General features: G+C 43.1%; 1 protein-coding gene across 2 annotated transcripts; it reads left to right on the top strand.

Annotated features, from left to right (window-relative positions):
• The first annotated feature begins 53,588 nt into the window (after nt 1-53,588).
• On the top strand, nt 53,589-205,263 carry LOC132830060 (interleukin-6 receptor subunit beta-like). 2 transcript variants are annotated; one of them, XM_060847525.1, is made up of 16 exons: nt 53,589-53,746; nt 68,816-68,902; nt 77,211-77,522; nt 99,637-99,763; nt 105,561-105,751; nt 108,192-108,337; nt 108,478-108,634; nt 116,050-116,132; nt 121,084-121,306; nt 139,059-139,247; nt 145,480-145,581; nt 150,505-150,651; nt 156,856-156,996; nt 172,063-172,159; nt 188,290-188,371; nt 201,185-205,263. In XM_060847525.1, the coding sequence occupies exons 2-16, from the start codon at nt 68,836-68,838 to the stop codon at nt 201,683-201,685; spliced, it is 2,565 nt and encodes an 854-aa protein (XP_060703508.1). In that variant the 5' UTR covers nt 53,589-53,746; nt 68,816-68,835; the 3' UTR covers nt 201,686-205,263. The 2 variants fall into 2 exon arrangements, with proteins under 2 accessions (XP_060703508.1, XP_060703509.1); XM_060847526.1 differs by lacking the exons at nt 156,856-156,996; nt 172,063-172,159; nt 188,290-188,371; nt 201,185-205,263 and adding an exon at nt 152,167-152,874.
• The last annotated feature ends 46,517 nt before the right edge of the window (nt 205,264-251,780 follow it).

Genomic DNA, 251,780 nt, shown 5'->3' with positions numbered 1-251,780 from the left:
CTCTGTAAACTAGGAAATACTTAGGACTTATAAGAAAAGTCAGGAGTAACTTAAGAAAAAAAAAATGGTGATTTTAGTATGAACATAGAGTGGATTAATCAAATTGGCAAGGATAGCCACGAGGGAGAATTCATTAAATAGATTAGATTGTTTCTTGAAGCAATATGTTGGGAAACCAACCCGGAACCAGACTATTCTGGATTTGGTATTGTGCAATGAAGTGGGATTAATTAATAATGTCATTAAATTATCTTCTATTGAAGAGTGATAGCATATTCTAATTTCAAATTCAGTTGGAGGGCAAAAAGACTGGAGTCCCACACTAGTTTTGGTGTTAAATAAAGATAATTATATCGATATGAGGACAGATTTGGCTCTTGTCACTGGGTTGGAAGGCTAAAATGTAGAACAGCTGATGAACAGTGGCAAACTTTTAAGGAGATATTCAATTCCTTCTAATTAATATATATTGTAGCGGGGAAGAAAGATTTGAAGAGGAGGAGAAAGCACCCATGGCTAAGCAAGGTAACATGAGGGTAAAACCTAAGGCACATCAGACTAGGAAACTTAAAGACCATTAAAGGATTACTGAAAAAAAAAGAAAATTTGAAAAAAAGTGCAAAAAGTAAAATGGATAGTAAAAGCTCCTGTCAGTGTATAAAATGTAAGAGAACAGCTGAAGCAAATGTTGATCCCTTGGAGGACAAGTCTGTGGAGTTAAAAGGAAGAAACACAGAAATGGTAGTCACTAAATCAGTATTTTGCCTCATGTTTCATAATGAAGGACACAAACTCTCCCAATCGTCATAGGTGATGCAGAAATTATAGAAAGGGAGGAACTTAAAACACTGGAGAAAAATTACTGGGCAAACTATTGAGAATTCCCTAGCGACTCATAATCTACATCCTATGCTCTTAATGGAAGTGACAGCAGCAATAATGGCAATAATATTCCAAACTTCCATGAATTCTGTGAAGGTTCTAGTGGAATATAAAAATGCTAATGTAACACTTCTGATTTAAAAACAATAGGACACTATAGACCAGTTATTTTAATGTCTGCCATTGGGAAAGTTTTGGAATTCAATATTAAGGATGTAACAACAGCACATTTGGAAAATCAAAATACAGTCCATTAAAGTCAGCATGGTTTTATGAAGGATAAATTGGTTTGACCAATTTTCTAGAGTTATTTGAAGATGTAGCAAGCAATTTCGATAATGGTATAGATGTGGTATATCTGGACTTCCAGAAAGCAGTTGACAAGGTTCTGCACATAAGATAAGGTCACATGGTGTTTGGGGTAATTTATTAGCAGAGTTGGGATAAATAGGTATTTTTCTAGTTGGCAAGATACAGTTACCAACAGGTTCAGTATTCACATTCCCAACTATTTACAACCCGTATTAATGACCTCCTGGTATGGAATGAACGATAGTCAAATTTGCAGGTGACACTAAAATAGATGGGAAAGTAAGTTTTGTGTATAGTTTTAGATTCTTTACTTGGAGGATGTAGTTGCATTGGAGGCAGTTCAGGGGAGGCTCACCAGATTGGAATCAAGAGATATGGGGCTTATCTTACAAAAAGAGTTTGAGCAGTTTAGGTTTGTACTTGCTACTGTTTTGGGAGAATGAGAGGAGATCTAATTGAGAAATACAAAATAATAGAGGGTATTGACAAAGTAGACAGAGAAAGGATGTTGCCCCTTGTGGGTTAATCGAAGATGACAGAAATCATAGATGTATGTTAAGGAGTGCCAGTCTTAAAAACAGAGATGAGGAGAAATTACTTCTCTCAAAGTGTTGTGAATAAATGGAATTTACTACCCCAGAGTGTGGTGGATGCTGGGACATTGAGTAAATTTAAGAAGGAGATAGACATTTTTAAGTAGTGATGGGCTGAAGGGTTATGGAGAGTGGACATGAAAGTGGAGTTGATACTGAGGTGAGATCAGCCATGATCATATTAAATGCCAGACCAGGTTTGAGGGGCTGAATTGCCTACTCCTGCTCTTAGTTCATATCCTATCTTGAATCAAACAAATAAGAGAATTAAACATTTGAAAAGAGGTGCATTTGAAGAATCGGTCCGAACTGATGAGAATCTGATATTTAGTGTTTGTATTCTATTAAAATCCCTGTGGAGGAATTATAAATCAAAATCACTAAATTTACTAAATGAACAACATCATTAACAAGACTTCACCTTTTAAGACTTTTTCATTTTCACATAATTCAGAGCCAGAATAAATTAAACACTGGTCACAATTTCCTTACCCTGCCACTGCCTCCACCCCAATCTCCAAGGCAGTGCACCACATCTAGCCTCACAATTCTCTGACAATTCATCTCCCCCAGCAAAGTCCCTGTCTAACTGTCAGTGAAACTGGATTTGTCATGCAGCAGCTGCTGGCTCTAGGTCAGTGTACTGTCAGCTCTAGCAAGCTGAGGAAGCTTGCAACATATTGGAATTGAGAAAACAATCTTACTTCCCCTTTCCGAACAATTCAAGGAAGCTGTTTGTCATCACTTAATCACTCCTCCATTATTTTGCAAATGAGTAGAGAGAACCAGAAGGGCACCAATATCCTGGGGGGTAGGTTTGCTAGCACTCTTCAGGGGGGTTTAAACTAATTTGGCAGGGGGATGGGATCCGGACTTGTAGTCCAGCAAGTAAGCTAGCTGTTTGTCAGGATGTCCAAGAATGTAGTGAGGCTATGGAGAAGGTAGCACTGACAGGGAATACTTGTGGACACAGAGATGGGCTCAAGTGCGTATACTTCAACGCAAGGAGTATCAGAAATAAGGTGGGTGAACTTAAGGCGTGGATCAGTACCTGGGACTACGATGTTGTGGCCATCACGGAAACATGGATAGATGAGGGACAGGAATGGTTGTTGGAGGTTCCTGGTTACAGATGTTTCTGTAAGATTAGGGAGGGTGGTAAAAAAGGAGGGGGGGTGGCATTGCTAATTAGAAATGGTATAACGGCTGCAGAAAGGAAGTTTGAGGGGGATCTGCCTTTGGAGGTAGTATGGGCTGAAGTCAGAAATAGGAAAGGTGCAGTCATGTTGTTGGGTGTTTACTATAGGCCCCCCAATAGCAGCAGAGATGTGGAGAAACAGATTGGGAAACAGATTTTGGAAAGGTGCAGAAGCCACAGGGTCGTAGTCATGGGCGACTTTAACTTCCCAAATATTGATTGGAAGCTCTTTAGATCAAGTAGATTGGATGGGGAGGTGTTTGTGCAGTGTGTCCAGGAAGCTTTTCTAACTCAGCATGTAGATTGTCCAACCAGAGGGGAGGCCATATTGGATTTGGTACTGGGTAATGAACCGGGACAAGTGATGGGCTTGTTAGTGGGTGAACATTTTGGTGATGGTGACCACAATTCTGTGACTTTCACCTTGGTTATGGAGAGAGATAGGTGCGCACAACAGGGTAGATTTTACAATCGGGGGAAGGGAAATTACGATGCTGTAAGACAGGATTTGAGGAGCATAAGTTGGGAGCATAGGCTGTCAGGGAAGGATGTGGAGGAAATGTGGAACTTTTTCAAGGAACAGATACAACGTGTCCTTGATATGTATGTACCTATCAGGCAGGAAAGAAAAGGTCGTGTGAGGGAGCTTTGGTTGACGAGGGAGGTTGAATGTCTAGTAAAGAGGAAGAAGGAGGCTTACATAAGGTTGAGGAAACAGGGTTCAGACAGAGCAGTGGAGGGATACAGGATAGCCAGAAGGGACCTGAAGAAAGGGATTAGGAGAGCTAAGAGAGGGGATGAAAAATCCTTGGCGGATAGGATCAAGGATAACCCCAAGGCATTTTATGCGTATGTGAGAAACATGAGAATGACGAGAACGAGGATAGGTCTGATCAAGGACAGTAGTGGGAGATTGTGTATTGAGTCGGAAGAGATAGGAGAGGTCTTGAATGAGTACTTTTCTTCAGTATTTACGAACGAGAGGGACCGTATTGAAGAGGAGAGTGTGAAACGGACTGGTAAGCTAGAAGAGATACTTGTTAGGAAGGAAGATGTGTTGGACATTTTGAACAACTTGAGGATAGACAAGCCCCCGGGCCTGACGGGATATATCCTAGGATTATGTGGGAAGCAAGAGAGGAAATTGCAGTACTGATCTTTTCGTCTTCACTGTCAACGGGGGTGGTACCAGGGGACTGGAGAGTAGCGAATGTTGTGCCCCTGTTCAAAAAAGGGAATAGGGATAACCCTGGGAATTACAGGCCAGTTAGTCTTACTTCTGTGGTAGGCAAAGTAATAGAAAGGGTACTGAGGGATAGGATTTATGGGTATCTGGAAAGACACTGCTTGATTAGGGACAGCCAGCACGGATTTGTGAAGGGTAGGTCTTGCCTTACAAGTCTTATTGAATTCTTTGAGGAGGTGACCAAGCATGTGGATGAGGGTAGAGCAGTGGATGTAGTGTACATGGATTTTAGTAAGGCATTTGATAAGGTTCCCCATGGTAGGCTTATGCGGAAAGTCAGGAGGCATGGGATAGAGGGAAATATGGCCAATTGGATAGAAAACTGGCTAACCGGTCGAAGTCAGAGAGTGGTGGTAGATGGTAAATATTCAGCCTGGAGCCCAGTTACAAGTGGAGTTCCGCAGGGATCAGTTCTGGGTCCTCTGCTGTTTGTAATTTTTATTAATGACTTGGATGAGGGAGTCGAAGGGTGGGTCAGTAAATTTGCAGATGATACGAAGATTGTTGGAGTTGTGGACAGTGAGGAGGGCTGTTGTTGGCTGCAAAGGGACTTAGATATGATGCAGAGCTGGGCTGAGGAGTGGCAAATGGAGTTCAACCCTGCCAAGTGTGAGGTTGTCCATTTTGGAAGAACAAATAAGAATGCGGAATACAGGGTTAACGGTAGGGTTCTTAGTCAGGTGGAGGAACAGAGGGATCTTGGGGTCTATGTACATAGATCTTTGAAAGTTGCCAGTCAGGTGGATAGAGCTTGTAAGAAGGCCTATGGTGTATTAGCGTTCATTAGCAGAGGGATTGAATTCAAGAGTCGTGAAGTGATGTTGCAGCTGTACAGGACTTTGGTTAGGCCACATTTGGAGTACTGTGGGCAGTTCTGGTCGCCTCACTTTAGGAAAGATGTGGAAGCTTTGGAGAGGGTGCAGAGAAGATTTACCAGGATGTTGCCTGGAATGGAGAATAGGTCGTACGAGGATAGGTTGAGAGTTCTCGGCCTTTTCTTGTTGGAACGGCAAAGGATGAGGGGTGACTTGATAGAGGTTTATAAGATGATCAGAGGAATAGATAGAGTAGACAGTCAGAAACTTTTTCCCCGGGTACAACAGTGTGTTACAAGGGGACATAAATTTAAGGTGAAGGGTGGAAGGTATAGGGGAGATGTCAGGGGTGGGTTCTTTACCCAGAGAGTGGTGGGGGCATGGAATGCGCTGCCCGTGGGAGTGGTAGAGTCAGAATCATTGGCGACCTTTAAGCGGCAATTGGATAGGTACATGGATGGGTGCTTAATCTAGGATAGATGTTCGGCACAACATCGTGGGCCGAAGGGCCTGTTCTGTGCTGTATTGTTCTATGTTCTAATTGTGAGAATGACTGATTGATTGTGGCATGACCAGCTGCTTCCCCATGCCATTCCAATAGTCTGGGGCTTTTCAATCCCTGAAGTGTCGGATGCTGAGGAGTAACCTTATTGAGGTTTATAAAGTCATGAGGACATGGATAGCCAAGATCTTTTTCCCCAGGGTAGGGAAGTCCATAACTAGAGGGCATAGTTTTAAGGTGAGAGGGGAAAGATTTAAAAGGGACCTAAGATACATCTTTTTCATGCAGAGGATGGTGCTTGTATGGAATGAGCTGCTAGAGGAAGTGGTGAAAGCTGGTAGAATTACAGCATTTAAAACACATTTGGATGGGTATATGAAGGGTTTGAAGGGAAATGGGCCAAGTGCTGGCAAAATGTAGTGATTAATTTAGGATATCTGGTCAGCATGAACAAATTGGACCAAATGATCTGTTTCTGTGTTGTACAACTCGGACTCTGACTCTATCTGAGACTGATAATGTTGACCTTTGACCTCAACTTCTTCTTCATCAAATCCCTAACTCTTTTCAGACCTCAACATCCAGCAAATACCTTTGAAATTCAAAATATTTCTCTTCATTTAGCTCCATTGGGCCAATCTCTTGTTCGGAGACTGCAACCCCGTTTTTGAGATTGTCCAGCTAAGGGCAGCATCTTCCTAGCTTTCTGCAATTCAATGAGATTGTTTCTCATTCTTCTGGGGAATATAGGTCTAGACTCTAATCTCTCTAGTTGCTCATCAGAAATCTCTTCAGTGAATCTTTGTTTCATGTCCCCCAGGACATGTTTGTATCTTTTTAAGCAAAGAGAATAAACTAATTGTTATGACATGGTGGTGAACCCTTCAGTTAATTAAACCAAACACCCAGAAAAGATCACCTTGCCTCGTAATCTGTTAAAGTATGAGTGACAGAGAACTCCCAAATTTTGCATTTTAAAGAAAATAATTTATTTTTTAAACTTTAAAAGTGAGCATTACACAAAAACTATTCACAACCCTAAGCCTCCCCCTTTCTCTCTACTGCATATTATCTGTTTCCAATTTTATAATATGCTGTTCCAAGAAGACACTTATTAAAATTACATCAACTTAATTTGAAAACCATACAATGGTTGTTATCTTTGGTGTGTGTGTGCGTCTGTCTTCTGACTGAAGATCTCCCTGGGTTGTCTTTTTTTTACTGCAAATGTGTTTCATATGAAAAGGTACCTTTTTGATAGAGTGTGTTTCCTAATTTCTTGGATCTGTGTTGATGGCTTGCATTTTTATATCCCCAACATTGGATCGTTTCATTGATTTGATGTTGGCAAAATAATAAATTCAGACGTGATTGGGTTCCAGTTTCCTGGGGCATAATTTAAACTGCTCAATTAAATTCAAATTGTTGTCAAAACAGCAACTTACTCAAGTATCTATTTCACAGCCAAATGTTACACATTTTGAATTTTCAGTACACTCCGAGACTGCTGTCTAGTCATATTACACAGGTGCTTGTAAGCTCTCAGTTCAGAACAGCATTCGCTCTCTCTTAAAGGTATAGTACACACCTTCTGCTTCATAACACAATGTAATCCAGAGATGACATTACCAATGCAATATAGAATTGTTTTAACATTAAAATCATTTACATTTAAAAAAAGGGCTACCTTAAACTCAACTGATCAAAGATCCTGTCAGTAACTTTTAATGTCTTACTAACTGTTTGCACTTACTTGCTCACTCATTCGCTCACTGACTGCTCTTTTCCTCCCTTCCACTCTACTTTTCATTTGCTGCATCTTTCATTCCTCCATACCCTCTCACTCACTCACTCCTGCTTTTCTGCTCTTTCACTCACAACAAGGGCATGGAAGAAAGATGGTGAGTGAGGTGAAATGGAATCGGTGAGGTTTCTCAAAAGGGAAAGGATAAACTGTACGGTCTGAGTCAGGTACTGGGTAAGGGGGTAGGGGGCTTGTTTTTAGGAAAGCCAAACAATGGATGGATCAAGAAAGAGAGGTTTTGAGTGGGAGAGTCGGAGAGGTCCACAAGAGGAGGAACATGGGAGTGAGGCAGGGCATGTGTGTTCACAATATAGAGCAAGTGTGTACTTTGGTGTACCTCCCTTCCATGGAGTTAGTAGGAAACACAAAATAGTTGGGAGAGTCATTCACAGAGATACAATTAACCCTTTTCATCACCTCAGGGATGAGGTTCTGGAGGAGAAGGTCCCTTGGTGGGCGGGGGGGGGGGGGGGGGTGGGTTCTGGATGGGAAGGTTCCCTCAGGGATGAGGTTCTGGATGAGAAATTCCCTCAGGGATAAGGTTCAGGGTGAGTAGGTCCCTCAGGGATGAGTGTCTGGGCAAGAAGCTCCCTCAGGGAGAGGGTTCTGGGTGAGGAGGTCCCTCAAGGATGTAGTTCTGGGTGAGACGCTTCCTCAGGGTGAGGAGGTCCCACAGGTGTGGGATTCTGGATGAGAAGCTCCCTCAAGGATGAGATTCTGGGTGAGGAGCGCTCTCGGAGTGAGGTTCTGGAGGAGAAAGTCCTTCAGGGATAAGGTTCTTGAGGAGAAGTTCTCTCAGCGATGAAGAGTCATCCAACAGCCCCTCAAAAACATGAAATTCATACCAATCTGATTTCCCAGCTTTCTACTAATTAGGAAAAGTGACTGCTTACCCAACAAGGAACACTGGACAACCTGCACCAGCTGGAGAAGGGTTGTTTTGGCTCCAATCTGGCTACAAGGATGTGAAGCCAGGTGGTGGAGACATGATTGCTGAAAGCCAACCCCTGCCTTTGCAACCATCCCCTCAACCACCTTGGATCCCTCCCTCCTTCCCCCTTACTGGTCTTCCCCCTCCACCCCACCCCCAATTTTTCCTCTCCATTACTCTTCTCAACTCCCATCATGTAAAGCTCTTTAAAATCTTTCTTACTGAAGGCTTCATCACCCAGGTCTCCAGCAATGCTCTTCAACTCATTGAAACTGCCTGCCTCTCATTGATGGAATACTTATTTCATTTGTTAGCCATAAATGGATTTGTTTTGTGTTTTTTTTGCCTAAAGTGAATGTGTACAGAGGAACCTTGATTATCCGAATAACAATTATCCGAAAATCGGATTATCTGAAGGAGATCTCGAGGTCCCAATAGAGAGACATTACATCAAAGACGTGTTTCCAACAGTGATCGCATCCTTTGTTTACAGTGATTAAACAGGCATCGTCTCCAAATGACTGACCTCCTGCCCTCTCTCTCCCCCTATACTTTCCCTAGAGTTCTACACAGGGGTGTACACAAAACCCCCCTTCCCCAGATAATCTCTCCAACATTGTCTTGTATAGGGCAAGTGTGGAAACTGTCAAAAAGTTGCAGTAAAAATATTGTGTGTGTGTGTGTACACACACACTATTTGGAGACTTACCCCACAAAGGCAGCAGCAGAAGTCTTGTTGTTGGTGTACAGTCCAGGGGTTGGGGGTTTTGGTGCGGTATTGGACAGGATTGGGGGCAGGGGGTGGGGTTGGATGGGGTTCTCAGGGATGGGGTCTCGTGCGCTGTGATGCTGCCTTACCTCCTGAATGGGGAGCAGACTTTAAAAACTCTGAGCCCCAGAAAAAAGACATTTAATCGATTAACCAAATAATTGATTATCCGAATGAAATAGTGCCCGCCCATCTCATCCGGATAATTGAGGTTCCCCTGTATTCGTTACAAAGTCTGAGTCACATTTTTAAATGCTTGCCCTTACTTCTCTCTCTCATCCTGTCTCCCTGAGCCAACTCACTCCTTTCACTTAGAGTTTGCCTTGCCTTGCTTAGATTTAAAGTCCTAATTTTGGACTTTGTTCTATCAGTTTTAAACTCACTAAAATATTTTGTCGTAGAATGGTTTACAGTATATTGATTTAACATAATTTCTGATCAGTGCTAACTCTTAGGGTATTAATAGGGGAGATTCAGCATGGATTAAAGGTCAAGAGGCAATAGTTAGAATGTTTCTTATTGAAAATAGTCGTTGCCTGGCATTTGTGGTCCGTCTGTATTATTTGCCACATGTCAGCCCAAGCCTGGATGTTATTCAAATCTTGTTGCATTTGAACATGGACTGCTTCAGTATCTGAGGAGTTGTGACTGCTACTGGACCTTATACAATCATCAGCACACATTCCCACTTCTGACCTTATCATGGAGGGAAAGTCATTGATGAAGCAGCTGAAGGTGACTAGGCAGGGCCTAGGACACTGCCCTGAGGGACTCCTGCAGAGATGTTCTGGAACTGACATAACTGGCCCTGCACAACCACAACCAACTTCCTATATTCCAGGTATGACTCTAACCAGAGGAGAGTTTGCCCCATAATTCCCATTGATTCCAGTTTTACAAGGGCCCCTTAATGTCACACTCAGTTGCATGCAGCTTTGATGTCAAGGGCTCTTACCTCACCTCTGGCATTCAACACTTTTGTCTGTGTTTGAACCATTGTTGTAATGAGATCAGTAGCTGAATGGCCTTGACAGAATCCAAACTGGGTGTCACTGAATAGGTTATTGCTGAGCTGGTGTTGCTTAATAGCACTGTTGATGACATCTTCTGTGGTTGAGAGTAGACGGATGAGATGGTAATTGGCTGGATTGCATTTGTCCGCCTTTCATTTACAGGACACAGCTGAGTAGTTTTCCACATTGTTGGGTAGATGCCAGTGCTGTAACTACTTGAACAGCTTGGCTAGGGGAGCACTGGAGCACAAGTCTTCAGTATTGTTGCCAGAATGTTGTCAGGGCCCACAGCCTATCCAGTATCCAGTGCCTTCAACCGTTTCTTGATGTAATATGGAGTGAATTGAATTGGCTGAAGATTGGTATCTGTAATACTGGAAATCATTGGAGGAGGTTGAGGTGGATCCTCCAATCAGCATTTCTAGCTGGAGATTGCTGTGAATGCTTAAGCCTTATCATGGAAGTATCATAGACTCCTTATAGTATAGAGGCAGGCCCTTTCGCCAGTGGTGTCCACACCAATCCTCCGGAGAGCATCCCTCTCAGACCCACCTCCCCTCATTCTATCATCCTGCATTGACCATGGCTAATCCACCTAATCTATACATCCCTGGACACACTGGACAATGTAGTATGGCCAATCCACCTAATCTATACATCTTTGGATTGTGGAGGAAACCAGAGCATCCGGAGAAAATCTGCACAGACACGGGGAGAATGTGCAAGCACCACATAGATGGTCGCCTAAAAGTAGAATTGAAGCTGGCTTGCTAGTGCAGCAGTGCTAACCACAGAGACAGCCTGCTGCCGAACTGATATTAAGGACAACCTCGATTATCTGAACGACACAGGCAGGAAGTACTTTGTTCGGATAATCTAATGTTTGGATAACTGATCACACTTAATTCCCTCCCCCCCATACCCCCCCGCTACAAGGTACCTACTCCCTTCAGCAAGCCACTCTCACCCATTCGCCAGGGCCTCTGTGTGTTTGCGGACTGTCCGCGGCAGTTTAAAGATCAGGCTCCAGGTTGGGGCGCCCAGTGTTGAACAGTGGTCAGTGGTTTGCGGGCAAGCTACGATGTAAGGAAGGGCAGGAGGGATGAACTGTTCCTGAGGTCCCCAACCCCATTACAGCCGCAGTGGGCCGGGCGCTGGTCTGTTAGGCCAGTGTGGTCCTTGTCACTCCGACTCCTCATAGACATCCTCTCGTGATTGTTGTGGCTGGGTTTGAGAAATTTCCCAAGGGAACGACTCGGGTGATCTCCAGGCCGGATAGCGGTGCTGGATTCGGTCTGGTCTGTGAGCACTGTGCCTGAGTGGGACCTTGAGATCTTGTACAGATAATCCAAAATTTGGATAATTGATGTTCAGATAACTGAGGTTTTTCTGTGTTGTACTGATGTATTGGTCTCTTTTATAATTGAGGATGAGGATACTTGTGATGTTCTCTCCTCCAGCAAGTTGTTTAATTTTCCACCACCATTCGTGACTGGAGTGACTGTATTGTGTTGTAACTTCACCAGGTTGACAACTCATTTTTAGGTATGCTGAGTGCCTTTCCTGGCATGCTTTTCTGCACTCTTCATTGAACAAAGGTTGATTCTCAGGCTTGGTGGTAATGGTAAAGTGGAGGATATAGAATCACAGAATGAAACAGTTCACAAGAGGACCTTTAGCCCATCTCAAGCCTGTACTGACAAAAAGCTAGTCTAAATCTATACTATTCAAAGGGAGTGGTGCAGGAAAAGCACAGCTGATAGGCAGCACCCAAGGAGCAGGAGAATCGATGTTCTGGGCATAAGCCCTTCATCAGGAATGAGGCTGATGAGCCAAGGGGGCTGAGAGATAAATGGGAGGGGGTGGGCCTGGGGGAAGGTAGCTGGGAATGCGATAGGCAGATGGAGGTGGGGGTGAAAGTGATAGATTGGAGAGGTGGATGGAGCAGATAGGTGCAAAGGACAGGTAGAACCGTTCAAGCAGGCGGTGCCAAGTTGGAAGGTTGGATCTGGGATAATGTGGGGGTGGGGGGGGGGGGGGGGGGGAAATGAGGAAACTGGTGAAATCCACATTGATCCCGTGTGGTTGGAGGGTCCCAAGGTGGAAGAGGAGGCGTTTTTCCTCCAGGTGACATGTGGTTACTGTTTGACGATGGAGGAGGCCCAGGACCTGCATGTCTTTGGCTGAGTGGGAGGAGGAAGTTAGAATGTTCAGCCACAGTGTGGTAGGGTTGGTTAGTGTGGGTGTCCTTGAGATGTTCTCTGAAACAATCCATAAGTTGGCATTCTGTCTCCCAATGTAGAGGAGACAGCTGCGGGTGCAACAGATACAGCAGTTGAATGTGGAAGTACAAGTAAATTTCTGTCAGATATGGAAGGATACTTTGGGGTCTTGGGCGAAGGTGAGGGGGGAGTTGAGCTCAAGTTTTGCACTTCTTGCAGTGGAAGGGGAAGGTGTCAGGAGTATAGGATTGGTTGGTGGGTGGTGTGGATCTGATAAGGGAGTTGCGGATGGAATGGTCTCTCTGAAACGCAGGTGGAGAGGGAAATATATCTCTGGTGGTGGGATCTGTTTGTAGGTGGTGAAAATGGCAGAGGATGATGCAATGAATCCAGAGGTTGGTGGGTGGAAGGGGTTCTGTCCTTGTGATTAGGGGGGTGAAGTTCAAGGCTGGAAGTGTGGGAAGTGGAGGATATGCGCTGGAGGACGTTGTCGACCATATGGGAGGGAAAATGTGGTTTTTTGAAGGAGGAGGATATTTGGGATGTTCTGTGGTGGAATTGATCCTCCTCGGTGCAGATGTGGTAGAAGCAGAAGAATTGGGAATGAGGGATAACATTTTTACAGGAGGCAGGGTGGGAGGAGGTATAGTCCAGGTAGTTGTGGGAGTCAGTGGGTTTGTAGTAGATGTCCATGTTGAGTTGGTCGCTGAAAATGGAGATGGAGAGGTACAGGATAGGGAGGGAGGTATCGGAGATGGTCCAGATGAACTTGAGGTCAGAGTGGAAGATGTTTGTGAAGCTGGTAAACTGTTCAACCTCCATGTGGGAGCATGAGGTAACACCAATACAGTCATCGATTTAGCAGAGGAAAAGCTGGGGAATGATGCCATTGTAGCTGTGGAAGATGGACAGTTCCACGTGCCTGATGAAGATGAAGGCCTATGCGGGTACCCATGGCTACCCTTTGGGCTGAAAGAAAGGGGAGGATTGGAAGGAGAAATTTTTGAGTGAAGACCAGTTCAGCCAGTCGAGTGAGCGCATCAGTGAGGTATTGGTTGGGTCGGCATGAGAGGAAGAAATGGAGGATTTGGAGGTCTTCGTCATGCCAGATAGATGTGTACATAGACTGGATGCCCATGGTGAAAATAAGGCATTGGGGGCCAGGGAACAAAAGTTATGGAGGAGGTGCAGAGCATGGATGGTGTCTTGGCGAGTTCCTGGACTAAGGGGGAACAGGACGGTGTCAAGGTACATAGAGGTGATTTTGGTGGAGCAGGAACAGGCTGAGACAATGGATTGATCGGTGTAGTCAAGTTTGTGAATTTTGGGTAGGCGGTAGAATTGGGCAGTGCGGGGTTCCCGGACTTTGATTTGGAGGCTGTGGATGGGAAATTCCCCCACCTCATCACTCTTACCAATACTGTCATGGGCAGATGCATTTATGGTCGACAGATCAGTGAGGATAAGGTCAAGTCTGTTTTTGCTTCTTGATGGTTCAGTTACCATCAGTCGCTGACCCCATTTAGCAGTGATGTCCTTTCCAGCCTGGCCAGCTTGATCTGTAGTGATGTTGCCAAGCCACTCTTGGACATAAACAATGTAGTTTCTGACTCAAAGTACTTCCTGCACCCTTGCTATTCTCAGTGATTCTTTCACATGGTGTAAACACAAAGGAATACAGAGTCATCAGTGGGGACGGAGGAGTGTGGTGCATGGTTTTCAGCAGGAGATTTCCTTGCCCATGTTTGATCTGTTACAGTGAGACTTCATGGGGACAATGTTGATGACCCCTTCCACTAGGTTACATGGCATACTGATCTAGAAAATGCCATTGTGTGAATTTTAAAAGACTGTCCTCTGTGTTATTACTGTACAAGTGCTTTGCCTAGCCTATACAAAGATTAATGTTCCCCATGATGACTCTATTACACTTATTGGCTGAATTTCTTGAATGACACTTAGTTTATGGAGAGGTGAGAGTGACCACCCTTGACATCAAGGCCACATTTGATTCAGTCTGGCACCAAGAAACCATAGGAAAACTAGAATCAATGTATTTGGGGGCAAATGCTTTGCTGGGTGGAGTCATACCTAGTTCATAAGATGTTGTGCTTGGCTGAGATCAGTAATCTCAGATGCAGGACATCTCTGCAGGAGTTCCCAGGGTAGTGCGTGTCTGAGGTCCAACCATTTTCAGGGTGGTTTATCAATGACATTGCCTCTACCATAAAGTCAAAAATGGGAAAGTTTTCTGACGATTTCATGATGTTTAGCACCATTTTTGACTCCTCACATTCTGAAGTAGTCAATGTTCAAATGCAACAAGATCTTGATAATATCCAAGCTTGGGCTGACAAGTGACAAGTAACATTTACGCCACACAAATTCCAGTCAATGACCATCTCAAATAAGCGACAATCCAATCACAACACCTTGACGTCACTGAATTCCTCACTGTCAACATCCTTGGGGTTACCATTGCCCAAGAAACTCAGCATGACTTGCCACATAAATGCAATGGCTACAAGAGCAGGTCAGAGGCTAGAAATCCTACACCTTGACTCCCCAAAGCTTGTCCACCATCTACAGGGCATATGTAGAGTGGCAGAGTGATTCGGTGGTTAGCACTGCTGTCTCTCAATGCCAAGACCCGGATTAGATTCCAGCCTTGGGTGATTGACTGTGTGGAGTTTGCACATTCTCCCCATGTCTGCGAGAGTTTCCTCCAGGTGCTCCAGTTTCCTCCTACAGTCAAAAGATTAGGTGAATTATGGGCCATATTAAATTGCCCAGAGTGTTCAGGGATGTGTTGGTTAGGTGCATTAAGTCAGGGATAAATGTAGAATATAGGTCGGGGAGCAGGTGGGATATTCTTCGGAGGGTCAATGTAGACTTGTTGGGCTGAAGGGCCTGTTCCCACACTGTAGGGATTCTACTCTATTGTAGTCTTAAAAAAAAACTCCACTTGCTTGGTGGGTGTAGCTCCAATAGCACTCAAGAAGCTTAAAACCATCCAGGACAAAACAGCTGCTAGATTGGCACCAAGACAACAAGCATCCATTCCTTCCACCACCAATGCTAAGTAGCAGAACTGTGTATTATCTACAAGATGCACTGCAGAAATTCACTAAAGATCTTTAGACAGCACCTTCTAAACTCCTGACCATTTCCGTCTAGAAGGATGATAAACAATTCAGCAGATATGTGGGAGTGCCACCATCTACAAGATCCTCCCCAACCTACTCATCACACTGACTTGGAAATATATCACCATACCTTCATTGTTGCTGGGCCAAAAGCCTGGATTTCCCCCCTAAGGGCAGCACATGGACTGAAGGAGTTCAGGAAGGCAGAGGGGAATTGCTGAGAAGGATTCTGGGAGGAGTCAGCTCAGTCACCAGCAAATGTCCAGGAGCAAATAAAAGGGAAGCAAGATTTAGTGGATTCACCATTTCTGGAGCATCCATTTTGAGAAGAGTTTCTTCCCAGTGGACGTGCTGCTGGAGATTTAAGTGTAGGCTTAAGTGAATACTGGGCTTTGGTGAGGAGGGCTACATCAGTGAGGTAAGGCAGTTGAGGGAGGAGTGAACTACTGCAGCTGATGAAGACACAAGGACTAAGGAGAAGTACAGGGAAGTTTAACCATGATGTCTCAGGCAGCAGGTAAGTAAGTGGCTGCTGGCTGGTGGGGAGCTTTTCTTTTCTCTTGGCTTTGCTGTTAACTTAGTTCAGTCATGGCAGCGATCCCATACCCATGTCATGCTCCTCCAGTCCAATGTGGGAATTCAGGGACCTTGCCAATGTCCCTGAGTCCTTCAATTGCAGGAACTGTGTCCAGCTGCAGCTCCTGTCTAACTGCTTGGCAGTTTTGGAGCTGAGGCTGGATTTACTTTGGAGCATCCACAAGGCTGAGGGAATCAGGTTTGGAACATTCAGTAAGTTGGTCACGCCGCAGATAAAGATTACTGAGGAAGAGTGGGAATGGGTGACCAACAGACAGACGAAGAATAGGAAGGCCACAGGAGTCCCCTATAGTCATTTCCCTGTCAAACAGACAGACTGTTTTGGATACTGTTGAAGGATATAGCTCCCCAGAGGAAGGCAGAAGCAGCTTTGATCATGGGATCGTGGCTGGCTATGTTGGTAGGGGATTCGATTGTAAGGAGAATAGATCAGCGTTTCTGCGACTGCAAATGAGAGCCTAGGATGGTATGTTGCCTCCCTGGTGCAAGGATCAGGGATGTCTCAGAGTGGCTGCAGAACATTCTGGAACGGGGAAAGTGAACAGCCAGCTGTCATGGTGCATATAGGTGAAAATGATATAGGTAAAAAAACATGGATGAGGTCCTACAAGGTGAATTTAGGGAATTAGGAGTTGACATAAAAAGTAGGATCTCAAAAGCAGTAATTTTGGGATTGCTACCAGTGCCGTGAGCTAGTCAAAGTAGGAATGGCATGATAGCGAAGATGAATACATGGCTTGAAGAATAGTACAAGAGGGAGGGATTCAAATTCCTGGGATATTGGAACCGGTTCTGGAAGGGGCGGTGGGACGAGTACAAATCAGATGGTATGTACCTGGGCAGGGCTGGAACCAATGTCCTGGGAGGAGTATTTGCTCATACTGTTGGGGAGTGTTTAACCTAAAATGGGAGGAGGCTGGGAACCAGTGCAGGAAGTCGGAGGAAAGTAAAGTGGGGACAGAAACAAAAGGCAGTAAGGGGAAAAGTGAAAATGGAAGGCAGAGAAACCAAAGACAAATTAAAAAAGGACCATGTTACATCATAATTCTAAAAGGCGAAATGTGTTAAAAAAAAATGAGCCTGGAGGCTTTGTATCTGAATGCAAGGAGTATTTTTAATAAGGTGGATGAATTAACTGCATACACAGTTTTAAATGAATATGATGTAATTAGGATCACAAAAACCTGACTCCAGAGTGACCAAGCTTAAGAACTGAACATCTAAGTGTATTTAATTTTTAGGAAAGATAGACAGGAAGGAAAGGGAGGTAGGGTAGCATTGCTGGTAAAGAAGGGGATTAACACAATAGTCAGGAGGGTCATTAGCCTGGATGATGTGGAGGTGTGAAACATCAAAGGAATAAAACAGACTACCAAACAGTAGTTGTGAGGTTGGGGATGGCATCAAATAGGAAATTTGAGATGCATGCAGTAAGGGTACCTCAGTAATTATGGGTGATTTCAGTCTACATATTGATTGGACTAACCAAAATTGTAGCAACCCGATGGAGGAGGATTTATTAGAATGTATGAGAGATGGTTTCCTTGACCAATATGTTCAGGAACCAACTAGAGAGCAGGCCATCCTAGACTGGGTATCGTATAATGAGAGAGAATGAATTAGCAACCTTGTGGTGTGAGATCCTTTGGGAAAGAGTGACCACAATATGGTAGGATTTTTCATTAAGATGGAGAGTGACACAGTTAAATTGAGACTAGAATCCTGAACTTAAAGAAAGCAAACTTTGATGGGATAAGACATGCATTGGCTAGGAAAAGCTGGACAAGGATACTTAACAGACTGGCGGTGGATAGGCAATGGCGGACATTTAAGGAACACATGGACAAACTTCAATAGTTGTGCATCCTTGTCTAGTGTTAGAGAGTAAAACAGGGAAAGTGCTTAACCATGGCAAACAAGGGAAATCCGGGATAGTGTTAAAGCCGAAGAGGTGGCATGTAAATTGGCCAGAAAAAGCAGCAAACCTAAGGACTGGGAGAAATGCAAAATTCAGCAAAGGGCTTAATTTGGAAGGGGAAAATAGAGTACGAAATAAGCTCATGGAAAGCAAAAAAGCTGACTACAAAACCTTCTATAGATATGGGAAGAGAAAACGACTGGTGAACACAAATGTAGGTCCCTGACAGTTAGAGTCAGGTGAATTCATAATGGACAATAAAGATATGGCAGACAAGTTGAACAAATATTTTGGATCTGTGTTCCTTAAGGACCTAATTGAATTCTTTGAAGCGGTGACAAGGTTTATTGATAGGGAAGGGATGTAGATGTCATATACATGGACTTTAGAAAGAAGTTTGATAAGGTTCCCCATGGTAGACTGATGAAGAAAGTGAAGTTGCATGGGGTCCAACGTTTTCTAGCTAGATGAATAGAGAACTGGTTGGGCAATAAGAAATAAAGTAGTAGTGGAAAGGGGCTTCTCAAAATGGAGGCCTGTGACCAGTGGTGTCCCACAGGGATCCGTGCTAGACCCACTCTTGTTTGTGATATACATAACTGATTTGGAGGAAGGTCTAGGTTGCCTAATTATCAAGTTTGCAGATGATGCTAAGATTGGTGGAGTAGCAGATAGTGAAGGGGACTGTTGGAGAATACAGCAGAATGCAGATAGATTAGAGAGCTGGGCAGATAAATGACAGATGGAGTTCAATCCAGACAAATGTGAGGGGATGCATTTTGGAAGATGAAATTCTAGAGCAAATTACACACTAAATAGAAAAACACTGGGGAAAATTCATGTACAGAAAGATCTGGGTGTTCAGGTCCATTGTTCCCTGAAGGTGGCAATGTAGGTCAGTAGAGTGGTCAAGAAGGCATACGGCATGCTTTGCTTCATTGGGCGGGGTATTGAGTTCAAGAATGGGCAGGTCATGTTTGGTTCAGCCACATTTGGAATACTGCATACAGTTCTGGTCGCCACATTACCAAAAGGATGTGGATGATTTGGAGACGGTGCAGAGGAGGTTAACCAGGATGTTGCCTATATTGGAGGGTGTTAGCTATGAGGAGGAGTTGAGTAGATTAAGATTATTTTCATTAGAAAGGAGGTGGTTGACGGGGGACCTGATTGAGGCTGACAAAATCATGAGAGGTGTAGACAGGGTGATTAGCAAGAAACTTTTTCCCCAGAGTGAAGGACTCAGTTACTATGGGTCACAAGTTCAAGGTGCGAGGGGAAATGTTTAGGGGAGATATGTGTGAACGTTCTTCACGAAGAGGGTGGTGGATACCTGGAACGTGTTGCCAGCGTTGATGGTGGAGGCAGGCACGATAGTGTCATTGAAGATGTATCTAGACAGATAAATGAATGGGCATGGAGCAAAGGGATACAGATCCTTAGAAAATAGGCGACAGGTTTAGATAGAGAACCTGGATCAGCACAGGCTTGGAGGGCTGAAGGGCCTGTTCCTGTGCTGTAAGGTTCTTTGTTCTTGACACAAATAAATTTCTGAAATACTAGGGGACAGAGGTTCAAGCTTGAAGGAGGAATGAAAGGAAATCCTTATTAGTCAGGAATGGTGTTGTGGAAATGAATGGGATTAAAACCTGATAAGTTCCCTGCATTCCAGAATACATAATAAAGTGGTGAAAATGTGTTGCTGGTTAAAGCACAGCAGGTTAGGCAGCATCCAAGGAACAGGAAATTCGACGTTTCGGGCCAGAGCCCTTCACCAGGAAGCCCTTCCTGGTGAAGGGCTCTGGCCCGAAACGTCGAACTTCCTGTTCCTTGGATGCTGCCTAACCTGCTGTGCTTTAACCAGCAACACATTTTCAGCTCTGATCTCCAACATCTGCAGACCTCACTTTTTACTCGAAGATTTTAAACTACTACATAATAAAGTGGCCCTAGATACATTGAACGCATTGGTGATCATTTTCCAACATTCTCTCAATTTTGAAAGTGTTCCAGTGGAATGGAGGTAGATAATGCAATCCTACTTTTTTTTTATATAAAGGAGGGACAGGGACAACAGAATTATGGGCTGGTTAGCCTGACATCAGTGGTAGGGAACATGCTGGAGTCAATTATTGAAAATGTAATTACTGAGCATTTGGAAAATGGTGATAGAATCAGACCAAGTCAGGATGGATTCACTGAAGGGAGATCGCACTTGACAATTCTTCTGGATTTTTTTTTGAGGATGTGACCAGAAGAGTGTACAAGGGTGATTCAGTGGATGTTGTGCATCATTCCACACAAGAGATTCATAACCAAGATTAAAGCTCATGTTATCAGAAATAATGCATTGACATGAATAGAGAATTGGTTGGCAGACAGGAAGCAGATTTGGAATAAATTTTCAGAGTGGGAAATTGCAGTGCTAGAGCCACTGTTGTTCACAATAAAAAAAAAATGACTTGGATGGAAGAATTGAATGCAATTTCTCCAAATTTGCAGATGACACTAAGCTGGGTGACAGTGTGTGCTTTGAGGAAGATGCTAAGAGGCTGCAGGGTGACCTAGGCAGGCTGGCTGAGTAGGCAAATACTTGGCAAATGCAACATAATGTGAGATTATCCACTTTGGTGGCAAAAATAGGAAGGCAGATTAATATCTGAACAGTGGTAGTTAAGGAAAAGGTGAGACTTTGATGGCATGGTGGAACAGTCACTGAAGGTTGGCATATAGGCAGTGAGGAAAGCTAATGGCATGCTGGCCTTCATAGTGAGAGGATTTGAGTATAGGAATAGGGTGCTTTGCTGCACTTATGCAGGGCCTTGGTGAGGCCACATCTTGCATATTGAGTGCAGTTTTGGTCTCCTGGAAGAAGAACGTTCTTGCTATTGAAGGTGTTCAGCCAAGAGTCACCAGGCTGATTCCTTAGATGGCAGGACTGATATGAAGAAAGACTGGATTGACTGAGCTTGAACTCTCTGGAATGTGGAAGAATAAGGGGGGGGGGGGGGGGATCTCTTAGAAACATAAAATCCTGATAGGACTAGACAGACTAGATGTGAAACAATGTTTCTGATGTTTAGGATTATAGTCTACAAATAAGGGCTCATTCAAGACTGAGATAGGGACAAATTTCTTCACTCAGTTGTGAACCTGTTGAATTCACAGAAAACCGTTAAATATTCAGAAGGGGGCTGGATTTAGCCCTTGCTGCTAAAAGGATGAAGGGGTATGGAGAGAAAGTAGGTGTGCAATACTGAAATGGCATGTTCAGCGATGATCTTATTGAATGGTGGTGCAGGCTCGAAGGACTGAATGGCCTACTCTTGCTGCTATTTTCTATGTTTCTAAGGCAGGTCATCACCACCTTCTCAAGGGAAATTAGAGACGTAATAAAAATGCTGGCTAGCCAGCAACATCCATGTCTCAAGTAAATTTTAAAAATGGGAGAATCACTGACAATGGAATTATTGACTATTAGTTGTATCCCTGTTGGTGTTTCATAGCATTCAGCTGTGTGCATAGCTTTCAGCTGAGCACATATTTGGCAATGTGTAACGCTGGAATATAATGTGGTAGGAAGGTATTGTTGTTTAAAGATGAACCTTAGAAACTAACAAAGCTTTCGATGCAGAAAAGTAAAATCCAAGTTGTCCAAGTGAATAGTGACAGAAGTAAGGTGTAAATTGTTTGGGTAAGCTTACCTTCCAGTGTTCCTGGAATTGAACAACAAGAATTATACCTTATTCAATATAGATAAGTCCCCAGGGCTGAACCAGATATCTCCAATGTTACTACGGGAAGCGAGGAATGAGATTGCTGCGTCTCTGATGATGATGTTTGCATCCTCACTCTCCACGGGAGTAGTTCTGGATGATTGGAGGGAGGCAAGTGTTGTTCCTCTGTTCAAGAAAAGGAATAGGGAAATCTCTGGTAATTACAGACCAGTCATCAGACCACATCTGTGGTAAGCAAGGTACTGGAAAGGATTTTGAGTGATAGGATTTATAACTATTTGGAAAAACATAGTTTGATTGAAGATAGTCAGTATGGTTTTGTAAAGGGCAGGTCTTGCTTAACAAGCCTTATTGAGTTCTTTGAGGATGTGATGAGATAAGTTGAAGAAGGTCGAGCGATGGATGTGGTGTATATGGATTTCAGTAAGGCATTTAATAAGGTTCCCCAAGGTAGGCTCATTCAGAAAGTTAGGAGGTATGGGATACAGGGACATTTGGCTGCCTGAAAGACGACAGGGAGTGGTAGTGGATGGAAAGTATTCCCGCCTGGAGGTCGGTGACCAGTGGTGTCCCGTAGGGAACTGATCTTGGGTTTCTGCTCTTTGTGATTTTTATAAATGACTTGGATGAAGAAGTGGAAGGGTGTGTTAGTAAGTTTCCCAATGACACAAAGGTCGGTGGTGTTGCAGATCGTGTCAAGGGCTGTTGCAAGCTACAAGACATTGACAGGATGCAGAGTTGGACTGAGAAATGGCAGATGGGGTTCAACCTGGATAAATGTGAAGTGATTCATTTTGGAAGGTCGAATTTGAATGCTAAATACAGGGTTAAAAACAGGATTCTTAACAGTATGGAGGAACAGAGGGATCTTGGGGTCCACATACAGAGATCCTTCAAAGTTGTCACACAAGGTGGTAGAGTTGTTAAGAAGATGTATGATGTTTTGGCTTTCAATAACAGGGGAATTGAGTTTCAGAGCTGCAAGGTTTTGCTGCAGCTGTATAAAACCCTGGTTAGACCATACTTGGAATATTGTATCCAGTTCTGGTTGCATCATTTTAAGGAGGATGTAGATGCTTTATAGAGTGGCAATGGAGATTTACCAGGATGCTGCCTGGATTGGAGGGCTTGTCTTATGAAGAGAGGTTGAGTGAGCACAGGCTTTTCACACAAGAGAAAAGAAGGAAGAGAAAAGACTTGTAGAGGTGTACAAGGTAATGAGAGGTATGGATAGAGCAGATAGCCAGAGATTTTGCCCCAAGGCAGAAATGGCTGTCACGAGTGGGTGATAATTTTTAAGGTGATTGGAGGAAGGAGATGTCAGAGGTTGGTCCTTTATGCAGAGAGTGGTGGATGTGTGGAATGATCTGCCAGCAGTGGTAGTAGAAGGAGTGACAGTAGGGACATTTAAGTGACTGCTGGACAAGCACATGGACGGCAGTAAATTGAAGGGTGTTTAGGTTAGATTGATCTTTGATTAAGATAAATGCTTGGCACAACATTGTGGGCCGAAGGGCTTGTACCATGCTATACTGTTGTATGTTCTACGTTCTATACCAAACAAAACATAATAAATCGCATGAAGATTGAAAGATTCCCAGTCCATGGGTCATCATATCCACCTTTACTGAAAAAGAACCTGGAATCCCATTGCCCAGCTCTTAATCCAGACATTCAGTGGTGACAGCATCTGAACTGCATATCCAAATGCCTGATTTAATGTGATGAAGTATTCTGTCTCTCCCACCCTTTCAGACATGGATTTTCAGACTCCACCATGTTCTGGGTGAGGAACACTGTCTTCCAATTACTTTTAATACTTGCCTCCAGGTTATTGATGTTTCTACTAATAGAGGCAAGTCATTTCTATGCACTCTGGGCTCTTCTTTGTTTCACTTTAATTAAAGTTCCTCTCAGCCTCCTCCATTCCAAGAAAATATGAATAATCTTTGGTCATATTTAAAATAGTTCATTTCTGGCAACATCGCTGCTGTAGCCTCAAGTTTGCAATCACATCCTTCCTGTAATGTGGTGAGCAAACTGTACACATTGTTGTAACTGCGGTCTAACTGGCATTTCACATCATTTTAATGTAATTTCCCTGGTCTTACACTCGAGGCCTCAGTCAGAAAAGGAAATTATATTCTGTGAATTTTAGATTGGCTTTTGTGCTATTGTCAAGATTCCTTTGACATGACCGAGTCTCCCTTTTCCTCTGTCTCTTTTTCATTATAGATGGCCAATCCTCCTTTACCTTCAACCCTCCATGTGACCACCTCTGTGTTCTCGGTTTCTTCCTTGACGTGACCCAAACAGTCCCCATCTGACACCAGCTTCCTCAGCCTGTCCTCACCTTGAACAACGTCTTCAGCTCCACCTTTTTCCTCCAAATAAAAAAGGTGTTGGCATGGTAACCCATTGCTTTCGGCTTTGCCAGTATTTTTGCAAAACAAATGGAACATGCCTTATTTCAGACCTACTCAGGGCCCCTCCCTCATCTATTCTTCTGGTAGATATATGACTGTGTTAGTTTCCCTTCCTGCTCTCACCATGAACTAAAACGTTTAATTATCTCTTTTTGCAACTTCCCCCTTCTCTCAAATTTACCATCTCCAACACTTTGCTTGACTTCTTTGACTTTGCTGTCACCATTTCTGGGCTTTCAACTAATATCCACCAAAATACCTGGGAAACCCAAAGCTCGCATGACCATACATCCTCTCAGAGTCTAGATTAGAGTGGTGCTAGAAAAGCTCAGCAGGTCAGGCAGCATCGGAGGAGCAGGGAAAAAAAAAAAATCGACATTTCGGGCAAAAGCCCTTCATCAGAAATAGAGACAGGGTGCCTGCAGAGTGGAGACATAAATGAGAGGGGGTGAGGGTGGGGAGAAAGTAGCATAGAGTACGGAGGTAGGCACTGATAAAGCAAACGTGGCTGTGGTAGAGAGTCTGTTTCAGGATATGGTTGAAGAGCTTCAGGGCAGGAGGGGTGACCCCAGGGTTGCAGTGAGAGAGAGACTCACTGAGATGCATATAGAGAGAGGAGGAAAACTTCTTCAAGGCAGGCATCCTTGCAAGAGGATTCGCAGTAGGGTTAAAATCAACGATTAAAGCAGATGCTGGAAACCAGAGTTTAGATCAGAGTGGTGCTGGAAAAGCACAGCAGGTCAGGAAGCATCCGAGGAGCAGGAAAATCGATGTTTCAGGCAAAAGCTCTTCATCAGGAATAGAGGCAGGGTGCACCCTCCCATCCTGCTTCCTGTAAGATTCCATGCTATTCTCCCAGTTTTCCTGTCAGTGTGTAAGACCATGGGAGCAGAAATAAGCCATTCAGCTCATCAAATCTGCTCTGCCATTTAATGAGACTATGGCTGACTTGTCCCTAAAACCTCAGAATCACTATTGATTAAATACCTGTCTATCTCAGCCTTGAATATAGTTAGTGACTCAACCTTGCTAGTCCTCTAAGGAAAATAATTCCGCACATTTACTCCCCTCAGAGAAGAAATTCTTCATCTCTGTTTAACTGGGCAACTCTGAAAAGCTTGTCCATCATCGACAAAGCACAAGTCTGGAGTGTGATGGAATACTCCTCACTTACTCAGATTGACGAATTTCCAACAATACTCAAAACACTAACACCATCCAAGACAAATCAGCCCACATTATTGACACTGCATCCACAAGCATCCAATCCTACCACCACCAATTGTCAGGAACAGCAGTGTGTACAATCTACAAAGTTTCACTGCGGATATTCATCAAGGATTCTTAGACAGCACCTTCCAAGCCCACAATCACTTCCATCTAGAAGGAAAAGGGTGATAGATATATGGGAACACCACTATCTTCATCAAGTTCCCCTTCAAATCACTCACCATCTCGACTTGACAACATATTTTTCATTCAATGTCGCTGGGTCAAGATCCAGGAATTCCCTCCTGTATTGGTTGTAATGAGGTCAGCCAGGTGGACCTCATATTCTATGAGCTCCCTGACTGAACCAGATTAACAGCCCAATCAGGGAGCCCTGGCTGACAGATAAGAACAGGAGTGACCCCCCTCTTCCGCGGTTACGTTAGCACCCGGGTGTCCTTGGAGAAGGAGCATGCGGTGTCCACCAACACTGAGTTGTTCAGGGAAAGGTGGGCGCCGCAGGGAGTGGAGTGCATCATTTCCCCCTCCAACTCTATTTTGATTTAGTCCCTGCCCTCCCCTTCACTGTTTGTTCACACAGCATTGCCCTTTGACGTGAAGGGCACTGCTCGTCACAGGCCACTCGGGTGTTTTCCTACTTTTCCTGGTGGTGGAAATTAAATAAAGATTTGTGCACTTTATGTCTCTCACTGTGTCTCACAGCTGCACACACACACCATGGGTGCTGGGGTTAAAAATAATAAGCACTACCGCAGTTAGGCGGTAGTGTGGGGGTTAAAAAAAAGAGGAAAAAAAAAATTAAACAGGAGTGTCGCAGCAAAAAAAAATATAACCAGGGGATCACAGCATTGCCCTTTCATGTGGGGGTTAATAAAAAAAAAGAAAAAAAAGGCCTTTAAAAAAAAAATTAACAGGAGATTCAAAATAAATAATCAAGAGATTAGATGCTGTTCTGTTGAGGGGACTGACTTTGAGCTGGTTGGCCATGGCTAGCGAAAAACAAAATTAATGGCAGATTCAGTTATGTCAGAGCTTGGGTGTCTCTGGTGAAGGAGCGTGTGTTGTCCACTGAAACCCTTGAGCTATTCAGGGAGAGGTGGGTGCTGCAGGGAGTGGAGTGCATTATTTCCCCCTCCAATTCTACTTTGATTTAGTCCCTGCCCTCCCCTTCACTGTTTGATCACACAGCATTGCCCTTTGATGTGAAGGGCACTGCTTGTCACAGGCCACTCGGGTGTTTTCCTACTTTTCCTGGTGGTGGAAATTGAATAAAGATTTGTACACCTTGTCTCTCACTGTGTCTCACACCTGCGCACACACAAAAAAAAATAAACAGAAAAGAAAAAAAAATATAAACAGGAGTCTATCAGCATTGCCCTCTGATGTGAAGGGCACTGCTTGTCACTGGACCGCTCAGGTGTTTTCCCTTGACTTGAGTGCTGGATCAGTGAAAGGGTGTGTACCTGTGCAAGGACTCTCCTGTTCAAAGGTGTCAGAGGGGAAGGGGACTATCCCTGGACTAGCTGCCCAAAAAAATAAAAAAGAACAGGAGTGACCCCCCTCTTCCGCGGTTACGTTAGCACCCGGGTGTCCTTGGAGAAGGAGCATGCGGTGTCCACCAACACTGAGTTGTTCAGGGAAAGGTGGGCGCCGCAGGGAGTGGAGTGCATCATTTCCCCCTCCAACTCTATTTTGATTTAGTCCCTGCCCTCCCCTTCACTGTTTGTTCACACAGCATTGCCCTTTGACGTGAAGGGCACTGCTTGTCACAGGCCACTCGGGTGTTTTCCTACTTTTCCTGGTGGTGGAAATTAAATAAAGATTTGTGCACTTTATGTCTCTCACTGTGTCTCACAGCTGCACACACACACCATGGGTGCTGGGGTTAAAAATAATAAGCATTACCGCAGTTAGGCGGTAGTGTGGGGGTTAATAAAAAAGAAAATAAAAAAAAGAAAGAAAAAGAAAAGAAAAAAAAGAACAGGAGTGACCCCCCCTCTTCCGCGGTTACGTTAGCACCCGGGTGTCCTTGGAGAAGGAGCATGCGGTGTCCACCAACACTGAGTTGTTCAGGGAAAGGTGGGCGCCGCAGGGAGTGGAGTGCATCATTTCCCCCTCCAACTCTATTTTGATTTAGTCCCTGCCCTCCCCTTCACTGTTTGTTCACACAGCATTGCCCTTTGACGTGAAGGGCACTGCTTGTCACAGGCCACTCGGGTGTTTTCCTACTTTTCCTGGTGGTGGATATTGAATAAAGATTTGTGCACTTTGCGTCCCTCACTGTGTCTCACAGCTGCACACACACACCAAGAAAAAAAAGAAAGAACAGAAAAAAAAAAGAACAGGAGTGACGCCCCTCTTCCGCGGTTACGTTAGCACCCGGGTGACCTTGGAGAAGGAGCATGCGGTGTCCACCAACACCGAGTTGTTCAGGGAAAGGTGGGCGCTGCAGGGAGTGGAGTGCATTATTTCCCCCTCCAACTCTATTTTGATTTAGTCCCTGCCCCCCCTTCACTGTTTGATCACACAGCATTGCCCTTTGACATGCAGGGCACTGCTTGTCACTGGACCACTCGGGTGTTTCCCTATCTTGAGCGCTGGATCAGTGTGAGTGTGCGCACATGTGCAAGGTGTCAGAGGAGAAGGGGACTATCCCTGAACCAGCTGCCCCACATCGAGAGAGCTGAAGGAAGAAAGAAGACAGAAGAAGAAGGAGGTGGTGGAAGGAGGTGAGAGCTTTAAGTCTTGGGCCTACTTTTGGAGCTGCAGCCTGGGCCTCGCCCAGGTCAAGGGAGTGTTGCTGCTGACCTGGGGCCCACTCCCACTGCTGGTCTCTGGGACCCCATCTGGACCTGCCTCACTGCTGCTGCCTGGGACTCGCCTTGGGGCCCCTCCCAGCACCTCCATCACTGCCACTGCTGCTAGAGGCCCACCTTCACTGCTGCTGCCTGGAACTAAATTTTGGGGCTGCCAGGGACTTGCTTTGGGGACCCTACCCAACAGGTCTGCCCCCACCGCTGTGAACAAGGGCCTGCCTAGGACTTGCCTGAGGCCTGCCTCCAACTGCTGCTGTTGCCTGAGGCCTGCCTCCACCATCACTGCTACTGGTGGAGGCCCACCTCCACTGCTGCTGCCTGGGACTAAATTTTGGGGCTGCCTGGGACTTGTCTTGGAGACCCTCCCCAACAGGTCTGCCCCCACCGCTGCAACCAAGGGCCTACTTGGGACTCGCCCGAGACCTGCCTCACCCCTGCCGTTGCCTGAGGCCGGTCTCCACCATTGCTGCCTGGGACTCACCTTGGGCACCTCCCCAGGATCTCCACCGCTGCTGCCAGAGGTCCACCTCCACGCTGCCGCCTGGGGCCAACCAACAGCCAGCAGAGTATGGCAAGCCCGAAGGTCGCAGAGCCCAGCCACACCTACGCTGGGGTAGCCACCGCCTTAGGCTCGGCTGTCCCAACCCTGGCCACAACCTCAACCCCCTTCAAGCACCTAACGAAACGCCTGGGGGTCAAGCCTATCCCCACCCCCATACGACCATCGAGGCCTGCAGCAAGGCCATGGCTAGTGTGGTCGGCCCACACTGGCCCTCGTCACTGCGGCCCGGATGTATGGGAAGGCCATCTTCTTCCTCAAGACCGAGGAGGCGGTCCACCCGGCCATGGAGAGGGGGCTCACTGTGAGCGGGATACATCTGCCCGTCGACCCTTTGGAGGTTAGGGCCCAGAGGGTCGTGGTCTCCAACATCCCGCCCTTCATTGCTAGTGAGCTCCTTCTCCCCACCTCACCACCTCTGGGGAGATCCGGTCAGGTATCCATCCACTCTTGCTCAGTCTTAAGGACACTGCCCTCCGGCACATATACTCCTTCCAACGCCAGATGTTCATTTGCCTGGCCCGGGAGGAGGTCACGGAGGGCTCTTTCACCCTCCTCCACAAGGGCACGTCCTACTGCGTCTTCTGGACGACGTGTGGTGCCACCTGTGTCATGAGGTGGGCCACATTAGCAAAAACTGCCCCACCCAGAAGGCTGCCCAGACCACACCAACAGCTGAGGGTGGCACCTTGGCACCCACTCCCCCTCCCCCGAAGTTAACACAAGCCCCAGCACCGGGGGCTAAGCCAGGGGTTCCCAATGCCTCAGCCTCTGGCAGAAAGGGGGGGGGTGAGCATCCCAGGAAGACGCAACGCGTCAGGCCCGCCCATGGGGAGACTACCCTATCCCCATCCCCTTCCCCTACACCTAGCCCACAACCTGCCCCAGCACGATAATACTCCTGTGGCTGTGCCAGCATTGCCCTGGCACAGATACCCTGACCACCCCCCCAAACCCGTACTTGATCCTGGCCCCACAGACCCCACACCTAACCCCCGCGCCGTTACAGAAACCCCTGGGGCTTCAACGTCTGCCCCTGGTGCTGCAACACCTGGCCCGGGGGCCCCTGAGCTCGTGCCTGGCACTAACCTTGGGGGGGGGGGAGGAGAGGAGCCACCGCTGCCTCACCTCCTGCAGCAACCATGTGTCTGGGCCCCGGAGAGGGAATTGGGCCCTTGCCCTGCCCACCATCACCTGATAAACCAGGGATGGGGCAGGATGTGACACAGCTGATCCTCCCCACCCTGGCCACACCCCCTGTCTTCCCCCAGCCAATCGTATTCTGGGAAAGGCTGGGGGAAGGACCGAGAGTGACCTCCCGGAGGAGGGTTCGGGATCGGGCCGGATACTGAGGACCACGCAGAGTCTGTCTCTAGTGATATTTTTGAGGCCCAGGTGCCCTTCACCAATCTCCCCCTCGTGGAACTCCGGGAATTTGTCGAGGAAACTCGTCGTCGGGATAGAGCCCAACTGGCGCTGGAGCTCCTTCGAGAGAATTTACTGGTCGGCCCATGCTGCGCGCCAGGTGCCTGGGTTCGACATCTGTCCCTCATCCTCCCAGTAAATATATATAGTCTTCTATAGTGATTTAGTCCCTGCCCTCCCTTTCACTGTTTGATCACAGCATTGCCCTTTGATGTGAAGGGCACTGCTTGTCACTGGCCACTCAGGTGTTTCCTTTCTTCCTGGTGTTGGAAATTGAATAAAGATTTGTGCACCTTGTGTCTCTCACCTGCACTCACACAACATGGGCACTGGGGAAAAAATAAGCACTACCGCAGTTAGGCAGTAGTGTGTGGGGTTTTTGAAAAAAAACAAGAGTGTCAGACATCCTGTTCACTCTGAGACCTGGTGTTGAGGGACCTGCATTAGAGTCAAGGGCATTTGTAAATAAAGGGTGACTTGGTGATGGGTTACTGGCCTCTGTCGAGTTACTTCAGCAGTGACAAGAGTAAAGCATGCTCCTGAAGCAGTTCACGTGCAACAGTTGTCTTTGAGTTGGGGCAAGCATTTCTGACATTATGTCACTATTTCAGAAGCTTGATTCATTTGATCCTGCTGTCCAAGACAGGGCCCAGTATGTGGACAGAATGCATTTTTTTTTCCCCAGGTAAATTACATTTGTGCAGATGAAAAGCATTGAGTATTTCTACTGACAGCTTGTGGGCCCATAGCTTTCTTGTTTAATTAGAGCCTAACTTTCCCTGAGGCACCACATGCTACTTACAATAGTTGACAGATTTAGTGAAGGAATATTGCAACCCCAAACCTCCTCTAATTCGGAGGCATCATTGATTTGACTCAGTAATTCAAGAACAGGAAAATCTGAATCGGGACTTTTGACTAGGTTAAGACAACTGGCAGAGGCATGCAACTTTGGTTTAATCCTTAATGGGATGCTGAGAGACCACTTGGTATTAATGATGTAACCATGCAAAAGCACCTACAAGCTGAAACCCAAGTGTACTTTAAATAGACAATACAGCATTTTCATTGGAAAAGGAGACAAGTGGAGCATATGAGTTACAGAGTATTCCAATGGAAGTGGACACCCTCGCCTGTCCGACTGAATCTGAGGACCACTTGAGTGAAGATAATTGCATAGCCTCACTCAGGACATATCCTGAACAGAGAGACTCTGGGTCAGCCCACAGCAAAACACCAAAATAAAACTAAACCTTGACCAAATGGTTAACATTTTCTTTGGTATCTATGCTGCCAGAATGTGGACTTAAATTGAGTTAAGGAACTCATAGGCCAGTATGCAGGAGAATGCACACCCTGGAAAGTTCACCTATCTGTAGTTGGATGAGTTAAATTGATTAACAACATCCAAATCAGATCCAATCATCAAACATTTCTGGGTAAATGATCACCTGGTTCTAATGGAGGTTGATACAGGTGTGGCTGTATCTATGATTGCAGAACCAGTCTTGAATAGAATTCACTCTGGACTCCAACCTTTAAGTTTGTGCACGACTTCAGTTAAACTGAAAACCTACACGAGGGATCCTTTACAGATTAAGGGGATAACTTCAGTTCCTGTCTCTTATGAGAAGGAGCTGGTTCAATTACCATTGATTGTGGTAACAGGCTTGGGCCCATGCTTGATGGGGTGAAATTGTTTGGGAAAGGTTCATCTAGAATGGTTCAACATTTCCTGATGAAAATAATTAAATTAATTAAACACCCAAAAGCTAATTAAAGTTTTCAGGAAAGTCTAGGGACTGTCAAAGGGACCAAGGCCACCTTATGTTGATCTGAAAGCAATTCCACTTTCTGCAAGGCTTACCCTATGCAACTTGCCTCATGGGTAAAAATAGAGGCAGAAACTAGGAGGCTGGACAGCAAAGGAATCATCAAGCCAGTACTGTTTATGGAATGGGCACCACTAGTCATCCAGATTGTGAAGCCAGATGGGTCAGTTCACTTTTTAAGGATGTTAATCAACTTCTGACAGCTGAATAAGTCCCTCACACAGAGGATTGATGTACAAAGCTGGATGTCAGCCATTTGTCTTGCAATTGCAGTTGGATGAAAATTCACAGAAGTGTGGTTCAATTAATATCCATTTGGCTTTGTACCGGTATACAAGACCGCCATGTGGGGTATTGTTAGCCTGTGCAATTTTTCAGCAGATGATAGAGAATTTTGTACAAGGCTAACCTAGCTCGCCATTTATCTCTGATGTGCTCAGAGACAGGAACACGAATAAAAAGCACTTAGAGAACTTAGGCATAGCTCTCAAATATTTCATCCAGATGAGTGTGCATTAGAAGGGAAAAATGTGTGTTCCAAGTGACTTACTTGGGCTACAGAATAGACAAAACTGGATTGCACTCATTGGAAAATGGAACGAGGGTGATCAAAGCGCCCTGGCTCCCATGTCAGTATTGGAGCTTAGGTCTTTCCTTGGGCTGGTGAATCATTATGGAAAGTTCATACATAACCTGGCATCCATCCTGACAGTTTTGAATCAACTTATTGGGAAAAAGGTCAGCCTTGGAAATGATCACATAGCCAAGTCTTAGTTTTCAGAGGAATGAAGGAACAGCTATCATCCTCTAAGGTGTTAGCAGAATATGATGCCAAGTGAGATCTGGCATTGCCATGCAATTCCTCCTCATATAGCATCTTGGCAGTATTAGCCCGTAAGTGGCCCAATGGAGAGGAACACCCAACAGTGTATGCATGCAAGAGTTAAGCCAAGTCAGAGCAGGTAGAGAAGGAAAGTTTTCCAGTCATATTTGGAGTCAGGAGATTATACTAATAACTTTATGGACATTAATTTGTAATAAAAATGGACTACTTAAAGAAGAAAAAGCTGTGCTTCCTATAATTTCAGGCCAAATTCATCAGTGGGTTCTAATACTAAATGCAAATAACTGCAAGTTGGAACACTGTCTGAGAGGCCAAGTAGCAAATCCAGATGCATTGAGCTGCTTCCTGTCGACAGACACGCTCTGATGACACTGCCACTGAAAGAGCTTGTAATTATTTTAAATTTCCTGGTCATAACCTTCCACCTGACTAATCTTTGGGTACAGCGCATTATCCTCCGCCATTTCCAGCACCTACAATCAGACCCCGTCACCAAAGATATATTTCCCTCCCTGTCTCTTCCTGTGTTCTGCAGAGACCATTCCCTCTGTCACTCCCTTGAGGGTCCATGACCCCACACTAACTTACCCTCCACACCCAGCACCTTCCCTTGCTGCCACACGAGATGTAAATCCTGTGCCCACACCTCCATCCAAGACCCCAAAGGATCCTTTCACATTTGGCAGAAATTTACTTACACACCCACCACCTCATCGACTGTGTTTGTTGCTCTACGTTGGGGAGACAGGACACCAACTAGTGAAGCATTTCAGCGAGCATCTCTGGGACACATGCACCAAACAACCCCACCACCCTGTGGCTAGCACTTCAACTCCCCCTCCTACTCCCACAAGGAAACCCCTTGGCCTCCTCCAGTGGCGAACCAAAGCCACCTGGCAACTGGAGGAAGAAAGCGTCAACTTTCGCCTTGGGACCTTTCAACCACATGGGATCAACATTGACTTCACTGACCTGCGTTGCTTTTCCAGCACCACACTTTTTGACTCTGACTCTTCAGCATCTGTAGTCCTCACTTTCTCCTTGTTTAAAGCTCTACTGATCAGAGTTCAGGACTTGCTTGTTCCAATAAAGAGGAAGGACGAAGATGGCAATGTTGCGGAACTTTGGATAATGAGGTAGGCTGTGAATTTGGTCAAAAGGAAAAAAAGATTTGTGTTAAATAGCAGCTAAATTTGGACAGGACCCATGGATAGTGAGATTAGTGTGGAGCATGCTAATTTGCTTGGGCATTTTGAGATCAAGAAACAAGTGATATTGGGTCTCTAGAAGAGCATGAAGGTGGATAACTCCCAACGGCCTGATGACATCTAGGCTTAAAAATGTATTGTTGGAAAAGCACAGCAGGTCAGGCAGCATCAAAGGAGCAGGAGAATCGACGTTTCGGGCATAAGCCCTTCTTCCTGAAACGTTGATTCTCCTGCTCCTTTGATGCTGCCAGACCTGCTGTGCTTTTCCAGCAACACATTTTTAAGCTCTGATCTCCAGCATCTGCAGTCCTCACTTTCTCCTGATGACATCTACCCCAAGTTATTGAGAAAGGTAAGTGAGGAGATTGCTACGACCTTGACTAGGATCTTTGTAGCCTTGCTAGTCACTGGAGATGTCATGGAGGACTGGCAAGTTGCTAATGCTGTTCCTATGTTCAAGAAAGGAAATAGGGATAATCCAGGAAACTATAGAATGCTGACGCTCATGTCGGTAGTTAGGGAGCCTTTGGAGAGATTTCTTAGGGATAGGATTTGTGTGCATTTGAAATGCATGGCTGTATTAAAGACAGTCAGCATGGCTTTGTGTGGGGCAGGTCATGTCTTATGAACTTGATTAGATTTTTTTGAGGAGGTGATGAAGGTTATCAATGAAGATAGAGCAGTGGATGTTTTCTACATGAATTTTAATAAGGCTTTCATTAAGGTCCTTCATGGTAGGCTCATCCTGATGATTTTTGATGCATGGATCCATGGTGACTTGGCTGTTTGGATTCAGAATTGGCCTGGCCACAGAGGGTAGATGGTAGTGTTTTTCTGGCTAGAAGTCCGTGACTAGTGTTGTTCCACAGGGATCTGTACTGGGACCTCTGCTGTTTGCGATATACACAAATGACTTGGATGAAAATAGTTAAAAATGACACAATATCAGGTTATAGTTCAACCGGTTTATTTGGAAGCACTAGCTTTCTGAGCGTTGCTCCTTCATCAGGTGGTTGTGAAGCAGGACCATAAGACACAGAATTTATAGCAAAAGATTACAGTGTCATGCAAGTAAAATAATATATTTAACAAACCTCAATTTCTGGTAAGTCTTTCATAGAATCCCTACAGTGTTTAAACAGGCCATTTGGCTCAATAAGTCCAAGCTGGCCAAAGAGCAACTGACCCAAATCCATTCTCCTACCTTATATTTACCCCTGACTAATCTATACATCCCTGAACACTGTAGGTAATTTAGCATGGCCAATTCACCTAACTTGCATTCTTTAGACAGTGGAAGGAAACCCACACAGGCACGTGGAGAATGTGTAAACTCTACACAGACAGTTGCCCAAGGCTGGAATCAAAAATGGGTCCCTGGCGCTGAGAGGCAGCAGTGCTAACCACTGAGCCACCTCTTTTAGAATGGATTACTGGTTTTGGTCATTAATATGTAAATCCCAGAACTTCTTCTAAGTCATATTCTCACGATAAGTTATGGTTGTATTTTTTTAAAAAAAGTGACATCTCAGCTCAGATAATGCATTAAATGTGTGAGGTTAGAGTAAATCTATGTCCCAGTCTTGATCAGACTGGTTCTATTTCCAAAGTGGAATTTACAGAATATTATATGGATTGACTGTCTGCATTAACTGTCTGCAGATTGTGTATTTTTTTGAGCAAAACAGAATATATCTATAATTCTGCAAATACAAATTCACCCCACAAACTTATACGTGTCTATATGCATGCAGGAGGGAGGGAGAGAAAGAGTGAATGCGTGCGTGTGAATGCATGTGAAAGATGGTGTGTTTGTGTGTGTGCAAGATTGGTAAAGTGAGTTTGTGCTTGTAATGGGGTATAAGCCTGTGAGAGGGTGCATGCACGGGGTGAATTAATATTTTATAGAGATATACAGCACACAAACAGACCCTTCGGTCCAATTCGTCCATGCTGACCAGATATCCAAAACTAATCTAGTCCTATTTGTCAGTACTTGGCCCATATCCCTCTAAACCCTTCCTATTCATATAACCATCCAATTGCCTTTTAAATGTTGTAATTGTACTAGTGTCCACCGCTTCCTCCAGCAGTTCATTTCATACACTGACCACTCCTTTCATGAAAAAGTTACCCCTTGGGTTCCTTCTAAATCTTTCTCCTTTCACCCTAAACCTATGCCCTCTAGTTTTGGGCTTTCCCATCCCAGGGAAAATACTTGTTTATTTATCCTATCCCTTCCCCTCATGATTTTATAAATCTCAATAGGTCATCCCTCAGCCTCCGACACTCCAAGGAAAACACCTCCAGCCTATTCAGCTTCTCTTTGTAGCTCAATCCCTCCAACCCTGGCAATATCCTTGCAAATCTTTTCTGAACCCTCTTAAGTTTCAAACATCCTTCTGACAGGAGGGAGACCAAACTTGCATGCAATAGTCCAAAAGTGGCCTAACCAATGCCCTGTACAGCCACAACATGACCTCCCAATGCCTATACTCAATACTCTAACCAATAAACGACAGCATACCAAATGCTTTCATTATCCTACCTACCTGCAACTCCACTTTCAACGAACCCGCATTCCAAGATATTTTTGTTCAGCAACACTGCCCAGGATCTTGCCATTAATTGTATAAGTCCTGCCCTGATTTGCCTTTTCAAAGTGCAGCACCTCACATTTATCTAAATTAAACTCCACCTGCCACTCCTTAGCCCATTGGCCCATCTGATCAAGATCCCATTTTACTCTGAGGTATTCTTCCATGCTGTCCACTACACCACCAATTTTGCAAACTTACTACCTATACCTCCAGTGTTCACATCCAAATCATTTATATAAATGATGAAAAACAGTGAACCTAGCACCAATCCTTGTGGCACTCCACTGGTCACAGGTCTCCAGTCTGAAAGGCAACCCTTCACCACCACCCTCTGTCTTCTGCATTCTAGTCAATTCTGTATCTAAATTGCTAGTTCTCCCTGTATTCCATGCGATCTAACATTGCTAACCAGTCTATCATGAGAAAACGTGTCAAACACCTGACTAAAGTCTATATGGATCTCGTCGACCGCTCTGTTCTCTTCAATCCTCTTCGTTGCTTCTTCAAAAAATTCAATCTAGTTCATGAGACATGATTTCCCACGCACAAAGCCATGCCTCCAACAACTTGCCCACCACTGATGTCAGGCTCACTGGTCTATAGTTCCCTGGCTTTTCCTTCCAACCTTTCTTAAATGGTGGCACCACACATTGACTTGTTGAAGATTCTAAGAACAGAATCCCAGATTGTAAGAATTAAAATAAAATCACCAGAAGCCTGAGAAAATCTGTTTGCATGACTGGTACCTTTGGAATTCAAGCCAGATATGCAGTTCTTCATGTATGTAATACAATCCATCATCTGAGGATTTCATGAAGAATATTCATCATTTGACCAAACTGTTTTATTTTCTTTTCTAATTCATCCTTTAACTGTATCTGTCTGTCTGATATTGTGAGAATGGGGTCTTATATTCAAAGAACATTGGGCTTTAGTCATTAATATTAATTAAATTGCCTTGTGTTCTACTAAAGTTATATTCTTAATGATAAACTATTAATTTTTGTTTAAGTTAGACTTGGTTACATATCATGTAATAGATATGTTATTTCTAAAGTCTTGTTAGGAACAAATTAACAGTTTTGAGTGTCATGGTTTAATTCCACTGTGTTCTGAATCCAGTGATAGCGAGACTGATTTAGTTTGACCTGTCTTCCCAGTATCATAACAGGACTCCCAGGGTAACTCTCTCCTGACTGGATACCACTGCGTCACCACCACTACTGTGGTGAAGTGGGACAGGACAGCCATGGATGGTGATGGTGTAATGTTTGGGAGATGATATGTGAGTATGTCTGACTGGTCTGTCTGACACCTCTCACAATTTAGACACAACCCACTTTGATAATTAGGATAGCCCGGGATGGGTGGCTTGCCATTACTGTTCTTGGTGCCCAAGCCAAGACTAAATGGCTTGTCCTGTTTTTTCTGTTCAATTTTTCTGTCGCCGTTTTAAATAACTGACTGGTTTGGAAAATTCAGAGGGCAGTTGAGGGCTAACCACAATGTATGAGTTAGACTCATGGAAGCTAGGCCAGGTAAAAGCAGCAGATTTCCTCTGCTGAAGGGTATTTGTGAAATAAAGGTATCTTATGACAGTTGTTAATGGTCACCATTATTGAACTTAGTTCTCAATTCCATGTATTGCTCATGAGTTGAATTCAAATGTCACCAGCTACCTTGTTGAAATTTGAACTTATGTCATCAGAGCATTAAGTTGTTGTGAAGGCAATGGCCTAAAGGTATTATCACTGGACTGCTAATCCAGACACTCCGGTAACGTTATGGGGGCCTAGGATCGAATCTCAATCCTGCAGATAGTGGAATTTAATTTCAACAAAAAAAAATCTGAAATTAGGAATACCCATTTGTGGGCGGCACGGTGGCACAGTGGTTAGCACTGCTGCCTCAGCGCCAGAGACCCGGGTTCAATTCCCGCCTCAGGCAATTGTATGGAGGTTGCACGTTCTCCCTGTGTCTGCATGGGTTTACTCCGGGTGCTCCGGTTTCCTCCCACAGTCCAAAGATGTGCGGGTCAGGTGAATTGACAATGCTAAATTGCCCATAGTGTTAGGTAATGGATAAATGTAGGGGTCTGGGTGGGCTGCGCTTCGGCGGGTCGGTGTGGACTTGTTGGGCCGACTAATCTTAACTGGGATCTCAAGTTGACTAGCCCAAAAACATCACCACTAGACAGATGCACCCAAGTATTGGTATCCTGATGGAAAACCTGTTTTGTTTTATTCATTCATGGCATGAGAGAGTCGCTGGCTAGGCAGCATTTATTATGCAGAGTGCAGTTAGGAGTCAACCACATTGCTGGAATCACATGTAGGCCAGACCAGGTAAATTTCCTTCGCTCAAGGACATTAGTGAACTAGATGAGTTTTTCTGACGATCGACAGTGGATTCATGGTCACCATTAAATTCTTAATTCCATATTTCTTTTCGTTGAATTCAAATTCCCCCATCTACCGTGGCAGGGTTCGAACCCGGGACCTCAGAACATTATCTGGGTCTTTGGATTAACGGTCTCGTGATAATACCATTAGGTCATTGCCTCCCCATATGAAGTTTGATGAAGTGATCCTGTGCAATGTGAGAAATCCTTTTGATAAAATTAGAGTAGAATTTGAAATTAAAGCTTGGTTTTGACAAATCTTGGAATGTATGGGAAAGGATGTCGAGGAATTAATGTCTGGAGTGCATTGAAAATGAAGTCCTACTTAAAGAACACCTCTGCCTTCCTGGTTGATTGCATGAGATCCTCATTCAAAGCAGATATTCTATCTATAGAAGCTTGTTTGTTTAGTCAACTGTGTACTGGACAGGCTAAGATGTTAGTTTTGATGTGTGAAATGAAGTACTGCAATGAGAAACCGTAAACAAGGTTTTCAGGACAAATGAAAGATAAAAAAAAAATTGCATTTGAAGAAATTGTACTTTCGGTTCCATCCTTCAGAGTTCTAAGGAGCACAAAGTTTTCTGTGATGCTAATTTTCATGGTGATTAGTCCAGTGTCACTAATTTCATTTTATTTTTGGTAGATTTCAATCAAAAAACATTGTCCATTGCAGTGAGCGGTTAGGAAAATAGAAAAATAGTTGCTAAATGTATTTTAGTTGTTAAATCAATACCCCTGATGACAGTGGATATGGAAATATATTTACATAGAACATAGAACATAGAAGGATACAGCGCAGTACAGGCCCTTCGGCCCTCGATGTTGCGCCGACCGAATCCTACCTAACCTATACTAGCCCAATAACTTCCAAATGCCTATCCAATGCCCGCTTAAATGACCATAAAGAAGGAGAGTTCACCACTGATACGGGCAGGGCATTCCATGAACTCACAACCCGCTGTGTGAAGAATCTACCCCTAACATCTGTCCTATACCTACCACCCCTTAATTTAAAGCTATGTCCCCTAGTAACACCTGACTCCATTAGCGGTAAAAGGTTCTTAGTATCTACCCTATCTAAACCCCTAATCATCTTATACACTTCTATCAGATCTCCCCTAAACCTTCTCTTCTCCAATGAGAACAGCCCCAAGTGCCTCAGCCTTTCCTCATAAGATTTTCCTACCATTCCAGGCAACATCCTGGTAAACCTCCTCTGCACTCGTTCTAAAGCTTCCACATCCTTCCTATAGTATGGCGACCAAAACTGCACACAATACTCCAGATGAGGCCTCACCAGAGTCTTATACAACTGCAACATGACCTCAGGACTCCGGAACTCAATTCCTCTGCCAATAAAGCCCAGTACACCATATGCCTTCCTCACAGCACTATTTACCTGGGTGGCAACTTTCAGAGATCTGTGTACATGGACACCAAGATCCCCCTGCTCATCCACACTACCAAGTAGCCTACCATTAGCCCAGTAATCCATCATCTTGTTATTCCTACCAAAGTGAACGACTTCGCACTTAGCTACATTGAATTCCATTTGCCACATTTCCGCCCAGCTCTGCAGCTTATCTATATCCCGCTGTAACCTACCACTTCCTTCCTCACTATCCACAACTCCACCGACTTTTGTGTCATCCGCAAACTTGCTTACCCAGCTTTCAAGTCCTTCCTCTAGATCATTTATAAAGATAACAAAAAGCAATGGTCCCAAAACAGATCCTTGTGGTACACCGCTAGTAACTGCGCTCCAAGATGAACATAATCCATCAACTACTACCCTCTGTCTCCTTCCAGCCAGCCAATTCCTAATCCAAACCTCTAATGTATCCTCAATGCCATACCGCCGAAGTTTTAGCATTAGCCTACCATGGGGAACCTTATCGAACGCCTTACTAAAATCCATATACACAACATCTACTGCTTTACCCTCGTCCACTTCCTTAGTCACCTTCTCAAAGAACTCAATAAGGTTTGTGAGGCAGGACCTGCCCTTCACAAAACCATGCTGGCTATCCCTGATCACGTTATTCCTACCCAGATGTTCATAAATCTTATCCCTTACCATTCTCTCTAAGACTTTGCCCACCACTGAAGTCAGACTCACTGGCCTATAGTTACTAGGGCTATCCCTACTCCCTTTCTTGAACAATGGGACCACATTCGCTATCCTCCAGTCCTCTGGTACTATTCCTGTTGACAATGATGACATAAAAATCCAGGCCAATGGCTCTGCTATCTCCTCCCTAGCTTCCCATAGGATCCTGGGGTAAATGCCATCAGGCCCAGGAGACTTATCTATATTCATCCTTTCCAATATTCCCAAAACCTCTTCTCTGCATATTTCCAGGGCATCCATTCTAATTATTTGTGATTCCATATTCACATCAGCAACAGTGTCCTGTTCCTGAGTGAATACTGATGAAAAGTACTGATTTAATGTCTCTCCAATCTCCTCCGCCTCCACACACAACTTCCCACTACTACCCTTGACTGGACCGATACCTACCCTAGTCATCCTTTTATTCTTGACATACCTATAGAAAGCCTTTGGGTTTTCCCTAATCCTACCAGCTAAAGACTTTTCATGTCCCCTTCTCGCTTCTCTTAGCTCCCTCTTTAGCTCCTTCCTGGCTACCTTATAACTCTCAATCACCCCTACTGAACCTTCACGCCTCATCTTTACATATGCCGCCTTCTTCCCTTTCACAAGGGACTCCAATTCCTTACTAAACCACGGCTGCCTCACAAGGCCCTTTACACCATGCCTGACTGGTACATACCTATCGAGGCCACGCAGTAGCTGCTCCTTGAACAATCCCCACATCTCATTAGTGTTCTTCTCTTGAAGCCTGTTTTTCCAATCCACACATCCTAAGTCATGCCTCACTGCATCATAATTTCCCTGCCCCCAGCTATAGCTCTTGCCCTGCGGCGCACGATTATCCCTCTCCATCACTAAAGTAAAAGTCACCGAGTTGTGGTCACTGTCCCCGAAGTGCTCACCTACCTCCAAGTCTAACACCTGGCCTGGTTCATTACCTAGAACCAAATCCAATATAGCCTCCCCTCTTGTTGGCCTGTCGACATATTGTGTCAGGAAACCCTCCTGCACACATTGTACAAACACCGACCCATCTAATGAACTCGAGCTATAGCTCTCCCAGTCAATATCTGGGAAGTTAAGGTCCCCCATAACAACCACCCTGCTACCTTCACTCTTTTCCTGAATCATCCTCGTAATATTATCCTCTACTTCTCTAGGACTATTAGGAGGCCTGTAGAAGACACCTAACAGGGTGACCTCACCTTTCCTATTTCTAACCTCAGCCCAAACTACCTCAGATGGCAAGTCCTCTTCCATCGTCCATTCCACTGCTGTGATACTATCTTTGACAAGTAATGCCACGCCTCCCCCTTTTTTACCCCCATGTCTGATCCTACTAAAACATTTGAACCCTGGAACGTGCAACAGCCATTCTTGTCCCTGTTCTACCCACGTCTCTGCAATGGCCACAACATCGAAGTCCCAGGTACCAACCCACGCTGCAAGTTCACCTACCTTATTCCTTATACTTCTGGCATTGAAGTATACACACTTCAATCCACCCTTCTGGTTACAGGCACCCTCCTTAGAGATCGCTGCATTATTCCTAACCTCCCTACACTCAAGGTCCTGTACCCTAAAGCTACAGTCCAGGTTCCCATGCCCCCGCGGAGTTAGTTTAAACCCTCCCAAAGAGCACTAGCAAACCTCCCCCCAAGGATACTGGTGCCCCTCAGGTTCAGGTGTAGCCCATCCTTTTTATAGAGGTCCCACCTTCCCCAGAAAGGACCCCAGTTGTCCAGAAACCGGAATCCCTCCCTCCTGCACCATCCCTGTAGCCACGCATTTAACTGCTCTCTCTCCCTATTCCTTGACTCTCTATCACCTGGCACGGGTAACAAACCAGAGACTACAACTCTGTTTGTTCTAACTCTGAGCTTCCAACACTTCCTGAAGTGTTTAAAGTGAGATTCCCGTCAATTTGTGTACGAAAGATGGGGCAGCCATTTTATACAGAAATCAGTCATTATGTGATGATGGTCAATGTATGATATGTGTGAGTGACACATCATTACAGATTGACCAGCAGGTTTGAGACACATTTTGGAGAAAGATTGAAATCTCTCAGATTATGAAAGTGGATCACAACATTAAGAGTAGAATAGCTTTTATTGTCAAATGCATTCAAATAAGTACAGTGAAAGTTTGTAATGTCACCTCTCAATGTCATCTTAGGTACTGGGTATCTAGGTACAGATATTTTATGTGTTGTTACAGAATTGAAATAGTAAAAAAAAGGTTAGCATGGGAATACCGAATTTAAAAATCTAGAATGATCTGGGGCTTTTTTCATGACTTGCTCTACTCCTGGCTCTGGGACTTGGCCTGCACTTGCTCTGCTCCTCTCTCTGGGACTTGACCTGCACGTGCTCTGCTCCCCTCGCTAGGACTCGGCCTGTGCTTGCTCTGCTCCCAGCTCTGGGACTTGGCCTGCTCTGCTCTGCTCCCCTCTCTGAGATTCGGTCTGCACTTGCTCTGCTCCCATCTCCAGGACCTGGTTCATGACTTGTTCTGAGGTTGCTCTGGGCTCTGCCCACAATTCCAGGACACTGCTTGCGCTCGCTCAGCTGCCGCTCTGGCCTCCAGCTGTGACTCGCTCAGCTCTCCCTCCATGCTCTGCTCCCAGCTGCAGGACCCGGCACGAGCTCATTCTGGTCTGGCTCCGGGCTCTGGCTGTGACTCTCTCTACTCCCACTCCAGGACTCTGCCCATGCTTGTTCTGCTGTGGGCTCTGGCTGCGATTCGCTCTGCTCCCAGCTGCAGGTCCTAGCCCACAGTCATTCTCCTACTGGTCCAGGCTCCCACTGCAACTTTCTCTGCTCCCCCTCTGGGCTCTGTCTGTGACTGATTCTGCCCACGCTTACCTCTGCTGCAGCTCTTAGCTCCGGCTGCAATTTGCTCTATTCTCTACTGCAGGCTCCAGCTGTGATGTGCTCTGCTCCTGCTCCAGGACTTGGTCCATGCGCCCTGTCTTGCCTGGTCTTTGGCCATAGAACATTTCAGCGCAGTACAGGCCCTTTGGCCCTTGATGTTGCGCTGACCTGTGGAACAAATCTGAAGCCCATCTAACCTACACTATCCCATTATCATCCATATGTTTATCCAATGACCATTTAAATGCCCTTAAAGTTGGTGAGTCTACTACTGCTGCATGCTGTGCGTTCCACACCCTTACTACATTCTGAGTAAAGAAACTATCTCTGATATCTGTCCTATATCTACCACCCCTCAATTTAAAGCTATGTCCCCTCGTGCTAGCCATCACCATCCGAGGAAAAAGGCTCTCGCTATCCACCCTATCTAACCCTCTGATCATCTTATATGTCTCAATTAAGTCATCTCTCAACCTTCTTTTCTCGAACAAATACAGCCTCAGGTCCCTCAACCTTCCCTCCATAGCAGGCGACATCCCTGTAAATCTCCTCTGAACCCTTTCCAAAGTTTCCACCTTCTTCCTATAAAGCGGTGGCCAGAACTGTATATAATACTGCAAATGCAGCCGCACAAGAGTTTTGTACAGCTGCAACATGACAGCGGAAACTCAACCCCTCTACCAATAAAAGCTAACACATTGTATACCTTCTTAATAACCCTATCAACCTGGGTGGCAATTTTCAGGAATCTATGTACGTGGACACCGAGATTTCTCTGCTCATCTACCCTACCAAGAATCTTACCATTAGCCCAGTACTCTTTACTCTTTATTCCTGTTATTCCTTCCAAAGTGAATCACCTCATACTTTTCTGCATTCAACTCCATTTGGCACCTCTCAGCCCAACTCTGTAGCTTATCTATGTCCCTCTGTAACCTGCAACATCCATCAGCACTATCCACAATTCCAATGATTTAGTGTCATCAGCAAATTTACTAACCCATCGTTCTATGCCCTCATCTAGGTCATTTATAAAAATGACAAACAATAGTGGACCCAAAACAGATCCTTGTGGTACCCCACTAGTAACTGAAGTCCAGGATGAACATTTCCCATCAACCTTTGCCTTCTTTCAGCTTGCAAATGTTTGATCCAATCCACTAAATCATCCTCAATCTCATGCCTCCATGTTTTATGCAATAGCTTACCTTGGGGAACCTTATCAAATGCCTTACTAAAATCCATATACACCACATCATCAACTGCTTTACCCTCATGCACTTGTTTTGTCATCATCTCAAAGAACTCAATAAGATTTGTGAAGCATGACCTACCCTTCACAAAACCATGTTGACTATCTCTAATCAACTAATTCCTCTCTAGTTGATTATACATCCTATATCTTATAACCTTTTCCAACATTTTACACAGAACCAACATGAGGCTCATGGTTTATACATTCCAGGGTTGTCTCTACTCCTCTTCTTGAACAAGGGAACAACATTTGTTAACCTCCAATCTTCTGGCACTATTCCTGTAGACAATGACGACATAAAGATCAAAGCCAAAGGATCTGCCATCTCCTTGCTGGCTTTTTAGGGAATTCTAGGATAAATCCCATCCAGCCCAGGGGTCTTAACTATTTTCACACTTTCCAGAATTGCTAACACCTCCTCCCTGCGAATGTCAATCCCGTCTAGTCTTGTAGCCTGTTTCTCAGTATCCCCCTCAACAACATTGTCTTTTTCAAGTGTGATTACTGAAGAAAAACATTCATTTAGTGCTTCCCCTAGCTCCTTGGACTCCACACACACCTTCCACTACTATCCTTGATTGGCCTGAATCTTCTCTCGTCATCCTTTTATTCCTGATGTACCTATAGAAAGCTTTGGGTTTTTTGTTGATCCTATCTGCTAATGACTTCTCATATTCCCTCCCGGCTCTTCTTAGCTATCTCTTTAGGTCTTTCCTGGTTAACCTGTAACACTCAAGTGCCCAAACTGAGCCTTCATGTCTCATCCTCACCTTCGCCGCCTTCTTCCTCTTGACAAGAGATTCAACTTCTTGAGTAAACCATGGCTGCCTTGCTCAACAATTTCCTCCCTGCCCGACAAGTACATACCTATCAACAACAGTAGCTGTTCCTTGAGTAAGATCCACATTTCAATTGTGCCCACCCCCTGCAGTTTCCTTCCCATCCTATGCATCCTAAATCTTGTCTAATTGCATCATAATTGCCTTTCCCCTAGCTGTAGCTCTTGCCCTCTGGTGTATACCTGTCCCTTTCCATCACTAAAGTATATAGAACTGAATTGTAGTCACTATCACCAAAGTGCTCACTTCCTCCAAATCTAACACCTGGCCGGATTCATTCAATACCAAATCCAATGTGGCCTTGCCTCTTATTGGCCTACCTATATTGTGTGTTAGGAAACCATCCTGCACAAATTGGACAAAAACTGACCCATCTAAAGTATTCGAATTACAGACGAACCTTGATTATCCAAATATCATTTATCTGAATATCGGATTATCCGATGGGGATCTCAAGGTCCTGATAGAAACAATACGTCAAAGAGCAGTTTCAACCTTGATAATTTCTTTCATTTACAGGTCCCGTAATTAAAAATGAACTCGGCTCACTGAAATGCTGCCGAGAACAGTCCTGAACAGTCCAGGCACTGTCTCTAAATGACTGACTCCTGCCCTCTCCCTCTTCCCCTACACTTGCCCTGGGGTTCTAACAGGGGTGAACCCTAAAACCTCCTTCCCCTGTACAGGGCAGAGACGGACCCTGTCAAAAGGTTGTGTGTGTGCGTGTGTGCGCGCGCGCTATTGGAGACTTACCCCACTCAGGCAGCAGCAGTCTAGCAGTTGGGGTACAGTCTGGCTGCCCTGGAGCAGGGCGTGGACAGGGTTCGGATGGTGGATGGGGGTGGACTGGAGTGCGGGATTAGGGGATGGACAGGGGGTGGGCGGACGGGTTTGGGGGCGGGCAGATGGAGGGAGTGCGGGGTCTCATGTGCAGTGTGCTTTTGCCAAGTCTCCAGAATGGGGAGCAGACATCACATAAATATCCAAGTCCCAGAAGAAATCAATTATCTGAACGAAATAGTGCCCACCAATCTCGTTTGGATAATCGGGGTTCCTCTGTAAAGTATTTCCAGTCAATATTTGGAATGTTAAAGACCCTATAACAACTACCCTGTTACTCTTGTTCTATCCAGAATTATTTTTGCTATCCTTTCCGTTACATTTCTGGAACGATTTGGAAGCCTATAGAAAACTCCAAATAGGGTGATTTCTCCTTTCCTGTTTCTAACCTCAGCCCATATTACCTCAGTAGATGAATCCTCAAATGTCCTTTCTGCCACTGTAATACTGTCCTGACTAACAATGCCACACCTCCCCCTCTTTTATTATCTTCTCTGTTCTTACTCAAGCATTTAAATCCCGAACCTGCAACAACCATTCCTGTCCCTTCTCTACCCATGTCTCCGAAATGGCCACAACATCGAAATCCCAGGTATCCGCCCATGCTGCAAATTCACCCACCTTATTTCGGATGCTCCTGACATTGGAGTAGACACACTTCAAATCACCTTCCTGCTTGCCGGTGAAACCTTGCGACCTTGAAACTTCATTACTCTCAACCTCCTGGACACTGGAACTACAATTTAGGTTCCCATCCCCCTGCTGAATTAGTTTAAACACTCCCGAAGTGCATTTTCAAATTTCGCCCCCAGAATATTTGTACCTCTCTGATTGAGGCGTAGACCATCCTGTTTCTAGAGGTCCCACTAGCTCCATGATTTATCTCCCTTCATCTCGCCTCCATTCTACAGGTATTTTAAGAAGTTAAATGTTGGGAGGATTAACAAATGTTGAGTTAACTGTGTAATAATTGCATTTGGTTTATTCATTCACAGAATGTGGGCATCACTGACTCAGCCAACATTTATTCCCCAAACCCAGTTGCTCAGAGGATAGTTAAGAGCCCGAAACGTCGATTGTCCTGCTCCTCGGATGCTGCCTGGCCTGCTGTGTTTTTCCAGCACCACATTTTTCAACTCTGGTCTCCAGCATCTGCAGTCCTCACTTTCTCCTAGGGGGTTTTTCCAAAAGTCAGCAAAGGGTATTCCTAATTTCAGATTTTTTTTTGTTGAAATTAAATTCCACTATCTGCAGGAGTGAGATTCGATCCTAGGTCCCCATAACGTTACCGGAGTGTCTGGATTAGCAGTCCAGTGATAAAACCTTTAGGCCATTGCCTTCACCTATTGAATTGTGTGTAGGTCTTGTGTTGAACAGAATGTGCATGACCACATTATGTTACATTCAATGGGTATCACTGATTCCTGTTCCACCCACTAGTCTCCACAGTCACCATTTCTGCCATCTCCAGTAAGAGGCCACCACCAAACACAGCTCTCATCCACCATCTCCACTGTGAGCATTCTGCAGTGACCATTTCCCTTGAAGCACTCTGGTGCACTCCTGACATCTCCACATATTCCCGTGATACCTTCCCAATGCAATCACAGAAGCTGCAATATTTGACCATTTGCCTCCTCCCTCCCTACTGTCCAGGCCCCAAACACACCTTCCAGGTAAACCAATGTTTCGCTGCTCACAATGCAGTGTTCTTTGATGATATTCCTGAAAATTGCCACCCAGGTGGATAGTGCTGTTAAGAAGGCATGCTGCAACTATACAAACGCTGGTGCAGCCTCACTTGGAATATTTGCGTACAGATCTGGTCCCCACATTTCGGGAAGGATGTGGAAGCATTGGAAAAGGTGCAGAGGAGATTTATCAGAATGTTGCCTGGTCTGGAGGGAAGGTCTTATGAGGAAAGGCTGAGAAACTTGGGTCTGTACTCATTGGAAAGAAGAAGGCTAAGAGGGGATTTGATAGAGACATACAAGATGATCAGAGGATTAGATAGGGTAGACAGAGAAAGATGTTTTTCTAGGATAATGACGTCAGCTTGTACCAGGGGCATAACTATAAATTGAGGGGTGTATTTAAGACAGATGTCAGAGGCAGGTTCTTTACACAGAGTGGTAAGGGCATTGAAGGCCCTATCTGCTAATGTAGGTAACTCAGCCACATTAGGAGATTTTAAACAATCCTTAGATAAGCATATGGGTGATTTTGGGATAGTGTAGAGGGACGAGCTGAGAATAGTTCACAGGTTGGCACAACATTGAGGGCCAAAGGGCCTGTTCTGCGCTGTATTGTTCTATGTTCTATGTCCTGTGTTATATGTTCTACAGTTTTGTTCAACAACTCTACTCTGGCTATAGGAATGACCCTGACCTCAGTTTCTTGCTATTTCAGTAAAGCACTGTGCTCTCATGCTAACATTTCTGACCTGTGCTTGCTGCAATGTTTCAACAAAGAACAACACAAGCTTGAGGAACAACACCTCACTCTTCAGCACATTACAGTTTCTTTCAATCAATATTGGGTTATACAAGTTCAGAATATGACCTCTGAATTTTATTTCTCTTACATGCCCCACACTCCTCAACTGTATCTTGTTTCTGTCTTTTGGCTTCACTCAGTATGGAAAGGACCATTTTAATCTTTCTAAATCTTAATTTTAATCTTTTCACACTTAACTTAAATACCAGTTATACATACCAATCTCTTGCTTTCCACCATTCTCACTACCTTGGTCTTGGTTCAGGGCACCTTCAGAATCAGTTCCACTTGCTTCTCCTCCCCTTCGTCCACAGCATCAAAAGACAATATTACGTTCCAGTTTCAGAGTCATCAAATGCTCAACATTAACTCTTTCTCTTTAAAAAGAGGCTTACAGGCCTACAGTTTGGTTTAGATTTCTATCATTTGCAGTATCTTGCTTTTGTTTGAGTATCACTAACGTTGCATGGAACACTATCACTGACAGAGAATTGAACATAGTGAGTATCACTGGCAGTGGAAAAGAAATCAAAATAAAAACTGTTAGGTGCTAGAAATCTGAAACAAAAACAGAAATTGCTGGAAATTCACAGCAGGTCTGGATAGAAATTAGTCTTTGAATCTGACTTTATAATTCAGCCTACTGACATGGGTGGTGCTATTGTCTGGCATACTGACCTTGACATTACTGAGGTATCTCGGATACCTCCTATTTCCCCCTAGACCATGACCATAGCAGGGAACATTAGGCCATTGTGCCCACAATGGTCACTCTCTTAATTTCAACTGGAGATCTCCCTGTCACTGCCTCCAAGCTCATAATCTCCCAACCCTGCACAGCCTGCTTCTACCTCCTTCCCAAAACACTCAAACAGGACAGTGCGAGCAGACCCATTGTCTCCACCTGCTCCTACCCCATAGTACTCATCTCTTCCTAACTTCACTTAATTTTTATCTCTGCTTATCCCTTATTCCCTTCCCACTCACATCCATGATTCTCCTGATGCTTTACATCAGTTTCAGAATTTCCAGTTTGTGGTCTCCACTGCTTTCTCTTCGCCATGGTCCCTTTCCATCAAGATGGTCTCACGGCTCTCCACTTCTTCCTGGAAAGAAGACCATCCACCACCATCTGGGCTGAGCTCATCCTCACTCTGAACTACTTCCTTTTTAATTACTCTCACTTACTTTAGGTTAAAGGTGTGCTTATGGGTATCTGCATGGGCCCCAGTTATGCCAAACATTTTGTAGGGTATGTGGAACGTTCCATGTTCCCATCCTATTCAGCTCCCAGTCACAGCTATTTCTCTAAGTACATCAACGACATCATCAATGCTGCTTAAATGTCTTGTCTGAAATTGGAAAAGTTTAACTATTTCACTTCCAATTTCCATCCTGCTCCCTCTTACCCCTGGTCCAACTCTGACTGCTCCCTTTCATTCATTGACATCTTTGTAACCGTTTCTGGGGATAGGCTGGTCACTATAAGCCCACTGACACCCACAATTATCTGGACTATACATCTTCATAACCTACTTCCTGTAAAGACCCCTTTCCATTCTCCCAGTTCCCCATCTCCATCTCATCTATTCTGATGATGCCAACTTCAACAAGAAGGCCTCTGAAATATCCACTTTCTTTCTCAACCGAGGGTTTCCCAGCACCATAGTTTACAGGGCCCTTAGCTGGATCTGATCCATCTCCTGCACTTCAGTTCTCACCCCCTCTCCTCCCTCTCACAACAGCAATAGGGTCCATCTTGTCTTCTCCTACCATCCCATCAGCATCTATATCCAGAGGATCATTAGCTTCCATTTCCATCACCTCCAGTAGGATGCCACCACCAGACACCTATTCCCCTTCTTTTCTTTGTCAGTCTTCCACATGGAATGTTCCCTCCATGGACCACTACTCCTTCACTCACAACATCTCCCCCACACTCCCCATTCTCCACACCCAACAGCCCCATTGCACCTTCCCCTGCAGAAGGTGTAACACCTGTCCATTTAGTTCCCTCTCCTCAGTATCCATGGGCACAAACATACCTTCTAGGTAAGGCATACTTTACCTGCACTTCACTCAATCTCGTGCACTGTATTTGTTGTTCTCTACAAGGTAGTCTCTACATTGGGGAAACAAAGCACACTCTGGGTGACCACTTTGCAGAAGACCTACATCCTGTCTGCAATTAAGACCCTGAACATTCAATAGTCTGTCACTTCAACACACCACCCTGTTCCCTGGCTAAGATCTTTGTCTCAGACTTGCTGCAGAACTCTAACAAAGCTCAGCGCAAGCCAGGAGAACAGCACCTCATCTTCTGCTTGGGACTTCTGGATTTAATATCAAGCCAATCGATTTTAAGGCTTGAGCATCCTTATCCATGCTTTTCCTCACCCCACACACCAGGTCTTGACATCGCGTGCTGCATCCCATCATCAGCCGCGCATAGACCTCCATTAGCAGCTATTCATTCTCACAGGCTGGTCTTGATTTCCTCATTTGTCTGTCCAACTATTTTTCTCTCTCTTTAGGCTCGATCTCTACCTATTGTTTGCTCCTCGCCCCTACCCATCCCATCATCTGTATAAAAACCATCACTTCCTACCTACTATCAGTTCTGAAAAAGAGTCACTACACGTAAAAACTGTAACTCTGATCTTCCTCCACAAATGCTGCTAGAATTACTGAAATTTTCCAACAATTTCTAATTTTGTTTCACTGACCACAAGTTGAACACAGTGAGTGTCACTGATGGGGGATTAACCACAGTGAGTGTCACTGACAGGGGATTGAACACAGTGAGTGTCACTGACAGGGGATTGAACACAGTAAATACCATCAGTAATGCACAGTGAGTGTCACTGACAGGGGATTGAACACAGTGAGTGTCACTGATAGGGGATTGAACACAGTAAATACCATCAGTAATGCACAGTGAGTGTCACTGACGGGGGATTGAACACAGTGAGTGTCACTGACAGGGGATTGAACACAGTAAATACCATCAGTAATGCACAGTGAGTGTCACCGACGGGGGAGTGAGCACAGTGAGTGTCACTGATAGGGGATTGAACACAGTAAATACCATCAGTAATGCACAGTGAGTGTCACTGACGGGGGATTGAACACAGTGAGTGTCACTGACAGGGGATTGAACACAGTAAATACCATCAGTAATGCACAGTGAGTGTCACTGACGGGGGATTGAACACAGTGAGTGTCACTGACAGGGGATTGAACACAGTGAGTGTCACTGACAGGGGATTGAACACAGTAAATACCATCAGTAATGCACAGTGAGTGTCACTGACGGGGGATTGAACACAGTGAGTGTCACTGACAGGGGATTGAACACAGTAAATACCATCAGTAATGCACAGTGAGTGTCACTGACGGGGGAGTGAGCACAGTGAGTGTCACTGACAGGGGATTGAACACAGTGAGTGTCACTGACAGGGGATTGAACATAGTAAATACCATCAGCAATGCACAGTGAGTGTCACTGACAGGGGATTGAACACAGTGAGTGTTACTGACGGGGGATTGAATACAGTAAATACCATCAGTAATGCACAGTGAGTGTCACTGACGGGGGATTGAACACAGTGAATGTCACTGTCAGGGGATTGAACACAGTGAGTGTCACTGACGGGGGATTGAACACAGTGAGTGTCACTGACGGGGGAGTGAACATAGTGAGTGTCACTGACGGGGGATTGAACACAGTGAGTGTCACTGTCAGGGGATTGAACACAGTGAGTGTCACTGACGGGGGATTGAACACAGTAAATACCATCAGCAATGCACAGTGAGTGTCACTGACAGGGGATTGAACACAGTGAGTGTCACTGACGGGGGAGTGAACATAGTGAGTGTCACTGTCAGGGGATTGAACACAGTGAATACCATCAGCAATACACAGTGAGTGAGTGAGAGATTTTATTCGTCAGCACATTATCTGATCACATTATTCTCTGTCTTCATTTCCCAATTACAGTTTCTTCCTTTTTTCAATTTCAGTTTTTGTAACATGTTTGTGTCTTTTTTAGCTCTAAAACTGGGAAGCAATCATTTCAGTGCTGTTTTAGGTTTATTTCATTTCATGGCTGACTGTTCAGAGGCTCACACCAGCAGAAGATTTTGTCGTTATCCAATCTTTGGCTGTAAGTGGTGGCTGTGAATATGGTGGAAATGTTCTCTCCACTGAATGATAAAAGGAGCCCAGCAGCACACACTTGATTTGTCTCCAGACTGAAGACGGAGCTATGGGATAAACAGTCTTAATAAACCTGGTAAGTATCAGTTGTGAGTTGCTCAGGTAGTCATAGATTGGCTGTGTTTCTGATTAACGGGAATTGGGTGTTTTGTTCTGAGTTAGCACTTCAGTTTGGGTATGTGTTTCCAGTGAAAATGGGAAAAATATAGACATTAGATTAGACTTACAGTGTGGAAACAGGCCCTTCGGCCCAACAAGTCCACACCGACCCGCCGAAGCGAAACCCACCCATACCCCTACATTACCCCTTACCTAACACTACGGGCAATTTAGCATGGCCAATTCACCGGACCCGCACATCTTTGGACTGTGGGAGGAAACCGGAGCACCCGGAGGAAACCCACGCAGACACGGGGAGAATGTGCAAACTCCACACAGTCAGTCGCCTGAGTCGGGAATTGAACCCGGGTCTTCAGGCGCTGTGAGGCAGCAGTGCTAACCACTGTGCCACCGTGCCGCCCACATCTTGGGAGACTGTTCCCAAATGCCTCACTAACTTCTGGATTGAAGCAGATAAATGATGATTTGTGTACTCAACTCATTGGCGAGTGTTGAGTTGTCTATATTTACATATATTATCTTTCAATCTCTCAATTAAAGCAATATCTCAAATGGTTTTTCCATTTAACTGTAACCACAGATATTACTTGGTTCATAAATCTAAAGAAAGGAAAATAGCAAAACTAGTGAATTAAACTGATGGAAATTTCTTTAGTGAGTAGTCAGTGTTTCCCTCTGCAGTCTTATCTCCTGTGGGAAAAGTCTGGTCAAGGAGATTTCTGTTGCTGGGACCATGTAGCTTTCCCTTTGGTCAGTTTCTAATCAAAGTAGGATGTTTCGCATCAGCCTACTCTGAATTAGAGCCACACGCAGCAACAGGAGCAGTCATAACTCCTATGGAACAACATGTAGCTGAACCAGCAGAGAGACAGAGGAGAGACACCACAGCAGAGAGATGGAGATAGAATACAGTAGAGTGAGTGAGGGCGGCACAGGTGGGGGTGGAGAGATAGAGGGGAAGGGAGAGAGAGAGAGTGTGAGGACAGTGGCCAACAGAGAGAGAGAGAGAGAGAGAGGACACCGTAGAGAAAGAGAGAGGACATAGCAGAGAGCAATGTGAGTAGAGAGAGGGGGGCAGCAGAGAGTCAGAGTTTATGGTTAACAGAGAAAGAGAGGGTAAACAGAGAGAGAGAGAGTGGGCAACAGAGAGAGAGATAAAACTGGAGAGAGGGAAAGATAGAAAATATTGATCAGAGTGGTGCTGAAAAAGCACAGCAGCTCAGGCAGTATCCAAGGAGCAGGAAAATCAACATTTTGGGCAAAAGCCCTTCATCAGGAAAATATAGAGAGTAAACAACAGAGGGGAAGGAGAGAGAGAGAGGGGACAGCAGAGGAAGAAAGATTGGGCAGCAGAGGGAAAGAGTGAGCGAGAGGACAAGAGAGAGAGGGGCAGAGAGAGAGAGAGAGAGAGAGAGGGAGAGAGAGAGAGAGCAACTGAGAGAAAGTGTGTGTGGATAACAGATAGAGTGAGAGCAGCAGAGAGATGGTCAGCCATGAGAGAGAGAGAGAGATGAGAGGAAGCAGTAAAAAAAAGAGAGGAATGGGGGAAATAGCCACCAGAGAGAGAGGTGTGGCGTGGTGGGTGGCTTACTATCTGTGACACAGGGTGAGATGGAGTTTATGGACATGTCTGAACAGCTAGGCACAGATGTCTGAGGATGTCACATCAGCTGGTGAGGGACCTCTACAGATTTTACTGGACTGCCTTCCCAATATGTTTGTTAGCATGTCCATCTCTATCCCTCAATCTCCTTTATTTCAAGATGCACAATCCAAGCTGCTCCAATCTAACCTCATAGCAAGAGTATTCATGACAGAGACATGGAAAACTCTCCACTCAGAGGGGTGAAATACTTGTGAATTCTACAACTCAGAAGGTGTGGAGGCTACATGTTTTAAAATATTTAAAATATTTAAAGTAGATGGACCACTGCTGACTCTGGTGTGGAAATGGAGATGTAGCAGAGGATCAGCTTTGCTAATACTCAATTGGAAAAATGGGTGGGAAGTCAATGGTAGCTTTGGCAGATGGAATATAAATTAGAAAACATGAGTTTATGTACTTTGGCAGGAAAAATAGAGAAGCTGAAAATTATTTAAATGGGGAAAGACTGCAGAAAGCTATTTGATTTGATTTGATCTTATTATTGTCACATGTACTGAGATACAGTGAAACATATTGTTTTGTGTGCAAATCATACCTTAAATTGGGGAACAGAATGCAGAATACAGTGTTACAGCTACAGAGAAGGTACAGAGAGATATCAACTCTATCGTATGAGAGGTCCAATCAAAACTCTGATAACAGCAGGGAAGAAACTGTTCTTGAATCTGTTGGTAAATGCTTTCAAATCTTTGTATCTTCTGCCTGATGGAAGAGGGTGGAAGTGAATATAACTGGGGTGGGAGGGGCTTTTGATTCTGTGGGCTGTTTTCCCAGGGCAGCAGTAAGTATAGACAGAGTCAATGGACATAAGACTAGCTTGTATGATGGACTGGGCTGTGTTCATGACTCTCTGTAATTTCTTATGATCTTGGAAACAGCAGTTGCCATACCAAGCTGTAATGCATCCAGAGTCATTATGGACAAGTTTCCTTTGCCTTCTGAGGACATAGAGGAATTGGTCTGCTTTCTTAACCATAGCGTCGATGTGGATGGATCAGGATAGATTGTTGATGATATTTACTTTGAGGAACTTGAAGCTCTTGACCATCTCCACCTCAGCACCATTGATACAGAGAAGGATGTGTCCTCCATTCCAATTCATGAAGTCAATGACCATGTGCTTCATTTTGCAGGAGAGATTGTGGTTCTTGCACCATGCCACTAAGCTTCCTATCTCTTTTCAGTATTCTGTTTCATAATTGTTTAAGATCTGACCCATTACATTGATGTCATCAGCAAACTTGTAAACTTGAGTTGGAGCAGAATTTGGCCATACAGTTGGGGCACCTGTACTGAGGATTATCATGGAGGAGGTGTTGCCATCCATCCTTACTGATTCCAGTCTGCGGGTCAGGAAGTCAAGGATCCAGTTGGAAAAAGTGGAGCTGAGACCTAGGTCTTGGAGTTTGGAGATGAATTTGGTTGGAGTTACGGTGTTGAAGGCGGAGCTACATTCAGTAAGTAGGAGTCTGATTAGGTGTCCTTGTTATCCAAACGTATCAGGGATGTACATCACGCCAGGAAGATGACATCTGCTGTGGACCTATTATAAAGGCAATCTGGGAAACTGGAGGTGATGTAACCCATGACTAACCTTTTGAAGCACTTTGCAATGATGGATGTCATTAAGGCGTGCTGCCTTATTGTTCTTTGGCATTGAGATGATAGTAGTCTTCTTGAAGCAGGTGAGTAAGGAGAGGTTAAAGTTGTCTGTGAATATCCCATCTGCTGGTCTATGCAGGCCAGTCACTTTCTGTGGGTTCATTCTCAAGAAGGCCAATCTGACATCTGTGGTGGTGACTGTGGATGTAGTGCATCTGAGGCTGTTGGAGACAAGAAACCTGCTTTGATGGTTTAGGACAGAGGGATTTAGAAATCCTCCATGAATCATAAAAACTAGCATCCAATGTCAGTAGGTAATAGGAAAGGCAAATGGAATGTAGGTCTTAATTTCAAAGTGAATGGAGTACAAAAGTAAGGAGAATTTGCCAATACAAGAACAGTTTTGGGCCTCTATCTAATGAAAGACATACTTATTACATAGCCCCATGTCTGTTAGCTTCTCAAACATCATCTAAAAATCCAAATATATTGAATCAGCTGATCCTCCTGTTTGTTACCTTCTCAAAGAATCCTAGTGGATTTGTCAATCATGATTTCTTCTCCTGAAGCAACATTGCCTCTACTTGGTCATGTGATACATTTCTAAACGCTCTTCAATAGTAAACATCAGTCTTGTGTTTTTTGTTTGGAACTAACTGCTGTTTAAAGTAAAAATGTCAACTTCAAGTCTCAGTTTCAAACCAAAACTGAAAAAAGAAAGAAAAATAGTGATGGTCTCAACACATCTTTTATAGTAAACTCTGAAATTTTCCCAGTAATGGACGTTAAGTTAATTGACCAATAATTGACTGTTTATTTTTGTTTATTTCACTTTGTAAATAAAGGTGGTACTTTGGCAGTTTTCCAATCCTCTGAGACCTTTCAAGAATCTCTGTATTACAGGAAGATTACTACCAGTCCATTCACTATCTAGGATGCATCCCATCTGGCCCAGGGGACTTAGTGATCTTTAGCCCCCCCCCCCATTAGTTTCCCTAGCTCTTTTCCTTTAGTGGTAGTTTTGCTTTTTATTTCCTCCCCTTCTTTTGTCCCTTGATTATTTATTAATTTTAAAATGCTATTAATGTCTTCTCCTATGAAGATTCAATTTCTCTGTTATTTTCCCGTTCCTTATTATTTCCTCAGCCACTTTCCGTGGTTTCTCTCTTCCTTTTTATATATTTAAAGAATATCCATCTTGCTATTATTTGCAAGTTTATCATTAAAATTTATTTTCTCCCTCTTTATTATATTTTTGATTATCTTTCAATAATTCTTTAAAAATTTTCACAATCCTCTAATTTTCCACTAATCTTTGCTAGATTAGGTTAGGGATAGAAGTTTGATTACTTTAGGTCAAATCAACATAAGGAGGGAGGAAGTTTTGGGTATTCTAAAAGGCATTAAAGTGGACAAGTCCCCAGGTCACAGATAGACCAGACCAAGTAAGATCAATGGATTTCCTTCCTGGGAGACAGTAATGAACCGAATGCATTTTATAACAATTGATAATTGTTTCATAATTACCATTACAGAGATTAATTTTCAGATTTTTAATAGTAGGAATCTAAATTCCACCCATTACCTTTATAAGATATAAATCCATGGGCTTCCAGTCCAGTGACATTACACACTAAGGCACTGTCTTTTACTTAATTCATATTCTGTGTTTTCAGGGCAAACCAGAACATTTAAGAATTGTTTTTACCTTCTTCTGAAAGTAGATAAAATGAAAATTATTAACCAGAGAAAATGTAATTACAAAATACTTGAAATAGTAAGAGATGCAGGGGTAAAAAAATGAGGTCTGCAGATGCTGGAGATCACAGTTGAAAATGTGTTGCTGGTTAAAGCACAGCAGGTCATGCAGCATCCAAGGAATAGGAAATTCGAGGTTTCGGGCATAAGCCCTTCATCCTCATTCCTGATGAAGGGCTTATGCCCGAAACGTCGAATTTCCTATTCCTTGGATGCTGCCTGACCTGCTGTGCTTTAACCAGCAACACATTTTCAATAGTAAGAGATGCATCTGATTATAAAGAGCAAGCTGGTATAATTTGGCTGCTTGCTCTTCACAGAATTTGTTTTTGATGTTTTGATGCATTAAGTCCAGATACAAGTTTGGAAAAAAATCCAGTTCTTTTATCTGTTAGGTGAGGCAATAAGTTAGGACATTTGGATTAAGGGAAAAACCTCAATTGAGTTTGAATTTCTGATTGCTATCCATTGTGTATAGTTCTGGTCACCACACCATCAGAAGGGTGTGGATGCTTTGGAGAGGGTACAGAAAAGGTTTACCAGGATGTTGCCTGGTATGGGGGATTTTAGCTACGAAGAAAGGTTGAATAGATTAGGTTTATTTTCACTGGAACGCAGGAGGTTGACAAGCAACCTGATAGAAGTTTATAACATTGTGAATGGCATGGATAGAGTGGAGAGGTGAATTATAAGTGGACATAGCTTCAAGGTGCAAGGGAGAGGGTGTGGTGATGTTCAAAAGGGATGTGCAAGGCAAGTTTTTCACACAAAGGTTGATGAGTGCCTGGAATGTGCTGCCAGAGGAGATGGTGGAAGCAGACACAATAGTAGCATTCAAGAAGCACCTGGACAAATACATGAAAAGGAAGGGGATAAAGGGATACGGATCCTGTGTGTGTAGACCATTTTAGTATGGAAGGGCAAAACATGTCAGTACACGCTTGGAGGGCTAAATGGCCTGTTCCTGTGTTGTATTGTTCTTTTTCTTTCTTTGTTCTTTGTCAGAAGTTACAACATGATGTTGATCAGTTGGAGGCATGGGGTAGAAAAATGGCTGATGGAGTTTCATCTGGTCAAATGTGAGGTTGTTGCATTGCCATAGTCTTACCAGACCATAACGGCTTCTCTTTCATTAGAGAGAAGCGACTGGTGATGCTTTAACCTGAGGGCCACAGACCTCAGGCAAGGGAAGAGATTGAGAAGATAAGTCCTTTGTGGTAACCTCAAACCGATGATGGGAATTGAACCCACGCTGTTGGCATCACAGCGAGGTGATGCATTTTGGAAGGCCAAGTACAGATGGAAATTATACAGTGAATAGCAGAATCCTTAGGAGGGATCTAGGTCCACAGATCACTGAAGGTGGCAGTGCAGGTAGAAAAGGTAATCAAAATGGTCTACTTCATGCTTGCCTTCATTGGAAAGGCATTGAATGTAAGGATAGGCAAGTAATGCCAGGTCTAGGGGATTTTAGTTATGAAGAAAGATTGGATAGACTGGGCTTATTTTCTCTGGAATGCAGGAGGTTGAGGAGTGACCTGTCAGACATTTATAAGATTGGGAGTGGCATGGATAGAGTGAAAAGTATGAGACTTTTTCCCAGGGTGGAGGGGTCAATTACGAGGGGACACAGTTCAAGGTATGAGGATGGAAGAGACGATGAGGTGGCAAGTTTAAAGGAGATTTGCGAGGCAAAGTTTTCACACAGAGGGTGGAGACTACCTAGAATGCACTGCCAAAGGAGATGGTAGAAGCAGACACAATAGAGGCATTTAAGGAGCACTTGGACAAATACATGAATAGGAAGGGAGTAGAAACATATGGATCCTGTTAATGTAGACAATTTTAGTGTGGAAGGACAAAATGTGTTGGTACAGACCTGGAGGGCTGAAGGGCCTGTTCCAGTGCTGTATTGTTCTTCGTTCTTTTTGTTTTGTTCTCTGAACTGAGCAGTTTCAGTGGGTTGAATGACTTTCATCAGTCAGGGATCTCATATTTTATGAGAACCACTTGGCTGACTTTGTTCCAAACATTACATCCTTCCCCCTCTAAGTCTGAGGGTATAGGCCATTCTTTTTCCTGTTGCTTCTCTTGGAGCATTTTGTACCAGGTCTGGTAGTGATGGTGTCGAGACTGCAACTTGTACCTTGTCCATTTTGTCCTTAGAAGTTTCTTTGATGTTAAGTGGAGGTGGAGAACCCACGAGTTCTGACAGCCTTGCCGGATGGTCTGAGGGGCCGGGTATGTTTTGCTACTGTCCCATATCGAGGTTGCAGCTTTCATGTAGTTCACCTGCTTGTTTATGTCCGGCTGCCCTCTCTGAACATTGTACGTCACAGGAACTGACCTTGTGTTGACCATGGCTGTTACCCATGCAGGACTATTCCTGTGGTTTTAACATCAAACCTTTCCCCTGAAGTAAACTGTCTCTTCCTTAAAGGAGTCCTGTGTTTGTCTTCAGAGTTCCTGATGTTGTTTCACTCTTTCCCCCCAGTTTAATTTGGTGCGGAGCCTTCTCCCAATTAGCTACTCTCCTGGAGCTGTGCCGTAGTTGCATGAGGGTTGGTTCTATAATCAAACAGGATCTAGGACAGTTTGGTATTGAGTGAAGCTTTAGCGTGTTTCTTTAAGCCTGTCTTTAAAGTTTGGACTACACTTTCCACCAGACCATTGGACGATGGATAGTCAGGAGCTATCCAACTATGCTGAATGCCATTCGACTTTAGGAAATTTCCTTATTGGTAAATGATGGCGTATTGCCTGACCAACACATCTGGAAGTCCATGTATTGCAAAAGATACTCACAACTTTCCATTCGTTGCCCCAGTGTTTGATGAATGAACTGTGTACTTTATAGACAGTAGACAATAGGTGCAGGAGTAGGCCATTCAGCCCTTCGAGCCTGCACCGCCATTCAATATGATCATGGCTGATCATTCCTAATTAGTATCCTCTTCCTGCCTATCTCCATAACCCTTGATTCCACTATCTTTGAGAGTTCTATCCAACTCTTTCTTAAATGAATTCAGAGACTGGGCCTCCACTGCCCTCTGGGGCAGAACATTCCACACAGCCACCACTCTCTGGGTGAAGAAGTTTCTCCTCATCTCTGTCCTAAATGGTCTACCCCGTATTTTTAAGCTGTGTCCTCTGGTTTGGCACTCACCCATCAGCGGAAACATGTTTCCTGCTGCCAGAGTGTCCAATCTTATATGTCTCAATCAGATCCCCTCTCAGTCTTCTAAACTCAAGGGTATACAAGCCCAGTCGCTTCAGTCTTTCAGTGTAAGGTAATCCCGCCATTCTAGGAATTGACCTCGTGAACCTATGCTGCACTCCCTCAATAGCCAGAATGTCTTTCCTCAAATTTGGAGACCAGAACTGCACACAGTACTCCAGGTGTGGTCTCACCAGGGCCCTGTACAGCTGCAGAAGTACTTCTTTGCTTCTACATTCAATTCCTCTTGTTATGAAGGCCAGCATGCTATTAGCCTTCTTCACTACCTGCTGTACCTGCATGCTTACCCTCATTGACTGGTGTACAAGAACACCCAGATTTCTCTGTACTGCCCCTTTACCTAAATTGATTCCATTGAGGTAGTAATCTGCCTTCCTGTTCTTGCCACCAAAGTGGATAACCATACATTTATCCACATTAAACTGCATCTGCCATTCATCTGCCCACTCACCTAACTTGTCCAGGTCACCCTGTAATCTCCTAACATCCTCATCACATTTCACCCTGCTACCCAGCTTTGTATCATCAGCAAATTTGCTAATGTTATTGCTGATACCATCTTCTATATCATTAACATATGTTGTAAAAAGCTGTGGGCCCAGCACGAGTCCCTGCGGTACCCCACTGGTCACTGCCTGCCATTCCGAAATGGAGCCGTTTATCACTACCCTTTGTTTCCTATCAGCCAACCAATTTTCAATCCAATCTAGTACTTTGTCCCCAATACCATGCACCGTAATTTTACTCACTAACCTCCTGTGTGGGACTTTATCAAAAACTTTCTGAAAGTCGAGGTACACTACATCTACTTGATCTCCCTCATCCATCTTCAGAGTTACATCCTCAAAAAATTCCAGAAGATTAGTCAAACATGATTTCCCCTTCATAAATCCATGCAGACTCTGTCCTATACTGTTACTACTATCCAGATGTGCAGTAATTTCATCCTTTATAATAGACTCCAGCATCTTTCCCACCACTGAGGTCAGACTAACTGGTCTATAATTTCCTGCTTTCTCTCTCCCACCTTTTCTTAAAAAGTGGTATAACATTAGCCACCCTCCAATCCTCAGGAACCGACCCCGAATCTATCAAACTCTGGAAAATAATCACCAACGCATCCACGATTTCCCGAGCCACCAATTCAGTACCCTGCGATGTAGACCATCAGACCCCGGGGACTTATCAACCTTCAGACCTAACAGTCTCTCCAACATCAAATCCTGGCAAATATAGATTCCCTTAAGTTCAGGTCCTTTAGCCACTGTTACCTCAAGGAGATTGCTTGTGTCTTCCCCCAGTGAACACAGATCTGAAGTACCCATTTAATTCTTCTGCCATTTCTTTGTTCCCCGTAATATATTCCCCTGTTTCTGTCTTCAAGGGCTCAATTTTAGTCCTAACCATTTTTTTGCCTTGCACATACTTAAAAAAGCTTTTACTATCCTCCTTTATATTATTGGCCAGTTTACCTTCGTACCTCATTTTTCCTCTGCGCATTTCCTTCTTAGTAATCCTCTGTTGCTCTTGAAAAGCTTCCCAGTCCTCAGTTTTCCCGCTTATCTTTGCTATGTTATACTTTTTCTCTTTTAACTTTATATGTTTCTTAACTTCCCTCGTCAGCCACGGCCACCCATGCCTCCTCCTAGGATCTTTTTTCCTTTTTGGAATGAACTGATCCTGCATCTTCTGCATTATACACAGAAATATCTGCCATTGTTCCTCCACAGTCATCCCTGCTAAGGTATTGCACCATTGAACTTTGGCCAGCTCCTCCCTCATAGCTCCATAGTTCCCTTTATTCAACAGAAGTACTGTCACTTCCGACTGTACCCTCTCCCTCTCAAATTGCAGATTGAAGCTTATTGTATTATGGTCACTACTTCCCAATGGCTCCTTCACTTCGAGGTCTCTGACCAATTCTGGTTCGTTACACAATACCAGATCCAGAATTGCCTTCTCCCTGGTAGGCTCCAGCACCAGCTGCTCTAAGAATCCATCTCTGAGGCATTCCACAAAGTCTCTTTCTTGAGGTCCAGTCTACCTGCATGTTAAAATCCCCCATAACAACTGTAGTAACATCTCTGCGACAGGCCATTTTCAGCTCCTGATTCATCTTACATCCGACATCCAGACTCCTGTTTGGGGGCCTGTAGATGACTCCCAAGAGGGTCTTTTTACCCTTAGTATTTCGCAGCTCTATCCACACTGACTCTACATCCCCTGACTCTAGGTCCCCCTGTGCAAGGGACTGAATATCCTCCCTTTGAATTGGTATCCACAATTACTAAAAACTGGAGCCTGTGAAAGGACTGGCACAGACAACGTGTAACCGAGTCCAGAGTTTACCCTGCCATCCCCACGAATGTGGGGGAGCTGTTGGCAGTAATTTTTGTCCTTGTTGGCACTCTGGGCACTGCCCCACCGATGTGACTATGTCGGTGTCCAATCCTGGCCAGAGGCATAACTTCGTGCCAACATTTTCTATTTGGAATTTCCTGGATGACCCTGGTGGCATTTAGCCAGTATCTTGCAGCGACTTTTGCTCCAGATAATCAGCCTTGTTCCCTGTAAATAATATCCTATCTTCTACGGTGATTTGGTCTCACCAGATCCAGAAAGGTTTCAATTCTGGTTGTGATGGCCCTTTTGCTTACCCCATCACCATGAGCTTTTTCAGTTTTGCCAGGACAGGAGATCATTTTGTGTCCACAGTCTGATACTGTCAACAGTGTCCAGAAAGGTAGCCAGAAATAGCTTAAAACCAGAACGGACTCTTCCAGTGGCAGCAACACCAGTGGTGGATCTGCCCATGGTAGGTGGCTTAAGGTATCTGCACTTGCCACTTGGCCTCCTGGATGGTATTCCAACATGTAATTGTGTGCACTCAGAATAAGAGTCAACTGCTGAATTTGACCTGAAGCTGATGGTGGCATGGCCCTAGCTCGAAGAGGGGTTTGTAGTCCATTACTATTACAAATTTATGTCCTTAAAGGTATTGTTGGAACTTTCATAGATCAAAGGTAAGCCCCAAACCTTCCTTCTCTGCCTGGTTGTACCATTGTTTAGCATCAAACTATGGGAAGCATATGCTATGCAGCTTTCCTCTCTGCGAGGTTACTGGGGGGCCCAATACCACCTTGATACCATACGGGGAGGAATCACATGTCAGCACCACATCTTGCTTAGGATCATAGTGTGCCAGCACCTTAGACGGTGATAATTGCTTCTTCACTTCCTAAAGGCTACTTCTAGGCTATGAGACCATTTCCAAGGCTGACCCTTTTTCAGTAGCAAATGAAAGGGTACCAGGATGGAGGCCAGATTACACTTGAATTTTTCATAATAATTCACCAACCCAAGGAAAGATCTGAGCTCTGGTACATATGTGAGAGCTGGGGCACATTTGATTGCCATCGTTTTATCTTCCAACAGGTATAATGTGGTCTTGTCAACTCTGTAGTCTAGATAGGTCACCTCGGGTGCTTGGAACACACCTTTCTCCCTCCTAAAGTATCTCCTCACCTTGGGGTTTAAGCATTATGTTGACATTCTCAATGCTGTTTATGGGGTGGGGCAGGGAGGTTCCTCTGGTTATTAACACACCATCCAGACAAATGGTCATTCTGCGATAGAACTAATAAAATGTTGTCTGATGACACAGCTAATGATACCCCAAAAGTTTATCTCATGTATTGGTACAAACCTTTGTAGATATTAATTGTAGCACTCTTCTAGAAATCCTTATCCAATTATAATTGCAAGTACACATGGCTCATGTCCAGCTTTCTGAAGGACAGTCCCCACCCCAACAGTTTTGCATATAACCTCTCGGTGCACAGGATTAGGGGTTTAGACAGCTGCAAAAGGCCGTTCTTTGTTTGAAATCCCCATAAAGGTGAATCAATCTGTTAAGCATAATCAGCATAACTGGTGCTGCCCATTCCGCAAACTGGACTGGTTTAATGATTCCTTCACTTTCCAGCCTCCTGATATCTGCCTCTATTTTTACATGTAAGACAAAAAGCCACTGGATGGTCCATGAAAACTTGTGGAATTGCTTCTTGGTCAACTTATAATGTGGCCTTACCTTTTTTTTTAATAGTTTAGACCTCCCTGAAAAACTTCCAGAAGTTTAATTAGGACTTCACTCAGGCAGCCATTTTCTAGTCGAAAGATGTTAAGCCAGTTAAGTTGAACCTTTCTCAATCAATTTCACCTCATCAGGCCTGGGTCTGAGCCTTTTACTATAATTAGTGGTAACTGAACTATTTCTTGTAAGAGACCAGATTATGAAGTTGCATCCTAAATCTGTAGAGGTTCCTGGTGTAGGTTCTCAGCTTGGTTGAGGTTTTATATAAATTTAAGGGTTGAATCCTGAGTGAATTTTGGTAAAAACGGGTTCTGCATTCACAGCTGATATCGACCTCCATTAGAATTGGGTGACCATTTAACCAAATGTTTATTTTGATTGGTTCTAACTTGGACATTGCTAAGCAATTTAACTGTTTCAAATCAGTTATAGGTGGACTTTCCAAGATGTGCACTCTCCTGGAATCCAACCTATGAGTTCTCTTACTCATTTCAGGCATTTACAGACTGGCAGCAACTGCAATGGCCTGTTCACCCAGATCCTCATGGAATTCTTAACTGTTTGGCTAATACTTGCCCTGAATGGGATATGCAATTGCCTTCACTCAAGTGGTATTCCCCAAACTCTGTCGATTTCCATCGGCATATCCTCTAACTGCAAAGCCAACCATAGTGTCTGAACTCCAATTGGGCTTCAGCTTGTAGGTACTATTGCATGGTCACATCATTAATCCCATATACCAAATGGTCTGTCAGCGTCTCATTCGGAGTAAAACTAAAATCATGTGCCTCTGCCAGTTGTCTTAACTTTGTCAAAAATTCCAATATGGATTCCTCTGGTTCTCAAACTGTCAGGTAAAACTGAAAGCATCCCAGAATTAGAGGAGGTTTGGGATTATAATATGTCTTAGCTAAATCCATCAGCTCTTGAAAAGCATTAGTATCTCTGACTCCAGGATAGATATGCTCTGAGAAAGCTGCAGGTCCACAACCTGTCAGGAGAATTACTTATTGCTTTTCGTCTACCCCAATGTCATTTGTCCGGTAAGAACAATACATTATTTCTTCATATTGGTCCAGTCTTTAACTGCAGAATCAAATGGGTCAAGCTTCCTAATAGTGACATGATGCCAGAAATGGTTACCCCAACTCAAAAACAGATGTTGTGAACAAATCTCTTCAGAGATGTACTTTTCACTCTTTGCCACTGAAATAACTCCATGAAGGCCTATATCCCCTTACCAACTCACCCTTTATTTGCATGTCAATAGTACATTACACTGACCCAGCCAGCATAGAGCAGCTCCTAGACTAAACAGAATCCTTGACAGGCAAAAGTGGGGACTGCAGATGCTGGAGATTAGAGTCAAGATTAGAGTGGTGCTGGGAAAGCACAGCAGGTCAGACAGCATCTGAGGAGCAGGAGAATCGATATTTTGGGCAAAAGCAATTCATCAGGAATGGGGTACCCCGACAGCCAGGACTGCCTGATTGGACCAGGTTAACAGCCTGGTCCAATCAGGGGACTCATATTCTATGAGATCATCCTGGCTGACCTTGTTCCAATCTTAGGAGTGGTGAAATTATACGCAGGGTCAGGACAGAAAGTACAACACAAGCCGCTGTCAACAGCTGGAAGGTGGCTCTGAGTTAAGAAGTCACAAACTGATTGGAAATTGATTTGCTTGTGTTACTTGTGAAGTGGTTACAATCAAAGGATGCTGCAATAAACTACAAGCAACCTTCAGTGAGAACAGAGACTTTGCAAACTGACGGAGTTCTGTCCTCCTACTGTCTACCTTGTACTGCACAACGTACCTTTATCTTATTATCTACTCTATATTGCGCAATATACTATTCTACTGTCTGCTATATACTCTCAATGTACTGTGCTCTTACCGTCTACAATACAATGGTCAATGTACCATCCTCCTATTACTGCTCAATTTACTGTTCTCTTAGTGTCCACTCTGTACTGCTTACTTCAGTCCCCTCTTACTGTTCATTCCATATTGCTCATACTAATGTTTACCTCTTATGTATTGTGCCTTGTCCTTTCGCTATTGTCTCTGGCCCTGTTCTTTATATTGTCCATTATTATCTCTTGATATCATAGTGGTTAGTATCCCTGTCTGTGACATGGGAGACCAGGGTTTAATTCCTTGCCAAGGAGGACTCAAGCATTTTATTTGGATGGCGTGGTGGCCCAGTGGTTAGCACTGCAGCCTCACAGTGCCAGGGACCCCGGTTCAATTCCAGCCTCGGTCACCTGTCTGTGTGGAGTTTGCACATTCTCCTCATATCTGCATGGATTTCCTCCCACAATCCAAAGATTTGCAGGTGATGTGAATTGGCCATGTTAAATTTCCCATCATGTTCAGGGATGTGTAGATTAGGTGCATTAGCCAGGGGTAGATGTAGAGTAACAGGGCAATGGAATGGGTCTGGGTGCAGTACTCTTTGGAAGATCGGTGTAGACTTGTTGGGCTAAATGGCCTGTTTCTACACTGTAGGGATTCTATAATTATAGTGTCTGTCCTTTTTCACAGTTGTTCTTTTGTATGCATACCCTGTGTGTCCTATCATTTGTTGTCCACTGTGTGGCTAAATCTGTGTTTAGTGATATAACTTTGTTTCACTGATTGTTAATGATCTCGTGTAATTTGCAGGTGGTGAATCACTCAACACCATGCGGAAATCTGTGAATTTAATCTCTCTGCTCTGCTGCCTTGTTTATCTGCTTGGACCTCATATAGGTATGGAGAAGGATTTTTTCACACTTTTTGCGGTTATATTGTAAGTAATGTTATTGTGCAAAAGTTATGTGAATAAACATTGTGTGTGTAGTTGACAGAGTGAGCTATGGTCTCCTGCAGGGACAACGATGCATTTGAGCACTGTCTGCTTATTGATCCTCCCTCACCCCACCCCCCCCCATCACTGGTTTTGTCACAGCTCCATCATGAGTAACTTGAACCCTCAGAAAAATACACATAGGCCAACACTAATGGGTTAGCACTGGTATACTTGCATGGTGCAAACACTACTTTGATATAAATTAAGATAAATATTGACTTTAATTCTAATTATCATTAACTGGCTTTCTAGATTTTAACATGGTAGTAGTGGATGGTTGCTCAAAGGCTGTAAATTAAGGGAAGAAAATTTTGAATAAAAGAAATCTAATTGCCTATTAGTCATTGTGAAAAATGGCAAAAATTGCAAATTTTTTGGGGTGTGGTTCCCTGTAATACTCTGAATCACAGGATAAAGGAGGAATAATGTGGACATGGGACACATTCTATGAATAAGGTGTTGACTTGATATTGTCACTTCCTAATAGAAGCTTGTCAGTTGGATGCTGATGATGTGTTGGACTTGGAAGAGATTTACAAGAAAGATATACCAAATGCCTTTGAGGCATAGTCAGACTTTGATATACAGGTATTTTGGAAAACACGTGATTCCATGGAACAAAACATCATGCATTAACCAAATTGTATAAATGGTTTAGTCTGAAGATCACTAGATGAGGGTAAGTATTTAAATTGTGGGATACTTTGCTGTGGTGTTTCATATGACTAGTAATAAAACAGGGAATCATGGAAAAACTCAATGGGCCATGTCGCATCCGTGAAGTTAAACTGTTCTGAAGAATAGTTGGACTAGGCTCAAATAGTTAACTCTGTTTCTGGCTCCATAGATGATGCAAGAGCTTCTCGGTTTCTCCACCATTTTCAGTTTTCATTTCAGATTTGCAAAATTTGCATTATTTTTCTTCCGTATGAGCAAGCTCCCGGTTTTGTAGTGTTCTGAAATTGGAGAGGGACACCTCTTTAGAATTGGATTTCTGTTCCCCTGGATAACAGCTTTCATGAAACAAGTTAGAGAATCAAAATTGACATAAAGAATAGACGTTCTGGAAGGTTTGTTTTCAGACATTTTGTCACAATACTAGGTAACATCATCAGTGAACCTCTGGTAAAGCAGTAATGTTATGACTGGCTTTCTATTTATGTGTGTAGGTTTCCTTGGGTTGGTGATGTCATTTCCTGTTCTTTTTCTCAGAGGGTAATAAATGGGGTCCGAGTTGATGTGTTTGTTAGTAGAGTTCCAGTTGGAAAGCCACGCTTCTAGGGATTATTGTGCATGTCCCTGCTTGGCTTGTCCGAGGATAGATGCGTTGTCCCAGTCAAAATGGTGTCCTTCCTTATCTGTAGGTAAGGATGCTACTGATAATGGGTCATATCTTTTTGTGGCTGGTTGATGTTCATGTATCCTGATGGCTAGTTTTCTGCCTGTTTGTCCAATGTAGTGCTTATTACAGTTCTTGCAAGGTATTTTGTAAACTACAGTTGTTTTGCTAGAGTCTGTATAGGGTCATTTAAGTTCATTAGCTGCTGTTTTAGTGTGTTTGTGGGTTTGTGGGCTACCATTATGTCAAGAGGTCTAAGTAGTCTGGAAGTCATTTCAGAGATGTCTTTGATGTAGTGGAGAGGGGCTAAGGGTTTTGGAAATGTTTTGTCTGTTTGTTTGAGTTTGTTGCTGAGAAATTGGTGGACTGTGTTCACTGGGTACCTGTTCTTTTTGAATACGTTGTTCTTCATCGTTCCTCTGTGTTGCAGTGTATGGTCGCTCATTGGGATAATGTTCTAATGCAGCTTTGTTTGTGGGTGTTGGGATGGTTGCTTCTTCAGTTCAGTATTTGGTCTGTGTGTTGTTTTCCTGTAGACACTGGTTTGAAGTTCCTCGTTGGCTGTTCGTTCTACTGTGACATCTAGGAATGACAGTTTGTTGCTATTTTCCTCCTCTTTAGTGAATTTTATGCCTGTAAGGATATTATTGATGGTCTTGAAGGTTTCTTCTAATTTGTTTTGTTTAGTGATGACAAAGACATCATCCACGTAGTGGACCCAAAATTTGGGTTGGATGATTGGCAGAGCTGTTTGTTTGAATCTCCGTATTACTGTCTCTGTTAAGAACCCTGATATTGGAGATCCCATGGGTGTTCCATTTGGTTGTACATTTTGTTACTGAAAGTGAAGTGGGTGGGAAGGCATAGGTGCACTCGATTTGGTGATGTTGTCCTTGTTAATGAAGTTGGTGGTGTTTGGCAAATATGTCTTTGGTTCTTCTAATACTTGGATCTATTAGCCAAGCCATGGAGTTCTGGCATGGAGATTGTGCTGAAACATTATAAAACCTTAGTTAGACCACAGCCTGTGGTGAAATACCAGAATCTAAATAATTGGGGAAACATGACAGCACTGGAGAGGGTGTGGAAGGGATTTATGGCAATTGTTGCCTGGGCTGGAGAGTTTCAGTTGTGAAGAGAGTTTGGAAAGACTGGGGTTGTTTTCCTTAGAGCAGAGGAGACTGAGAGAGGAATTGATTGAGATGTAGGAATATAGAAAACATAGAACAGTATAACACAGGATCAGGCCCTTTGACACACCTTGCCTGTGCTAACATTGATGCTTTCCCCTTGACGAAAGGATTGATGACTGGGGGCCACAGATTAAAATTGAGAGGCAGGAGGTTTGGAAGGGATGTGAGAAAATTTTTTTTCATCTAATGGTGGAGAATCTAGAACTTACTGCTGGTAAGGTAGAAGCAGAAAATCTTATAAAATTTAAACATTTCAACATGCTCTTGTAATACCAAGGCATACAAAGCTATGGGTGAAGAGATAGAAAATGTTATTAGAATATTTAGGTGGCTGCTTTTGACATGCGCCGATGCAATAGTCCAAAGGGCCTTTCTAAGTGCTGTAGATCATTATGACTCAGTGACTCTAAATGTCTGCATCTTCCCTAATCATGAACTTGACAGAGAAAGAGGGGCAAGCTATCAGTATGGCCTTCCCCCTCAATCTATACTGCCTCAACCTGTTGATGGTCACTGTAATCACACCAGGCGCAGGATTCCCTTAAGATCCTCTCAACTGCCCACTTCTCTATCTGCCACATAGATAAAGGATGTAGGTTTGCTCACTGAACTAGAAAGTCAGTGTTTAGATGTTTTGTCACCACACTAGGTAACATCATCAGTGAGCATCCGGATGAAGCACTGGTAGTATGGCCCACTTTTATGTATGTGTTTAGGTTTCCTTACAGTGGTGATGATAATTCCTGTTGTGATATCATTTCCTGTTCTTCTTCTCAGGTGGTGGTAAATGGGATCCAAGTCAATGTGTTTATTGATAGAGTTCTAGAGGATGGCATTCCAACTAGGAATTCTTACGCGTCTCTGTTTGGCTTGTCCTAGGATGGATGGTTGTCCCAGTCAAAGTGGTGTCCTTCCTCATCTGAATGTAAAGATACTAGTGAGATTGGGTCATGTCTTTTTGTGGCTGGTGGATGTTCATGTATCCTGATGGCTAGTTTTGTGCCTGTTTGCCCAATGTAGTATTTGTTACAGTTCTTGTAAGGTATTTTTGTGAATAAAATAAATAATATATAAATAAAAAGCAGGCCATGCTACCAGTGCTTCATCTGGAAGCTCACTGAAGACGTTAGATAGTACGATGATGAAACGTCTAAAAATGAACCTTCCAGCTCAGCGAGCAACCCTACATCCAGAAACTCAACCTGAGCAACAAGTCTTCTCAAAGCTCACTAATGTAGATAAACATCAAGAATGTGGGATTGAAGTGCAGCCTAAAAGTTGAGGAGAAGCAGCCCCATGCAGTATATTTACGTGTGGAACACAGATCCTTAAGGCTGTGGAAGCTGGAACTCTGTGAACCACTGTGAACCATGGGACTACTACATGCAACACTTTCCAGGCCCAATGATTGCTAGAAAAGGTCAGCAGTCCCAAATCAGGATTGGCTACAAATTATTTATTAATCAACACATGATCCACAAGTTCAATTGATGACATCTAACTCCGTAATGACAACCGGTATACCTGATAGGAGAGAGCTCCAGTAGGAGGTCACCATGTCCCATACTTTGAGCAGTTCCTGGTAAAAGACAGAAAATGAGTTGCCTCTTATAGCATTTCTAAAACAAAATAAACTATCTATAAATTAGGAAGACTCAGCATGATGTTGAAAGAGGAAATCATGGTTAACAAACTTGTTAGAGATTTTTGAAAAGGTAATGGCAAGGGTTAATGAGGGTAATGCTTCTGATGTTGTTCATTTCCCAAAGGTCTCTGATGCAGTAACTCATAACAGACTTGTGAGGAAATTTATAGGCCATATATAAAAAGGTTAGTAGCAACGTAGATACAAGATTGACTGATTGATCAGAAAATTGTCAATAGACATTTTTCGGGCTGGAGCAACATTTGGAGTGGATTTCCCCAGGGGTCAGTGTTGGAACCCTTCCTTTTCCTGATATGTATCGATGACCTAGATTTACCATGAAGGAGACAATTTCAAATTTAGTAGATGACACAAGGCTTGAAAAAATTGTAAACCGTGAGAAGGATACATCCCAAAAACACATTGACAAGTTGGTGCAGTGGGTCGATAGGTGGCAGGTGAGGTTCAGTGTGGAGAAATGTGAGGTGATGCACTTTGGCTGGAAGAACATTGAAAGACAATATAAAATAGGGTATACAATTCTAAACAGCAATGCAGGAGCAGATGGTGCATATATGCCCAGGTTACTCAAGTTGGGTGCTAGTTGCTCAGTACAATTTTAAAAGTTTTTTTTCAGCTTTATTAATAGAGGCATGGTGTATAAGAATAAGGAAGTGATGTTGAACTTGTAAAACACAGAACAATACAGCACAGGAATGGCCCATCATCCTACACCGAACATGATGCCAAATAAAACTTCTGTCTGTCCTTGGTACATATCCCTCCATTCCTTGCATACTCAAGTGTTTATCTAAAAGCCCCTATTATATTTACATCCACCACCAATACCCCTGACAACATAGTCCAGACTCCACCACTCTGTAACAAATGTGCCTCTCACATTTCCTTTGAACTTTCCCCCTCTCACCTTAAGTGCATGCTCCCTAGGATTAGACACTTCAACTCCAAGGAAAAGATTCTGACTATCAACCCAATTTTTACATCTCATAATTTTAAAGATGTCTATCAGGTCTCCCCTCAGCCTAAGCTGTTCCAGAGAAAGCAACCCAAGGTTTTCCAGCCTCTCCATATACCTCATATCCTCTAACCCAGGCAGCATCCTGATAAACCTCTTCTGCACCCTATCCAAAGTCTTGACATCTTTCCTGTAATGTGGCGACCAGAATTGAATGGAATTGTGGCCTAATGAAAGTCTGATAAAGCTGCAACATGCTATCCTGACTCTTGTACTCAATTCCCCAACCAATAAAGGCAGGCATCTTCCTTACCATCCTATCCAGTTGCGTGGCCACTAATGAGGGCTATGGGCTTGAACCCCAAGTTCTCTCTGTGCATCAATGTTGTCAGGGTCCTACCATCAACTATATACTTTTCCTTAACATTTGATCTCCCAAAGTGCAGCACCTCACACTGGTTAAACTCTATCTACCAAATCTCTGCCCATATCTGAAACTGATCTATATCCATCTGTATCCTTTGATAACACTTTATTCTATCCACAACTCCACCTATCTTTGCATCATCTACATTTTCATCCTAGTCATTTATATATATACATATACCACAAAGAGCAGAGATCCCAGTATGGATCCATGCGGAAAACCACTAGTCATGGAACTCTAACGTGAAAAAAACACCCTTCCACCACTACCCTCTGTTTTTAAGTCAATACTGAATCCAGCAGTCAAGTGGATCCTATGCATCTTAATCTTCTGGATGAGCCTACATCATGATCTTGTCAGAAGCCTTATTAAAATCCACTTCTCATCAATCATCTTCATCACCCACTCAAAAAATTCAATCAAGTTAGTAAGACATTCCTTGCCCTGCACTAAGCCATGCTGACTATCCCTAATTTTGCCATGTTTTTTGAAGTGCGCATACATCCTATCCCTAAGAAATCTCTTCATTAGTTTCCCAACCACCAATGTGAGAATCACTGGCTTATAGTTTCGTGGATTATCCCTACTTCCCCTCTTGCACAGAGGAACAACATTAGCTACTTGCCAGTCCTCCAGGACCTCTACAGTGGCTAGTGAGGATACAAAGATCTTGGTCAAAGGCACTTGTCAGATTTCAGCTGGTGTATTATTTACAGTTGTAAACACCACATTATAGGAAGGTTGTGAATGCATAAAAAAAATGAAAAACTTCAGCTATGAGGATTGGTCTTCCCGGAGAGATGAAGGCTGAAAGGAGATCTGATTGAAGTTCTTAAAATCATAAGTGGACTGGACAGAGTAGATTGGATGAAGCTGTTTACACTTGTAAAAGTAACAAGACTGAAGGAAAACCCCAGGAACCAATTCCAGGACAAACATATAAATAGAAAGCAGGAGACAACAGCTTCGCTTCACTTGGAGGTTCCCACTGATGATGTTACCTAGCCAGGTAATGAAACGTCTGGATATCAAACCTACAACTCAGTGAGCAAACCTACACCCTACAAGACTGAAGTGTTAAAGAAATTTAAAGTGATATATAAACAAAGCAAGAGAGGATATGAGAAAAAATTGTTTTTCACATAATGATTTGTTAGGATGTTGGTTAGCTCATTTGGCTGGATTGCTGGTTTGTGATGCAGAATGATGTGGATTCAATTCCCACACCATTTCCATGAAAGATTCTCCTTCTCAGCCTCTTGCCCTCACCTAAGGCATGGTGACTGTTAGGTTATAACCACCATCAATTGCCTCTTTCTGATGAGAGAGCAGCCCTAAGGTCTGGTCAGATGATGGTATTTTTCCTTTTGCTAGGGAATGGAATGCACTGTCTGGAAATGTGGAGGCAGGTTCAATTGAGGCTTTGAATAGTGATTGGATCGTGAGTAAGAATGTGGGGTAAAGGCACTAGGGAATAGAACTAGTCTGAGGATGATGGACTGAATGGCTTCCTATTGTGCCGTATTGATTTTGTGATCTAAATTAATGATCAATCTCTTGAAGGTGTATGAAACTATAACTGCAACTGAAACAAACCTTTAATACATTTCTAATAAATTAAATAACATTACTAGGGTGTGGACATACTCCAGCCAGTGCTTTATGTTATGATCCCCTTCAGGTCAGGACTTTCTGGCTTACAGGTAGAAGCTTTACCCATAATGCTATATAAGCCTTTTTATACCCAGTCTCTTATTATATTTTTTCAAGAAGTGAGAAACAAAGTATCAAATTTGACGCCCCAGTTAGAAGATGATAGTTTTGACACTGTAGACAATTTTCAGTTTCAGGTTTTTAATAATTGAAATTAAATTGCAGATGTGCCACAGTGGGAATTGAATCCCCATCTAGCCTGGGCCTCTGAGCAAAGTCTCTCCTTTCTTTGTTTGGGATGATTAATGAATTTACGAGTTTCTCAGTGAGTGAAGGGGTGAGTGGGGTGACAACATTCACCCACCAGTCCCATACGATTTGCCAGTTAACCTGCTCTTCAACTCATTTGCATATTAAATTTGCTGAAAACAGTTGATAGTGTGAGAATGCTCAGAATAGCCCTGGCAGAGGGTACATCAGTTCCATACTTGAACTCCAAAATTACCAAATCATAGGCGCTGAATATTCTTGTCCTCATGGATCTCATCACTGTCTCTGTCAAAGTCCCATCATGTTCTTAATTGGGACGTTTTGTGAATGGGATAATTGGTCGATTGCATTTCTTTAATATCATGGAAATACTATTTTCATCACTTTAATGTGACTGGGAGTTATCTAATAGGATAACTGTGTTAGATTCAGCCTTTTGTAAGCTATTTAGATCAGGAAAAATGACATTTTGGGCATAAGCCCTTCATCAGGAATCCTGATGAAGGGATTATACCTGAAATGTTGATTCTCCTGCTCCTCAGATGCTGCCTGACTTGCTGAGCTTTTCCAGCACCACACTCTCGACTCTGATCTCCAGCATCTGCAGTCCTCACTTTCTCCTAAGTTATTTAGATGTCAGTTACAAATCTGTAGTTTTAAAATAAAGAATTGATGTAATGACTGTTTGCTCCTATTTCTTTACAGGAGTTCTTTCGGATGCACATGAATGTCTCAGGATCTCAGTCAGTGCAAACCCTGTGCACTGGGGATCATCACTGGTTGCTACCTGCAAAATAATAAACACCTCCTGTATTATGGGCTCTATCACTCATGCCTCTCAGATAATGTGGCAACTGGATAATATGTACATTGCGAAGACACAATACACAGTTGTGGACAGGACCATGTCCCAGGTCAACATTTCTGCTTTCAAACAAACAGTTGGAAATCTCAGCTGTGAGATTCTGCCAAGAGCAGGAGGGATTCTGCAAAATGGAGTGCAAATCCAAGCTGGCTGTAAGTATCAGTGGTCAGAAACACAATATTCCAGATACTTTGTCAAACTGCAGCTATACCAGCTTCCTAGACTGTCTCCAGGTTGCTCCTTTGTAATTTTCATTGTTTCCAGTAATGATTATTTTGTAAACACTAAAGCTGATGGGTAACGTTTGATAAACTGAGGTACATCTCACTGTGGGCAAATAGTCATACACATCCATTACTGCTGCCATTTTCCTGCTGTCTTAATCCATGACATATCTGAGGTTTTATTTGAATCATCTAAGAATTATAGTGAGTTCCAAACTGAGACTCTTAAATCAAATGGAAAACAAGGCAGGAGCTTATTATAGGAAGAGCAGAAGTGAACAGAATGGGCCTGATGTTGCTGTTTTAACAGAAAAAAGAGAGACCTGGTCTCATGAGTACCAATAGCACATAGACTGAGACTGAAATTACAATAGTCCTCAAAAGAAGGAAATAGAGCTCGATTCCTGCTCAGTCATTCTCCTTGTCATCTTAAACCAGAAACTATCCAGCCTTGAACCAATGTAATGATTTAACTTAATCGACAAACAGCTACTTATGTTCATCAAACTATTCTTCTGACTCAAATTGCATGTCAGTTTTTAATTGGGTGTGGATAACCTGGACTAAGAATATTCAATCTCGATTAAATATTCTTCCTTGATATTTTGAGACTCTCTGGACATTATCTACAATGTCACACAACCAGTCCTCTACCACGCAGAGATTGCTCTGCTTTCTCTGCTCTATATTGCTGTCATTCTGTAGCCAAAGTCCAGTGACTGATCAGTAGCTGCTTAATTCAGAGGCCTTTCAAAAGCACATCACCCCTTCCACTGGTCCAACATGACCCAAGCAATTCCAGTCAATTCAACTGAAAACATCATGCTCCCAATAACTCTCCTGCAGCATATAGGAAATCACAGATGTTATAAATGGTAATGGTTATTAGTCCTGGATATTCTGTTCCTACCCCTGGTTAAGGAGTCATCTACTACAATAAGGAAAGATGATCTCTTAGAAGGATCCTCAAAGAAGGCTTTGTGGGTAAAACTTAGAAATGTTAAGATGGCAGCTATTTCACTGGAAGTGTATTATAGGCCATCAAAGAATTAGCAGGAAATAGAGTAAATATGTACACAGTTCATAGAGGTTTGTAAGGGGAACAATTGGTAATTATACGAGGGGATTTCAAATTTCACAACGTAAATTGGGATAGTCATGGTGCTAAGGGTTGAGAGGGTGCTGACATCTTGAAATATATCGGGAGAGGGTTTTGTATCAGTACACAGAGGGCCAACAAGGGTTGGCTGGATCTTACTCTGGGGAAAGAAGTGGCAGTGGGGGAACATTTTAGCGTTAGACTACAACCTGGTTTGGTTTAAATTTGGTCTGGACAAATTAAAATATGGCCTGCAAAAGACGGCTTTGGAGTGGAGAAGGGCAGATTTTATTAAAATAAAACAGGATCAGGCCACAGGAGACTGGGAACAGCTCATTGTCGGTAAGTCTACAGAGCAATGCAGGGTGGGATGGGGTGCATTCAGGAAGGAGCTGAGGAGAATACAGGTCCAGCATGTGATAGCAAAGGTCCAGAGACAGTATATTCCTGTTATGGTGAAAAGAAAAGCCTGGTAGATGTAGGGAATGCTGGATGACTAGAGGAATTGAGGTTTTGGTTAAGAAAAAGAAGGAATCGCGGGTGAGGTATAGACAGGTCAGAGTGAGTGAATCCTTAGAGTATAAAGGCAGTAGGAATATACGTAAGAGGGAAATCAGGAGGGCAAAAAGGGGACATGAGATAGCTTTGGCAAATCGGGTTAAAGAGAATCCAAAGGATTCTTATACATACATTAAGAATACGGCCCCTCAGAGATGAGCAAGGCAGCTTTTGTGTGGAACCACAGGAAATGGGGGAGATACTAAACAAGTATTTTGCATCAGTTTTTACTGTGGAGAAGGACATGGAAGATCTAGAATGTGGGATGATGGATGGTGATATTTTGAAAAATGTCCATATTACAGAGGAGGAGATGCTGGATGTCTTGAAATGCATAAAAGTGGATAAATCCCCTGCATCAGGTCAGGTGTATCCTAGAACTCTGTGAGAAACTAGGGAAGTGATTGCTGGCCCCTTACTTAGATATTTGTATCATCAATAATCACAGGTGAGGTGTTGGAAGACTGGAGCCTTTCTAATGTGGTGTCACTACATAAGAAAGGTGGTAGAAATAGCCAGAGAACTATAGACCAGTGAGCCTGACATTGATGGTGGGCAAGTTGTTGGGGCGAATCCTGAGGGACAGGATTTGCATGTATTTCGCAAGACAAGGACTACTTAGGGATAGTTAACATGGCTTTGTCATGTCTCACAAACTTTTTTGAGTTTTGTGAAGAAATAACAAGAGGATTGATGAGGGCAGAGTGGTGGACGTGATCTATATGGACTTCAGTAAGGCCTTTGGCAAGGCTCCCCATGGGAGAATTGTTAGTAAGGTTAGAGCTCATGGAATACAGAGAGAAACTAGCCATTTGGCTTCAACTGGCTTGAAGGTAGAAGTAAGAACTTGGTTGTGGAGCATTGCTTTTCAAACTAGAGGCTTGTGACCAGTAATGTGCTGCAAGGATCGTTTCTGGGTCCATTACTTTTTGTACTTTATATAAATGATTTGGATGTGAACATAGGAAGTATAGTTAGTACGTTTGCAGATGATACCAAAGTTGAAGGTGTAGTGAACAGCGAAGAAGGTTACCTCAGATTACAGTTGGATCTTGATCAGATGGGCCAGTGGACTGAGGACTGACAGATGGAGTTTAATTTGGATAAATGTGAGGTGCTTCAGTTTGGAAAAGCAAACCGGAGCAGGACTTATACACTTAATGATGAGGTCCTAGGGAGTGTTGCTGAACAAAGAGACCTTGGAGTGCAGGTTCAGAGCTCCTTGAAAGTGGAGTCGCAGGTAGATAGGATAGTGAAGAAGGTGTTTGGTATGCTTTCCTTTGAGTATAGGAGTTGGGAGGTCATGTTGCATCTGTATAGGACATTGGTTAGGCCACATTTGGAATATTGCGTGCAATTCTGGTCTCCTTCCTATTGGAAGGATATTTTGAAACTTGAAAGGGTACAGAAAAGATTTACAAGGATGTTGCCAAGGTTGGAGGATTTGAACTATAGGGACAGGCTGTACAGGTTGGGGCTGTTTTTCCCGGAATGACCTGATAGAGACTTATAAAATTATGAGAGGCATGGATAGGATAAACAGACAAAGTCTTTTCCCTGAGGTGGGGGAGTCCAGAACTAAAGGTCATAGGTTTAGGGTGAGAGGGGAAAGATATAAAAGGAGCAATCTTTTCATGCAGAGGGTGGTGCATGTATGGGAGCTGCCAGAGGAAGTGGTGGAAGCTAGTACAATTGCAACATTTAAAAAGCATCTGGATGGATATATGAATAGGAAGAGTTTAGAGGGATATGGGCCAAGCATTGGCAAATGGGATTAGATTAGTTTAGGATGTCTGGTCGACATGGACGAGTTGGACTGAAGGTACTGTTTCCGTGCTGTACTTCTTTATGACTCTATGTACCATTTAGAAGGAAATCAAGGAGCAATAGGTTTAGAGAACCCTGGATGTTTAGGCCAGTTCAGGACTGGATAAGGAAGAGGAGTAGGGTTTTTCCCAACTCCAAAGGGAGCAATTCAGCTGTGACCCTAGAGGAATACAAGAAGTGCAGGGCGGAACTTAAGAAAGCAATTAGAGAAGGGCATGAGAAAGGATTTGTGAACTGGATTAGGGAGAATCATAGAGATCTACAGCATGAAAACAGACCCTTTGATCCAACTCTTCATGCCGACCATGTATCCTAATTATATCGAGTCTATTTGCCAGTATTTGGCCCATATTCTTCTAAATGCTTCTGACTCATATACCCATCCAGATGTCTTTTAAATGCTGTAATTGTACCAGCCTCCACCACTTTCTGTGGCAGCTTGTTCCATACACACACCACCCTCTGCATGAAAAGGTTGCCCCTTCTCTTTGGTCTTCACTCTGGAAAAGGAGAATGTCAGCACAGAATTCAGGAAATGGTATTGTGAGGAACCTGCACAGTATGACATAGGAACGGGGAGGTATTAGAGTCTTTGACTGGTTTAAAACAGATCAATTTCCTGGCCAGATGAATTTCATCCCAGCCTGCTGTGGGAGATGAGGCAGGGAATTGCAGGGTCTCTGACACAAGTTTTTAATTCCTCTCTGGCCACAGGGAAAGTGTCAGAAGACTGGAAAATGGCTAATATGGTTTCACTTCTTAAACCAGTGAGTCTCATGTCAGTGGTAAGGACACTATTGGGCAGGACATTCTGAACCAGCAAATTAATACCCAGTTGGAAAGGCATGGATTAATTAGGGATAGTCAGCATGACTTTGTCAGAGGGTGATCATGAAATTTGTTAGGACTTTTTGTAAATATGATCAAATGTGTGATAAGGGAAGTTCAGTTGATGTAGTTTATATAGATTTTAGCAAAGTGAGGCTTTGTGAGTGGAGCTAAGAAATAAAAGGGAATGGTGTCGTTATTGGGGCGTTACTATAGGCCCGCAAATAGTCAATGGGAATTTGAATAACAAATATGCAGAGAGTCTGGGGAGACTTGCGGGAGCAATGGTTGTCATAGGGGATTTTAATTTTCCTAACATAGACGCTAACTGCCTTAACATTAGGGGCTTAGATCTCAGCTGGGGTGGAATTTGTAAAGTGCGTTCAGGGAAGTTTCCTCAAGTAGTATCCAGAGGGACCTACTTGGGAAGGGGCAAAACTCCACTTACTTTCAGTAAATAGGACAGGACAGGTGACTGAGTTGGCAGTGAAAGAGCACTTTGGGACCAGTGACCATGAAGGGCAGCACAGTGGCTCATTGATTAGCACTGCTGCCTCACAGCGTCAGGGACCCCAGTTTGATTCCAGCCTCGGGTGACTGTCTGTGTGGTGTTTGCATGTTCTCCCTGTGTGGGTTTCCTTTGGGTGCTCTAGTGTCCTCTCACAGTCCAAAGATGTGTGGTTAGGTGAATTGGCCATGCGAAATTGCCCATAGTGTTCAGGGTTGTGTAGGTTAGGTGCATTAGTGTAGAGAGTGGGGGAATGGGTCTAGGTGGGATACTATTCGGAGGGTCAGTGTGGACTTGTTTAGCCAATTGAACTGTTTCCACACTACAGGGATTCTATGAATTAGTTTTAAAATACTTATGGAAAAAGACAAAACTGGTCCACAGGTTCAAGTTCGAAATTCAAGTTATAAAGATGAATATTGATGGAATTAAACAGGAACTTGCAGGGGTTAATTGGAGGAGTATGTTTGCAGGTAAAGAGACCTCTGGCAAGTGGGAGGCCTTTAAAAGTGAGATAGCGAGAGTTCAAGGTCCATATGGTCCTGTGAGGATGAAAGGCAAGGTTGACAGAAATAGCTAACTTTGGATGACAAGAAATATTAAGGCTTTGACCAGAAAAAAAAGGAGGTATGGTTCAGGTACAGGCAGCTGGGATCAAGGGAATCCCTGGAGGTCAGTGGAAGATACAGGGGTTTACTGAAGAATGAAATCAGGAGAGTGAAAAGGGAGCATGAGATGGCCTTGGCTGAGAAGATTAGGGTGAAGCCAAAGAGGTTCTTTAAGTATATTAAAAGAAAAAGAATAATTAGTGAGAGAATGGGACCAATCAAGGACCAAAGTATACATATATGTGTAGAATGGCAGGAGATGGGCGAGATCACCGTGGAGAAAAACGTGGAAACGTGGAAACTTGGGGACAGTCCATATCACAGTAGATGAGATGTTGGATGTATTAGAATGTATGAAGATGGATAAATCTCCTGGTCCTGACCAGATATATCTAAGAACATTGCAAGAGGCTAGAGAAGAAATTGTAGGGGCCCTGACTAGTGTTGTTTTATCATTGTTAGCCACCGGGGAGGTCCCGGAAAGCTGGAGGGTAGTGAATGTTGTGCCCTTAATCAAGAAAGACTACAAAGAAATTCCTGGGAACTATAGACCAGTAAGCTTAACACCTGTAGCAGGTAAGTGACTTGAGAAGATTCTAAGAGATAACATGTACATGTATTTGGAAAAATCTTCGAGTAAAAAATGAGGTCTGCAGATGCTGGAGATCACAGCTGCAAATGTGTTGCTGGTCAAAGCACAGCAGGTTAGGCAGCATGTCAGGAATAGAGAATTCGACGTTTCGAGCATAAGCCCTTCCTGATGAAGGGCTTATGCTCGAAACGTCGAATTCTCTATTCCTGAGATGCTGCCTAACCTGCTGTGCTTTGACCAGCAACACATTTGCAGCATGTATTTGGAAAGACAGAGTTTGATTAGGAATAGTCAGCATGAGTGGGAGATCATGCCTCACAAATTTGTTAGAGTTCTTTCAAGTGACCAGGTAGGTTTATGACGACAGGGTGGTAGATGTAGTCTATATGGATTTCAATATGCCTTTGATAAGGTTCCACATGGTAGGTTGCTCTGGAAGGTCGGATTGCATGGGATCCAGGTATATCTGGCAAATTGGATACACAGTTGGTTTGATGGTAGGAAACAGAGGGTAGTATTGGAAGGACGCTTGTCAGACTGGAGGCCTGTGGCTTGTGGAGTGCCTCAGGAGTTGGTGCTGAGCCCATGCTGTTTGTTATCTATATCCATGATTTTGATGAGAATGTACAAGGCATGATTAAGAAGTTTGCAGGTGACACTAAAATAGACAGTGTCATGGACAGTGAAATAGCAACAGAACCTTCTTCAGCTGGGGAAGTGTATCGAGAAATGGCAAATGGATTTTAATATAGATAAGTGTAAGGTCTTGCATTTTGGAAAGTCAAATCAAGGTCAGAGTTTCATGGTGAGTGGTAGGGCCTTCAGAAGTGTAGTGGAACAGAGAGACCTTGGAGTTCAGGTCCACGGTTCTCTGAAGGTGGAGTCATAGGTAGACAGGGCAGTGAAGAAGGCTTTTGGCACACTGGCTTTTATCAGGCAGTGCTTTGAGTATCAAAGCTGGGAAGTTATATTGCAATTATATAGGACATTAATGAGGCCACACTTGGAGTACTGTACTCAGTTTCAGCTACCTTACAATAGGAATAATGTTACTAAACTGGAAAGAGTGCAGGAGAAATGCATCAGGATGTGCCATAAACCAATGGTCTGAGTTATGGGGAGAAGTTGGACAGGCAAGGACTTTTATCTTTAGAGTGTAGGAGTCCAAGTGGGGATCTTACAAAAGTGTATAAAATCATGAGAAGCATGGATAGGGTGAATGCACTCAGTCTTTTTCCCAGGTTTGGTGAATCGAGGACTAGAGGGCACCAGTTTAAGGTTAGACAGGAAAGAATAAAAGGGAACCTGAGGGGTAACCTTTTTACACAGAGGGTGGTATGTATATGTTATGAGCTGACAGCAGAAGTGGTTGAGGTGGATATATTAACAACATTTAAAAGGCATTTGGACAGATATATGGATAGGAAAGTTTAGAAGGATTTGGGCCAAGTACAGAGAAATGTGGTTAGCATTGTTGTGGGGAAAGGCACCAGTCTCTGAGTCAGAGTCGGAGTTCAATGACAAAGTTTATTGTACAAGGAAATACCGGAACTCTGGGGAGAGTGTTCAGCTGTGAGCCTTCTCTCGACCCGGAACACATGTCAAGATATTTTTGTACATCGTGTGATACAATAGGTCAGTGATGAGATTATTGTCTTTGTAACATGGTTTGTTTATGGCAATCATTGCAGAATCATTTCGATACAGTCATTATCAGTTCCACCGCAGCCTTTGTTAATTTCCATGTGGTTATTGTTAGTTTCAGTGCAGACATTGTCAGTTTCAATGTCTGCACGGAAGTCCATTGCTGTAGTAATGGGCGCTAATCGCTGTTCCTAAAAAGGATAATTACTGCAGCCCTGGCTATTAGCATTTTGTATTGAGTCTGTATCAAGCTGTTAGCACTTCTATAAGAGGTGTTGGCTGGACCCAAACACTTCAGCGGTAGTGTTCGCTACTCATGTGTATTATCTCCTCCAACTTCCTTAAACTAACCAACTGGGTTGTGTGTGCATTGTGCTGCCATTCAGATGGCCCCAGGCAGTGTCTGTGCATGCTCTGCAGTTTCTCTCTATATTGTGATCTGGTGGCCACCTTGTGTGTCAAGTTGGCCAACTGATGGCTCAGTGACCATCTTGTGTGCCTAGTGTCAACCTATCCCATGCTATCTCCCTCTTCACTCCCCCTTTTGTGGTCAAGGAGGTGACTTCGAAGATCTTCCGCAGACCACCCAACTTAAATGTGGAGGGAAGTCATCTCTAGGAGCTCCCCCTCCCAAGGGGTACCATGGAGTGCCAGTTTCACTGGAGCCACTTCCGTGGTGACACGTGCTGCTAGTACAGTTCTCATCAGTAGCACCTTACAGCAGAGTTTTAAACCCCCGAGGCCCACACAGAATACCAGCATGAGTGCAATGAGGAAAACTATCGCGTGTGCCAAATGGGGTCCCCAAGATTTACCTGGCAACCAATTTAGCCAGCTGTCTGTAATTGTGGTTCCCTGTCAAAAACTGTCTAGCTGGTCTCATATTATTGATGGCTTCTGTAATATTATAAGAAGCATCAATAATATGGGTACCGACAATTATACAAACTCCCCCTTGCTGTGCTAATTGATAACCCACCGCATAACGTGTCTGCTGTGTGTAGAGTCTGAGTTTAGCCAGCTCTGCGTTAATTGCTTCCAGAGCTTTCGAGGTACTGTTGCCTAGGATAGTCAGGCCACATATAAGATAATTTTGGTTTTTAGCACTGACAACTCCTGCTGCGCCTCCCAAAGATAGAGATCCCAGGAATCCATATCCCAATGATGTGTTGAACGGGTATGTCCATGTGGCAGAGCTGACGTGGGTGCCATTGCACTGATCATATATGAATTGTCTGCCAGCTGTCACATTCAAGCATGCCTGTTTGCTGCAGGTGCAGATAAACTATCCTCTAGTGACCATACACTGCTGATAAGTGCACTGAGTCTGGACGTATGAGTCATTTTTGGGAACCAGGGCATAAATGCATCCCCATCCCTGTCCTGTGAAACAGAGTGGGTAATTACCGGGTTTTAAATGGGTCTTCCCTTCCCTAGGCTGGGGGGGGCCTGGCCCCATGGGCCGGTGGTCCTGTCCAGCTGCACACATTTACCCTGGAGTCCCCTATCTCAGACTTTACACGGCACTCCTGAGGTGTCTTCTGTGTACAGGTCGCAAGGGGACCACACTGGGGTAGCCACAAATCGAGATTCCACTGATTGTGCCAGTGGGTAGCAGACAGTTTTGTTCCCATGCAAGCTTAGATGGGTTTTATAGAAGAGGTTATCCTCAAAACCTGGCATGCTTCCAACAGTTGTGACACTTAAATACAATGAAACACAGGTATATACATGTTGCAGTTAAAATAGAGTTAACAGTTAAAGTCTTTGTCCCCGTTAGGAGGTGCAGTCGTGCCTTGTTCAGTGCTCTCCCCGGGATGACTGTCCACCTTTTCTGCTTGCACCTGGGGAATTGTAAATGACATTAGTTTGGTCATTGGAGTCATTAAATGGTTTTAGTTGGGTCTGATGCTTCCATGTGCCTTTTCCTTTAATATCTATGTAGGCACAGGTGTTCCCCCCTATTACCATGTCTTATGGCCCCATACATTGCTCCAGTTCCCTCAGAGCCAGCCCTCCAAGTGAACAGGATGTTTGACACTCCTGTTTTTGTCTGTCAGCTAAAGCCCCCAGATTAGATCAAGTCAACAGCCCCAATTCTGAATATTTCCTAAAGTTGAATTCCTATTGAAATCCTAAAGTTTAGGCCCAGTATAAATTCTATGAGGCCCACCTGCTGGATCTTGTTACAATCAAAACGTTCCTCCCTCTCAGCGTCTGAGGACATGTGCCGGATCCATTTTGTTTTATAGCTTGTGCAGAGGCATTTTCGCACCAAGTCAGGTTTCTCCAACTTTGCCTCTGATATGGGTGGTAGGCAGTGGACGGTGGGTGGTGCACAATAGCTTGCCTCATGCCTGGAGCTTCTTGGAAGAAATTCATTCTCTTCTTCTATTTTCAACACAAAAGTGTTGAGTTGCTGATACCTACCATATCTATCTCAAATTCCAAGGTATCTTCAATGCTTGCAGAGAGAGGCATGGTGGCTCAGTGGTTAGCAGGTCCCAGGTTCAATTCCAAGCCTCAGGCGACTGTCTGTGTGGAGTTTGCACATTCTCCCCGTGTCTGTGTGGGTTTCCTCTGGGAGCTCCAGTTTCCTCCCACAGTCACAAAGATGTGCAGGTCAGGTGAATTGGCCATGTTAAATTGCTCATACTGTTAGGTGCATTAGTCTGAGGGAAATGGGTCTGGGTGGGTTAATCTTCGGAGGATCAGCATGGACTGGTTGGGCCGAAGGGCCTGTTTCCACACTGTAGGAAATCTAATCTAATAAAAATGGAGAACCCATGAGTTCTGACACCATCGGAAAGATTCTTGAGGAACTGGGCCATGTTTTGCCCTCGCCCTGTTTGCGAGATTGCAGCTTTCATATGGTCCATATGCTTGTCACATCTACCTTAACTTTATATGTCACTGCACCTGACTTCACATTGACCATGCCTCTTAGCCATGCAAGGCCATTCCCATGGCTCCTGCACCAGACTTCATCCCCTGAAATAAGCTGTCTCTCTCACCTAGCAGAGTCTTATGTCCAGCGTTGGTGTTCCTGATGCCGTTCCACCCTCTTCCAACCAAGGACGGGAAGATTATACTTAACTTCCCCATTAGCAACTCTGCTGGAACTATCCAGTCATTTCATGAGTGGTAACCCTATAATCAAAGAGGAACAGGGACAGTTTAGGGTCTAGTGAAGCTGTAGGCTGTAGGCTGTAGGCTGGACTGCTTTTTCTGCCAGACCATTGGATAATTGATGGCATGGAGCTGTCCTTAGAAGTTGAATACAATTCAACTTTAGGAAATACTCAAATTGCCTGCTGCTAAATGATAGTCTGTTATCTGTGACCAACAATCCTGGGAATCTGTGTTGTGCAAAAGATGAGCATAGTTTTTCTATTATCTTCTATGTGTTTGACAAATTAACTCTGTGCACATCCAGCCACTTTGAGATGGTGTCCATAACAACTAAGAATCTTAAGCCCATGAAAGGACCCACATAACTGAAATGTAACCAAGTCCAGGGTGTAACCAGCTATTCCCATGAATGTGGGAATTGTGTGACCAAACTTTCCTTCTCTATCTCGTTGTCCTTGAGGCATATGCTATTCTACCTTCAACTCCACTGGTCCATCTTTGAGCTAATACTACCCCAATGCTGTTTGCAGAGGCATTGCATGTAATACCATATCTTGCTTGGCATCATAGCGCACCAACATCTTTGAGGATGATAGCTGTTTCTTCACTTCCCTGAAAGCTAGAGCTTGGATATGTGACCATTTCTGAGGGTGATCAGTTTTTAAGAGAATTTGTGAAGGTACCAGAATGAAAGGTCAGGTTATGTTTGAAATTTCCATGATAATTCACCTGCCTGAGGAAAGACCTAAGCTTCGCTACAGATGTGAGAGCTGCGGCACCCTTGGTTACCCTCACTTTATTTTTCAATGGTTGTAACCTGGTCTTTTTGATTCTGTAGACCAAGGGCGTCACTTGGCATGCATGAAACACACATATTTCCATTCTAATGTGGACACTGGCCTCAGTGAAATGCCGAAGGTCTATGTTCTAATTGGTCTTTCTTGTTATTGGCATGTCATCTGGATAAATGGTGACCTGGGGTAGACCTTTGTAAAATGTTCTCCATTGTCCACTGAAAGATTGCAAAGATTGACAATACCTCAAACTGTAGTCTCGTATATTGGTACAAAGCTTTATAGGTATTAATTGTAACATGCCTCTTGGAATGCTCATATAACCGCAATTGCAAGTACACATGGCTCATGTCCAGCTTCATGAAGATAGCGCCCCCCCCCCCCCGCCATCTTGGTGTAAGCATCCCTCAATGCAAGGGATTGGGTATTTATCCAGCAACAAAAATCATTTTACTCTTTGCTTAAAATCCTCACAAAGGTGAACTGAGCCTCCGGTTTCACAATCGGCATGACTGGTGCTGCCCATTTCGTAAACTTGACAGGTTTGATGATTCCTTCACTGTCCAGATTTCTGCCTCTACTTTTGTATTTAAGGCCGTGGGTGGGCCTTGCAGAATGGTGGAATTACTTCCTGGTCAACATGTAAGGTGGTCTTGAGTCCTTTGATCGTCCCTAGACCTTTCTGAAAAACCACCAGGTATTTAATTAGGACTTCACTCAGGTAGCCATTTTCTAATTGAAAAATATTGAGCCAAGCCAGGTGAAACTTTCTCTCCCAATTTCAACCCATCAAGTTTGGCCTTAACATTTCTTTACAATCAATAGCAACTGAACCAGCTCCTTCTCATAAGAGAGTGGAACTGAAGTTGTACCCCTAATCTGCCAAAGTCTTGTGCGAACTTAAGGGTTGGAGTCCAAAAGGAATTTTATTAAAGCCCGGTTCTGCGATCACTGAAACAGCTGCATCTGGATGACCTCCATTAGAACCAGGTGACCATTTAACTAGATGTTTATTTTGATTGGTTCTGATGTTGCTAAGCAATTTGACTGTTCCAAACCAGATGTAGGTACTTTTTCTAGGGTGTGCACTCTCCCGAATACTGTCTTGAGTCCACAAGCTGGCAGCAATTACAGTTGCTTGCTGGCCTGGAATCTGAAGAAAATCTTAAGTGTTTGGCCGATGCTTGCCTTTGTTTTGTGGCTTTGCTTGGGCTGATGTAGAGTCCCTTTGTTCAGGCCAAGTCCTGAGTGAGTCCATGTAATTGCCTTCACCCAAGTCATGTTTCCCAACCTTAATGAGACTGGTGAGCGTCCCCACTTTGATTGGAACACCATGCAACTCATGGGCTCCACTTGCCACATTTTTCAATGATAAAGCCAGTTGTCGTGCCTGTTTGAAATCCATCTGGGCTTCACCTAGTAAGCACTTTTGCCTGGTTACGTCATTAATCCCACATACCAAATGGCCTCTCAGAATCTCATGAAGGGTTAAACCAAATTTGCAGTCATCTTAACCCAATCAAAAATGCCGATATGGATTCCCTTGCTTCTTAAATTGCCCAGTAAAAGTGATAGCATCTCAGATTAGAGGAGGTTCGGTGTCACAATATTTCTTAACTAAATCTGTCAGCTCTTGAAAGGTTTTAATATCTGGTGCCTCAGGGAAATTGAGGCTCATAATAACTCAAAAGGCTCTGGGTCCTCAGGAGAATTTTTCATTGCTTTTCATCTGCCCCAATGCAATTTTCCCAGAAAAAAAATGCATTTTTTCCAGAGACTGAGTCCAGTCTTTGATGACTACATTAGCAGGTAGGGCATTTCATGCCCTTATCACTCCCTGAGTAAAGAACCTGCCTCTGACATCTGTCTTAAATGTACCACCCCTCAATTTGTAGTTATGCCCCCTCGCACAAGCTGACGTCATCATCCTAGGAAAAAGACTTTCACTGTCCACCCTCTCTAATCCTCTGATCATCTTGTATGTCTCTATCAAATCCCCTCTTAGCCTTCTTCTGTCCAATGAGAACAGACCCAAGTCTCTCAGCCTTTCCTCATAAGACCTTCCCTCCAGATCAGGCAGCATCCTGGTAAATATCCTCTGCACCTTTTCCAATGCTTCCACATCCTTCCTGAAATATGGGGACCAGAACTGTACACAATATTCCAAATGTGGCTGCACTAGCATTTTGTATAGTCGCAGCGTAATATTGTGGCTCCGGAACTCAATCCCTCTACCAATGAAATCTAACACATCATATGCCTTCTTAACAGCACTATCAATATGGGTGGCAACTTTCAGGGATCTATGTACATGATTAGATTAGCTTACTTATAGTGTGGAAACTGGCCCTTCGGTCGTACCGACCCGCCAAAGCGCAACCCATCCATACTCCTACATTTACCCCTTCACCTAACACTATGGGCAATTTAGCATGGCCAATTCGCCTGACCTGCACATCTTTGGATTGTGGGAGGAAACTGGAGCACCCGGAGGAAACCCACGCAGACACGGGTAGAATGTGAAAACTCTACACAGTCAGTCGCCTAAGGCGGGAATTGAACCTGGGTCTCTGGCGCTGTGAGACAGCAGTGCCTTCCACTGTGCCACCGTGCTGCCCACCCACTGTGCCACTGTGCTGCCCACTCATTGTGCCACCATGCTGCTCACATGGACTCCAAGTTTCCTCTGCACATCCACACTATCAAGAATCTTTCCATTGACCCAGTACTCTGTCTTCCTATTATTCTTCCCAAAGTGCATCACCTCACATTTAGCTGCACTGAACTCCATTTGCCACCTCTCAGCCCAATTCTGCAGTATGTCCAAGTCCCCCTGCAACCTGCAACATTCTTCCAAACTGTCCACTACTCCACCGACATTAGGATCATCTGAAAATTTAATAATCCATCCATCTATGCCTGCGTCTAAGTCATTTATAAAAATGACAAACAGCAGTAGTCCCAAAACAGACCCTTGTGGCATACCACTAGTAACCGGACTCCAGGCTGAATATTTTCCATCAACCACAACAGGCTTTCTTTCAGAAAGCCAGTTTCTAATCCAAACTGCTAAATCACCCTCAACTCCATGCCTCTGCATTTTCTCCAACAGCCTACCATGTGGAACCTTATCAAAGGCTTTACTGAAGTCCATGTATACCACGTCAACTGCCCTACCCTCATCTACATACTTGCTCACCTTCTCAAAAAACTCAATGAGGTTTGTGAGACACGACTTGCCCTTGACGAAACCATATTGACTATCTGATATCAAATTGTTGCTTGCTAGATGATTATAAATCTTATTTCTCATAATCCTTTCCGAAACCTTTCTGACAACAGAAGTAAGGCTCACTAGTCTGTAATTACCTGGGTCATCTCTCCTGCCCTTCTTAGACAAGGGCACAACATTCGCAATCCTCTAGTCCTCTGGTACTAAACCTTAGACAGATTACTCAAATATCAAAGCCAAAGGCTCTGCTATTTCATCCCTAGCTTCCCAGAGAATCCTCGGATAAATCCCATCCGGCCCAGGGGACTTGTCCACTTTCATTCCTTCTAGAATTGATAACACCTGTTCATAACTAACCTCGATCCTTTCTAGTCTAATATCTCGTACCTCATTCGTCTCCTCTACAATATTCTCCTTTTCCTGAGTGAAAACTGATGAGAAATGTTCATTTAGCACCTCTCCGATCTCCACAGGGTCCACACTCAACTTCCCACTTCTGGCCCTATTCCTACCCTAGCCATCCTTTTATTCCTCTCATACCAATAGAAAGCTTTAGGGTTCTCCTTTATTCTATTTGCTAAAGACTGCTTGTGTCCTCTCTTTGTTCTTCTTAACTCTCTCTTTAAATCCTTCCTGGCTGTTTTGTAACTCTCCATCAACTCACCTGAACCATCTTGCTTCATCAACACATAAGCCTCCTTTTTCTGCTTAACAAGAGATGCAATTTCTGTAGTAAACCATGGTTCCCTTACCTTATCACTTCCTCCCTGCCTGACAGGGACATACCTATCAATATCTGTTCTTGATGTCAGAAATGCTTACCCTAACTCAAAAATGACTAATTTAAGCACATTTCTGCACGAGTGTGTTTTTCTCTCATTGCCACTTTTGAAATAACTCTGGTATCCTATTACCAAGTCACCGTTTATTTACACATGGAGAATCCTTGACACTGGTTGAACTACTTTAGAACCAGCTTTCAGAATAAACATGATGTTGAGCACTCCTGTTTATATCTGTCAGCCAGGGCTCTCCAATTGGACCAGATTAGCAGCCATAATCGAGGAACTCATATTCCGAGGTACACCTGGCTGACCTTGTTCCAATCACAGGACTGGAAAAATTTCAGGCTGTAAGAGCTGCTCCTTTTTTTGAGGTATTTTAGGTGCTAGAGGTGATTTCTTCAAATTCCAGGAGCAGTAATTACTATTTTATATGCTGTTGCATTGTTTTTGAACTTTGGGGAAAAAAAGTCAAAACAACAGCAGTTTTGAAAGGGAGAAGTACAGACAAAGGGAGCACATGGTGAGAACAGTGCAGGAGAGAGAGAGAACTTGCACAGTTACTGCCTTTGCTGTTTTTGAATTCATGTGTCCCTGGACATCGGAGTCCATCTGGGAAAATTAACAAACAGTGAATTTCACAACTAATCTTGGAGGAACCGGTTTGGGTGAAATTCACAACACAGAATCAGATAAGCTAATTCTTGTTTTAAGTCTGTCCAAGAGAAAGGCTGTATTAGTGAATACAGTGGGTTCTTTCCTTGATTGTATGCTTTTGGAGGTAAGTCTCTTGACTAAACTTAAAATATAAGCCATAGCTATTAATTTAACGTGGTGCAGTGTTTTGTCGAGGAATAAGACGGTGTTATTTTTCTGTGTCTGTAAATTGTGAAGGAGCAAAAGTGACCTTTGCAGTGATATATATTTCTTGTCAGATGTGGAAGTTTAAAGAGAGTTTAAGGGTTATTGCGGATTATATCTCCCATAAATGCTGTTGGATGCGAATCTTATCGGATCGAATGGATCGGTTGGAGAGACAGATAGAAGCGATGAGGAATTTGCAACAGCAACAGTATGTGATGGATGGCAGTTATAGGGAGGGGGGGAAAGGTCTCAGATACAGTCACATTGATGGGTTAACTCCAGGAAGGGTAAGAGACGTCAGCACCTAGGACAGGTGTTTTTTGTGGATATACCCATTTCAAACAGAAATGCTGTTTTGGAAAATGTAGGGGGTGATGGATTCTCAGAAGAACGTAGCACAAACAGCCAATTTTCTGGTATTGAGACTGGCTCTAATGCAACGAGGGGTACATTGGCTTCCAAGAGATCAATTGTGTTAGGGGATTCTGTAGTCTGAGGTACAGACAGATGTTTCTGTGGCCAGCAGAGAAAAAGCAGCATGGTGTGTTGTTTCCCTGGTGCCAAGATCAAGGATGTCTCAGAGAGAGTGCAGAATGTTCTTACGGGGGAGAGGGGCCAGCAAAAGGTCATTGTCCACATTGGAACCAATGATATAGGAAGGGAAAAGGTTGAGATTCTGAAGGGAGATTACAGAGAGTTAGGCAGAAATTTAAAAAGGAGGTCCTCAAGGGTAGTAATATCTGGATTACTCCCAGTGCTACGAGCTAGTGAGGGCAGGAATAGGAGGATAGAGCAGATGGATGCATGGCTGAGGAGCTGGTGTATGGTAGAAGCATTCACATTTTTGGATCATTGGAAACTCTTTTAGGGTCAAAATGACCTGTACAAGAAGGACGGATTGCACCTAAATTGGAAGGGGCGGGGGGGGGAACCCAGGGAGATCGTGAGGAAAGAGATCAATCTGAGACGGGTACAGTTGAGAACAGAAGTGAATCAAACAGTCAGGGCAGGCAGGGACAGGGTAGGATTAATAAATTAAACTGCATTTATTTCAATGCAAGAGGCTTAACAGGGAAGGCAGATGAACTCATGGCATGGTTACGAACATGGGACTGGGATATCATAGCAATTACGGAAACATGGCTCAGGGATGGGCAGGACTGGCAGCTTAATGTTCCAGGATACAAGTGCTACAGGAAAGATAGAAATGGAGGCAAGAGAGGAGGGGGAGTGGCATTTTTGATAAGGGATAGCATTACAGCTGTGCTGAGGGAGGATATTCCCAGAAATACATCCAAGGAAGTTATTTGGGTGGAACTGAGAAATAAGAAAGGGATGATCACCTTATTGGAATTGTATTATGGACCCCCTAATAGTCAGAGGGAAATTGAGAAACAAATTTGTAAGGAGATCTCAGCTATCTGTAAGAATAATAGGGTATTAATGGTCGGGGATTTTAACTTTCCAAACATCGACTGGGACTGCCATAGTGTTAATGGTTTAGATGGAGAGGGATTTGTTAAGTGCGTACAAGACAATTTTCTGATTCAGTATGTGGATGTACCTACTAGAGAGGGTGCAAAACTTGACCTACTCTTGGTAAATTAGGAAGGGCAAGTGACTGAGGTGTCAGTGGGGGAGCACTTTGGGGCCAGTGACTGTAATTCTATTCATTTTAAAATCATGATGGATACCAGATCTAAAAGTTGAAGTTCTAAATTGGAGAAAGGCCAATTTTGATGGTATTAGGAAAGAACTTTTGAAAGCTGATTGGAGGCAGATAAAGGGACAGGTAAAGGGACGGTTAGAAAATGGGAAGCCTTCAGAAATGAGGTAACAAGAATTCAGAGAAAGTATATTCCTGTCAGGGTGAAAGGGAAGGCTGGTAGGTATAGGGAATGCTGGATGACTAAAGAAATTGAGGGGTTGGTTAAGATAAAGAAGGAAGCATATGTCAGGTATAGACAGGATAGATCGAGTAAATCCTTAGAAGAGTATAAAAGAGTATACTTAAGAGGGAAATCAGGAGGGCAAAAAGGGGACATGAGATAGCGTTGGCAAATAGAATTAAGGAGAAACCAAAGGGTTTTTATAAATATATTAAGGACAAAAGGATAACTAGGGAGAGAATAGGGTCCCTCAAAGATCAGCAAGGCGGCCTTTGTGTGGAGCCGCAGAAAATGGGGGAGATACTAAATGAATATTTTGCATCAGTATTTACTGTGGAAAACGATGTGGAAGATGTAGACTGTAGGGAAATAGATGGTGACATCTTGCAAAATATCCAGATTACAGAGGAGGAAGTGCTGGATGTCTTGAAATGATTAAAGATGGATAAATCCCCAGGACCTGATCAGGTGTACCTGAGAACTCTGTGGGAAGCTAGAAGTGATTGCTGGGCCTCTTACTGAGATATTTGTATCATCGATAGTCACAGGTGAGGTGCCAGAAGGCTGGAGGTTTGCAAATGTGGTGCCACTGTTTAAGAAGGGTGGTAAGGAAAAGCCAGGGTACTATAGACCGGTAAGCCTGACCTCAGTGGTGGGCAAGTTGTTGGAGGGAATTCTGAAGGACAGGATGTACATATATGTGGAAAGGCAAGGACTGATTCGGGATAGTCAACATCGCTTTGTGCATGGGAAGTCATGTCTCACAAACTTGATTGCATTTTTTGAAGAAGTAACAAAGAATTGATGAGGGCAGAGTAGTAGATGTGATCTATATAGACTTCAGTAAGGCGTTTGACAAGGTTCCCCATGGGAGACTGATTAGCAAGGTTAGATCTCATGGAATAAAGAGAGAACTAGCTATTTGGATACAGATTTGGCTCAAAGATAGAAGACAGAGGGTGGTGTGGGAGGGTTGTTTTTCAGACTGCAGGCTTGTGACTAGTGGAGTGCCACAAGAATCGGTGTTGGGTCCTCTACTTTTTGTCATTTCGTAAATTATTGTGATGCGAGCAGAAGAGGTACAGATAGTAAGTTTGCAGATGACACCAAAATTGGAGATGTAGTGGACAGTGAAGAGGGTTATCTCAGATTACAACAGGATCTTGGCCAGATGGGCCAATGGACTGAGAAGTTCCAGATGAAGTTTAATTCAGATAAATGCGAGGTGCTGCAGTTTGGGAAAGCAAATCTTAGCAGAACTTATACACTTAATGGTAAGGCCCGAGGGAGTGTTGCTTAACAAAGAGACCTTGGAGTGTAGGTTCATAGCTCCTTGAAAGTGGAGTTGCAGGTAGATAGGATAGTGAAGAAGGCATTTGGCTTTCCTTTATTGGTCAGAGTATTGAATACAGGAGTTGGGAGGTCATGTTGCGGCTGTACAGGACATTGGCCAGGCCACTGTTGGAATATTGTGTGCAATTCTGCTTTCCTTCCTATCAGAAAGATGTTGTGAAACTTGAAAGAGTTCAGAAAATATTTACATGGATGTTCCCAGGGTTGGGGGATTTGAGCTACAGGGAGAGGCTAAACAGGCCGGGGCTGTTTTCCCTGAAGCGTCGGAGGCTGAGGGATGACCTTACAGAAGTTTACAAAATCATGAGGGGCAAGGATAGGTTATATCGGCAAAGTCTTTTCCCTGGAGTGGGGGAGTCCAGAACTAGAGGGCATAGGTTTAGGGTGAGAGGGGAAAGATATAAAAGAGACCTAAGGGGCAACATTTTCATGCAGAGAGTGGTACGTGTATGGAATGAGCTGCCAGAGGCTGGTACAATTGCAACATTTAAGAGGCATTTGGATGGGTATATGAATAGGAACGATTTGGAGGGATATGGGCTGGGTACTCGCAGGTTGGACTAGATTGGGTTGGGATATCTGGTTAGCATGGACGGGTTGGACTGAAGGGTCTGTTTCCATGCTGTACACCACTATGACTCTGTGACTCTATAAACCAGATGAGGTTTTATTACAACTGGGTAAAAGTAAGGACTGCAGATGCTGGAAACCAGAGTCTAGATTAGAGTAGTGCTGGAAAAGCACAGCAGGTAAGGCAGCATCCGAGGAGCAGGAAAATCGACATTTCAGCCAAAAACCCTTAATCAGGAATGGAGGCAGGGAGCCTCCAGGGTGGAGAGATAAATGCAGAGGGGTGGGGGATGGGGGAGACGGTGGGGCTGGGGAAAAGGTAGCAAAGAGTACAATGGGTGGATGGGGGTGGGGATGGAGGTGATCGGTCAGAGGGGAGGGTGGAGCAGATAGATGGGAAGGGAGATTGGCAGGTAGGACAGGTCATGAGGTCGGTGCTGAGCTGGAGGTTAGGAACTGCGGTAAGGTGGAGGGGAGGGGAAATGAGGAAACTGGTGAAGTCTCCATTGATGCCCTTGGGTTGAATTGTTCCGAGACGGAAGGTGAAGCATGCTTCCTCCAGGCGCAGGGTGGTGAGGGAGCAGAGATGGAGAAGGCCCAGGACCTGCACGTCCTCGGCAGAGTGGAAGGGGAATTGAAATGTTGGGCCATGTGAAGGTGGGGTTGATTAGTGGGGGTGTCCTGGAGATGTTCTTTAAAGCGCTCTGCGAGAAGGCGTCCGGTCTCCCCAATGTAGAGGAGACTGCATCGGGAGCAACGGATACAATAAATGACATTGGTGGATGTGCTGAGGACATGCAGGTCCTGGGCCTCCTCTACCACCACTCCATCACCACCCGATGCCTGGAGGAAGAACGCCTCATCTTCTGCCTCGGAACACTTCAATCCCAGAGCATCAATGTGGACTTCACCAGTTTCCTAATTTCCTCTCCCCCCCTCTCCCACCTTGCCCCAGTTCCAATCTTCCAGCTCAGCATCGTCCCCATGACCTGTCCTGCCTGCCAACCTCCCTCTGACCTATCACCTTCATCCCCACCCCCATTCACCTATTGTACTCTTTGCTACCTTCTCCCCAGCTTCCCCCACTCCCCCATTTGTCTCTCCACCCTGGAGGCTCCTTGCCTCCATTCCTGATGTAGGGCTTTTGCCCAAAACGTCAATTTTCTTGCTTCTCGGTTGCTGCCTGACCTGCTGTGCTTTTCCAGCACCACTCTAATTTATGACAATTGGTTCACTTCTGGTGAGAGCAGAGAAAGGGTGGTATGGCAGACTCCTCAGAGCTGAATCTTCCCAGGCAGCAGGTTAGGATGGTATTGGATCATGCTGTGGTTCAGTGAGTTTTCTGAACGGATTTTCACTTTTGATCAACTTGCACAGAGCAACAGTTGAAGAGCCAACAACGACCATACTCACAGGTCAAAGTTCAGGAACCAATTTCATGATCTCTGACTGTCCCCTCTCAGAACTTCCTTCACTTCTCATTCTCTTTTGACCATCCTGAGATGGGTCACACTGGAGTCCATGTCACACCCTGCAATGTGCGTGGGCAGTGCCATACAGAAGATCAGTCAGCTGGTAACAAATGTGAAAATATCACCTTAAAAGGCAACATATTGCAGAAGGTTCCATCATGCAATTGATCTAGATAGAGGTGGCAACCCTTGATAGCAAGGTGACCGAATCATTCAGCCTACCTGTTCTGTTCAGGGCGTACTGTACCTTTGCAAGTGCTTCAATTTGCAACCCATGTTTCTGTTTCCAGTTCCTCCAATGAAGCCAACAAATTTAACCTGTGTAACAAGCTGGAAGGAAAAAATCAGCATGACATGCAGCTGGGATCCAGGCAGAGACCCTTACATCCGAACAATCTACACACTCCGCAGAATAAAGTGAGTTACTGGGACAATTACCACAAGCCCCCACCTATTGAAGTTAATTTGGTCACCTGGTAATAATGCCATCAACATTCTGTAAAATAACTTGACATCAATCATTTGGTGTAAATGTTGGGAATATTGTCCTGTTTGTGTTTTACTGTCTGTTGATGACTGTGTTTGCGCGCGCGTGTGTATGGTTGTTCTGTATCTGGTCAGAAATCACAACACACTAAGTTACAGTCCAACAGCTTTATTTTAAATGACAAGCTCTTTCATCCGATGAGTCCAATTAGACTACTGTACATTGCAGGATAAATTATTGCAAGAATTCTCTGACGGTAACTCATTACACGAGGTGAAGAGTAACTCTCCAGATCTTTCTGTGGGTTTAGGCGATCAAGAGGCGCAGCCTCAGATCTTCACAGCTTGCCAGCTACATGAAAGATGTTGTGAGCAACATCAATCTCTTCACATATCATTTTCAAACTTGACAAAATCATTTGACTATAAACTCCTGCAAAATTGTGAGACATTAGGAAGATCAGGAACATCTTGCAAAGTTCATTGTCATTCTTGCCTGTTTGATGGTGAACTATGAGCAGTTATCTTGACCAATGGATCCCCTAAAGAGCCTTTGAGGTTAAGACAGACGTCAAACATGGTGCATCTTCATTCCAGCTTATATCAAGCTTCCATCTTGATTTGAGTGGAGCCAAACTTCCTACTGGAGTGAAGCTTCTTGAACAAATGGACAGTGAATTATGACCAGAAAGCTCCAACATGTTGATGCTGGTACAGTAAGGGATATTAAAAGATGGAACTCGCACTCAACAATCATAAAACCAATGTCCTTCATCAGCAAACTCCTAACATATGTTCCCACACCATTGGTGATGATTTATGATGAGGGTCTGGATCAGGGAAGGATGATCTTCAGAGGGTCGGTGCAGACTCAATAGACTTGAACAGCCTCTTTCTGCACTTAGGGTTTCTCTGATTCTGATCAGTCACTTTGATGTTCATGGAAAATAATCATCTTCACCCACCAGAAAAGTCCAATGTTACCTGTCTGCTTTCGTGTATATTACTATCTCTTTAATTTGTTTACTGGTGTCTGTTACATTGTGTCTGCCTTACTGCTTGTTACTCTTTCTCTTTACTCTGCACTATTGTCTGCTACTCTGTGTATGTATTTCTATGTCTGGAATTCTTTTGGGCTGTCTGAAGTCTTGCCTACAGGTCTGAAAACCAGGGAAGAGCCACAGTGAGCCTAGTGTGGACAGACTGAAGAAATCACCAGAGGCAGGGAAGAAGCAAGAACAGTCAGCATGGTTTTGTTAAGGAGAAATCATGTTTGACCAACTCGACTGAATTTTTTTCAGAGGTGACCAGGTGTGTAGATAAGGGCAGTGCTTTTGATGTAGTCTTCCCAGACTTCAGAAGGCTTTTACTAAAATATCTCATGGGATGCTGATATCAAAGGTAAAAGCTCATGGGATTCAATGAAATTTGGCAAACTGGAGAGACAATTGGCTGAGTGGCAAGTAGCAGAGGGTGATGGTGGAGGGGTGTTTTGTGTCTGTGTTCAATGAGGTTCACTAGGAGTCAGCAATGGGCCCTTGCTATTTGTGGATTTGGACTAGAATGCAAGAGGATTGATCAATAATTTTGCAGATGATACAAAGATTGGTGGGGTGGAAAATTGTGAGGATGATAGCCGTGGACTACAAGATGATATAGATCAATGGCAAATGGAGTACAGTCTGGATAAATATGAGGTGATACACTCTGGCAGGACAAACAATGAACACATGATGAATGTAGAGGATATGTCCACTTGTCCCTTAATGTATCAGAGAAGGTGGATAAAGTAGTTAAGAAGATATATAGTGTGGTGTTTAAGTGCTGGGAGATTATGCTGGAACTGTATAAAATATTGGTTAGGCCTCAGCTAGAGTTTTGTGTGCTGTTCTAGAAGCCACAATACAAGAAGGATGTGATAATAATGGAGCAGGTGGAAAGGAGATTTACCAGGATATTGCCTGGGCTACTTATGAGGAGAGATTGGACTGGGGTTATTTTGCTTAGAGCATAGAAGATTGAGAGGGATATAATTGAGATGTATGAAATGATGAGGGTCATAGATAGGGTAGACAGAAAAGGCTTTTCCCCTTGATGGAGGGATTACTGCCAAAGGAGCATAGATTAAAGGTAAGGGACAGAAGGTTTAGAGGAGATGTGGGAAAGGGTTTTTCACCCAAAGTGTAGAGGGAATCTGGAACACATTGCTGGTAGGAGTTGTAGAGGCAGAAACTCTTGTAAAATTTCATAAGTATTTAGATGTATATTGTGATGCCATGGCTTACAAGACTATGGGCTAAGTGCTGGCAAATGTTAATGTTTTGATTGGCATGGATGGACTTAAGAGCCTTATCCTCTGCTGCAGGTCTCTATTACTGCAAGAGTCCCTCAGGCATCTAATTGGCCATCAGCAAACCTCTTGAATTGAAGTCCACAATGTGGAAGTTCCATTAACGGAGAGGTAAAACATTAAGAAGGAGAGGAAAATTACAGTATGAGAGAATGCTAGTGAGAAATATTAAAACAGATAGTGTTTGTGTAATTATTTAACAAGGAAAGGAGTTAACACAGTGAGTGTTGGATCTATAGAAAATCAGTCTAGAGTTTAAAAATAGGAAATACACCAATGACAGATTATTTAAAGTGGCAGTTTGCATCAGCCTTCATAACAGAGGATGAAAGTAATATTCTAGAAATGAAAGGGATGGAGAAACTCAAGAAAATTACAATCACAAAAGAATGGTACTGAACAAATTGTTGCACCTGTGGATGAGCAATTCCTTGGATCCTGATGGACTTCATCTTAAACTCTTAAAAATGTGGCTAGTGAGATAACCGTTGCATTGGGGTTTTAATTTTCCAAAATTCCCTAGATTCAGGGAAGGCTCCACTGGGTTGTAAAATAGTGAATGTAACTGCTTTATTCAAAAAAGGCTGGAAACAGCAGGAAATTATAAGTGCCTTGGCTTCACATCTGCTGGAAGGACAATGTTAGGGCTATTATTAGAAAGATTACAGCAAAGTATTTCAAAAAGCTCAAGCTAATCAAGTAGAGACTACATGTTTTGTGAAACTGAAATTATGTTTGAACTATTTATTGGAGTTTTTGAAGAGGTAACATGTGCTATTGGTAGAAGGAAACCAGTGGATGTAATGTACTTAGATCTTCAGAAGGCATTAGACAAGGTACCATGTCAAAGCTTGTTGCAGAAAATATAAGCTCATTGTGTAGAAGTTATGGATAGAAGCTTGGTTGGCTAACAGGAAACAAAGAGTAGGCACAAATGGGTCATCTTCTAGTTGGCAAGATGAAATGAATAGTGTGCCACAAGGGTCAGAGCTCAGGCCTCAACCTTCACAGTTTGTGTAAATCACTTAGATGAAGGGACTAATGGTATGGTTCCTAAATTTGCTGATGGCATAAAGAAATTTGGAAAATAAATTGTGAAGAAGGCATGAGGTTACTAAGGATAGAGAAACATTAAGTAAATGGGCAAAGATGTAGCAAATGGAATATAATGTGGAAAAATGTGAAATTGTCCATTTTGGCAGAAAGAATTAGAAAAAGGAGCAAATTATTGAAACTGAGATATTGCAGAGACATCAGAGTGTCCAAGTGCATGAATTATAAAAGGTTCGCATGCTGATACAATTTTCCTATAATTAGGAAAATTACTGGAATATTATTATTTATTGTGAAGGACATTGAATATAAAAGTAAGGAGGTTAAATTTCAATTATACAAGGCAACGATAAGACTACATTTGCATTACTGTGTACTGTATTGGTCACCTTAGTTAAGGAAGGATGCAAATGCATTGGAAGCAGTCAGAGAATGTGTAGCAGGCTAATCCCTGGAATAGACTACACACTCATAGCGTCATAGAGATGTACAGCACAAAAACAGACCGTTTGGTCCAACTTGTCCATGCTGATCGGATATTCTCACCTAATCTGGTCCCATTTGCCAGCACTTGACCCATATCTCTCTCAACCCTTCCTGTTCATATATCCATTCAGGTGCCTTTTAAATGCTGTAATTATACCAGCCTTCACCACTTCCTCTGGCAGCTCATTCCAAACAGACAACATCCTCTATGTGAAAAGGTTGCCCCTTAGGTTCTTTTATATATTTCCCCTCACCCTAAACCCTCTAGTTCTAGACTCCCCCATCCGAGGGAAAAGACCTTGTCTATTTATCCTATCCATGTCCCTCGTGATTTTATAAACCTCTATAAAGTCAACCCTCAGCCTCTGATGCTCCAGGAAAAACAGCCCCAGCCTATAAAGCCTCTCCCTGTAGCTCAGATCCTCGAATTCTGGCAACATCCTTGTAAATCTTTTCTAAATCCTTTCAAGTTTCACAACATCCATGTGACTGTTTCTTTGACCAGCAGCCTCAAAACTGACTGCTTGCTCTGAACAGCCAGGTCAAAACCAAAACAAACCAAACCACAGATAAGCTGAGCTGGGAGAACTGGCTACTGCCCTTTCATTCTGCAAGTGTGTTTTTTAAACACTTAACTGCCTTTTGCCTGAGACAGTATTTGTTAGCTATAATCAAATTGGCCCTAAAAACTACCCAAACGAGATACCCCAGAACCTGTGTCTTTATGACTGCTCTGAAAAACAATCAAGGACCACATAACCTTGTTAAAGGAGCAGCATCATCATGGTGGCCATAGAAACGCCTACCCGTGCCACTAATTAATGAGACTTCAGCACTATAGCTTGCTTGCATCTTGCCTGACCTTGCTCTCCGGCAGAGCCAGTCTGCTGCTGTTATAGTTGCTGAGAAACTACCTGCTCAACTGTATCCAAAACCATATACCTGTTAGAGAGGGAAATAGCTACAAGAGTCTCTGGCATCACCTGCCTGCCTCTCGTGTTAGTCACCCATCTACCTGACTGAGCCTGTGTTGCGACCACATCCCTATAACTAATGTTTATCACAGTCTATGTCCCTGAATGCTCTTCAGTGTGTTCCTATTGGCCCTACTGTTTCTTTGGTTAACCTCTTCCTTTTAATGTATTTATAAAATACCTTAGGATTCTCTGTATACCTGTTCACAAGTCCTTCTTCATGTCCCTTTTTGCTCTTCTAATTGCATTTTTAGGTTCCCTCCTGCATTTCCTATATTCCTTATGGGCCACAGATGATTTTCTGCCTTTTGATTTAGATTAGATTAGATTCCCTACCGTTTGGAAATAGGCCGTTCGGCCCAACAAGTCCACACCGACCCTCCAAAGAGTAACCCACCCAGTCCCATTTCCCTCCGACTGATGCACCTAACTCTATGGGCAATTTAGCATGGCCAATTCACCTAACCATCTTTGGACTTGTGGGAGGAAACCGGAGCACCCAGAGGAAACCCATGCAGACGAGGGGAGAATGTGCAAACACCGCACAGTTGCCCAAGGCTGGAATTGAACCTGGGACGCTGGTGCTGTGAGACAGCAGTGCTAGCCACTGTGCCGCCCCACTAAAAGTTATACACTGATATTAGTATAACTGAGATCCCAACACTGCAGCAACTGGGACCCTGATACTTTGCAATCAAGGGTTTTGATGCCACCATGACTGAGACTCTTTTTCCTTTTCCAGTCCTCAATTGTGTCTGACACCCAGGATTCTCTGAACTTATTGATCCTACATTTTCCTCTGAAGGAAATTGTCTGCCCATGCTGCCTGCTGATCTATGTCTATGTGTTTCCTCACAACCTTTAGGAATCTGGGTAAGTGTCATAATCATGGAATGGATGCAGAATGGAGTGACTGCTTTTCTCAAGATTCCCATTCCTGTACTGTGCCCCGTGACAAACTCCGTCTCTTCTCCACTGATGATATCTTTGTTCTTGCGGAGAATGAACTTGGATCCCAAGTATCTGAAGTCCTGTGCCTTGATGCAATGGATGTAGGTGAGTGAGTTTTGAAGATCTGTAAACATTGTTCTTTAATTCTCCCTCAACTGCTGATCTCTCATTTGTCATATGGTGACATTCCGTCTGTACCAATTACTCTTTCCAGCTTTCTCTGTCATTGAATATCCATTAGACAGCACAGAGCTACAGTAACTGGGATCTTGACATTACAGTGACCTGGATTTTGACACTGATACACTGACAGTAGTATAAATGAGATCCCAACACCATAGCAATTGGAACCCTGATACTTTGCAATCAAGGGCATTGACGCTACAGTGGCTGAGATCATGCATTTTGTAATTTAGACCCATCACACCAGCACCACAATACCTGGGACCCCAATAGCAAACTATCTGGTACTCCAACACTACAGTATCAGGCATTCTGATGCATTAACACAGACCCGGACACTGCATTAATACAGACCCCAACACTGCGTTTACACATATTGACACTAAAAAATCTGTTATCTGATTCTGTATCATCTGGGTTTATGACACTCCGCTCTCTGGGACCATGACACCACAGTAACTGATACCTGATGCGATAGCATTTGTGACAACCTGACAGCATCACATTTCGGTAACACCAGGTGAGTGCGGCAATTGGCACCCATCAGCCTGACACAACATTAACTGGGGGTTGATACTAAAGTATCAGGTAGTCTAACACTAAGGTTTCTGAGACTACAATAACATGGACTCTGCCACTATAGTAACACAGACCCTGGCACTGTATTAACACAGACTCTAACACGGCATTAACACAGACTCTAACATGGCATTAACACAGACCCTGACACTGCAATAACACACACCCTGACACTGCATTAATATAGACCCAGACACTGCATTATCACAGACTTTAACACTGTATTAACACAGACCCCGACACTGTATTAACACAGATCCTGACACTGCTTTAACATAGACCCCAACACTGCGTTAACACAGACCCGACACTGCATTAACACAGACCCCGAAGCTGCATCAACAGAGACCCCGACACTGCATCAACACAGACCTTGATGCTGCAGTAACTGGAACCCTGACAGTTCTAGAATCTTGATACGATAGGAACTGGGAACCTAACATAACTGGAATACTGACTGTACAGAATATGGGACTCCAACATTACAGTAACTGGGACCTAAAACTACAGTGACTGAGGCACTTTACTACAATAATAAGGATGCTAACACTATTATCACTGGGATTCTAATGCTCCAGTCATTGGGACACACGACACTAAGTAGCAGACACTATAGCAGCATAGTATCTGGGATGTCACTATTCTGTCTGTGCAACAATACAGACCCTGACACAACAGTAACTGTATTGTGTAGAGTCATAGAATCATAGAGATGTACAGCATGGAAACTGACCCTTCGATCCAACCCGTCCATGCCGACCAGTTATCCCAACCCAATCTAGTCCCACCTGCCAGCATCTGACCCATATCTCTCCAAACGCTTCCTATTCATATACCCATCCAAATGCCTTTTAAATGTTACAATTGTACCAGCCTCCACCACTTCCTCTGGCAGCTCATTCCATACACGTACCACCCTCTGTGAGAAAAAGTTGCCACTTAGGTCTCTTTTATATCTTTCCCTTCTTACCCTAAACCTATGCCCTCTAGTTCTGGACTCCCCCCACCCCAGGGAAAAGACTCTGTCTATTTATCTTATCAATGCCCCTCATAATTTTGTAAATCTCTATAAGGTCACATTATCTTTCTGATAGGAAGGAGAGCAGAATTGCACACAATATTCCAACAGTGGCCTGACCAATGTCCTGTACAGCCGCAACATGACCTCCCGACTCCTATATTCAATACTCTGACCAATAAAGGAAAGCATACCAAACACCTTCTTCACTATCCTATCTACCTGCGATTCCACTTTCAAGGAGCTATGAACCTACACTCCAAGGTCTCTTTGTTAAGCAACACTCCCTAGGACCTTACCATTAAGTGTATAAGTCCTGCTAAAATTTGCTTTCCCAAAATGCAGCACCTCGCATTTATCTGAATTAAACTCCATCTGCCACTTCTTAGCCCATTGGCCCATCTGATCAAGATCCTGTTGTAATCTGAGGTAACCTTCTTTGCTGTCCACTACGGCACATGCATCCCAACATTACAGTATGTGGGTCTCCCATTGTAGCTGGGTGCCTGACACTACAGTATCTGGAACCTCAATGCTACAGTATCGAGGTTTGGGTGATGAAACCCTGAGAATACAGTAATGGCAATCGGAAAATCACAGCATCTGGGTCATTGATGAATCTCTCAAGCTTGACTTTATCAGATCTTTTCTCTAAGTTTTTATGATACTGTAATTGAGAAATTTTGTACCTCAGCTGCCAATGCTAGTCTGTATTTCTCTGAAATTTTTATCCTGACTATTGCTTCCTCTTTGTTTTCACATTAGTGAAGCTAGAGCAGCCTGTCTATCCCATCATACAAGCAGATCAACAAAACAGCCACTGTCTGATTATAAGCTGGACAATGAATATTAAACGGCAAATTAAATGCCAGTTGCAGTACAGAGAACATGGAGAGTCTGCCTGGAGACAGGTTAGTGCTAACCATATTGGGTTTTGGCCTGGGAACATGTCAGGTGGAAGTCAGCTTCTGGCAATAATTAAGGGTGGCACTTCATTGAACTGTGGGGACTTTTGTACGGTGCTTTAAACTCCTCACTTTTATTTTCACAGATGGTGGCTGTCATCAACCAACTGCAGAAAGAGGCGCGCCTGTGCCAGTTGTCACCAGGCACTGAGTACCTAATCCGTCTACGCTGTATGTTACATGATACAACTCGATACTGGAGTGACTGGAGCGCAGAATACTCTGGACGCACTGCAGAAAGCCGTATGTGCCGCAACCATCGCAGATAAGGCTATTCCTTTAGTATAGGCAACATATGTTCACTGAAAAATCGTAGATGTACCTGGGACCTTTGAGTATGCTCACCAGAGTATCACACTGAAAATCAAGACCTGTGAGAGTCATTACAAAAGTTAAACAATTTTATAAAAGCACACAAGATTTCCCTATTTACTTTCAGGGCCAAATTGCCAGAAAGCATGGACCATGTCTTTGTACTCAACAAGACTTATTATTACAAATAAATAGATTCCAGCTATTAGATAAATAATGATGAATAATTGACATATCACTTAACTAATTAAAACTCTAAAACCCCTGTAAACTCCCTCTCTACACAAGTAAACATACAACAGACACACAAAACAAAGGGGTGGAAGCAAACAAATGGAGGGGAAGAATGGGAAGGAAGTTCAGGCTGCCAGTCTAGTGTCCATGTAGGCTCAGCCAGGTAAGGACAGCAGTTTCCTTCCAAGGACAAAGAATAAAGAAAATTTACAGCCCAGGTCCGTAAATGAACTATAATGAATCAAATGGGTTTATCTGACAATCAACAGTGGGTTAATGGTCATCGTTTGACTCTTAATTCAAGGTTTTTAACTGAATTCAAATTCAATGATAAGCTATCATTACCTGTGTCTCTGGTGCCAAATATGATTGTATCCCCATAACATTTCAGAATACCAATACATCATCTCCCACTTGAAATGTTCTATCTACTGAATGTTTGTCTGCCTATTTTTTTTTGTTTTCATGCATGAAACTTTTAAATGCTCTTGTACTTCCCAACTTGGTCCAGTCCAGTACAAGAATTTGTGTTGGGTTGCCAAGAAAAGAGGAACAAGTCCGCAATCTTGTGAAATATCTGGCCTTGTTTCTTCTTATATGGTGACTATACAGTTGCAAGTTGAGAACTCTGCAGCAACAGCTTTAATCCTTTTTTTTATATATTTTGACTTGATCCTCCCTGTGACATACTCCCAAGCTGCTCCCCATATCTGAACCGCAAGGTTTAAGCAACAGTCTGTTCACCACATAATCTAATTTCTGCTTTGGACTGACTTCCTTCATTTCAACTGCACCTGCAAATCAGCTTTTTGCAAATTTAATCCTTGTTACTGCTGTAGCTTAATCACACAATTTTCAATAAACTTCCCAAATCCCATCTTTTTGATTCTTCTCAAACAGAATCATACAAACAAATAATAATAATAATAATAATAATAATATGTAAGTGGCCTAGAGTGTTGAATAGAACATAGAACTTTACAGCACAGTACAGGCCCTTTGGCCCTTGATGTTGCACCACCCTGAGGAACCAATCTGAAGCCCATCTGACCTACCCTATTCTATTCTCATCCTTATGCCTATCCAATGACCATTTAAATGCCCTTAAATTTTGCGAGTGTACTACTGTTGCAGGCAGTGCATTCCACGCCCCTATTACTCTCTGAGTAAAGAAACTTCCTCTGACATCTGTCCGATATCTATCACCCCTCAATTTAAAGCTATGCCCCCTCATGCTAACCATCGCCACCTGAGAAAAAGGCTCTCACTGTCCAATCTGTCTAACCGTCTGATTATCTTACATGTCTCATTTAAGTCACCTCTCAACCTTTTTCTCTCCAACGAAAACAGCCTCAAGTTCCTCTGCCTTTCCTCATAAGACCTTCCCTCCACACCAGGCAACATCCTAGTAAATCACGTCCGAAACCTTTCCAAAGCTTCCACATTGTTCCTATAATGCAGTGACCAGTACTGTACGCAAAACTCAAAGTGTGGCCGCACCTGAGTTTTTTTTACAGGTACAGCATGACCTCATGGTTCTGAAACCCAATTCCTCTACTAATAAAAGCTAGCACACTGTACGCCTTCTGAACAACCCAATCAATCTGGGTGCAACTCTCAGGGATCTATGTAGCTGGACATCAAGATCTCTCTGCTCATTTACACTACTAAGAATCTTACCATTAGCCTAGTACTCTGCATTCCTGTTACTCCTTCCAAAGTGAATCGCCTCACACTTTTCTGCATTAAACCCCATTTGCCACATCTCAGCCCAGCTCTGCAGTTTATTTATGTCCCTCTGTAACCTACAACATCCTTCATCATTATCCACAACTTTATCGACCTTAGTGTTGTCTGCAAATTTACTAAGCCACCCTTCTCTGCCCTCATCCATTATAAAATGATCAACAACAGTCGACCCAAAACAGATCCTTGTCGTACACCACCAGGTGAATATTTCCCATCAACCATCAACCTCTGTCTTCTTTCAGCTAGCTAATTTCTGATCCAAACTGCTAAATCCCCCTCAATCTCATGCCTCCATACTTTGTGCAATAGCCTTGGGGAATCTTATCAAACGTCTTACTGAAATCTATGTATACCACATCAACCGCTTTACCCTCATCCACCTGTTTGGCCACCTTCTCAAAGAACTCAATAAGTTGACTATCCCTAGTTAAATTATTCCTTTCTAGATGATTATAAATCGTATCTCTTCTAACCCTTTCCAACACTTTACCCACAACCGAAGTAAGGCTCACTGGTCTATAATTTTCAGGGTTGTCCCAACTCCCCTTCTTGAAAAAGGGGACAAATTTGCTATTCCCCCAGTTTTCTTGTACTATTCCTGTAGAATAGCATGGGTACAGCTTGGAGTTAAATCCAGAATCAAACTCTATATACACTGTCCCCATGAAACACATCCTGGTCAGTACAGCACAGGTTACATACAGGATAAAGTTCTTGTTCCAGTATCTCCATCAAACACTCCAAGGACAGACACAACATGGGGTTAGTTGCAGGGTAAAGCTCAGTCTGCTCTTTTAAATTATGAGTAAAGGTCTCTCTGCACTGTCCTCATGAGACTGACCCCATGAGAAATCAGAGTTAATGTTTGAATTGCTCCCAGGAGAGGTACAGCACAAGGTTTATAATTAAGAAGTGTTCATAAAAAATAATTTTAGAAGAGATATTAGAGGAAGTGGGGGAACATTTTAGACACCTTGACTATAACCTTTGAGTTTCCTGGATATAAGAGCTGTCCTCTGGATTGGAAAATGTCATCTATCACTCCATTTTTGAAAAAGGGTGAAAGAGGAAAACTGGGCAATTACAAGCCAGTTAGGCTGACATCAATGCTGGGGAAGGTTCTGGAGTCTATAATGAAGGATATGGTAATTAAACACCTTTTAACTTTTCAGATAATCAGGGAGAGCCAGCCTGGAGGCATGAAAGATAGGTCATGCCTGACAAACGTCATTGAACATTTTGAAAAGGTGACTAAGGTGACTAACAGGGGAATGTCTATGGATGCTGTTTCCATGGAGTTCCAGAAGGTATTTGATAGTCCCATGTAAGTGACTATTTACTGAGGTAGATGCCCACAGAATTGTGGGCAAATTACTGACCTGTGGGTATTTGGTTGAGTGGTTGAGTGGCTGACAACAGAAAGTAGGGATAGTAGTTAAGTAGGAGAAAGTGAGGACTGCAGATGCTGGAGATCAGAGCTGAAAATGTATTGCTGGAAAAGCGCAGCAGGTCAGGCAGCATCCAAGGAGCAGGAGAATCGACATTTTGGGCATGAGCCCTTCTTCCTGAAAAAGGGCTCATGCCCGAAACATCGATAATAGTTAAGTACTCAAATTGGCAGGATGCAACCACTGGCGTCTTACAAGGATCAGCGTTAAGGCCTCATAATTCACATTATTTATTAACAACTTGAATAATAGCATAGAATATCATATATCCAAAATTACGATAGCACAAAATTACGAAGGGATATCAATTGACAAAGTGAATGGCAAATGGAGTTCTATTTAAGCAAGTGATCCATTTTAACTTGAAAAGGATTGATCAGTATACTTTCTGGATGGTAGGATGTTAAATACACGGAATGTCCATAGAGATTTAGAGGTTCAGGTCAATAGATCTTAAAATGTTACAAACAGGTAGAGAAAATAATCAAGAAAGCTAATGGAATGCTGGTCTTTATGTCTAGAGGAAAAGAGTACACAAGGATGCAGAAATTATGCAGCAGTTATACAAAACTCTGAGCACACCCTAGTTGGTGTATTGTGAGCAGATCTGGACACCTCACCTTAGGAAGGATATATTGGCCTTGGAGGGAGTACAGTGTACGTATATAAGAATGATAGGTCATGAGGACAGATTATACAATTAGGCCTATATTTTCTGGAATTTAGAAGGAAAGGGGTGATCTGATCGAAGTATTCAGGTCAATATAGGATGGATAAAGATAGCTGTTTCCACTGGTTGATGATTCTAGAATTATTTTCTAGACATAGTCTGAAACTTAAGGCCAGAACCTTCAGGAGCCATGTTAGGAAGCATAGAACATAGAAAAATACAGCGCAGTACAGGCCCTTCAGCCCTCAATGTTGCGCCGACCAAATCCTACCTAACCTACACTAGCCCAATAACTTCCAAATGCCTATCCAATGCCCGCTTAAATGACCATAAAGAGGGAGAGTTCACCACTGCTACTGGCAGGGCATTCCATGAACTCACAACCCGTTGTGTAAAGAATCTACCCTTAACATCTGTCCTATACCTTCCACCCCTTAATTTAAAGCTGTGTCCCCTTGTAACAGCTGACTCCATTAGCGGTAAAAGGTTCTCAGTGTCTACCCTATCTAAACCCCTAATCATCTTGTACACCTCTATCAAATCTCCCCTAAACCTTCTTTTCTCCAATGAGAACAGCCCCAAGTGCCTCAGTCTTTCCTCATACGATTTTCCTACCATACCAGGCAACATCCTGGTAAACCTCCTCTGCACTCGTTCCAATGCCTCCACATCCTTCCTATAGTATGGCGACCAAAACTGCACACAGTACTCCAGATGAGGCCGCACCAGAGTCTTATACAACTGCAACATGACCTCAGGACTCCGGAACTCAATTCCTCTGCCAATAAAGCCCAGTACACCATATGCCTTCCTCACAGCATTATTTACCTGGGTGGCAACTGTACATGGACACCAAGATCCCTCTGCTCATCCACACTACCAAGTAGCCTACCATTAGCCCAGTAATCCATCTTCTTGTTACTCCTACCAAAGTGAATGACTTCACACTTAGCTACATTGAATTCCATTTGCCACCTTTCTGCCCAGCTTTGCAACTTGTCTATATCCCACTGTAACCTGCCACATCCTTCCTCACTATCCACAACTCCACCGACTTTTGTGTCATCCACAAACTTACTCACCCAGCTTTCAAGCCCCTCCTCTAGATCATTTATAAAGATAACAAAAAGCAATGGTCCCAAAACAGATCCTTGAGGTACACCGCTAGTAACTGCACTCCAAGATGAACCTATACCATCAACTACTACCCTCTGTCTCCTTCCAGCCAGCCAATTTCTAATCCAAACCTCTAATGCACCCTCAATGCCATACCTCCGTAGTTTTTGCATTAGCCTACCATGGGGTACCTTATCGAACGCCTTGCTAAAATCCATATACACAACATCTACTGCTTTACCCTCGTCCACCTCCTTAGTCACCTGCTCAAAGAACTCAATAAGGTTTGTGCGGCACGACCTGCCCTTCACAAAACCATGCTGGCTATCCTTGATCACGTTATTCCTGTCCAGATGTTCATAAATCTTATCCCTTACAATTCTCTCTAAGACTTTGCCCACCACAGAAGTCAGACTCACTGGCCTATAGTTACTCGGGCTATCCCTACTCCCCTTCTTGAACAAGGGGACCACATTCGCCATCCTCCAGTCTTCTGGTACTATTCCCGTTGACAATGACAACATAAAAATCCAGGCCAATGGCTCTGCTATCTCCTCCCTAGCTTCCCAGAGGATCCTAGGATAAATGCCATCAGGCCCAGGAGACTTATCTATTTTCATCCTTTCCAGTATTCCCAAAACCTCTTCCCTACATACTTCAATGCCATCCATTCTAATCACTTGTGACTCAATATTCACACCAGCAACAGTGTCCTGTTCCTGAGTGAATACTGACGAAAAGTATTGATTTAGTGTCTCTCCAATCTCCTCCGCCTCCACGCACAACTTCCCACTACTATCCTTGACTGGACCGATACCTACCCTAGTCATCCTTTTATTCCTGACATACCTATAGAAAGCCTTTGGATTTTCCCTAATCCTACCAGCTAAGGACTTTTCATGTCCCCTTCTCGCTGCTCTTAGCTCTCTCTTTAGATCCTTCCTGGCTACCTTATAACTCTCAATCGCCCCAACTGAACCTTCACGCCTCATCTTTACATATGCCGCCTTCTTCCCTTTCACAAGGGATTCCAATTCCTTATTAAACCACGGCTCCCTCACAAGACCCTTTACTCCATGCCTGACTGGTACATACTTATCAAGGACACTCAGTAGCTGTTCCTTGAACAATCTCCACATATCATTAGTATTCTTCTCTTGAAGCCTGTTTTTCCAATCCACACATCCTAAGTCATGCCTCACCGCATCATAATTTCCCTGCCCCCAGCTATAACTCTTGCCCTGCAGTGCACACTTATCCCTCTCCATCACTAAAGTAAAAGTCACCGAGTTGTGGTCACTGTCCCCGAAGTGCTCACCTACGTCCAAGTCTAACACCTGGCCTGGTTCATTACCTAGAACCAAATCCAGTATAGCCTCACCTCTTGTTGGCCTGTCTACATATTGTGTCAGGAAACCCTCCTGCACACATTGGACAAACACCAACCCATCTAACGACCTCGAGCTATAGCTTTCCCAGTCAATATCTGGGAAGTTAAAGTCTCCCATAACAACCACCCTGCTACTTGCACTCTTCTCCTGAATCATCCTCGCAATACTATCCTCTACTTCTCTCGGACTATTAGGAGGCCTGTAGAAAACACCTAACAGGGTGACTTCTATACACAAAGGATGTGTAAAACTATCTTCAGTTGATGCGAGATCAGTTGTTAGTTTTAAATCTGAGGTAGATCAATTTTTGTTAAAGCAAAGATATTAAGGGATGTGGACAAAGGCAGGTAATTGGGGTTAGGCCACAGATCAGCCATGATCTCACTGAATAGAGGAACAGATCTTATGTGCTGTCTATTCCTCTTCCTATATTCCGAGACATTTCCCTTTCTACTGTCTTATCAAACACTTCCAGGTATAGCATGCAGTGAGATTCAGAGTAAAGCTCCCTCTACACCATCTGCATCAAACACTCCAGGTGATTAACAGAAAGGTTCACTTACGTTATAAATCTGTCTCTATATTGTCCATTACATGAATGCACAGGAAGCAACATGTTTTAGATAAGAGTATTGCTCCCATTACAGATTCACATCAACAATATCCAAAACGGGCACAGCACAGATCCATGACACAGGAAAATCTTCATTAAACCTTGCTTACAATTTTCTGTTGTAGCTCCTGTAGGGATACCTGAAGTCTGGTGGCATTTTGAAGGTCCTGTTCAAGATGAAAACATGTACCTTCGAATGTTTTGGAAAGTGAGTAACTTGGAGAGAGAATTTATTCATTTTATGCTGTTGTAGATGCCTATGTTGATTACAGGGACTGTGGAAAATCAGTCTTGAGATGTGACATGAGCTCAGTAAGGCTATGACTGATCTGGTTGGATCATCACATTACTGCGAAACTACCACATTACTGCCCCCACCCCAAAAAAATTGACCCTGCTCACTGTCAAAAAGCTAACCTGCTCAGCCTTTGAGAAACCTGCTTCCACCTCCATCTGTGTACCAAAAAATGTTCTGAGGAGCTTGAACATTGTTGGAGTTGCATCATTCATGCAAGTGAAGAGTATTCTATTACGCCCCTGAGTTGTGTTCTCAACCTTTTGAGAGTTAGGAAGTTAGCTACTCAACAAAAAATTCCTAGCTGCTGACTTGCTCTTGGTGTATTTATAAATATATTTATATTAAGTGAGGTTAAAATAAGTGGCTGCTGAGATATTGGCTACATTGGTTGCCACTTTGCAAAATTCCTTATTTTCTGGAAAGGTGCCATCAGATCGGGAAATAATGAATGTAAGTCTTGTATTCAAGAAAGAAGTAACACAGAAATCAGGAAGCTGCAGGTCAGTTAGCCTAGCATCTATCAAATGTAGGACTTCAAGAAGGCATTCAATAAGATGCCATACCAATGAGTATTGCATAATATAAGAGTTAATTTGCTGGGTCAACATATTAGCATGGGTAGATATTGGTTGGTGAATTGAAAATATAGGGATGAATCTTCCATTTTAAAACCTAAATCCATGCTGCAGTGAACCTTTTGGATGGATTTGTGCTCAAGTTCACCTCATTAATTGCCCACCACATCCCAAGGAGTTTGATTTCTACCCCATCTCACCAGGTTCTGTTTCCACAACAACCCAGCTCTCAGTAGATATCCCAGAATTTATTGGTGTCCTTTGCTTTTACACCATCTTTAAAAACCCGCTGTGCACTTGGAAAGGCACCCAACGTCTGTGAGAAGATTTGTAGCTCGGGTGCTCGTTGGAAAAGCACTATCAGTCCAGAGCTGTCCTACATGGTTTCTTACATTGGTTTCAGACAAGATGGACAGGGGAAATTGGTTCTCCACAATGTGGGCAGGGTCCTGCTGAATGGGAGCCATGACACCAGACTATCTCAGCCTGCTCTGAGGTATTCACCCAGATTAAAACAGTCTCAGCTGGCTGGAGGAACACTCAGTGCTATAGGAAGAAGGTTAATCATTCTCTCCGTTCTGCCTCCAGAAGGTTCATCTTCTCTCCTTTCATGTGAGACGTCACACTCACTTTGTGTCTGCTACTGAATCCATCTTCCAGCAAGGCCCATGTTCTACAACTCTCTCTATTGTCACAAACTACTTCCCAAATTAATCTCCCCCCTCCCAAACTCCAATACTACTAACTGTGCTGCCTGCTGCCTACCGCCTCACTCAGGATACCTTCCCAAACAGTAACAGCTGGGAGGGTAGTTGAGGCAGGAAACCTCACAACCTTTAAAAGGTAGTGGGACAAGGACTTGAAATGGCATAACATTCAAGGCTACGACCTAGAACTGGAAAGTGGGCAGATTTGTGTAGCTTTGGCAATATAGACTTGACCAGCCGAAGGGCCTCTCCTGTACTACATAATTCTATTTCAACTCCCACCATACCTGCCTCTGTTTCATTCCAGGAGAGGAAAATGTCCATTAAGGGGAAGAAAGAGTCAAGATGGGTGTGTGCTGCCTGAGATTTGACTCTTCATCCTTTATGAGGTTAGGATCTGACTACCTGAAGCAGGTTCTGAACAAATATTGAAGGCATATTGTGCAGGGATCTCCTGAGAAAACTCTATCTCCCTTGACTTGACTGAGGCTTGCTGATAACTATGAGGAGCTTTCAGCTTTTGTGTCTGCACTAAACAGCAAGGCAATATCATTAATCTGGTATTCCTGACTAAGGATGAAAAGTGCAAAAATGCAAGGCAGTAAATCAATGAACATCCAGGTAGGCCCAGAGTGATTGGGTGCTGTTTTGGTGAGTGAAGAGTCTGGAGATACAGCAAAGTCCAGTCAATGAACTGAGCAAATGTTTCTGAGCACACAGTATCCTTGCTGCAGCATTACAATGAGTGTTACTGGGACAGCCTGAAGTGCAGCATTGATTTAGATTACTTAGTGTGGAAACAGGCCCTTTGGTCCAACAAGTCCACACCAACCCTCCGAAGAGTATCCCATCCAAATCCTACATTTACCCTTTCACCTAACATTCCGGGCAATTTAGCATGGCCAATTAACCTAACCTAACCTGCACATCTTTGTGACTGTGGGAGGAAACTGGAGCACCCGGAGGAAACCCACGCAGACACGGGGAGAATGTGCAAACTCCACACAGAGGCATCAGTGCTAACCACCGTGCCACTTGTGATGTGCACAAGTATACAGTAAGTGGACTAGATGCGTCGTGAGGATTTTTAGAAGCTGGCACATGCCAGACTTCAATGTGGGGTGTGTGTGGTCAGTGGCTGTGGAATGTGCCAGAGATGTTGCAGCCCAGAATTCATTTGGAACGCATTGTGAGCTGACTCCACCAAATATTTACTCCTGTGTCCTGCCTTCCTGCTGTCTAGCTTGTTTGATGAGTTTGATAAAATTGAAGTGTGCCCATTAATGAGGTGACTTGTGGCATTAACAAGACATTTAACAATCAATAACAATGGTCAAATGGCAAATAACTGCTGCCAAAACAGAATCTTTCCCATTGGTTGTAAAAAGTATAAAAGATGGTGTGTATTGCTTCTGATATTAGGTTGGTTTTGCTGGACTTTCTGTTCAATTCTGCCAAGTATCCCACCACTGGCTACCCTGCTCAGGCCCTTAAGATTCCACCCAGCAAATGAATTAATGTGTCATTTTCAGTTTGTGAAACTTTAACTAGTCAGATACCACAACGGTCAGTGCTGGGACCTCAACTATTTGCAATCCATTTCAATGTCATAGAATCCCTCTGACTCATAATTATAATTCATGGAGTTGTAGAGCTGTACGTACAGAAACAGATCCTTCAGTCCAAGTTTGTCCATGCTGACCAGATACCAAAATTAATCTAGTCTCATTTGCCAGCATTTGGCCCATGACCCTCTAGTTCCACCACAGAATACACCAGATGGCCTCCTTTTTTAAAGACCGCAATTTCCCCATCCACATGGTTGATGATTCCCTCCAGCATATCTGATCCACGTCCCGCACCTCCACTCTCGAACCCTACCCCTCCAACCGCAACAAGGACTGAACTCCCCCGTCCTCACCTTCCATGCCACCAACCCCTATATACATCGCTCCATCCTCCGCCATTTCTGCCCCACCACTTATGCTTCCCTCCCCACCCCTATCCGCCTTTCGATAAGACTGTTCCTTCTGTGACTACCTGGTCAGGTCTATGCCCCCCAACAACCCTCTGTCCTCCTGGCACCTTCCCCTGCCACAGTAGGATTGCAAAACCTGCGCCCACAGCTCCCGCCTCACTTCCATCCATGGCCCAAAAGAGCCTTCCACATCCATCAAAGTTTCACCTGCACTTTCACACATGTCATTTACTGTGTCCGTTGCTCCCGATGTGGTCTCTTCTACATTGGGGAGACAGGACGCCTACTAGCAGCGCACTTCAGAGAACAACTTCGGGACACCTGCACCAATCACCCCCACGATCCCATGGCCGAACACTTCAACTCCCGCTCCCACTTTGCCAAGGACATGCAGGTCCTCAGCCTCCTCCACCGCCACTCCTTAACCACGTGATGCTGGAAGAAGAACACCTCATCTTCCGCCTTGGGACCGTCCAACCCCAGAGCATCAATGTGGACTTCACCAATTTCCTTATTTTCCCTCCCCCCACCTTACCCCAGTTCCAACCTTCCAGCTCAGCATCGTTCTCATGACCTGTTCCACCTGTCAATCCCACCTATCCACCCCGCCCTCCTCTCTAACCTATCACTTTCACCCCCACCTCCATCCACCTGTTGTACTCTCAACTGCCTTCCTCCAGCCTCACCCCCCCTTCCATTTATCTCTCCACCCTTGAGGCTCCCAACCTCATTCCTGATAAAGGGTCTTTGCCCAAAATGCCAATGTTCCTGCTCCTCAGATGCTGCCTGACATGCTGTCCTTTTCCAGCACCACACTTTTGACACTAATTGGGCCTGAGCCGGGGTGAGTAAATTAGAGCAGTATTAGGAGTGTGTTAATTGGGGTTGGGTTAGTGGTAGGTTCATTGGGGCAGAGTAAGGCATGGGTTCATCAGGGCAGAGTAAGGGATGGGTTAATTGGATCTGGGTTGGTGATAGGAGAAAGTGAGGACTGCAGATGCTGGAGACCAGAGTTGAAAAGTGTTGTGCTGGAAAAGCGCAGCAGGAGAATCGACGTTTCGGGCTTATGCCTGAAACACCGATTCTCCCACTCCTCGGATGCTGCCTGGCTTGCTGCGCTTTTCCAGCACCACACATTTCAAATCTGGGTTGGTGATAGGCTAATTGGGTCAGGGCAACAGATGGGTTAATTGGGGCTAGATTGGGGGTGGATTAGTTGGGTCAGAGCAAGAGGAGGGTTAATTGGGGCTGGGTTAAGGTGAGTTATTTGGGCCAGGGTAAGGGGGAGGCTAATTGCGGAAGGGATATAGTGAAGCCCTCCAGAAGAAGGGCTTATGTCCGAAACGTCATCCTCCTGTTCCTTGGATGCTGCCTGACCTGCTGTGCTTTTCCAGCAACACATTTTTCAGCTCTGATCTCCACCATCTGCAGTCCTCACTTTCTCCTTTTCCTGTGAATATGCTACCTGATTAAGGTGATCAGTGAAACCTGACACATTCGCAGAAGAAATTGTGGAAAGTTGGACAAATCAACTGATCCAGGCAGGTTTTGGCAAAGGTCACTTTGCTTTGGTTGTGAATTAATAGTCAATGTCTTGACAGGAACTGAAGGAGTCAGAAATGAATGGGAAGATCCGTGGCTACAGAGTGACATTTGGATGTGAACCTGACACCAATCATCCTGAGGTCACTTTGTGCAATACAACAAGTTTGAGCTGCAGAATCTCAACTCCGAAAGGAGATGGCAACATCTGTGTTCGTGCTTACAACGGTGCTGGGCACTCACCTGCTGCATTGCTGGCACTGCCGACTCTCCACCAGACAGGCAAGTTTCATACAGCACTCTATTGCCTCTTAATTCCAGGGTTGGGGGTGGGGGGTGGGGGTGGGTTGTAAATTGTAGTGTCTGCATTCTATTCCACTGGGAACTGACAAAAAGAAGTTAAGAGGAAGAAAGAGCAAGAGAATGAGAGAAATGAAGAAATGGAAAAGGTGGAGGAATAGACCAAAAACATGGTGTGGGTTGGAAGGGTTTAAGAGTGAGGGTAATGTGAGGTGGCAGGGATTGGGAGGAAAGTCAAGACGACTCCGGTGTGGAGTGGGGGAGGAGATGTGGGCTGGAGATTGAGATTGATAAAATGGAAAGTATTATATAGAGTCTATATAAATAGACAAACTCCTCCAATTCACCTATTTTAGACTCCAGTTGTCAGAAAGCATTGTTCAGATTTCTGTACCTCTCAAGGATTACTATTGCAAGTAAATAAACTCAAGCTACAGATAAACAATTATAAACTTGTGGAATATAACTGTGCTGGTTAAAATGCTAATAACACTTTATAAACTCACCCTGTGAACACATGAACACACCATCACTGATGCACATTACAATGACCGAGACATGAGTGTCATGAAGAAAGGAGAAAAAAATGAGAAAACAGTTCAATGGTCAGTGCTCACAGGGTGTGTTGGCATGGTTCTTGTGCTGTTCAGAATGCTGCTTCTCATCTTTCTCTGGATACTCTTATTAGATTTCGGGATGCACAGGATGACTAGTTCACAATCATTTTAGACAGTGTATTTAAAAAGGTGTTTACTGCTGAGAACAGAGAGCTCCTGAGCTGACAAAGGTCTGAAACCTTTTGACATTGTCTCCAGCCGAAAGCGGTTCAGCTCACTGGGATCCAATCACTTAGCTGTTGACAGACAGAAGACCTTTGTTATCATTATCTGGTCACTAGTCCACAAATCAATCAGCTACTCATTGCTTGCTGAATCTCCATTTGTACAGTCATTGTATCCAGTTCATCTGCAAACTAGATTCAGAGGATTACAACAATGCAACTTTGACCAGGCTCATCCATACCAACCAGGTTTCCTCAACTGAAATGGTTATTTGCTCGCATTTGGTCCACATCCCTGTGAATTTTTCCTCTCCCCGTTTCTGACCAGATGTCTTTTAAATGTTGTAATTTACCTCACCACTTCCTCTAGCAGCTCATTCCATATACACCACCATCCTCTGTGTATTAATAATTGCCCCTCAGGTCCCTTTTAAACCTTTCCCCTCTTACCTTAAACCTATGCCCTCTAGTTTTAGACTCCCCTACCCTGGGGAAAAACCTTTGACTAGTCACCTTATCAGCCACTTGGGACAGTCAGAGTCCGAATCCTCTCCTCATCAGATCAGAATCTGTCTAGGATCCTTCAGCTTACAGAACAGAAAAATGGTCCTTTGACACAGCTGTGCTGCTGAAAAAAAGCTACTTAAACTATTCTAATTCCATTTTCTAATACTTGGCCCATAGCTCTTGGCATCACAGGTACATCTAAAATGCTATCACCCTTCCAGGCAGTAGATTCCTACTTCCCTCTGGGGTGAAAACAGTTTTTCCTCACAATTCCTCTAACTGTCTGCCCCTTACCTTCAAATTATGTCCCTCTGGCCATTGATCTCTCCATTAAGAGGAAACATTTTTTCTGTTTACATCTCAGTCATATACACTCAATCCCCTCTGGTCTAAGGAAAATAACCCCAGTCTATCTAAATTCTATCTGTGTAAGTGAGACTCTCCAGCCCAGGAAACACCCTGGTAGATCTCAAATTCAGCCTCTCCAGTGCTCTGACATCTTTTCTTTGATGCTCGAGCTGCACACAATACTCCAGCTGTGGCTTATTGTGGGTTTCTTCCTGGAATGAGAGAGGTGCAGATATAAAGGAAGGGAACTTCTGCTTCAGGGCAGAGGATAGGGGTGAAATCCAAATGAGTACTTTGTGTCAATCTTCACCCAGGAGAAAGAAATGGAGGATAATGAGATTGATGTGGAGCATGCTAAAATGCTCGGGCATTTTGAGATCAAGAAAAAAATCTTTTGAAGAACGTTAAAGTGGATAAGTCCCCCACAGCCTGATGGTATGTACCCCAGGTCATTGAGAGATGCAAGTGAGGAGATTGCTGGGGCCTTAACCAAGGCCTTTGTATCATTGCTAGTCACTGGAGAGGCCCTGGAGGACTGACAAGTAGCTAATATTGTTCAAGGGAAATAGGCATAATCCAGGAATAAATAGTTGGTTGGAAAGCTTTTGGAAAGAATTCTTCAGGACAGGATTTCCACACATTTGGAAAAACATGGCTTAATTAGGGACAGAGCATGGTTTTGTGTGGGGCAGTCATGTCTTACTAAGTTGATGTGATTTTCTTTTGAGTTGATGAAGGTGATCAATGAGGAAACCACCACAGCGGCTTGCCTGCTGGATTCAGAATGGCTTGCCCACAGAAGACAGAGTGTAATGGTGGAAGGGTATTCTTCTGGCTCGAGTTCCATGGTGAACGGTGTTCTGCAGGGATCTGTGCTGGAACCCCTGCTGTTTGTGTGATATATAAATGACTTGAATGAAACTATAGGTGTATGGATTAGTAAGTTTGCATATGGAGTTATGGTTAGTGTAGAAGGTTGTCAAAGGATACAATGGGATGTGGATCAGTTGCAGATGTGGTGGAGAAATGGGAGATGGAGTTAGTAGGTCAGTGTGAGGTGCTGCACTTTGGGAGATCAAATATTAAGGAAAAGAATACAGTTAATGACTGGACCTTAAACATCATTGATGTAGAGAGGGATCATTGGGTTGAAGTCCAAAGCTTCCAGACAGTGGCCACACAGTAGATGAGTTGGTAAAGAAGGTGTTTGACATGCTTGTCTTTATTGGTCAGAGAATTGAATACGAGACTCCGGATGTTATATTGCAGCCTTTTAAGACTTTGGTTAGGGCACACTTAGAGTATTATATTCAATTCTGGTTGCCACAGAAAAAAATCAGCACTTTGGAGAGTGTGCGGAAAAGGTTTACCAGAATGCTGGCTAGATTAGAGAAAAAGTCAAGTTGTTTTCTCTGGTGTGATGGAGGCAGCGGGGAGACTTGATAGATATCTATAAAGTTATGAGATGCACAGATAAGATTGACAGTCAGAATGTTTTTGCCAGAGTTGAAATGTCTAATACTAGGGGGCATGCATTTAAGATGAGAGGGAGGAAAATGTTTTGAGAGTGGTAGGAGTCTGGAACATGCTGCCGGGGTAGTGGAGAAGGTAGATATGATAGGTGCATTTAAGGGATTTTTATATAAACACATGAATGTCAGGAATGGAGGGATATGGACCAAGGGCAGGCAGAAGGGATTTGTTTAATTTGGTGTCCTATTTGACACAACATCACGGGCCTGTTCCTGTGCAGAAAATGAATGGAATAGCTGTTATTTTTGGTGCAGGTGGGAAGTTCCCCCAAGCAACTGAGTCGGCAGAGGGCTTGCAGAATGTGTGGATAACAGCAGTGAGGCAGATATTGTGCATAATAATGAGGGTGGTAGAGCATGAACCTTTTGGGGAGGTTGATGCAGTAAACAGTCTGAGCTCCTAGAGGTATGGTGGAATTTAGCTGGCAATGGTCACTGACATTCTTCACCAGAGGGCTGTCAAAGCTGCATCGTTAATATTCAAGACTGAGACAGATTTGAAATGTATAAGGGAATCAAGAGTGATAGCAAAAATGTAGAATTGAGGTGTATCAGATCAGCCACGATCTCATTGAATTGCAGGGCAGACTCTATGGGCTGAATCGCTTAAATCTGCTTCTGTGTGTCATGGTCATTTTCTCCAGATGGATACCCTGGGTGATAACTCTGACATAGTCCTCTAACATAGACATAGACCTCTCTGCTGGCCCTGAGATAAGAGAATGTCCTGCTTTTTCATTGCTGTCCATCAGTTCCTCTAGGACCCTGTCCACAAAATGAGAAACCAATTTCTCCTTGTCTGCCATATCCAACTCTCTTCCCAGCCCCTCCCCCTCCTTCCCACTGTTCCCTGCCACCAACCTGGTTAATTCCTCTTATTGACCAACCAGGTCGTACCCCGTACCTGTCTTCACTTTTCCCCACTTCATCACCCTGTCCCTGCCTCCCCCTTTACCTTCAGCTCCCCCCACACCCACCCTCCATCCTGAAGAAGGGTTGCACCCGAAATGTTGACTTCTACACCTCCTCATGCTACCAGGCTCGCTGTGTTCTTCCAGTGTCCTGTCGGTCCACATTTCTGGGCCAAATGTCAGGGCAGTCCCAGACTGACGATGCTTATCTGGATGTATAGCAGCCTCTTAAAGATGACCTAGGGATGTTAGTTACTTCTGAGATATCCCAGCAGTAGTTAGTCATTCTGGTAATAGCAGGAGTTAGGATGAGGTGAGAGTCACATGAGAGGTGCCAAAGGGGCCGACTCAGAGTCCTTAGTCAATTTAGCAAATTTGGTGAGATGATGTGAGAAAGCACTCTGGGTCACATGGAGAGAAACGTTAAAATGCATAATGTAGATATATACGCATGAAGTAAAACAGTTTTGCAACAGAACACCCACAAAAAAAGGTATGCGTGTCAGGTGCACTCTTCAAGTGAGAACCAGGTCAAATACACCAGATTGTGGGGAAGGGGGGATGGTGAGGAGTAAAGACTGGTAAAAACAGGATTTAGAATAGGGAAAGCAAAAACCTTCTACTGGTATGTTAGTCGTAAGAAGTGAAGTGGATACTATTTGGGAGAAGGATGATAGACACTCTGATGTGCTACAAAAGGTTAGAATGTTTGTGTCAATGTTTACTAAGCAAGAGAGTTATGACAAAAAAAAAGTTAAAGATTGATTTGTAGAGATAATCAAAAGGGTGAAAATTGAGAGGGAGGAGATACTAGAAAAAATGGCTATCCTTCGAGAATAACTCACGTTATCTGGATAGTTTGCATTCTCTATTACTGAAGCAATGAATCCAATGGCAGTGGAAAAACTTGCCAGAATCTTCCTTGGTGCCTTTGATTTGGGGGCAGTGCAAAAGGATGACACAGTTCAAAGTTTGTGAGAAGGTTTGTAGCTTGGGTGCTCGTTGTTGTGGTTCTGTTCGCCAAGCTGGGAATTTGTGTTGCAGACGTTTTGTCCCCTGTCTAGCTCGGCGAACAGAACCACAATAACGGATTATACAGTATCAAATATAATACCCATATTCATGAAAACAGGGAAGGACAATCCGAACAATTACTGATCAGTCAGTTTAACATCACTAATATATTAGCGTTTAGCAATTCCATCTTTCAAATTGAGAATGACATCTGTCAAACCAGATCAATTTTCAGATCCCTAGGAATAATATTACAATGCCTGCTTTCACCTTCCAGTCAGTGGTGTCAAAACCTCTGTGCTTCAATATGCCTTTCATTGGGTTTGTCAAGGACAGCCAGCAAGGATTTATAAAATGCAGTTAATTAGAACAAAGGGCCAGAGTATGCAATTTGGCCTTTTCAGCCTGCTCCACCATTTAGAGTCATAGAGTCAGAGATGTACAGCATGAAAACAGACCATTCAGCCAACCAGATATCCAAAATTAATCTAGTCCCATTTGCTAGCACTTGGTCCATAAACCCTTCCTATTCATGTACCCATCCAGATGTCTTTTAAATGCTGTAATTGTACCAGCCTCCACCACTTCGTCCGGCTGCTCATTCCATACGCTCCCATTGCCTTCTGCATGAAAAAGTTGCCCTTTAGGTTCCTTCTAAATTTTTCCCCTCTATTTCTGGACTCCTCCACCCCAGGGAAATGACCTTGTCTATTTACGTTCTTCATGACTCTCATGACTTGATAAAGCTCCAATTTCCTTCTTAAATTTAAATTTACTCAATATCTCAAATGTACAGTAGGACAGTGAATTCCACAGATTCTTGACTCAGTGAGAGCAGTAATTTCTTCTCATCTCGGTTTTAAATCTGCTACTTCTTATTCTAAAACTGTGGTACCATTATTCAGGAAGAGAACAAGGAATAGTCCAGGAAATAACAGGCCAGTGATGGGGAAACTTTTAGATGCAATTCTGAAGGACAGAATTAATTTACTTTTAGGGAGGCATGGATTAATCAAGATAAGTCAGGATAGTTTTGTTAATGGGAGGTCATGTCTGACCAACTTGATTGAATTGTTTGAACAGTTGGCTTGGTGTGCAGATGGGGCAATGCTTTTGATGTAGTCTACTTCACTTGAGCAAGAGTTTGATAAGATCCTGGCTGGGATACTGTCAGCATAGGTAAAAGCTTAATGGGATCCAAGGAAATTTGGCAAACTGAATCCACAAATGGTTGAGTGACAGGGAGCAGATGATGATGGTTGACGGGTGTTTTTCTGACTGGATATCTGTGTCTATTGGAGTCCCACAGGGAACAGTGCTGTGGTCCTTGCTGTTTGTGGTTTAAAATCAATGATTTAGACTTGAATGCAGGAGATTCAATTAGCAAGTTCACAGATCATTAAATCGCAGTATCCTCACAGTGTGGAAACAGGCCATTTAAACCAACAAGTATATTTCAGTATTCACCAGAGAGAGGGGCCTTGTTGATAGTGAGTACACCATGCACCAGGTTAATAGGCTTGAACAGATTGATATTAAGAAAGTGGATGTGCTGGAAATTCTGGGAAGCATCAAGATAGGTAAGTCTGCAATGCCAAACCAGATCATAGAATCATAGAATAGAATCCCTACAATGAGTAAACAGGCCATTTTGGCCTAACAAGTCCACACTGACCCTCCGAAGAGTATTCCATCCAGACCCATTCACCTAATATTTTACATTTCCCCTGACTAATGCACCTAATGTACACATCCCTGAATGCTATGGGCAATTTAGCATGGCCAGTTCAGCTAACCTGCACACTTTCAGATTGTGGGAAGGAATCAGAGCACCCAGAGGAAACCCATGCAACACAGGGAGAATGTGCAAACTCCACATTGACAGGTGTCTGATATTGGAATCGAACCCGGGTCCCTGGTGCTGTGAGGCAGCAATGCTAACCACTGAGCCACTATGCTGCCCAAATATCCTTGGTTACTATGGGAAGTGAGGAAGGAGATTGCTGTGCCTCTGGCATCCTCGCTGTACATGGAGGCAGTACCAAATAATTGGAAGGAGGTGAATGTTGTTCCTTTGTTCAAGAAAGAGAATAGGGAAGTCTCTGGGAATTACAGACCAGTCAGTCTTATGTCTTTGGTAAGCGAGGATTCTAAGAGATAGGATTTATAGCTATTTGGAAAAACATAGTTTGATTCAAGATAGTCAACATGGCTTTGTGAGGGGCAGGTCATTGCCTCACAAGTCTTATTGAGTTCTTTGAAGATGTGACGAGACAAGTTGATGAAGGTCGAGCAGTGGATGTGGTGTGTATGGATTTCAATAAGACATTTGATCAGGTTCCCCATGGTAGGCTCATTCAGAGAGTTAGGAGGTATAGGATACAGGGACATTTGGGCTGTCTGGATACAGAATTGGCTGGCTGAAAGAAGACGGCAAGTGGTAGTGGATGGAAAGTATTGCACCTGGAGGTTGGTGACCAGTGATGTCTCATAGGGATCTGTTCTTGGGCCTCTGCTCTTTGTAGTTTTTATAAATGACTTGGATGAAGAAGTGGAAGGGTGGGTTTGGCGATGACACAAAGATGGTAGGTGTTGTAGATAGTGTCGAGGGCTGTTGCAGACTACAAGACATTGACAGGATGCAGAGCTGGACTGAGAAGTGGCAGATGGAGTTCAACCTAGATAAATGTGAAGTAATTCATTTTGAAGATTGAATTTGAATGTTGAATACAGGGTTAAAGGCAGGATACTTGGCAGTGTTGAGGAACAGAGGGATCTTGAGGTCCATGTGCACAGATCCCTCAAAGTTGCCACCCAAGTTGATAGGGTTGTTAAGAAGGGATATGGTATGTTGGCTTTCAGTAACAGGAGGATTAAGTTAAAGAGCCGTGAGGTTTTGCTGCAGCTCTGTAAAATGCTGGTTGGACCACACTTGGAATATTATGTCCAGTACTGGTCGTCTCATTATAGAAGGATGTAGATGCTTTACAGAGGATGAGATTTACCAGGATGTAGCCTGGATTGGAAGGTTTGTCTTATGAAGAGAGGTTGAATGAACTCTGGCTTTTCACACTGGAGAGAAGAAGAAAGAGAGGTGACTCTCTTGGTCCTCCAGTTCCGCCCTTTCCTCCCATTTGCAGAGTTGATTCAGGTGTGACTCAGCAGCTAAGCACCAGAAACATTAAGGGACAAGGGATGTTAGAGTTGATATCTTGTGATGCGGTGAAAATATCCCGAATCTTGGACCAGGAGGCTGGGTTCAATTCACAGCTTGTGCATCAGAGAGCGGCGGGAGCTGCGCGGAAGTGAAGTTGGAGCGCAAAGCCGGTCAGGAAGGTAAGTGATTGTTATTTGAGTGGATGTGTTCTAGACCCCAGGTCCTTCAAAATAGGGTCTCGCTCCCACCCTCCTCATCTAACCTAAATTAAAAGTCCACAGACTTGTCCCAAAAAGAGGGTCCAAGGAAGTTCCTGTGGATTGAAGAGTGAGGCTTTAGCTCAGGAGTCTTTGACAAAGAGGTTGAGTGAAGTGATTACGCCACAGTTGAAGAGGGTGAAGACATGACTGCCAAGCTGGTTCAGTGTATTAAGTGCTTGATGTGGGAGGTCAACAACTCTGGTGTGTCTGGCTCGTATAAATGTGGAAAGTGTGTGCACGTTCAACTACTGACAGAGCATATTGCAGCATTGATGAAAGAACTTGAGGACCTTAGGCTCATCCGAGACAACGAGACCTTTCTGGACAAGACCTTCAGCGAGGTTATTACACCGAAGAGAGCAGACGATGAGGAAGGCAGAGAGGAGGCAGGTGCAAGAGACCCCAGGGGAAGTACCTGTCAGGAACAAGTTGAATCTTTTGGAAATAGTAGAGACAAATGACACTGCCAGTCCGCGAGCCGGCCAGTCTGTCAATCAAAAGTTGGCGTGGAGGCAGAGCGAAAGAGTCGGACATTGCACAGAGCCGTGGTAATAGGGGACTCCATAGTGAGAGGAACTGACTGGGATTTTTGTGGCAGCAGGCGGGACTTAAGGATGGTGTGTTGCCTTCCTGGTGCCAGGGTTAAAGACATCACAGACGGAGTGCAGGAAATCCTCAAGGATGAAGGTGAAGAGCCAGAGGTGGTGGTAAATGTCGGCACAAATGATGTCTGGAAGAAGAGGAGGAACATACTACAGCGGGACTTTGGAGAACTAGGAAGAAGGCCGAAAAGCAGGACGTACAGGGTGGTTATCTCCGGTTTGCTGGTGAGGCCAGAAACAGGGATAATGGACTTGAACGTGTGGCTGGGGAACTGGTGCAGGAGGCAAGGATTTAAATGTTTTGTGGTAAGCATAAATTATACAAGAGAGACAGTTTGCATCTTAATAGGTTAGGGACCAGCATTCTGGCAGGCAGGTTTGCTACTGCAACACAACTACATTTAAACTAAGTAGTGGGGGGGAGGGGACAAACTGGATGTTTAAGAAGGAAATTGAAGGGAAAGTTAGAACAAGGGAAGTCAAGAAAGACAACTGTATCAATGAAGCAGAAAACTCAAAAAGGGATCATGCTGTAAGGTTGAGTGAAATAGGAGTTGATGGGAAGGGTGAGGGCAGTAACAAATTAAAAATACTACATATGAATGCATGAAGCATTAGAAATAAGATGGATGAGCTTGAGGCTCTTTTGGAAATTGGCAGATACGATATTGTGGAGTTAACTGAGACATGGCTTCAAGTGGACAGGGCCTGGGAAATGAATATTCAAGGCTACACGTGCTATTGTAAGGACAGACTGACGGGCAGAGGGGGTGGGGTGGCCATGTTGGTAAGGGATGATATTCAGTCCCTTGCATAGGGGGACCTAGAATCAGGGGATGTAGAGTCAGTATGGGTAGAGCTGAGAAATTCTAAGGGTAAAAAGACCCTCTTGGGAGTTATCTACAGGCCTCCAAATAGTAGTCTGGATGTTGGATGTAAGTTGAATCAGGAGCTGAAATTGGCCTGTCGCAAAGATGTTACTACAGTTGTTATGGGGGATTTTAACGTGCAGGTAGACTGGGAGAATCAGGATGGTATTGGACCTTAAGAAAGAGACTTTGTGGAGTGCCTCTGAGATGGATTCTTAGAATAGCTGGTGCTGGAGCCGACCAGGGAGAAGGCAATTCTGGATCTGGTATTGTGCAACAAACCAGAATTGATCAGGGACCTCGAAGTGAAGGAGCCATTGGGAAGTAGTGACCATAATACAATAAGCTTCAATCTGCAATTTGAGAGGGAGAGGGCACAATTGGAAGTGACAATATTTCTGTTGAATAAAGGGAACTATGGAGCTATGAGGGAGGAGCTGGCCAAAGTACAATGGTGCAATACCTTAGCAGGAATGACAGTGGAGGAACAATGGTGGATATTTCTGTGTATAATGCAGAAGATGCAGGATCAGTTCATTCCAAAAAGGAAGAAACCTCCTCCTAGGAGGAGGCATGGGTGGCCGTGGCTGACGAGGGAAGTTAAGAAACATATAAAGTTAAAAGAGAAAAAGTATAACATAGCAAAGATAAGTGGAAAACGGAGGATGGGAAGCTTTTAAAGAACAACAGAGGATTACTAAGAAGGAAATACGCAGAGAAAAAATGAGGTACGAAGGTAAACTGGTCAAAAATATAAAGGAGGATTGTAAAAACTTTTTTAGGTATGTGAAAAGCAAAAAAATGGTTCAGATTAAAATTGGGCCCTTGAAGACAGAAACAGGGGAATATATTACGGGGAACAAAGAAATGGCAAAAGAATTGAATTGGTACTTCAGATCTGTATTCACTGGGGAAGACACAAGCAATCTCCCCGAGGTAATAGTGGCTGAAGGACCTGAACTTAAGGGAATTTATATTTGCCAGGAACTGATGTTGGAGAGACTGTTAGGTCTGAAGGTCGATAAGTCTCCTTGGCCTGATGGTCTATATCCCAGGGTACTGAAGGAGGTGGCTCAAGAAATCATGGATGCGTTGGTGATTATTTTCCAGAGTTCGATAGATTCAGGGTCAGTTACTGCGGATTGGAGGGTGGCTAATGTTATACCACTTTTTAAGAAAGTTGGGAGAGAGACAGCAGGAAATTATAGACCAGTTAGTCTGACTTCAGTGGTGGGAAAGATGTTGGAGTCTATTATAAAGGATGAAATTATGACACATCTGGATAGTAGTAACAGGAATAGGTCAGAGTCAGCATGGATTTATGAAGGTGAAATCATGCTTGACTAATTTTCTGGAATTTTTTGAGGATGTAACTCTGAAGATGGATGAGGGAGATCCAGTAGATGTAGTGTACCTGGACTTTCAGAAAGCTTTTGATAAAGTCCCACATAGGAGGTTAGTGAACAAAATTAGGGCGCATGGTATTGGGGGCAAAGTACTAACTTGGATTGAAAGTTGGTTGGCTGACAGGAAACAAAGAATAGTGATAAACGGCTCCATTTCGGAATGGCAGGCAGTGACCAGTGAGATACCACCGGGATCAGCGCAGCTTTTTACAATATATATTAATGATATAGAAGATGGTATTAGTAATAACATGATGATACTTAGCTGAGTGGCAGGGTGAAATGTGAGGAGGATGTTAGGAGATTATAGGGTGACCTGGACAGGTTAGGTGAGTGGTCAGATGCATGGCAGATGCAGTTTAATGTGGATAAATGTATGGTTATCCACTTTGGTGGCAAGAACAGGAAGGCAGATTACTACTTAAATGGAATCAATTTAGGTAAAGGGGCAGTACAAAGAGATCTGGGTGTTCTTGTACACCAGTCAATGAAGGTAAGCATGCAGGTACAGCAGGTAATGAAGAAGGCTAATAGCATGCTGGCCTTCATAACAAGAGGGATTGAATATAGAAGCAAAGAGGTTCTTCTGCAGCTGTACAGGGCCCTGGTGAGACCACACCTGGAGCATTGTGTGCAGTTCTGGTCTCCAAATTTGAGGAAAGACATTCTGGCTATTGAGGGAGTGCAGCGTAGGTTCACGAGGTCAAGAAAGAGTTGGATAGAGCTCTCAAGGATAGCGGAATCAAGGGTTATGGAGATAAGGCAGGAACAGGATACTGATTAAGGATTATCAGCCATGATTATATTGAATGATGGTGCAGGCTCGAAGGGCAGAATGGCCTACTCCTGCACCTATTGTCTATTGTCTACTTGATAGAGGTGTACCAGGTAATGAGAGGCACAGATAAAGTAGGTAGCCAGAGACGTTTCCCCAGGCCAGGAATGGCCTACGAGGGGTCTTAATTTTAAGGTGATTGGAAGGGATAGAGGAGCTGTCAGAGGTTGGTTCTTTACGCAGAGAGTGGTGGGTGCATGGAATGCACTGCCAGCAGTAGTAGTAGAGATGTTAGGGTTATTTAAGTGACTGCTTTCCAAGCACATGGATGGGGTGGCATGGTGGCTCAGTGGTTAGCACTGCTGCCTTAAAAGTACCAGGGACCCGGGTTCGATTCCAGCCTCAGGCAACTATATGTGTGGGTTTCTTCTGTGTGGTCTGGTTTCCTCCCACAATCCAAAGATGTGCAGTTAGGTGAATTGGCTATGCTAAATTGCATAGCATTCCGGGATAAGTAGTTCATTAGTCAGGGGTAAATATAGGACAAGTGAACGGATCTGGGTAGATTACTCTTCGGAGGGTCGGTGTGGACTTGTTTGGACTGAAGGGCCTGTTTTCACATTATAGGGATTCTATGGACGACAGTGAATTGAGGGGTGTGTAGGTTAGATTGACCTTGGATTAAGATAAATGCTTGGAACAATATTGTGGGCTGAAGGCCTGTACTGATCTGTGTTTTAAGTCCACATCAACCCTCAGAGTAAATCACCCAGACCCATTCCTCTACCCTATTGCTCTACATTTACCCCTGACTAATGCACCTAACCTACACATCCCTCAATACTATGAGCAATTTAGCATGGCCAATTCACCTGACCTGCACATCTCTCGATCGTAGGAGGAAACTGGAGTGCCCAGAGGAAATCAATACAGGGACAGGGAGAATGTGCAAACTCCACACAGACAGTTGCCCAAGGCTGGAATCGAACCAGGATCCCTGGCACTGTGAGAGGCAGCAGTGCTAACCGCAGAGCTATCATGTTGCCCAAAATACAAAATTGACAGATTTGAAAATAGCGAGAGCAAAGTTCTTAGGTAATAAGGTATAGATGGTTTGGTCAGAAGGGCTGATTAGTGGCAGATCAAATTTAGAATCATAAAAGTTTACAGTACGGAAGGTGGCAATTTGACCCATTGTCTGTAGTAGCCCCCAAAAGTTCATAATCTTATAGTCAATTCTGTCACCTCTTAATCATCTCTGCTCCAAAGAGAATAAGCCCAATTTTCTAAACTTGTGTCTAAAATCCCTCATTCCTGATTCATTCTAACAAATCTCTGTTGCACTGACTCCAGAGCTTGAATGTCCTTCCTTAAACAAGGTGCCCAGGAATACCTCAAATGTGGTCTGACCAATAATTTGTAGAGTTATAGCTTCACTTCCTTGCTTTTATATTCTGCCTCTATTTATAAATCTAAGTATCCTGTAAGCCACCTTAACTGTTTCAACTCAGACATCTTCAGAGAATGATGCACTTGAACTACAAGACCCCACTGCTGCACTACTCCCTGTAAATTGTACTGTTGCGTCTGTGTTGTCTCAGTTTCTTCCACCAAAATGCATTACCCCATTTGGCAGATATCTGCCCAGTTGTCCTTCTGAAATCACTCAGCACCATCCTCACAATTCACTATTCTCCCTAGCCTGGCATAACCTGCACATTTAGAGATTTTTCTTTCAACACACATCTTAAAATTGTTGATATAAATCAAAAAAAGCAAAGGTCCTAACACCAATCCCTGGGGAACATCACTTTCAACTCACCTCGTCGAAGAAATGCCTATCAATATCTGCCAACTGTTTTAGCTAATTTATAATCTATGCTGCCAAGGACTCATCCATCCCAAATATTTCTAATAAGCCAACCAACCAACCTACCATGTGGCACCTTATCAAATGTTTTCTGAAATGCCTCATCCACTGCATGTGTCACAGCCTCAAACAAACTCTATTAAGTTTGTCAGACATGACCTTGACGAAGCCAAGGTCATGTCTGGAGATGCTGGAGATCAGAGTCGAGAGAGTGGTGCTGGAAAAGTACAGCAGGTCAGGCAGCATCTGAGAAGCAGGAGAATTGATGTTTCGAGCATAAGCTGTTCAACATGCTGAGGAAGAGTTATGCTTGAAATGTCGATTCTCCTGCTTCTCGAGTGCTGCCTGACCAGCTGTGCTTTTCCAACACCACACTCTTTGAAGCTATGTTGATTGTCCAGTATTAACTTATTTTTAATCTAATTGCATGTATACCTTATCCCAAATTATGGGCTTTATCAGTTTTCTGACTATTGATGTCAAGTTGAAAGGCCAGTAGTTTCCTGGGTTATCATTTAGCCCTTAAGCAATATGGACATGTTTGCAATCCTCCAGTCCCCAGGGACTAATTCTGTGTTCAGAGGCCTAGAAAATTTTGGTCAATGGCTCCACAATTTGCTCCCTTACCCCTCTCTCAGCAATCTAGGATGCCTTTTATCTTTATCTGGAGTGCTGCCAGCTTTTTGTGTTTAGCACCTATTCTTTATGAATCACTGTTCAATTTCTCAAAACCTACATTCTCAGCTAGGCCATTGTCACCGTTTTCTAATTTGGTAAAAATAGAAGCAAAGTATTTATTTAGCACCTCTGTCAGACCCTTTTGCTTCAGTGAGCAGGTTACCCTGCTTGTTGGTTATGGGCCTCATTCTATCCCTCACTAATCTTTTTACTATTAATTTAACTTAGAAAAATGTGAACTGATCCACTTTGGAGGAGATAATAAGGCAAGGGAGTACTTGATGAATGGCAGTACACTCGGAGGAATTGAAGTATCATGGAGCACTTGTCCCCAGATCCCTGAAGGTGGCAATACAGTTTAATAGATGGTTAATGCAGCTTACGGAACACGTGCATTTATCAGTTGTGGCATTGGTTTTGTGTGCAGTTCTGGTGACCAGACCATAGGAAGAATGTGATTACACAGGAGGTGGTTCAGAGGAAATTCACCAGGATATTGCCTGAGATGGAGCAACTTAGTGATTGAAGAAAAGCTGGAAAAGATCTGGTAGCTCTTTAGGGCAGTGAAAGTTGAGTTGGACCTGATTGAGGTGTATAAGATAGAGGAGTGTAGATAAGATAGGATAGAAAGCAGCTGTTCCCTTTATTTGAAGGGGCTATAATTGTGAAGTGAAGGCCAGGTGGTTTAGAAGAGATTTGCGGCAACTTTTCATCCAGAGTGGTGGGAATCTTGAAGGCACTTGCCTGGATGGTAGTAAAGGTGGAAAATTACACAATTTTTCACATAATTACTTAGATGAGTACTTGCAATGTCATAGCATTCAATGCTATGGCCAAGTGTTGGAAAGTGGGCCTAGCAGAAACAGGCTGGCACAGACTTGATGGACCTCATTCCATGGCTTTACAAGATAGATATTTTGTCATCGCTAAATGGGTGACTTTCTGCATTTGTTCAGCAAATAGTCAGTTCTTGTTTTTTCTGGCTTTCCTGAATCAATTTTGCTGCCTGAAATGTTAAATCCTGTTTCTCAGCAGCCCTTCCCAGATCATTCACTCTGTCCATGGTGCCTTGTCTGAAGTTTGTTACTGTACAAATTTAATTTTAAAAATTCCTTTGGAAGCTTCTTTGAATAATCCTGGTTTCCATAGTCTAAATAAATTCTTCCCACTTGAACTGTCATTTCATTTATGTATCTGGCTTGTTATTTTCACCCTTGATTGACTCTACTTTCCTCTTTGAGATTCTGTCTGCTTAGGCTTCTAAATTTACCCTTCATTGATTTAATTCTGGCTATGAGCTATGCTGGAGAAAGTGAGGACCGCAGATGCTGGAGATCAGAGCTGAAAATGTGTTGCTGGAAAAGCGCAGCAGGCCAGGCAGCATCCAAGGAGCAGGAGAATCGCCGTTTCGGGCATGAGCCATTCCTCCATTCCTGAAGAAGGGCTCATGTCCAAAACGTCAATTCTCCTGCTCCTTGGATGCTGCCTGGCCTGCTGCACTTTTCCAGCAACACATTTTCAGCTTTGAGCTTTGCTGGTTCTCTGAACTTGGCTTAATTAGTGTTATGGCTCTTGAGTTCCTTTCTAGTAGCTGTGTCTTGTGGTGTGCACCCCACTACAGCAGCTTTGTTTACTCTGAGCTGTAAGTGTTTCTTTAAATTTCAAACAACCTAGCAGTAGAGGGGCTTATCTTACACAGATGGAGTTTACTGCATGCTAACAATCGGGTGCAGCTTTCTTGAGTAAGATAGACATTGTAACTAAGATAATTGGGTGATTGTGGAAGATACTTCTGTCCACTTCACCTCAAAATCCTAAAACATTTTATCTTTCCTCACACAAGCCCTTTAAAATGCACTTTATGTGGAGCTTAATGCAGACTTCATACTTTCAAAACCATTTACAGACTGTTTCTTCTTTGGTATTTTTGATTGCGGCATGAAACAAGAGCTGTTGTAAAACTGAGGATTATTGAAGGATCACTGCAGTTTTGAAAGCAAGCTACTGGCTATTCATTGTAGGTGTTTTTCTCACAACTGCTGGTTCAAGTAGTAGATGTTTTGCAGAGGAGCTGGAACTAAGGGCTCTGCACAAATGGAGATGCAACAAGTTATTAATTGGTTTGCAAATTAGTGACCAGTTATTGACAAAGGCCTTCTGCCTGTCAACAATCATGCAATTAGTTCTCAGTTAACTGAACAGCTTGGGCTATGGATATGAAAGTGAGAAACCATCAGCTCTCTGCAAGCTCAGAAGCTCTCTTTGTTCTCCACAGTGGAAGCCACTTTAAATCTGAAGAAAACCATTTATTTTTCTTTCAGCAATTGCTGTACATTTTAGTACTGAGTCATAGACCTAAATGTTAACCGGTCACCCTGTGCCTCCTGCAAGTAAGTGAAAGCATCTGGAGAAAATGACAAAGAAGCAACATTCCGAGCAACATAAGATTCATTCCGACAAATGCTGCGAACAGAGGCCAATCTTTCTATCTGTCGATAACATCTCTGTTTTTTTCTTGTCTTTAACTCTGTATGTGGTTAAGGGAGAGTTCATAACAGGGTTTTGAATTTTAGTTTGTAATGTTATCAAACTAATTTATAATAAATAACAATTCTTGTTAAGTACAGAAACCAAACCTATACTTGCTGCCAACCTAGGTCTAATGGAAGGTATTTGGGGAATTCTGTGCACTTTTAAAAATCTTTAACTTTTGTGATGACTTCGGGAATAGCCGTGCATGATTGTCAGTGCTCTGCTCCAATGTGGTGTATCATCAATTGTATTGCTGTGGGTTTGGAGTTACAATCACATGTAGGCCTGTCTGGGTAAAGAGGACAGATTTACTTCCCTAAAATGGTATCAACGGTTCAGGTAAAAGTAAAAGTATTCACCTCATCCCAAATTCATTCAACAGGAATTAAAAATGAGGTTACACATTGATCTCAGACAGTTCATATTTTGAGTCGGTCTACTATCAGTTCAGCGTTCTGACTTATGGATTATTTGCTTATTCACCTTTCTCAGGTATTGCTGCTCTTCATCCATTCGTAAACATCATCCCGATTACAGAGCATAGTCTCCAAATTTATTGGACACATCCAAGCATCCCAGTTCTTGGTTATATAGTAGAATGGTGTAAAATGTCAGAAGAATATTCTTGTGAAATCAATTGGAAGAAAGTTTCAGCAGACAGCACTGGTTCCATTCTACAAGGTAAGGAGTCATTATCTGCCATCATAGACTGAATGTGTTATCACAGACGAGGAGGAATTGAATTACATTATTGCATTGCCCTCTATGGGCGGGTTCTTATTTCCTTTTCCATTTTACAGAAAAGGTAGGCGCAATACTCTGCTTCCCAAAGTTTGCGAAGTTCAAGTTTTGAAAAAAAATGAGCAAGGCAAATTCCTTAAGATGAAGGCTCTGTTGAGTTTATTAACAAATTATTTGTCTTTCTGTGCAGTTTGTCACTCTTTTCTGACCACTCACCAGACTCATTCAACCGCATCCTTATGCTGATGGATGCTTCTCTTACATCATCATCATCTTCAGCAAGAGCACTACACCAATTGGATGAAAACATGCCATTACAGATTCTTGCATATCTGTTCTTTCACCTCAATATCATGTCATAGAGACAGCAAACCCAACAAATCAACTTCAGTATCCTTGGATTTGCAGCTCTGTAAAATGAAACTTTCAATGACCCTCCATATTGCCCAGTTGTTACTAATCAGATTTTTAAAATAACATATCAGGCAACAAATTTAAACTTAAAAAAAACCTTAATTTTTTATTAATAATAACATTTTAGCAAAACATAGATAAACAGCAAGGCAATTTATGGCCATTAGCCCAATCCTCTTTATACACCATCCCTGGCACAAATGGACAAACAGATACAGTTAAGGGATATCATGTTGTGAGTATGTTTGCCAAGCTGGTAGATTGATTTGCAGATGCATTATACGTGCGGAGATATCAGCAAGTTCACATTGGTTACAAATATTGGATTTCATTGTTAATTGTATCCAGGACTGCACTGAATTAATCGCCTCACAACATTGCAGTTTCTGGACAATGATAATTATAATAAGTTTGAATTTCCTATTTAGTGTGAGGGAGAGAAGAATGGGTCTAGGACTCTTGTTTAAATCTAAATAAATGTCAGAACAAGGGTATGGAGACAGAGCTGGCTAAAATCAACTAGAAAATGAAGATGGTTTAGTAGATTCATTTGTTATTATTTAAGGTCGTGTTTAATATTTTCAGCAAAGTTATGAAACAGTTAGAATCAGAGATTCTCAGAGTGCATCTCTGTGGTTAACCAAGGAGTTTAATGATAATATCAAATTAAAATAAAAAAATGAACATCTCTAAAGATTGGTGATAGATTAAAAAAAAGGGGTAAAAATTTAAAGAGAAAGAAAGCCAGAGAAATAAAAGCAGTAAGAATGTTTGTAAGGATTGTCAAAGGAAAACAGCAAGTAAAATGAAAGCTAGTCCTCCCAAGAAAGTCTTCAAAATCAACCATAGTCAGAGATATACAGCACAACAAAGAACCCTTCATCCCATCAAGTCTTCACCAGTCAAAAATCATCATGTAACTTGTTAATCCCATTTTCCAGCACTTGGTGCATAATGGATAATGAAAAAAAATGAAATTTTTAACAAATATTTTTGGAGATTCTGCATTGTGTTCAACTTGAGTAACATCCCAGAACCATGCCAGGAATTCCTGGGATAAACGTTGGGGGGTGGGTTGAAGGAACAAAGTTAAAACAATTAGAATCTCTCATGAGAGGACACAGGAAATGTCATACCACAGTCTGACCAGTCCTAGATTTGATGGACTGCATTCTAGGGTCTTAAAATACAGTTGCTACAGGGATAATAGATGAATTGTTTTTATTTTTCTAAAATTCCATAGATTCTGGAAAGTTCCATCAGATTGAAAAGTCATGAACATAACTCTTCTGTTCAAGAAAGAGATGAAATGGGAAATAGGAAACTACAAGCAAATTAACATCTTTCATAGGGAAAATGCTGGAATCAGCTCTTAAGGGAAGTTATAGGAGGACAGTTAGAAGTTCTTAACACAATCAGGCAATGCCAACATGCTTTCGTGAAAGGCAAATGTATTTGACTAACTTACTGTAATTACTTCAGGAAGTAACAAACTGTGGACCAAAGGTATATGCAGATTTTTAAAAGGCATTTTACAAGGTTTTAAAGGTATCAAGAGTTACTACACAAAATAACCTCTTGTGTTTAGGGATTAGCATCCCCACTTTTCCAGTACTGTTTCTAAGAGAGAGAAATCTACCCTTGAATTCTTACAACCACGAGGTCTTCTTTCGAACTCATCTCACACAATAGCTCTATTCCAGTCATGGCTGCTATCTTCTTATTGGTTTAAAGAATGATACAGTTAGCAAATCCAAAGCTGGCTCTTTTTTTTATTTTGAAGGTGACTGGCAAGGTCCAGTCTTTATTTCCTATCTCCAAATGCCCAGAAAGCAGTTAAGAATCAATCATATTGTTATGGGCCTGAGTCATGAAATGCAAACTGAACAACAGGCAAGTTGTTGGATGGAATCCTGAGGGACAGGATGTACATGTATTTGGAAAGGCAAGGACTGATTAGGGATTGTCAGCATGGCTTTGTGCATGGGAAATCACATCTCTCAAACTTGATTGAATTTTTTGAAGAAGTAACAAAGAGGATTGATGAGGGCAGAACGATGGATGTCATCTATACGGACTTCAGTAAGGTATTCAACAAGGTTCCCCATGGGAGACTGGTGAGCAAGGTTGGATCACATGGATTACAGGGAGAACTAACCATTTGGATACGGAACTGGCTCAAAGGTAGAAGACAGAGGGTGATGATGGAGGGTTGTTTTTCAGACTGGAGGCTTGTGACCAGTGGAGTGCCACAAGGATTGGTGCTGGGTCCACTACTTTTTGCAATTTGTACAGATGATTTGGATGTGAGCATTAGAGGTATAGTTCGTAAGTTTGCAGATGACACCAAAATTGGAGGAATAGTGGACAGCGAAGAAGGTTATCTCAGATTACAATGGGATCTTGATCAGATGGGCCAATGGGCTGAGGAGTGGCAGATAGAGTTTAATTTAAATAAATATGATGGGAAATCAAATCTGAGCAGGACTTATACACTTAATGGTAAGGTCCTGGTGAGTGTTGCTGAACAAAGAGACCTTGGAGTGTAGGTTCGTAGCTCCTTGAAAGTGGAGTCACAGGTAGATAGGAAACTGAAGAAGGTTTTTGGTATGCTTTCCTTTATTGAATACAGGAGTTGGGAGGTCATGTTGCGGCTGTACAGGACATTGGTTAGGCCACTTCTGGAATATTGCGTACAATTCTGGTCTCCTTCCTGTTGGTATGATATTGTGAAACTTGAAAGGGTTCAGAAAAGATTTACAAGGATGTTGCCAAGGCTGGAGGATTTGAGCTATAGGGAGAGCTTTAATAGGCTAGGGCTGTTTGCCCTGGAGCACAGAGGCTGAGGGGTGACCATACAGACGTTTATAAAATCATGAGGGGCATGGATAGGATAAATAGACATAGTTTCTTCCCTGGGGTGTGGGAGTCTAGAACTAGAGAGCATAGGTTTAGGGTGAGAGAAGCAAGATATAAAAGAGACCTAAGAGGCAACTTTTTCATGCAGAGGGTGATGCGTATATGGAATGAGCTGCCAGAGGAAGTGGTGGAGGCTGGCATGATTGCAACATTTATAAGGCATCTGGATGGGTATATGAATAGGAAGGGTTTGGAGGGATATGGGTCAGGTGCTGGCAGCTGGGAGTAGGTTGGGATATCTGGTTGGCATGGACGAGTTGGATCGAAGGGTCTGTTTCCATGCTGTACATCTCTATGATTCTATAACGGAGCAGACCCTTAGAAGTCTAAATTCAACATGTGTGGTTTATTCATGTGCATGTGGTGAGCAGCTCAAAGGCTCTCCACTGATTTACAAATAGCCTTGGCTTTGATGTATAAAATAGCTATACACTCAATTCCTACTTGACACTAGTCTTGGTGTATGTCACGTGTTATGACTGTTAATGCTTAAACCTGGCTGTTCATATTCCACACAGTCTTAAACAAAATACTGTTTTATTACATTTAAGCAAGATACATGCTCCCTGAAAACCATGTTATCCAAGTAGTAGAGGTAAAGTCACAATGATCTAAGAGACCATTGGGCTGCTCTCTTGTGAGAGTGAGACAACTGTTGGTGAGTGTAATCTGAGGGTCACAGTCGAGAAATATGTTAACCTCAGCTGGTATATGGGAATTGAACCTGTGCACATCGAATCCTTGCAGCTAGGAAACAGGCCCTGTGGCCCAACAAGTCCACACTGGCCTTCTGAAGAGTAACCCCTCCACACCACCACTCCCCCGCCCCCCCCACCCCTCACCCACCCCCCCCGCCCCCCCAGACCCATTCCCCTCCTCTATTACTCTACATTTACCCATGATTAATGCACCTAACTTACACATGGCTGAACGATATAGGCAATTTAGCATGGCCAATTCAGTTAAGCTATACTTCTTAGGATTGTAGGAGGAAGCCCATGCAGACACGGGTAGAATGTGCAAACTCCACACAGTCACCCGAGGCTGGAATCGAACCTAGTGCTATGAGGCAGCAGTGCTAACCACTCTATGCTATTGGCATTTTTATATTACAAACTAGCCATCCGGCCAACTGAGCTCACATTCCTTTCATCATAAAGGTTAAAGCAGCCCACATCCACGAATATCCACTCCCTTCACAACTGACAGTGTGTTCTATGTATGAGATGCATTGCAGAAGTTCACCAAGATAGCATCACTTAAATCCACAATGACTCCATCTCAAAAGCTAAAGACAGAATGAACATGGAATACCACCACCTGCAAGCCCCTTTCAAGCCACTCATCTTCCTCAGTTGAAAATATTTGCTAATATGTTAGATTAGATTAGATTCCGTACAGTGTGGAAACAGGCCCTTTGGCCCAACCAGTCCACAAAGATCCTCTGAAGAGTAACCCACCCAGACGCATTTCCCCTTTGACTAATGCACCTAACACTATGGGCAATTTACCATGGCCAATTCACCTGGCTTGCACATCTTTGGACTGTGGGAGGAAACCGGAGCACCCAGAGGAAACCCCACGCAGACAAGGGGCGAATGTGCAAATTCCACACAGACAGTTGCCCAAGGCAGGAATCGAACCTGGGATCCTGATGCTGTGAGGCAGCAGTGCTAACCACTGAGCCACTGTACCACCCCTTTCTCGGTCAAAATTCTGGAATTCCCTGCTTAAAGGCATTGTGGGTCTATGGACAACACTTGGACTGCAGCAGGTCAAAAAGACACCTTCACTTTCTCAAGGAGAAACTAGGAATTGGCAATCAATCCTTTCTCAGCCAGTGACACCCACATCCCATGAATGATTTTTAAATAGTAAGAATTATACCTGTATGTAATGATATGAACCGATGTTCCCAGACTATTAGCCTCAGGTACTCGATTACTTGGCCACTCATGTTAGCACTATGCAGTGGAACGCACTCCCCATCCGCCTCAAATACTGTCCCCCCTCATCCATGGCCCTCTCTCAGGCAAAATAAATTAAGAGTAGAACAAAGGTCTCCAGGAGTGAAATTCGGCACAAAAGGATGATGTAAATCTGAAATTCTACTTTGAAACATGCAAACTGAAACACTCCAGTCTAAGATTTATACATATCTAAGAGAAACATATCAAAGACAGGAAATTGCAGGTGAGGTGCTGAACATCCCTGTCTAATTGATGGCCCAGGGGATTGAGTGAATAGTGTCCTGTTTCGATGTTTTTATTTTATAAATAAATTATTTCTGTGTATTTGTGTGAGTATGTTTGACTTGCTTTTAAGAGTCTGATCATATGTCATTATGATGTCACCAGCCATTTGGAGGAAAATCAGTTTAGCTTATTGCTTTGGAGAGTGAATGTCTCCTTTTTACAGTATTTGTTTGTACAGTACCTCTTTGGTTTTCTATACTTCTTAAAACGTAACAATTTTTAAAAATGCAGACCAACAGGAACTGAAAAAGTGCGTTGATCTGGTGCTTTAGCTAGTTTAGAGGGGATGAACCAATTCAGATGACAGCAAGTTATTGGTTTCTGCATACTGTCCCAATCTATGTACGCAAATCTAAACACACTGAATTTGACGAGGGAGCAATATTCATAAGTCTGATGCCGGATATCTGTTCAGTTGATTGCTGCCGTAGTCTGTGGGTGAATCTTAACGTTTTTGCCATCATTATTGCAAGTCCTGAATGTGTATTGCAGTGTCTGTTGCCATCAATTGGTTAATCTTATTACGCACTCCAAACGTTTCCTTGTACGTCAGTAAAATCTTGCATCTGTGTTCATCCCTGCAGAGAATATTGAACCCATGAAACGTTATGCCATCTCCATCTACCCTCTCCTTTTAAAAGGACTTGCACTTCCATATTCTACTGAAGCCTATTCCAAGCAAGGTGGTAAGTGACTCTCAATTTCCCTCTCGTGCTCTTTGATTAGTGTTTCACAATAACACTTCCTGTGCCATCTCTCACTGTTGATTGGCTTCATAGTGTGAACAGGATAATTCTGGACCAAATCGGAATCAGGTAGATTTGGGTCAATCTCACCTAACAACAGTTCTCAGTCTTTCCTCCAAAGTTTCCAATAGTTGCAAAAAAATCATCATAAACCAGTGCTGGATTTTTTAAGGCCTTTACAATCTTCCAGAGGTATAGTTTCCAGAATTATCCACAATAAGAAAGTGAGAGCTTAAAACATTCCTGCCTTTTAAAGTCTCACATTTGTTAGACCTCTCTCTATAACAATAAAATATTGATTGTAACGTTTCTTTAAAATATCAAAATACAATACTGTAAACATTCTAACAGTGAACTTGTTAATTAGAACTAATATTAGGACTGTATTTACTAATACAGTAAAATTAGGATGCATAGAATGGGGTAGCAAAATGCAGGGGATACAGACAATCGAAATGTGGAGCTGGTTTAAGGAACAGATATTGCGTGTCCTTGATAGGTATGTCCCTGTCAGGCAGGGAGGAAGTGATAAGGGAAGGGAACCGTGGTTTACAACAGAAATTGCATCTCTTGTTATGAAGAAGAAAGAGGCTTATGTGTTGATGAGGCAAGATGGTACAGATGAGGTGATGGAGAGTTGCAGATCAGCTGGAAGGATTTAAAGAGAGAGTTAAGAAGAGCAAAGAGAGGACACGAGCAGTCTTTAGTAAATAGAATCAAGGAGAACCCTATAGAAAGCTTTTTAGAAGTATATGAGGAATAAAAGGATGATTAGGGTAGGAATAGGGCCAGTCAAAGATAGAAGTGAGAAGTTGAGTGTAGACCCTGTAGAGATTGGAAAGATGCTAAGTAAATATTTCTCATCGGTGTTCAGTCAGGAAAAGGAGGGTATTGTAGAGGAGAAGAATGAGGTACGAGATATTAGACTAGAAAGGATTGAGGTTAGTTACGCACAGCTGTTCTCAATTCTAGAAGTAGTGAAAGTAGACAAGTCCCCTGGGCCACATGGGATTTATCTGAGGATTCTCTGGGAAGCTCGGCAGGAGATAGCAGAGCCTTTGGCTTCGATATTTGAGTCGTCATTGTCTACAGGTTTAGTACCAGGGGACTAGAGGATTGCAAATGTTGTGCCCTTGTTCAAGAAGGGCAGTAGAGGTGACCCAGGTAATTATAGACCAGTGAGCCTTACTTCTGTTGTAGGAAAGGTTTTGGAAAGAATTATGAGAGATGAGATTTATAATCAACTAGCAAGCAACAATTTGATTTCAGATAGTCAACGTGGTTTTGTCAAGGTTCTGGATTAGTGGTGCTGGAAGAGCACAGCAGTTCAGGCAGCATCCGAGGAGCAGTAAAATCGACGTTTTGGGCAAAAGCCCTTAATCAGGAAATGTCGATTTTACTGCTCCTCGGATGCTGCCTGAACTGCTGTGCTCTTCCAGCACCACTAATCCACAATCTGGTTTCCAGCATCTGCAGTCATTGTTTTTACCTCGATGGCTTTGTCAAGGGTAGGTCATGTCTCACAAACCTCACTGAATTTTTTGAGAAGGTGAGCAAGCATGTAGATGAGAGTAGGGCAGTTGATGTGGTGTACTTGGACTTCAGTAAAGCCTTTGATAAGGTTCCACATGGTAGGCTGTTGGAGAAAATGCAGAGGCATGGAATTGAGGGTGATTTAGCAGTTTAGATTAGAAACTGGCTTTCTGGAAGAAAGTGGTTGATGAAAAATATTACTTACTAGTGGTGTGCCACAAGGGTCTGTTTTAGGACCACTGCTGTTTGTCATTTTTATAAATGACTTAGACACAAGCATAGGTGGATGGATTAGTAAATTTGCAGGCGACACTAAAGTCGGTGGAGTAGTAGACAGTTTGGAAGAATGTTATAGGTTGCAGGGGGACTTGGATAAACTGCAGAATTGGGCTGAGAGATGGCAAATGGAGTTCAGTGCAGCTAAATGTGAGGTGATGCACTTTGGGAAGAATACCAGGATGGCAGAGTACTGGGTCAATGGAAAGATTCTTGGTAGTGTGGATGTGCAGAGGGATCTTGGAGTCCATGTGCATAGAGCCCTGAAAGTTGCCACCCAGGTAGATAGTGCTGTTAAGAAGGCATATGGTGTGTTAGGTTTCATTAGTAGAGGGATTGAGTTCCGGAACTGCAATACCATGCTGCAACTATACAAAATGCTGGTGCGGCCACACTTGGAATATTGTGTACAGTTCTGCTCTCCCCATTACACAGAGGATGTGGAAGCATTGGAAAAGGTGCAGAGGTGATTTACCAGGATGTTTCCTGGTCTGAAGGGAAGATCTTATGAGGAAAGGCTGAGAGACTAGGGTCTGTTCTCATTGGACAGAAGAAGGCTAAGGGGGGATTTGATAGAGAAATACAAGATGATCAGAGGATTTGATAGAGTAGACAGTGAAAGACATTTTCCTAGGATGATGACGTCAGCTTGTACGAGAGGCGGCAACTACAAATTGAGCGGTGATTGATTTAAGACAGATATCAGAGGCAGGTTCTTTACTTAGAGACTGGTAAGGGCGTGGAATGCCCTACCTGCTAATGTAGTCAACTCAGCCACATTAGGGACATTTAAACAATCCTTGGATAAGCAGATGGATGATTTTGGGATAGTGTAGGGGGATGAGCTGAGAATTGTTCACAGTTCGGCGCAACATCGAGGGCCGAAGGGCCTATTCTGCGCTGTATTGTTCTATGTTCTATGTTTTAGTAGAAGTAATGTACTCTTTGGAGTATAATTACATAGAGGCAATGGCGATTGCAGCCATTGGCTGTACAAATGGTGAGACACCCAGATCGCCATCTTTTGGGAAGGCCCACCACATTTTGTGCCACATGGGGAATTGACAGTGGCTGAAGATTTTCAACAGGATGAGGAGCTCTTAGGAAGTGGGTGTTGATGAGGGGGTTCCTCAATCAATTCTGAGTACTTTGGAACATGCCACTCTCTCCATCATAGACTTAATTTGGGGCAGGAGCCAGGATGAGGGCCCAGGTTTCATGCTTTGTTTTGCCAACATGATTAGGTAAAATGTGCATGCAGCAACCACTGAATGGGGAATTTACTGTCTGGCTTGCATGAATTCTTTGCATTCCAAATGTCTCTCAAATGATTTTCTATGGCATCAGATAAAAGATTGTTTGCTCGGTTCACAGCCTTCCATCTGTTGTTGAAAAAATTGTATTGGATTATGCACCATCTGCTTCCAGAGATAGTATGTGTATTTAGATTACTTTAGATTAGATTTAGATTACTTACAGTGTGGAAACAGGCCCTTCGGCCCAACAAGTCCACACCGACCCGCCGAAGCACAACCCACCCATACCCTACATATACCCCTTACCTAACACTACGGGCAATTTAGCATGGCCAATTCACCTAATCCGCACATCTTTGGACTGTGGGAGGAAACCGGAGCACCCGGAGGAAACCCACGCAGACACAGGGAGAACGTGCAAACACAAATGTGTTCGGCTGAATGCTTTCACCACTTGCATGGTCTGGTTAACTTCGTTAAAATCAATATTGTTGATTTGTGGAAAACCCATCCAGCTCTTGCATATTGATATGAATTGGAGATGTGAATTGTAATCATGTCACTTCCTACCCTCTGCAATCAGCCATTAGCTTTGTTTTTAAAGACAGATACTACACTGTCAGATTTTTCACCCTGTAAAATAAACAGTATCTTCCCCCTTTTTTGGCTAAATTTAAGTGTCAAAGTGCATAAATAACCTCTCCAGTAGCCACATATCGAAATTGTTATGCAGGACAATGAGAACATAGAAATGGGTGCAGGCCATTCAACCTATTGAGCCTGTTCTCCCATTCAACTAGATTATCGAAACTAGGAGCAAGAGTAGCTATTCAGTTCTTCAAGCCTTCTCCACCTCCAGAGGATCAGCCATGATCAGTTTATTTCAACACCATATTCACACTTTATTTCTGTTCCCCTTGATGTCTCTTCATAGAATCACAGAATCCCTACAGGCAGAAATAGGCCCTTCGGCCCAATAAGTCCACACCAATCCTCTGAAGAGTAAAGCACCCAAACTCCTTGCCCTATTACTCTACATTTCCCCTGATTAATGCACCTAACCTACATATCCCTGAACGCTATAGGCCAATTCACATGGCCTGCACATCTTTGGATTGTGGGAGGAAACATACAGACACTAGGAGAAAATCAGATGATCTTGTCACGTGACTGCTTGCTGGGAGTAATTTGGCTTGCCTGACTCCGACATTATAACAGTAGTTACACTTGAAAAGTGCTCCCTTGGTTGTAGTGCAGATGGCTGAAGGTTGTAAAATAAAGGCAAGTCTATCTTTCTTATCATCTTCATTTCACTCTCTCTCCTCCTTCCCTCGCCCATTCACCCCCACTCTTCAATATTTTGGCTTGCTTGCCTCTCATCTTCAGTTTCATGGCCCTAGTCCCTCCTTATTGCTGTGCCTTTGCCCTCCTTACCTCCATCTTCCTGATCATAAAACTCCTGCTGATTTCTCTTTTAGATTCTCTTCTTTGTCGTCTTCTTCCTCCTCCGCCCCCCCCCCCCCCCCCAACCTCAATCCCTAACCCATCTTCACATTGGCCCTCTCCCATTCCTTCCTTAATTCGGGATATCCCTTTCCTTCTGCTGTCTTCCTCCCTGTCATTTTCATGTATAGAGTGTTCTTGATTAGCTGTAACTTTTACAATGGAATGCTAATAGATAGCTTCATTTATTTTGAATTGGCCCCAAGAATAGAAATGAAATATTGTGCTGTTTCCTGCTTATCCAGGGTCATTTTAATCAGCATTCCCTGTCTCATTCTGATTCCTTTTGTCTCAGCTCCACTGACTGGCCCGAAAGTAAGTGCAAACCGTATTTGGAAATCTAAGGCTGAGGTCATCTGGGAGGAGATTCCGACCAGCAAGCGCCAAGGTTTCATTCGGAATTACACAATATTCTACAGTGATAAGACAGGGCCTGTTCAATGTGAGTATTGGAATCAGCAACGCAGAACAATAAAATGTGTTTTCTACCTATCATTACTAATCACTGGGTTACAACTGTTTAATTGTTGGATACATTTTTTTTTCCTTGGTGCAGATGTTCAATTTCCAGAAGAGTAGAGAATCCGTAACTGGAGAGCAGTTAGCTCTTCAGTCATTTAGTGATATCATGGCTGACCTATTACTATTCTATATTCAAAACTGATGTAGCATCAACTGCTCTTTGCAAAAGTGAGTTCCAGCTGTGTATCACCCTGTTACAGAAGTATTCCTTAACCTCAAACCTGAAAGGTCGCTCCGAATTTTTCAATATTGCTTCCACATCATCACTGAATGCTGGAGACCCCAACCAGCAGAAATAATTTCTCTTTATCTTGCTAATAACTTTCCTTAATGTCATAAACTTCCACCAAACCTTCCACCAAGCTAACTTTTTAAATTCAAAGGAATGCAAAAAGAGTTTGAGTAACCTTCTCTCATAATATAAGCTTTGTTATATAATTTAATCTTATTGAAACATACAAAATCAGGCAATGACCATCTCCTGCTTGTAGGTTTGCTTGCTGAGCTGCAAGGTTCATTTTCAGACATTCCATCACCATAATAGATAGCATCTTCAGTGAATCTCCGGACGAAGCACTGCCAATGATTTCTGCTTTCTATTTATATGTTTGTGTTTTTTTTTGGGGTGGTGATGTCATTTCCTGTGGTGATGTAATTTCCTGTTCTTTTTCTCAGGGGATGGTAAATGGGGTTCAAGTCAATGTGTTTGTTGATAGAGTTCCGGTTGGAATGTCGTGCTTCTAGGAATTCTCGTGCATGCCTCTGTTTGGCTTGTCCTAGGATGGAGGTGTTGTCCCAGTTATAGTGGTGTCCTTCCTTATCTGTATGTAAGGATACTAGTGAGAGAGGGTCATGTTGTTTTGTTGCTCGTTGAAATTCATGAATCCTGGCGGCTAGTTTTATGCCTGTTTCTCCAACGTAGTGTTTATTGCAGTAATTGCATGGTATTTTGTAAATGACATTAGTTTTGCTTGTTGTCTGTATAGGGTCTTTCAAGTTCATTAGCTGCTGGTTTAGTGTTGGTGGGTTTGTGGGCAACATGATGCCAATGGGTCTGAGTAGTCTGGCAGTCATTTCTGAGACATCTTTGATGTAGGGGAGATTGGCTAGAGTTTCTGGATGTAATTTGTCTGCTTGTTTGGGTTTGTTGCTGAGAAATTGGCAGACTGTGTTCATTGGGTACTATTCTTTTTGAATACACTGTATAGGTGATTTTCATCTGCTCTGCATTGTTCCCCTGTGCTGCAATTGTGTTGTTAAAATAATGTTCTGATGCAGCTTCATTTGTGGATGTTGGGGTGATTGCTTCTGTAGTCCAATATTTGGTCTGTATGTGTTGTTTTCCTGTCAGTGCTGGTTTGAAGTTCCCCATTGGCTGTTGGCTCTACTGTGACATCTACGAATGACAGTTTGTTGTTGTTTTCCTCCTCTTTAGTGAATTTTATGCCAGTGGATGACGAAATGTCTGAAAATGAACCTTCCAGCTCAGCGAGTAAACCTACATCCAGAACCTCAACCTGAGCTTCAGATCTTCTCAAAACTCAACGACCATCTCCAATAACAGACAATCTAATCACCATCCCCTAACATTCAGTGGTATTACTATCACTGAATCCCCTACAAACAACATCCTTGAAGTTACCATTGATCAGAAACTCAACTGGACTCAACATAAATGCAGAGGCGACAAGAGAGAGTCAAAGGCTAGGAACTCACCACTTGACTCCAGAAAAATACTCACCATTCTCCTGGGTGGGTGCAGCTTCAACAGCACAAGAATCTGGACACCATCCAGGAAAAAGCAGGCTTGATTAGCACCTCATCCACAAATATCTTCTCCTTCCACCACACATGCTCAGTAACAGCAGTGGGTATGATCTGTAAGATGCACTGCAAATATTCTCCTTTGAATAGTTGGTGCAGACTAATTAGGCTGAATGCCCTCTTCCACACTGCAGGGATCCTATGATTTTGTTTTAGGAATTAGTGATGGGCAATAAATGCTGGCCCAGCCAGCCATGCCCCCATATCATGAATGAGCAAAACACCTGCAGACACTAGCCAAAATAGCTTGGTTGGAAGAGTGTTAGACCAAAGTTCTAAAGTCTTGGGTTTATTAAACAATGGCTTCAATCTGATTGTATTATGTCTCCACAGACATCTTATTTCAATGTGTAAACATAATGTATGTAAATGGATCTTTAAATGTATTTTTGATTTGCAAATCCTCAATTTTTTTCTCATCGGAGGAAGGAAGGGAGGTGGAGGAATGTTGTGATATTGCATGCATCTGTGGTTTTTCAGAGGAGTTGTGATAAACATTATATCATGCCTTGCAATATTATTGTATAATTGTTTTCATCTTGAATAGCTATTGCTTCACATTGTAATTCAGCAGGAGAAGAAAATGGGGGAGATACTAAATGAATATTTTGTATCAGTATTTACTGTGGAAAATGATATGGAAGATATAGACAGCAGGGAAATAGATGGTGACATCTTGTAAAATGTCCAGATTACAGAGGAGGAAGTGCTGGATGTCTTGAAATGGTTAGAAGTGGATAAATCCCCAAGACCTGATCAGGTGTACCTGAGAACTCTGTGGGAAGCTAGAGAAGTGATTGCTGGGCCTCTTGCTGAGATATTTGTATCATCGATAGTGGCAGGTGAAGTTGGCAAAAGGACGGTTTAAGAAGTGCCACTGTTTAAGAAGTGCGGTAAAGACAAGCCAGGGAACTATAGACCGGTGAGCCTGACCTCAATGGTGGGCAAGTTGTTGGAGGGAATCCTGAGGGACAGGATGTACATCTATCTGGAAAGGCAAGAACTGATTCAGGATAGTCAACATGGCCTTGTGCGTGGGAAATCATGTCTCACAAACTTGATTGAGTTTTTTGAAGAAGTAACAAAGAAGATTGATGAGGGCAGAGCAGTAGATGTGATCTATATAGACTTCAGTAAGACGTTCTACAAGGTTCCCCGTAGGAGACTGACTAGCAAGGTTAGATCTCATGGAATAAAGGGAGAACTAGCCATTTGGATACAGAACTGGGTCAAAGGTAGAAGACAAAGGGTGGTGGTGGAGGGTTGTTTTTCAGACTGGAGGCCTGTGACCAGTGGAGTGCCACAAGGATCGGTGCTGGGCCCTCTACTTTTTGTCATTTACATAAATGATTTGGATGCGAGCATAAGAGGTATAATTAGTAAGTTTGCAGATGACACCAAAATTGGGGGTGTAGTGGACAGCGAAGAGAGTTACCTCAGATTACAACGGGATCTGGACCAGATGGGCCAATGGGCTGAGAAGTGGCAGATGGAGTTTAATTCAGATAAATGTGAGGTGCTGCACTTTGGGAAAGCAAATTTTAGCAGGACTTATACACTTAATGGTAAGGTCCTAAGGAGTGTTGCTGAACAAAGAGACTTTGGAGTGCAGGTTCATAGAGTTCCTTGAAAGTGGAGTTGCAGGTAGATAGGATAGTGAAAAAGGCATTTGGTATACTTTCCTTTATTGGTCAGAGTATTGAGTATAGGAGTTAGGGAGGTCATGTTGCGACTATACAGGACATTGGTTAGGCCACTGTTGGAATATTGCATGCAATTCCGGTCTCCTTCCTATCGGAAAGATGTTGTGAAACTTGAAATTATTCAGAAAAGATTGACAAAGATGTTGCCAGGGTTGGAGGATCTGAGCTACAGGGGGAGGCTGAACAGGCCTGGGCTGTTTTCTCTAAAGCGTCGGAGACTGAGGGGTTACCTTATAGAGGTTTACAAAATTATGAGGGTCATGAATAGGATAAATAGACAAAGTCTTTTCTCTGGGATCGAGGTGTCCAGAACTAGAGGGCATAGTTTAGGGTGAGAGGGGAAAGATATAAAAGAGACCTAAGGGGCAACTTTTTCATGCAGAGAGTGGTACGTGTATGGAATGAGCTGCCAGAGGATGTGGTGGAGGCTGGTACAATTGCATTGTTTAAGAGGCATTTGGATGGGTATATGAATAGGAAGGGTTTGGAGGGATATGGGCCAGGTGCTGGCAGGTGGGACTAGATTGGGTTGGGATATCTGGTCGGCATGGATGGGTTGGACCGAAAGGTCTGTTTCTATGCTGTACATCTCTATGACTCTAAGACTCTAACTAGATATCCCAACCCAATCTAGTCCCACATACCAGCACCCGGCCCTTTTCCCTCCAAACCCTTCCTATTCATATACCCATCCAAATGCCTCTGAAATGTTGCAATTGTACCAGCCTCCACCATTTCCTCTGGCAGCTCATTCCATACACGTACCACACTCTGCATGAAAAAGTTGCCCCTCAGGTCTCTTTCATGTCTTTCTCCTCTCACCCTAAACTATGCCCTCTAGTTCTAGACTCCTCGCCCCAGGGAAAAGACTTTGTCTATTTATCCTATCCATGCCCCGCATAATTTTGTAAACCTCTATCAGTTCACCCCTCAGCCTCTGTGATAGACTACACAAATGTCTGTGATAAAGTGTAATGTAATTTGATTTTGTAGGAATAAATCATCAGGTGCTTATTCTCTTTAAGAACCCAATCTCTGGTTATTTTACAAGAGTTAAAATATTTTAATGCCCAAAAAGCCCATCACAAATTACATTGTTCTACAAAGCAGTTGTCTTCCGTGATGGACATGACTTTTAAAAAAAAGTCCCCAAATGATATGGGTCAACTATCTGTTGTTTGTTGCTAACCACCTGATGAAGGAGTGGCGCTCTGAAAGCTAGTGCTTCCAAATAAACCTATTGCACTATAACCTAGTGTTGTATGATTTTTAACTTTGTACACCCCAGTCCAATACTGGCTCCTCCAAATCATCTCTAAAAGGTGTAGTACGTGCCATCAACTTCATAACTATTCTATGAATGAATTCTAAAACCTGCAGTTAGCTTGGATGCGAAGTGAAATGCTTGAGGGGTGATGGGTTTGTGGTAAATTATTGTTTAAATATTAGTGTGGATTAAAGCTTGAGCTGAGGAGAGGAGATGATGGGAAGATGTTGTATAGGGTCCTGAAAGGATTAAAGTTGTAGTAGACTGCATTTTGCTCCAACAATCTGGTGATGTCACCTGTCTTGTGTGGCGAATTGATAAAGTTAGCTTTAGATCCCAATGGAGTCAGATGTGTCAGGCTCCTGTTAACCTTAGCCATAATTAATATCTACCTAATATAAGTTGTTCCTATTGCTGTCATGTGATAAACTTATCTTGCATCTTAAGACATAAGGTAGAGGAACAGAATTAGGCCATTTGGCCCATTGGGTATGCTCTGCCACTCAATCATGGCTGATATGTTTCTCAACTCCATAACCCTTGATCCCATTACTAATCGACAACTATCTATCCCTGCCTTAAAAGCACTCAATAACTTGGCTTGCACAACCTTTTGAACAATCAGTTTCACAGATTCACCATCCTCTGGCTGAAGAAATTCCTCATCTCATTCTAGTAAACCCTACACTCTGCAGCTCCACTCTCAGATCTTAGTCTCTCCTAGTAATGGAATCATCTTCTCTATGTCCATTCTATCTAGTCGTCTCAGTACAGACAAAGAACAGTACTGCACAGAAGCAGGACATCTGGCCCACCAAGCCTGCAGTGACACATGAATCTTTCTAAACTAAAAACCTTTTATCTCAACGTGATCCATATCCCTCTATTCCCTGCCTGTTCATGTATCTGTCAAGATGCCCCTTAAACATTGCTATTGCATCTGCTTTTTAAGCCCTCTCTAGCATCACATTCCACACTTACTACCCTAGAATCATTAGAATTATAGAATCTCTACAGTATGGAAAGAATGCTGTCAGGTCTGTGATGGCCCTCATTATTCCACCCAGATCCAGACCCTCACCCTATCCCCTCAGCCCTATACTTATTATGGCTAATCTGTCTAGTCTGTAGATCTCTGTACACTTGATGGGCCAGATGACCTCTTTCCCCACTGGGGATTCTATAATCACTTTGTAGTGCTTGTTCTCCAAAAGTATCAATTTCTTTCAGAAAATCACAAAGTATTCTTCAATTCTTTCAGTTTTTGTTTCAGGTGTTCGTAATTTTCAAAATGTGATTTTCATATATTTTGCTCATTTGATTTATTTAGATATTGTGAGAAGTGGTCTGGAAAGGAGATACACGTTGACTGGGCTTCTGGCTGCTACTAATTATGAGGTGAAAGTCATGGCAACAACTGATGCAGGTGGAACAAATGGTTCAGTCTTGAATCTTACCACAAAGAAATCTGGTAAATACCAAGTTGTTCATGTGAAAAATGTAGTTTATTTTCAAAATTATAAAGGTAACGGAAAAGTGACTGGTTTAGCAAGATTGTAGGACTGCTGTCTCATTAGTGAGGTGGTTTAACCAGAAGGCAACCTTTCCTTAGGGAAGGAGGGAGGTTGAGAAGGACTGTCCTTTATGGTAACCTCAGTCAGTATGGGAATTGAAGCCACGCTGTTGGCATTACTCTATGACAAACCAATTGTCCAGCCAACTGATTGAAGTAAAATTACTTGTGCACAGTTGATATTTCAGCAATTACATAGTAGTTTTGCTTTTGTTCATTTTTTTCATCTATACCTGTATCATGTAGTTTTCTTACATTGTGCACCCTACTACAACATTCCTTTATGCAAGCATTATATTTCACCCAAACTGCTGTTATTATATTTGATTCTATTAAAACACAAGCTAAGACCAGAGTTTAAATTTCTTTGTGTAAAGAAACTTCCAGAATGGAATATGCTTGTCTATTTTAAGGAGTATACCACAGATCAAAATTGTCTTGCCACTGTATCAGGGATGCTAAATCATGTATAAATTTGGGTAGAATTGCATGTTAGTTAATATATTACCTTATACAGAGAGCGGTGCTATATAAAGCAGGCAAATAGACAGATATGGAAAGATAGACAAAAAGACTGATAGAAATAGACATTGCGTATTAATCCCTTAGTAGTTCCAATCTCCCCAGAGAGCCTTAACTTAGAACATCAAAAGTAATTCAAACTTCTAGTTAATTACAGAAAGAATTTTTTTAAAAAATCATTTGATAGAATGTGGATGTCACTGACAAGCCAACACTTATTGCCCATCCCTCTAAGGCATTGAACTGAACAGCTTGCTAAGAGTCAACCACACTGGTGTGAGTCTGCAGTCTCACAGGCCAGAGCAGGCAAGATAGCAAATTTCCCTCATTAAAGGGAATGAGTGAACCACATGAGATTTTACAATTTGACAGTTTCATGGCCACTATTGCTGAGGCTAGCTTTGAATTTAATATTTTATTAATTGAACTAAAATAAATTTGAACACACATCCCCAGAGTATCAGTTTGGGCCTTTGGGTATTTGGGTAGTAATATTACCACCACATCACCATCGATGCAACAAGATTTCATCATGTAAAACTTGTGCTAAATCACAGACTACAGGCCTAATTGACAAAATACTACTTTCATAGATAATGCTATGGTATAAACTATAAAACAGATTTAATCATCCTTCAAGCAGTCTTTCAATTTTCCCAAACCAAAATGGACTTAGAAGGATATACTTCGATTTCTTTCATGGCCTGGTAATCTTTAACACCAAGTCTGTCTTTCATCATGAGGTTTTCATGGTAATTCTCCTTGTTGCAGTCATTGGAGTCTTCCAGACTCATTTCAAATTCTCATGAATTTGGTCTTTACAAATCTATGCATGAGTTCCTGCTCATTTCCACACCGTAGAAACCATAGAAATTCTGAGCCTCCTCAATGATCTCCCTGTCAGAACCTGTGAATCTGCTGGTGTCTGAGGCTTTCAGGGATGTCTTAGAACTCTTTGCCTCTCAAAATCCAACTCCATGCCAATATAAATCACAGACTTTGTAGCCAGTTATCCTTGAGCCACCTTTTTTATTGCCCATCCCTAGTTGCCCTTGATGGTGCTGTGTTGACTTCTCAAACCATTTCAGCCCAGAGGGAAGGAATTCCAGGATTTTGACCCAGTGACCCTGAAGGAATAGCAATATGCATCGTAATGGTGAGTGGCTTAGATGAAGCTTGCATGTGGTAGCATTCCCATGTATCCACTGCCCTTGTCTTTATAGATGGAAGTAGTCAGAGGATCGGAAGGTGCTGCCTAATGATCTTTGGTGAATTTCTGTAGTACATCATATAATTAGGAGCAGCAACGTGAATTGAGCATTGGTGGTGGAAGGAGTGGATGCTTGTGGATGTGATACGTATCAAGTGGGTTGTTTTGTCCTGGATGGTGTCAAACTTCTAATGTGATTGGAGGTGCAATCATCCAAGCAAGTGGGAATTACTCCACCACATTCCTCACTTGTGCTTTGTAGCTTTGGATAACGAGGAGGTGAATTACTCATTGCAGTATTCCGAGCCTCTGATGTGCTCTTCTAGATGATATGTTTATATGGTGAAGCCAGTTCAGTTTTGGTCAATGGTAATCCCAAGGATGTTAGCAATGGGAGATTAAGTGATGGTAATTTCCCTGAATATCATTGGGCAATGATGGAATCATAGAACTGCTGCAGTATGAAAAGTAGCCATTCAGCCTGTTGAGTCTGAAACACCCTCTAGAGGTCTCCCTTTTTCTTTCCTCTGACGTCTTAAACACATAGATTCTGAAATGCCTGGAGTTGATCTACTTGAAGTTTTAAAGTTTTTAAACAAGCACTTGTACAATGAAAGGGGAATGGCCAGTTCTCCCAGCTCAGCCCTTCTTTGGTTTGGTTTGGTTTTAGCAAGCAGTCAGTTTTTTTTTCAGCTACTGGTCAAACAAACAGCTCCATGGAAGAAGGTGTTCCATGTTGGATCTCTCTGCCATCTCTCCCTCCTGTAAGACACTGTGTTTGATTTTACTTTTTGCCAAGGGATGTTTATGGGGATTGGTGCAGGAATTTGGAACAACATCATTAAGTTGGGTTAAGTCTGTTTAGCTTTTCAGATAGTTAAGGCATTCTGTTCTCTTTCTTTACTTGTGTTTCATTTGGTACTCTGTAAATAAATTCTGTTTCGTTTAAAACCAAAGAGTTTTGATGAGCTGCATCACTCCTGGAATATCCACTATACGCCTGCTCAAAACAAGTAAAGAAATTTAGGGTCTGGGTGACCTTTTTGAAATGTTTTGAGGGGGTCTAGCCTGGTCTATAACAGACTGGGGGCTCTTTATGGGATTTGTTCTGTAGTTCCAAATTGGGATTAGGGTTGTTGGACTGTAAGCCAGTGTGTGATCTGTGTTAGTATCTTTTATTCTGGGTGTTAATTTCCGTTGGCTTAAACAGTGTTTGGGACAGTAATGGCTCTTTCAGTCACTAAGAGTTTTCTGGGGGTCGGAAAAGTGAGTTTGGGAATTTAAAAAAGGTGAACATAGAGTTCAAGAGATGTACAGCACAGAAACAGACCCTTCAGTCCAACTCGTCCATGCCGACCAGTTATCCTCACCTAATCTAATCCCATTTGCCAGCACTTGGCCCATATTCAGATTAAATTAGACTTACAGTGTGGAAACAGGCCCTTCGGCCCAACAAGTCCACACCGACCCGCCGAAGCGCAACCCACCCATACCCCTACATTTACCCCTTACCTAACACTACGGGCAATTTAACATGGCCAATTCACCTGACCCGCACATCTTTGTGACTGTGGGAGGAAACCGGAGCACCCGGAGGAAACCCACGCAGACACGGGGAGAACATGCAAACTCCACACAGTCAGTCGCCTGAGTCGGGAATTGAACCCAGGTCTACAGGCACTGTGAGGCAGCAGTGCTAACCACTGTGCCACCGTGCCGCCCTTCCAACCCTTCCTCCAACCCTTCCTATTCATATACCCATCCAGCTGCCTTTTAAATTTTCTAATTGTACCAGCCTCCACCACTTTCTCTGGCAGTTCATTCCATACATGCACCACCCTCTGTGTGAAAAAGGTGCCCCTTAGGTCCCTCATATCTTTCCACTCTCACCCTAAAACTATGCCCTCTAGTTCTGAACTCCCCTACCCCAGGGAAAAGACCCTTCTATTTACCCTATCCTCACCTCTCATGATTTTATAAACCTCTATAAGGTCACCCCTCAGCCTCCAATGCTCCAGGGAAAACAGCCCCAGCCTATTCATCCTCTTCCTATAGCTCAAGTCTTCCAAGCCTGGCAACATCCTTTTAAATCTTTTCTGAACTCTTTCAAATTTCACAACATCCTTCCAATATGAAAGAGACCAGGATTGCACATAATATTCCAAAAGTGGCTGAACAACATCATATAAAGTGGCAACATGACCTCTCAACTCCTATACTCAATACTCTGACGAATAAAGGAAAGCATACCAAACGTCGTCTTCACTATCAGACCTACCTGCTACTCTACTTTCAAGGAGCTATAAACCTGCATTCCAAGGTCTCTTTGTTCAGCAACACTTCCCAAAACCTTCCCATTAAGTGTATAAGTCCTGCTCTGATTTGCTTTTCCAAAATGCATTACCTCATATTTATCTAAATTAAACTCCATCTGCCACTCCTCAGCCCAATGGGCCATCTGATCAAGATCCTGTTGTAATCTGAGGTAACCTTCTTCGCTGTTCACTACCCATCCAATTTTGGTGTCATCCACAAACCTACTAACTATACCTCCTATGTTTATGTCCAACTCATTCACATAACTGACAAAATTTAATGGGCCCAGAACCAAGCCTGTGAACTCCATTGGGCACAGGCCTCCAGTCTGAGAAGCAACCCTCCACCATTACCCTATATTGTCTACCTTTGAGCCAGTTCTGTATCCAAATGGCTCGTTCTCCTTGGATTCCATGAGATTTAACCTTGCTGACCAGTCTCCCATGGGGAACCTTATCGAACGCCTTACTATATGAATTTCAGTCTGTATAGATCACGTCCACCACTCTGCTGTCATCAATCATTTTTGTAACTACTTCAAAAAACTCAGTCAATTTTGTGAGACATGATTTTCCAAGCACAAAGCCATGTTGACTATCCATAATCAGTCTATGCCTTTCCAAATACATGTAAATCCTATCCCTCAGGATTCACTCCAACAACTTGCCCACCGCCATCAGGCTCACTGGTCTATAGTTCCCTGGCTTGTCCTTTCCACCTTTCTTAAACAGTGGCACCACGTTAGCCAACCTCTAGTCTTCTGGCACCCCACCTGTGACTATCGATGTCACAAATATCTCAGCAAGCGGCCCAGCAATTACATCCCTGGCTTCCCACAGAGCTCTAGGATACACCAATCAGGTCCTTGGGATTTATCCACTTTTATGCAGTTCAAGACATCCAGCACCACATCCTCTGTAATATGGATATTATTCAAGATGTCACCATTTATTTCCCTACATTCTGTATCTTCCATGGCCTTCTCCACAGTAAACACTGATACAAAATACTTGTTTAGTATGTACCCCATCTCCTGCAGCTACACACAAAGGCTGCTTTGCTGAATTTTGAGGGGCACTGTTCTCTCCCTAGTTATCCTTTTGTCCTTAATGTATTTGTCAAAACCTTTTGGATTCTCTTTAATCCTATTTGCCAAAGCTATCTCATGTCCCCTTTTAGCCCTCCTTATTTCCCTCTTAAGTATACTCCTGCTGCATTTATACTCTTCTAAAGATTACTCAATCTATGTTGTCTACACCTGACATATGCTTCCTTCTTTTTGTTAACTAAGCCCTCAATTTCTCTAGTCATTCAGTATTCCCTACTCCTACCAGCCTTTTCCTTTCACCCTAATAGGAATGTACTGTCTCTGGACTCTCGTTATCTGATTTCTGAAGACTTCCCATTTTCCAGCCATCCCTTTACCTATGAACATCTGGCTAGGTAAAAATATGACTGCAGATGCTGGAAACCAGATTCTGGATTAGTGGTGCTGGAAAAGCACAGCAGTTCAGGCAGCATCCGAGGGACAGTAAAATCGACGTTTCGGGCAAAAGCCCTTCATCAGGAAGACAGGCAGAGTGCCTGAAGGGTAGAGAGATAAATGAGAGGAGGGTGGGAGAGGAGGGTGGGAGTGGAGAAAGTAGCATAGAGTGCAATAGGTGAGTGGGGGTGGGGATGAAGGTGATAGGACGGGGAGGAGGATGGGGGAAGGTAGCAAAGAGTACAATGGGTGAATGGGGGTAGGATGAAAGTGATACGTCAGAGAGGAGGGTGGAGTGGATAGGTGGAAAAGAAGATAGGCCGGTAGGACAGGCCATGGGGACGGTGCTGAGCTGGAATGTTGGAACTGGGATGAGGTGGGGGAAGGGGAAATGAGGAAACTGTTCAAGTCCACATTGATGCCCTGGGGTTGACGTGTCCCGAGGCGGAAGATGAGGCATTCTTCCTCCAGGCGTCAGGTGGTGAGGGAGCCGTGGTGAAGGAGGCCCAGGACCTTCATGTCCTTGGCAGAGTGGGAGGTGGAGTTGAAATGTTGGGCCACAGGGTGGTGTGGTTGATTGGTGTAGGTGTCCCAGAGATGTTCCCTAAAGCGCTCTGCTAGGAGGCGTCTAGTCTCCCCAATGTAGAGGAGACTGCGTTGGGAGCAATGGATACAATAAATTATATTGGTGAATGTGCAGGTAAAACTTTGATGGATATGGACATCTGGCCCCAATCAGCTTTTGAAATTTTTTGTCTAATACCATCAAAATTAGTCTTCCTCCAATTTAGAACTTCAACTTTTAGATCTGGTCTATCCTTTTCAATCACTATTTTAAAACTTACTGAATTATCGTTGCTGGCCCCAAAGTGTTCCCCCACTGACACCTCAGTTACCTGTCCTGCCTATTTCCAAAAGTTGGTCAAGTTCTGCACCTTTTCTAATAGGTAATCCATATCCTGAATCAGAAACTTTTCTTGGACATACTTAACAAATTTGTCTCCATCTAAACCCTTAGACTGGGACTGCCATAGTTTTATGCTTGGCAAATTAAAATCCCCTACCATAACCACCGCACTAGCAGAGTATGTGTCTGGGGCATAGGAGGAGGCGAAGAAAGCGTTCTTAAGTGCATTTGAGCTTGTGCCAGAAGCTGACAGACAGTATATCAGGAATCTAACAAGGGGCCCTACATGGAGTTTGAAAGGATGAAAGTAATTTGGATAGGTGGATAAGAACTTTAAAAATAAAGCAAACCTGTGATGCTAAGATTATTATTTTGGATGAGCTCAAAAATTCACTTTCTGAGGTAGAGAGAATTCCAAATGGAAGAGCAGAGAGTTAAAACAGTAAGATTAGTCACTCAAATGGTTGAGTTGGTCCATAAATCAACGTTTGGCTTTGCAAATCAATTTCAATCATGAGGAATAAAATTGGGGAAAGTAGAAATCCTGATGTGGTTAAGGAAAGGTAGACCTCTGTGAAGATCATAAGGATAACTTACCACAGGGTAAAAAGGAAACCCTTGAAAGGGAAAGAATTTTAAAAAGACCCAGTCTTTTCATTGCTCCACAAAATCACAGTTTGATGGGTTAGAAAAAACACTGGGAAACGAGATGTAGGAAAACAGGATGAGCCAGTGAATTCTGTTGGAGTGGTAACAGAAAGCACATTGAATGCTGAAATACTGCACCAGAATGTACAACTTGGTCGGAGATTGGTTAATGAGGAAGTGCCAGGTCTCCTTAAGCCATATACCTGTGATGGTAAAGTTTACGTATATTGGCCAGGAACAGTAGGTAAATAGATTACAATGTTAAGAGATACAGGATCCTCTCAATCTTTGATGTTGAAAGATTGAGATAGGTACCCCAGAAGGACTGTTGCCAGAAAAGGAGCTAGAAATAGGAATCCACAGTGAAACAAGAAGTGCTCAATTATGTAGTGAGGTGATGCATTTTGGAAGATCCAATTCTAGAGCGAACTATACGGTAAATGGAAAAATTGATGTACAGAGACATCTGAGTGTTCAGGTCCATTGTACCCTGAAAGTGGCAACATAGTGCGATAGAGTGGTCAAGAAGGCATATGGGATGCTTTCCTTGATCAGATGGGATATTGAGTACAAGTGTTGGCAGGTCATGTTACAGTTGTATAGGACTTCACTATACTGCGTACAGTTCTACTTGCCACATTACGAGAAGGATGTGGATGCTTTGGAGAGGATGCAAAGGAGGTTCACCAGAATGTCACCTGGTATGGAGTGCACTAGCTATGAAGAGGGGTTGAGTAGATTAGCATAATTTTCATTAAACAGACGTAAGTTGAGGGGGGGACCTGATTGGGATCTACAAAATCATGAGAGGTGTAGGAAGTTTGGATAGCAAGAAGCTGTTTCCTCAGAGTCGGGGACTCAATTACTAGGGGCCATGAGTTCAAGGTGAGAGGGGAAAAGTTAAGGGGAGATATGCGTGGAAAGTTCTTCATGCAGACGGTGGTGGGTGCCTGGAACACATTGCCAGCAGGTGTAGCAGCATCATTTAAGATGTGTCTGGATAGATACATGAATGGAGAGGGAACAGAGGGATACGGATCCTTGGAAAATAGACGACAGGTGTAGATAGAGGACCTGGATTGGCACAAGCTTGGAGGGTTGAAGGACTTGTTCCTGTGCTGTAATTTACTTTGTTAGAGTGGAGAAGTTGTGGTAGGATTTCTGGACAAACTCTCAGCTCCAGAAATACAATTTGTCCTTACTAATGATATAGCTGGTTCACAGGTAGGAATGCTGCCTACTGTGGTTGAAAAATCAGTGGAAACTCAAGGAACTGAATTATTGCAGGATGCATATCATGGGAATTTTCCTGATTGTATAGTAATGAGGCCACAAAATCACCAGTTGAAACAACAGAGATTAAAGAGAACAGATAAGAAAGTCAAAGTGGAATTAGCACACACCCCGTTTGATCAAATGGTTGGCACAATACAGGAGCAGATAGATGACCAAGCAGACATCTTTAGTTCAGAAACATTAACTGAATTACAGCAAAAAGAGGAGAAACTAAACAAATTGTATCAAAAATTATACTCAGGAGAAGAATCCAGATGTATCCCAGTGTGCTACTAAAAAATTATGTCTTAATATGGAAATAGAGACCATCACATATTCAGCCAGATGAGAAATGGGCAGAAGTCATAATGCCAGTGGGTCATAGAAAGGAGATGTTATGGATAGCACATGAACTACCAGTGGGGATCATTTAGAGGTAAGAAAAACTTAAGCTAAAATACAAAAACATTTTTTCTGGCCTGGATTGTACAAGGACGTAGTTGAATTTTGCCAGACATGTCACATAATTGGAAAATCACAGGCAGTAATAAAATTCATTCCTTTTTAATACCTATTCCTGCATTTGAGGAACCTTTTACAAGAGTCTTAATTGATTGTGCACCCTCTAAAACAAAAAGTGGGAATCAATACTTGTTGACAATAATGGATGTGACAATAATAGATTTCCAGGGCCATTCCATTATGCAATATCACAGCTAAAACGATTGTAGAGGAGTTACTCAAATTTTTCACTAGATATGGACTACCCACAGAAATATGATCAGATCAAGGGTCAGACTTCACATCAAAATTATTCAAGGAAGTTATGGACAGTTTAGGAATAAAACAATTCAGATGAACTGCTACCATCCAGAGTTGCAGGGAGCACCAGAAAGATGATATGAGACATTAAAGACCACATTGAGGGCTTATAGTCAAGATTATCCTGATGATTGGGATAAGGGAATTCTATTTGTACATTGTGCAATCAGAGATGTACCAAATGAATGCATTAAATTCAATCCATTTGAATTAGTTTTTGGGCATGAAGTGAGAGGACCAATAAAATTGATCAAGAAGAAATTGGTAAATCATAATTTAGAGCCCATATTTTTATGGAATTATTTTAGAGAATAGATAGAGTGGGGGAATTAGCTAGACAGCATTTAATGGTATCCCAGCATACAATAAAACAGGAAGCAGACAAATCAAAAACTCACAATTTTGCTGTCGGGAATGAGGTGTTTGTCTTACTTCTTCTTTTAAAAGCAAGGTTTACTGGACCTTATCAAGGTGAAAGGGGTTTGAGTGAGGTGAACTATTTGTTAAGGACTTCAGACAGAGAAATCTCACAGGGTGTGTCAAGTGAACATGCTCAAAAGGGAAGGAAAGCCAAAGGACACTGTGTTATTGGCTAAAACACAGAATGAAGAACCAAATTCAGAGAATTCTGAGTTGGAGATTGTCCAATTTAATTTGAGGAATGAGGAAGTTGTCAAAAATTGGGATAAATTATTGAATTACCTTCCAGAGGAAAATTGAAATGAACTGAAAGAGTTATTACTATCAGGTGGAGAGATATGTGGAAATAAGGTGGGACGTACTAACCCAATTATGCATGATGTAGACATAGGAAGTGTTGTTCTGATTCAGCAACATCCTCATAGGCATAACTCTCTAAAATTGGCACAGTTTCAAAAGGAGATTGAATGCATGTTCCAAAGACGACATAATCGAAGTGAGGTACAGTGACTAGATCTGACCTATAGTAATGGTGCCCATCGCTTGTGGACTATCACAAAATCAATGCAGTTATAAAGACTCTTGCAGACTTGCTCAGTAGTTACTGGCAGGTACCTTTGTCTGAAAGAGCAAAGCCAATTTTGGCTTTCGTAACGCCGAATGGACTGTATCAGTTCACTGTTTGGTTTGAAAAATGCACTAGACATTTCAAAACTAATCAATAAGATCATTTCCGGATTACTCAATTGTGTTGTATATATCGATGACCTGCTGATTTTTAGTACCGCATGGAAGGAACATTTGCAGCATTTATCAGCCTTATTCAATTGACTTTGGGAGCCAGACTTGGTGATAAATTTGCCAAAACCCAAGTCACCTTCCTGGGCTATGTTACTGGACATGGACAAATGGACCCATGGAATACAACAACAAAGGTAACTGGTGAGTTTCCCATACCATCGACAAAAAGAGCAGTACTATGATTCTTGGAATTGAGTGGATTTTATCAAAAATTGTATCAAATTTTAGCAGTGTGGCTGCTCCACTTACTGAATTGCTAAAGAAAGGCAAGAACGGACTGTCAGAAGGTATTTGACAGCCTGAAAGCTGTCTTAACCAGTACCCCAGTAAAAGCCACTGGCCCAGTGTTAGCCACACCTAATTACACAAAGCCAATCAAGGTCTCTATTGATGTGAATCAGTGTCATTGCTGTGCTCGTACAGGAAGACGATGAGAAGATAGAAAGACCCATCAGTTATGTCTCCAGGAAATTGAACATTCATCATCAGAAATATTCCACAGTTAAGAAGGAGACTTTGAGTTTGGTGCTTCCGTTACAACATTTTAATGTTTATGTTACCAGTAATGCATCTGAGACAATATACACTGATCATAATCCCTTGAAGTTTGTGGAGAAATTTAAGGACAAAAATTCTGAATTGTTTGAATGGAACTTGTTGTTGCAGGCATACAATTTGAAAATTGTGCAGGTGACAGGACAAGAAAATGTGATTGCTGGCATATTGTCAAAACTTGGCTGAGAAACGGAGGTGTTTGGTGGCAGGAGTAATTGAAATTAAACAGAATGTAATAGTGCATGTTTGCAGTCAACGTCATGTATATGGGTGTTGTAGTGTACTAACATTAAAAGATTAAGGGGGTTTCAAAATGAAGCCATCTTTGAATATTTTCATTTTTAAAAGTGGGTTGAGTCAGGAGGAGGGGTGTGTGATGAAGCTGTTCCTTTAACAAGGTTAGGTTGCACTTAGGTTTGTTTATTCAGAGGTCAGAAATGCATATATTCTGCAATGTCTAGAGCTGATCTACTTGAAGCTTTAAAGTTTTTAAACAAACACTTGTATAATGAAAGGAGAATGGCCAGTTCTTCCAGCTCAACTTTTTTCTGTTTTTGTTTGATTTTATAAGCAGTCAGTTTTTTTGAGGCTACTGGTCAAAGAAACAGCTCCATGGAAGAAGGTGTTCCATGCTGGATCTCTCTGCCATCTCTCCCTCCTGTAAGATCCTGTGTTTGATTTTACTTTTTGCCAAGGGATGTTTATGGGGATTGTTGCAGGAGTTTGGAACAGCATCATTAAGTTGGGACAGTCTGTTGGGGTTTCCAGATAGGTTAAGTTATTCTATATTCTATTTTCTTGTGTTTGTGTTTCATTTGGTACTCTGTAAATCAGTTCGGTTTTGTTTAAAAGAGGCTTTTTGACCAGCTGCATCACTCCTGCAATATTCACTTATACTTGCTCTAAACAGCGAGAAAAGTTAGGGCCTGGGCTACCTTCTTAACATGTTTTGCTTGTTCCATAACAATAGTACAAATGTTACTTGCCACGTTTTAGCACAAAGCTGGATATTGTCCAGGATTTCATTGATGGCCTTCAGTGCCTGAAGAGTCATGAATGGTGCTGAGCACTGTGCAATCATCAGCAAGCATTCCCAGTTCAGACTTGATGGAGGAAAAAATCATTGAAATAGTTGAAAGTGGTTGAGCCTTGGACACTACCTGAAGAAGGGCTTATGCCCGAAACGTCGAATCTCCTGTTCCTTGGATGCTGCCTGACCTGCTGCGCTTTTCCAGCAACACATTTTCAGCCTTGGACACTACCCTAAGGATCACCTGCAGGGATTCGCTGAAGCTGAGGTCTCTGATCCACAATCATCTTTCTATTTGTCAGGTGCAACTCCAACCGGCGGAGAGTTTACCCCAAAACCAATTGATACCAGTTTTGCTAGGGCTCCATCATGCCATGCTCAGTTGAATGTGGCCTTGATGTCTAGGGCTGATTCTCACTTCACCTCTAGAATTCAGTGCTTTCAGAAATATTTGAACGAAGGCTATAACGAGGTCAGGAGCTGACTGGCTCTGGTGGTACCCAAACTGATTTTACTGAGGGATATGGATGAATGGCAGGCAGAAGGGATTAGTTTAATTTGGCACCATGTTCGGCACAGCATTGTGGGCCAAAGGATCTATTCCTGCGCTGTTCTATGATCTATTAGTCAGCCAGAAGATGCTGGCACATTATGTCCAAGACAGTGTACTATACAACTGCCGTGGATTGGCCACAGACTGTGTCTGTGTCTGGTCAGGATGTTCTCAGTCAGGGGTCAGTGTCTCTGCAGCCTGAGGAATGGGTCACAGTCAGTCCTGTGGCTCTATAGTAGGCACCAAAGGGGAGGAGGGCCAATACGGCCAATGAAATGTACATGCTTCTGTCAAGATTGCAGGTACTTCCTGTCCATGGTTGTCCAATAAGATTGCTTAAGGTGATAAACCACAGTCAGTTTGTTGGGTCTATCCACAGAAATTAAAGTGAAAGTGGGGGGCATAAAAGAGGCCCATGTGAGGGCTGGGGGAATGGTAATTGTGTTCTTGGTAACAGTATTTGCAACTCTAAAGGGAAAGGAGTTGTGTGGGAAAGGGGTTTGTCTATGATCAGGAGCATCCAGGCATCAAGTGGGGTGCTGTGTATGATCATACCTGGCATGGTCACCTGAAATGCTAGCAGCTGAAGGGGAGAAATGGGCAGATGCAAGTTCACAAATATAGGAAAGATGGGGACTTCAGGAGATGAAAAGCAGGTGGCAGTTAATGGGATGTATCTGCAAATGGGTCTGAATGTTTGGGGCTGAAAATGTGTTGCTGGTCAAAGCACAGCAGGCCAGGCAGCATCTCAGGAATAGAGAATTCGACGTTTCGAGCATAAGCCCTTCATCAGGAATGAGAGAGAGTAGCCAAGCAGGCTAAGATAAAAGTTAGGGAGGAGGGACTTGGGGGAGGGGCGATGGAGGTGGGATAGGTGGAAGGAGGTCAAGGTGAGGGTGATAGGCCGGAGTGGGGTGGGGGCGGATAGGTCAGGAAGAAGATTGCAGGTTAGGAGGGCGGTGCTGAGTTGAGGGAACCGACTGAGACAAGGTGGGGGGAGGGGAAATGAGGAAACTGGAGAAATCTGAATTCATACCTTGTGGTTGGAGGGTTCCCAGGCGGAAGATGAGGCGCTCCTCATCTTCTGCCTGGGAACCCTCCAACCACAAGGTATGAATTCAGATTTCTCCAGTTTCCTCATTTCCCCTCCCCCCACCTTGTCTCAGTCGGTTCCCTCAACTCAGCACCGCCCTCCTAAGCTGCAATCTTCTTCCTGACCTATCCGCCCCCATCCCACTCCGGCCTATCACCCTCACCTTGACCTCCTTCCACCTATCCCACCTCCATCGCCCCTCCCCCAAGTCCCTCCTCCCTACCTTTTATCTTAGCCTGCTTGGCTACTCTCTCTCATTCCTGATGAAGGGCTTATGCTCGAAACGTCGAATTCTCTATTCCTGAGATGCTGCCTGGCCTGCTGTGCTTTGACCAGCAACACATTTTCAGCTGTGATCTCCAGCATCTGCAGACCTCATTTTTTTACTGAATGTTTGGGGCCTTATCAACATGTAAAGTTGAAGGCTGTTAGCCACAGTCCATCAAGCACTCACTTTCACCTTCCACTGTGTTAGAAATCGCAAGTATGTAATGGGACAGGAGGGACTGGAAGACCCACCGATATGAGGCTGTAGAAAAAAGAAACATTACAAACTGACCCACAGACTGTACATGGCACAGATCTACAGGGCCCCTATACCCTGCCTAGCCAATTCATTTACTCTCCATGTTTACTGCACACCTTCCTGTCCCAGACATAAGTGACTAACTCATTCACACCAGCACTTTTGGACACAAAACCAGGGAAACAGTCATTGATTTTTTAAAACTGTTTTTAACTGAAAGGGCAAAGTTGGGAGAGTGATCTAAAGATTGAACCTGTCCCCCACTCCTGACTCCATTCATGTCCCCATATCGAGATTGGTGTGTTAGTGAAAACAGGCTGAGACCTGATTACATTATTGGTATGCAAAGATGAGCAAAGGCCACAATGGCCTCTGATGCCACATTGTACCCAGAATACCTGGCTCTTCCAGTCAGGAGAGATGGGATTTTCCCCTCACAAACACCACAAAGGGGCTTTGCCCACTCCTTTCCTGCTTCTGCTCAACATACTTGAGCCTAATTCAAGAAAATTGAGATCACTTTGGCTGCATGTGGGAAGGAACAAGAGCAGAGGTTTTGGTGATGGGGGTGTTGCTGGGTTGGTTTGGCTCAAAGCCAGAAAAAGTGTAAAAGAGAGATTTGGGTAGAGACAGGAAGACTAAGGAAAAGAGAAAGAAAGGTATGTTAGATGGGGATCAAATGAGACACCAGAGACAGAGTGCACAGTCACACAGACTTGAAGATACAGAGTTTTTCCTCAAAGAGGTATGTAGCAGATTTATATAACATTAGAATGTTAACCATGTAATTGTATTTCTTGCAGATGATGGGAACATCTTGATTATCATTGCATGGCTTTTCCCAATTCTCCTTCTCTTGATGTCCGTTCTGCTTTTGACGTACTTTCTTCTCAGAAAGATGTAAGCAATTGATATCCTTTAATAAATCATATTGTTCTATAGGGTGTATATAGTACAGTGAATGAGAGAAAAGTAAATCCAAACCATCTTGCAGTTACATGTGTCCTGCTATTTTAGTTTCTCACTGTATTACCACACTGGCCAATTGCACAAACCTTCTAAGGGTAAGGATGAAGAGTCAAAAGTTATACTCCATAGTGGCAGAAAATGTGGGAGGTGGCTGTGCAGGAAGAGGTTAGGAAGCTGGAAAAAATTCCTAATCTTACAAGGTGGTGAGTATAGAAATAGGTATATGCAGCAAACGGATTTGAGACTGGAGATGTTGGAGAGGGGAGGGCTTTAGATTCCTGGCACCTTGCAGCTGAACTGGACCAGGACCAATGCTGTGGTGGCTGGGTTTGCTTGTGTTGTAGAGGAAAATTTAAAAATAATTCGGAAATGACTGTATCACCTTCTTTATTTATAATCAGCTATTCAGCTGCCAAAATTGTTCAATGTGAAGTGCATCATGACTTTCTATGACATGTTTAGGTTCTGCAAGTGTGTAATTAGTGCCAATTAAACTCAAAGAATGCACCTTAATGGTTGCCATACTGTAAAGCTAGTGATTTTTATTTCAGAGCTACTTTGCCTGCTTGTGATTATGTCACTGAGCTGTATATCACTGACTATGAACATCACCCACAAAGGAATTTAAACACAATAAGAGGAACAGTCTACGACATACAAAATAGCAAGGCTAATGTTTGCTCTTAATTGAGAGCCTGCCTAGCTAAGATTACCATGTATAGTAATACTTAGTAATAATTATGTGTTCCTATGAAACCTAAGCTTGGAGACAATTCTTTACTTTCTCCTCCGTCTGTAGGGAACCCAAACTCTATGTGCATCAAACCACATGATAAAATATTCTTTTGTAATACACTGTGTCCACTGCATTAGAATTTATTTCGGATGGGCTTGTACAGTGCTGTAATGCACTGAAACATTCCCTGAAACTTAAAGGAATGTCATGTTCCCTGCACACAACATTCAAATGCTCAAAATGTAGAGTTAATTGCAGCCTCAAACCAAGCTGGGATGGGGGTGGGGGTGGGGGCACGGAATTGATCACTCAGTACAATAGGAGTTTTTAGATCCAAAAGCCAATTGATATGGACTTTCCCTAACAATAGGGTACTGCAACCATCAATACTTGGGCCACAGCTGTTTAATTTAGATCAACAATTGGGAGGTGGGGGCCAATTGTCATCTTCCAGGTTTGGAGCTGAATTGAAACTGGAGGGGAATGAGAGTTGTGAGGGCCATGCTCCACATGCCTTCATGATATTTAGATCAACTGAATGAGTGGGCAAGAACAAGACGGGTAAAAATTGTGTGGATAAGTTCCATATGATGCACTTTGACATGTGGAATAAAGGGTCAGTATTTCTTAAATGCTGAGAGATTAAAAAGTGTCTCTTTGATCTGTCAAAGGTGTTCTTGTCTGAATGCCACTGAAACCTAGAATGTGGGTGCAGCAACCAATTCAGAAGGCATAATGCCTTTAACTCGAGAGTTTTGTGCAAAGAAATCTTCCAATTGTATAGAACACTGGTGAGACCATACCATGTGTTGTATGCAGTTCTCAGCCCCTTGCAAAAGCAAGGATAGTTTTGTTACAGAGTAAGATTGTCCTATGAGGAGAAATTGAGCAGCTTGAGCCTGTAATTATATCTATACTATCCACTTTCATTTCAGTCCCTTTCAATCAGCCTATAACAGGGCAGAGTGAGCACATACAGTTGAAGAGATACTGGACATTAGGCTGCTCACCCCTATGAGGACAAGAGATAACCCTGACCCTCACAGGAGAAGTCTAGGACCACTCCTGCAGGGATGCAGAGACCCCCATGCCCTGCTTAAAGACTCAAAAGCATTGGCGAGGCTGCCTCTTGCAAGCCCTGATTATGGCATCTCAGTGGAAAAGTCAGGCTTAGAAAGTTTGGGAGCACAGGCTGGTGAGCATCTTACTGTGACAGTTTTACAACTGGCTGAAGAAGAAATGCCCCACGACACTGGCTCTCAGGACTGCCAGACACTAAGCACCTGCACACCCTAGCAGGATCAGACACTGTGTTATCCGCAATCAGGGACTTCTCACATATGCACATGGACAAACAAAACTGGTAGACAAGGTAGACAAACTGAGCTGCAGCAGTGCAGTTAGTCTTGCATCCTGATCCACTTTCCTGTAGCCCCTCTTATACACCCGATAAGCTTTGTATTTCCTCAGGTCTGACCAAATGCATCTCTATGAGCCTTCAGGTGCCCATCTCTCCACTCCAGCTCCTGGCAAATGAGGTGACCAAATAAGATGTGATCAAACACTTTGTCCCCGAATACCAGGGTGCATTTGACTGAATGAATAGCCACTCCCACATGATTCCCTTCACATCCATGCTTTACTGTATTATCCATCCCCACCCTCATGACAGATATTGTTGCCTGCCTTCACAGTTGTCATTCACCCTGCCACCCAGTCTGTCACACCCAATACCAACTTGCCAAGTTTCACTCTCAAGTGATGTCTATCCTTGCACCTACTCCCTAACCCTAATTCGCTTTCCCTCTGCAGCTGGGGCCCAGGGGCTGAACATGGACCACCTCCTTGTGCAATGCCTAATCTCTTGGACTGATCATTATAGGGCTTTCTCTGACTGACGGGGCCTCCATGAACACCAATGTGAACTACTCCCCTAAGACTTTAAGATGTGGCAGCTTCTTTGCTGCATCTTCAGTGTTTACTGCATTAGGATGAGACCGAGGATGAGATAGTCGATAAGATAGAAGCAAAATATTTATTCATTTCATTCTCCATTTCCTTATGTACTGTTAACTCCTCAGTCTTGTTCTCAGGAGGATCAATGGTCTTTATTTACTCTTTTCTTTTTAAATAGCTGTAGAAGCTCTTGCTATCTCTTTTTGCATTTGTAGCAACTTACTTTCATTTTCTAAATTATTAGACCTGATTAACCATTTAGTCATCCTCTGCTGTTCTTTTAATACTGACCAATCATCTGATCTGCCACCCATGTTTTGACAGTTATACACATTTTTTCCTTAAGTTTGATGCTCTCTTTAACTTATTGAGTTAACAACAGGTGACTGATCTTCCCATTGGATTTTCTCTTTATAATAGAGATATATTTAATCTGAGTATATTGAAATATCCCCTAAATATCTACAACTGAGTCTGTATTGATCAATCTCTTTGTCTGGTATTCCAGTTTACTTCACCTTTCATGCCTTCAGTTTTCCTCATGTAAGCTTAAGATATTAGTGTTAGAACATCCCCATTCTCCCTTTCAAATTACTGACTACAGGTATCCTTTCTCTGAGGTTATTAATTGTACAAAGGGCAACTACCAAATGTCGACACTAGACTTGCATATATGCCAGAAAGGGCTGGTGAATGGAGGGAGGGCAGGGAAAGCCTTTGGCAAACAAATATTGACTAAATTGTAAGATGAGGGACAGAAAGTAAGATCCATGGAGTGGTAAGACGTGGTAAAGATTTTGAATTAGAATCCCTATTGTGTGGGAACAGGTCATTTGGCCTAAAAGGTCCACACTAACCCACTGAACAGTAACCCATCCAGACCCATTCCCCTACACTATGGGTAATTTAACATTGCCAATTCACCTGACATGTACATCTTTGGATTGTGAGAGGAAACAGGAGAACCCAGAGGAAACCCACACAGAGACAGGGAGAACATGCAACCTCCACATAGACAGTCACACAGGGGTGGAATCAAACCCAGGTCCTTGACACTGTAAGGCAGCAGTGCTAACCACTGAGCCACTGTGCCACCCATTTGGGAGGCCAAACATAATTCAAGTTCTGATAGTGGTCATTGAAGTGATAATGACCCAAGTAAAAGATTGCAAATCTGTGAAAGGAATTCTGGTCAGATAATGGAGATTGTGTAATTATCCAGAATGCAATAAGAAAAAGAATAGAGATTGCAGTTTCACAAAAAAAAACAAGCTCTCTAGAAAAGATTGGCAATATTGAAAGAAATAAAAACCCAAATGATCAAGAAGTTCAAAAAAGTTAAATTGCGAGAAAGAATTTGGTACATATTAAGTTTAAGGTGTCAGATAGTGGAGAGTCAGCCTTATCCCATGGATAACAGTCACTAAGGATGTGCTCCCTGATGCAGCACAGAGATTAAAGCCAAATTCGAAGCATCAAATGCAAACTTAGTGATCAAAATCTAAGAGTCGATTCCCCAGGCTGCATTAGAAGTGATCTTTAAAGTTTTATTAGCTCTTTAGCAACTGAAGTTTTGAAATTTAGGCCAATTGATATAAATGAAAAGTTTCTATGAAAAACATTATTGAAATAAGCTGCAGAAGCAGATTGGATAGAAGGGAAATTATATGTGTTATATTAGATTACATTCCCTACAATGCAGAAACAGGCCCTTCGGCCCAACCAGTCCATACTAACCCTCTGAAAAGTAACCCACCCAAACCCATTTCCCTCTGACTAATGCACCTAGCACTATGGCCAATTCACCTAACTTGTACATCTTTAGACTGGGGGAGGAAACCCACGCAGACACAGAGAGAATGTGCAAACTCCACACAGAGAGTCGCCTAAGGCTGGAGTCGCCCGGCGCTATGAGGCAGCAGTGCTAACCACTGAGCTACCGTGCTGCCCTATGCAACATGAGTTTGGTATTTTTCAATAGGCCCATTTTGCTGAAAGTAGGTTGCTGACAATTCTCTCATGCTATCATGAAAAGTAACTCAGATATCTTTATGATACTCCTTGATAATTTTTGCGGGAGGTTCTCTGAATTCTGAGTGATCTGAGATATGTTTAAAAAAAAGGAATTTAAGTTTGGAATCCATACATCTGGTGCTTTATAATATCCAAATTCACCATTCCATTCACTTGGATTGAAGACCCTAAAGAAAGTTTAAACCTTGGGTAAAAACAGATTAATAGAATAGGTCATTCAAGCGGGCATTGGATAAGCATATGGAGGTTATTGGGCTAGTGTAGGTTAGGTAGGCTTCGGTCGGCGCAACATCGAGGGCTGAAGGGCCTGTACTGCGCTGTATTTTTCTATGTTCTATGTTCTATATGTTTGAGGAACAATGGCAGACATTCAATAAAATAGTTCATAACTCTCAGTAAAGTTGTATCAAAGTGAGTAAGGAGGAATCTAGGAAGTGAATAAAACACAAATGTAAAGGACTGTCAAATTGAAAAAATAATGCCAAGATTAGACAAAGAATTGGCGAAGTTTTAAAAACCAATAAACAATGATAAGAAAATAAAGAGGGAACTATAAATTGGGTAGCAATTGAACTGTATGGGCTTCTTTAAATATGCTATTGAAAGCAAGAGTGACAGGGTAGTTGTTATGGGGGCTTTAACTTTCCAAATATTGACTGGGAATGCTATAGTTTAAGTACTTTAAATGGGTCAGTTTTAGGAGGGTTTCATGACACAATAAGTAGACAGGCCAAGCGACACATTAGATTTGATACTGGGTAATGAACCTGGCTAGGTGTTAGATTTAGAAATAGATGAGCACTTTGTAGATAGTGATCACAATTCGATTATCTTTACTTTAGTGATGGAAAGGGATAGGTATATACCACAGGGCAGGACTTATAGCTGGGGGAAAGGTGATTACGATGTGCTGAGGCAAGATTTGGGATGCATAGGATGGGGAAGGAAACTGCAGGGAATGGGCACAGTTGAAATGTGGAGCTTATTCAAGGAACAACGACTGTGTGTCCTTGATAAGTATGTACTGGTCAGGTAGAGAGGAAGTTGTCGAGCGAGGAAGCCTTGGTTTACCAAGGAAGTTGAATTTCTTGTGAAGAGTAAGAAGAAGGCTTATGTTAGGATGAGACATGAGGCTCAGTTACAGCGATTGAGAGTTACAAGTTAGCCAGGAAAGACTGAAAGAGAGAGCTAAGAAGAGCCAGGAGGGGACATGAGAAGTCATTGGTGGATAGGATCAAAGAAAACCTTAAGGCTTTCCATAGCTATATCAGGAATAAAAGAATGGCTAGAGTAAGATTAGGACCAATCAAGGATAATAGTGGACGTTTCACATGGAGTCAGAGGAGATAAAAGAAGCACTAAATGAATAATTTTTGTCAGGATTCATACAAGTAAAAGACAATGAGGTCAAGGAGAATACTGAGATACTGGCTACTACACTAGATGTGATTGAGGTGCATAAGGAGGAGATGTTAGCAATTCTGGAAAGTGTAAAAATAGATGAGTCCCCTGGACTAGATGGAATTTATCCAGGAATTCTCTGGGAAGCCAGGGAAGAGATCGCCAAGCTTTTGGCTTTGATATTTATGCCAGCATTATCTACAGGAATAGTGCTAGAAGATTGGAGGATAACAAATGTTGTTCCCTTGTTCAAGAAGGGGAGTAGAGAAAACCCTGGAAATTATAGACCTGTGAGCCTTCCTTCAGTTGTGAGTAAAGTGTTGGAAAGGGTTATACCAGATACGGTTTATAATCATCCAGAGAGGCATAAGCTGATTAAGGACAGTCAACACAGTTTAGGGAAGGGTAGGTTGTGCCTCACAAATCTTATTGAATTCTTTGAGAAAGTGACCAAACAGGTAGATGAGGATAAAGTGGTTGATGTGGTGTATATGGATTTCGGTAAGGCGTTTGATAAGGTTATCCACAGGAGGCTATTGCATAAATTAGGGTGGCATGGGATGGAGGGTGTTTTAGCAGTTTGGATCAGAAATTGGCTAGCTGAAAGAAGACAGATAGTGGTGGTTGATGGGAAATATTCATCCTGGAGTTCACTTACTAGTGGTGTACCGCAAGGATCTGTTAGGTCCACTGTTGTTTGTCATTTATATAAATGATCTGGAAGAGGGAATAGAAGGATAGGTTAGTAAATTGGCAGTTGACATAAGGTCAGTGGAGTTGTGGGTAGTGACGAAGAATGTTGTAGTTTACAGAGAGACACAAACTGCAGAGCTGGGTTGAGAGATGGCAAATGGAGTTTAATGCGGAAAAAATGTGAGGTTATTCACTTTGGAAGGAGTAACAGAAATGCAAAGTACTGGGCTAATGATAAGATTCTTGGTAGTATAGATGAGCAGAAAGATCCTTGAAAGTTGCGAACGAGTTTGACTGGGTTGTTAAGAAGTCAAGATTGGAGTGGTGCTGGAAAAGCACAGCAGGTCAGGCTGCATCCGAGGAGCAGGAAAATTGATGTTTCGGGCAGGAGCCCTTCATCAGGATGCCCCAAACATCACTTTTCCTGCTCCTCGGATGCTGCCTGACCTGCTGTGCTTTTCCAGCACCACTCTAACCTTGACTCTAATCTCCAGCATCTGCAGTCCTCACTTTCACCTGGGTTGTTAAGAAGGCATATGGTGTCTTAGCTTTTATTGGTTAAGCAACTGAGTTTCAGAATCATCAGATCATGCTGCCGCTGTATAAAAGTCTGGTGCAGCCACGTTTGGAGTATTGTGTACTATTCTGGTCACTGCATTATAGGAAGGATATGGAAGCTTTGGAAAGAGTTCAGAGGAGATTTACTAGGATGTTGCCTGGTATGGAGGGAAGGTCTAATGAGGAAAGGCTAAGGCACTTGAGGCTGTTTTAGTTAGAGAGGAGAAGTTGAGAGGTGACCAGAGGGTTAGATAGGTTGGACAGTGAGAGCCTTTTTCCTCTGATGGCGATGGCTAGTACGAGGGAACATAACTTTAAATTGAGGGGTGAGAGATATAGGATAGCTGTCAGAGGTAGTTTCTTTACTCAGGCAGTAGTAGGGGTGTGGAACACTCTGCCTGCAACAATAGTAGGCTCGCCAACTTTAAGGACAGCTCAACATCGAGGACCGAAGGGTCTGTACTGCGCTGTAATGTTCTATGTTGAAAAGATAAGAGCAGACAATGGAAACACAGGCCCCTATAGAGAATGTGGCTGAGGAATTAATTAGGAACCAGTAAATGGCAGATGAATTGAATAAATACTTTCTATCCGTCTTCATAACAGAGACTAGTAGAATTCCTGAAATATTGTATTATCCAGGGGAAAAAAAGAAGGAAAGGAAACAAATGCTGTAACCATCACTAGAGAAAAGAATGTTCTCGGGGACTAATGGGGCTAAAGTTTGTTACGTTCCCTGGACTTGATGGGTTACTTTTTAGTACATCACAAAGATAATAGGTGCACTGGCAGTAATCTTCCAAATAGGTTAAATTCTGGAAAAGTCACAGCTGGTGTTGTCCAGTTTTGGTCATTTCGACCAAGTTTCTGCATAACCTCACCTTACCCGGGTTTTATACTTGAGATGAACAAAACAGTCAGAGTGAAATTGCAATTCAACACAATTTTATAGACAAATTACACTGAAGATATAAAAGGGGCTGTATGGCCAAATATTATCTAAAATCCTGCTCTGCGATAAAGATTCTTACATTAATGAGTCTACCAATCGCAGTGTAAAGTCTTTATCACAACCCATTTCTAAGCCTTACCAGCTATCAGACTAAAATCAGGTTCCACCCATGCAGTCGAACCTGGCCAGGCTGTGTAGTTGCCACTGATGCATTCAGCAAAGATTGATCTTGCACTTGCTTATCTCCCTCTCCAGGGAGTGGAATGACATTATAAGCCAGGTAGAGTCTTCACTGAGGGATTGGCCATTGGGTGACCCTTCTTTACCTCCCTGCCGCATCCTTCCAGAATCTTCTCTTGCCCTTAGCCAATTGATCTTCCAAGGTCACGGCATCCAATGGGATCCCCTTTGTCATGGGGAAAACACTGGGGATACTCTTACTGATGTGTCAAAGGCACACTCCCCTCTCTATACATGGTCATAAATGGGAGTCTGGGACATTAGTGAATCTCCTCACCATACATGAATACACAAACTGGCCTCACTTTCCACAACAATTCCGGGTTTGTCCTTGTTTTGAGTTCTGAAGAAGAGTCACTAGACTCAAAACATAAACTTTGATTTCTCTCCACAGTTGCTGCCAGACCTGCTGAGTTTTTACAACTGTTTTTGTTCTTATCTTTGTCTTGTGGGAGCTTTGTGTTTCACCTATCTTAAGTCCCATCAGGCCTGGCTGTACAAAGGTTGCCAATTCTAGTTTTGGGCCTAGCCATTCAGGCCCTAGGCTATTTGGCTACAATTGGAAAACTGCCAATTCAAAAAGAGAAGGCATAAAAAGGATGTAATAGAAGACCATTGAGAAACATAATATCATGAAGCAGAATCAGCATGAGTCCTCAAAAGGGGAAATCATGCTGAACAAATTTGAATTTTGTGGGAGTAACTGTCGTGATTGTAATGTAGTCAGCCAAGTGGATCTCAGAATAGGAGTTTGCTAATTATACCAGATTACCAGCCCCAATCAGGGAGCCCTGACTGATAGATAAGCAGAAGTGTCAGAGGGTTTGTTCACTCTGAGGAAATTGGATCAGTATCAAGGACTCTCTATACGTAAATTAAAGTTAACTTAGTGTTGGGAATGGAATTGTATTTTGTGCATGTTAATAAAAAAAAGTGGACAAACAAAGCAGCAGTTCACAAAAAAAACTTCGCTATATACAGGGGAAAGGGCAGCAAAGCCAAACTCCAAACCCCACCATTCAACCGGTTTTCAGGGAGATGAGGCACTTTCAGTCAAAGATAACAGTAACAAACAAAGACAAGACAGTGTAATCAAATTAGAAACTGTACATAGAACACTGACCCAATATAGCTTAAAAAAAACTGACACCAACCCGCACCACATGCTGTCTAACTGTCCTTGGCTAGCCTTCCTGCAGGACAGTCGTTGGCCTTCCAGAGTCTGGCCACTCTGCATACTGACTGACCCTCCCCAGGGCCACATTCCTCCAGGCTGGTCATCGACCAACCAGCTTCCAGTCTCTCCATGTACTGACCAGACTACTGTGGGTCACATTCCTATGAGCTGGCCTTCTGGTCTCTGGCCATCCTGCGTACTGACCGATCCTCCCTAGCCCGCCTTCCTCCGGCACGGTCAGCTACCAGCTCCCGGTCACCCCATTGACAGTCGGGCTGTCAGCGTTCCAGCTCCCAGCCGCCCGACGTACTGACTGACCCTTTCTTGTGGCCAGCAATCCAAGGACCGGCCATCAGCTGTCTGGCTCTCAGCCTCCCTGAGTACTGATTGGGGCTGCCCTACCCCCTCCGTACCTGGTGCCCAAAGATCAGGAGCATGGGACTGAAGTGCAACCAAAAACAGAGAAGAAGGTTTTTAAGTGTATTCAGTCGGAAGAGATAGGAGAGGTCTTGAATGAGTACTTTTCTTCAGTATTTACAAATGAGAGGGACGGTATTGTTGAAGAGGAGAGTATGAAATGGTCTGGTAAGCTAGAGGAGATAGTTGTTAGGAAGGAAGATGTGTTGGGCATTTTGAAAAACTTGAGGATAGACAAGTCCCCCGGGCCTGACAGGATATATCCTAGGATTATGTGGGAAGCAAGAGAGGAAATTGCAGAGCCGTTGGCAATGATCTTTTCATCTTCACTGTCAACGGGGCTGGTACCAGGGGACTGGAGAGTGGCGAATGTTGTGCCCCTGTTCAAAAAGGGAATAGGGATAACCCCGGGAATTATAGGCCAGTTAGTCTTACTTCGGTGGTAGGCAAAGTGATGGGAAAGGGTACTGACGGATAGGATTTATGAGTATCTGGAAAGACACTGCTTGATTAGGGACAGCCAGCACGGATTTGTAAGAGGTAGGTCTTGCCTTACAAGTCTTATTGAATTCTTTGAGGAGGTGACCAACATGTGGATGAGGGTAAAGAAGTGGATGTAGTGTACATGGATTTTAGTAAGGCATTTGATAAGGTTCCCCATGGTAGGCTTATGCAGAAAGTCAGGAGGCATGGGATAGTGGGAAATTTGGCTAGTTGGATAAAGAACTGGATAACTAGTCGAAGTCAGAGAGTGGTGGTAGATGGTAAATATTCAGCCTGGAGCCCAGTTACAAGTGGAGTTCCGCAGGGGTCAGTTCTGGGTCCTCTGCTGTTTGTAATTTTTATTAATGACTTGGAAGAGGGAGTCGAAGGGTGGGTCAGTAAATTTGCAGACGATACGAAGATTGATGGAGTTGTGGATAGTGAGGAGGGCTGTTGTCAGCTGCAAAGGGGCTTAGATATGATGCAGAGCTGGGCTGAGGAGTGGCAGATGGAATTCAACCCTGTCAAGTGTGAGGTTGTCCATTTTGGAAGGACAAATAAGAATGCGGAATGCAGGCTTCACGGTAGGGTTCTTAATAAGGTGGAGGAGCAGAGGGATCTTGGGTTCTATGTTCATAGCTCTTTGAAAGTTGCCACTCAGGTGGATAGAGCTTGTAAGAAGGCCTATGGTTTATTAGCGTTCATTAGCAGAGGGATTGAATTCAAGAGTCGTGAGGTTATGTTGCAGATGTACAGGACTTTGGTAAGGCCACATTTGGAGTACTGTGTGCAGTTCTGGCTACCTCACTTTGGGAAAGGTGTGGAAGCTTTGGAGAGGGTGCAGAGGAGATTTACCAGGATGTTGCCTGGATTGGAGAATAGGTCGTACGAGGGTAGGTTGAGAGTGCTAGGCCTTTTTTCATTGGAACGGCGAAGGATGAGGGTTGACTTGACAGAGGTTTATAAGATGACCAGGGGAATAGGTAGAGTAGACAGTCAGAGACTTTTTCCCCGGGTACAACAGAGTGTTACAAGGGGACATAAATTTAAGGTGAAGGGTGGAAGGTATAGAGGGGATGTCAGGTAGGTTCTTTACCCAGAGAATGGTGGGGGCATGGAATGCGCTGCCTGTGGGAGTGGCAGAGTCAGAATCATTGGTGACCTTTAAGCAGCAATTGGATAGGTACACGGATAGGTGCTTAAGCTAGGACAAATGTTTGGCACAACATCGTGGGCCAAAGGGCCTGTTCTATGTTCTTTGTTCTACGAAAATCAAAAAGGGAGTGCAAACACCCACACTCAATATTTACATAGTCCATGGACTCCACAGCACCATAGAACAAGCAGTTGGGATGGGAGTCCTTGAACCACCGCAATCTGCTATGTGCACCACCCTCCACACCAAATTCCTGAGAGAAAGGGAGAGGACTCCCACTTAGAGAGCCCTCCACTGGGGATCGCTCCCCTGTCTGGTGGTAAATGGGCACACCAAGGCATGTCCGGGCAGTGGATAAGGGAGAAGAGGCGGACGGTGTGCAGCAGCAATTGATGGGGGGTCCACTGTTTTACATCCCTGAAGGGGACAAAACTAAAGCTTCAGAGGCAGCTCTGGTTGTGGGGGATGCTCCTGTTTATTTTTTTTTCGAGGCAGCAGCAGCAGTGGTAGCAGGCCCCAGGCAGCAGCAGTGGAAACAGCCCCACGCTCCTGTTTTTTTTTACTTTTTTTTTAAGGAGGAGAGTCCTTGGACCCTGACCCTGACCCTGACCCTGACCCTGACCCTGACCCAACTCTCAATAGGGAAACACCCAAGTGGTCCAGTGACAAGCAGTGTCCTACATTCCTGTTTTTTTTTTCTTTTTTCTTTGACAAGCAGTGAATTTCCTGTTTATATATTTTTTTAAAACCCCCATACTACCACCTAACTGCGTTAGTGCTTATTTTTTCCCCAGCATCCATGGTGTGTGTGTGTGTGCAGGTGTGAGACACAAAGTGCACAAATCTTTATTCAATTTTCACCACCAGGAAGATAGGAAAACATGCGGGTGGCCAGTGACAAGTAGTGCTATTCACTTCAAAGGGCACACTCCTGTTTATATTTTTTTATCCTTTTTTTTCTTTTTTCTTTTTTTTCTTTTTTTTATTTTATTTTTTTTCACTCCTGTTTATATCTATCAGCCAGGGCTCCCTGATTGGACCAGATTAATAGCCCCAACCAGAGAACCCGTCCACATGGCTGACCTCATTTCAATCACTACGAGAGCAAGCAAGAAAGATAAAGGGGAGCCTTTAGAGAATCTGTAGTTAATCATTTGTCACAGGCTTCAGTGCTGGGGCCACAATTATTTATGGTAGATACTAATGACTTAAATCAGTGAATGTACTCTAGCTAAGTTTGTGAATGGCACAAGCATAGATTGGTCGGCAAGTGGTGAGTATGATTCTACAGAGGGTTGTAAGCAGATTAATTGAGAGGGAGAAAATCACACTTTGAATAAGAAGCAGAAAAGTGGAGTTGAAGATGGGAGATCAGATCTGCCATAACATCTGGATAGGAATAATGTGATCAAGGATAGTCAGCATGGTTTTGTGAAGGGCAGGTTGTGCCTCACAAACCTTATTGAGTTCTTTGAGAAGGTGACTAAGGAAGTGGACGAGGGTAAAGCAGTAGATGTGGTGTATATGGATTTTAGCAAGGCGTTCGATAATGCATGGTAGGCTAATGCAAAAACTACGGAGGTATGGCATTGAGGGTGCATGAGAGGTTTGGATTAGGAATTGGCTGGCTGGAAGGAGACAGAGGGTAGTAGTTGATGGTATAGGTTCATCTTGGAGTGCAGTTACTAGCGGTGTTCCACAAGGGTCTGTTTTGGGACCATTGCTGTTTGTCATCTTTATAAATGATCTAGAGGAGGGGCTTGAAAGCTGGGTGAGCAAGTTTGCGGATGACACGAAAGTCGGTGGAGTTGTGGACAGCGAAGAAGGATGTGGCAGGTTACAGCGGGATATAGATAAGTTGCAGAGCTGGGCAGAAAGGTGGCAAATGGAGTTCAATGTAGCCAAGTGTGAAGTCATTCACTTTGGTAGGAGTAACAAGAAGATGGATTACTGGGCTAATGATAGGCTACTTGGTAGTGTGGATGAGCAGAGGGATCTTGGTGTCCATGTACACAGATCTCTGAAAGTTGCCACCCAGGTAAATAGTGCTGTGAAGAAGGCATATGGTGTACTGGGCTTTATTGGTAGAGGAATTGAGTTCCAGAGTCCTGAGGTCATGTTGCAGTTGTATAAGACTCTGGTGCGGCCTCATCTGGAGTATTGTGTGCAGTTTTGGTCGCCATACTATAGGAAGGATGTGGAGGCATTGGAACAAGTGCAGAGGAGGTTTACCAGGATGTTGCCTGGCATGGTAGGAAGATCGTATGAGGAAAGGCTGAGGCACTTGGGGCTGTTCTCATTGGAGAAAAGAAGGTTTAGGGGAGATTTGATAGAGGTGTACAAGATGATTAGGGGTTTAGATAGGGTTGACAGTGAGAACCTTTTTCTGTTAATGGAGTCAGCTGTTACTAGGGGACACAGCTTTAAATTAAGGGGTGGTAGGTATAGGACAGATGTTAGGGGTAGATTCTTTACTCAGCGGGTTGTGAGTTCATGGAATGCCCTGCCAGTAGCAGTGGTGAACTCTCCCTCTTTATGGTCATTTAAGCGGGCATTGGATAAGCATACTGAGGTTATTGGGCTAGTGTAGGTTAGGTAGACTTTGGGCGGCGCAACATTGAGGGCTGAAGGGCCTGTACTGCGCTGTATTTTTCTATGTTCTATGTTCTATAATTTCATTGAATTGTGGAACAATTCAATGGACGGCACGGTGGCACAGTGGTTAGCACTGCTGCCTCACAGCGCCAGAGACCCGGGTTCAATTCCCGCCTCAGGCGACTGACTGTGTGGAGTTTGCACGTTCTCCCCGTGTCTGCGTGGGTTTCCTCTGGGTGCTCCGGTTTCCTCCCATAGTCCAAAGATGTGCATTCAGGTGAATTGGCCATGCTAAATTCCCCGTAGTGTTAGGTGAAGGGGTAAATGTACGGGTATGGGCGAGTTGCGCTTCGGCGGGTCGGTGTGGACTTGTTGGGCCGAAGGGCCTGTTTCCACACTGTAAGTAATCTAATCTAATCTAATTCATTGGGATAAATGACCTACTTCTGATTGTACATCTTATGGTCTTAGTAAGCAGAATAAATCAGAACTGACTTTGGATCAGGTTGGAAAAACAGTTGAGAAGTTTGATTGAACAGTTAAACCAAATTGTGCACTTAGACTATAAACGGTGCTAGTTATGATGCATTGGTTTGAGTATGATGATGAAACAGACCACTGCTGAGAAAATCTTGACACCAAATCCAACACTAAAGAAATTATGTTCAGAAAAACGTACACTCGTATTTATAGCCATGACCAACATTGAAGAGTGAAGCTAGACATTTTCAGTAATGCTTTGTTTTCCCGTCTCCAGTTGGATATTTGAGTAGTTAATGAACCTACAAACAAGGAACAAGAGTAGGCCACGTGACTCTTTGAGCCTGTTCCATTGTTCAATAAGATCACGGCTGGTCTGATTTTTAACCTCAACTCTATATACCCCCAAGAGTACATCAAGGCTGCACTGCCTGCAACAGCAGTAGACTCACCAACTGTAAGGGCATTTAAATGGTCATTGGATAGACATATGGATGAGAATGGAATAGTGTAGGTTAGATGGGCTTCAGATTGGTTCTACAGGTCAGCGCAACATCGAGGACCGAAGGATCTGTACTGCGCTGTAATGTTCTATGTTCTATAGTTTCCTTAGTGGGAGAGGATGATAAATGCTGTTCATTGGATTAGGAAGACTAAAAAATAACAGTTTAATATGCCTTTCTGTGCAAACATTGGTGCTATTGGAAACTATAGATACAGGGTGTTTGTATTTGGCAAGAAATTTAATCCAATGGCTGTGTAACAGATCTTATGTCACAGTGGAAGTATGGGCTGTGCTGGGTTCAAGTTCCACCTTCCCTGGAGGTATGTCGGAACGTCTCTAACCAAGTTGAATTTTTTTTTTGAAGGAGTGGTATCAAGGAGTGATATGAGCTATGTGGTAGTTTACTCAATAAACTCTATCACATTGAAAAGGAAGTCTAAGCCATCTCCAGACTCAGATCGAAGTTAACTTTTCCTGGTTCTTAATGCTGGAATCTTATGGCAACTTTTATTTCTGAAGGTGTCATCATGTGACCTACCATTTTGAATGACCACAACTTCAAAATCTATTTCAATCTATTCCACAGTGTTCAAACAGGAAATGTAATTTAATTTTATAACTGTGTAGTAGGTGCTGGGATTGAAAGATTTACATGAATGTATTTGATATTAATCATAGGTTAACTGGACAACTATGGCCCAAGATACCAAACCCTGCAAACAGCACCCTTGCAAGCTGGACCCCAGGGAGGAAAGCCCAGGTAAATGCATTCATGCCACAGTATCTAATATCATGGAGTGACTGAAATTCTGAAGATAATTGTCTAGCTTCCTCCTGATAACCCTATCCTTTCCATTACTCCTCGTTATCTCAATTACTCCCCACTACCTCCTCTCTTGGCAATTAAAAGATGGGAAAATTGGAAATGTTCATGAGGTAAGTACACTAGTATGTAAATTAATTTAAAAAGATTATTCTCATGGAACAGTTTCAGGTGAGTGCAAGTTTCAGCAAAGTACAAGGGAATTTCAGTGATTGTGGAAATTCAGTGAGGTCATTGTAAAAGAATTTGTTTGATATCTAACAAATACATTTAAATATTTAAATTGGAATTGTGGAGTAAGTTACATTAATGCAGTAAAACTTCAACATAACTGTAATAAATGAAAGATTATTACAGTACCTACATTGAAATGGTAAATAAAAACATTCTTCTAAACTCCAAAACTTAATTAGTAAAATAACATACAATGGAAATAACAGACCAGATGATTTGTTGCTGTTATATGATGGACACCCATGTTATTCATAATGACCACATTTTCAATAAATGTCTGTAGTTTGACAAGCTTCACCTCACTTCTAATGAGCTGTAGTCTGTGCTTTGGATGCTGCGGTGCACCAGAGAGGAGGAAAATTACCCAAGTATTTGATCCAAGAGGTATGAAGGGGGTCAGAAAATTAAACAAATTTGATAGCAGAGGTAAGCTGCAGTGACCAGGTCTCTGGCACGAGGTCCGGCTCTGAGGCTCAGAAGAGAAAGGGGGAGAGGAGGAGAGCGCTAGTTATAGGAGACGCTATAGTTAGAGGGACAGACAGGCGGGTTCTGTGGACATGGGCGAGACTCTCGGTTGGTTTGTTGCCTCCCGGGTGCCAGGGTCAGAGATGTCTCAGACCATGTCTTCAGAATCCTTAAGGGGGAGGGTGTACAGCCAGAAGTCGTGGTGCACATTGGCACCAATGACATAGGTAGGAAGAGGGGTGGGGAGGTCATTCAGGAGCTCAGGGAGTTAGGCTGGAAGCTAAAAGCTAGGACGGACAGAGTCGTCATCTCTGGGTTGTTGTCAGTGCCACGTGACAGTGAGGCAAGGAATAGGGAGAGAGTGCAGTTGAACATGTGGCTGCAAGGATGGTGTAGGAGGGAGGGCTTCAGGTATTTGGACAATTGGACTGCATTCTGGGGAAGGTGGGACATGTACAAGCAGGACGGGTTGCACCTGAACCAGAAGGGCACCAATATCCTGGGGGGTAGGTTTGCTAGCACTCTTCGGGGAGGGGGGGGGGGTTAAACTAATTTGGCAGGGGGATGGGATCTGGACTTGTAGTCCAGCAAATAGGTTAGCTGTTTTTAAGGATGTCCAAGAATGTAGGGAGGCTGTGGAGAAGGTAGCACTGACAGGGAATACTTGCGGACACAGAGATGGGTTCAAGTGTGTTTACTTCAACGCAAGGAGTATCAGAAATAAGGTGGGTGAACTTAAGGCGTGGATCGGTACTTGGGACTACGATGTTGTGGCCATCACGGAAACGTGGATAGATGAGGGACAGGAATGGTTGTTGGAGGTTCCTGGTTACAGATGTTCCAGTAAGATTAGGGAGGGTGGTAAAAAAAGGAGGGGGTGTGGCATTGTTAATTAGAAATGGTATAATAGCTGCAGAAAGGCAGTTCGAGGGGGATCTGCCTTTGGAGGTAGTATGGGCTGAAGTCAGAAATAGGAAAGAAACACATTGTTGGATGTTTACTATAGGCCCCCCAATAGCAGCAGAGATGTGGAGAAACAGATTGGGAAACAGATTTTGGAAAGGTGCAGAAGCCACAGGGTAGTAGTCATGGGCAATTTCAACTTCCCAAATATTGATTGGAAGCTCTTTAGATCAAGTAGATTGGACGGGACAGTGTTTGTGCAGTGTGTCCAGGAAGCTTTTCTAACTCAATATGGAGATTGTCCAACCAGAGGGGAGGCTATATTGGATTTGGTACTTGGTAATGAACCGGGACAAGTGATGGGCTTGTTAGTGGGTGAGCATTTTGGTGATGGTGACCACAATTCTGTGACTTTCACCTTGGTTATGGTGAGAGATACGTGCGTGCAGCAGGGTAGGTTTTACAATTGGGGGAAAGGTAAATACGATGCTGCAAGACAGGATCTGAGGAGCATAAGTTGGGAGCATAGGCTGTCAGAGAAGGATGTCATTGAAATGTGGAACTTTTTCAAGGAACAGATATGACGTGTCTTTGATATGTATGTACCTGTCAGGCAGGAAGGAGATGGTCGTGTGAGGGAACCTTGGTTGACGAGGGAGGTTGAATGTCTAGTAAAGAGGAAGAAAGAGGCTTATATAAGGTTGAGGAACAAGGTTCAGACAGAGCGTCAGAGGGATACAGGATAGCCAGGAGGGACCTGAAGAAAGGGATTAGGAGAGCTAAGAATGGGCATGAAAAATCTTTGGCTGGTAGGATCAAGGATAACCCCAAGGCCTTTTTTGCGTATGTGAGAAACATGAGAATGACGAGAACGAGGGTAGGTCCAATCAAGGACAGTAGTGGGAGAGTGCTAGGCCTTTTCTCATTGAAACAGCGAAGGATGAGGGATGAGGGGTGACTTGATAGAGGTTTATAAGATGATCAGGGGAATAGATAGAGTAGACAGTCAGAGACTTTTTCCCCAGGTACAACAGAGTGTTACAAGGGGACATAAATTTAAGGTGAAGAGTGGAAGGTATAGAGGGGATGTCAGGGGTAGGTTAATTACCCAGAGAATGGTGGGGGCATGGAATGCGCTGCCTGTGGGAGTGGCAGAGTCAGAATCATTGGTGACATTTAAGCGGCAATTGGATAGGTACACGGATAGATACTTAAGCTAGGACAAATGTTCACACAACATCGTAGGCCAAAGGGCCTGTTCTGTGCTGCATTGTTCTATGTTCTATGATACTTATTGGAACTTAGAAGAATAAGAGGTGATGTTATTGAACCATAAAAGATTCTGAGAGAATTTGACATGGTACATAGCCATTTAAAATTCAGATGGAGAGAAGGTTAAAGTTGCGGGTATGACTGGGGTGAATGACTTTGACGAGTAGGTAGAAACCCAACACTTGTCCCTTACTAGTTATCAAGTAAAACCTGCTAGACCACCAACTTAGCATGGACCACCCCCATAGAGGCAGAGTGGGATAATTTAATTGGAAGTTTATTGTCATGTGCATTCAATATAAAATACAGTGAAAAGGTTCGTACTGTTGCGATGAACTGGTGCCATAAGATACTTAAGTGGACATTCAACAGGCCTATAGGCTGGGATGGTGTCTCCACTGTCCCCTGCAAAATAGAAAATAGTCAGAGTGGGCAGTAAAGCACTCTGGTTTTTTTTAGATATTTTGAAAGGGTTAATACTGAGGAATGCCTTACACACCACTGACTATACTGATGTCATACAGACATAGTGAGAGGAAAGCTTAAGATCTCAAAGGAGTATGACCAACTATTAAGCTCCTCGCCGCACTCTGAGACAGCAAAATAGTAATCTTCAGTGTCTCATGCGAGTACAGAAAAAGCTGGATAAGATAGATGACTGCATGGCTGGAAAGATAGTGCATGAGGGAAGCCTTAGATTCCTGGGATGCAGAGGCTGATTCTGGGAAGAATGACATAGAACATAGAACATAGAACATAGAAGGATACAGCGCAGTACAGGCCCTTCGGCCCTCGATGTTGCGCCGACCGAATCCTACCTAACCTATACTAGCCCAATAACTTCCAAATGCCTATCCAATGCCCGCTTAAATGACCATAAAGAAGGAGAGTTCACCACTGATACGGGCAGGGCATTCCATGAACTCACAACCCGCTGTGTGAAGAATCTACCCCTAACATCTGTCCTATACCTACCACCCCTTAATTTAAAGCTATGTCCCCTAGTAACACCTGACTCCATTAGCGGTAAAAGGTTCTTAGTATCTACCCTATCTAAACCCCTAATCATCTTATACACTTCTATCAGATCTCCCCTAAACCTTCTCTTCTCCAATGAGAACAGCCCAAGTGCCTCAGCCTTTCCTCATAAGATTTTCCTACCATTCCAGGCAACATCCTGGTAAACCTCCTCTGCACTCGTTCTAAAGCTTCCACATCCTTCCTATAGTATGGCGACCAAAACTGCACACAATACTCCAGATGAGGCCGCACCAGAGTCTTATACAACTGCAACATGACCTCAGGACTCCGGAACTCAATTCCTCTGCCAATAAAGCCCAGTACACCATATGCCTTCCTCACAGCACTATTTACCTGGGTGGCAACTTTCAGAGATCTGTGTACATGGACACCAAGATCCCTGTGCTCATCTTTACAAGCTGATGGGTTGCACCTGAAGAAAGCTGAGCGCGAGGTCCTAATGAGATTTTTGCTATTGCCATGGCCATGGCTTTAAATGAAATTGTCAGAGCTTGGTAAGTTAACAAGTGATGTTGGACTAAAGGAGAAAGAAAGAAAGTCAAAAGCAGAGTTAATGTTCATATCTGTAAATGCATGAAATATAGTAACTACGTTTTGTGGGGAGGGGGACAATTACAGATGCAGATTGTAATGTGCAATTATGATGTTGTGGCACTGGTGGAGATCTGCTTCAAGGAAGGACAGGATTGCATGTAAATATTCCTGGGAATCAATTATTCAGTAAAGATAGAAAAGGAGATAAAGGAAAAGTAGCAGAATTGGTTAAGGAGATGTACAGTGCTGGAGAACAAGGACGTCTCAGAGGACAGTGTCAATTTGGGTAGAGTTACAGAATAGAAAGGGTGCAATTTGTATCTACCTTTAATAAATTGTTGTCACTTAAAAGTGACAAGGTAGCACGACTGGATAAGATGCATCAAAGGATTTTGAAGGAAATGAGGGTAGAAATTGCAGGGGTGCTGGCCACTATCTTTCAGTCCTTCCTGCATTGAGGGAGGTGCCGGACGACTGCATATTGCAAACTTTAGATCCCCTCTCATCTCATTGAAATTAGCCCTCTTCTAGTTTAGAAATTTTACTTCAAACAAAGAACATTTGTAGCCCAGGAACAGGCCCATCATTCCTCCAAGCCTGAGCCGATCCAAATGTACTGTTTAAACCCGTCGGTCAATTCCTAAGCATCTGTATCCCTCTACTCCCCACCTACTCATGCATTTATCCAGACACATCTTATTTTACCCTCTCTGCTGGCAACGCATTCCAAATGCCCACCACCCTCTGTGTGAAGCACTTGCTGTGTGTATCCCCCTTATATTTTCCACCTCTCACCTTGAAAGCATGACCTCTCGTTATTGAATCCTTCACCCTGGGAAAAAGCTTGTCTCTATCCATTCTGTCTATACCCTTCATGATTTTATAAGCCTCAATCAGGTTCCCCCTCGATCTCCTTTTTTCTAATGAAAATAAACCTAATCTACTCAACCTTTCTTCATAGCGAGCACCTTCCATACCAGACAACATCCTTGTAAACCTTCTCTGCACCCTCTCCAAAGATCCACATCCTTCTGGTAATGTGGCGACCAGAATTGTACACAGTGTTCTAAACACGGCCGAACCAATGTCTTGTACAATTTTAACATGACTTGCCAGCTCTTATACTCAATACCCCGTCCAATGAAGGCAAGCATACTATATGCCTTCTTGACCACTCTATCCACCTGTGCAGCAACCTTCAGGTACAATGGACCTGCACTCCCAGATCTCTCTGCCCATCTACTTTGCCCAAGGCTCTTCTATTCATTGTATAATTTGCTCTAGAATTAGACTTGCCTAAATGCATCACCTCACATTTGTCCGGATTGAAAACGATCTGCCACTTTTCCGCCCAACTGTCCAGTCTATCTATTTCCTCTTGTATTCTCTGACAGTCCCTTATGCTTTCCGCTACTCCACTAATCTTTATGTCGTCAGTACACTTGCTGATCATACCAACAGTGCCCTCTTCCAGATCATTTATGTATATCACAAACAACAGTGGCCCCAACACTGACCCCTATGGAACACCACTGGTCACCTTTCTCCATTTTGGGAAACTCCCTACAACTACTACTCTTTGTCTCCTGTTGCTCAACTAGTTCTTTATCCACTTAACTAGAACACCCTGCACACACAATGACTTCACTTTCTCCATGAGTCTACCATGGAGAACCTTATTAAACGTCTTACTAAACTCCATGTATATGACATCAACAGCCCTTCCTTCATCTACCAACTTGATCACTTCCTCGAAGAACTCTATTAAGTTGGTAAGGCACAATTTCCCCAACACAAAACCATGTTGCCCATCACTGATAAGTCCAATCTTTTCTAAATATAAATATATCCTATCCCTCAGTACCTTCTCCAGCAACTTTCTCACCACTGACGTCAGGCTCACTGGTCTGTAGTTACCCGGAATATCCCTACTACCCTTCTTGTACAGGGGGACAACATGAGCAACCCTCCAGTCCTCCGGCAACTTACCTGTGTTTAAGGATGCCACAAAGATATCTGTCAGGACCCCAGCTATTTCCTCTCTCACCTCCGTCAGCAACCTGGGATAGATCCCATCTGGTCCTAGGGAGTTGTCCACCTTAATAACCTCTAGCCTATCCAACACATCTTCCCTACTTACGTCAACGTGATCCAGACTAATCAACTTTCTATCTCTAATCTCAACATTCATCATGTTCCTCTCCTCAGTGAACACTGATCTCAACCAGGTTATTCATTACTCTTCTCCATTGCAAATATAATCATAATGGTAAGATGATTGCCATTACCCAAGTGATTTTGATAGGCCCCTTAGGTCCTATTGTCAGTTTTGACATGATTTTTGTCATGTTTGTTGACATGTGCATGGCATTAATAGCCGCATATACTGTTTGCATACATTTCTGTCTACTTTTAACAATTTCAACACCAATGTTTCCTCCCTCATACATATCCAAAGAACATTTTGCCACTCCAAAGAGACACCCCAGCTATAGAAATGAACCTACAATGATCAGGCATTGTTTTATCAGGCTAATCTGTACATTTCAGGTTTCACTCTATGGAAACCAAAGTTCCACGTCAGCGAAGCAAGCTGATGGTTTAAAAGGCTAGCTGTTTCCATAAAGTACACCCTGTGAAATTGGGAATTACTCTGTTGGGGCGGGATGATTTTGAAAGCTTCTGTACTTTTCACCAAGATAGAGAAAGTTAGAGCAAAAATCTAAGCCTTTGAGTTCAGTAAAAAGTGATTCAGGAGCAAGCTGACTTTAGAATCTGTTTTTGTCTTTTTTTTTCTTGCATTTCATTGCTAAGTTAAACTTAAATGTCATACTTAAATGATTATAGAAGTTGACAAGCAGAATATTAGAAAAACAAAATCAGTCCTGAGAAAAGTAAGGTAATGCATATGGAAAGAAGAAAGAACTCAAGGAAATGTGCAGTTACGGGATAGTTATTTTTATTTCACCATGACATAAAATGTAAGAGCAGAGTTGTTACACTACAACTGTACAAGTCTCTTGATTGGACAGAATTGCAGTACTGCATATACTTCTGGGGGCAAGAAGGCTGCTGCCCTCAGAATGTCCTTAATTGACATTAGAGCCACAAACTCTCGTCACATGTACATGTACACCAACAGGACAATTGACCACATGGAGAAAGTTGGATTAGACAGGTATGTTGTTTTTACACTGGACACATGGATCAAATGGCCTGCATGTTTTCTGTAAATCTTTGACGTTTTGAAACTTTTATGTATTTAATTGCCAGTTTGGATCTTCTTCAAATGAAAGATTCTATTATATGACCAAAAACAAAGCCCAGTTGCAGAGTTATATTAGATTCTGGATTTAGCTTAACATTTAGGCTTGAACTGAGGGCAGTTTTACTTGCTTGATGTTGTAAAGTCATGGAATCATTGAGGCATACAGCATGGAAACAGACCTTTCGGTCCAACCAGTCCATGCCGACCATAATCCCAAACTAAACTAGTTCCACTGCCTGTGTTTGGCCAATATCCCTCCAAACATTTCTTCTTCATGTATTTATCAAAATGTTGTTTAAACATTGTAATTGTACCTGCAATCACCACTTCCTCTGGAAGTTCATTCTACCTATGAACCATTCCGTGTAAACAAAATGCCTCTCGTAACTTTTTAAAATCTTTCTCTTCTCACCTTAAATATGCTTCCTAGTCTTGAAACCCCCAACCTAGGGAAAAGACACCATCTTATATATATCCCTCATGATTTTATAAACCCCTATAAGGTCACCACTCAACCTCCTATGCTCCAGTGAAAAAAGTCCCAGTTTATCCAGCCTCTCTTTATAACTCAACACCTCCATTCCTGGAAAATTTGTGATAAATCTCATCCGAACCCTCTCCAGCTTAATAATATCCTTTGTATAACAGGGTGATCAGAACTCGACACAGTACTCTAAAAGAGGCCTCACCAACATCCTGCACAACCTTAACATAATGTCCCAACTCCCATACTCAAAGGTCTCTATACATCTTTTCAATCAATTATGTACCGAACCCCTACTTCTTTTTGTTCTACAACACAGCTCAAGACTCAACTCCTATTGTTTGTTTTACCAAAATGCAATACATCGCATTTAGTCAAAGTAAACTCCATCTGTCACTCTTCAGCCCATTAACTGAATTGATCAAGGCCTTAGTGAGTTTTGAGAAGATTTGTAACTCAGGTTGAGGTTCTGGGTGTAAATTTGCTCACTGAACTGGAAGGTTCGTTTTCAGACGTTTCATCACAATACTAGGTAACATCATCAATAAGCCTCCGGTGAAGCACTGGTGTAATGGCCCACTTTCAATTTATGTGTTCAGGTTACCTTGGACTGGTGATGACATCACTGGCACAAATAAACCTAAACACGTAAATAGAACGTGGGTCACAATACAATGCTTCACCGGAGCCTCACTGATGATGTTACTTAGTATGGTGACGAAACATCTGAAACTGAACTTTCCAGCTCAGCGAGCAAACTTAAATCCTGATCAAGGCCTCTTTGCAATGTTGCCTAACCTTCTTCACTGTATCACCAATTTTGGTGTCAGCTGCAAACTAACTAATCACGTGGCACTGTGGTTAGCACTGCTGTGTTACAGTGCCAGGGAATTGGGTTTGATTCCACACTGTCTGTGTGGAGTTTGCACATGCTCTTGGTGTCTGTATACATTTCCCCTGGGTGCTCTGATTTTCTCCCACAGTCCAAAGATGTGTAGGTTTGGTGTATTGGCTTTGGTAAATTGCCCACAGTACCTGAGGTTGTGCAGCCTAGGTTGGTCAGCTGTGGGAATGACGGGGGTGGGGGGGGGAGGGTGAGGAGGAGGAGGTGGGGGAGTGGGAGAGTCTGGTTGGGATGCTCTTCAGAGGGTTGGTGTCAACTTGATGGGCTGAATGACCTGCTTCAACACCATAGGGATTCTATGATGCCTTCTATATTCTCAGTTCTGATCTATTGTTGAGAATTGTGCTGCTTTAGCACTGCTAGTTCCAGTTCTCCTTAATCTTGTCCTGATATTTTGTGAAGGCTGGTTACCTTTATGTAATAGAACACCAAGGAGGGCAGCTGGAGTTGTCGAATGGACCATTTCTTAAGGAAAGGGAAAGGAGTCTGCTCAGAAAGAGGACCGGACAAGTAAAACTTTCCTCAAGTAGATGTAATTTCATGTAAATATTGTGCCTTCCTTATTTAGACATAATTTTCTTAATAATTATGATGACCTGATACCAGTGAAATAGTGAATCCATTCTTTATGGCCTTTAGGCCACCTGTGTGTTCAAATCTCTTGTTACAGACATGACATTAGGTTGTTATTGTCAGCATAACTCACCACATTAAGTCTAGTTACATTTGGAACCGTATCTTAACAAGATAGACAGGGTAGATGCAGGTAGGATGTTTCCCCTGATTGAGGAGTCCAGAACTTAGGAATATAATTTAAAAATATAGGGGGAATTCGCTTAGGACTGTCATGTAGTGTTTAATTTTACTCAATGGCTTGTGAACCTTTGGAAATTTCTGAACTTCCACAGCCCTCAGTGAGAGATAGGACAGATTATGAGGGTGGTGCTGAGTTGGAAGTTTGGAACTGGGATAAGGTGGGGGTGAGGGGAAATGAGGAAACTAGTGATATCCATATTGATGCCATGGGGTTGGAGGGTCCCAAGGCAGAAGATAAGGCATCCGTTCTCCAGGTGTTGGGTGGTTAGGGAGTTGCAATGGCAGAGGCCCAGGACCTGCATGTCCTTTGGGAGTGGGAGGGGGAGTTGAAATGTTTGGCCATTGGGCAGTGTCATTGGTTGGTGCAGGTGACTCCGCAAGCCTCTGTGAGTGGGCATCCAGTCTCCCCAGTATGAGGAGACCGCATCAGGAGCAGCAGACACAGAAAACGACATGTGTGGAAGTGCAGATAAAACTCTGATGGATTGGAAGGCTCCTTTGGGGCCTTGGTTGGAGGTGAGTGGGGAGGTATGGATGCAGATTTTGCATTTCCTGCGTTGGCTGGGGAAGGTGCCGGGAGGGGAGGGTTGTTCGGTGGAGGGCGTGGGCCTGACAAGGGAATTGCGGAGGGAACGGTCTTTACAGAAAGTGGATGGGGTGGGGAGGGAAATATATATTTGGTGGTGGGGTTCATTTGTAGGTAGCGGAAATGGTGGAGGATGTATGCGGAGGTCGATGGGGTGGAAGCTGAGGACCCCACCACCAGATTCTGTCTGTCCTTGTTGCAGTTGGAGGGTCAGGTTCTAGAGCGGAGGTGTAGGGAGTGGATGAGATGTGCTGGAGGGCATCATCGACCACGTGGGAGAGGAAATTGCGGCATTTGAAGAAGGAGGCCATCTGGTGTGTTTTTTGGTGGAACTAGTCCTCCTGGGAGCAGATGCAGCGGAAGTGGAGGAATTGGGAATAAGGGATAGCATTTTTGCAGGAGGCAGGGTGGGAGGAGGTGTAATCCAGGTAGCTGTAGTCAGTAAGTTTTTAGAAGATGTCAGTGTTGAGTCGGTCACTGTTGATGGAGATGGAGGGGTCCAGGAATGGGAGGGAGGTGTCTGACATGGTCCAGGTGAATTTAAGGTCAGAGTGGAATGTGTTGGTGAAGTTGATGAACTGTTCAACCTTCTCGCGGGAGCACGAGGTGGCGCCGATTCAGTCATCAATGTAATGGAGGAAATGGTGGGAAATGGTGCCAGTGTAACTACGGAAGATGGACTGTTCCACATATCTGACAAAGACACAGGCATAGCTGGGGCCCATACAGGTGCCCATGGCTACCTCTTTAGTCTGGAGGAAGTGGGAGGATTCAAAGGAGAAATTATTGAGGGTATGGACCAGTTCAGCCAAATGAATGAGAGTGTCAGTAGAAGGGTACTGGTAGGGACATCGGGAGAGAAAGAAATGGAGTGCTTGGAGGCCCTGGTCATGGTGGGTGAAGTGTCTAGGGACTGGATGTTCATGGTGAAGGTGAGGCATTGGGAGCTGGGGAAACCAAAGTCTTGGAGGAGGTGGAGGGCATGAGTGGTGTCCCGAACATACGTGGAGAGTTCCTGGACTGGGGTGATATGACAGTGTCAAGATATGTGGAGCTGAATTTGGTAGGACAGGAGCAGACTGCGAAAATGGGTTGGATGGAGCAGTCAGATTTGTGAATCTTCAGTAGGAGGTAGAACCAAGTGGTGTGGGGTTCATGAACTGTGAAGTTGGAAGCTGTGTACAGGAGATCCCCTGGAGGTGATGAGGTTGTGTATGGTCTGGGAGATAATGATTTGGAGATGGGGTGAGGTCATGCTCGAGGGGGCAGTAGGAGAAGGTGTGTTTGAGTTGGTGTCTGGCTTCAATGGTGTAGAGGTCAGTGTGCTAAACTACCACTGCTCCTCCCGCCCCTTGAACACTGGTTTGATGGTGAGGTTGGGGTTGGAGCGGAAGGAGTGGAGGGCTGCATTCTGTGAGGGTGAGAGGTTGGAGTGGGAAAGGGGAAGAACAGGTTGAGGCAGTCAATGCCCCGGCAGCAGTTGGAAATAATGGGATCTAGGGCAGGCAACAGACCGGCACAGGGAGCCCAGTGAACAGGATATATTGGAGGCGGGTGAAGGAATCCTTGGAAGGTGGGCGGAAATCTTGGTGGAAAAATTAAGCTTGGAAGCAAAGGCAGCAATGGAATTGTTCAATGTCACAATGTGTGTTGAATTTGTTGATCCGTGAGCAGAGGGGGGATGAAGGTAAGGCCTTTGCTAAGGACTGATCGTTCATCCTCAGTGAGGGGGACGTCTGGGGGGATGGTGAAAACTCGGCAGGGCTGGGAGCTAGGACCTGGTATAGGATTTGAGCTTGGGGTGGGGTCAGAGGCTGCCACTGGAGTGGGCATGGTAGACAGATCGAGGGTGACATCATTTACGGAAGTGACGCTCACCCTGGGCACTGGGGAAGGGAGTGTAGCGGGTGGAAGTGGTGAATGTGGGATGTGCAGGGCAGAAGTGGTGTAATGTGTGTCAGAGATGATTGTGTTGGCGGTGTTCAGGTGAGTGGCGTCAGTGGGGTCGGAAGTGGTTGCGACAGGGGCAGAAGTGGTGTAACGTTTGTCATAGGTGATTCTGCCGGCGGTGTTCAGGTGAGTGGCATCACGGCTACTTGGGTAAGAACAAAATGCCAATACCGTATTTATTATTTGACTTTGTGTTTATGGTAGAATTAGTTATGGGATCATCAGAATTCTGTGTATGTTTCAATTCTATTTATTATTCTATTCCAATAATTTGAGATATTTGTTTTATTCAGGATTGGAATTGTTTGGAAGGAGTTCCTGACCATGTTGTTTCCTCTGTTACGTTACTTCAAAGAGATGCAAGACAAAACACTGCTTTTGGAGGAAAATCAAAACCCTTGCTTGATGATGAAAATGCTCAGAGCATTGATTTGAATATAAAGAGCACCAATGGTGTAGAGACCCCGCACTGTTGCTTAGAGGGGCATAATTATGTTGTTTACATGCCATACCACAATCTTTCTGAGGAGACTCAGTATGCAACTGTGATGCATTCAAAACACCAGATAGGTCCACCCACACTCTTCTTGAGGTCAAATTCCACTCAACCACTTCTGCATGACTTGACCTCAAGTCCCAAACCGTATGAGAATCCATGGTTTACAATGTCTGATACAAATCACAGTGAATTGTCCCAGGACTTTTCACTGTCAGATATTATGGTTGAAGAGGAGGAAATCTGGAAAACGTTCCCACTTTTGTGGGGTCTAGTGTCTGAGCACAAAGCTGATTAAGTGGTGACACGGTTGTGACCTGTTGGTGAATTACAGAAATGGTGATATATTGATGATGCATTGATGCTTCAAAAGGTGCCGCAATCATCAGTGCTGAATGGTGACAGCTCTGCTCAGTGTGTAGGTGCGAGCAACACCATTGGCCCAATTCCTCTACTATTTCTGCCCAAACCTGCAAATCTTTTCTTCCCTTCATGGAATTGTCTACATTCCTTTTGAAACCACTTGTGAATCTGCTTCTTCAACAATCTCAAAGTGTATTCTGGATCTCAACCATTGGCTCTGTAACAATGCTTTTCTCCTGTCACTTTTGGTACTTTTGCTGATCACCTTAAATCAATGTCCTCTGCTTTTTGACCATTCCACCCATGGGAAAAGTTTCTTCAAGCCATTCTAGAACATAGAACAGTACAGCACAGTATAGGCCCTTCGGCCCTTGATGTTGTGCTGGTTTTCTATCCTACTCTGAGATCAGACTAACCTACGTGCCTTTCATTGTACTAACTTCCATGTGTCTATCCAAGCATTGCTTTAAATGTCACTGATGTATCTGACTCTACCACCACTACCTGGCAGTGCATTCGACACACCCACCACTCTGTGTGTAAAGAACCTATCTCTGACATCTCACCTAAACATTTCTCCATTTACCCTAAAATAATGCCCTCTTATGAGACATTTCTGCCCGGAGAAATTGTCTCTGACTGTCCACTCTATCTCTGCCTCTCAACATCTTGTACACCTCTATTAAGTCACCTCTCACCTTTCTTCGCTCCAATGAGAAAAGACATGCCCTCCATTTCAGGCAGGAACTCTCTGATCATTTGAATATCTGTGTCAAATTTCTTTTCAACAACCAATTCCCAAAGGATAAAAATCTCAACTTTGTCAATTTACACATGTAACTGGAACCATTCTCAATTTTGTTTCGGCTCCCTTCTAAAGATTGTTACCTGTAGGTAGACACAAAACTTTAGTTAAAGCTGAGCTAGCATTCACTATAAACTCCTTACTTTTGTACTCTACACTTCTTTTCGCAAAGCCCAATTTCTCCTTTTCCCATCAACGATTTTCACAATGAATCCAACTAACATCAATAATTCATATAGATATACCTCCTGCCCCCTGCCCCTCTGCTCCTGCCCCCTCTGGAGAGAGAATTATATCCTTCATTTTTTCACCTTTTCTTATTAATCCAAATAAAACACATCATTTCTCTAAATTAAGCTTCATCAGTCCAGCCATTTATCAGCTTCCTTATGTCCTCTCACAATTCACAATGCTTCCAATTTTATGCCATAAGGAAATTTTGAAATTGTGGCCTACACACCCAAGTTTGGTCATTAGTATCGGTCAAGCGAAATTATAAATCAAGTTGATTAAGAGTAGCTATTCAGCCTATCAAGCCCATCCTGCAACTCTGTATGATCATGTTTGATCAACTACCCATTTTCTGTTTTCTATGACTCAAACAATTTGTATCCATGCCGTCTCAATTGCTTTTGTACCTTAGCAGCAGCTTAGTAGATAAAGCATTGTTAACGAAAAACTTTTGGAAGTCCAAGTATACAGCATCAACCACATTTACTGTAATCAATTTTGAAATGGAATCAAAAGTGCAATCAAGGTTAATCCAACTGTCTACAAACAAATCTGTGCTGCAATCTTGAAACTTGTCTTCCCTTGTCAAAGTGACTGTTAATTTTGTCCCAGAATATCATTTCTCGAGGTGCTAGTCAACTGACTTGGCTACCAATGCCACCAATGCTGCAGTTTCCATTCCTGTTGTAGCTGATGTGAAGTTGACACCTTCCTCACCTCATAGAGTCAGAGTCACAGAGATATACAGCATGGAAACAAACCCTTTGTTCCAACTAATCCATGCGGAGCAGATATCCTAAATTAATCTTGTCCCATTTGCCAGCAATTGGCCCATATCCCTCTAAACTCTTCCTATTCATATACCCATGCAAATACCTTTTAAATGCTGTAATTGTACCTGCCTCTGCCATTTCCTCTGGCATTTCATTCCATTCATACACCATCTTCTGCGCGTAAAAGTTGCCCCTTAGGTCCCTTTTCAATCTTTCCCTCTCACCTTAATCTTATCCCAACATATTCAGCCTCTCATACCATCCAACTCTGGCAACATCTTTGTAAATCTTTTCCGAACCCTTTCAACTTTAACAATATCCTTCCTATAGCAAGGAGACCAGAACTGAATGAAAATTCCAAAAGTGGTCTAACCAATGTCCTGTATAGCCTCAACATGACCTCCCAACTCCTATAGTCAATGCACTGACCAATAAAGGCAAGCGTATTAAAACACCCTGTCAACCTGTGACTCTACTTTCCAGGAACTATGAATCTGCACTCCAAGATCCCTTTCTTGGGCAACACTCCCCATTACCAGTTCTGAGGGTCACCCGACCAGAAACATTAACTCTGATTTCTCTTCACAGATACTGCTGGATTCGCAGAGCTTTTCCAGCAACTTCTGTTTTTGCTCCCCATTACCTTTCCATTGAATGTATAAGTCCTGCCTTGATTTGCCCTGCCAAGATGCAGCACCTCCATTTGCCATTCATCGGCCCATCTGATCAAGGTCCCATCATACTCTGAGGTAGCCTTCTTGGCTTTCCACTGCACCACCAATTTTGGTGTCACCTGAAAATTTACTAACCACGCACCCTATATTGACATCCAAATCATTTATATAGATGACAAAAACCAGTGGACCCAGCATCGATCTCTGTGGCACACTTAGTTCCAGGGCTCCAGTCCAAAAAGCATCCCTTCACCACCACTCTCTGTCTTCTACCTTCATGCCAATTTGGTATACATATGAATAGTTCTCCCTGGGTTCCATGTGATCTAACCTTGTTAACCAGTCAACTATGCAAAACTTTGTCGAACGCCGAACTCAATTTCACGTAGACAACATCCATCGCTCTGCCTTCATCAATCCTCTTTGTCACTTCTTCAAAACAGTCAAGGTAGTGAGTCACAATTTCCAATGCACAAAGCCATGCTGACTATTCCTACTCAGTCCTTGCCTTTCCAAATACATGTAAATCCATCCCTCAGAATCCCCTCCATTAACTTGCCCACCACTAATGTCAGGCTGACTGGTCTATAGTTTCCTGTTTTTTCCTTAACACATGTACAGAATGGGCTGAAGGGATAACTGTTAATGATGATATTTGACAGCTGCATGAGAGAATAGATTGTATTGGATGGGCTGAAATTGTTGATGATACTTGACAAGCTGACTTTAATTGAACATTCCTGTATATGCCACAGACAGCACAACCAAACTTGTTTTCAGTACTAGCAAGCAGTTTTGTCTTCTGTATCTGTTTCTCCTTTATGCTGGTTGTTTGTTACACTATATAAGAGAGCAAGAATTTTGTTCCAAATCATTAGACTTCACCTGGATCAGAATCATTTGAGGGGTCCCCGACATGCAGAAGGGTGTGAGGCTCATTGCTTTCTTTTCCATCTTTTGTTTATTACCAAATAGATGTCCATTGTTCAGCCTTTTATTATTACTCAATAAATGTTCATATTTAAGCAAATTGCTGTTGTCGAGCCTTCTCTTAATTACATTTAACCACATCTGTAAAGAACCATTTGGATACACCTAGTGATCCAAGACACCATCTTCCTTAAATAACAGCACAACGTTAGCCAACCTGCAGTCTTCTGGCACCTTGTCCATAGCTATTGATCATATAAATATCTCAGCAAGGAGCCCAGCAATCACTTCCCTAGCTTGCACAAAGTTGTCAGGTACATCTGATCCAGTCCAGGGGATTTATCCAGGTTAATTGTTTTAAGACATCCACCCATACACCTCTATAACATGGACACTTTTCAAGATGTCATTACTTATTTCCCCAAGCGGTCTACCTTCCATATGCTTTTCCACAGTAAACACCGATGCTAAATATTTGTATCTCCTGAAACTCCTGTGGTACCACACTTAGGCAGCTGTGCCGATCTTTAAGGGACCCTATTCCTTCCCTTACTCTTTTGTTCTTAATGTATTTGTAGAAACCCTTTGTATATTCCTTAACCCTATTTGCCAAAGCAATCTCATGTCGCCTTTTGCCCTCCTGACTTTCCTCTTAAGTATACTCCCGCTACCCTTATACACCTTTAAGGATTCACTCAATACCTGCTATCTATACCTAATATATGCTTCCTTTCTTTCCTTGACCAGAACCTCAATTTCTCTAGTCGTCCAAAATTTGCTACCTCTACCCACCTTGCCTTTCACCTAACAAGGATTTACTGTCCCTGGACTCCTGTTATCTCATTTTTGAAGGGTTCCCACTTTACCACTTAGTCTACCTCCAATTTATGAACTCTGACTTTTAGATCAGGTCTATCCTTTTCCGTGACTATTTTAAAACTAATAGAAATATGAATCACTTATCCAAAGGTGCTCCCCCACTAACACCTCAGTCACTTGCCCTGCCTTACTTCCTAAGAGTAGGTCACATTTTGTTCCTTGTCTAGAAGGTACATCTACATATGAATAAGAAAACATAACAAATTCCTCTCTATCTGATCCCTTAACATTGTGGCAATCCCAGTCTATATTTGGAAAGTTAAAACCTCCTATAATTACCACCCAAATATTCTTAGAGATAACTGTTCATCAATTTCTCGCTGATGATGGAGGGGTCTATAGCACAATCCCAATAAGTTGATCATCACTTTCTTATTTGATAGTTCCATCCAAATAACTTCACTGGACATACTCCCTGGAATGTCCTCCATAATTACATCTGTAATGTTATCCCTAATCAAAAATGCCACTCGCCCTCATCTCTTTTCCCTTCCTAGCATCTACACCCTGGAACATTAAGCTGTCAGTTTTGTCCATCCCTGAGCCATGACCCTGTAATAGTTATGCTATCCTAATCCCATGTTCCCAACCATATCGTGTTCATCTGCCTTGCCTGTCAGGCCTCTTGCATTGAAATAAATGCAGTTTAATTGATCAGTCTGATATTTGTTCCCTATCTTGCTTTTACCTGCCTTAAATATTAGACTTGCTCATTTTCTCAACTGTACCATGCTCTGACTTATCTCTTTGGATTCTCTCTCTCCCCCAAATTCCCCTTTCTAGCTTGAAGCCTCCTGGAGAACGTTAGTAAATCTCCCTACCAGTATATTAGTCTTCTTCCAATTCAGGTGCAACCCATCCTTCTTTTACAAATCATTTCTACCTCTAAGGAGATTGAAATGATCCAAACATGTTTATACTTCTCCCCTGCACCAGCTCCTCAGCTACTCATTCATCTGCTCTATCCTCCTATTCCTACTCTCACTAGCTCAAGGCACGAGGAGTAATTCAGATATTCATAGAACCCTATAATATGAAAACAGGCCCACACTGACCCATTCTTCGCCCCCTCCCCCCTCCAATTTTACATTTATCCCTCACTAATACACCCTAAACATTATGGGCAATTTAGCATGGCCAATTCACCTTACCTGCACATCTTTGGACTGTGGGAGGAAACCAGAGCACCTGGAGGAAACCCATGCGGACACAGGGAGAATGTGCAAACTCCACACAGGCAGTTACCCAAGGTTGGAATCGAACCTGGAACCCTGGTGCTGTGAGATAGCAGTGCTAACCACTGAGCTACCGTGCCGCCCCAATTGCTACACTCGAGGGCCTACTTTTTAACCTCCTGTCTAATTTCCATATATTCTCTCCTCAGAGCTTTGTCCTTTTCTCTCCTGTATCATTCGTTCCCAAAGTGTCCAAACCCTTCAGCTAGTCTTTGACCCTTTTGAAAATATTCTGCATCCTCTGAGATATCCTCAACCCTGGCAACCAGGAGGCAACACACCATTCTGATATCTCGTTGTCAGCTACAGAAAAGTCAGTCTGTGCCTCTGACTAGACAGTCCCCAAACGCAATCGGTCTTCTGGAACCTTGTATACTCCTCAGTACAGTACAGCCAGCCTCAGAAACTTGGCTGTCAGTGCTACATTCCCCTGAGAGTCCATCACCCCCTACGTTTTCCAAAACAGCATACTTGTTTGAGATGGGGATAGCCACTCCCTGCCCGCCCCTCCTACCTTTCCTACAGGTACCCTATAACCTGGGGCGGCACAGTGGCTTAGTGGTTAGCACTGCTGCCTCACAGCGCCAGGTTCCAAGGTTTGATTCTAGCCTCAGACGACTGTCTGTTTGGAGTTTGCACATTCTGCCCATGTCTGCGTGGTTTCCTCCAGGTGCTGTGATTTCTTTCCACAGTCCAAAGATGTGCAGGTCAGGTGAATTGGCCATAGTAAATCGCCTATAGTGTTAGGCGCATTATTCAGAGCAAAATGGGTCTGGGTGGTTTACTGTTTGGAGGGTTGGTGTGGACTGGTTGGGCTGAAGGGCCTGTTTCCACACTGTAGGGAATCTAATAACCCATTGTCCCAACTATACCTGCTTTTCTACTTTCCTGAAACTGCCGTCCATCACACCCTTGCTCATGTAACTTCCTCATTGCCTCTAACTGTCATTCCAACTGATCCATGAGGTGTGATAGTTTTCACAACCAAACACACCTCCTGCAGACATGAACATCAGTAACATGGAAATTCTCCCTAACCTCCCACATCAGATCCAAGAGAAAGCACACCAATCTACTGAAGGCCATCTTTGCACCTTAACAATCTACAGACCCAGAAAATAGAACAGTTTTGCTGCTCTATAAACACAACTTTAGATAACTTATATTTTCAAAAACAGTTTAATCTAGCCACAGCTTTCAATAAAGCATACATATAAGTATGATTAGACTTAATAAACCACTTAGCTGTTCCCCGGCTGTGAGGAGCTCCAATACTGAGTTTTTCCAAGTTCAACTGTGACTATCACTGTTCATTTATTTTTCTTAGACAGAACTGATGTCCAGAGATTACTTGAAACTAACAGCAGAGGCAGTCAACTGTGAACGTTCACTGCCTGGTCAGTGCCTGTGCTTTTGTTTCACTTCCACATGGTCCCTGTACCCTCTCTTGTTTTAAAGTACCTTGAATTGATCTTTTTTCCAAAGTTTCAAAACAATGCAACAGTTTACAAAATCAGCAATGACTGCTCCAAATAAAAATCAAGGAAATCAGCATCAAGCTAAAAAATCCTCAGGAAAGGGGCAGTACTTACAGCCACAATCTGTCCTCCATCTTGGATTACTGAGAATCCGTTTTATCCCATGAGTGGAAGACAAGTGCAAACCACCACTGAGAAAAAAACAGTTATTGACAAACCATCACTGAGAAAAAAACAGTTATTGACAAACCATCACTGAGAAAAAACAGTTCCTGACAAATCACCACTGAGAAAAACAGTTATTGACAAACCATCACTGAGAAAAAAAGTTCCTGGCAAACCACCACTGAGAAAAAACAGTTATTTATTAAACACCACTGAGAAAAACAGTTATTGTCAAACCACCACTGAGAAAAACAGGTATTGATAAAACACCACTGAGAAAAACAGTTATTGACAAAATTTTCAATTCGTCTCTGAACACAGGAGAAATGCCAGAGAACTGGAGAATGTGATACTATTATGTGGATTCAAGGGAACAAGAAATAAACAAGAAACTATCGGTCCATCAGTCTAAACCTTGATGGTAGGGAAACTATTGGAAGCAATTCTGAGTGTTAGAATTAATTTGCATTTGCTTTAAGAGAGGCAGGGATGAATCAAGAACAGTCAACATTGAGGAGAGATCATGTCTGAAAACCTTGACTGAATTTTCCAAAAAGGTGACTACACGTGTCGATGAGGGCAATGGGCTTGATGTTGTCTTTTTGGATTTCAGCAATGCTTTTTATAAGATCCCTCATAGGTAAGGTAACAATCCATGGGATTCAAGGAAACTTGGCAATTTGGATCCACTATTGGTTGAGTGGCAAGAAGCAGAGAGTGATGATTGAGGGATGTTTTTCCAAATGGTATCGCTTGGTGTTCCACGGGGGTAAATGTTGGGGCCCTTGCTCTTTGAGGGTTAAATAAATGACTCAAACTTGATTGTAGGCGTGTTCATTGGTAAGTTTGCAAAGAGCGTAAAAATTGTTGAAGTGGTAAACAATGAGGAGGCTGTCTTAGACAACAAGAGGATATAGATGTGTTGGTCAGATGGCCTGATGAGTGGCAAAAAGAATTCAATACTGATAAATGAGAGGTGATCCACTTGGGCAGCAGCAATGAAACAAATAAATGCATATGAACATTAGGACCCTGGAAAGCACTGAGGAGCAGAAGAACATTGGTGTGCATGTACACCAGTCCCTTAAAGTATCAGACAGGTGGATAAAAAGGCATATTCTTTATTTATTAACAGGATGAAGGGGTTGCTGGCTAGACAGCATTTATTACCCATCTCTAATCACCCAGAGGGCAGTTAAGAGTCAACCACATTGCTGTAGGTCTAGAGTCACATGTCGGCCAGACCAGGTAAGGATGATAGTTTTCTTCCCTAAAGGACATTAGTGAACCAGGTGGGTTTTTCCTGACAATCAACGATGGATTCATTGTCATTATTCAAATCTTAATTCCAGATTTTTTTTACTGAAATCAAATTTGACCGTCTGCCATGGCAGGTTTCAAACCCAGGTCCCCAGAACATTATCTGGGTCTCTGGATTAACAGTCCAGCAATAATACCACTCGGCCATCGCCTCCCAGTGAGATATGGGATACTTGTCTTTATTGGTTGAGGCACAGACTTTAAAAGCATAGAATTTATGCTGGAATTGTAAACAACATTGGTTAGGTCATTGCTAGAATATTGTGTGCATTTCATGAATCCACATTCTAGAAAGAATGTCATTGCTATGGAGAAAGTACCAGGAGAGTCTCAGTTATGAAGAAAGATTGGAAGGCTGTTTTCCTTTGAGCACAGAAGATTGAGACAAGACATGATTGAGATGTATAAAATTATTGACTGGGAGCAGCCCATGATCAAGGTAGCATAAAATGGCTGCCTGTTGATTTTTAGTTGGTATAAATATGGCAGAAAGGATTTTTAGCAGCAGTAACTGAATTAGCTTGCTGAGTTCAGAATTAAAGTGAGATCATAAGTTAGGACAATGATTGTTTTGAGAATAAAATAAATCCAAAATAACATAGAGTCATAGAGTCATAAAGATGTACAGCATGGAAACAGACCCTGCAGTCCAACCCATCCATGCCGACCAGATATCCCAACCCAATCTAGTCCCACCTGCCAGCACCTGGTCCATATCCCTCCAAACCCTTTCTATTCATAAAGCTATCCAAATGCCTCTTAAATGTTGCAATTGTACTGGCCTCCACCACTTCCTCTGGCAGCTCATTCCATGCACGTACCACTCTCTGTGTGAAAAAATTTCCCCTTAGGTCTCTTTTATTTCCCCTCTCACCCTAAACCTATGCCGTCTGGTTATGGACTCCCCGACCCCAGGGAAAAGACTTTGCCTATTTACCCTATCCATGTCCCTCATAATTTTGTAAACCTCAATAAGGTCACCCCTCAGCCTCTGACGCTCCAGGGAAAACAGTACCAGCCTGTTAAGCCTCTCCCTATAGCTCAAACCCTCCAACCCTGGCAACATCCTTAAAAACATTTTCTGAACCATTTCAAGCTTCACAACATCTTTCCGATAGGAAGGAGATCAGAATTGCACACAAAATTCCAACAGTGGCCTAACCAATGTTCCGTACAGCCGCAACATGACCTCCCAACTCCTGTACTCAGTACTCTGACTGATAAAGGAAAGCATAGTAAACACCCGCTTCACTATCCTATCTACCTGCGACTCCACTTTCAAGGAGCTATGAACTTGCACTCCAAGGTCTCTTTGTTCAGCAACACTCCCTCGGACCTTACCATTAAATATACAAGCCCTGCTAAGATTTGCTTTCCCAAAGTGCAGGACCTCACATTTATCTGAATTAAACTCCATTTGCCACTTCTCAGCCTATTTGCCCATCGGGTCCAGGTCTTGTTGTAATCTGAGGTAACCCTCTTCACTGTCCACTGCACTTCCAATTTTGGTATCATCTGCAAACTTACTAACTGTACATCTTATGCTCATGACAAAAAAGTAGAGGACCCAGCACCTATCCTTGTGGCACTCCACTAGTCACGTGGCTCCAGTCTGAAAAACAACCCCCCACCACCACCCTCTGTCTTCTACCTTTGAGCCAGTTCTTCATCTAAATGGCTAGTTCTCCCTGTATTCCATGAGATCTAACCTTGCTAATCAGTCTCCCATGAGGAATGTTGACAAATGTCTTATCGAAGTCCATATAGATCACATCTACCGCTCTGCCTTTATCAATCCTCTTTGTTACATCCTCAAAAAACTCAATCAAGTTTGTGAGACATGATTTCCCACACACAAAGCCATGTTGACTATCCCTAATCAGTCCTTGCCTTTCCAAGAACAGATAGAACAAAGAATCTTACAATTAAAATACAGCAAGTCCTGTATAAAGTCACAGTAGTAGATATCTATGAGAGACAGTCTGATAAGTTCAGATCCAGTCTGGAAACAGACAGCCTGAAATTTGTAGTTTAGCAAGAATTAAAGGAAAAGTATGATCCCACATCACAAGCCTCTTTAGGCAATTGAACATTGAGAAGTTAAGAAATGCAATCTACACATAACGTTAAGAGATTTGGTTGAATTGATTTAAAACAGAAGGCTGTGGATTATGGAGAAGAGATCCCATTCTGTTGGCAAGGGGATTGAATGACAAATGGGTAATCAGATGACCTCTAAAGTTTGAATTTGAGAAAATAAACAATGGCACCTTCCCAACTAAATAAGCAAACTTAGGTAAAATGATATAGACAGTTCAAGTGAATTCTTATATCCAAGGATCAAATGGGGGAAGGCCAGAGATATTGCATGAAACCTTATGAATTCAGACAAGATCCTTGAGCTGGGAAAGTGATTGAGTTTCAGTTTGTTCATTAATAGAATTTGAATAGATGTTGTCTTTTAAGAAAAATAGTGTGGAAATGTTTAGATTAGGGCCCGTAAAGTTTGGCTTAGAACCAATCTCCTCTTTCAAACACACTTATAGAGAACATGTGAATGGAAGGAGTTATAATTGCATGTACAAGATAGAGGGGCAGTGTTGTTCCCAAGCTCAGATGAGAAATAAACTGCTCAGAACTAATTGGTGAAAGAATTCTAACATCAGGTGTAACCATATAACTTGTTTGAACTAAACTTCGATTAGTACTGATATTATGAATATTATACCAATTAGACGAATTGGCATCTTTTTGTATCTCCTATAACTAGGTAGTAGGAAATAAAAGAATAGCAACAGAATTTGAAAAGGATAGTAATGAATACAGTGAATAACAGAATTCAAACAGTTCTTAGAATTAAGCAAGTCTGGCAAATGTTTGAGGAAAAGTAAAAATTAACATCGGAATGTAAATTAAAAGAACAAAGAACAAAGAACATTTACAGCCCAGGAACAGGCCCTTTGGCCCTTTAAGCCTGAGCTGATCCAAATCTATCGTCTAAACCTGTCGGTCAATTCCAAAGTATCTGTATTTCTTTACTCCCCACCTACTCATGCATTTATCCAGACGCATCTGAAATGAATCTACCGTGGCTGCCTCTACCACCTCTGCTGGCAACGCGTTCCAAATGCCCGCCACCCTCCATGTGAAGTACCTGCCCCCTTAAACGTTCCACCTCTCACCTTGAAAGCGTGACCTCTCATTATTGAATCCTTCACCCTGGGAAAAAGCTTGTCTCTATCCACCCTGTCTATACCCTTCATGATTTTGTAAACCTCAATCAGGCCCCTCCTCAATCTCCTTTTTTCTAATGAAAATAAACCTAACCTACTCAACCTCTCTTCATAGCTAGTACCTTCCATACCAGGCAACATCCTCGTAAACCTTCTCTGCACCCTCTCCATAGCGTCCACAGCCTTTTGGCAATGTAGCAACCAGAACTGTACACCGTGTTCTAAATGCGGCTGAACCAATACAATTTTAACATGACTTGCCAGCTCTTATACTCAATACCCCATCCAATGAAGGCAAGCTTACTGTATGCATTCTTGACCACTCTATCCACCTATGCAGCAACATTCAGGGTACAATGGACCTGCACTCCCAGATCTCTCTGCCCATCAGTATTTCCCAAGGCTCTTCTGTTTATTGTATAATTCACTCTAGAATTAGTCTTGCCTAAATGCATCACCTCACATTTGTCTGAGTTGAAAACCATCTACCACTTTTCCGCCCAACTCTCCAGTCTATCTATATCCTCCTGTATTCTCTGACAGTCCCTTATGCTTTCTGCTACTCCACCAATCTTAGTGTCATCTGCGAACTTGCTGATCATACCAACAGTGCCCTCTTCCAGATCATTTATGTATATTACAAACAACAGTGACACCAGGACTGACCCCTGTGGAACACCACTGGTCACCTTCCTCCATTTCAAGAAACTCCCTCAACTACTACTCTCTGTCACCTGTTGCTCAACCAGTTCTTTATCCACTTCGCTAGAACAACCTGCACACCATGTGACTTCACTTTCTCCATTAGTCTACCATGGAGAACTTTATCAAATGCCTTACTAAAGTCCGTGAGTACAACATTAACAGCCCTTCCTTCATCTATCAACTTGGTCACTTCCTCAAAGAACTCTATTAAGTTGGTAAGGCACGATCACCCCTGCACAAAACCATGTTGCCTATCACAGATAATCCCATTCTTTTCTAAGCATAAATAGATCCTATCCCTCCATACATTTCCCACCAGTGATATCAGGCTCATTGGTCTGTAGTTACCCGGAATATCCCTAATACCCTTTTTGTACAGGGGTACAACATGAGCAATCCTCCAATCTTCTGGTACCTCGCCTGTATTTAAGGATGCCAGAAAGATTTCTGTCAGGGCCCCAGCTATTTCCTCTCTTGCCTCCCTCAGCAACCTGGGATAGACCCCATCCCGTCCTGGGGATTTTTCCACCTTAATACCCTCAGGCCTACCCAACACATCTTCCCTACTTATGTCAACATGATCCAAACTAATCAAACTTCTATCTCTAATCCCAAAATTCATGATGTTCCTCTCCTCAGTGAACACTGATGCAAAGTAATCATTCAGAATCTCACCCTTCTCTCAAGTTCAACACACAGCCTTCCTTTGTTATCCTTTAGTGGACCAATCCTTTCTCTAGTTACTCGCTTGCTCCTTATATAAGAATAAAATGCTTTGGTATTCTCCTTAATTCTGCTCGCTACAGTTATTTCATAGCCCCTTTTAGCCCACTTGATTCTTCATTTAAGACTTGTCCTACTCTTCTGATATTCTTCCATGGCCCATTCTGTTCTTAGGTGCCTAGACCTTATGTACACTTCCCTTTTCCTCTTGGCTAGTCGTACAATTTCTCCTGTCATCATGGTTCACAAATCTTGCCCTTCCTATTCTTTGCCTTCAATGGGACATGCCTACCCTGCACTACCTTTAATCTATCTTTGAAAGCCTCCCACATCTCAAATATGGACTTGTCTTGAAATAGCTGCGCCCAATCCACATTTCCCAGCTCCTGCCTAATTTTGATATAATCGGCCTTGGCCCAATTTTGTACTCTTCCCTTAGGACCACTCTCTTCTTTATCTATGAGTATTCTAAAACTTACAGAATTGTGGTCACTGTTCCCAAAGAAATCCCCCACCGCAACTTCTACCACACTTGTCCTGACTCGTTCCCCAGTAGCAGGTCCAATGTAGCCCCTTCCCTCGTCGGACTATTGAATACTGCTCTAGAAAACTCTCCTGGATGCTTCTTACAAATTCTACTCCATCCAGACCTTTGACATTAAGTGTACCTCAGTTAATGTTGGGAAAATTAAAATCTCCCATCACCACTACTCTATTGCCTCGACATCTTTCCATAATCTGTTTACCTATTTGTTCTTCTACTTCACGCTCAGTGTTGGGAGGTCTGTAATACAGCCAACAGTGTGACTGCACCCTTCTTATTTCTCACCTTCACCCATTATACCTCACTACCCAAGACCTCCATAGTGTGCTCCTTTAGCACAGCAGTGATTTTGTCCTTGACCAGCAATGCAACTCCAACCCCCCTTTACTTCCCTCCCTGTCCTGTCTGAAGCGTCTATGTCCTGGAACATTTAGTTGCCAATCATCATGCCCTTCCTTCAACCAAGTCTCTGTGATGGCAATAATGTCATACTCCCAGGCACCAATCCAAGCCCTAAGTTCATCTACCTTACGCACTACACTCCTTGCATTAAAGCAGATGCATTTCATGCCACCAGATTTTTTGTGCTCATCTGCTCTCTGCCTCCTATTCCCTTTATTAATGCTATCTTCATAATTCTTACAGTCTCCAGTCTCCACCTCACTGCCTACCTGTTTTCTTTTCTAGTTCCCAGCCCCTTGCCACATTAGTTTAAAACCTCCCGAACGGCAGTAGCAAAACCTCCCCCAAGGACATTGGTTCCGGTCTGGTTCAGGTGTAGACCATTCATTTTGTAATGGTCCCACCTTCCCCAGAACCAGTCCCAATATCCAACAAATCTGAACCCCTCCCTCCTACACCATCTCTCAAGCCACGTGTTCATCCTGCCTATTTTTTCATTTCCCAAATATTAAATTAAGCCCTTACCTTCCCGGCAGCCCTCGCTTCATTCCACCTTCTCTCCTTGCCACTCTGTCAAAATAGAGGCCCGACTCCCGAGGTAAGTCCCTTTTTAAGTGGGAAAATATACCCTTTCTGGCAGCCCTCACTTCACTCCACCTTCTTTCCTCTCCTATAAGATTTCAAGGCCTGACGATAATGATATCTGCTAAACATCACAAGACCATGGGGAACCTAAGGTTGATAATTCATTGTGTATTCACAGGATTGGATATGTATGTCAGAGGAGATGAGGAACATTGATGTCAATGTTGTATATAACCATTGTAATGTAGTATGTATAAATGTCCTGTACTTCATTGGGACAGGGAAGAGTGTCACTGACATTTCATCTGAACTCTGATTAAGAGTGCAACAGGTCCCCACATGAAAGCCAGATTCAAGCATTCTCTGGCCTGTCCCATATGTGCAGGAAAAGAACTCTGAATAAAGTTTGCTCACACTGCTGAATACAGAACTGGAGTCTTCTCTTTGGCATCTCTTCCCAACAGACAGGATAAAACGTTTTGTCCTTGATGGTAGGATCAGGAGTCATAGAGTTAAGATAAGAAAAAAGGATTTAGAGGATAGTGAAGAAAATCTTTTTCACCCAGAGGGCATTAGAAATTTGGAACTCACTGCCTGTTAAGGGCAGTAGAGTCAGAAACCCTCATAACATTTAAGAAGGATATAGATGTATATTTGTGATGCCAAAGCATACAGGGCTGTAAGAACATTGGAATTTGGAGCAGGAATATGTAATTCAGCTTTTTGAAACTCCTCCACCATTTAACATAATCATGGCTGAAATTATCCTTCACACTCCTACCTCCTCCCTTTATCTCATTTTTCATCAGAAACATAGCTATTTCTTTCTTGAATTCTTTATTGATTCTGCCTCCACTATGCTCTGGGGTGATGAGTTCCAAAGATTCACAACCCTCTGTAATGGTCCACCAAGTCTCCCCTCAGCCTCCACTGCTCTAGAGAAAACAACACATGTTTTTCTCACCTCTCCAGATAGCTTATTCCTTCTAATTCAGGCAGCATCTTGGTAAATCTCTTCTGTACCCTCTTCAAATTCTCATCTTTCCTGTAATGTGGCAACCAAAATTGAACTCAGTAAGTGTAGCCTAAGCAAAGTTATAAAAAGCTGCAACATGACATCCTAACCCTTGTACTCAATTCCTTGACCAATAAAGGCAAGTATACCATACGCCTTCTTCACCACCCTAACTACTTGCATGGCTTCTTTCAGGGAGCTATGGACTTGAACCGCAAGGTCCTTTGTTCCATCAATGCTGTTCAGTGTCCTATCATTAACTGTATACTTTTCCTTAACATTTGATCTCCTAAAGTGCTGCACCTCACACTTACCTGGATTAAAACTCCATATGCCATTTACAAGGATGTTGCCAGGTATTTAATTTTAGGTATCGAAGCTGGGCAAATATTTGAACTATCAGTAGTGAGGCATCTGAAGTGACAACTTTCTCAAATGGGTAATTGTTAATTGGGAAGGCAACTTAACAACAGCCAGTTATATATTTAATGAGGTGCTAATGTAATGATACTTTTCAGCACCCACAGCTGGGAAGATTGACTAGCCTTAAGAGCCATGGAAGGTCCCTCTTATAATGCAGTGGCAGTGTCCCTATCCCTGGACCAACCCAGCTTTAAGATCTATAGCACAGAACGAAGCCCTTCAGTCCATCGTACCCACCAACTAACTATTCAGACTCCATTTTCCAGCACCTAGCCCATTCTTTGATGATGTCACCATCAAGATGGATAATTGGGATCCAGTGGATGTGGTATACCTAGGTTTCTAGAAAGTATTTGACAAGATGTTGCATGAGAGACCAATCTGGAAGGTTGCATCCCAGGTAGTTAAGGTTTATATTAAAGATTGGCTGACTGTCAGAAAGCAGAGAGTCAGGATAAATTGTTACTACTCTGGATGGTGAACTAGTGGGGTGTGCAGGATTCAGTCCTTGGACCTAACTATTCACAATCTATATAAATCATCTGTAAGCAGAGACAGAGTGCATCTTAGCAAAGTTCACAGATGATACTAAAATAGGTGGGAAAGCAGGCTCTGATGAAGAGATAAAGAGTTTACAGATTAATATTGATAGGCCAGGAGAACGGGCCTGATTCTGGCAGCTGAAGTTTTATACAGAATATTGCAAGGTGTCCAATTTGGCTAGAAAAATGGAAGGGCAAATTATTATGAAGATGGGAAGCAGATTCAAAGTGTGCCAGACCAAAGGATTCTGGTCGTCTTTAAGGATGAATCATAGAAAGTGGGTATGTACCTGCAGTATATAATTAGATTAGATTAAATTAGGTTACTTACAGTGTGGAAACAGGCCCTTTGGCCCAACAAGTCCACACTGACCCACCGAAGCGCAACCCACCCAGACCCATTTCCCTACATTTACCCCTTCATAATATGAAAGGCAAATGGAATGCTGCTATCCATTGCAAAAGAACCGGCTTATAAAAATAAATAAGAGTTGTGGTAATTACATAAGGTGTTGGTGAGACCACATTGAAGTATTATGTCCAGTTTTGCCTTCTTACTTAACATGAGGAAGAGTGTGGTGGCATTGCAGGCAGTTCAATTGATCCCAGTAATGAAAGAGCAGTCATACGAAGAGTGATTGAACAGTTTGGGCTTTTATTCACTGGAGTTCAGAAGAATGAGGGGGGAATCTGATTGAGGTATACAAAACTCTAAAGACAATTGATAAGGTGAATGTTGAATAGATGCTCCCCCTTGTGGGACAGTCTTGAACAAGAGGGGATAGCTACAGAGTGAGAGGTGGTAGGTTCAAAACTGAGATGAAGCTTATGGATGGCTGATTTGTGATGCAAAGTGACACTAACAGCACATGCTCAATTCCTGTACCAGCTGAGGTCACCATGAAGGTCTCACTTTCTCAACCTTGCCTGCAGCATGGTGACCCTCAAAGTACCATTAGTTGTCCCTCTCTCTTTCTCTCAAGCGAGAGAGCAGTCCAGTAGCCTTCCGGGACTATGGAACTTTAATTTCAAAATGGTCATTATGTAATGAAAAGGGAATAATTGGCTACCTAGCTGTGGAAGAGTGAAGAACTCAGAGATAGGACTCTTCATTAAGATGGATAGTGACAGAGTTGTTTCTAAGACTCAGGCCAAAATCTAAGTACAGGAAATTACGATGCTATTAGGGTGGCACGGTGGCACAGTGGTTAGCACTGCTGCCTCACAGCGCCAGGGACCTGGGTTCAATTCCCACCTCAGGCGACTGACTGTATGGAGTTTGCACATTCTCCCCGTGTCTGCGTGGGTTTCCTCCGGGTGCTCCGGTTTCCTCCCACAGTCACAAAGATGTGCGGGACAGGTGAATTGGCCATGCTAAATTGCCCGTAGTGTTAGGTAAGGGGTAAATGTAGGGGTATGGGTGGGTTGCGCTTCGGCGGGTCGGTGTGGACTTGTTGGGCCGAAGGGCCTGTTTCCATACTGTAAGTAATCTAATAAATGAGGCATGAATAGACTTCAATAAAGTTGGGAACATAACCTAAAGGGATGATACACATTTAAAGAGCCCTTGGAGGAACTGCAACTGTTGTTCATTCCTATTTGGCACAAAATAAAACAGCAATGATGGCCCTGCCATCAGGGATTTTAGGGATAGGAGTGTTTCCATGAAAGGGGCACACAAATTGGCTAAAAACAGCAGCAGGCCTGAAGACTGGGAGCACTTCAGATTTCAGCACAAAAGGACCAAGGGATTGATGAAGAGGAGAAGAATAGAAGATGAGGGCAAGCTTGTGTTGAACATATAAACTAATTGTAAAAGGTATATGAAGAGAAAATAAAACATGAGAACAAATCGCTTGAAATCAGAAAGAGGGGAATTGATAATGTGGAATATAGAGAGGACAGACAAATTAACTACATGTTTTAGTTATGTCATTAGAAAGGATGGCACAAATAATATCCCTAAAACACATGAGAGGGGATAACTGAAGGACAATTGTTTTCACAGGGAAACGGTGTTGGGATTAAAAGCCAACAAATCACCAGCACTTGGTAATCTACACCCAGAGTACTTACTAAAATGGCTCATGTTTTAGTGAATGCATCCTGAAACTGGAGGCTTGATTCCAACTGGAGGAAATTGATGGTCATCTTTCAAATTCTCTACACTCTGGAACAATTCCCATAGTTTGGAGTGTCGCTAATGTGATTTCACCATGTAATAAGCGAGGTAGAGAGAAAATATAGAGTAAAAGAGTGGGAGTCTTCTATTTCTGTTTTTCAGTAGCAGCAGCAGGCCGAAGGTCAAGAGCTTGGACCAGGGGCCTGCCGCGATGGTCAGTCACTGATATGAACCGTTACCTGCTTACTTCCAGTGCGGGAGTCCTCCATTTCTGTTTTTCAGTAGCAGCAGCAGCAACTCGAAGGGTGGAAGCTTGGACCAGGAGCCTGCTGGGAGCAGCGAGTCACTGATTTGAGCTTTTGTATTTGAAATCAGAGAGCAGAGGATTCTGGGAAAGGACGAACTTCTTTTTGTTTCCGTCCAGCTATATAAGTCAGTGTTTTCTAAACTCAAGACCCTACCTTTGTCGGGCTTCCCACCCAACCACCTCCTCTAACCTTAAAGACTTGGGACATAACAGGTAAGTGTCTCTTCTTTTTTACTTTGCGATAAGGGGACTAGCAGGTGTGGCAGTGCAGGAAGAGGAATTTTCCTCCTGCATGATGTTTGAGGTGAGGGACGCCATTAGTGACCCATCCAAGTACATCTGCAGGAAGTACACCCAACTCTCATTCTTCCAAGACCGTGTTAGGGAACTGGAACAGGAGCTGGATGAACTTCAGATCATTTGAGAGGCAGAGGCTGTGATTGATAGATAGATACAGAGAAGTAGTTACTCCTAGGCATGAAAAAAGTTGGGTGACTGTTCGAAGGGGGAAACAACAGTCAGTGGAAGGATCCTCTGTGGTCGTTCGCCTGAAACAAATGTGGATACTGTTGGGGGAACGTCTTACCAGGGATATGCAGTCGGGCCCAGGTCTCTGGCACAGAACCTGTTCCTATTTCACAGAAGGGAAGGAGGGAAAGGATAAGAGTGTTAGTCATTGGGGACTCAATAGTTAGAAGGTCAGATAGAAGGTTTGTTGAGAACGAACGAGACTCACGGATGGTGTTTTGCCTCCCAGATGCCAGGTTCCGTGATGTCTCGGATAGTATCTTTGGGGTCCTGAAGGGAGAGGGTAACCAGCCTCAATCATGGTCCATGTATGTACCAACAACATAGGTAGAAAGAGGGATTGGGATGTAAAACAAGATTTCAGGGAGCTAGAGTGGAAGCTGAGAACTAGAGCAAACAGAATTGTTATCTCTGGTTTGTTACTCATGCCACATGATAGTGAGGTGAGGAATAGGGAGAGATATCAGCTGAACATGTGGCTTCAAGGATGGTGCAGGAGGGAGGGTTTTAGGTAGATTAGATTAGATTACTTACAGTGTGGAAACAGGCCCTTCGGCCCAACAAGTCCACACCGACCCGCCGAAGCGCAACCCACCCATACCCCTACATTTACCCCTTAACTAACACTACAGGCAATTTAGCATGGCCAATTCACCTGACCCGCACATCTTTGGACTGTGGGAGGAAACCGGAGCACCCGGAGGAAACCCACGCAGACACGGGGAGAACGTGCAAACTCCACGCAGTCAGTCGCCTGAGTCGGGAATTGAACCTGGGTCTCTGGTGCTGTGAGGCAGCAGTGCTAACCACTGTGCCACCGTGCCGCCCTTGGATAATTGGGGCTTATTCTAGGGAAGGTGGGACCTGTACAAATAGGATAGTCTTCATTTGAACCAGAGGGGTACTAATATCCTGGGTGGGAAATTTGCTGGTGCTATTCAGGTGGGTTTAAATTAGCTCAGCAGGGGGATGTTAACCTGAGGTGTAGTTGCAGTGCACAGGACAATGAGAATAGAGAGGACAGAGAAAGAATTTCAAGGTCACAGGAATGTGCTGGCAGATGGCAAGCTGGTTTGAAGGGTGTCTACTACAACACCAGAAGTATCTGAAGTAGATGAGCTTGCAGCATGGATAGGTACCTGGGACTTCGATGTTGTGGCCATTTCAGAGACATGGATAGAGCAGGGTGAGGAATGGATGTTGCAGGTTCCAGGGTTTAGATGTTTCATTAAGAACAGGCAAGGTGACAAAAGAAGAGGTGGTGTGGCCTTGTTAGTCAAGGACAATATAACGGTAGCTGAAAGAACTTTTGACGAGGACTCATCTACTGAGGTAGTGTGGGTTGAAGTTAGAAACAGGAGAGGAGACGTCACACTGCTTGGAGTTTTTTTATAGGCCTCCACAGAGTTCCAGGGAGGTGGAAGAGAGGATTGGCAAAATTATACTGGGTAGGAGTGAAAGGAACAGGGTGGTCATTATGGGGGACTTTAACTTCCCAACATTGACTGGAAATGCTAAACTCCAGTATGTCGGATGGATCAGTTTTTGTCCAATGTGTACAGGAGAGTTTCCTGACACAGTATGTCGAAGGGCCAACAAGAGGGGAGGTCACACTGGATCTAGTGCTTGGTAATGAACAAGGCCAGGTGCTTGACTATAGTTGTAGGTGAGCACTTTGGAGATAGTGACCATAATCAGTTACATTTAGTTTAGCGAGGGAAAGGGATAGGTACATGCCACAGATCAAGAGTTATTGATGGGGCCAGGGCAATTATAATGCGATTAGGCAAGAATTAGGATGCATAGAATGGGGATTGCATAGAATGCATAAAATGCAGGGGATGCAGACAATTGAAATGTGGTGCTGGTTTAAAGAACAGATATTGTGTGTCCTTGATAGGTATGTCCCTGTCAGGCAGGGAGGAAGTGATAAGGTAAGGGAACCGTGGTTTACTACAGAAATTGCATCTCTTGTTAATGAAAGAAGGAGGCTTATGTGTTGATGAGGCAAGATGGTTCAGTTGAGGCGATGGATAGTTACAGATCAGCCTGGAAGGATTTAAAGAGAGAGTTAAGAAGAGCAAAGAGAGGACATGAGCAGTCTTTAGCAAATAGAATAAAGGAGAACCTAAAGCTTTCTATAGCATGTGAGGAATAAAAGGATGACTAAGGTAGGAATAGGTCCAGTCAAAGACAGAAGTGGGAAGTTGAGTGTGGACCCTGTGGAGATTGGAGAGGTGCTAAACAAACATTACTCATCGGCTTTCACTCAGGAAAAGCAGAATATGGTAGAGGAGAAGAAGGAGATGTGAGATATTAGACGAGAAAGGATTGAGGTTAGTTATGAACAGGTGTTATCAATTCTAGAAGGAGTGAAAATAGACAGGCCCGCTGGGCCAGATGGGATTTATCTGAGGATTCTCTGGGAAGCTAGGGAAAAGACAGTAGAGCTTTTGCCTTTGATATTTGAGTCGTCATTGTCTACAGGTTTAGTACTAGAGAATTGGAGGATTGCAAATGTTGTGCCCTTGTTCAAGAAGGGTAGGAGAGATGACCCAGGTAATTATATTTAGATTAGATTACTTACAGTGTGGAAACAGGCCCTTTGGCCCAACAAGTCCATACTGACCCTTCGAAGAGCAACCCACACAGACCCATTCCCCTACATTTACCCCTTCACCTAGCACATCAGGCAATTTAACATGACCAATTCAACTAACCTGCATGTTTTTGGACTTTGGGAGGACACCAGTGAGCCTTACTTCTGTTCTAAGAAATGTTTTGGAAAGGATTATAAGAGATAAAATTTATAATCATCTAGTAACAATTTGATTTCAGATAGTCAACATGGTTTCATCAAGGGCAGGTCGTGTCTCACAAACTTCATTGAGTTTTTTGAGAAGGTGAGCAAGCATGTAGATGAGGGTAGGGCAGTTGGTATACATGGACTTCAGTAAAGCTTTTGATAAGGTTCCACGTGGTAGGCTGTTGGAGAAAATGCAGAGGCATGGGATTGAGGGTGATTTAGCAGTTTGGATTAGAAACTGGCTTTCTGAAAGAAAGCAGCGAGAGGTGGTCGATGGAAAATATTCAGCCTGGAGTCCGTTTACTAATGGTGTGCAGCAAGGATCTGTTTTGGGAACCCTGCTGTTTGTCATTTTTATAAATGACTTTGACTCAGGTATAGGTGGATGGATTAGTAAATTTGCAGATGACTCTGAAGTTGGTGGAGTAGTGGACAGTTTGGAAGAATGTTGCAGGGGGACTTGGATAAACTGCAGAATTGGGCTGAGAGGTGACAAATGGAGTTCAATGCAGCTAAATGTGAGGTGATGCACTTTGGGAAGAATAACAGGAAGGCAGAGTACTGGATCAATGGAAAGATTTTTGGGAGTGTGGACATGCAGAGTGATCTTGGAGTCCATGTAGATAGATCCCTGAAAGTTGCCACCCAGGTTTATAGTGCTGTTAAGAAGGCATACGGTGTGTTAGGTTTCATTCATAGAGGGATTGAGTTCCGGAGCCACAATATTATGCTGCAACTATGCAAAATGCTAGTGCGGCCACACTTGGAATATTGTGTACAGTTCTGATCGTCATATTTCAGGAAGGATGTGGAAGCATTGGAAAAGGTACAGAGGAGATTTACCAATTTGGAAGGAAGGTCTTATGATGAAAGGCTGTGAGACTTAGGTCCCTTCTCATTGGAAAGAAGAAGGCTAAGAGTGGATTTGATAAGACATACAAGATGATCAGAGGATTAGATAGGGTAGACAGTGAAAGTCTTTTTCCTAGGATGATGACATCAGCTTGTATGAGGGGGGCATAACTACAAATTGAGGGGTGATAGATTTAAGAGGCAGGTTCTTTACTCAGAGAGTGGTAAGGACGTAGAATGTCCTACCTGCCAATGTAGTTAACTCAGCCACATTAGGGAGATCTAAACAATCCTTGGATAAGCACATGGATGATGATGGGATAGTGGAGGGGGCTGAGCTGAGAATAGTTTACAGGTTGGCGCAACATCGAGGGCCGAAGGGTCTGTTCTGCGCTGTATTGTTCTATGTTCTATGTTCTAAAAGACCAGTTAACTCACACTGGAAAACAGTGACAAGATTGCACAGAATCAGTCAGCATGGATTTACAAAAGGGGAATGATGCTGGACAAATCTTCTGAAATGTTTCAAGAATGCAACATGTGGACTTGATAAGGGGGCAGTGGTTACGTTTTACGTGGGCTTTGAGAAAGTATTCAAAATGTCCCACAGAAGAGATTAGCATATAAAATTAAAGCATAGAGGATTCAGGGAAGTGTATTGACACGGATACAGAACTGACTAGTAGACAGGAAACAACAAGTTTGAATAGACTGGTCATTTTTTCAGTGGCAGCAAGTGTCCAGTGTGGTACCACAGGGATCAGTGCTTGGGCTCCAGCTACTCACAATGTACATTCAGAACTTAGATGAGGAAAATTAAATGTTATATCTCCAAACTTGGAGATGACACAAAGTTGGGTGGAACAGTATGATTTGGATTTGAGACAATGAGTAAAATGCAAAGCATAATGTGGACAAGTAGGAGGTTATCCAGTTTAATTGCAAAAACAGGAATAAAGCTGGTAATAGGTTGGGAAAGGGGGAGTTGAAACGAGGCCTTGTGTCCTTGCACACAAGTCACTGAAAGTAAGCATGCAGATGCAGTGGGAGATAAAGGCAACAAATGGTATGTTGGCCTTCATTGTGAAAGGATTTGAGGACAGAAGCAAGGATGGCTTGCCAAAATTGTATAGGGTTTTGATTAGACTGGAGCATTGTGTGCAGCTTTGGAATACCTATCTGATGAAGAATATTCTAGCGATGGAGGCTATAAAACAAAGGTTTACCAGATTGATTCCTGGGCTGGCAGGTCTAATAAATTAGGGCAGAATGGATTGATTAGGATGAAATTGACTGGAGTTCAGAAGAAAGAGAGAGGATCTCACAGATATCAGTAAAGTTCTAAGGGGAGCTGCAAGGTAAATGCTGCAAGGATGCCCTCAATGTCCCAGGAGTCCAGAACGAGGGGAGTAACCGTTTAAGAATATGGAGTAGGCTGTTTAGCATTGAGATAAGGAAAAACTTCTTTACTCAGAGACTGGTGAATCTGTAGAATTCACTGCCACAGAAAGCAGTTAAAGCCAAAACATTGAATGTTTCCAAGAAGAAGATAGATATAGTTCTGAAGTCTAAAAGGATCATAGGGCATAGGTTGAAAGTGGGAACAGTCTGAATGGGATAACCAGCGATGATCATACTGATGAGCAGAGCAGGATTACATGCCATAATGGCCTGCTCCTGTTCCAATTTCGATGTTTCTATTCTGTTAAAGATGGGACTGCAGCAGTTCAAGAAGGTCAAGGAGATGCAGAATAATTTGGGAAGCTTCTGGACCTGCTGCTCTATCTCAGTTTTTCTATCCAGTTCTCAAAGTTTTAAATGTTCTGAGAAGAGCAACATAACTTTTGCTTTTTGCTACCACTTTGTGGCAGCACAGTGGCCCAGTAGTTAGCACTGCTGCCTCACAATGCAAGGGATCTGGATTTGATTCCCACCTTGGATGATTGTGCAAACTCTACACAGACATTCTCTCAGTGTCTGCGTGGGTTTCCTCCCACAATCCAAACATGTGCAGGTCAGGTGAATTGGCCAGGCGAAATTGCCAATAGTGTTAGGTACATTAGTCAAGGGTAAATGTAGGGAAATGGATCTGGGTGGGTTACTCCTTGGAAGGTCAGTGTGGACTTGTCAGGCTGAAGGGCCTGTTTCCATTCTGTAGGAAATCTTTAAAAAAAATTCAAAAATATTTTTGACAGTTTGCTGATACTGGGGGAATGGAGAGGAAGGGATGGGTGGGAAGGGTGTATGGGTCAAGAAGGGGAGTAGTGAGAGAAACAGTGGACCAGGGTTTTGTGGTGGGTTGGCCAGCAAAGAACGGCCACAGTTTCCAATCCACACATCCCGCTCTGTTCTCTGCCACTACTCCCTGCTCCAATCTCTCACATTAGCAACCAATGCAGTGACAATGATGTGCATGTTTACAATTTTCCTTCAGTCTCGGTCACTAGCACATGAACACATATCTCCCAACTGCATACTGCACATACTCCTCAGTTAGCACAGCAATGATTTGATGCGATAACCTTTTTTTCAGATCCATTCACACCAAGATAAACAACCAGTTAAGAGAGAAATAAAAAAAATACAAAATTGACCGGATAACAAGCAGTTTCCATGATGCATTGAACTTATTCCATTTGATTAAAAATATGCCCCTCATCTTGAAATCCCCAGCCGTGGGATAGGACACCTGCCATCCATCCTATCTATGCCCCTCAGGATTTAGAAACCTCCATAAGGTCAACCTCAACCTCCGATGCTCCTGTGAAAAAATTCCCTGCCTATCCCGTGTCTGATTATAACCCAATCCTTCCATTCTCAGCAACAACCAGGTACATTTTTTTTGGAACACTTTCCATCTTAATCAAATCCTTCTGACAACAAGATGACCAGAACTGGACATATGTTCAAATGTGTTCAAGAAGAACAGCCACCCGATTAAACACTGTCCAATAATTCTTAAACAATAAACCCAAACAAGTAGACACAACACACCCAGAGACTCTAGCGAAATTACCATACATCAAAGACATCTCTGAGATGACTACCAGATGACTCCAATCCCTTGTCATCATGGTAGCCCACAAACCTACCAACAAACTGAAACAACTACTGATGAACCTAATGGAACCTTTACCAACAACCAGCACAATAAATGTCATTTATAAAATGTCATGCAAGGACTGAAACAAACATTACATTGGACAAACAGACAGGATACATGAACACCAACTAGCCACCACTATCACTAATATCCTTACATGCAGATGAAGAAGGACATCACCTTGACTGGGACAACATATCCATCCTGGGACAGGCTAAACAGGGACATGCAGTGGAATTCCTAGAGGCCTGGCATTCAAACCAGAATTCCATCAATAAACACATCAATTTGGATCCCATTTACAAACCTCTGAGGAAAAGAGCCGGAAATGATATCACCCACCTTAACAGCCCAAGACAGGTAAATAGAAAGCAGGACAGAACACCAGTGTTTCATTGGAGGCTCACTGATGATGTAACATAGCATGGTGATGGAACACCTGAAAACAAACCTACCAGCTCAGCGAACAAACTTACAACCTGAACCTCACCCTGAGTTACAAATCTTCTCAAAACTTGCAAAGCATTGATCAGTACTTAGGAATATGATGTTGTGGCCATGACGGAGACTTGAATACCAAAAGGGGCGGGAATGGATTTTGTATGTTCCAGAATTTAGATAGTTCATAAGTAATGGTGGGGTTGGGGTGAGGGGGGGTAAAAGAGGTGAAGCAGTGGCATTGCTAATCAGGGATAGTATAACAACTGCAGAAAGGAAGGTCCTCGAGAAGGGTTTGTCTACAGTCAGTAAGGGTGGAAATCAGAAACAGGAAAGGAGCAGTCCCTTTATTGGAAGTTTTCTACAAACTTCATAGCAAAGGATTCAGATAAGCGTCCGCTGCCACTGGCTGCTCATGCACCACATTATATTGATTATAATATACCCAGACTGTATATACTGGATCAATCACAGACTGCACACAATGACAGCAGTCATTAATATCCACATACCAGAACAGCATAAACAGACTGTTCACACTCGTCATTAATACAATGCCCACAAGAACAGCATACTCTGACTATTCACACTGGTCATAAGGATATTGAACAAAGAATATAAACACCAGGCATTAATTTACTGCACACAAGCAAAGCATACAAAAACTGTACACAAGGACAACATACACTGACTATACAGACCAGTCATTAGCATGCTATATACACGGAGCGCACATACAGAATGCGCAGGTCGGTCATTAATATACAGCAGACAAAGACTGTACACTGTAGACCATTAATGACAGCATGGCATGGACTGTATACACCAGTTATTAACATATTGCACTAAAAGAGAGCATACGCACACAAAGTCAACAATACGCTAGCATACACATACTGTAGAAATCAGTCATTAATAATGTCTACAGCACACAAGAATTGTACATACCAGGTCATTAATGTGATGCTCACGAGAAAAGCAAACACAGACTGTATACACTGGTCATAAATATACTGCACATAAACACAGACTGTACACAGCAGTCATTAACACACAGACTGTACACACTGAATTAAGATACTCTAGACAAGGACAGCATACCCAGACTGTATATACTGGATCAATCACAGACTGCACACAATGACAGCATACACCGCATGTATACACTGGGTCATTAATAGAATGCACACAAGACCAACATACAAAGATAAGCACACCAGGTCATTAATATACTGCACACAAGGATGACACAGCAGCCATAAATATACTGCACACAATGACAACATACACGGATGTACACATACTGCAGACAAGGCCAGCTAACGCAGACAGCTGACACTGGTCATTCATATACTGTGCACAAAGACAGTATACACAGACTCTACACACTGAATCATTATTATCCCGCACATAATGACAGCATACACAGATGAACACACTGGATCATTAATACACCACAGACAAGAAAAGTTTATAAGGCTGTACACACAGATCATGAATATACTGCGCATAAATACAACAGACATAGGCTGTACACACTGGTCATTACAATCTCCACACAAGGACAGCATGCACTAATTAAGCACACCAGTTGTCACAAAGCTAGCCCTTTTTTTACTAAAAGTTGTTCCTTGGCTCAAGGAGGCTCTGTCCTTGAGTTTTTTCAGAAGGACAATAAATCAGGGCCGGGCTCCGATCAGTCTGGTTTGGTACAGATGTGAAAAGGACTCTGAGAGGCCTTTTGTTTATATGTAAACAGATGAGGCTTTAGGCTAAAGTGGTCATGTCTTCGAAGTGACCTGTATAACGAAAGGGGAGCGGTCAGCTCTTTAGGTGAGCTGAGCAGTTTTAGCTGAGTCTTGAACTAGTAGTTCAACAGGGAGCTGTGTGGAAACTCTCTCTTTTCTGCCATTCAACTTCAACCTGTAAGCATGTGTTCCATTTATACTGGTTTTTAAAGGGAGTTTGCTAATTGGGACTGTTCTGTATATACGAAACAGAAAAATAAGCCGAGCTGGATAGGCTGAGTTCTGTAAGGGTTCTTTGTTCTGTTCTTTGTGTTTCATTGTGTAATTTTGTGAATAATTGTTTTGTCTATTTTAAAATGTAGTAATCAACCTAGCTATCTTACTCCAGGTAATTTTCACAGTACGCTTACCGAAACAAATTGCAACATTAGGTCTAGGGCTGCCTGATTAAGAATGTTTTGAGTGGTCTGGCCTAGTTCATAACACAGTTCATTAACACACACTTTTCAGGGTCAGCAAATACACACTGTACATGCTGGTCATTAACATACTGCACACAAGGACAATTTACACAGATTGTACATATTGGTTCAGCAACATAATGCACAGAAACACAGCAAAGCAAATTAGAGATAGCATCTGATCCAAGGAAGAAGCATACAGATTGGCCAAGAAAAACAATAGGTCTGGACATTGGGAGCAGTTTGGAATTCAGCAAAGAAGGAGTAAGGCATTGATGAAGATGGGGAAAATGCACAACAAAATTAAGCTTGCAGGGAGCATAATGACTGACACTAAAGAGAAAGAGATTGGTGAAGACAAATGTAGATCCCCTCCAGACAGAAACAGGATAATGTATAATAGGAGACAAAGAAATGGCTGAGCAACTGAATGCATACTTTGGTTCTGTCTTCACAAAAGCAGACACATATGGAATACCAGCAAGGTTGGAGAACACAAGATTTAATGAAAAGGAAGAACTGGACAAGATCAATATTAGTAGAGAAATGGTGCTGGAAAAATTGATGGGTGGATAAATCCCCATGACTTGCTAATCGATATCCCAGAGTATTTAAGGAAGTGCTTTAGAAATAGTGAATGAATTAATGTCATCTTCCAGAATTCTATGGACTCTGAAACAGTCCTTGCAGATTGGAGGTTAGCTAATGTGTTTCCAATATTCAAAAAGGGAGGTAGAGGGAAAACAAGGAATTATAGACAAGTAAGCCTAACTTCAGTAGTGGAAACAATTCTCAAATCCATTATCAAGGACTTTATGGCAGAGCATTTCGAAAGCAGTGACAGGACCAGACAGAGTCCACATTGATTTATGAAGGGGAAATCATGCTTGACAAATCTGTCAGAATTCTATCAAGATATAACTAGTAGAGTTGACAAAGGGAGTCATTCGATGCGGTATATTTGGGCTATCAGAAAGCATTTGACAGAGTCCTGCATAAGTCCTGCACATTGTGCAAGATTTAAGTGCATGGGATTGGGAGAAGTGTATTGAGATGGGTAGAAGACTACTTGGCAGAGAGGAAACAGAGTAGGAACTAATGGGTCCTTTTCAAATTGGCAGTTAGTGCCACAGGGATTGGTGCTGGGGCTCTAGTTATTCACAATATATATTAACAATTTGGATAAAGGAACAAGATGTAACATCTCAAGTTTGCAGATAATAACAACTTGGGTGGTCGGGTGAATTGTGATGAGGATGCAGAGATCTTTCAGCATGATCTGGACAGGTTGGTGAGTGGGCAAATCAATGGCAAATACAGTCTTAGAGTCATAGAGGTGTACAGCATGGAAACAGACTCTTCGGTTTAACCCGTCCATGCCGACCAGATATCCCAATAATTTGGATTAATGTGAGGTTATTCACTTTGGAAGCAAAAACAAGGCGGCAGATTACTACCCGAACGGCTGTACATTGTGAGAGAGAAGTCTGCAGTGGGACCTGGGTATCGTTGTGCACCAGTCACTGAAGGTCAGCATGCAGATGCAGCATGTGGTAAAGAAAGTAAATGGGATGTTGGCCTTCATTATGAGAGGTTTCGGTACAGGAGCAGGGATGTGTTAGATTAGATTAGATTAGATTACTTACAGTGTGGAAACAGGCCCTTCGGCCCAACAAGTCCACACCGACCCGCCGAAGCGCAACCCACCCATACCCCTACATATGCCCCTTACCTAACACTAGGGGCAATTTAGCATGGCCAATTCACCTGACCCGCACATCTTTGGACTGTGGGAGGAAACCGGAGCACCTGGAGGAAACCCACGGGGAGAACGTGCAAACTCCACACAGTCAGTCACCTGAGGCAGGAATTTGTTGCAATTATGCAGAGGAGAAAGTGAGGGCTGCAGATGCTGGAGATCAGAACTGAAAATGTGTTGCTGGAAAAGCGCAACAGGTCAGGCAGCATCCAAGGAAAAGGAAATTTGACGTTTCGGGCATAAACCCTTCTTCATTCCTGAAGAAGGGTTTATGCCCGAAATGTCGAATTTCCTGTTCCTTGGATGCTGCCTGACCTGCTGCGCTTTTCCAGCAACACATTTTCAGCTGCAGTTCTACAGAGCCTTGGTGAGGCCACAGCTCGAGTACTGTGTGCAGTTTTGGTCTCCTTTTCTGAGGAAAGATGCTCTTGCTCTCTAGGGAGTGCAGCAAAGGTTTCCCAGGCTGTTTCTGGGGATGGTGGGACTGACGTATGAGGAGAGATTGACGAGCTTAGGATTGTTTTTGCTCGAGTTCATACAAATGAGGGGGAATCTCAAAGAGAATTATAAAATTCTAACAAGATAAGACAGGGTAGATGCAGGGAGGATGTTCCTGGTGGTGAGTGGGTCCAGAACCAGAGGTAACAGTCTGAGGATTTGGAGCAGACTGGTTAGGACAGAGATGAGAGATTTCTTCACCCAAAGAATGGTGAGCCAATGGAATTCATGGCACAAAAGGGCAGCATACACAGGCTGTACACACTGGATAATTAACATACTACACACAAAACAAAGCAACTACGGACTGTATGCACCATGGCATTAACCTATTGCATGCAATGACAGCATACACAAATTGTACACATTGGTTGTAACATACGAACAGCAAACACAGACTGTACACACTGGTCCAAAGCAAACTGCACACGAACACACACTGTACACAAGGACAACACACACAGACACACGCACATCATTCACATACAGCATGTGAGAACAGCATACACAGACTGCACAATCGTCATTAATGTTCACACCAGTCCTTAATATACTGCAGTCATAGACAGCATTGACAGACTATACATACATCTGGTCATTAATAAAGTGCAAAAAGGGACGGTATAACAGAGGCTGTCTCTGCATACTTGATCTGAAGCACATAAGGAAATCATTCACAGAATGCGCACATTGATCATTAATGTACTGCACATCACATAATTAATGTACTGCACACAAGGAGAGCATACACAGACTATACTCACCAGTTCATTAGGAAAGCATACAGAGATTGGTGTCAGTTATTAATATACTACACAGAAGAACAGCTTACAGGATATACACAAAGGCCATTTGAAGTACAGTAGGACAGTAAAGACAGATTGTACACACCAGTCATTAATATGATGCACACACAAGGACAGTATTCATCCAATGTAGTCCAATGGTCCTTAATATGCTGCTGACAAAGGCAGCATAGAATAGAATGTACATAAATCATTAATATACAATAACATCATACACAAAATTTACACACAGAATTATGAATGCACACAAGGACAATATGCACAGATTGTACACACTGGATCACTAATATACTGCACATAATGACAGCATACACAGTCTGTACTCACTGGTAATTAATACAGTGTACACAAGAACAGCATACACAGACTGTACACACCATATCATTAATATACTGCACACATGGACAGCATACACAGACTGTACACACTGGACAATTCATATGGACAATTAATATACTTAACACAAGGAGAACATATGCAAGCCAAACATTCTGGCTCATTAGGAGAACATACAAAAACTGCTCACACTGGGTCATTAATACAACAATATATACACAGTCTGCTTACAGTGGTCATTGATACTCTGCACACAGGGACAGCATACCCAGAATCTAAACACTGTTCCTTAATATACTATACAGAAAGACAGAAATAACCAGACTATGCACACTGGGGGTCATTAAAGGTAGCATGCAGAGTCTATGCATATAAGGTCAGTAACACACTGCACAAATTGACAGCATGCAGAGATGACGCATACTGGCAAATAATATGGTACACAAAAGGAGAGAATACATAGACTGATCATGAAAAACTGCATACAAGGACAGCACACACAGTCGGAACACACCGGACCATTAATATATTGCACTCAAGGTTAACATACACAAGTTGTCCCTCTGGTTGTGAACATACTGCACAAAATGACAGTAATACAGACTGTGTGGGTCATCAATATATTGCACACAAAGACAGATACAGAGACTCTACCCAACAGGTCATTAACATACTACACACAAGGACAACAAACAGCGAATGTACATACCAAACATTAATACATTGCACACATGGGCAGCACACAGAGTGTACACACCAGTTCAATAATATACAGCATACATAGACAGCATACACAAACTGTACACGCTGGTCATTATTATACAATAGGGCAACATATACAGAATATATACGCTGGTCATTCCTATCCTGCACAAATGGACACATGTGAGTGTTTAATACCTTTGTCCCACTGAGATAGACAAGGAATGGTAAGGTGAAGGAGCCTTGGATGACAAGAGAAGAGGAGATTCTCATCAAGAGGAAGAAGAATGCTTCCTTAAGGTTGAGGAAGTAAGGATCTGGCACAGCTTGACAGAATTACAGAAAAGCTAGGAAAGAATTCAAAAATGGCTGAGGAGAGCTAGGTGGGGGCACAAAACAAAGATTAGGGAAACCCCAAAGGCATTCTACACTTATGTGAGCAATAAGAGAATGATTAGAGAGAGGGTAGGGTCGATCATGGATGGTGGAGGGAACTTGTGTCTGGAGTCTGAAAAGGTAGAGGAGACCCTAAATGGGTTTTTTGCTTCAGTATTCATGAGAGAGAGGGGCCTTGCACCATGGCATACTGTGGACCAGGTTAATTGGCTTGAACAGATTGACATGGAGAAAGTAGATGTGCTGGATATTCTGGAAGCATCAAGATCGGTAAGTCCCCAGGGCCAGACACAACATATCCAAGGTTATGATTTGGAGATTAGATTAGATTAGATTAGACTTACAGTGTGGAAACAGGCCCTTCGGCCCAACAAGTCCACACCGACCCGCCGAAGCGCAACCCACCCATACCCCTACATTTACCCCTTACCTAACACTATGGGCAATTTAGCATGGCCAATTCACCTGACCCGCACATCTTTGTGACTGTGGGAGGAAACCGGAGCACCCGGAGGAAACCCACGCAGACACGGGGAGAACGTGCAAACTCCACACAGTCAGTCGCCTGAGTCGGGAATTGAACCCGGGTCTACAGGCGCTGTGAGGCAGCAGTGCTAACCACTGTGCCACTGTGCCGCCCACAGATGCCGGTGTTGGACTGGGGTGTACAAATTTAAAAATCACACAACACCAGGTTTTAGTCCAACAGGTTCAATTGGAAGTACACTAGCTTTCGGAGCGACACTCCTTCATCAGGGGATTGTGATGAATCACCTGATGAAGGAACGTCGCTCCAAAAGCTAGTGTGCTTCCAATTAAACCTGTTGGACTATAACCTGGTGTTGTGTGATTTTTAACTTTATCCAAGGTTATTAGGGAAGCAAGGAATGAGATTTCTGAGCCTCTGGCGATGAGCTTTGCATCCTCACTCTCCACAGGAGTAGTACTGGATGATTGGAAGGAGGTGACTGTTGTTCCTCTGTTCAAGAAAGGGAATAGGAAGATCCCTAGGAATTACATACCAGTCAGTCTTAAGTCTGTGGTAAGCAAGGTACTGGAAAGGATTCTGAGAGATAAGATTCATGACTACTTGGAAAAACATCCACTTGTTTTTCCATATACACCACATCCACCTGATGTGGTGTACATGGATTTCAGTAAGTTCCTCACTATAGGCTCATTCAGAAAGTTAGGAGGTATGGGATACAGGGAAATGTGACTGACTGGATATAGAATTGGCTGGCCAAAAGACAGTGAGTGGTAGTGGATGGAAAGCATTCCACCTGGAGGTCAGTGACCAGTGGTGTCCGAAAGGGATCTGCTCTTGGGTGTCTGTTTAATGCCTTGGATGAGGAAATGGAACGGTGGGTTAGTAAGTTGTTGATGGCATAAAGGTCAGTGGTGTTGTTGATAGTGTTGAGGGCTGTTTCAGGCTACAACAAGACATTGACAGGATCCAGAGTTGGGCTGAGGATTGGCAGATAGCGTTCAACCTGGATAAATATGAAATAATTCCTTTTGAAAGGTCAAATTTGAATGCAGAATACAGGGTTAATTAAAGACAGGATTCTTGGCAGTGTGGAAGAATAGCAGGATCTTGGGGTTCATGCACATAGATCCCTCAAAATTGCCACCCAAGTTGATAGGGTTGTAAAGAACATGTACAGTGTTTTGGTTTTCATTAAAATGGAGCTTGAATTTAAGAGCCATGAGGTTTTGCTGCAGCTCTATAAAACCCTGGTTAGACCACACTTGGAATATTGTGTTCAGTTGTGATCGCCTCATTATAGGAAGGATGTAGATGCTTTAGAGAGGATGCAGAGAAGATTTACCAGGATGCTGCCTGGATTGGAGGGCTTGTCTTATAAAGAAAGGTTGAGTGAGCTCAGGCTTTTCAAATTGGAGCGAAGAAGGAAGAGAGGTGACTTGATAGAGGTGTACAAGGTAATGAGGTAAAAATTGCACAACACCAGATTATAGTCCAACAGATTTAATTGGAAACACTAGCTTTCAGAGCGCTGCTCCTTCATCAGGTCGTTGTGGAGTATGATATTGTAAGACACAGAATTTATAGCAAACATTTACAGTGTGCTGTAACTGAAATTATATATTGAAAAAGACCTGGATTGTTTGTTTAGTCTCTCATCTGTTAGAATGACCATGTTGGTTTCAATTCTATCATATCTAAATCGCAAAGCATTTTCTTAAAAGTTACATTCTCAAATGAACTTTAACATTTGGTGACTGTGGCTTTAAGGGGTTATTTTGTCCTGGTTTCTTTTTCAGAGAGATTGAGCGATAGTTGCACAGCTAACTCGTTAAGACCACTTTTGTAAAGAGTTTGGGAGGCCTTGTTTTTTTTTCCTAACAGCCTGAATGGGTGTGGCCACCTCTCTCACAGATGAGGGTTTCTGGGCTCTCAGTAGCTTCAGAAGCTATTGGGTTCCCAGTAGAGTTGGGAGCTTCAGTGAATGTCTCATGGCTGCTACTCTGTCTGAATTTTCTCTTGATGTTTTTCCCCTCCTGGATTGGAGAACTGCATGTGAGAACCTGAGTCTGAATTTTCCTTTTTTGAAAAGGGGTGTGTTTATGGAATGTTACCATGTTGGAACAGTTAATTAGCAATAGTTACTGTATCTATCATTCTATTAAGCTTCCATCTAGAACACTACACTTCATATTTACCTTTAAAAATAAGAAAAGGGTCTAGGCTCAAAATATCTTGAGGGAATCTGGTCTGATCCATAACAGTTTACAAGGACTGTACACATCGGTCAATAATATGGTGCAAACATGGGCAGCAAGGATGGACAGTACACACTAGGCTGTTGGTATACTGCACACAAGGACAGCACACAAGGATTTTGCACATAAATCATGAATTTACTGCACATAATGACAGTATATACAATCTATACTCACCAGACATTAATACAGTGCACACAAGAAAAGCATGCATAGACTGTACATACCATGTCATTAATATACTGCACACATGGACAACATACATAGACTACACATGCCAGTCATTAATATAATCACATACAGAAACAGTCTGTTCACAATGATCATTAATACTCTGCACACATGAACAGCACCCACAGAATTTACATACCATGATCCTAACAATGAGTCACACAATAGATGGCAATCCACTGTCCTAAGGTCTATTGTGCCAGGTGAAGACATGGGTCAGCTAGTTATGACCTCACAAGGACTCAGGCCTATGGTTCTGTTTGGGTTGGCTCAAATGCTACGTAGGACCAGTGGTAGAGCTTGAGGCCAAGGCAATTCTTCTTGATGAGGAGAAACTGAGGACTGCAGATGCTGGAGATCAGAGTGAAGAGTGTGGTGCTGGAAAAGCACAGCCAGTCAGGCAGCATCCAAGAAGCAGGAATGATGAAGGGCTTATGCCCAAAACGTCAATTCTCCTGCTCCTCAGATGCTGCCTGACCTGCTGTGCTTTTACAGCACCACACTCTCGACTTCAATCCTTCTTGATGACACTTAGCTGGGCATTGTTTCAGAGTCTGACTTGTGCATTCCACCTGACCCGATAACTGAGGGTGATTAGGACTGTCTGCACATATCCTGGCACACTGCACTTGTAAAATGAGTCCTTTTATCCAAGTCTATACTACTTGGGTCTCCCCATCCTTGGGACTCTGTATTCCTTATAGAGAACTGTAGCGGTATGATTGGCTGTGCTTCACTGAGCCAGAGATGCTTCCACACATCTGAAAGATTTATCAACAATGACTCAGATGTTTGTATACGTTTGACATTTTGAGACAGATATGTAGTTCACCTGCAGATGTTGGACAGCTCCAGCAGATGCTGGGGGTCTTTGTTGTGGCATTACCATGCTTGTTCCTGGATTGTTATTTTGGCATGTTACACAACGGTCCACCACATGTTGTGATTGTTCATCCCCACCAGCGGTTTTGAAACCAAGCCATCATTTGTAAAGAGACCAGATGTCCCCATGAATGGATCTGTTGTGCCAAGAAAAACATTAAAGCTTGCGGTGGACCTTTATCTGGACCTTTTGCTTCCAGACACCATCCTCTCATAACTTAATACCTGCTTCAATCCACGTCCATTTCTCTTCTTGAGAGCATTGTTCTTGCATGGTTTTTAAGTCCTGTAACATGTTTGTAACGGCTTGTATTTTGGGTTTTGTTGATCTACTAGGGGCGACTCCCCAGCGAAGCTGCATTTCTAGCTACCTGGTTGGCTAAGGCATTGCCTTGCATTTCCACGGTGTTCTGTCAGATATGAGGTTTATAGTGGGCTCTTTGGCTGTTTGAATAGCAGCTACCCTCTCCCACATCAGTTCACATTTTTCTGCTGAAATCTTTGGTCCCAGGTATAGTACTTCCTCTTGGGGCAATTTGTACCTTTTTAAGGATGACATTATGGCAGCAGCAGTGTAAATGGTCAAGGAGGTCACATGAATCCTCCCCATGTTGATACTTCATCTGGGATACTATTAGAATATCATCCATGTATTGAATTACTGTGGATGCCGTCGGAAGAAATTCCCGCTAGTCATTTTGCAAAGCCATATGGAATACAATGGGGTTACTGTGGAAGCCCTGTGACAGATGTGTCCAGGTGTGCTATTGATGGTAAATGCAAACCACATTTGCGCCCCAGGGACCAAGGGAACAAACCAAAATCCATTGGCCATGCCCGTCACTGAAGCGTATTTGTGATTAGGCGAGAGAGAGTTAAAAATGGTAGAGGGATCGGCAACTAAAGGTGCTTTTTGATCAATACACTGATTCGCTGTCCTGTAGTCTACTGTCAGATGTCAGGTTCTGTCCAGCTTTTTATCTGACCATATCAAACTCTTCAATGATTGAGACGTATACGATTATTAAAGGATTGGACACTCTGGAGGCAGGAAACACTTTCCGCTGATGGGTGAGTCCCGAACCAGAGGACGCAACTTAAAAAATAAGGGGTAGGCCATTTAGGACAGAGATGAGGAGAAACTTCTTCACCCTGAGAGTGGTGGGTGTGTGGAATGCTCTGCCCCAGAAGGCAGTGGAGGCCTAGTCTCTGGATTAATTTAAGAAAGAGTTAGATAGAGCTCTCGAGAATAGTGGAATCAAGGATTATGGAGATAAGGCAGGAACAGGATACTGATTGAGGATGATCAGCTATGATCATAAGGAATGGTGGTGCAGGCTCGAAGGGCAGAATGGCCTACTCCTGCACCTATTGTTTATTATCTATAATGAACTATGGACATTTACCAGTACACCTTCTTGCTCTAATTCTTTGATTACAGGTAAAATACCAGCCATGGAGCGGGACAACTCCAGTAAAAGTGACCAGGGTCATCTTTGTAAGACCACGTCATTTTTATCCTTCGCCCAAATTGGATGATTCTGCCATTCCTCCTGTTGAGGTGTTGTGTTGACTGTGTAATATACTGATGAGTTTATCTGGGTTAAGGCATTCATTCCCAATATGGCTTGTTGTATGGACCCAATCCATACAGATGTCAAGATCTGGTGCAGCCCCAGTTGTATTGGCGATGGTTGTGTTTTTCTGAGAATTAGTCCTTTCCCTCCCAACTCTGACTGTGGTCCTCGACTCACCATCAAAGGCCAAATTATGTTCGTCAGTTAAAGGTAAACACACCAATTCAGCTCCAGTGTCCAAAAGGCAGTCCATTTCCATTTCACCAACTCCCATTGAAACATAACAGCCATCTATTGTTTTTCTAAAGCTGGTTAGAAAAAAGGGGCTAAGAGGTGAGAGGTGAACTGTTCTAGTTTTGTATGAGGTTGAGGAGACTGTTTGGGAGACAGTCCCTTAGTGCGTTCCAGTAGTGCCTGTTCAGCCAGAGTTTTTCTGGGTTTTAGGTTCCAGTTTAGACATGGATTTACCTGTAGTTGTTTTCTTTTTGAACTGGCACATTTTTGTCCAATGTCCTTCAAGGTTGCAATTATGATATTTGCCTGGGCATCTATTAGCTGAGATTCCTGATGTAGTTACTACAGTCTGTATAATTCTCAATTTAGATTCCATATTTCCTTCAAGGTAACTTGCAGCCTTAACTATCTCTCCACATCTCTCCAACGTTCTCTCAGTCTGGGATTGTAACTTTTAATATATTCACTAACTCTGGTTTTAGTCTTGCAATGAAATTGGATTTAAGGGTGTGAGGTTACTATAATTCATCTGGAGTGTCAATATTAACGGCCAATCCAGTGTGTTCAATCCATACAGTTCTGCATATTCTCTCAATTCCTCACTGCCTCTTTGCTGGCAAGCTGAAAACTTATTCCAGTCAGTTTTAGGGAGGGCCATAATCCTTCAACCAATTTCTAATAGCTTTCCATCCATCATCAAAGTCTTGCCTATTTTCGCTCAATTCCCCTCTCATCTTCTTCACAAGTTTTCTGTCATTGTTACTTCCTACCATGATGGATAATATGTGTACTTATCCTTGGGATGGAGACTGTGTATATTCTTAAGTTTTTCCCACTCATTTCATGTTTTGACACCTCCTTTTTTTGGATGAGCAAGTTTTTTTGGGGCTATCTTTGACCAACTTGACATTGGCAGATTTGTGATCTGTTCATTATATTAATTCATATTTGACTACATCTTTTTTTTTGGTTCCTAGTCTGTACCAGCTATAATTAAAGGTCTGTTGGTTTTTGTCCTCATCATCCAAATCTTCAGAATCACTGTCATCAGAGTTGTGTCCCTCAGTTTCATTTAAGACTCGGACCTTAGGTTCGCATTCTGAGTACTGAGGAGCAGGAGGGGCACTCAGATAAGGAGGAGGTGATGGAGCTGGAGTTTGCATCCCTTTCTTTTTGGAGGTCCAATTTAGTAGTTTTAGTTCAGTACAGACCACTTTTAATTGTTTTTTTAGATTGTAAATTTCACGGTCATGATTAGATTTCTCAGTAATTTCTTGTCATTTTCTGACTTGTTGCATCACACAAAAAGACCAGCATTTTTTTTGTCTTTTTGCCTTTGACAAGGACGTGTATATGGGATGTTCTGATGTTGCAACAGTTACTGTTTAATAACTGGAGTTGTTATTCTAATTTTCTTTCGTTTGTTTGTTTTTTAACTATAGTGTAAGAATAAATTGTGTTTTGCATCAAGCCTGCTAGATTGACCAATTGAATTGTATCTGCAACATAATGCCTTACACTTGCCTTTAACAATAAGAAAAACTGGGGGTCTAGATTATTTTCTTAGTATATTTTGAAAGGGTTTGGTCTGGTCAGAACAACCTTATGTTTGATTTATATATGTGTCTGTAATCTTCAACTCATCTTTAGAGTGAACCATTGTACATAATCAATAGTATCCCTTGGTTCCCTGTCAATACAAATACTACGCATTGCCTGTATAGGCTGTCAATGACGGAATTTGGTCTAGTTTAAAGCTTTTCTCCCTTTTCTTCTGATTTAATGCTCAATGCCTGACTATCAGACATATTCAAGTTGCCAATGGAGCCTGCAAGGAGACTCTTGGCACCAACCAATATAGTGAACCAGAGTGACTAAGAGATGGAAAAGCAGGCACAGTCTATTGAGTTGCTCTTCGAGTCGGACAGCTTCACCTGGTTACTTTTGTTACTGCTTTTATGGATCATCTGTGCCTGAATTGCGAATGTCTTTCATTTTTGATTTCAGGAATTCCATGTTTGTGATCAATCAAAGTAGGTAAATGTTTCAGTTATTGAGTTGCTGCATGAGCCCTTCAGGGATCCCAGGGCAAATTCAGATTGAACATAGAAGGATACAGCGTAGTACAGGCCCTTCGGCCCTCGATGTTGCGCCGACCGAATCCTACCTAACCTATACTAGCCCAATAACTTCCAAATGCCTATCCAATGCCCGCTTAAATGACCATAAAGAAGGAGAGTTCACCACTGATACGGGCAGGGCATTCCATGAACTCACAACCCGCTGTGTGAAGAATCTACCCCTAACATCTGTCCTATACCTACCACCCCTTAATTTAAAGCTATGTCCCCTAGTAACACCTGACTCCATTAGCGGTAAAAGGTTCTTAGTATCTACCCTATCTAAACCCCTAATCATCTTATACACTTCTATCAGATCTCCCCTAAACCTTCTCTTCTCCAATGAGAACAGCCCCAAGTGCCTCAGCCTTTCCTCATAAGATTTTCCTACCATTCCAGGCAACATCCTGGTAAACCTCCTCTGCACTCGTTCTAAAGCTTCCACATCCTTTCTATAGTATGGCGACCAAAACTGCACACAATACTCCAGATGAGGCCTCACCAGAGTCTTATACAACTGCAACATGACCTCAGGACTCCGGAACTCAATTCCTCTGCCAATAAAGCCCAGTACACCATATGCCTTCCTCACAGCACTATTTACCTGGGTGGCAACTTTCAGAGATCTGTGTACATGGACACCAAGATCCCTCTGCTCATCCACACTACCAAGTAGCCTACCATTAGCCCAGTAATCCATCATCTTGTTATTCCTACCAAAGTGAACGACTTCGCACTTAGCTACATTGAATTCCATTTGCCACATTTCCGCCCAGCTCTGCAACTTATCTATATCCCGCTGTAACCTACCACTTCCTTCCTCACTATCCACAACTCCACCGACTTTTGTGTCATCCGCAAACTTGCTTACCCAGCTTTCAAGTCCTTCCTCTAGATCATTTATAAAGATAACAAAAAGCAATGGTCCCAAAACAGATCCTTGTGGTACACCGCTAGTAACTGCGCTCCAAGATGAACATAATCCATCAACTACTACCCTCTGTCTCCTTCCAGCCAGCCAATTCCTAATCCAAACCTCTAATGTATCCTCAATGCCATACCTCCGTAGTTTTAGCATTAGATTGGAGGTAAAAAATAAAATATCCACTTGGTCTATTTGTTTGCAACATTAGGAAGTAGACCAGTATGAATTTCTTTCATCAGCAATCACTTTTCAAACCTTCCCTAATGTGTCAATGAAGGAATATAGAATGAATACTAAATGATTGCATATTACAATTCCCAAGGTTAAGAATCACAAAACACCAGGTTATAGTCCAACAGGTTTAAGTGGAAGCACACTAGCTTTTGCAATGCACTATCACCTGATGAAGGAGCAGCGCTCCAAAAGCTAGTGTGCTTCCAATTAAACCTGTTGGGCTATAATCTGGTATTGTGTGATTCTTAACTTTGTACACCCCTGTCCAACACCAGCATCTAGAAATTATAATTCCCAAATGTGTTTTGTTAACGTCTGGCTCTCGAGCGTTTTTCTTGATCACAGTGTGCGCATTCACATCATTTTTGTTTCAGATTCGTGGAGGCCAGTATAGAATTGAAATCAGCATGTGATGAGCAAGCCATTTTGTCACATTGTTATTATAACTAATAATGCCACTTTTTAAAGTAATTGTATTGTTCTTATTACAGTTACTGTTGTTGTCATTGTTCATATTACAATTATACAAACAAGAATGATAATAACAACACCACTATTACACACACAACTAAAAATAATAATTCATAGTCTTGGATGTGATGATGCGCAACGGGCCTCCTCTGGCCCTTTTCACGTCCATATGTTCTAGTTAACCTGACAAACAGAACATTTCCATTTGTCTAAATCAGCGAAGACCATCATGATTTCTGGGTTACTGACCACTGAAATAAATATAATTTCATACACATTGTTTCTGCATGTGACAATTCTGAATTAAACGCTCTATCATCTCAGCCAGCTGCAACAGTATTCACCCAGCGAGGCTGACATTTCTTTCGGAGCTGATAGTGATGCCCCGACCACTCGAGCATGTGCTGCAAATTTATAATTAGAGGTACTTCAAACATGCAGTCTAATAGGACGCTGCAACGATTCAGCTGGCCAGGGCGAATCATGTCTTTTATCGACACAGCTGCGGACACAGTAAAGTCGGGTTATGGGATAAGTAGGTCTCTGTTGTAAGTATTTAATATTGATGGTCAGTCCATGAAATTCTATGATCATTGCAACTATCCTTTGTGTATTCTCAAAAAGATGAAGGCACTTTTTCAGTCGCTTGCACAGGGTCCTAACATAACCCTTTCCAATTGTTCCTTTGTGTTTTACAGTGCAATCAATTCTGTTCATTTGTTCTGCAAGACACAGCTTTTCATCTGCACTTCGAAGCTGATTAGCAATGTCAGGACAAGTCTTTAATACTTGGAGGCTGTAAAATATGAAGTGATAGCCGAGCAGTGGGACATGATGAAACCATCCTCCATACACCGATAAAGACTGCACAGGTTCTTCACCCACATCAAATTGACATTACCATCCGTCACCTTTGTTTCCCGACTTGCGTTAAACCTCGTCAATGAATTTGGAGTCTTTTGTTGAAGGTATAAGTGGAAAGATTCTAAGAGGATCCTGTCGACCCAAAGCGCCAAGGCTTACACATCAATGACCCTGTTGTGTTCAAAAGATGACATGACTCTTGGCTTCTCAGTGTTTCGTTTCGTCAGGAGTTATCTAACATTTAGGGTTAAATGCAACTCCAAGGAACATGAAAGCAAAATACAGGACAAGAATTGCTAAAAGAAAAACTATGATAACCTACACTGTTGGATGAAGATGAAATAGTGTAAGTTAGACGGGCTTCAGATTGGTTCCACAGGGTGGCGGAATATCGACGGCCAATGGGCCTGTACTGCACTGTAATGTTCTATGTTCCAAGTTCTATTGTTGATGTCCCCAATGATCTCAAACAGCAGGTTTCCCAGCTCCACAGCGTCGAGGATGGGGGTTGTTTAAGTTGCCTAATCGATCCCTTGGAGGGTTGTCTATCCTTGATAAGGTTCGATAATCATTCTCACTGAATGGTCCTCTTGCAATATGTTGGAAATAACATTTCCAGTGTCTTTAAAGACAACGTACGCAGGGAGTGTGCTCGGCTGCAGCTCCTGATTTGTCACAGGGAGCACCTGAATTTGTGGATGGACTCACTATGGAAAATGTGAATAGCACGTGTAGCAATTTGGTCACACAAATAGTAAGGACTACAGAGAAGAATTGGGTAACAGCAGCAAGGTGAGTAAGTGTGGGTAGGCAATCCAGGACTCCTCTGCAGTCATTCCCCTCTCAAGCAGGTGCACTGTTTTGGTTACTGTTATGGGACGTGACCTCAAAGGGAAATTAGCTGCATCAGCAAGATCAATGATACCATGAATGGCATTGCAGTAAAGGAGGGAGGTTTGAAATGTATTGGTGATCGGAGACTTCATAGACAGGGGCTGAGACAGGCTTTTCTGGGGCCCCGAACAACACCCCAGGAAAAGTGTGTTGTCTGTCTAGTGCCACAGTGACGGATGAGCATGCAAACGATATTCTGAAGGGCGGGAGAAGAGCCACCAGAATTTCTGGTCTGCATTGGTACCAAGTGCATAAGCATAAAGCGAGATGTGGTCATGCAAAGATAGTTCATGGAGTTATGAAATAAATTTTAAAAAAGGGACCTCCTACATTTTGAGATGCAAGTGAACGTCGAGGTTCTACTTAACAATGTGACTAGAGATCTAGTATAGGAGACCAGACTGCAGATACGTAGATCATCGTGATACCTTCCGGAGCAGGTGGGATCTATGCAGAAATGAATGTGTTGCATCTTAACTGGAAAGGTGGCCGTGAGGTTTGTTAGTGTCATTTTGGAGGACTTAAACTAATGTGGCAGAGGGACAGAAACCAAAGTAGTGGGTCACTAAGTAACATGATCAAGGAAGAGTGAGAGACAAAGATAAGTAAGGCTAAAAGGAAGAACACGCAGGGAGTGGTAACTGAACTTGGTAAAACTGCTGGTCTGAGGGAAACAGTATTTGTATCAGAATAGAGTAGAATAGAATATCCTTTGTTGTTATGTGTACTCAAGTACATAAGTTCAGGAGAAGAATGAAAAGTTTTACAATGTCACCTCTTATAGCACCATCTTAGGTACAAAGTACCTAGATAGAAATGAGGAATAAAAAAAGTAATTGCATGACTTTACCATGACTAATAGTATGCCTTACAAAATAGAACATAGTTAAAAGGATAGATATTATGGTCAGATAAGCAGATTACAAACAAAGACTGCATTGCAGTTGTTCAGCGCAGAGGCTTATGTATGGCCGCCCACGCAAGACCTGAGTCCATTAACTGTTCCACTCCAAGCATCCATTCCAGTTCACACTGGCTCTCAACTACTCCAAGGTAGGTTTTCTCCAGGACTTGATTACCCACAACTGTTCTCTGCTCCCAGACTTGACTCTGCACCAGCCTCCTGCGCCAGGACTCCACTCCCTGCGCCAGGAATCTCCTCCCCACTCCGCTCCCCGCTCAGGTCTCCTCTCCAAAACCAGCTTCTACACACCGACCTCCATGCCAGGACTCCATTCCCTGTGCCAGCCTTCACTTAGGACTGCCCCTGACTCCAGTCTCCGTTCTGGGACTCGATTCTCCGTGTTGCCCTCTGGGACTGCGAGGTGTAGAACAGGTCAGGCAGATGAACTTCGATCTTGGATTAATATACATGGCTATGAAGTTACAGCTATGACAGAGAGTTAGTTAAGAGAGGGCCAAGTCTGTCAGTTTCATTTCCCGCGATATAGATGTTTCATGTGATATATAGAGGATTGTCAAAGAGGTTGGACAGTTGCTTTACTGACAAGGGAGAATACCATATCTGTGCTGATCAAGGACATCGTGAAGGGCTCAACCAATGGCGTGATAGTGGTGGAGTTCAACATTAGGAAGAGTGTAATCACTTCGTCTGTATTTTCCTGCAGACCACAACAGCTAGCGGGAAGGAATGGATATGTGGACTGATTTGAAAAAATGTGAAAACAACAGGGTTGCTGTGGTGGGTGATTTTCACTTCCTATATACTCTGTGGGACTTGCTTAAATCCAGGGGCTTGAATGAGGGTGTTTGTAATACGTGTCCAGGAAGGTTATTTGAAACAATAAGTAAGCGATTGAATAAGGTGAATAAGGTGATCGACGCTTCAGTGGGAACAATGACTACAATTGTGTAAGATTTAAGTTTATTCTAAAGAGAAGGTAAATTAACATTCAGGAAGTTTTGAAGATTACAATGATAGCAGAAAAAATCTCAAACAAGGAATTAGGAGGTCTGGAAAAAGGTAGGTGTACTCAAGGAGAAAGGAAGCAATTTGTATGTGAGCAAATATATTATTTATATATTATGGCTTTGAGAGGTGCATTTTGTCCTGTTGTTTTGACAGAGATACCGAGCTGTTTATTTGAATCCAATGAAGTAAGCATCACGTGAGGTATTTAAAATTCTTCAGGATTTTTTCTACAATTTGGAACATAAGAAGGAAATTGAATGATTGTGATCAAACTCCCACAGAAGCAGGATTTTATTAGTAGTTTCCAGTTGCAGTTGCTGGAATCTTCAAGCTGGCTTTGGAAGCTGTAATATATCTCGACTGCTTCTCTCTCTCTCTCTGAGTTTTCTTCTAATGTTTTTTTCCTCCTGGACTGAAGAATTACAAGTGAGACAATCTACTGAATTTGACTTTTCCAGGTCTTCATTTTTAAATGGGATTTGGCCATTTTTGAATCTTCATGGTTTTGTGGTTAAATAACTGTATTGGAATATTTAACAGCTTAAGTCATTCCAATTTCTTCTTTCTTTTAATTTACCTATAATTTATGTTTGACTTCAAGATTGATTGTTTGATGATTGGAATTGGATTTGGAATGCAACATCTAGCACATGCCTTTAAAATAAGAAACAGTTTGAGGCTATCTTCTTAATCGTTTTTGAGAGGGTTTGGCCTGGTAAATAAGAAATTATTGAGTCTTGTCAGGATCAAAATCTTTAATTCTTAATTGGGTTTAGGATGGTTGGTCTCAGTGGTGTCTGTTGGTGTTTTCTTGTTAAGAGTCATAGAGTCGTGGAGATGTACAGCATGGAAACAGACCCTTCAGTCCAACCTGTCCATGCCGATCAGATATCCCAACCCAATCTAGTCCCGCCTGCCAGCACCTGACCCATATCCCTCCAAATCTTTCCTATTCATATACCCATCCAAATGCCTCTTAAATGTTGCAATTGTACCAGCCTCCACCACTTCCTCTGGCAGCTCATTCCATACATGTACTCTGTGTGAAAAGCTGGCTCCGTAAGTCTCTTTTATATCTTTCTCCTCTCACCATAAACCTAGTTCTGGACTCCCCGACCCCAGGGAAAAGATTTTGCCTATTTATCCTATCCCTGTCCCTCATGATTGTATAAACCTCTATAAGGTCACCCCTCAGCCTCTGATGCTTTGGGAAAACAGCCCCAACATAGTTTACTGCATCAGGCTTTTGGGGAGGCTGAACTTTAGACTTTCCAAGCCCCTCCCCATCCCTTCCACTGCTCCCTGCCACAACAGGATTCTTTCCTCTCACTGACCAACCTGGTTGTACCCTTGACCTGTCTTCACCTATCCCCAATTCACCACCTTGCCCCACAATCCCCTTTATTTTCAGCTCCCCGCATAACCATTCCCAGCCCTGAAGAAGGGTTACAGCAAAAACATCGACTTCTCCATCTCCAGATGCTGCCTGGCTTGCTGTGTTCTTCCAGCCTCCTGCCTGTCTATTTCTAAACTTTCTTAGCATACTTGAGAAGCATCCTCAACTTCCAGAACCTTTTCTGCAATATCAATAGCGAGTTCCACACTTTTGATTTATCCAACAAACAGCAACTGAAATGAAACAGATATTCCACTTCCCAATTAAGTTTTATTTCAAGATCTAGGACACTAGTCCTTGAGTCTATTTAAATTTGTCCAAACCTTTTGAAATGCCAGATGAGATTTGTCCATATCTGTCAAGATCCTGGACCTGAACCCCCAATCTTTTATAGATTGGAGGTTGACCCCACCCACCCTCTCCAAGAAATAATCCTGAAACACACAGAGGGCCACCTTATCAGATAATCTGTAAAAAAAAAGTGTGTGAAATGCAGTGTAACCAGCTCTTCAGAAATTTCTAGTGGTTAAATAAAAACAGATCACTGACACTCACTTCAAAGTCAACAAGTAATAATTTATTTATCTCAGTCTAGCCATGAACAAATTAAGTAAACTACTAACAAACCTAATAAATCCCCTCTAAGTACTAACCATTCCCGAATTACATAACATTCAAATGGTATGCTGTTCCAATAAACATAGCCCCCCCACCCACCCACAAAACAACAGAATTTAGTTTCTCAAAATTACAAGCAAGTTAAGCATCTTCTGAAACTACTTTTACTGTCTCCTCCACTGATCCTTCTGTCTGGGATGATTTCTCTGCAAATTATGGTGGCAGCAATTTAAATGGTGTAGCACAGTACTGTGGTGAATAGATACACTTTCAGCAGATGTCAGTTGGCTTGCTCATTACCAAACACCCTCATCTCTTGTACCCTTGATGACATTTCAATATTTTACGAACAGATTGATCCAAGGTTGTCAAATCCATCAGATTTAAATAGAATAGGCTTTGGATAGGTAAGTGCCTGATTGAAATTGTTTCACTAAATTTAAAAAAAACTTGTCTTGGACTATCGGTACAAAATCCTTCGATTGAGATGCTTTATGCTCTAGTAACTCAAAGGTGCCAAACATCCATTTTAACTCTATGTACAGAAAGCACACCACCTTTTAAGGGACCGTGCAATGCTTTCCCCATTTTATATCCTTACACACATCAACTTTGCAACACCTTGTCACATTCTCTGCCAACTTTAGGGTTGCATAAATAATAACCTCAAGTTTTCTCTGTTTCTCTAAGTTATCCAGTGTCCTGCCATTCATTAAATGCTCCCTCTTTTGTGCCTTCGTCCAATGTGCATTATCTCACCCTTAACAGAGTTGATGCCATCTGCTACTGGTCTGCATATCTGATCAAACCATCTATATTTTCGTATGATCTGGAACTTACTTTTTCGCTGTTAGCCACTCTCCCAATCTTGATGTCCTTGCAAATTTTTTAATATTCCCCCCACATTTTCAAGGGTCCCAATACTGATACGTGTGGTAGTCCATTGGACACCAGCAATCACTCACGCTGCCTTCTACCATCAGCTTTCGTGTCTTATTACTAAGCCAGTTTCTGATCCACCTCAACAGGTTTCCCTCAATTCAATGTTTTTTAACCATCTCAATCTTCCACATAGGACTTTGTCAAAATCTTTACTGAAATATATGTAAAATAGATCAACTGAACTTCCCTAATCCACACACTTGATCACATTTGTAAACAGTTCTAACAAATACATTGGACATAATCTCCTTATGTTAAAGCCATATGGACTACCTTGAATTAACCTAGGCCTTTCGCTTCTTCGGAATTTTGTCCAGTCGTTTCCCTCCCACTGATATGGCACTCACTTCTCTGTACATTTGTGTTTCCCTTCTAACGCCCTTCTTAAAATGTGGAAACACATTTTCCATTTTCCCGTCCTCTGGCACTACCCTGATTAT

The sequence above is a fragment of the Hemiscyllium ocellatum genome, chromosome 30 (genome assembly GCF_020745735.1).
Source record: "Hemiscyllium ocellatum isolate sHemOce1 chromosome 30, sHemOce1.pat.X.cur, whole genome shotgun sequence".
In the NCBI taxonomy this organism is placed as follows: domain Eukaryota; kingdom Metazoa; phylum Chordata; class Chondrichthyes; order Orectolobiformes; family Hemiscylliidae; genus Hemiscyllium; species Hemiscyllium ocellatum.
Note: the sequence above shows the minus strand (reverse complement) of the source record. Positions and strands in the feature narration are given on the sequence as shown.

What these genes read in the sequence shown, in the direction of transcription:
- LOC132830060 (XM_060847525.1), top strand. Translation starts at nt 68,836, where the DNA reads ATGCGGAAATCTGTGAATTTAATCTCTCTGCTCTGCTGCCTTGTTTAT. An exon ending in GAGAGTCTGCCTGGAGACAG is followed by an intron (nt 108,338 to 108,477) that starts GTTAGTGCTAAC and finishes TTATTTTCACAG; the next exon opens with ATGGTGGCTGTCATCAACCA. An exon ending in ACCTTCGAATGTTTTGGAAA is followed by an intron (nt 116,133 to 121,083) that starts GTGAGTAACTTG and finishes ATGTCTTGACAG; the next exon opens with GAACTGAAGGAGTCAGAAAT.